The following is a 288,358-nucleotide window of genomic DNA, read 5'->3' on the forward strand; positions in this document are numbered from 1 at the left end:
GGGATTTTTGTAAATTAGTCAGTTGTATGCCATCCGACGACTCGAAACGGAATGATACTTTGCGAGCGTTGTGCCCGAGTGAAAATGACGGTTCCCGGTAGCTTAGTTGTCAACCGCTTGTGTTGTTAAAGTAATTGTGGTTAATAATCTACTGTACAGTACAGTAATTGTAAGAGCTCATTGTTAGATGAAGTGCGTTATTATTTGCGGAGGATTGCTTTTTGATATGTTGACGTTTCGAGGATGTCACAGCGTAAGTGTTGTAAGTGGCTCTTCGGTGATGGTGTGCTCCCATTGATATTTATTCGTGTCTCGAGGAAGAAATTTGCATGTGCCAATGGTGAATTTAAAGGTTAATTAAAACCCTCTGTGGCGTGTGCAGAAAAGTAGGAGAGAAACCAAGACCTACGTGTTCGTAGAAGTTCTTAACCCATATTTGGCGGGAAAGCATTTAGATTAGTTTGAGGTAAACTTATAGATGGGGATGCGGTCGTTGGCCCGCAGGGTTTTGCGGGGTTCTTCAAGTCGACAAACTTGGTGTTGATGGGCATCAAATTTCTTTTCTCAATCAGAGAATGGAAATCACCTCGGCGTTCCGCTTTAAAATTTAGGATTCTCATTCCAATATTATTCTATCAGTGACTGCCTCCATACATGTTTCTCCTTGCCTTCGACCATTTTATCATTCGTCGGTCGTAGACATGCTACTTTCGTGTGCCAAAAATGGCAGTTTTGTTTTGAATTCTGATGATTATTTCTGATCTCACGTGAAATAATAAGCAACAAGCATGGGCATTGGAGAGGTGTGATAAAAGTGTAGGGTCCAACGTCTCACTGGAGCTATTAGCTCCTCGATTATATTTTAACGGAAGGCTTAATGTAGGAGCTGTAATGCATGCATACGCTTATGGCGAAATTTTAAAAACGAAGGGCAACTGCAAATGATGCTGACGCTTGAAATGTTATGCTGACTGATAAGAAGCGCAGGAATCAGTTTGAGATTCTTTGCGTTACTTAGCCGAATAATTGAATTGTGCTTTTTGGATTATTTCTTGTTGGCGGAGGAAATTATGAATGGACTCTGTTAACGTGGCCATTAAATCAGAGGCTCTGGTTCTCATATTAATTTAGCATTTATTTTTGGAAATCACGCAATTTTCGCCTTTTTTCAATTTACAAATAGGTCTTTAAAAAATCGCAGCCGTCTTTGGGTCTTGAAAACGCGGTGAGTTGTGGGTTGCGGCGTAGTTTGTAGAATCCCCGTGGCGCGGCGGCCGATTTTTTGAAGCTACCAGGGTTCCATCTTCCCTTGATGATTTCAAGTTGTACGGTTAATAGTGGGATAGAGAATCGTCATTACGGAGTGGGTTTTCATGCCTTATTAATACATAGTTTCCAGATCGGAAAGCTGCAAGCGTTAATTCTCAATCAGTAGTAAAAGTGGTCGTCTTCACACAGTCATGCCGAGACCTGCAGAGAGGATTAGAAATAGAAGACGGAGCCGCCATGAGGCAGATAAGGGGTCGAGAACGAAAAGGTGAAACCATTTTGAACTGTTTTTCTTGATCTACGCGGCAATGTGTTCGTTATTGTTAAGAGCTAAGACGGCAACATTATGTAATAGTTATGCTCATGACAGTTTTTTTGTAGCTACTAAATGTCTAGAACGTATTGTTTTACCTTTCAGAGCGGGTACATATAGTAGCGCGTAATGAGGAGTGTTTAAGTTCACTAGTTTTTCTGCCATTTTCGTGACATCATGCCGAAATGGTAAATCGGTCTTCATGCATAGGTTGTAGCCTATTCCGGTGTATTTCTTGAAACTTCGGGTAGTTTGCGGGGATTTTTGTAAATTAGTCAGTTGTATGCCATCCGACGACTCGAAACGGAATGATACTTTGCGAGCGTTGTGCCCGAGTGAAAATGACGGTTCCCGGTAGCTTAGTTGTCAACCGCTTGTGTTGTTAAAGTAATTGTGGTTAATAATCTACTGTACAGTACAGTAATTGTAAGAGCTCATTGTTAGATGAAGTGCGTTATTATTTGCGGAGGATTGCTTTTTGATATGTTGACGTTTCGAGGATGTCACAGCGTAAGTGTTGTAAGTGGCTCTTCGGTGATGGTGTGCTCCCATTGATATTTATTCGTGTCTCGAGGAAGAAATTTGCATGTGCCAATGGTGAATTTAAAGGTTAATTAAAACCCTCTGTGGCATGTGCAGAGAAGTAGGAGAGAAACCAAGACCTACGTGTTCGTAGAAGTTCTTAACCCATATTTGGCGGGAAAACATTTAGATTAGTTTGAGGCAAACTTATAGATGGGGATGCGGTCGTTGGCCCGCAGGGTTTTGCGGGGTTCTTCAAGTCGACAAACTTGGTGTTGATGGGCATCAAATTTCTTTTCTCAATCAGAGAATGGAAATCACCTCGGCGTTCCGCTTTAAAATTTAGGATTCTCATTCCAATATTATTCTATCAGTGACTGCCTCCATACACGTTTCTCCTTGCCTTCGACCATTTTATCATTCGTCGGTCGTAGACATGCTACTTTCGTGTGCCAAAAATGGCAGTTTGGTTTTGAATTCTGATGATTATTTCTGATCTCACGTGAAATAATAAGCAACAAGCATGGGCATTGGAGAGGTGTGATAAAAGTGTAGGGTCCAACGTCTCACTGGAGCTATTAGCTCCTCGATTATATTTTAACGGAAGGCTTAATGTAGGAGCTGTAATGCATGCATACGCTTATGGCGAAATTTTAAAAACGAAGGGCAACTGCAAATGATGCTGACGCTTGAAATGTTATGCTGACTGATAAGAAGCGCAGGAATCAGTTTGAGAATCTTTGCGTTACTTAGCCGAATAATTGAATTGTGCTTTTTGGATTATTTCTTGTTGGCGGAGGAAATTATGAATGGACTCTGTTAACGTGGCCATTAAATCAGAGGCTCTGGTTCTCATATTAATTTAGCATTTATTTTTGGAAATCACGCAATTTTCGCCTTTTTTCAATTTACAAATAGGTCTTTAAAAAATCGCAGCCGTCTTTGGGTCTTGAAAACGCGGTGAGTTGTGGGTTGCGGCGTAGTTTGTAGAATCCCCGTGGCGCGGCGGCCGATTTTTTGAAGCTACCAGGGTTCCATCTTCCCTTGATGATTTCAAGTTGTACGGTTAATAGTGGGATAGAGAATCGTCATTACGGAGTGGGTTTTCATGCCTTATTAATACATAGTTTCCAGATCGGAAAGCTGCAAGCGTTAATTCTCAATCAGTAGTAAAAGTGGTCGTCTTCACACAGTCATGCCGAGACCTGCAGAGAGGATTAGAAATAGAAGACGGAGCCGCCATGAGGCAGATAAGGGGTCGAGAACGAAAAGGTGAAACCATTTTGAACTGTTTTTCTTGATCTACGCGGCAATGTGTTCGTTATTGTTAAGAGCTAAGACGGCAACATTATGTAATAGTTATGCTCATGACAGTTTTTTTGTAGCTACTAAATGTCTAGAACGTATTGTTTTACCTTTCAGAGCGGGTACATATAGTAGCGCGTAATGAGGAGTGTTTAAGTTCACTAGTTTTTCTGCCATTTTCGTGACATCATGCCGAAATGGTAAATCGGTCTTCATGCATAGGTTGTAGCCTATTCCGGTGTATTTCTTGAAACTTCGGGTAGTTTGCGGGGATTTTTGTAAATTAGTCAGTTGTATGCCATCCGACGACTCGAAACGGAATGATACTTTGCGAGCGTTGTGCCCGAGTGAAAATGACGGTTCCCGGTAGCTTAGTTGTCAACCGCTTGTGTTGTTAAAGTAATTGTGGTTAATAATCTACTGTACAGTACAGTAATTGTAAGAGCTCATTGTTAGATGAAGTGCGTTATTATTTGCGGAGGATTGCTTTTTGATATGTTGACGTTTCGAGGATGTCACAGCGTAAGTGTTGTAAGTGGCTCTTCGGTGATGGTGTGCTCCCATTGATATTTATTCGTGTCTCGAGGAAGAAATTTGCATGTGCCAATGGTGAATTTAAAGGTTAATTAAAACCCTCTGTGGCATGTGCAGAGAAGTAGGAGAGAAACCAAGACCTACGTGTTCGTAGAAGTTCTTAACCCATATTTGGCGGGAAAACATTTAGATTAGTTTGAGGCAAACTTATAGATGGGGATGCGGTCGTTGGCCCGCAGGGTTTTGCGGGGTTCTTCAAGTCGACAAACTTGGTGTTGATGGGCATCAAATTTCTTTTCTCAATCAGAGAATGGAAATCACCTCGGCGTTCCGCTTTAAAATTTAGGATTCTCATTCCAATATTATTCTATCAGTGACTGCCTCCATACACGTTTCTCCTTGCCTTCGACCATTTTATCATTCGTCGGTCGTAGACATGCTACTTTCGTGTGCCAAAAATGGCAGTTTGGTTTTGAATTCTGATGATTATTTCTGATCTCACGTGAAATAATAAGCAACAAGCATGGGCATTGGAGAGGTGTGATAAAAGTGTAGGGTCCAACGTCTCACTGGAGCTATTAGCTCCTCGATTATATTTTAACGGAAGGCTTAATGTAGGAGCTGTAATGCATGCATACGCTTATGGCGAAATTTTAAAAACGAAGGGCAACTGCAAATGATGCTGACGCTTGAAATGTTATGCTGACTGATAAGAAGCGCAGGAATCAGTTTGAGAATCTTTGCGTTACTTAGCCGAATAATTGAATTGTGCTTTTTGGATTATTTCTTGTTGGCGGAGGAAATTATGAATGGACTCTGTTAACGTGGCCATTAAATCAGAGGCTCTGGTTCTCATATTAATTTAGCATTTATTTTTGGAAATCACGCAATTTTCGCCTTTTTTCAATTTACAAATAGGTCTTTAAAAAATCGCAGCCGTCTTTGGGTCTTGAAAACGCGGTGAGTTGTGGGTTGCGGCGTAGTTTGTAGAATCCCCGTGGCGCGGCGGCCGATTTTTTGAAGCTACCAGGGTTCCATCTTCCCTTGATGATTTCAAGTTGTACGGTTAATAGTGGGATAGAGAATCGTCATTACGGAGTGGGTTTTCATGCCTTATTAATACATAGTTTCCAGATCGGAAAGCTGCAAGCGTTAATTCTCAATCAGTAGTAAAAGTGGTCGTCTTCACACAGTCATGCCGAGACCTGCAGAGAGGATTAGAAATAGAAGACGGAGCCGCCATGAGGCAGATAAGGGGTCGAGAACGAAAAGGTGAAACCATTTTGAACTGTTTTTCTTGATCTACGCGGCAATGTGTTCGTTATTGTTAAGAGCTAAGACGGCAACATTATGTAATAGTTATGCTCATGACAGTTTTTTTGTAGCTACTAAATGTCTAGAACGTATTGTTTTACCTTTCAGAGCGGGTACATATAGTAGCGCGTAATGAGGAGTGTTTAAGTTCACTAGTTTTTCTGCCATTTTCGTGACATCATGCCGAAATGGTAAATCGGTCTTCATGCATAGGTTGTAGCCTATTCCGGTGTATTTCTTGAAACTTCGGGTAGTTTGCGGGGATTTTTGTAAATTAGTCAGTTGTATGCCATCCGACGACTCGAAACGGAATGATACTTTGCGAGCGTTGTGCCCGAGTGAAAATGACGGTTCCCGGTAGCTTAGTTGTCAACCGCTTGTGTTGTTAAAGTAATTGTGGTTAATAATCTACTGTACAGTACAGTAATTGTAAGAGCTCATTGTTAGATGAAGTGCGTTATTATTTGCGGAGGATTGCTTTTTGATATGTTGACGTTTCGAGGATGTCACAGCGTAAGTGTTGTAAGTGGCTCTTCGGTGATGGTGTGCTCCCATTGATATTTATTCGTGTCTCGAGGAAGAAATTTGCATGTGCCAATGGTGAATTTAAAGGTTAATTAAAACCCTCTGTGGCGTGTGCAGAGAAGTAGGAGAGAAACCAAGACCTACGTGTTCGTAGAAGTTCTTAACCCATATTTGGCGGGAAAGCATTTAGATTAGTTTGAGGTAAACTTATAGATGGGGATGCGGTCGTTGGCCCGCAGGGTTTTGCGGGGTTCTTCAAGTCGACAAACTTGGTGTTGATGGGCATCAAATTTCTTTTCTCAATCAGAGAATGGAAATCACCTCGGCGTTCCGCTTTAAAATTTAGGATTCTCATTCCAATATTATTCTATCAGTGACTGCCTCCATACATGTTTCTCCTTGCCTTCGACCATTTTATCATTCGTCGGTCCTAGACATGCTACTTTCGTGTGCCAAAAATGGCAGTTTGGTTTTGAATTCTGATGATTATTTCTGATCTCACGTGAAATAATAAGCAACAAGCATGGGCATTGGAGAGGTGTGATAAAAGTGTAGGGTCCAACGTCTCACTGGAGCTATTAGCTCCTCGATTATATTTTAACGGAAGGCTTAATGTAGGAGCTGTAATGCATGCATACGTTTATGGCGAAATTTTAAAAACGAAGGGCAACTGCAAATGATGCTGACGCTTGAAATTTTATGCTGACTGATAAGAAGCGCAGGAATCAGTTTGAGAATCTTTGCGTTACTTAGCCGAATAATTGAATTGTGCTTTTTGGATTATTTCTTGTTGGCGGAGGAAATTATGAATGGACTCTGTTAACGTGGCCATTAAATCAGAGGCTCTGGTTCTCATATTAATTTAGCATTTATTTTTGGAAATCACGCAATTTTCGCCTTTTTTCAATTTACAAATAGGTCTTTAAAAAATCGCAACCGTCTTTGGGTCTTGAAAACGCGGTAAGTTGTGGGTTGCGGCGTAGTTTGTAGAATCCCCGTGGCGCGGCGGCCGATTTTTTGAAGCTACCAGGGTTCCATCTTCCCTTGATGATTTCAAGTTGTACGGATAATGGTGGAATAGAGAATCGTTATTACCGTGTGGGTTTTCATGCCGTATTAATATATAGTTTCCAGATCGGAAAGCTGAAACTGTTCATCCTATTAATTGGGTGATAGACTTGAACTCATTCAGAATTAATGGCAGACATGTCGGGACTTGAACAGTCGGAGGAATTAGAGAAAAACAGCGGCCATGTGGCCGATAAGGTTTCAGAAACGAAAAGGTGAAGTTTGTTTGAATTTTTTTGCTTGAAAAACGCGGCAATGTGTTTTATCGCAAAGCGCTAAGACAATAACATTACCTGATAGTTATGCTGAAGACAATTACGTTTTGTAGCATTCAAAGGCATGTGGATTTATTTTTCTTTTGCAGAGCAGGTTCAGATAGTAATGCATGTGAGGAGTGATTAAGTGTTCTGGTTATCTGTAATTTTTGTTACCAAATGCGTAGATGGTTTGGTGTATTGCATTGGTAACAAGTGTATTCCATGGTATTTACTTAAACATTAAGTAGGTTCGGTGTTGAGTGTAATTTGGTTACTTTCATGCAACCATGAAAGTCATCGTAAACGAGTGTGCAAAGAAGTTGGACGAATTGAGGCAATATAACAGAAAAGGTCTAATGTTGTAATAACTTTGTGTAGTCGGGAGTGGGTCAACAGTGATAAAAACGTTACGTAGTGACTGCTATATCTGTAATATCTGAGAGTCATTCAAAATAGATTTTAAAGTAAGTAATATTCTTTTGTTTGGATGTTGAGCGGGAGCTTTTCGACGTTTTGAACGGTGGTTATAGGGATTCTTCTAAGATTCACTACGAAATATCTTGTCGTAGGGTGAAGGACGACAGTCGTGTCTTCTTTTTGCCGGTCATTTTTCGAGCTTTGTCTTACGTTTTTATTTAACCAAAATATCCATGAGAAAGTATTTCGCTCTGATGATAAGCATTTTATTTTTATTTCAGATATAATATTAGCCAGACATATGTGGTAACATTTGCTGTTATGGCCCATATTTAGGAAATGTCAGTGCGAAAAATATATCTCAAAGGCACCATATGCGACGTACAAGTCTTCTGATACATTGGAAACTACACTATTATTATACTTAGTTATGAAAAGAGGACCTTAAAAAACTTTGAATGCAAGATTTTAATTTAATTGTCGAGCTATGTTCTGAGTTGCTGGGTAATGGAGTAATATTAGAAAATATTCGGCTCTAATGTTTTCCGTGATTTTTTTCAATTAAGAAGTGAAATCAACGAGAAATTTTAAGTGTTAATGTATATTTTGGGAACGTGTGCCCTGATGGCGAAACTTCGTAAATTGGCCGTAGTCATTATGAACAAATTTCTCATTTTGTACAAATGTTAGTAAATGCCATAAAATGCCAACAAAGGTGTGCCTCATTTGATGAAAGTATAAGGTCACTAAAATTTAATACCTTGTAAGAAACAATAATAAGTGGCACTGCTTGGAGAAGTATAGGTTATGAGCCCTGTATAACTCATTTGAATTTGTTTCATATGGACTGATATGTACTCCCTTTAGTAATGATTGTGATTATTTAATCTGAAAAAACACTCTTTAAATTGAGTATTTTCTTAAAAGAATTTGAGTAGACCATACTATTAAGCTGTGTTTTTGTGAAACCTCCAGTGCTATATGTTTTGGAGGGCTTATGGGTTTCCATTAAAAATATAAGATAATTCAGAGATGCTCCCTGATGAGTATTTTAAGATCCAGCTCTGTTGTTAGGCTACCGTTATATGAACAGCAGGCATTGTTTTGTTTGGATGTAGGATAGGGTGGGGATGTCATGATGATGACGAAATGTGATGGTTTTCTTGGTTGCCCTCTTCACAGCCTCAGATGGGTGATCTTCCATTTACAATATGGCAAGTCTCCTTTGATTAATATGGCTTGTAAGAGTCATGTAATTGAAGAGAGTTTTATCCTGTGATGTAGGAAGACGTAAGGCTGCGATTTAACAATAATTGAATGCTTACCCATTAATAGTTGTATTTGAGGCTTATAAATGCACAAAGAATACTTCACTAGGGTTGTGCAGGTGCTCAGTTTAACCAGGAGTAATAAAAATATGCATAATGGAGAAAGAAGTAGAATACATTGGATATCAATGCCATGCAGCACCTTTTTTGTTACTTGATATCAACTTAAACTGTGGTGGGGCTGGCAAAACAAATGTTGATTCGAGGATATTTTAGTGACGGCAGACTGTGAGATAATATGACAGTTGATCTTCCGTGCGTGGAATTAAAGATTCTCCATTTTCATCTTTCAAAAAGTATATTTTCACATCGAGGCCAATGAATTGAGGGGTGATGAATTGAACTTAATTAGATGAATGCAGTTCTTACGGCAGTCTTTCACATGTGTTCAAAGAAAAAAGCTGTAGAAACTTGAGTGTTCATGAAGTTTTGCGCCTCAATATAATCTCTCTGTAAAAGTGTAATGTTGTCCCACCTTTTTGGGTGAAGGTTAATAAGAGGTATTGAATCGTTTCAGTTTACCCACTGTTGACCTGACCGTTGGCGATGTGGAGGCGAGGGCCAAGGAGCTTGTTGCAAGGTGTGGCATATTTCATTTGTAGTTCTTTTGTTAAATGTGCAAGTAAAAATTCAAGTAATTACAATGGTTTGCAGCCTAGCAAAGTTGGTCCAAAACAGTAATGATGTGATAAGTTACTTAATTGGTTTTTTAAGTATATATACCAATTCTAATAGTCATTATCCCAGGTGTTTCTGTTGAACATAATTAAGGAAGTTTGTAAAATAAGTAATATTCTTTTGTTTAACTGTTAAGCGTCAATGTTGTTAATGTCGGTTGATGGAATCACTCTAAGATAGGACGCTGTAGAATATCTCTCTGTTGGGTTAAAGACTATAATCTTTTCTTCTATCCTTCATGGGGTCATTTGAAAACCAGGTAGTGCCACGCAGGGTAATCAAAATATCCATTGGGAAATATTTTTCTCTAATGCTCTGCACCTCTTTTGGTTAAAGATGTGAAGGGAACGAGAAATTTTATTAAATATTTAGGAAGTTGTATTGAATTGAATTGTATCGCACATTTTGGAGTGAAGATTTATTGCTCATATTGAATGATTTCAGTATGCCCGCCGTGGACCTGACCGTGGACGATGTGGGAGGTGATGTCAATAGCTCAGTGGAAAGGTGTGGTATTTTTCATTCCTCATTCTTTTGATATATATATATATATATATATATATATATATATATATATATATATATATATATATATATATATGCTAGTTCAAGTTCTTGTAATTACAATAATTTGCAGCTTAACCAAGTTGCTCCAGTGACAGTAATAATGTGATCAGTAATTTAATTGTTTTTATGATTATATTTTCTAATTCAGGTAGTCAGTATCCCCAGAATTTCTTTTGAACGTAAATGAGGTGTGAGTGACCTGGTAATGTTGTAGGAGGCTTATTTACTTGGGAATGTTTGTAAATAATGACATTTGCAAAGTTTCTTTAATAATAGCTGACGATCATTCAAAACAATTTCTAAAATGAGTCATATTCTTTTGTTTGGGTTTTGAGCGCCAATGTTTTTAACGGTGGTTGTAGGAATTTCCCTACGATAGAAGGACACTAGAATATTTCGTCGTTGGGTAACGTAGTAAAGGCGTGTCTTTTGGGGCTTATTTGGCAAACTAGATAGCACAATGGCGGGTATTCCAAATATCATCAATCGGGTAAGATTTCTCTCTAGAGCTCTAGATTTATTGTAATATAACTTGCGGCATAAAATTGTGGGCATCGGCTGCTATTTCTCAAACCATCTTTAAAATGCAAAAGAAAGGTATTAGAATCGTCGCCAGGAAACCTCACAATCCTCCATCAAGGCCTATTTTCCATGAATTAAATTGGCTACCACTCCCGTACATCTACGTTATGCTTTTAATTCTATGCATAAAAAATAACAATAGCAACTATTTTCTTAACGCTGCCTATCATCGTCATTACATGAGAGGGAGGAATGACATCCATATTGGGAATATAAAAACTAAAGCATTGAAATCAGGACCGAATGAAATGGGTATGAGATGTAACAAACCACCCATAAGTATCAAGGATAGAAAGGGAACTCCTGCATTCAAGCATAGTTAAAAAGATATCTACAGTGCAATATGATCTGCTCGGTTGACGAATATCTCAACAGTATTCCTGACCAGTAAGTTCATACGTATGGTTTCTAGCAATGGTCATGCTCTGATTCATGTTGGTGAGCAATGACTTTTCTGAATTTGATATTGTATGTCCGTGTTACAGCCAATGTTCATGGATTTGTGCCAAACATTTATGTAACTTAGGCATAATTTCTTTTGTGTGTCTTAATTGGGCCTGTGTCTTTGCTCCTTTTTGATATGGCTTATATCATGTACATGCACCACCCACCAGGTATTTTTTTATTGTGATCTCTGGGCAAATAAAAAGTGATAATAATAATAGCTCTGTTGTTAGGCAATCGTTATATGAATGGCAGGCATTGTTTTGTTTGGATGTAGGATAGGGTGGGGATGTCATTATGATGACAAAATGTGATGGTTTTTTTGGTTGCCCTCTTCACAGCCTCAGATGGGGGATCTTCCATTTACAATATGGCAAGTCTCCTCTGATTAATATGGCTTGTAAGAGTCATGTAATTGAAGAGAGTTTTATCCTGTGATGTAGGAAGACGTAAGGCTGCGATTTAACAATAATTGAATGCTTACTGATTAATAGTTGTATTTGAGGCTTATAAATGCACAAAGGGTACTTCACTAGGGTTGTGCAGGCGCTCAGTTTAACCAGGAGTAATAAAAATATGCATAATGGAGAAAGCAGTAGAATACATTGGATATCAATGCCATGTAGCACCTTTTTTATTACTTGATATCAACTTAAACTGTGGTGGGGCTGGCGAAACAAATTTTGATTCGAGGATATTTTAGTGACGGCAGACTGTGAGATAATATGACAGTTGATCTTCCGTGCGTGGAATTAAAGATTCTCCATTTTCATCTTTTAAAAAGTATATTTTCACATCGAGGCCAATGAATTGAGGGGTGATGAATTGAACTTAATTAGATGAATGCAGTTCTTACGGCAGTCTTTCACATGAGTTCAAAGAAAAAAGCTGTGGAAACTTGAGTGTTCATGAAGTTTTGCGCCTCAATATAATCTCTCTGTAAAAGTGTAATGTTGTCCCACCTTTTTGGGTGAAGGTTAATAAGTGGTATTGAATCGTTTCAGTTTACCCACTGTTGACCTGACCGTGGACGATGTGGAGGCGAGGGCCAAGGAGCTTGTTGCAAGGTGTGGCATATTTCATTTGTAGTTCTTTTGTTAAATGTGCAAGTAAAAATTCAAGTAATTACAATGGTTTGCAGCCTAGCAAAGTTGGTCCAAAACAGTAATGATGTGATAAGTTACTTAATTGGTTTTTTAAGTATATATACCAATTCTAATAGTCAATATCCCAGGTGTTTCTGTTGAACATAATTAAGGAAGTTTGTAAAATGAGTAATATTCTTTTGTTTAACTGTTGAGCGTCAATGTTGTTAATGTCGGTTGATGGAATCACTCTAAGATAGGACGCTGTAGAATATCTCTCTGTTGGGTTAAAGACTAAAATCTTTTCTTCTATCCTTCATGGGGTCATTTGAAAACCAGGTAGTGCCACGCAGGGTAATCAAAATATCCATTGGGAAATATTTTTCTCTAATGCTCTGCACCTCTTTTGGTTAAAGATGTGAAGGGACCGAGAAATTTTATTAAATATTTAGGAAGTTGTATTGAATTGAATTGTGTCGCACATTTTGGAGTGAAGATTTATTGCTCATATTGAATGATTTCAGTATGCCCGCCGTGGACCTGACCGTGGACGATGTGGGAGGTGATGTCAATAGCTCAGTGGAAAGGTGTGGTATTTTTCATTTCTCATTCTTTTGATATATATATATATATATATATATATATATATATATATATATATATATATATATATATATATATATATATATATATATATGCTAGTTCAAGTTCTTGTAATTACAATAATTTGCAGCTTAACCAAGTTGCTCCAGTGACAGTAATAATGTGATCAGTAATTTAATTGTTTTTATGATTATATTTTCTAATTCAGGTAGTCAGTATCCCCAGAATTTCTTTTGAACGTAATTGAGGAGGTGTGAGTGACCTGGTAATGTTGTAGGAGGCTTATTTACTTGGGAATGTTTGTAAATAATGACATTTGCAAAGTTTCTTTAATAATATCTGACGATCATTCAAAACAATTTCTAAAATGAGTCATATTCTTTTGTTTGGGTTTTGAGCGCCAATGTTTTTAACGGTGGTTGTAGGAATTTCCATACGATAGAAGGACACTGTAGAATATTTCGTCGTTGGGTAACGTAGTAATGGCGTGTCTTTTGGGGCTTATTTGGCAAACTAGATAGCACAATGGCGGGTATTCCAAATATCATCAATGGGGTAAGATTTCTCTCTAGAGCTCTAGATTTATTGTAATATAACTTGCGGCATAAAATTGTGGGCACCGGCTGCTATTTCTCAAACCATCTTCAAAATGGAAAAGAAAGGTATTTGAATCATCGCCAGGAAACCTCACAATGCTCCATCAAGGCCTATTTTCCATGAATTAAATTGGCTACCACTCCCGTACATCAACGTTATGCTTTTAATTCTACGTATAAAAAATAACAATAGCAACTATTTTCTTAACTCTGCCTATCATCATCATTACATGAGAAGGAGGAATGACATCCATATTGGGAATATAAAATTTAAAGCATTGAAATCAGGACCGAATGAAATGGGTATGAGATGTAACAAACCACCCGAAAGTATCAAGGATACAAAGGGAACTCCTGCATTCAAGCATAGTTAAAAAGATATCTACAGCGCAATATGATCTGCTCGGTTGACGAATATCTCAACAGTATTCCTGACCAGTAAGTTCATACTTATGGTTTTCCAAGATTATTCGGGTCTCCCACTGGGTCCACGTTCGTAGGTTTGGCACACCTACGAACGTGGACCCGGTGGGAGACCCAAATAATCTTGGAAAACATTATTCGCCGGGAAAGTACCAGATCATTCTTCTCATACTTATGGTTTCTAGCAATGGTAATGCCCTGATTCATGTTGGTGAGCAATGACTTTTCTGAATTTGATATTGTATGTGGATGTTACAGCCAATGTTCATGGATTTGTGCTAAACATTTATGTAACTTAGGCATAATTTCTTTTGTGTGTCTTAATTGGGCCTGTGTCTTTGCTCCTTTTTCATATGGCTTATATCATGTACATGCACCACCCACCTGGTATTTTTTATTGTGATCTCTGGGCAAATAAAAAGTAATAATAATAATAGCTCTGTTGCTAGGCAACCGTTATATGAACGGCAGGCATTGTTTTGTTTGGATGTAGGATAGGGTGGGGATGTCATTATGATGACGAAATATGATGGTTTTCTTGGTTGCCCTCTTCACAGCCTCAGATGGGGGATCTTCCATTTACAATATGGCAAGTCTCCTCTGATTAATATGGCTTGTAAGAGTCATGTAATTGAAGAGAGTTTTATCCTGTGATGTAGGAAGACGTAAGGCTGCGATTTAACAATAATTGAATGCTTACCCATTAATAGTTGTATTTGAGGCTTATAAATGCACAAAGAATACTTCACTAGGGTTGTGCAGGCGCTCAGTTTAACCAGGAGTAATAAAAATATGCATAATGGAGAAAGCAGTAGAATACATTGGATATCAATGCCATGTAGCACCTTTTTTATTACTTGATATCAACTTAAACTGTGGTGGGGCTGGCGAAACAAATTTTGATTCGAGGATATTTTAATGACGGCAGACTGTGAGATAATATGACAGTTGATCTTCCGTGCGTGCAATTAAAGATTCTCCATTTTCGTCTTTTAAAAAGTATATTTTCACATCGAGGCCAATGAATTGAGGGGTGATGAATTGAACTTAATTAGATGAATGGAGTTCTTATGGCAGTCTTTCACATGAGTTCAAAGAAAAAATCTCTGGAAACTTGGGTTTTAATGAAGTTTTGCGCCTCAATATAATCTCTCTGTAAAAGTGTAATGTTGTCCCACCTTTTTGGGTGAAGGTTAATAAGTGGTATTGAATCGTTTCAGTTTACCCACTGTTGACCTGACCGTGGGCGATGTGGAGGCGAGGGCCAAGGAGCTTGTTGCAAGGTGTGGCATATTTCATTTGTAGTTCTTTTGTTAAATGTGCAAGTAAAAATTCTAGTAATTACAATGATTTGCAGCCTAGCAAAGTTGGTCCAAAACAGTAATAATGTGATAAGTTACTTAATTGGTTTTTTAAGTATATATACCAATTCTAATAGTCATTATCCCAGGTGTTTCTTTTGAACATAATTAAGGAAGTTTGTAAAATAAGTAATATTCTTTTGTTTAACTGTTGAGCGTCAATGTTGTTAATGTCGGTTGATGGAATCACTCTAAGATAGGACGCTGTAGAATATCTCTCTGTTGGGTTAAAGACTAAAATCTTTTCTTCTATCCTTCATGGGGTCATTTGAAAACCAGGTAGTGCCACGCAGGGTAATCAAAATATCCATTGGGAAATATTTTTCTCTAATGCTCTGCACCTCTTTTGGTTAAAGATGTGAAGGGACCGAGAAATTTTATTAAATATTTAGGAAGTTGTATTGAATTGAATTGTGTCGCACATTTTGGAGTGAAGATTTATTGCTCATATTGAATGATTTCAGTATGCCCGCCGTGGACCTGACCGTGGACGATGTGGGAGGTGATGTCAATAGCTCAGTGGAAAGGTGTGGTATTTTTCATTCCTCATTCTTTTGATATATATATATATATATATATATATATATATATATATATATATATATATATATATGCTAGTTCAAGTTCTTGTAATTACAATAATTTGCAGCTTAACCAAGTTGCTCCAGTGACAGTAATAATGTGATCAATAATTTAATTGTTTTTATGATTATATTTTCTAATTCAGGTAGTCAGTATCCCCAGAATTTCTTTTGAACGTAAATGAGGTGTGAGTGACCTGGTAATGTTGTAGGAGGCTTATTTACTTGGGAATGTTTGTAAATAATGACATTTGCAAAGTTTCTTTAATAATATCTGACGATCATTCAAAACAATTTCTAAAATGAGTCATATTCTTTTGTTTGGGTTTTGAGCGCCAATGTTTTTAACGGTGGTTGTAGGAATTTCCATACGATAGAAGGACACTGTAGAATATTTCGTCGTTGGGTAACGTAGTAATGGCGTGTCTTTTGGGGCTTATTTGGCAAACTAGATAGCACAATGGCGGGTATTCCAAATATCATCAATCGGGTAAGATTTCTCTCTAGAGCTCTAGATTTATTGTAATATAACTTGCGGCATAAAATTGTGGGCACCGGCTGCTATTTCTCAAACCATCTTCAAAATGGAAAAGAAAGGTATTTGAATCATCGCCAGGAAACCTCACAATGCTCCATCAAGGCCTATTTTCCATGAATTAAATTTGATACCACTCCCGTACATCAACGTTATGCTTTTAATTCTATGTATAAAAAATAACAATAGCAACTATTTTCTTAACTCTGCCTATCATCATCATTACATGAGAGGGAGGAATGACATCCATATTGTGAATATAAAAACTAAAGCATTGAAATCAGGACCGAATGAAATGGGTATGAGATGTAACAAACCACCCAAAAGTATCAAGGATACAAAGGGAACTCCTGCATTCAAGCATAGTTAAAAAGATATCTACAGCGCAATATGATCTGCTCGGTTGACGAATATCTCAACAGTATTCCTGACCAGTAAGTTCATACTTATGGTTTTCCAAGATTATTCGGGTCTCCCACTGGGTCCACGTTCGTAGGTTTGGCACACCTACGAACGTGGACCCGGTGGGAGACCCAAATAATCTTGGAAAACATTATTCGCCGGGAAAGTACCAGATCATTCTTCTCATACTTATGGTTTCTAGCAATGGTCATGCTCTGATTCATGTTGGTGAGCAATGACTTTTCTGAATTTGATATTGTATGTCCGTGTTACAGCCAATGTTCATGGATTTGTGCCAAACATTTATGTAACTTAGGCATAATTTCTTTTGTGTGTCTTAATTGGGCCTGTGTCTTTGCTCCTTTTTCATATGGCTTATATTATGTTCATGCACCACCCACCTGGTATTTTTTATTGTGATCTCTAGGCAAATAAAAAGTAATAATAATAATAGCTCTGTTGCTAGGCAACCGTTATATGAACGGCAGGCATTGTTTTGTTTGGATGTAGGATAGGGTGGGGATGTCATTATGATGACGAAATATGATGGTTTTCTTGGTTGCCCTCTTCACAGCCTCAGATGGGGGATCTTCCATTTACAATATGGCAAGTCTCCTCTGATTAATATGGCTTGTAAGAGTCATGTAATTGAAGAGAGTTTTATCCTGTGATGTAGGAAGACGTAAGGCTGCGATTTAACAATAATTGAATACTTACCCATTAATAGTTGTATTTGAGGCTTATAAATGCACAAAGAATACTTCACTAGGGTTGTGCAGGCGCTCAGTTTAACCAGGAGTAATAAAAATATGCATAATTGAGAAAGCAGTAGAATACTTTGGATATCAATGCCATGTAGCACCTTTTTTATTACTTGATATCAACTTAAACTGTGGTGGGGCTGGCGAAACAAATGTTGATTCGAGGATATTTTAATGACGGCAGACTGTGAGATAATATGACAGTTGATCTTCCGTGCGTGGAATTAAAGATTCTCCATTTTCATCTTTTAAAAAGTATATTTTCACATCGAGGCCAATGAATTGAGGGGTGATGAATTGAACTTAATTAGATGAAGGCAGTTCTTACAGCAGTCTTTCACATGAGTTCAAAGAAAAAAGCTGTGGAAACTTGGGTGTTAATGAAGTTTTGCGCCTCAATATAATCTCTCTGTAAAAGTGTAATGTTGTCCCACCTTTTTGGGTGAAGGTTAATAAGAGGTATTGAATCGTTTCAGTTTACCCACTGTTGACCTGACCGTGGACGATGTGGAGGCGAGGGCCAAGGAGCTTGTTGCAAGGTGTGGCATATTTCATTTGTAGTTCTTTTGTTAAATGTGCAAGTAAAAAATCAAGTAATTACAATGGTTTGCAGCCTAACAAAGTTGGTCCAAAACAGTAATGATGTGATAAGTTACTTAATTGGTTTTTTAAGTATATATACCAATTCTAATAGTCAATATCCCAGGTGTTTCTGTTGAACATAATTAAGGAAGTTTGTAAAATGAGTAATATTCTTTTGTTTAACTGTTGAGCGTCAATGTTGTTAATGTCGGTTGATGGAATCACTCTAAGATAGGACGCTGTAGAATATCTCTCTGTTGGGTTAAAGACTAAAATCTTTTCTTCTATCCTTCATGGGGTCATTTGAAAACCAGGTAGTGCCACGCAGGGTAATCAAAATATCCATTAAGAAACATTTTTGTCTAATGCCCTGCAGCTCTTTTGGTTAAAGATGTGAAGGGAACGAGAAATTTTATTGAATATTTAGGAAGTTGTATTGAATTGGATTGTATCGCACATTTTGGAGTGAAGATTTATTGCTCATATTGAATGATTTCAGCGTGCCCGCCGTGGACCTGACCGTGGACGATGTGGGAGGTGATGTCAATAGCTCAGTGGAAAGGTGTGGTATTTTTCATTCCTCATTCTTTTGATATATATATATATGCTAGTTCAAGTTCTTGTAATTACAATAATTTGCAGCTTAACCAAGTTGCTCCAGTGACAGTAATAATGTGATCAGTAATTTAATTGTTTTTATGATTATATTTTCTAATTCAGGTAGTCAGTATCCCCAGAATTTCTTTTGAACGTAATTGAGGTGGTGTGAGTGACCTGGTAATGTTGTAGGAGGCCTATTTACTTGGGAGTGTTTGTAAATAATGACATTTGCAATGTTCGTTAATCACTGTAATATCTGACGATCATTCAAAACAGTTTCTGAAATGAGTAATATTCTTTTGTTTGGGTGATAGTGCCAATGTTTTCAATTTTGGTTGTAGGAATTTCTCTTAAATAGGACACTAGAATTATTGGGCGTTGGGTAACGTAGTAAAGGTACGCATTTGTTCTTTTGCAGCTCATTTTGCGAGCTAGATGGCAAGATGTCAGGTGTTCCAGATATCCATTGGTAAAGATTTTTCTCTAAAGCTCTACACCATTGATAATAATAATGTAAAATGAAGGATAAATTTTAATGTACATTTTGGAACGTGTGACACCAAAGGCTTGTGTGCTTGGCGTACTCATAATTACCAAATTTCTTTCTTTTGTGCAAATGATAGAAAATGCCAAAGAAATAAAATGTCACTAAGGTTGCCCCTTGCTAGGCACGAAAATTATTATTTCCTGGAAACTTGACTCTTTCATTAATATATAATCTGTGTTCTGAGCGCATAAGTGGTGAAATTCGACGGTTGTGTATGCGCGAAGGTGGATGTTGTCAAATGATGCAAGTTTTTAATTGATTGTGTAACTAACTAATTTTCAAAAACGTTGTGATTGCTTCATCCATGGTGATGGTAGGTAGTTCATCTATTCAGCTAATATTTTTACTTAATCCATGCGCGGGGATAATGTTTTCTTTCTTTCTTTGTTAGTGAAGGGCAAAAAATGAATCTGAGCGAGAACAATGAAAAGACAAATGGGGGACACCAGACCACTGATCAAGAAAATGTGTTAAATCCTGCCAAGGTTTCAAGCAGTGATGACGTAATACAGGAGGGAGAAAGTAGCTCCTCAGATAGTGTATCTGAGGATTCTAGTGATAGGTAGGTAATCCTTGTGTTTTATTCTATATATAGTGCTTGATTTTCAGGGTTTCAATATTTTTTTAAGGAAAACTGTGAAGTTCTTACTAAATTACTTGTCTTTTGTTTTTCTCTTAATATGATGTCTAACATTCAGAATGTTAGGGTAACCTAACTTCTCTTTCATTCAATAATGAATGCAAAGTCAATGTAGTGACTTCAAAGTTTATGTTGCTTCCATTAAACAAAAGTACTATATAATGGTATTGTAAACCTTAACTTTCAGTGACATCCAGCTTGTGGAAGTCGTCCACAGAGCATCCAATTTGTCTGAAAGGCAGCACCCAGCAAATAGTTTCCATAGTGATGATGTGTTTGGATACCTTTCTCCAATTGAAGATTTGGACATTACGGTGCCTGAGGAAGAGTGCCTGCAAATTGGGCACATCCAGAGTATTACGGGGAACATTGGTAATTGATCAATTTTACTTAGAGTATCCTTTTTTGTAATATTGTACAAGTTTTGGATAATATCGGTATTAATTTATCATTTATTCTTTACTGTGGAGAGAAGTAAAAAAAATTGAAGATTGAAATTTCATCTGGTCATACACAAGCAAGATTGAGAGCATGTACATATATCCTTTGGAGACTTCCTCTATCCTGTGGGCATGGGTTAATTTTGACTTATACCTTGAAAAGTTTACTAGTCATTATTAACATGATACAAGTGATTGATCAAGGTGGTGATCATGCCCCTTTTAATTTAAGTTCTCTCCCTGGTATATGCAAGTTGCTTGTCCCAGCTTGGAAATGTGGAGGTGTTTCCTTCTTGTCTTCCATTTATCATTTATTTATTTGCCCAGCGATTTGTCTGTACATACAAATGAAGGGCATTCCAAGAAAATAACTACTGAAACACAATCAATTATTGCCGTGTGAATTCATCCACCGAGTGGAAAATATGATTTCATCTTGTTATTTTACAATGATAAAATATAAGATATGCCTTAGAGAAACAGAAAAATGCATGCATCGTTTTTGAGAATTGGTTATAATAAAACTACGGCTTATCATACCTTGGCGAAAAATATTCATTTTGGTCATAAAAACAACTCAATTAAAAAATATTTAACCTAGATTTATGAACATCTGATGATTTAGTATCTTTTTTTGCCTGCCAGTAAATGATTATCAATTATCAAGCAAGTAGTCCGTTTTTAAAACTGCTTGATCTAAAGCCTTTGCTAGGTTTCTTAGGGCGTACAAAGCTTACTGCATATATGTTCATTCCAGCTAAAGCTTTCGTAAATTATTATACTTAAAAAGTTGGTACGGCTAACTTTCTTCAGAAGATTATCTTTGGCGTAAAGATTCATTTCAATGGTTGCTTTTTTCTTAAATTTTTTATAGTTTGCTTTTTCAAAACTTATTTTAAGCTCATTGTTTGTGAGCCAGTCTCCTAATAGTGCTGCACAATACGTAAATGGATAAATCAATAAACATTTAAAACCCAAGAGCTTGAAAAAGGATACCGCAACTATTGTTTTCTTATCAAGTAATTTTCCTTAAAAATATTATAACTCTATTTAAGGAGTCAGGGTCATTCCCTTAAATATTACTTAGATCACCCCTTTTTTAAAAGGGTCTCCTGACCTCTCGTATTTGTCACGCTGGGCCAGGATTTGGTACACTCCAGCAATGTGTCATTCTTGTAACTTGGTATTAAATTCATGTTTTCTGCATAAAGGATTATTGCATCCCTCTATACAGGATATATCTACCTGTACATAGGTTGTTAAATCATTTATATAAATTAAGAACACTACGGGACGTAGTATACGAGGGTCATCCGGAAAGTAGTACCCGTTCGTGAAATAGACACAAAAGTAAATATTAACAAACATAAAAAATTTTATTTGAAAGAGGAAAACTACTTCTCAACATAATATCCAAGCAAATTAAGGCATTTGTCATAACGTGTGACAAGTTTCTGTATTCCTGCTGCATAGTCCTTCGCCGCCAGCTCATTGAGATACGCGAGGGACCCATCTTGCACAAATTTTTGCATAATGCAGATGGTGTTTAACAATTTCATGAACAATTGTTCGAGAAACATTGGGAAAATGCTCACAGATGTCATCAATTGTGACGCGCCGATCGTTCCTCACGAATTCGTCAACTGAGCTCACCAGTTGGTCTGTAATGACAGACGGTCTCCCCGAACGCTCATCGTCGTGTGTGTTCCCCCTCCCCATGTTGAAGTTGCGACACCACCGCCGAACAGACGACTCGTCCATTACATTGTCTCCATACACCTCCTTTAATTGGCGATGAATATCACATGGGCGAACGTTTCTTGCATTGAGGAATTTAATCACTGCCCTCACTTCACAACTGGCGGCGTTCTCAATTTTTTTAAACATTGTAAACAATCACAGAAACAACACAGGCAATGCTAGCGTCACGCAACTTGGCTCAGAGAAGGCAGACAAGCCACTGAAGCTATCTGACCTCGTCCAGCGGCTACTCGCGTCGTCAGCACTTCATGCGGCACGAACGGGTACTACTTTCCGGATGACCCTCGTACATCCTTGTGGCATACTGAGTTGTGTACTGTTTGTGTAATGGATAAGTGACTGCTTCGTGTATTTTTAGAGTAGGTAGTTACAACCTCCACTTCCTGCTTTGTGTTTTTGAGGTAGGATTTAAACCATCTGTGTGCTATTCCCCTTATTCCACCATGTTCTAATTTTTCCAGCAACAAAGGGTGGCCTACACAGTCAAAGGCTCAAGAAATATCACTAAAGATTCCCAGGGTGACTTCGTTATTATCTAACCCCGTCACAATTTTATCGATGAAACAAGCTGAAGCAGATCTGGTACTTTTTCCTCTTGTAAACCATGTTGTGCTGAATTTAGAACTTTAATACTTTTCTAAAAAGACATATCTTTCTTTCATTAATTGTTCAATAATTTTTGAAAAATTATACAGGGGTGTAATTGGCCGATCATTCCTAACATGCTCCCAGGCTCCATTGTTAAACAGAGGCTTAATTCTAGATATTTTAAGCAGATCTGGGAACTTGGCATTTGTGAAAGACTCATTATATGAACAAAGGGTTTGCAAATTACACCTGTACATTTTTTAATGACCAACACTGGAGTATCGTCAATTCCAATAGATAGCTTATTTTTTAAGATTATATGCAACGTTCAGTAATTCCTTTTCTGAGACTGGGGAAATAAAAATAGAGCTGGATACATGATGTTTACATTGAAAGTCGTCAGAAATCATAAAAGGCTTGGCCTGCTTTAAGTTTTCGGGTATGTTTATGGATGTAGTGCGTATGAAGTTAGCTAAACATGCTGAAATGGACATTTGGTTGCCATTTTCATTTCTTAGCATTAAGTTTTCTGCACTTTCCACACTTTTTCTTTTGAGTTTCCCTGTTTACAGTTTCCCACATAGTACTGTTTTATTTTTGGAATTTGCAGGAAAATAATTATGCCTAGGATTGTTGGGGTTTTTTTGAAAGGTAGGATATTTTTTCTTGGCCAACTTGTCAGCCTTAAAAAATAAGAACACTTCTCAATCTCTTTATCCCACCCCACTCTTTGAGATTATTACCAGCTCCTTTAACTTCATTTGTTGTCCAAAATGTTCTATTTGTCTTTTTTGGTGCAATTAGTGTTTTGGGGAAACAGCTCTCAAGTACAAGTTTTTCTCAGTGTAAAATCTTTGGTAAACCTTAGGGGTTTCATTAGTTGGGGCAGTCCCTACCACCATTTCACCATAGATCAATGACGGAATATCAACTTTTTTAGCCAATCTCTCATGGCCCAGGGTGACAAGTATGAGGGGTCGGGAGACCCTTTTAAAAAAGGGGTGATCCAAGTAATATTTAAGGGAATGACCCTGACTCCTTAAATAGAGTTTTAACATTTTTAAGGAAACTTACTTGATAAGAAAACAATAGTTGCGGTATCCTTTTTCAGGGTCTTGGTTTTAAATGTTTATTGATTTATCTATTTAATAATAGGGTATTGAGGTTATAAACCTTCTGATAGTGGTGCAAAATGACCATGACCATCGACGCATCCCAATAAATAAAACTACTTGTGTCATGCCTGTCGTTCCCCTGAAAGATCTGACACCCGAAATATATGATGCTGCTCTGGTGAAGCTGAGGGTGCCCAGAGGCATTCCAAGGAATCCATCCTCAGCCCTTCAGTCAGTAGTCGAATTTTCGAACGACATGGCCATCATGTCCCCTGTATTCCACAAAGTAGTAGTTTTAGGGGAGGTGACCAATAGCAAACGTCATTTGCGCCATTAGGGATGGATGGGAAAGAAAGGGTGGAGAGAAACCCGGCCTTGGCATTATCCTGCTCTTGTCTAAAACCCCCAAGGGGTCCATAGTTTAACATCCCATCTGATGGATGTTGTACTCACTCAAAGTGCTCTCCACAAAGTTATTCAATATATATGTCCTGGGTTTCACCGCAGTAAGGTGCATAGGCAAAGATAAAGAAGTTGTACCATCAGGGTGATGGGAAGGAGGAGTGGGAAAAAAGCTGTTCTTGGCCCATTAGGTAAAGGATCATGAGCTGCAAATGATTGAGTGGGCACAATTGTGATGGGAGGTGGAATGATCGTTCCTTGCAACTCAGTTGGGGTATTCAGGCAGGGAGAAGAGCATGGAAGATGCTTAGTTACTGATATTGAAGAGGGAAGGAGCTTATGCCTGGCTGCACTCAGGGGTGGAAAGAGTTGGTGGTGGCGGCTAAAAAGAGAAACAAATGGCATTTGTGAGAAGAAAGTGACCTAATGCGACATTTTCATCTCAAAAAGTGACATATCTCTGATATAGATGATGGAATGCAGTATGACTGGGAGGGGCAGGTAAAATGGGATGCTAATAACACTCCAAAAATAAATGGAAATTAAATTATTAGTGTGATTAAAGGATATTGATTTTTAGTTATTTTGCAAAAGCTGGAACCTAAGGGAAACAGTGCAAGGCAAAACTAAAAAAAATTGGCCACCTAGTGAAGCCAAAAATTAGGGTGAAATAAAGGACTAATATTTTTCATTCAAATATTTACACAGAGCAGTGCTAGGATTTGGATACCGCCATAATACCCCAAATTCTCTTTCTTTCTTTTTTTTGTTCCTGTAATCCAGTATTTAATGTTAAACAATTGCTTACATTTTCAAAGAACTTATGAGGCATATAGTTAAGTGCCAACTAGCATTGAGTGCGTAGCTCAGCGTTGAAAGTTTCCCCGGAAAATTTATGCCACTAACCTGATTGCTTTCCATCACCCATGTTAACAATGTGTTGATCTTCTAATGTAAGTGTTAATTTTTATTTCAGTGGTGATCCGGGCTTGTACGCGGAGACCGGTTCTGGATAATGGCACAATTCTATTCGTCGAACATGGCCGTAGGGCAATTGGAGAAATATGTGATGTTTTCGGCCAGGTGAAGGAGCCGTATTATGCAATCAGGGTGAATTCAGAGGAGCATGCCTACCGCCTCGGCCTGAATACAGGAGTAGAGGTGCAATGTGTACCCAAAACTGAGTACACCAACTTCACCTTCGCCAATCAGTTGAGGAAGTAAGTTCCTTCTTTATCACGCACATTTATACATTATTCTTAAGAGTTTTGCTGTGATTTTATTTTAATGTCTCTTAGGAAACTTATTTCAATAGTCTAATTTCCATGTCCCCATTTTTTTATTGTAAAATGATTTAAGTGTGTTTCAGTTTCCCAAAACTCATTCCAGGGTTTACTCTCATTTTTAATTTTATTGGTTCTAATTATTAATTTTCGTGAAATCCAGATCCTTAAAAAAGAGTGTTTACAAAATAATTGTGTTTGAGAACTTAAGAAGTGAAAAAATAAATATCTCCATTAGAGCACAAAAACATTATTTGCATCTAAATGGAATATTTAGCAAAGAAGTACCATATTTTCAGGCCCATAAGACACTTTGGTGTCTTATGGGCCTAGGATACGCTGATATGTAAATGTGCAATGTGCCAAAAAATACTTGCTGCAGTGGAACCTCATAATATAAGCATAATCCACTCCGCGATATGTCTCGTAAAGCAAAACATTCCTTTGGTGAAACAAGTTAAACATTTAAATTAATGTAACAAAGGACAATGCATTCCATGCCGGAAAAAATAATTAATGTTTAAGGTATATTCAATGAAAAGTATTATTCATTGTTTTGGATAATGGATCACGTTCACCGTTTTGTCTATCGTGGAATGAAGCAATCGGGAATGTGAACTCGATTTGTAAAAATAAGCTATCTCGAGACATTTGTTTTTGCTGATTCTTCCAAATTTGGTGTAAATGTGACTCAGAACGATCTTTGAATAAATTTATGGCTTTAATCACCAATGCCATATTAGGACGATGCCTTCAAAAGTTTCCCGTGACCTCCAGATCTCATCTAGCCTGCTGTTTTAGACGCAGCACTTTTGAAGGCTAGTGGAGTTGGTTAATGGATGGTGAACAAGCAGGGGTTTGATTTTCCAATTTGCAACTTGCGCAGCATTGAAGAACTAAATGTCATTCTTTTAAAGCGAACTTTTAAAGAACTCATTGCTCATTTTGGAAAAATATTATACCTATTGCATAGAGTGCATCGTATGAAAATTTTAGTAGTGTTTCCTGGCGAAAGGAAGGGGAAAGCTTTTTGATTTTCATCATTTGAGTCTCATTATTGCTTCATTGCTGAGGGCAGTATCGGATTGATCAGACAACCAATGGCTCATTTTCAGCGCAAAGTTAACACCAAGTGTAATTATGGCTCCTAAAATTAAATAAAACAGCAATTCCTGGTGGAACCTCATACAATGAGCATAATTTGTTCAGGGATATTTTGCTTATATTGAAACACTCGTTTAGCGAAACAATTATTCAGACAATGTAAAGTAATTTAAAATATGATTATGTGTTTCATGCCAAAAAAAATAGTCTACAAAGTTTATTCAAAGAAAATTATGCGTACATTTTTAAGAATTTTGGATTATCTTCATTTTTACTTCTAGCGCGGAATGAAGCTACTAGGAATACAAATTCTATTTGTAAAAACAAAAAAGAATCAAAATAACTTGTTATTATTTATGATTTGTAGCTAATTGCTTTTTAATTGAAAGCTCTCTATGGGCACTTACTTGCCGATGCTTAAAACTTTAGTAAAATGCGATTCAACACTATCGTTAAATGCATGTCTAGTGCCGTGTTGCCTACATTGGCACAAAAATGGCAGCGTGCGACAGCCTTTGATTGGTTTTTGCACAGGCTGTGCTTTCTTCTCTGCTGTCCTCCTCCGAAGAAGATCCTCAAAATAGGCATCTATGTTGGCGATTCCACCCTTGTTCAGTGTGAACCATTTTCTGCTCAATTATTTTTTCAAGTTGCGAAATTTGTAAGAGTCAATGGGGGTCAAATAGGGTGAGTATGGTGAATCTTGTATTAATACCAATGTCAATTCCTTTATTTGGCCATTGAACCTACCCAGGTTAAATGATGACCTCAGTGCACCTGTTCATGGTCATGGAGGAAGTGAATATTTTTTCTTTTCCAAATGAGGATGTTTTTTCCTAGATAACTTTACTTAACCAGTGCATTAATGACGCATAATACTCTCCATTTATTCTTGTCTGTTTTACGGGTAATTGATGTAGATGGATCCAGGTGTATCCCGGACAGAGTGGCCATCACCTTGTCTGCTAATTTCACTTGTCTTTGCTGCTTTTACTCAGAGCCTGATTGCCTTTAGAAACCCATTGTTTCGAATGCTCCTTTGTCTCTGGAGGGTAGTGGTGCGTGAATGTTTTATCCACAGTTATTTACCATGCCAGAAACTTGTCAGGATTTTGATGGAAGAGCTTCAAGTTAGCTTCTGAAGCGGCCCTGGCCCCATGACACCCATCTGGCTGAGATTTATTTTACATCCAGTTTTTGCAATCAGCTGTTTTCCAAACTTGGCTTCATTGCTCACTGAAAACCATATCCTGGACGTTTTCAATCATTTTGAGGAAGTCATTTCTGCTGGATATACCGAATGATGTTCATCAGTTGTGGATGAATTGTTGTAACTCATTTGTAAATAGTTGTAAACCCAGGAGCAGTTGTGCCATGAACTTCATCAAACTTAGCTCTGATCACTTTTGGTCGTACATCTTTTAATTAGAAGCGTTTAATCACCACGCAGAAGTAATTTTTTTAAAGGATGAAGAAAGAATCGTAGACTTAGCTTTTCTACATGAAAGAATTTATTACCTACGACTAGTTTTGCTAAGTATAAATATATATAAATAAAGTCAAATTTGGATGGTTTAATAACACAATTTTGAGATGATTTCCTGATTTCCCTTGTTTCGTTATTTTTTTTTTAGCCTTTCATTTTCCACTAAAAGAAATTCAGTGTAAATGCTTAAAATAGAAAACAATCATGAACTTTGTTTTTGAAATCAAACTTATTGCATGCATATCATAAAGAATAAAAGTAACTTACTCTGTCGGAAGGGTACTCATCACCAGTTATGTCACCTCTGAATGATTTACGAGGGCGGTTCAATAAGTACCTGTGTTAGAAATGAAGAAACCATTTTTTTTCAAAAACTTTTATTTATATTTCTTAACATAGTCTCCTTTTAGTAAGATACACTTCTCCCAACATTCCGGCCATTTTTTTTAACCCCTCCAAAAAAATAGGATTTGTCGAACTCTCCAAAATACGCCTCTGTCTCGGCGATAACTTCCTCGTTTGAGCTAAATTTTTTTCCCGCGAGCCATTTGTTCATGTTAGGGAATAAGAAAAAGTCGCAGAGAGCCAGATTGGGTGAATATGGGGGGGTGCGGCAGCAATTCATAACGTAGTTCATGCAGTTTGGCGGCGACAACCCCGGATGAATGTGCTGGTGCGTAGGCTGGTGCAATGGCTCTTATAATCCATAGAATCCCAGTGACTTTGCGTTCATTTGTACTTGAGCTTGAGAACTTCCGTTGAAGACACAGAGCATTCAGGATGCCCTTAGACTTCAAAAAGTGATGAAAATCTGGCAAGAGTGAAGACTTTTTGGACTGGGATCGCTGATTGAGTTTGCATGGTTGCTGATGAATTAAGCATCCTTAAAAGGGATGTGCATAGAATTGTGACTAAAAACATGGAAATGAGAAAGGTGCGTGCAATGTTGGGGCCGCGAGTATCCTCGGATGAACCAAAGGAAGCTTGCTCGTGGATCGGCCGAGAGCTCCGCGGCCATGTGAGTGAGGTTCCAAATTTTTTGCACAATGTCCTACCAGGCTTCTTCCTCTTCCCCTGCTTCAAATCCATGACAAGGAAGCGTAGCAGCATTCTGTGTGCTACTTTGGCAATACTGACCTCAGTGAATGCAAATAATAAACTCGGAAGGGGGATATTAGAGCTTGCTTAAAGATTTGAAGTGTCAAAGTTTTGAAGTCAAAGAATAGGATAGAAGAAACCATAATCTCTGCTGAACATAGTTCCGGAATGGTAGAGGATGTAGAAAGAGAGGGGAAAGAAACAGCCAAGTCCGGTTGAGGAGATGCTTACGACATCATCTAAAGCATTGATAGAAGAGCAAAATTGTCTTTTTACGCTTGTGAAATTAAATCCCTTCATTGGTGTGTGACGTTAGGTATTCATTGTTCTCAGATAATGATTTTTATTTGTTAGTCATGTTCATGTATAAATTTATTGAAAATGCCCATTGGTAAATCCAGTTATTTCAATTTTGCTAAATTATTTAGCAAATGAAATTAGTGTGGTTGATCTTTTTCAGACTTCGAAAAAACCTGCTCTGAATGTAGCCTCTAGTAGTCGAGCTAACTGATGAAGATATTTCTTCCTGTATTTTTAGATTTTCATAAAGTTTAGTAATAGCTCTTAAGAAGTGATGATAGTTATGATAATTTGCGTATGTTTCAGTTTCAGGGGGAGTGACGCCTCAGTTGAAAACAACGAGGAACCAAGTCAGTCAAATATAGACTATTCGGATGACGAAGAGGAGAGAGAAGCAGCCCGTATCCGTCGAAGAGTGAGTAAACTTAACATTTAATTTCAGCCTTCCTTTATTTAGATCAGTGAATGCTGATCTCGAGCACTTCACGGGATGTTTTCCAAAGTGTCAGCAATGAAATAAAGTTATGTGATGGCAGCAGTGGCCAAATTTTGAACTGTTTCCTTTGTTGAAGTTTAAAGTATTTGAGCTATTGGTTAAATAATCAGCGAGGGCAGTTTCCATAGGACAAATTAAAATTTCAATGACAACTTCCAAAATTGGTAATTTGGCCGGAATGACTATCAACTGGGTGGGTATATATGTATACATTTAGCCATAGACCATCGGAGGAGGATGCCAGTGTGCCAAAGCAGCAACTCAAATGGCAACTCAGTGGTCAAATCATGCCGGTCGGGGAGGATTGGTAAGGGAGGAGTCCGCGTGTAAGTTTGTGCCGTGTGTGGAGAGAAGGGTAAATTGGAGCCTTGGGAGTGTGGGTGGTTTTCTATGAGAGGGCTTGTATTTTGTGGGTGTATCAAATAGTTAGTTGGCTTCTTGTTGCATCCAGTTCATTAGTTCATTGCTCGAATTGATACGTTTCACTCAAAAGTCCTCGAGGTAGCACCCTTATGCATCAACACACTGCTGCCAATGGTTTTTTTTTCACACCTTGTATGCCTTGTGGAAGGCGGTGCCTAAAATAATGCCAAGATCCCACATCACGGCCTGTTGGTAATGCTTCCACCGAGCCATGGTGACATCCTTTCAGCACAAATTTGTGTCCACATCTCATCCCCAGCTACGACAAAAATTCTTTGATTAAATCATTCACATTACTGCTCTCTTCCAGTTTATTTAGGTGCATATGTATAAAACAAAGTCGAAAAAGTTTTTCATTAAGACTGATGTACATGAGTAACTGTTTTCGAGTGTGAAATTTTTGAATCCAGTAACGTTTGGTGAAGCAAATAGCGGGAAAAGTGAAAATGATATCATGTAAAAACAGGTTACCTTGTCCTTTGGAATGATAGGAAAAAGGATAGTGGGACCTGATAAGATTGACGTAAATTGTGGGAAAACTGAACGAAGAAAACAAAACTGACACCTTTCACCGAGTTGTCTCACTTGTGCTTTCACCACACTCGGATGCAAGTTTGTGCCCATTTGTAAACCTGTTGAACTAACCAAATGTGAAGTCTTCGATCCCCATTCGTGTGGTGATTTCTGATGCTTTTTTCTTGAGATGAAGCCTGGCATATTTGAAGAACTAGTGCCCGAAAACTGCTCTTTCAGTGATGTCTAATTTTTCAAACTCTGAATTCTTAACATATTTTCTCATTTTATACAAATGCTCTGCATTGGAGGTTTCAGAGTAGAATCATGATTTTTCACTATTGAATTCCATGTAGATACTTGCAATTTTAGAGTTTTGCCTGGTCGATATGGGTTTCATCATAAAAATCAACACGTTCTAAAATTTTTATTTTGTCCTAAATTGAAAATGTTATTGTCATGCAGGATACAATTTATTTTTGTGAGTAATTGAGGAAGACTTAACTCGTGAGAGTGTTAGATGCCACGAAATCCGACTGGTGCAAACAGTTGTCCAACTTTAAAATTATTATTTGATTTAGTGTAGTTTTGATGCGTTAAAACAAGTTTCAATACTATTTATTATTGAGGAGCTTATCACTGTGATAACTGCTGTGTCGAGGCAGTGCAAATGGCCCTAGTGGACACTCGCAACTTCCTCTACTGTACGTGCTTCGTCATGTTTGGGTCAGAAGTCATTGTCATTCCTCATAATTTCCACTTATGTGCAATATAAATGTTCTCTTTTATGCGTTTTCCAAGTTTTTAATTTTGATCGCAAAATTGAAAGATGTTACCAGTATTTCATGTTTTCTTTTAAACATTTTTCACTCTACTGACTTTTTCACCATGATTTCCCTTGCATTCATGAGCCCTGAGGAATCCGTGCTATCTTAAAAGGCGAGCAAATACATAATTATAGTATGAAACAAACAAGGTATTACCAGTTGTAACAGAATGAAATGCTGATTTCAGACAACAGATGGTGCGCCAATGCAGTTTGTGTTGTAAAGGTTCGACAGTTTGTTTTTTGCCATTTTGTTGTGCCATCAACAAGTGTCAGATGCGCAAGAGTGATAAATTGAAAAAGTGCTCGCGTAGTGTTGCTGTGTTCAATATGTCATAATTTTTGCCAAACAAAGAGCATTCGCCGAAAGCATTTATTTTTCATTTGAAGAAAACTGCTGCTGAATCATACAGATAACTTCGGGAAGCTTGTGGTGAGCACACTCCATTGCGAGATGCGTATGAATGATGGTTTTGGCGGCTCAAAAGTGGTGATTGTTGCAGAGAAGGAACACGGAAGCCCAACAAAAAGGTACAAAGATGTGGAATTGCAAGCCTTGTTGGACGAAAATGATTAACAGTTATGAAAGCAACTCATCTACATCTACATAATACCCCGCAAGCCGCCGCAAGGGCGTGTGGCGGGGGGTGTTAGGTCACCAACCGTAAAAAAGAAAAATACCACATGCAAAAAAACAACACGGAAAATTACACCCACAGCAGCGCACACACTCATGCAAAAATCCCTTCATCCAATACTCATGCAAACATATATACCGCAAAACAACTAAAAAACTGCACCCCATGATGCAGCACGAAAGACATTCTACAACACGGAAGCCAGGACACAACAAGCAAGAAATTGAAACATCACTACCACATGAAAATGCACCACGAAACACTCTACCCCCAAAGAGTCTCTAATTGGCAGGGAATGCGACCCAACGTTGCAGGTAGCAGGAATTTGCAACTCGCGGAGCAATTGGGGGTTAGTGAGCAAGCTGTTTCCGATCACCAACGAGGGATTGGATAGATTGAGGAGACCGGCAGATGGGTGCCACATCAGTTGAATGACAGGCAGATGGAGAGGCACTAAAACTCGTGCAAATTTTTGCTCAAATGATACAAAAGGAAGTCGTTTTTGCAATGTGTCGTTACTAGGGATGAAAAGTGGATTTATTTTGTGAATCCCGAGTGTAAAAAAATCAGGGGTAAACCCAGGCACACCATCTACATCAACTACGAGACTGAATCCCTTTTGCTGAAAGACTATGCTTCGAATGAGTGGCACCAGAAGGGTGTGGTCTATTATGAGCTGTTAAGACCAGGTGAAACTGTATGCTGCCAAAAACAACTTTTCAATTTGAACCGTTCACTGCTTAAAAAAAGACCAGCATAGCAAAAGAGGCAACACTTGGTCATTTTTCTTCATAGCAAAGCTCTAGCACTAATGGAAAATCCAGTCTGCAACCCATTGGATGCACCAACCTGGGAAATTCTACCCCACATGGCTTACTCACCAGGCTTGGCTCCTTATGGTCACCACTTATTTGCATCTATAGGTCACAAACTTGCTGAGATACACTTTCATCTGCACGAAGATATGAAATAAATGGCTCGATGAATGGTTCGCTAAATATAATTCAGTATTCATCCTTGGCCAATAGTTTGTTTTTCTTGGCTGTGTGATTGGCTCCCTGAGAATACGTTCATCTATTCACTTGATTGTTCTTTTTATCCTTATAAAAGCATAACACCAGTATGAACAAGAATGCTTTAAAAACAGAAAAAGTATACTTTCCATTGCTAAAAGAAGTAGAATCAATCAAGAGGAATGAAAAAAAAGAGCTGATTTGTTTCCTTATGAAGTCAATAAACTACTCTCATTGGTACAAATTGGATCCATGATAATTAATAAATTTCTGAGCAGCATAGTATTGTCAGGGTGATGCTTTGCACTCAAGGTATGATGAAAGTTTCCCTTGACCTCCACATCACAGTAAGCATACTCTTTTGGTCTTGACACTTCTTGAAGGCTCGTGGTAATTCCTAATTGTGAACAAATAAGGAGATTCATTTTCAAATTGCCCCCTGCATTTTGGATCACGATTGATTTGGATGAGACTGGTCTCATCTGGAAGTGCCGGAAGAGCACCCGAGAAGATGATGCCAGACTGAACTTCCATTTGTGGCCATAACGGCGGAGGAGAATGCATTGCCCAGCCACAAGGCAATGAAAGGCTGTCTCACGCTGTTATAAAGCGCAAATGCAAGTGGCAAATTGAAAATTAAACCCATACTTTCTAAATATTCAGAAATTTCATTAACATTCAATGAAGTGTAAATTCCATTAGAGTGATTCCTAAAGGTGATGTGGCATTGTAACCATGCGTACGAGTATTGCCTTAATAAGGCAGTGGCTATGTGCACTACAAATTTATTTATTGTTAACGCTGAGTCGCATTTTCACAAAACTTTGCAGAATCTGTAAAAACAATGTCCCTGGGTAGCTTTTTGGTAAAAAGAATATCAATGGGAAATAGAATCCTACAATACATAGGAGTCTATTTCCCACAAATGGGTACGAGTCAGGAGCGTGATCATCTCCCACAGCTAGCTCTGCAACACAGCCGACTGCAGTGATGATTCTGCAAAACCTGGTGGGGATGGCATTTTGGTGCCCACAGTAGTGAGCAGAAATTTTAAAAATGGCTCTTTAGGCATGCACAGTGGTTGCATTGCTGACAGCATAACACTAAGTTCCTCTCTTTTGAAGACTTGCAAATTGGAGTTGACCTTTCTTTCTGAAATACCAGGCTCATATCATAAGGTATTTACAATATTTCACCTGTTTGTTTCACTTCCTTTAAATATCCAGGGAAGATTTCAATTTCGTCCATTACTTTTTCAAACTTAAAATGCGTCTTGATTCATTGCCACCCAAACAACTTCCTTGAATGGCGATTTTGCAAATACTGTGTCACTGGTTGAATTGCACAAAAGACCCGGGAAAAAACCTTTATATCCCTAGTGATGTATGGAATGTCCGTGTTGCGATACACAAACAGGATCAGGGAGGGAATTCACTGGCCCCATTTGGCTGAACCGCAGAAGCAGGGCCAAATTATTTTTTATTAGGTTAGCATTTTCAAGGTCTTTTGATGTGAGGTGCCAGAGCTACTATCCAAAATTGTTGGAAATTTTATGAGCTTACTTTACAAAAAGGAAAATCGCAATTTTGTTATTTCCACTTAATGTTTTGAACCTACGACCTAGGTGATACAATAAGTAAAGATGATTACCGGTATTGGAACCGGGTCATAAGATTTAAAATTTAAGTAACATGAACAGAGTTGCAATTTTACTTTCTGTAATGGGGAAGTTTCACTAAGTCAAGGCTGAAATTACTAATTTCATGGCTCTCTGTGTTAACTTTCTAATGAACTTTGTAATATTTTGGAATCAACTATTACTTGTTCTCATTATTTGATGCAGCTCAACATGTCCAAACACAGTTTCGTAGGCACAGTAATATTTAAGTGTGTGGGGCATTACTTTTCTTTGCTTCCATTATATGTTTTAGTGTCTAATACTATATATGTCGATCATCAGGATAACAATCATTTTGTAGAGTATTTTATTTGTCCTATTAATTTCAAAAAGATTTTTTCAAAGCTTGAGATGAATAAATCATGACCTATGCCTGTAACTTACAATCTACTAAAATAAAGTGCCTGAGTGGTCAAAATTACCTAAACATTATCATCATTGTATTTAATATTAAATGTGAGCATTTGGATTATTTCTCTGTTAAAATTTTCAGAATCGAAGACTCGAGGGGGCATCTTCCAATTTGACCCAAAATATTGATGATGATGAGGATATTCACGTTGTTTTCAATCGCCGAGAGGTTGAAGCTGCACGTGACGGTGCGAAGGGTCCCCATCGCAGGTGGAGAACATTCCGTGGAAAGGTACAGTTCCACCCAGATTGGCGCCGAGGGATGCACTTGTCACTTGCTGCGTCCCGGAGAATCGGTGATGGTTCTTACGGGCCAGCCACTGCCAGTGCCATGCACCCACCAGGCCATCCTCCAATAAGGAGGTCTGGGGCCGGTTATATTATGAGCCAGCGTGCTCTCAGGGCTGCTCGCTCTGTGAATGCTCACCCGAATGCTGGCCAGTCAAATGTGGTGGGAGGGCACATGCCCCCTCCTTCTAGCTCCCAGGGACTCCGAGTCCCCCTCTTACCCACTCCAGAAACCCCTCCACAGGGAAATGTTCATCCCGCTCCAGGATCAAGGGTGCAGCACCCATATGCCTTACTCCCAACTCCATCCACACGCCCCTGCCGCACCAGCACTGAAACAGGACCCTCGTTTTCATCACCGGAAAATACATCTAGGAACGGGGTGAATCCTTACCGCCTTCCAATTGTAGAGGCAAACCAGATAGTATCCTTGCCTCGTCAGGAACTGGCCGCATCGAGTCTCCGCTCGTATGGTCCACTCCACAATCACCCCAGTGAGAGGCCTGTCACCCCTTTGGTGACCACTGCCCCGTCCTTAGTGCAGGTGGCGGATCCCTTGCCTGGCAATGGCTATTTGAATGTGCCTCCAATTTGTCCCCCTACCCCGATGGCATCAGAGGGAAGAGATTTGGTCCCCCCGCTTTGCAGCCAGGATCCATTCCAGCCGGAACGTGCAAGATCTTATGTGGTGATGAATCGGCCCCCCAATGCTGAGTCACCAGGATTGGGTGGACCACCCCTGTGAAACCCCTGTGAAAAAAAGTAAAGAAAGTTCACCCTCTAGTCTTATTTTTGTTTTGAAGAAGTATTTATGAATATCTGAATCCAATAAAGATTATATTCATGGGAGTTCCTCAGTTATTGGAATATCCCTTGAGGATTGGATAAAAATTTTATAGTGGCAATGAGCCATTGCCAGTTCTTTTTATTTTTAAAAAAAGTAATTTTTTAAATAATTTGTATCGCATTTGAATAAAATTTTAAAAATTTTTCTTGACTACATGTCATTTACAAGTGTAATGCTCACAAATAATTTTTGAAAAATCTAACACCTTTTAATCATGTTTGGTGACGAATAATTATAATTATAAATCTGACTAACTAGCAATTCTTAGAAGCTGGCGGTGAAAGGGGTGTACTGCTATGGTTGATAGCTCAAACTCGACGCTGTCATGTGTCCTCTATTTTGGATACATTTGATGGACTGCCACTCGGTTGTGTCCTTGGTAGCAATCTACGGAATCCTCATGGAGGAATCTCACACTGTGACGCTTGCAATCAACTGGTGAACACCATGGTCCCTAAAATAAATAGGAAGAGTATCTTTGTTCACCAATACTTTCTTGTTAGAAGCTTATCTTAGAAAGTAGCATGGGTCTTCAAGGAGTTGTCTGAAGAAATTCTCTATTATACCCAAGTGAGCTTGTAAAAACCTATTTTTTTTTGTTTTTACTGTTTATGAGTGATTACATAGATATTGTAAACTTGTTACTTGTGAATATCTGGTTCATTAGACATCAATTGACACATGATGCCATAACATTTACATTCAATTAGAGGAATTTAATGGTCCACAGTATCAAATGAACTTGAAAGATCATTGAATAGAGTATTCCATTGAGTCCCACCATCATTCAGTCATTATCTTTTTTAGAAAACACTCAAGAGCATCATTGGTACCTTTTCCCTCTTGGAATCCAAATCGTCCCATGCTTGATATTTTAGTTTTAACAATATATTTCATAAACCTGTCTCTCATCAAGGGCTCTTAAGATTTTAGAAAAATTACTCAATGAGGACATGGGTCGGTAATTCTTAGTATCATCCTCATCCTCTTTTTTATGAATAAGTTTTATCTTTGCTATTGTTAGATAGTCTGGAAATTCACCATTTATGAAGGACTCAGCCAATGTACATCCATCAGAACAGAACGATTGGATTTCTTCACTTTTACACCAGTATTCACTTATACAGAGAATCGAAATGTCATTCACACGATACCGAAATCATTATTGGCACTTTGTTGTGGATACATAGTATTAAGACCCTTTCATGAAAATGGAATGCAGAATTATCATTAAATAATTTTAGCATGCATAGCCACTGCATATTAAAGTGGCCTCCGCATCACATTTAGCCTGCTCCTTTGGACTTGACACTTTTACTTTCCCCAACAAGCAGTTCATCTTCTGCCCTATCCTGCAAAGGTACAGCTCATGGAGTTGTCCATTTACCCCCTCTGGATGTTTCCAACCCCTTCACTGAGGGTTGCCAACCCCTTCACACCCAAATAACTTCCCAAACCTTAACCCAAATTCAGTCCCAAAGACATTTGAAAACAATGATTATGCATTCTGGCATGCAAATACATGTGTGGGTAGCATGGAAAATCCTATGAGAAAACTGAATGGGCACCATCTTGGGTGTGGATCAACCTTAACACAGATAGTTCAGTATTTGAGTAGCTCAATAACAGGTAAGAGAAAGACAATATTGACACCGACAGGTGAATGGGCCACCAGAAGAAGTGCTAGGGAGCAGGGGGACTGGTGCAGTTCTCTTACTGAAGGTAATGTTAAAGCAAGTATTCACCAACAGACATGGTGTAAATAATTGTCTTACTATAAATAGAAGAAATGAAATACAAATCTTTTTAGATTTTCTAAAATTTTAAAGGATTTTGTACTGTGCATGCGAAATTCACTGACCTACTGTGGTGTTTGATATTTTGAACAAATTTTCCCAGCACTGACCATAAATTTTTCCAACTACTGCTAGTTGGTAATTGGCCCATGAAATGAATAGTATTCCTGCCAAACTTTCACAAAAATGAATTTAAATGTCATGGTCTAGTTTTTCAGAATGTCTTTCAAGTTTTGATATGGAATATCACCCTCATCTACTCTAATTTCACAGTGATTACCATTGAGCCAGATACTTACCTTGAACACAAGCGCGCTTAAAAGCCTGCGATGTTCATCATTCATTGTTGAGCTTCTTGATGTCAACTCCCAACTTGCAAAGTCATTCTGACGGCTTGAAAATTGACTATTCAGCTAGCCATGAAGCATGTTTATAGCAAATCTCCCATGCTTGAGTGCAAATAGAGTACCCAGACTGACCTTGGTAGAATTCCCGGGATATTATTCTGACATTCTCAATATTGTCTGTCATTCATTGGAGGTCAGTGAGAACTAATTTTCTGGTATGGGCAATCTGCACATGGACCATCTCCTTTCTTTCCCAAGGTGAGAAGTTTTCTGTCCATCGATTTGAATTTAATTGTTAGCAGCAAGTTAACATCCAGAGGGGGTAAATGGACAACTCCATGAGCTGTACCTTTGCAGGATAGGGCAGAAGATGAACTGCTTGTTGGGGAAAGTAACCTTGTGGGCTCGAGGGAGGATGGCTCAACGGAGGGATGGGGCAAGTGGCATGTTGGGTGCACAGCTGGTGTTTGAGGGTCTTCCTCAGATTGATGTCCTATTCCAGTGAAGACATCCTTTCTGTCAAATTTAGAATAGGTAATCACCTATTCTAAATTTGGCAGAGAAGCCACTTTCTCTAAGGCTGCATGGTCAATAGAGATATATAATAAATTGGACACCAACAAACAATATAAGAACACACAAAAAGATCACTCTCACGTTGTTTCTTGATCATTTTGATGGATTTCAGCTCCGTCTTCATCAGAAGAAATAGAAGTAATGACTGCAGGGAGAGGTGAGGGGTGCAAGAGGAAGGGGGAAGAATGAGAGAAAGGGTTGGGGGAGAGGGGAGCGGAGATAGGGAAGGAGTGAGAGGGAGGAGGTGGAATTGACACATAATCGGAAAAGAAAACCATCTGCTCACCACACTATTGCAACATCCAAGACCCAGGTTTCAACTTACAAAGTCATAATCAAGACCCTGTGATTCGAAACAAAGGCCACGCACACCAAAACTCATGCGGAAGGACAAAGTATTCACCTCTCCGATATGAATCGCTTCCACAAAGTGACAATTCAGACCATTCTCATTAGTGAACGACATTGAGACCTAGATGCTGATGGGCCATGCAGAGCCAAAAATTTCAAGAGTTTTTAATTCTATAGGGTTATCGGATGTGGGTAGGGATGCTAGGATGGAAACATTGTAGCACTAGTTGAAGGGGGTTTTATGTTGGGAAGCATGTTTAGGGATGGGGAGACCTGTGGACGCGGAGGAGGGATTGCACGATCCTTAGGTTAAGGGGTGTGGAACATTGGCCTATGTAAAAGGCCCTGCAGAGTTTACAGGTCAGAAGATAAACAACATCTTGAATGTGAAGGAAGAGTGGGGGAAGGGCGGGAGAGAGTTAAAAGGTGGGTCGGAGTGGTGAAAATAGGACAGGTTTTACATCTTCCTCAATGACATGGAGTGGGTATGGCTCTACATCTACATACACCTGTAATACCCTGCAAGGGCGTGTGGCGGGGGGTGTTAGGTAGGCTCTGGGGGTGTGAGGGGATTTTGAGAGCGGCTTGAGCGATTTGAGGATACCTGCTAGGCTGGCCGGCCATTTGAAGGTGACAGAGGGGCATTTGGGAAGAAGGTTGGAGGAAGTTTTGTGATTTTTGAGGATGGTGAACAGGTCTTTGAGGAAGAATTTGAGGCACTGAATGCCTGGGAAGTAGGTAGTACAGAAGAGAGGGTGAGAGTCTGTGTTTGAGGCAGGCTTGGGAGTGTAGGAATGTTTGAGTATTTTTTTATGGAGGAGAGAATCTGGGTATCCTCGTTGGAGGAGGGAGTGGTGAAGGTTGTTGAAGTATTTGTTAAGGGATTCAGGATGGGTGCAAATACAGTGACCGCGGATAGGGAGGGAGCGCTTGGTATGGGAGGGGTGGCAACTGCTGTAATGAAGATATTGCTGCTTATTAGTAGGCTAAGTGTGGACCGAGGTCAGGAATTTGTTATTGCTGAGGGAAATATTGACATTGAGGAAGGTGATCTGAGAGGATGAAATGGTCGGGATGAAGGATAGAGATGAGGAATCATTGAGTTGGGAGATGAAGGAATTGAGGGAATCTATACAATGTTGTCAGAGTAGAAAGATGTCATCTATGTATCGGAACCACAGGAGAGGTTGCAGAGGATAATTGGAAAGGAAATTCTCTTCCAGGACACCGAGGTGGAGGTTTGCATATGAAGGACTGAATCTACCTCCCATGGCACAGCCCTTTATTTGGAGGTAATAGTTATTGTTGAAAGAAAAGGAATTGCGGGTGAGAATGAAATTAGAAAGATCAATGATAAATTCGGTGCTGGGGATGTGAGGGGTAGGGCGTTTGGGGAGGAAGTGGCGTAGGGAAGAAAGGCCTTCTTGATGGATGTAGGAAGTGGTTCTTTCGGGTTTTCTTCCGCGTGTATCCATTTTTCGGACGATATTTCGCCAACGTTCCAGTTGGCTTCCTCAGGTCCACTGAAGTGCCGATGCAGGTTTTGGTCCAATATATATACCCTCCGTTTGGCGCCTATTTTTAGGAGGTGTGCTCTGATTCGTTGAAATCCTTGAGGACACGTTTCCACGCGCTGGCGAGGGGGTAGCCGTCCTCGCGGTTGAAATTTCTGGGCGTTTTTGCAATTTCAATTGCCTCTCTGATGATCCTTGGGTAGTAGCGGCCTTCTTTATTCAATAAAGTGGCGTTGTCAAACTCAATATTATGTGTCGGTCCACTCCAATGATGTTCAGCCACCGCTGACTGCTGGAACTGTCTATTTTTTACGGCCCTTCTGTGTTCTTGGACTCGGCATTTCAGCGCTCTTGATGTTTGGCCGATGTAGGAGTTGCCGCAGCTGCATTTGATTTGGTAGATTCCTCCAGAGATGTCTTTTGGGAGGCGGTCTTTCGCGTTGACGAGGATATTGGCCACTTTGGTTACGCATTTGAACCTGGCTGAGACATTGTGTTTCCGGAGGGCCCATGGAAACTTCTTGATGGATGTTTGTAAGGAGGTGGCATCGATTGTAGCCATAGTAATTTGGGTGTCAGGAGGGAGGGAAGTCAAGTGGAGCAAACTGAGGAAGTGTTAGGTATCTTTTATAAAGAAGGGTAGGTAGCGAACTAAAGGTTTGGAGGTAGTAGGAGGGTCTCAATGTCGTTCACAAATGAGAATGGTCTGAATTGTCACTTTGTGGAAGCGATTCAATCGGAGTGTTGAATACTTTGTTCTTCCGCATGAGTCTTGGTGTGCGTGGCCTTTGTTTCGACTTGCAGGGTCTTTATTGCGACTTTATAAGTTGAAACCCGGGTCTTGTATGTTACAATAGTCGTGGTGAGCAGATTGTTTTCTTTTCCGAATGTGTCAATTCCACCTCCTCCCTCTCACTCCTTCCAAAGTAAAATACAATTTTAAATATATACGTATATATATACATACACATATAAATATATACATATATATATATATATATATATATATATATATATATATATATATATATATATATATATATATATATATGAGCCGCTTATTTTGTAAGTGGCCTAACTCCATTTATCTTCAAATCGAGATATTTTAAGTTTTGCGTTTCAGTGAATTTAAAAATATACGTATCGGATACTAATGAGTCCTACTGCTTAAGCATATCTAAGGATATTAAATTTAAAGTTCCTGTTAAAGTAGTGGCAATTATTAAGTAAATAACGTGCGTATTCTTATCAAGAATGGAGTTGGGCCACTTTCAAAATTAACAGCCAGATTCATTATAAAATTTGAAGGTGCCCAAGTCCATTCAACATAATTTAAGATGTTTCAAATTGAAAAAAAACAATACTGCATTTGTTTTACATATCTTGAGTACACTTCGGAAACATAATTTATGTGATTCAAAAACATTTTTTAATTACAGAACATGGAAAATTACAAATATAAATTTATTACAAACAATTTACTATTCGTCTACATTTTGTGCGTGTGAAAGGGATTTGAAGAAATCATGATGTTCTGGTGTTCAATTATGTCCTTAAATTTTGCTGTTGTAATTTTGTCTAATATTTTTATACAATGGTGTCAGTACAATATTTTCGAACTTTCTTGGTCTACCCCGACGTGGTAATGAATTCAGGACTTGAAAATTTTCATTTTCATTCATTGATGTCTTATAGAAAATTTTATATGGTTAATTTCTGACAAAACGCATCCAACATATACTTAACCAGTTTACTGATTCTCCATCAGAATTCTTTACCCTTTTAAAAATTGCGTCTTCTAATAATTTTGTTGATACAAAATCTTCCTGTCTCATTGCATTTACAATAAAATTATTACCCTTCCGACACCTTTTAATAATCTTGGGGAACGAACAGTAAATTATTTTTTAATGCCATTTCCACCACGCTAAAATCTCTATCATTTGGTAAAAACGAATGTCCTGATATTAAAAATTTATGATCTATGATTTCCACATTATTATCCAAAGTTTGGACAATTTTTAACCACATTAAAGCTACTTTAATGTTTCTATTTTACCCGGTGCACATGTCACCGTAAGCTATAATTTGTCTTTCACTTCTTAAATTTTTAATATGTTTCAAGATGCATGAAACAACTTCTTGAGCACCTCTGGATGCAAAAGTTTCATCCCAAACGTACATGTAAACATTATCGTTATGAAAATTGTGTATACCAAAATTTAGAATATATCGTACATATTGCGTTTGTAATATGCTACTGAGGTAGTCAGCTTGGGATACGGTAATGCTTTTCACAAGTCGAACGACAAAGCAAAATAATAATCCGAATTACGTGATACTTGCTCCTGAGCTTGATTTAGTGAATTTCTAGCTGATTCTGCTAGTCTTAAATGGACATCGTGTTCTTCGATGACTTTATTCTTTTCTTCATCATTATTCGATGCTTTAATTTTAATGATTAATAAGTCGCATTGTTGGCATGTATCTTTGCGCGGTTGGTGGAAATGTAAATCAAAACCTTTTTTGAATATTTCCCTCTAAGTCCACTCATTAACGGCTTTTATTCCATTTTCCTCGCAGTGAAGCTCGTATAAATTAAACATTTTCCTGATAGTTAGATGTGGATGTAGATATCTTCTATTAGGATTATGAGATCTGGTATAATGGGATTCAAAATTAGGGAAACATTTAATATGGTTTTGAACGTGCTTTTTCACTTCTTCAGATAATGGTCTTGATGATCCAACCATCCTCCCACGTATATCATTGCCCACATTTGCAGAGTTTTGTACTCGTTTTAAGCGTCCTTTGTTTAATTTAAAGGCATCCAAAAAGAATTTTTTACGGACGGGAATTTTTCCGTTTTTAGAGCGTAACAAATATCTAAAACTAAAATTTCTTGGTGAACCTTTTCCGTTTGTTGGACGTCTTCGTTCCACAATTTTGCGCTCTAGAGCTTCGTGAAGTAATACATTTTGTTTGTTGAAATCTGCCAAACCCCAAAACTTCTCAAAAATATTCTTTCTTTCTTCTTCATTGTAATTTTTTGTGCAAGCATTCCGACAACCACAATCTTTGTTTTCGAAAATATTTTCAGGAACAATATTTCCGGTTTGAGTGCAATATCTTTTTCCTGAATTCCGTTTAATCTTTCGCAATTTTTGGATGTATGATGCATCAATCTTTTCTCCACTGTTATTCGGATCCTCATCCTCTGAAGACGAATATTGTTCTATAATTCTGTTTCTTTTTCGATTTTTTTTTAATTATTAGCTACTATTTCTTCTTCACTATCTGAACTTATTAATGGTCTTGTTCTGTTTTTCCTCATGAGTGAAATAATTTCTAAAATTTAATATTAAATTTTAAGTTTTATATTAATTAATCGTACAGGTTATTCAACTAACGCAATTGTCCCAAAAATTAGGTTAACTTGTAAATACTAATTAATTGAAATTACCTTCATCACTGCTTTCCGACATTATCAATAGTAGATATCTTGATGTAAGTATAGATGGAGTTGGGCCACTTTCAAACTACACGGCTCAGTTATTTAATTAATTCTGAAAACTTATGTGTGAAAAATTTATCGTATTTTCCCTGAATATAAGCAACCTGAAATGCGTCACTGATATATAACATGAAGCTGTACATTTAACCATGGTAACCGGCAAAAAATTGAAAAACGGAGTTAGGTCACTTTCAAAATAAACGGCTATATATATATATATATATATATATATATATATATATATATATATATATATATATATATATATATATATATGTGGTCTTGCACCTCAGTTATACCATAGGCATCAAGAACTGAACTTCATCCCTGACTTCTGCCGGCAGCTTGGAGACGCTCGACTGAATTGCCGGTATCCCTTCGCCTTGCAGACAAACGGTCCTCATTGGGACAAGTTCTTTTGCCAACGTGATTCTTAGTAACTCGGTTCAGTTTCAGTATAAAGGTTTTTATTTTCTTAATACCTTATAGATGAATAAAAAGAAAAATAATTAACTTTTTAAAAGATGAAACGACAGAAAAGATTGCAAGAATAGCGATGGTTGACGTTTTGAGACACAAATGACATCTAGGCCGGAGCGGAAATGTATCGATGCGCTCTTGTGATCGAACGGTTAAAGATACGCAATTGGGATTCATTTATTATATTGCTCGCTTTAACATACTACGGAAAACGAAAAAGGATTGTATGAATAGAGATAATTGACGTTTTGAGAGACAAAAGAGCATCTAGGCCGGAGCAGAAAAATTTAAAAAAACATCGATGCGCCCTTGTGATCGATCGCTAAGGCACGCAATTGGGAATAAATGACCGAAAAATGAAAAGACTGGTAACATAAACGTCCATAAAATATTCAGAAAAAACATTAGATACACTTTTTAAGTAGGCAACGATTACACTGATCACTAGGTATATTGATTGTTCACTCGGAATACTAAGAAAAATGATGCCGCGACACTTCCGACGAAAGACAGTTATCCTCGTCGCTTCTTCGGCTGAAGTAGTGATAGATTTTCATCGGGGGCCATGCCGCAGGGAATGGGTACAGTGCAGCGAATTTCATGTCATGCTAGAGTAATCTCGGTGTAGTAGAGGTTAAAACTGTGCGCTAATGATCCTTGCTGGTTATTGTTTCTTCTCCGGTGCGGTCTTCTTCTTAGAAGGCCGCAAGTTCCACGGAGTTTTGCGTTCAATTCCTCGTTTTTGCCCGGCAGCTGACGCGTTGTTTTAATCCGCAACCAGAAAAACCTATTTAGGAGAGGTTTAGCGTTACATTTGGCGTAAATTTTCGTTCTGGGAGGGTCATACGGGGGGAGAAGGCGACGCGGAATGTTTCGTTCTATGGACGCTAGCGTATCTAATTTGCTTCGATCCAAAGCGCTGAATCTTCGGCATACTGAGCGTGGGTTACTTGCTTACCGGCATGTATATCTGTTGGCATGTCCCGAAAAACAGTGTGGTTGGGGAAAGAACGATTTCTTGGGGAATGCCTGCCAGGAGAGGCAAGGGAGAGGAGAGGTGTCCGCCTACTTTGGCTCTTGCCAACCTTCCAGTTAGAAAAGAGAAGACTAATATGAGTATTGGGGGTGTAATGTCCGGGGTGAGGGAGAGCTTTTCAATCAAACCCTCGCGGCGGACCAGGTCGAACTCCCTCTCGATGTCCAAGGACAAGGCTGCCACGTAGTGCCGGGTGTTGATGGTCTCTACTGCGGTATTGGTGAGCAGCGGAAGTGAACCAGTGGTACACCTGTGAGGACAAAATACATATTTCTATATGAGCAAGACCCCACTCTCCGAGAAAAGTTCAGTTAGTGCTCGGGTGATGGTTCTTTCGAACCATTCTCAATGACACTGGCCAGAGAGATGGGTCTGTAATTTTCTTCTATTGACCGGGCCTCTCTAGGTTTGGGAAATATATTGGTCATGAACTTTCATTGGGACGGGTAATAGCATAAGAACAGAAGAGAGTGAAAAATATTTAGTAGTGTGGGGTATGCTGCTTGTACGTTTGTTAAGAACATATCCGTGATTCCGTCCCCTCATGGAAAAGTGTTCTCTCCTCGGTCGGCAATCCACCATTTCCCCGGAAGAGATGGGTGACATGGTGTCAATTTAGGGCTAAGGGTTCCTACAGGGGATGAAGAGAGAATGGAAGTACGTTAAGGTACCTTTTACAGGCCGCAGCATGTCCCTCGTCGAACGCCGGGTCCTTCTGAGGGCCGTAGTTGTCTTCTAGCACCTGGCGAAAGACTTTCCCGTTTTTTCCCTTGAGTTGGCTGTCAGATTACCCTGCGAATCGATCAGGGAATGCTGGTAAGTTTATTGCGCTCGGAGAGGACACGAAAGTGATTCCAGAATGCCCCTTCTTTGCAGTCAAGCTCAGAGGCGGCGACCAGCCAGGATTTCTCCTTGTAAGCTACCACCCTTCTGTAGATGATAGCTTTAGAGCGGCTCTATTCGTTCTTCAGACCCATGTCCTCGGTGCGGAGCCATTGTTTGTACAGAGAATTTTGTTTTTAATTGGCCTAAAAACGTCTTGAGGGAGGGGGACGGGAGGGGCCAATCGATTCGGTGGGTATGCTAGCGGCCGCGAACTCGAACGCGGTGTTCAGCGTAGAGATAGCTTCGTCCACCTCGTCCGTGTTCCGCGGGGTTCGCAAGCCCCCCGTTGTCATGCCAATCGAGCAGCTGTAATCCTTTCAGTCGGCTGTTTTGGAATCTGCAAATGTGTGTGTCTGGCTGCGCGGGAAAAGCCTGAGAAGGAAAGGAGAAGGGAAGCTGGTCTGAGGTGATACGGTCGTCAACGGCAACGTCGCAAGATGTAGGGAGAATGCCAGCTGAAATAAGGTCAGGGTATGAAGGGCCGTGCCCAATGCAGGTAGGAGACGGAATATCCATTCGGATTAGAACGTGAGTGAGTGTGTAGTTATCTAGCAGACGGCCGATGGTGACTGAATCCCCGCAAAACCGGGACCTGGCGTTGAAGTCCCCAAGGATGACGCATGGGGTGCTTCAAGAGAGGATAGAGGCTAATAGGTCCGTTGGGGAAGACTTATTTCGGTGTGGAGCACAGACAGCAGACGTTTAGTTTTCGGCCAATGCGGCACTTTACCATTACGGCATCCGTGCTTCCCTGTAGAGCTGCGGTCGGAATAGCGATACGAGTCGCATCGATATCGCTGCGTAATAGGGTGGAGACGCCGCCTGATCTGATTCCACTCCTGGTAACTTGCGATATTGATTGACGCGAGAAAGAGGATTGAGATAAGTTGCGTCCATACCTAAGAGACAAATAGAGCGGAAAGGGTATAGCGTGTTCCAACGTCAGCGGGGGGGGGGGAGGTTCATCAGAAGCGGCTCCTCATTAAAAACTACTTACGCTTCCAATCCATTTTCCTATAAGTATTGGCGAAACTTATCTTAATCCTCTTTCTCGCGCCAAACTCTCAGATAACCAGGATTTCTCCTAAAGTCGCTGTCCGATGTCTCCTGCGTCCTGGCGTGAGCGGTTAGCAGTAACTCGGCGAACTTGGTCAACCTTGACACCAACCACTGGCAAATTTCCAAGCAAACACTAACCTAAACATGTAATTATATTATTTCTTCGTAATACACGACAATGATGATATTTTTAAAATAATTGGAACTATAGTCTCATTTATTTGCTACACACACAAACCACACACACACACGCACGCACGCACGCACGCACGTGGTGATGCCATTTATTTGTATTCTAAAAAATGAAAACCACTCTTGCATCCAGTTATTATGATCCTGCCATTTCTTGGCAAACTTGATCGCCACCATGAAAAACTCCGGGATTTTCAAACCTTAGGCTACGAATTACAATGAGATGAAGCTTAGTAACCGAGTTTCCTTGCATCAATAGTTGCACAGTGTGGACTTATTCTTTTATTTATAACAGTATTATCTATTTATTTGTTTCATTACCAAATATTAGCAAGGAAAATTGTCCGATAAATCGATTTTACTGAAAGAGAACAGGTATGCTAAAATTTAATTTCATACAACTGCCACGAGTTTATTTGCATAATTATAATTTAACAGTTGTTGACAGAGCATAACTTTGATATCATAACACTGAATAATTATTATTCAAATTGATGTGAAAATGGATCGGAAAAAGTAATTATTGGCAAATTAATGATTTTTTAACTATTCTTAAAAATATACCTGCATTGCTCTGGGCTCAATAAAGCTTAGAAGAGGTTGGTACAGTACCTTGTTTTACAAGTCCAGTAGTCACTTTGATCTTAATGATCTCGTGAGACGATATATTTCAAAGAATATGATTAATGCATAACTGACGTAAAAGAAAAGTAATGGTAAAACCACAAGTTGTAGAATCAGAAAATTTCAGAGTGACTTAGAAGGAAATAAGGAGCGATTTGAGAATAATTAAATAGGGAGAGATAAAGAATAGACTACAATACAGATTTAAAATGCCTCCTACAGTTTCCCATGGAGTTTTAGTACCAGAAAAATAACTCAGCCAAGGGTGCACAGAGAATTATGCCCGAGAATGAGACCCGTTAACAGTCCAACATTCTACCTCTGGGCTACCGCTTCCCCATAGTATTTAACATGGGATGCTAAAAATAAATGGAGGAAATAAGTCAAAATACGTACATGAGAGTATAAAGAATTTAGAATGATTTAAATTGTACAGATGGTACATTTAAATGGATTAAGATCTCTCGGATTTCCCAACGCGAAGTCTTGCAATGGCCGGCCAGGATTGATACGTTTCGATGGCTTGTCTGTCGTTACTTCGACCGTATCCTTCTGTATACGTCCTCTTGATTTCACCGAAGGCTCAAAGAGTTGCATATAATCAAGGATATATTTTCCTCCAATGGTTAATTTCATAAGATCGCGGTTGCGAATGACATTCGCACTCCGAGGGAAGTCTAGTTAATGAATTTAACCGAACTATGATTGCAAACACCGTGAAAAATATTATTTAATTTCATTGTATACTGATTCGTGTATTACTAAGTTCTGCAATCCTCGGGTCACGCAAGCCCTGACTATCTGATCGGCCACTGGCCAAGTATGCGTGTATACCATTTGCTTCGGCAGCTTTCTAAAATGGGACAAAAATATGCGTATAATTGATTTGAAGTAAACTTGTTTTTTGGCTTTTAGGTCTCCAGAGCAAATATAATTTTACATGAAGTACTGTTTTATTAGGATACAAGATTAAATAAAATCGTGCGGATAGAATTTGTTCATGTTTCTTTTTAGCAGAAGAGAAGAGTCCACACAGTTCTGAAAACCAAAATTGTATGCTACTGAAAAGAATGGAGAAGGTTAACCAAATAGATCCCTTGTGTATATCGTTAGAAAATGAAATAAAAGGACCTAATAATTGGCATGCAACAATGTAACAAGCAAGGGTGAAATTTTAAAAAAAAATTGTCGACGCATTTAGCTCTATTCAAATACCTTATGCCTGTATCCATCATCGCTACCCTTAATGATACATTCATTTATTTGTGAAATAAAGAGACTAAAATTTAATTTAATATAAATTCAAAAAAGTTTAATAACACTAAAGATAAATTTTTAGATCGATTGCAATTTTGCACCAGAATATTTTCACTAAACATAATAAAGTAGCATCATTTACTTAGGACAATACACAGCACTTTTTAAAAGACACAAGCAAAACTCACTGTGCTGGTTAAACTAATCCCCAGACAATCATTTCGGAATCGTCTTCGGTTTTATAGCCATACGAAACTGGTGGCTCTCTAGTCATGATCGAATTGCGCTTGCTTTGCCAATTTGTCTGCTGCATGACTTGAGTTTCTATTGATATCGGAAAATACTTCATCAGCACTGCTAGTCAACACGCATTCATCGTTCAACCTTTCATCACCTCGGGGGCTGTGCTTTCATGTTCTTGTAAGGCTGTAAAAATGTTAAACCTCAATGCAATTTGTAAATACTAAAGCTCCTCCTGAAAAATCTGTATTCCACCCAATTCTTAAATGAGGGAGGATAGGTTGGTGATGGGACTTAGAGGGCGCTTTGACAACCTCTCTTGGAAGTCGCTCCTGGAAATCTTCTGCTCACCAAACTGGGCTTGTGCAAATGTTCACGAATCACATCACGTGAGGAAAGGGAATGATGATGATTTATTGTTACAAAGTCATTAATACTAACATGAGAGAATGGTCAAAATCTACAGTTATCTCTGCATCAATAAAACTCCGTACTCATGAAAACTTCCACTTGAGTCAAGGAATTGGTAAATGACGTGATTGTTACTTAATGAAAATAACCAGGATGCTGGCAAAAGTGTTTCGACACTAAAAGAATATGCTTTGAAGAGTTTTTAGGTATTTTAGTAATATCGGAAATAAATCTACTATTTTTCCCCCCGAAACATTTCCCGATACTTTTTATACAAACCATGCAGTCCAGGGAAACTGTGCCATTCAAAATCGATTTGTTAAATCCGTATGATAAGATGGCGCAATTCCGGTAGGGGGAAGCTCTTTTCATCCTCGCGGGAATGTTCCCGTGTCCAGGAAATGTGTGAGTTTTAATGTGGTGATGTTTTTGCGTTATCCCTTTACGCTTAGTTATATTTTGCATCCATATTTATTTTTTCATTTATTTGTTCACTACGCGTGCTGAGAGGATTTTCCCTCATCCATTTATGTACTGAAAGGTCTTTACAAGTTTCCCCAGAAGAAGACTTAAGCCCTGAACTACCAAATACGCCAAACTAAACGTCGTGTGTTCGTGAATAACTCCTTCGATGCCTCGATCGCACAATAAACTATCGAACGATTAAGAGGCTTCCGTAGTTTTAATTCACTGAATTCTCGTAAACATTCTCTTTTTGTTATTTATCTACTTTTCCGTTGCTTTAGTGGGCATTATGGACTGTAAATAAAACAATATATAGACAGTTCATGAAGGACATGCCTAATTTAACTAACGATATAATGTAAACTTTACCACACATAAGTAGCAAATGTGGCATGAAAAAGTCTAAAGGTCGTCAGAGTAACTGTTAAATTTACACCGTGCTCGATGACTGATTCAGTGCGTTTTAATGATCGTGCGCAAATGCCGACGTAGGATATTATCATCCTTTTTTATGTTCAGCAGTTTGTATTCCTAACGAAGCTTCTTATGCTGAAACGCACCAACGGGCGACATCTTGACATTCAGCTGTAAAATGTGCGTGAAGAGTTTTCAGCATTCATTTTGAAATAAGCACGTTAAAACTACGGCATGCATGTATTAATTTTTTTCCAGAAAAATTGAAATGGCGTAGAGTGACTGAAATTGAGACAAAAACTTAAATCTCGTGTGGAATAAGTATATAATAAGTATGATATAAGTAAATGGATAATAAAAGAGGCAATTCTGGTTTTGCAATATGAGCGGAATTTCTTAACTTGGGATAAATTCCATTTTAAAAGATTTTAGCATTATTTTTGAATTCAGCACTTCTAAAAATTGCATCGCTTACGTGATCTCGAACCACACCTAAAGCCTTCTCATAAGATTCACGTCTATAATGCAAAGATATTCATATCAGAAACTAGAATACGGAATAATCGCATGAAAAAACGGTACGATACGTTTCGGCTCCAGCAAGGTACGGTAAGCTATTGTGCTACTCGTAAAAGGACGACACGGCATTACGGTAAGATATTTTTTTCGGTACCAAATACGAAAACAACATCGCATCGTACGTGGCTGTCACCTTTAGGGCGCACACAAAGTTGGCGAACCACATGGCATAGAGCCGGGCAATCGCCATCCATACCACCAATCATGGTCGATTGCACAACTCCTTTCCCCAAATACCAAAATTAGAAGATTCAAAATACTTCAAGGTTTCAGTTTATGTCCGTATATAGCGTTTTTGTCCCCATTTGTTTTGTGGTGAAATTTCGCAATTGTATAAAAAAAATTTTGTTCTCCGTTTAAGACGATATGTTTTTCACATGATCATAAATCCTGAGACATTGATAAATCTAAGACGTAGATTTCTACATCTAAATAATACCCCGCAAGCCGCCACAAGGGCGTGTGGCGGGGGGGTTAGGTCACCACCCGTAAAAGATAACAATGCCATATGCAAAAACAACAACATGGAAAACTATACCCACAGCGGCGCACACACTCATGCAAAAATCCCTTCATCCAACACTCATGCAAACACATATACCATAAACCAACATACAACCGCACCACAGGATGCAGCACGAAAGCCATCCAACAACACACAAGCCAGGACACAGCAAGCAAGAATGCGAAACTCCACCACCACATGAACATTCAACACAAAACGCTCTCAAATTTATGAGAAATGATCACGTATAAAGTATCACGAAATCCAACGAAAGCAAACATCATACAGGGTTCGTCCGGAAAATAAGTGTACTGAGCTCAGGAAAAAAAAGTATTACACTTTTACATATCTTAAGCTAATATTCCTCAAAGTAGGACCCTTGTGAGTCGATACACTTGTTCCAGCGGCGTTCCCATTCCTGGAACGCTCCCGCGAAGGCATCATCGGGAACCTCTCGAAGACTCGTCGTCGACCTCTTCTCTGCCCTCCACGAACATCTTGTGCCACCGAAAGATCATGTTTCTGGACATGGCTGACTCCCCGTAAACCTGGTTGTTCATACCGACAGTTTCGGTAGACGATTTCCCAAGCTTTACCGCAAATTTGATGGAATAACGCTGCTCCAAAAACTTCGGCATCGCGTTCCGTGACGTGGGTCGAGCGTGGAGGTTCGCGTTAACAGAGCTCCTCACTACACTACAGCTCAGAGCCGACTGCCTTTTTCAGCGTCGCTTGCCAACATACCCCCCTCCAATCGCAGCCCGTCAGAGCGGTGCTGGGCGCGCCTGGAGCGGCGCGCCCAGCCCAAGGGTCAGTACACTTATTTTCCGGACGAACCCTGTATGTATAGTATACGATCTACTCAGTTCACTCTGCCGGAGGTTGTGAGCGGCTGGGAGTGTCGACACCCGCGCCCGTGAGCCTCCCCTCCCCTGAGGGCACGCCACGCGCACGTTGGTCCCCTATCCTTTTCCGCCATCCCTGGAGCACGGTCCCGCCTCGAATTTGAAAGGCGAGGCTCGCTCGGTGGAGGGGGCCGGTGAGTCGGAATGAGCCCCCCCGGGATCATCCGTGGAAATAAAAGGCGCGCGACCAGATTTGACGAATGAGTGACGGGAGAGGAGGGGGAGCGCGTGGGGAAGCGCGCACCCACCCTCACACTAACCTCCCGGTAGACCACACACTCGCACCCACCCACCACGTCACCGCAAATCAATCCCCCCGCCCCCCCAATCGCGCCAAACCCTCGCACCTGCGCCAGTTCCACTCCGCTCTCCCCCACCCCCTCCCCCACCTACTCCGACCGACCGGAGCGTCTCCAGTTTCGTCTCGTCGCGCACGCCGCCATGTCATCTCCGTCGGCCTCTGGTGGAGCGGTCGCGTGTGGTGCGGGCGTGTTCGGTGCGGAACGGCGAGCGAGAGCGCTGGCGGCGAGGGCAGCGTTCTTGGGCGTGGGCCTCGAGGACCCCCGTCTGAAGGGAGCGCAGCGGCTGCTGGGTGATCGCCGGCAACCCTGGCTGCGGCGGCCGTGGGTGGCCCTGGCAGCGGCCCTGGCGGCGGTGGGAGCGGCATTTCTCTGGCCGGATGGCCTGCTAGGCCGTGGAGTCGGGGACGCGGTGAGCGCGGGCTCCCTCACTGGTGACCCCTGTCACCTTATGGTGCGGGCGTGCGCCAAAAGTGGTGCTGAAGGTGGTTTCCTTGTCCACGCTGTACGCGGCTCCGTAGAGTTATGACTGATGCCATTGAAATCTGGTGTTCTTATCCACGCATTTGGAGGAGAGTAACGGACAAGGCAACAGTTCATCCTAATACGATATGGTGACAATATTTAGAGCGTTTAATTTAGATCTAGTTAGGTGGACAATTGGCTGACTTGAATATAAGCGAGTAATGTCAGCACTTAAACAGGAACAAATGACTACACTCTTTAAATTCGCCATGTCAAAGTAAAAATGAACGTCGTTTTCCGTGCGTCATGTTTCCTATGACGTTCTAATAATCGCGGAGCCGTGATTGGCGTGACAGGACCCAACTGTTGATCGCCTTCCCCGAAGCCCGCCTGAAAAATATAAATTCTTTCTTCTCCGTTAAAATGATTCCATAGCAGATTCCGTAATCCCACCATCACATCGCCAAAATTTTATTTCTAAAAATAGCACTCATGTCATTCCACTTTCATGCGTTGATCAAATATAAGTAGAGATCGTATCATTAGGACCCAGGAGAACTGGTGACAGGGCTCTTTTAGGGTTACAAGGAGCATTGAAATGAGATGTTTAAACGACCTAAACATGTGAAATCACTTTCACGAAACGAAAAAAATAAAATCAAAGTTTCCAAAAATGATTTTCATTATTTAAGTTAATACTAATTCTATTCCATATGCAGCTGCTTAAGTATTGATTTCCTGGAATTCTGGTGCCACAAGGGCATGCATATAAAGATGACTAACTCTGCCAATTTATGCCAACTGGCCCCGACGTCACTCCATGCCTCATCCGCACTGAACAGTCTACGCCATTTCCATTGTTTTTCGTCGTGGTAACAAATAATTGTGATAATAGTGACGCGAGTATATTTCCGTCACTACGCTTCGTTGATTTCTGTTATTAATGTCAGGTTGGATTGAAATTACAATGGGACAGGTAAAAAAAAACGCGGAATGTGATATTGTTCTAATATTTTTTAGAGTGTTTATATTTGTGTGTGTGTGTATATATATATATATATATATATATATATATATATATATATATATATATATATATATATTCATAGGTTTACTTCACTTTACCTCATTAAAAGTAAAGACGGCCATCTTTGTCAGATGCGTTATAATAACAATTAAAGTAATATATTAAATTGTTTGGGATTATCAGTTCGGTGGCTGTAATTGATGAATCATTGCAAGATTAGCAAGCGACTTTGACCACTAACGAGCGTGACAATGGGATCAAAAAGGAAGGTTCCCCTCCAGAACACGTATCATGCTCGCCGAAAATTGCTTAAATTCACAAAGTCCCCCCCCCCCGATTTCTTTACTTTTGGCATATACTTTTCAATTCGCTGAGGACTTGGACTCACTTTAGCAATGATGTTCTACGATCAATATGTTCCAATTATTTTTTTTGAGAACTTTACCTTGAAACATGGATTCTAAGTCTACGTAAGCTATTGAGGTTAGTTTATGAATGCGAGACCAACTGAGTCCTCAAAAACAAGTACAATTTAAACGAAAACCTGTTATTATACTGCTGTTATTTTTGGAATGTGATTTAGATTCATTTTGGAATTCTGTATTATCTCAATTTAATCAAAAGTGAGCCATGTCCTCATATCCGATCATCGTTACGATATTCAAGATTCACTATGATATGAGAAGCGACCTAATGACTCCAGCTGTGATGCCACCGAATATAATGTGATACATTATATACACGGTAAAGTCTTATAATATATACTATATATATAATATGTATTATATATAATATATATTACTACACTCAAATTATAATTGTCACACTAACTTCAATGCAGGCCAATATTACATTCCTACGCTTAAGAAACATATTGCATTTTAAAAAGTTTTAATGGTTTGTTTAAAATCCATTAAATGAACTCTTTTGGCATTGACTAAAAAGGAATTTGTTCTTAAGTACATTTTTTCGAGAATTAAAAATCCTGGGTTTTTTGGAGCTGCAAACAAAACTTACAGAATGTTCGTTCGAAGGTTTCCGCGGCGATGAGTAGGTGATTTCCACATTTTTCGGGCTGCGTCCGCGTATGTCGTTTAAATGTACAACAGTACCTGATTATTATTTGGAAGAACAATTGTTGATTGGAACGCCTTACCTGCAAAAATATTCGAGCCCTTTCCTAACAGAGTGTATACTTTTAAGAATAGATGTAAGGTATATATGTAATAATTTGATTGATGTGTGGTGTATTGTATTATACGTAATAGCTTAATTTTTTTAATTTATCTTTTTTTCTCGCTAATTAATGGTTGTAAATGGGATGAGGATTCGCTTGTTTTGTTTAAGAGACTTGTGTTTTGAAGTCTGATTTTATCTATTATCTTTTGCGATTATTTGGGACTTGTGTGACACCTGACAATGTCTATCAGCACATGTGTATTTTTAATAATAATAATAATTGTTATAAAATATCATACACAATCAATTGATTAAACCTTTCTCCCTGGATAAATAAATTTTACATGTGTATATCATAACATTTAGTATGTGTTGCATATTACTCGCTCAACTTTCAAATTCATCTTACTTTAATATATTTATAATACCTTTACTTAGATGTGGGTCGCGGTAGTCCAGGGCCAGAGCGTTGGACTACTGACCGGAGAGTACGTGTTCAATTCTCGGGCAGGCCACTCTCATCTCCACCCAAGCTGGGAGATTGCATGAGTCCTCGTATTTTCCCCAGAAACCATAGCCAGCCCGGGGAAAGGATCTTGCCCCCTTACCTTAATTGTGAATTACGACATTCCATGTCGGGCTAAGTGTTGGGCGAGCTACCAAACCAACCATCGGGTTAATTTATCATTTCTCTATATTATTATGAACTACTCAGTTTTACCTTTGATTAACATTACTTCGGCAGTTAAAAATATCATTTCCTCAGTAACAAGAATTGGAATTAAATTTAAATTATGTCGGTAGGTAACCAGGCTTGGGACGAACAAATCACCCGACTCGACCTCTTTAGTTGTTTTACAAATGTCTAATTGAATGATTCCGCACCCAATTGAATCACCCTCCGCACCCACATGAACACCCCTCCTCACTCCACAGCCCAACAAAATGGGATCATCTTTTGGAACCACACTCTGATTATAGCGCCCTCCACAGCCGTTCCATCCGCATTCCAATTCTCCAGCCTCCTCGGCATCTTCCTCATCCAAACTTCAATCCTCATAAGTAAGGCGATTTTTCCTCTGCAAGCTTTCCTAGGCCGCCTAGGTTTCCTCCCTCCTCGTAATGGCCATTCCAATAGGGTTTAATACCACTTTTCTCGTCCAATAGTGAAGGTAGGTCAATTTATTTTTTTAATAAATTTTTTTGAGATTGAAATTCATTAGAAACTTAAATCCTAAATGGACCTAGCCTGGTACTTTTTGTATTTTTACCCTTTTAATGATAAAAATTAGAAGCTCCGTGCCTTCTTGGCGTGATGTATCCCCAAGGAAACAAACATTTTAATTTTCAGAGTTTCATAACTCCCAGGATATAAGACTCTTGCATACAACTAGCGTGTGCGAAAATTGTGCAGTATATTCATCTTGCTAATTTGGTATACATAAGAGGTGTTTCCGAAAACTATCCGACCTACGTTCATATCTCCGCATTGGTACTAATCTTCGTCATCCGGGCCGTGGCAGCTATCGAAGTAGTCCCCATTTGATTGAACCACACGCTCCCAGCGGTGCTTCCTCATCTTGAAGCAGTCCTGGAACGCAGATTTTGGAATGGCCTCCAGCTCGCTCATCGCATTACTCTATGTCGTCGAACCGCTTTCCTTTGAGCGCCATTTTCATCCAAAAGTCACACGGAGCTATGCCGGGACTGTACAGAGACTGGCAAAGCTGTGCGACCTTGTGTTTCGCCTAAAATTGCTACACAAGGTTCGATGAATGCGCTGGTGCGTTATCGTGGTGAAGAAGCCAGTCACCTCTTTACCAGAGATAGGGTCGTTTTCTTCTCACGGCATCATGCAATCTTTTCAGAACTTCAACGGCATTTTCTTTGTTGATCTTCTGACCTCTTGGAGAAAATTCGTCGTGCATAACACCCTCACAGTAAAAAAATAATTAAAAAACCCAGGTCGGCTACTTTTCGGACACACCTCGCAGATATAAGGAAAAAGGGGTAGGAACACATAAAGTGATAGAGCATCTGTATATGGATGTGTAGGGCAGTAAATTAGTAAATGTTTCAAAAGGAAGCAACTTTCCCCAAGCCAAGAGGACTGCCGCCTTAGCCCACCGAAACGATGTTACAAGAGTGAGCACCATTTCCCTCTTTCCATTACAGTGCGCCGTGTACATGCCGGATCAACTGGTCAAGGCTCTTCGGCCTCCAGAAGACTGTTCCATGTGCCGAGGATTGACGCAGGTGGACAAGGTCGTCAACATATCGCCCGCAGCCTTTGAGGAGAGGTACATACACATACGGTTGAGGAAGGGTGGACAGAAACTCGGCGTTGGCATTAGCCTAGTAACTAAGGCGCCAAGGGGTTCACAGTTGACGTTCTATCCGACGGACGGCGCACTCAATTGATATGCTCTCCACCAAGCAACCTAAGTAGGGTTCGTTATGGTACTGAAAAATTTGGCCGCCACCGGGATACAAAACACGGGCCCTAGGGGTGAAAAGTTAGCCACCTTAGCCACCGCACTATTCCGATTGCCGAATATTTCATTAGGAGGAGGGAATTTATGAGAGGGATTTTGGATAAGGATGTTAAGAAAAGGCACGTGAAAATGTTGATATGGAGCGCGGAAGCATGGTCGCAGAAGCAGGATGATAGACGTAGATTGGAGGCTTTTGAGAGATGTGGGCGTGGAGAAGGATGGAGAAGGTGAAGTGAAGAGAAAGGGAAACAAACAATGAGGTGCTGGGTATGGTGGGGGAGGAGAGGGGATTATTGGGAGAAATCATAAGGAGGCTGGAGAGATGGATTCAGAGCATTTTGATTGGCAAAGGGAAGTTGAAGACGTGATAGAGGGGAGAATGTTAGGCAGGCGGGGTAAGAATAGGATACGGATATTTGATGGTATGAAGGGAGGAAGGAAGTATACGGAGTGGAAGATAGGTTTATTGCGGAGTAGAATCTTGGGTTTTGTTTTTTTAGGAGAGGCAAAGGATGTATCGTGTTATGGTTGTGTGGACTGTGTTTATCGAAAATCTATCTTAACCGATAGATAGAATATTTAAATAATATATCCCGAAAATGTAACTTGTTAGTTTGTGATCATCCAAAAGCCACCTTAAACGATAGATCACCGATAATAATAATTAAGAGCGAGTATTGGTGTTGTATAAACGCATTAATATATGGTTACCAGTCTGTGATGGCAGGGCAAGGGGATAAACGTTCGCGTTGTGCGCAAGATGGCGGAGGGGCGCCCGGATATTGCCTAGTGATTACGGGAGATGGCACGACTCTCCGCTCGAGTTGATCTTCCGCTCGAATTCCTCCGCGCAGGCGTTGAGTTTTATAAAAAACGAGCCTGAAAAGGGGGGGGTTATATTAGAACGGAAAGATTTCCCCGATGCCTGGCTCCCGTCATCAAAATGGGCCATTCTCGCAGTAGCCAATTTTCTGAGGCGTTTCTTAGTATTAGTAAGGATAGCATTTGCAGCAATTTTTCGCCAGGCGTAGCTTGTCTACGGACATGCTGGAGCACTTATAATGTAAACATAGTTGTAAAAGTCAATAGCATTATAGCGGAAGCAATAGGTAGTGTTAATTTCCAAGGTTCAGCAATTATACTCTTAAAGTGATCTCACGGGTAATGTAAACCCAATTAAAGGAAATCATGACGCCACCCCGGTCGTACGCTGCAATGGCACAGCAAGACCGGGGCTTAACTCTTGTGAACTATCGGTATAGGCTTAATTGGAAGTTAAATATTAGCTTGAGGTAACGAAAAATGTGGTTGCACGTAGACAGTGATCGAGAGGTATACTTTATAAGGGCCAATCAGTGCGTACGTTGTATACCTGCAAGTAAGGAGATCGAGTACACTCGACTTCACACAGGTGCTCTTAATCTGAATGCTTTAGGGTACATATAAAGACTGTGCGTATTATCCAAAATGAAATTGAAAATATGCAGGGTGACACATCATTGAAAAGGCTAGTAATTCAAAGGAATTATTTCTTTAGAGAAAAAGTAATGAAAAAGATCAGACTAGAAATTATGATATTACGCATTTGAATAATAACCGCAAATTGATAATATATTTATAAATAAAGCTGATGACATGATGCTTGGGAGTAGAATAGATTATTTAAAACATTAAGTCAACAATTAGAGCACTAGATAATTTGATTCATCAGTACATAGCCTGCGTATAAACTGCAGGTCTTCCACTGAGCAGAGCGTGCAATAACTATATCATTATAGAGGATATGGAGCTATTGGCTGTTAAAGAAATAATCTCAAAAGAAGAAAATCCTATAGCCAATAAAAATAATTAAGAAGAACTCCAATACCGGTATTTCGGTCACCAGGTGACCATCAACGGGGAGAGCAATCAAATGGGAACTTGAACTTGGAGGAAGAATATGCACCAGGCACTGTCCAAAGTCAAGTGTCAACTATATCATTGCCAAAGAGTGCGCTCATTGGTATGTAATATCACCATGCGGAGAGATAGCGTGCGCTGCGCCATCCGCTTTGCCGTGCTGCGAGAGGTTTCACCCCCTGCCATCGTATACGAGGGAGCATGGTCTGCTTAACAGCTGAGTGGGGTCGGAAAGTGTCTGCGAGGGTTTCCCGATTTTTAGTTATTTATTGCTCTGAGAATAAACCGATATTGTTAATAATCACCATATATTTAAACTCAAAATATTGCCAGTATAGTCCCATCCAATGAAGCCCAAATTGGGAATAACATAAAATGGCCGTAAATATTTCAACTATTAAAATGTTTTTGTGGGTATTATAAAGGTACGAGTGCCATGTTTTGTTTGTGGGTGTTATAAATTCGTGGCTTTTGCCTACGGTTTTTTTCTTTCTTAATTACAGGTGGTGTCCTAACACCCCCCGCCATACGCCCTTGCGGCGGCTTGCGGGGTGTTAAGAAGATGTAGATGTATGAGGAAGTTCATGTAAGAAATGAAAATTCGAGCACACTAGTAAATACGTGGCAGTAAAATTATTAATTGAACCGGGGAAAAGATCCAAGAAAGAAACAAAGATTACAAAAAGGATCTACTTCGTAAAGATATCAGGCCGGAAATGTTAGCCATAAAAAGAAAATATGACGTAGATGAGGATATTTTAGCACCAGGCATACTCGATTACGATAAAGAAGGATGATTTATTGGAATTGGAATCAAATAACACTATGGGGATGGATAATATTCCTACAGATCTACTAAGGGGCTTAGAAAAACATTGAAGGAAGAGTTCTCATACATTAATTAGTAGAATATGTTAAGTCGAAACCTGGCTTTGGTGAAAAGATTTGGTGAGATTATTAGTATTAGTTCCCATCTCACAAAGGGGAAGGCAAGTTACGTGAGGACTACAAAACAGTAAGTTTGATTTCGCACGCAGCTAGTATTGCACTCATTGCCATCAATTAGAGGAAGAATGGGAGGGAAAACGATTGGGTAATGTTTGGGTTCAGAACGGATATAAGCAAGGGTGATGACATATCGGTAATGAGATCACTAATAGAGAGGGAAATAGAACAAAACCAGGATGTATTGTTTGTTTCACAGATTTTGAGAAAGAATTAGTTGGAGTAAATTAGTTAAGATTAATGAATGCATTGCGGGAAATGGAATTAGATGGGAAGGATAAAATGGAGACTTGTCCATAACCTGAATACACATCAAACTCATCGGGTGTGCGTGGCGGATTTGGAGACTTGGGATGGGTTCAGGAAGGAAAAGGAGTAAGACAGACATGCGTCATAAAACGTGTTTTTCAACGTACGAGGAAGGAAATGATTAAAGAGGATTGGGAATAAGTGGAGGATAGGATTAAATGCAGTGGGGAATTAATAAAATCAGTTAGTTTTGTGGATGATCAAGCTTTTAGTTGGCCGCGTAGCAAAGGGGTTACAGAATTGGAAAACTTGTGTGAAAGGTATGGGATGGCAATCAATGCAAGCAAAAAAAATTATGAATTTGTCTGAGAAAAAGGGTGACTAAGTTAAACTTTGAGAGGGGAAAGTGAAAATCGGAGCTAGCGGAACAGTTTTCCTATCCTGGGAGTGGTTCGAACTCGGTTGTTGACCATGGTGGGGAGAAATAAAAGATAAATAGGTCAGACAAATTTGCTTTCACAAGAAAGTGCGAATAAATGACTGGGATGCCGAAGAAGGATGTTAGGAAATACCTCTGAAAAATTTGGCATGGAGCGTGGTTTTGTAACACTCTGAAAGATGGTCGTTGAAGCAAGACGATAGGCGCAGATTGGAGCCATTTCTAGATTCGGGTTTGAGAGTGAATGGAAAAGGTAGTAAAGTGGAAGGGTGGGGAAACAATAGACAAAGAGTGGTGGGGGGGGAGAGGGTTGCTGGGAGAAATGCAAAGGAGATGGGAGAAAGATGGCGATGTGAAGTATTGACGGCTGTAATATAGGGAAAGGAGCAGATAGGAAAGCGAGGGAGGGGTCAAGTAAGGTAATCAGCATTTCGGATGGAATGCAGGAAGGTAGAATGCATACGGAATTGAAGAGGAAAGTATGGTTTGCGTCCTTTTTAGTGAGATTGCCTTGCAATTGTTTTCCACGTAAGTAAGCGACAATTACCTTCGATAGAGATATTCCGCGGACTAATTTGTTAGAACTTTTCTCATTTTGCGCGTACCACGGTCTTCGTTTTACGGTAATTATTTGCCCAAGTAAGACGCTACCAGGAAATAAGTGGGGCAGACAACTAATCTATTTCCTTTTCTGAAGCCAGACATCTAATTGGAGAGAAATGAAACTCAAACATTTTCCTCGATATATTTTCCCACGTCCACCTTTTCTTCAAAGATCACTTGAGTGAAATTTTATTAGGTAGTTGTATTGGTAATAGTTTAGTGGGTTGCCGGTGAGGTTTCATTGTGGACATGCAGGATTATTCGGTCTTTTGCAGGTACGCCTACACAGGACGCCCGGTTGTGGTCGGCGACGCCATGGAGAACTGGACGGCACGCCACGAATTCAGTTTCCAATTCTTCAAAGAGTTATACGAAGGCAGCTCGGAGTACTGGAGTCATCAGATAAACTGCCAGTTTTTCCCTTACGACACTGAATTCCGGGCACTCCTGGAAGTGTTTAACATGAGCGAAGATCGAGCTCGAATGAGATACGGAACAAAGCCATGGTACATTGGCTGGTGAGTAGGATACATTCCAAGTCTACAAGAAATAGTTTTATCGGGCTCATCGGATCATGCGCATCAATATCATTCCTATAGAAGACCTCTTCATACGGTTCTTTCCACCCAGTCAGAACCTCTGCGGTTACGATCTTGCATCTTTATAAGAGAAACGAATTTTCCTTCTCTAAACCTGGAATTTCCTGCACCTTCCTGTGCGGCGCGCCCATTTTTCTGTCTCTTTATTATCTCCATATTCTAGAAATAAATAGTTTACCATATTTCTTTTTCCCTATTAATTTCTTTCCATTCAATTGCTTAGCTCTTTGTACTTTCTCCTCCTTAAATTCGTGTTCACATTCTTCTAATTCTTCGCTCATCCATCTACCTAATTATATTCTCTGTAATCCATAGTTTACAAACGCTTCTTCCGATCGCCGTTTCAACCGTTTCGTTCGCCGATTTCTTTATCCCTGGTTGGAGATGTTCCCTTCTTTCTTCTGCAGTACCAATATTTTTATCCTCTGCCAGAATTTTGTCAAGTGCCTCCTAGTGAATCTATCCTTTCCACCCCTGTTCAGTGTCCTACGTCCCATTTTCTTATACGTTTTCCATCTTCTTGTAACTCCTGGTATTTTCCATGTTAACCTATGGCCATAGTGGCGTTAAAACCAGATGTTAGTCCACCTGCTAGGTCAGAGTAGTAGTAGTATTTAGGGGAGGCTGAGGTCATTTGCGCCATAGGGGATGGACAGAAAAAGATGAAGGGTGGAGAGGAACCCGGCGTCGGCATTAGCCTACTCTTTACGAAAGGCGCCAAGGGGTCCGCAGTTTAACGTCCCATCCGACGGACGTCGAACTCGCTCAAAGTGCTCTCCACAAAGCGCCTCAAGTAGGGATCGAGATACCTCTGAAAAATATTCAACGCCGCCGGGATTTGAACCCGGGTCCTCTAGGTGGGAAGCCAGTACGTTAGCCTCCGCGCCATCCCCTCCCCTGCTAGGATTTTCCGAGTTTCACACAAAATGTGAGGGTGCACCGCTGCTCATTACAACCCTCAGAGGGTTGCCCCTGAAATTCCTCCATTCACTCTCAGGCTATTCATCCACATCTCAAGATTCCACCTGATGCAGGTCCTTCACATCCGTCCCGCTGTAGTACCAGGGACAGTCTCACTCCTCTCAGCCGACCTCCTTCCAACGGAGCCACAATATTCTTCCGAAGACAGTCTTCTTAATTTTATCGCTTGTCAGAGTTTCTGAAAGAGGGGCCAAGTTGCTATCACAGGATGAAGACGACTGTGAGTCCACTCGCCCCCTCACCATATGCGCCGGTACTGGGGTTCCGAGTTCCTGCACCGTAATGTTAGAATCTTTTTTGATTACTACCATGATAGGGTTTCTTCTCCGGTGGTCTTGGTCCATAGGAGCTTCTAAATTTCACTCAAACCGTCTGATCATTGAGCAGAAGGCATTCCCCTATCCGCCACCTGGGCACGTGACGAATAGCAGTTCCACCACCGCTGTTAGTGTTTGCGTGGTAGAGTTAGTTAGTGTGCGTTAGGGTGCTGACGCGTGTGTGTATACACATCGAACAACCTAGGGAGTGTTTGTGGGAATAAGGTGATGGATAGGGGTGGAGGTCGCATGTGGGGATTGGCGTGATGGAGAGGGAATGAGGCTGGAGAGCTAAGGGGAATGGCAAGTTCATAAGGGCAGAGCAGAAAGGTTAAAGGTTGCCATTTGGCCATTAAAACGTTCTCTGGTAGAGAAGAAATACCAGCCACTCCCACGGATTCATTTCAGTCGTGTCATGTGGAAAGGAGCGGACAGGAGCTGACTCACATCTACCGAGTCTATTTCACGTCTCCCGGAATGAGTGCGTACCGGCGAATTCGGTAGTACAATTTGAATAAATTTAGTGACATTAAACTGGACAAAATATACTGTTTATTCTTCAATACCTTAACTTGGCGTCATGTTCATGTGACGAGAAAACTTTTTGGTTGATTTACATGTGCATACATAGGACAGGGAGGTAAATGGTGGCACAATGTAACTAAGGGGATACCAGTGGTGGTGGAGGTTTTTACTGCGGAAAGGGGGACTGCCGGATCGTCCCTTCGCCCTCACTCGCGGGCCCTCCGCGGGGTGCAACACGAGGCGCATTCGACCGAAGCGACCGCACTTTGGGTTTTGAATGCTCACGCTCCCGTCCTCCCCCCTCCCTCAGGAGCAACTGTGACGAGACAGCCGCCCGGGCGCTGCGCCGCCACTACACCCGCCCCTACTTCCTGCCCACCACGGCCGAGAGCAAGCGCACCGACTGGCTGTTCATGGGGAGCCCCGGCTACGGGGCGCACATGCACGTGAGTACTGAACCCCATGCGTCCCGCCCCTTAATGGCCCCCATTCTTCTCAAACCTCAACATTGAAGCGGGCTTCAATGATTCAGGCACCTTCTTCTCCCCCGAGTCCTTCGGACCGCGTGAGTTCTGATTCATAGCATTTTTTCTCAATTGTACGAGTGAGTAGGACGCCATCGAACCTCTCGAGTGGAATAATTTAGAGTGTAATTCCGGTTTCCCAAACCGGTCTCTCAGATGGGGCCAAGCCAAAAGTGCACTGGGTCTACTTATGGAGTCTTCTTGGCTCACGATGCGCAACAATCAAAGGAATCGATTCGTGGCGTGGACCCGGTGCAGAGGCATGCGAAGCCCAGTCGGAGTCGCCTTCGAGCATAATGACCCAATGATCAAGGAGCCTGCATTCTTAATATACCCTATCTAGACCCGAATCTCTAACAGGACGTGGCACATGTATGCGTTCTTAGGCTTCCAAGTTTATAAAATGCTGTCGGATATAATACAAAGCTGGTAATTTTATTTTTTTCATGCAGAGAATTCTACTGTGAGCAATTGAAGTATATTCATTTTTCATTGCAAATGCATTTGTGCAATTTCCCCTTTTTTATAGGTCTAGGTAGCGTATGCTATGTATTCAAATGTATCAAATATTTTATATTACCTTTAATAATATTGATTTGCATTCCTCCTATTCATCAAATAATGACGGGGAAATTGAACATGAACTCACTCTGACATCACGGCCATCCGGTGTATGATCTGACGGGATAATTTATCATAGGAGTAGACAGTTCAACGCGAAAAAGTTAGGGAGTGAGGTCGGGGCCAGTTGGCATAAATGCAGAGTTCCTTACAGGCGAGCACCTGTGGTAATAGAATTTCTGGAAATCGATACATCAGCAGCTGCGTACGGGATAGAATTAGTATTAACTCAATTAATCAAAAATAATTTTTTTTAAATTTGATTTTATTTCTTCCGTTTCGTGAAAGTGATTTCACATTATTAAGTCGTCCTGTTCCTTGTAATCTAATAGAGTTCTGCCTCCAGTTTATCCTGGGCCCTCATGATACGAGCTCTACTTATATTTGATCAACTTATGAAAGTGGAATGACATGGGTGCTTTTTTTAGAAATAAAATTTTGGCGATGTTATTGTGGGATTACGGAATCTGCTAAGAAGCCATTTTAACGGAGAAGAAAGAATATATTTTCCCGACAAGTATATCAGGCAGGCCTTGGAGAAGGCCTGCTTGGAGGCCAGGCCTACAGTTGGGTCATTTACGCCAATCACAGCACCGAGGTGATTAGTACGTCATAGGTTACGCATGGGTATGGACCGTTAATTTTTACTGTGGCATGGCGAATATAAAGAGGGTAGTCATTTGTTCCTATTTAAGTGCTGACATTACTCGCTTATATCCAAGTCAGTTAATTGTCCACCATCTAAATTAAACATTTTCAATATTTGTACCGTAGTACTTTAGTTAACCTTATGCATTATTAAATACCCCTCCCTATTTATTTCAAATACGTTAGGTTAGTAACGAAAGAAACGTAAACATTTTCTAAACCTTTCCTTATTGCTTATTGCCATTATCAGCAAGCCTAATCAGTTTATCCTGGCTATGTAATTTTCCGACGGTCCGTCGAAAGTTAATGTAACAAGGTAACACTGCATGCTACATTTTCAACTGACACTAATTTTAGGCATAGGTTTTGCATCATACGAGGGGGGCTCGGTGACAGCAACTGATAGACATGACTGGTAATTTGTAGGCATACAAACTAATGAATGAATAAATCAATAGCGCTGACAAAATTTCAATTGTAGTATTTAAGAAAATATGTTAAAACATGTAAGATTACGTTCAAGTTAATTTTTTTGTCGCATCAATGAATTTCTTGATCGCCGCAATATCTTAATATGAGAGAATCAAATTATTTTTAATAAATTAATATTTGTGCAGTGGCTCCAATGGAAAATAATGAGAATGAGGTTCGACAGTACCACTACCTGTAGAATTGACATGTAGAATTCAATGAGTGGGATAGCATTGGTGAGAGAGTGATGAATTCCAAATGCCGAATGATTTCCATTGAAAAGGGCTCGCATAATCGAACGCCTTTGTCACCGCATGTGCGAATGAAGCCAACCTGTGGATTCCATCCTCGCGAGCGGAATCGAATCAACAGGTTGACTCGACGGGGCATTTCGTCGTGGGAGGGTAACGGGGAGTGGGAGGGAGGCGTCCGCGGAGGATGGCTCGGGGGTGACCCGCGGACAGAATGGATTCCTCTCCGTGGGTCCCACGTGTACTATGAAGCTCGAACTCGAGTGAGAGTAGTTACCATAGTCACCAATCCAATAGTGATTGAAGGAATAGATGAAGGTATGGTAAAGAACTTAGGCCAGCAAAGATAGACAAAGAAAGAGAATATGACTTGTGTGAAGATATCTTAGTTCCAGGCTTACTCGTTGGTGAGATAGAAAGGGCATTAAGGCCGTAAGGGTAGGCAAAGTTACTGCGGCGGTAAAACGTTTACGAAAATGTGGGAGGAAGAGTCTTTGAGGACTAATTATAGCTTGTATGAGAGAGGAATTTGGCCGGAAGACTTTGTCATATCAGTATTAGTTTCTATTCCCAAAAAGGTAAAGGCTACATCATGTGAATAGTAGAGAACAATGAGTTTGATTTTTCACGCAGCTAAAGTGGCTCTAGGTTAATCAACTCAAACGAGAAATGGAGAGCAGGGCGAATGATTACTTAGGGGATGATCAGTTTTGGTTTAGGAAGGGAAGACGCTTGACGCCATTGCAGTAATGAGAACACTAACAGTGAGGAACATAGAATGCAATCAGGACATATTTGCCAGTTTGGTAGATTTTGAAAAGACGTTAGTGATGGAGTGAATTGGGAAAAATTAGGTCGCGAGTGAGTGAGCACGATTAAAAATATGTTAATTATTCCCTCGCTCACTGTTGCGATTCCACAAAATAATAGTTTTACTGATTCTGGGTCAGCTCAACGTGGCTTGGAGGGAAATTTACTTGCAAAGGTACACTTTATTTATGTAAATACACATCACCTGCATTTGAACAGTGCAAGAGATAACGGATGTGGGAGAAGATGACGCCGGAAGACACATGGCAAGAGACATATCTTCGAGAGAAGAATATTTCTGCTTCGTCTGCGATCTCCAACGTTCAGGATGCCCAAAACGCCGTAGCTTTGAAAGAAGCCTCACATGAACGTTAAATATTAGGTTCTATCAGGTGGAACCTAATATTTAACGTTTGTGGGAGGCTTCTTTCAACCCTAACACTTGGCTGTGAATGCGTCGCAGACAAAGTTTCGGATAAAAAAGAGTTTTAACCAAAATTTTAAAATAATGTCGCAAATTTATAGTATTCCCTGCTATTTCATTAAAAAATGACACAACGTCGCACTGTTACTTCATAGTGGTTATAACAATGGAAAACAAACCATGTTGCAATAATTAACCTTACATAGGTGTAAATTATTTGCTTGAGTGTCCGTAAACCACGATGCATTCAACTGAATGTACTTTCACATCTGCCTGGTTTTCTGCTCGCTATTGACCGTTAATTCTCCCTGTCCGTTATTTTCAACGGAGGCATTTGAACTTATATTTCTCTCCATTTCTCATTGCATCACTTTGGTATGGTTTAGAGTAACTCGCCTTTTCGAGGGTCTGATAATCCGTTTCATTACTCAATGGAATGCGAGTCATGTTTTGTATGAGGCGATTGGTTGTCACCCTCAGTTTCCCCTCAGTCACAGTGATTATATTTTATAAACTCTCAAAAATTTCATTTATCCTCAATTTTGATATCATTAATCTATTCTTTTCAATGCATGTGGTATAAAGATGCTAAAAATTATCAAATTTAGAGTGCATACCTCGTTCTCTGTCAAACTACTTGTGTGCGCCAAGGCATTGAAATTACTTTCAGTTTTATTATTATAATATTGGATACAATTTGAACGAAAATTATGATATCTTTTATTTTAAACCACCTACCCACGCATCAAAACCTAGCGTTGCTGTCATTATTCTGATGAATTTAGCACATTTCTGTTGAATTGTTCACTTGCTTTGTGACCCAAAAAAATGTACCCCGCTTCATGTAATGTTAGCCATCAGTTACCCAATTGCTGATAAGTGAGTAAGTACAGTTTCGTTTTTCGTCATTAACAATCACACTATTCAAATGTCCCTTTTTTTTCAATTTTTTCCTATTTTTAACGAGCATTGAATGACATCCGATAAAAGGCTTAAGGCAGGGATTCTAAGCACACGATTTTAAATGCAGGGAACACTTCCTCACAGCTTCCGACCGGAGCGGAAGAAGGTATTCTTGTTCATCCAACTCGTCTTATCAGACGCCAACGTGTGCGGTTGGAGCGGGGGTGAGTGTTTGCCGAGGAGAGGAGGGGGGAAGGCGTTATCGGCTCGCCGCACGCCCCACCGCCACTGCGGATGCGGGCGGCCGAGCGTGGAATTGGGGCCGCAGGTGACAATCGCACCCAGCCACACTCTCCGCCTCATCGATCGATCGTCTGCCGGGAGTTCCCAGCGAGAGTGCCAGCGTCCCCGGGACTCCTGGGCGCACACCCCCGCCACCTGAGGGCCGTCTTAACCCTCCAGAGCAGGCAACCGTCTGTTGGTCGCGACGATCACCCTCTGACTCCCCCGAGTCTCTGTCTCTCTCTCCATGGCGAACACACGGCGAGCGGAGCGTCGCTCCGTTTCTCCTTGTTCACAGAATATCCTCTGGGATATTGAAATTCCTACGAAAAGAGAGTGTCACGGATATGCTGGAGGAAATACATGTAGACTGGGAAGCTCTTGATTGTCGAAGAGAGCAGGCAAGACTTAGAATTGCGGAAAAGATGCCTTAGTTTCCATGCGACACCGAGGCATTTATTATAGCGGCACATTATGTTGGGGGGGATCGAGATGGTGCGGGGGCTAACGTACTGGCTTCCCACCCTGAGGGCGCGGGTTCAAATCCCGGCGGTGTTGAATATTTTTCAGAGGTATCTCGATCCCTACTTGAGGTGCTTTGTGGAGGGCACTTTGAGTGAGTACGGCGTCCGTCGGATGGGACGTTAAGCTGCGGACCCCTTGGCGCCTTTCGTAAAGAGAAGGCTAATGCCGACGTCGGGTTACTCTCCACCCTTCATCCTTTCCTGTCCATCCCCTATGGCGCAAATGACCTTAGCTGTCGGTCGCCTCCCCTAAAAACCACTACTACCACTACATTATGTCGGTAGATTCATCAACCAGGATAAAATAAGAGACGTAGACACACCCTCGGATGGATTTAAGAACTCGGTCTTCTCTTCGATTATAAGAAAAGAAGTTAAATATTCAACCAACCGTAATGTTAAGGAATTTGTATCTATATTCTAAGTTAACTGCCGAAGTTTTAATAAATAAAGTCGCTTAATATGTTAAGCGACTTTATTTATTAAAACTTCGACGAACCTTATTCAAAGCAAAGATGCGGACATAATTTCAGGAACTGAAAGCTGATTCTCACTGAGAACTGATCCACTGAAATCACATGGTGAGCTTTTTTTGTCTGCAGGAAGTTCAGGGTAAATAGAATTGAGGGTCGTGTTATTTAGGGTTTTTATTGCAGTTTGAACTGTTGCGTAAGCAGAACTAAGAACATTTCAGATTGCTCTTTGGAAAGTGCTTTGCCTTTCGACTGAATTCCTCGAGTCAAATGGATCCAAGTATGATAATTTTACAGAACACAGAAAGGTAGGTATTCAGAACTAGACAAGGAAATGAAAAGCTCTTCATTCCAAAACCACGGACGAAATTTTTTCGATTGGAAAAATATTTTGGGTGTTCGGACCACTTTTGGGAAGTCCTCGGCCTCCCATTTCCCTCCCTGTTTTCAGCAATGCAAAAACAGTAGTGTTTATTTTTGCTCGAGACGTCATCTCTATGCAATAAAGTCAGTCCACTTTCCTCCTTGTAAGGTGGCCCCTATTTTCTCGAGCTCCCCCAAAACTATGGAACCTGAGTCCCACTTACCACAAGACCAGTCCCAAAAGTAGTATGACTTATTTCTTCCCGGATAGACTGACGGACGGGGGGCGGTTTCTCTGGCTGGGTTCGAGGGAGGGGAGTCTCAGAAAAGGCTGGGGGTCCGCGGTAGTTGGCTCCCAATCTTTGGGGAGTGCGGATCGCTCGATTGCGAAACCTTTATTACATGACCTCTTTACGCTACGTCATTAACCTGTTATTGGAAAGGTGCTACGCCATCGAATTGCGCGTAAAACTGGGCAAAACCATGAAAGACTCATGAAATGCCCAGGGCAGGTTATGGCGCCATGGGTAGATCGGGTGTTTTTGATTGACAAAAGTTGTTCCGGGAGGTGTGAAAAGATATTGAAGACGCCGAACGTTCATGACTCCCTTCGACCTCACAAAGTGACGAATATCTGGCAAAAGTGAAGACTTTTTTGGATAGGGATCGTAGATTCAGTGTTTCTATGGATTGTGATGAACTTGGAATTCCCAAAAGTGATGTACATCGACTTGTGACCGAAAGCATTGGTATGAGAAAGGCGTGTGCGAAGCTAGTGCGGCGAGTGCTCTTGGACGAACAAAAGAAAACTCGCATGCGGATAGGCCAAATGCTTCTCGACTCTGCCCCAGCCAACTACAGCCCTGATATTGTCCCTCCAGACTTCTTCCTCTTCCACAGCATCAAATTCGTGATGAAAGGACGGCTCGGTGGAAGCGTTACAACTGGCCGTGACGAGTGAGCATACCAGCATTGCGGGCGACGCGTTCCAGAAGGCAAACTGGGCGTGGAAAACCCGCTGTCGCGTGGGGACGCAAAAAGGGTGCTACTCCGAAGACTTTTGAGAAAAATTTTTCGATAATTTCTGACCATAAGGTTGTGTTAATCGACTCAGTCCTACTACTTTGGGGACAGACCTTGCGCAAGAGATGTTAGCGTCGTATGAAAATATTAGCGTAATATTATGTTTAAATTGGCAAATGCGTTAATGAGTAATTTTACTTAAAGTCACCATGCTTAAAGGCATAAAACCTTCTGTCATGGTACCGAGTTAGCCTTATGTAAGGAATAAGTGGGAACACAGATTGAAACTCATCGATTTACAGTCGGAGAATCCGCTGAGAACCTCGCAAATTTATTTAACATAACAATTCTGGGGGTTGAATTTTTAGAGATTTTTCAAAATTTCAATTCGAGTTCCTTAATTTAAGTAGTGCATTTCCATTATTGGAAGAGGCATGCGTATTTTGAATGACATCCGATAAAAGGCTTAAGACAGGGATTCTAAGCACACGATTTTAAATGCAGGGAACACTTCTTCACAGCTTCCGACCGGAGCGGAAGAAGGTATTCTTGTTCATCCAACTCGTCTTATCAGACGCCAACGTGTGCGGTTGGAGCGGGGGTGAGTGTTTGCCGAGGAAAGGAGGGGGGAAGGCGTTATCGGCTCTTATTATTATTAATTTATTTATATTTACTCTAGTTAAAGACCACGTTATTAGATTCCAAGGAATCCGGCCAGAAGAGGCAAGGACAGGATGCGTTATTCCCTTTTTTGCAAATCTAAGAGATTGACACGCACAACAAAAATATTTACAAATCTGAAATAGTGGAAAAAACCGAATTTACTGAGGATTGGAGTTCATTCGTCGTAGTAGTAGTGGTATTTAGGGGAGGCGACCGACAGCTGAGGTCATTTGCGCCGTTAGAGATGGATAGGAAAAGGATGAAGCGTGGAGAGAAACCCGACGTTGGCATTAGCCTGCTCTTAACGAAAGACGCCCAGGGGTCTGCAGTTTAACGTCCCATCCGACGGACGGCGTGCTCATTCAAAGTGCTCTCCACAAGGCACCTCAAGTAGAACTGATTCGCTGCGACACTTCTAGAAGGTCGCTGAACGCCCCTCCCTCGTGTGGGAAATACGCCGCTCACAAAGGCAAACTGAAAAAAAAATACCGAGCGAGTACCGAGGAGCTTCCTCTTGCAATCAGTGAGCCCTCGTGGTAACTTGTGCAGATCTCAACGCCGCGAAACCAGCAGGTCTCAGTCATAGAAAGATGAGCAGCCTGCGCGGATCAATAAACCCAAGGAAGGTTTAGCAGCCAGCTTCAAGCCCAGCATTCGCAAGGAGGAGTTAAGCATTAGCATAGCTCTTTTGAAAATGAAATCATTATTCGAAATTTGTGTAGCTAAACTTTCAGAAAGGGTTTTAATTTGCGGTGAATCGGAACGAGAAGGTATACTCTTCAGAACAGTGGAAGTAACACGTAGGACCGCGAGATGGCATTGTGTGGAGCAATCGAATCCTAATATTATGAACGTGGTTTTATTTCATCTCCTATTTTCGATCGTATTCATGAAAATTAAGTGAATTGAGAACTCTCCTTCTTGATTGAAGAATGGTGTGAAGTGGATGAGTTGCAGTAGAGTTACGAGAAGAAACATAATTTAAATTTTAAATTCGTCCTCACTTTTTTAGGATATCAGAGTACAAAATGCATGCATTCACACGATACTTTAGATAATTGAACGCATGGATTGCATGCATTCATTAAGGTATACCTTGAGCTATACCTAAATGCATCATGGGGATCGTCAAAGTAAAGGTACATCTACATCAATACCCTGCGAGCCACCAAAAAGGTGTGTGGCAGGGGGTGCAGCACCAGGAGGAAAGGATGAGGGGAAGAGGGGGTTAGGGTTTTTCAAATGGATGGGAGGTGGGGGAACCTGCAAATATGGGCAATATAACCATGCGCAGTCCCTAACTTGTAGGTTAATACTTATTGCGTCGAACTGACTCCTGGGGGATTTCGGTTACAAGCATTCTGGACTCTTATTGTTCTTGGAAAAAATGACATTTTAAACCTATCAGTCTTTCAGTCTATCTCTCTAATTTTACATCGTGATCCCTCCGCCCCTAATAGTATGACTATTGAGGAAGTAATAAGATGAAGTTTGTGTAAATTGAAATTGGAGATTTAGTAATGATTTCGATAATTTGACTTTGAAATCTGCATGGAAACAGGCAAAACTATAGGGCCGGAAGAAATTCCCCCTATTGTCGTGAAGGAACTTGAGGAAGACATCGCGTCAGTATCAAGATATAGGAAATGTGGAGAAAGTGTGTTCATGCACGAAGATTCACGCCATCTTTTTTCAAAGTCTGTCTTCATGTTACATATGACATACATGAATGATACATGAAATGATATATCATATGATAAAAGGGAGGATTTTTTGTTGATATTATTTTTTTAGTGGAAGAGAGACAAAATAATTGGAAAATACGTAGCTTACGAGTGGCATACTTCTCTTTACATTTCAACATTTCATCATATTTTCAGGACCTCGATATATTATATCTCATATCCCTCGATGGACTACTTATACCCTATATTAGGTGAGCGGTACATTACGGCGGAGGGATTAGAACAGAAGGAACATTTACAAGTGCATAGCTTGAATATAATACGATCGATTGTGTAGAAATATACCACCTAATGAAAGACGCATTAGATGATGCTAAAGGGTACCTTCGTAACTACTGTGGAATTTAATATAACGCGCTCCTAATTATTCAACGAGAACACGAACATACGCAGAGTTAATATTGTTCAACAGTAAGGCTGAAATTTATTGAATCTGATTCGGCATTTCAATCCTGGCTATAAACATTTTGGATAACAAACAATGAGGATTCATTTGATATGGTCACGATTGTTGAGCAAATTACAGAACCAACTCGCCTCCATGTAGTTTAGGTAGCGCTGGACCTCGCCGTTTACCTCATAGTCATCCTTCCGGCCAAATATTATTTCTACATGGGAGACGAGTCCCTGGATGTCAAGTCCGGCATATAGGGTGGGTTTGTGATGATGTCACATACAAACGGTCGTCGCAGGAGAGCGATGGTTCGACGGCCAACGCGGGGTGACGAGCGTTGTCGTTGAGGAGCCTTTCTCAATATTCCTCTTCTCCGGTTCTGAATCGCCAGTATCAGTTGTTTTAAGTGTCTCGAAGTACCTGTAAGCGTTTAAAGGGCCATGGAAATGAACAACAAATACCCTGTTTCGATCCAAAACACGGTTGCTGTAATTGTGCCGGCAGACTGTCTTGTTTGAATTTTCGCTAATTATTACGCCAAGCTTAATTGCTGCTTCGTTTCAGGAACACTCAGGTTTCGTCACCCGTAACCAGCAACGAACTTTCTACTCGCAAAAAGCTATGGAGAGAGAGAATATTTATTGCGAACCCTTCAATAAAAGAATTACGTCGTAAGCCTGATGCCAAACCTTATTAGTTAGTTACAGTTTGGACTGAACATAAATCGAAAGAAAAAAACTTTTCCTCACATGAGAGGAAATACGCTTTGTTGAAAATGACACTTAATTGCGATTATGGTTCAGGGTGAATGGAGAGAAGGATTTTGTCAACGTGACATTCAGAAAAATGCAGGAAATAGCAAAGCTAATTACTACTGTAATGGAAGCAGCAATGATTAACCTATTTGATTCAAGAAGTTCTCTCGGGTTTCCCACCGGGGCAGGTTGCAGTACACCGACGTTTCGAAGGCTGACTCTGCCATCGTCTTCAGGGTGAGACTTCACCCTGTGCATATATGTTGCACACATACCTGAGGACGATGCACGAGTCGGGCATCGAAACGTCGGCCAGCATGGAACCTCTGATCCGGTGGAAGACCCGAGAAAGCTGGAGCAGCAAAAATAGTTGCCACGTATGTTGGAGGGGAAGTTTTTTAAAAATATTCTACGCATGCTATCGATATAATTGCAGCTTCTTTTACTGGCTTCCGAAGTGTGCATGTTGAGTCATAGATATCTCCATTCTTTCGAGTTTTCACCGCGTGAGTTGCCTTCAAGGAGGGATTATTCTGTTAACTCGGGCTTCGCCTGATGCTATTCTTCAAACGGTGCCCGAAAATGGCATCGGTTGTTATTCCGCAACAGCGCTCGGCATCAACATCGGCGAACCGCATCGATAACAACCGATGCCATTCCTGGCGCCTTGCGAGAAGAGTGAGGAAAATACATTATGCATGACTGTCAAGTTGTTGAAAGGTTGGCATAAAAAAACGTTTTTTCCGTTCGATGCCATTGGTTGGAATTAGTTCTAAGCAATTGAAAAACACCTGGCGCGGATTATTTGTTCCCCGAAAAACTGTAGAGAGCTCTCTCTCGAAATCCATTATTCATTTTTATAAGCTAGTATTTATTTGTTTATTAGCATTTTCATATCATGGATAGCTTGGGGTAGGTATGATGTGAAATTATGAAACAAAAATTATTCGGCTCTATTTTGTAAAGTATTATCATTTTCCGTTCATACCAATCTGCCTCACGTCTCAAAGCTTTGAAGAAATTTTACAATTACAATTTAAATAAAACTTTAAAAAGTGCGTTGTGATGAATTTTCGGTTACAGAGCAAATCCCTCCAGAAGGCCCACTGTATCGAGAACAGCGAAATGGAATGTGTAGATTCGATTAAATACCTAGGCGATACTCTCACTCACGACCTCTCCTGGGTGAAACACATACGGGGGAAATGTGGACAAGCTAACAAAAAACTAGGGTTTATTAGAAAAGTATATGTGATGAAAAGGTCTAAGAGAAATGGTATTTTTCATTGGTTAGGCCTCATGTAGAATATGCTTCTAGTACATGGGATCCTCACGAAGTTGCTGATTGCGGAATTGGATCGCGTGCAGCGTGGAGAAGCTAGATTAGTAAAACATTGTTATGATAAACTTAGAAGCGCATCCAAAATATTAGAGGAGCTAAGCTGGGAATCACTCACGGAGCGAATGTCATAATACAGGTTAAATCTCTTGCATAAATTGGAAGGATGTCTCTTTAGCACTAATGATGAAAATGTATTATTACCCCCATCGTACTACGGTAGGAGGGATCATGACAATTAAGTTAGAGAGATTAGCCGTGGAGCAGATAGATTTATGATGTCATATTTTCCACGAACGATAAAGGATCAAAATAACATAATCCGACCTAGGTAGTGTAATATTGGGGTCAGAATTAGTCTGGTGTGTATTCACCCCCTGCCACACACCCTAGAAGTGGCTTGCAGGGTACCAAAAAATCAAATATATCATATATCAATACCAGCATAATTTAGGAAGAATTGAGCACCTCTCACGCTAAATCAATATGAGAGAAATTGGCATTGCGCTTTTAGAAACACTACAGGTTGCCAAATGATGTCTTGTGCATTATAGTTATATTAAAATTACATTACAAACAATTCTAAAATACATTGTTCATCGGAAAGGAGAAGATGCTCACTTTAAACTAAAGGAGTTCAATGAAATTGAATTTACAATGCAACAAATTCAGAGTGTAAAAATCATGTAGATGAAAAAAATTTAAATGGATGATATAAATCGCCTCGATGAAACCAACCACAGCAGAGAACACATCGCTATACTGGTAACTTCTCCATTTAAGAAGGGATAGAAAAAGAGAGAACTTGCTCCCCAAACAGGATAACAACAATAGATTGTTTGCATTGTATATTAAACGTCACATCTAAAATTAGTGTCTACTCACCAAAATCCTCACATCAAAATGGCGGTAATAGGCTCCCTGATAGGATGCGTGCCTTCAACGTTATTTTTCAAAATACTAATACAGGCATCTGTATCAACTGAAGAAATTTAAATTTAATGCTATCAACTGTGAAGATAAAATTACATAGAAACATTTTTTCATGGACAGTGTATGAGGAATATAAGAAATTTCAACTACGGGTCCTTTAATCAGGCGTTTAGCAAGCAATAAGAAATGCTGATCAATAGCCAAGATATATGTTTTTTGACATTATTCAACCAAAAACCTTATACGAGTACCGAAATGCAATAATTTCTGTCTACAATCAAATATCTCCTTGCGATTATGCTACCTATTCCGCAGTGAGTAAACGATAATCTACTCTCCGATGGAGGATGTAGGCCTAAGTCCAAAGATTTAACTATGAAGAGATTACGAGACCCCGTCGATAAGATGAATGTAATACTGCCTGGGGCATAAAGTACCGAATAATAATGGATTAAAGTGCACGCACATATCTTAATGCATGTGTGATGACGGAGCAAGCTGCATCTAGATTAGATAAGGATTCTTGCAACGTTAAGTTTACCCTTACCCTTTCTCCGACGCAAAGGCATCAAGATAAGGAGATGGCGCACATAAGAGGTTAGTCTGAAAGGTTTCTGACGTAACAAATAAACAACACAATATAAAGAAACTTTTGAGTCGACACACTTTTGGTAGCGATGTTGTAATCTTTTTAACCCTTCCAAATGGTAGTTGACGCCTTTCTCCGCAAAAAAAGCGTTTACGTATGCGATTTCCGTCCTATGAAAATCTGTCCTCTAAAGGAAACTTTAAGGTTAGGGAACAAGGAAATGTCGCTGGGGAATCTGGTGAATACGGTGAAAACGTTGTCCTGATGGAAAAACACTTTCTTCTTCTTCAATTGTGGTCGTTCCTTCGCAAATTCTACCTCCAGCTTGCCAAATGATGATGAGCAATACTCTCTCGTTATTGTTTTACCTTTTTGATGAAAATAGATTAATATAATTCCGTAAATATCCCTAAAAACAGTCGCCATCACCTTCCCGGCCAATTGAACCAACCGTCTTCGCCTTTTTCGGAGTAGGTTGCAGCACACTGCTTTGACTGTTATTTCGTCTCAGGAGTGTGGTGGTGGATCCAAGTTTCATCAACAGTTATGGATCGACGCAAAAAAATCTGACCGCTCCAACAGGGCATTAGAAATGTTCATTTGAATGTGTTTTTTGTCCAAAGTGAGCAAATGCAGCACCACTACGCTGCACGAAGAATTAGGTATAGCTTATGCATACCTAATTCTTCAGTCAATATATGAAAATCGCGTTCTTTCGATATACCCATAGCCGCTGCTATCTCTCTGATCTTAATTCGACGGTCACTCACTGGCATTTGTTGAACTTTTTCGGCGGTTGTCACATTTTTTGCCCGTCCCGAACGCTCATCACCAGCCAAGCTGGTGCGGCCACATTTAAATTGAGCTCCCCAAAACGTCACGGACGTAAATGATGCTGCAGCGTCCCCGTATACCGCGTCCAACTCGACTTTGATCGATTATTGCCTTTCAAAAACAAATATTTAATTACGGCTGGATACTCATTTTTTTCCATTTTCACAAAAACTCTCACTCAAGTGAATGTCAAACAACAACCGAGTGCCCAAAATGGCTTAAATTTTGGTAAATACCTTTCAACGAATGCACGAGCATATTTCACAACATATGTTGAAGAGTGCTGTCATATTCATGTTGGGGGTGGAAACCTTTTTGACAATTCTTGAGGTAGTAGTTTAAATAGCATTGCTCTATTCTGCGACATACTACACGCCGAATAAGTTGCAGCAATTAAGTAGTTCCTACAGTTCTCTTAAATGACAAACAAACATTTTGTAATATTTCTTAATTTTTCGATTTTCTCCTAGAAAATACACCAAAATAAAATTTGACCTAGATAAGCGAGAACATATTTTGGTCATTGAAGTAAACAGAAAATTATAATATACTAATTTTTATAGCAACCTTCCCATTCAAAGTGAATATTCTCATGTAGAACAAGTTCACTGACTAAATATGGGTATCCAGGGACTGCACGAACCACTAGTGGAAGTTGTCGCAATAATTTATTATTTCTATCTTATTCATAGACAGTTTTGCCACCCCAAAGAATCCCTAGTTAGCAAATGCAATTACCAAATTGGTGTATTTTGATTCCGTGAGTATTCAAATCCATATGTATTATTAGCACATGCAGATTTACTCAAAATCTTATTGATTATGCATTTATTGGTATTCTTGATAACACATCAATTTGTAATTTGCATAACTGGGCATATCAGGGCTACTCATTGTACTATTCCTCATGTGTGTGGTGCTCGGATAAGTGCGTAAATGCCACATGTTTCCTTACAGGTGGATAATGTGGAGCACCCTTCGTGGCAGGCACAGGTGCGTGGGAGCAAGCAGTGGCAACTTCAGCCTCCCCCAGAATGCCTCTATGAGTGCCGAGCCCTCGAGGTCACCGTGCACCCCGGTGAAATCAGTGAGTGCCTTCACCACCTGCCAATGCCCTCCTGCATCACTCCACACCCTACTCTAAAGTAACTTGTGCATTCCTTCCAGTTGTGGTGGACACCAACCGCTGGTATCATTCCACGCTGATCGTCTCCACTGACATGAGCATTACCATCGGAGCCGAATATGACTGAACGGCATCGCTCTGCTTTGATGTCAAGGAACAGAAATCACCTCTATGTCAGTTATCATTTAAAATTTTGAATATAATCATTCAACACATATTGAGTTCCCATTGAAAATTCTAATGGCAATGTATTCCACAGGAGACTCCATCAGGTGCACAACTAGCATTTGAGCTCTGTGGTCTATGCTCCAAGCTGGGAAACTTCCATTTGCTATTAAATATTTATTTTATAAGTTAACTTTTTCTGGTACAGAACTCTGGGTAAAGAAGTCATTTGCACATTATGACACAAATTTCAACTCTTACAAAATCAATGTAAAAACTCATGCTAATTGCGCACCTAGTTATGTTACCGAATGTTGAACGATGTGAATATTTGTTGCTTTATAAGATGGCAAAATTTGAACTTTCACTAATAATACAATCCATTTTCTGTAACTTGTAACTGTTTTTGTTTCAATAAAGCCTTGCCAGTCACTTACCTCTGTAACTCTAATGAACATTCATTTGCCAGTTGCTGCTGTCATGAGTACTCACTACTAACTGTATAAACAGCTTTCTGGTTGAAGATTACTATTGTGAGACAACGGAATGCCTGGTTTCAATAGAATTACTGCAGAAGAACAGGCAATTTACTCAGTGAACGATGAAGAGATGAGATTGCAGTAAGCCATGTAAGCAGTCCTATATTACCACTTAAAAGTATCATGAAATATGCAACTCAGCATTAGCTCATAGGGCTCCACACCATTAATAATCTGTGGTTAATTAATTAATTGATTGGCAGGATAAATTAAGGTCGGGCATTTACTAAGGAATAAATCATGGGTCTCACCTGCGGTAATCATCATTTGAAAAGCTTCATTTGATGACTCACCTAGTCACAGGTTTTGTGTTAATTGCCAGGGTATTAAATTGGTGACTGATGTTATTTCACTTCCCAACAGCAGAGAAACCCATTATTATCTCGGAAAGAGCAAATTTTACCATCCTGATATTGAGAATCTCCTATCATCAGTTTTCATGCTACTGAACCCAGCGAAGATGACATTAACTGTCCATGTTGGGCATCACAAATACATGCACATGCCTCTTAGATCAATTTACGAGCCAAGCTCATTTCAGAGGCTACTTTTCTCAAAATATTACATGGCTGGATCCTTTCCGGACACTCCTCTTACACTGCACAAATGTCACAATTTTTCTTCAAAGTTTGTGTACTTTTCCTACACCAAAACTCCAATCATTACCGTTGTCCAATTGATGGATCCCTTTTGGTTTCCCACAAATTACTTGCTACCTGGGTTTCCAGTCTTTCATCACAGCCCCAACTAAAGATGGTAATATAAAAAATAACCATCTCTTCCTATACTTCACACATCCCTATGATTGCAAAAAATTATGTATTCCAATGTTACAGTTTGAATTTGTAGATCTCACCATCCCAAACTCCTTCTATCTCTGCCTTTACTGTCCCTTTGTGCCTATTACATTAACAGTTAACCTTTATGCCTGTTATTCCAAAAATTTAATCTAATAATACCATTATTTTTTTCAAGGATTAAAGCCTCAGTCTTACATCACAAATACTGCCCTACGCCCTATATCACCAATTTCTCCACTTAATTCTCCACCACAAACTACCAATAATATTATGCGTGAAAAGCACATTTAACATCAGCCATTCTTGCACCCCTGTTGTCAATTGAAAGCCTGTAACATGCTATCCACCACAAGGTGACCGTTTTCTGGCATTGCAGTGAATCCTGTAGGTAGGCACTAGTTTCTGGCAATGGTGGCGACACAATTGTGAATTGACATATGCTATGATCTTAAAGCCCTTGCACATCCATTAATACTGTGAATTATATTATTTTTTTCAATTCACACTATTTTAAAATAAAATGGTTAAAATCCTTTACACTCTGCTGGTTACTGCGGATATTTTTGGAATGGTTAGTAGTATAGGATATGTTTAACCTAATGAAATTGAAAAATCTCATGGGAACTGGTGGAATTGTGATTTTCATTCAATTTTGTTTGAAGAAATTTTGTGGTGGCCCCTGCATGTCTTCATCTAGGGCAAGCAAAATACAGTCAATCTCTACATGTAGCTTTATCCATTGTTTCATTTACTTTCATGAGACATTACTTCATCATTTCATAAATCTGATGCTCAAAATTAATTTCTGGGTGATATAATAAACATAAATTCTGACAGAATACGTATATGGAAATGACCATGGCTGCACCATCAAACCCTCTTTGCAAACACCATCCAGCAACAAGTACCATGTAGATAGTTAGCAACTTCATACAGAAAGAACGTATAACCTGCTGCTTATTGTATAAGTGTATTTCTTGCAGGATTTTTGCCGATATGACTCTTGCCGCAATCAAGACTGGCTGAGACCCATGAGGTAGGTATGATTAAAAAATTTATAACATCTATTTCCAATACATATGAGCAAAAGCGAGTGATTCAATGGACTTCTTGTTTCATGTAGAGAAATTCAGGGAATCATGAATAAATTTCACATTGATGAGCGCTTGACAAATAATTGGAGACAAGGGAGCTGACCATCATGATAATTTTACACGAAAGAATAAAAAGTGGCAAGAGGCTGATATGCCCTCAACAGTGTACTATACATCACTAGCACAGTAAGTGGGAATATTTATTTCAAATAATTTATATTCTTTGGTTATTTACATAAGAAGAAAATGCATTTCATTAAATCATTGACATTGCAAGTGTGAGCCCTCTTCAATCTTCCGATATGTCTACCGCAGTCTCATGCCCTCTTGTGGGCAGTGTATGGCCAAATCAGTACATCCATATGGGTCTCGCAGTAAAAAATAATCACTTATCAAGGAAAGCTGGTAGTTATTAGTTTGATATAGTAATAATTCAAGTACTTCACGTACTTGAAAACACAATTCCGATATGTACCCTTCCAAACCAGTTCATTGTAAAAAGCTCCAAAAAGGCAACTGAAGCTAGTTTTTTTTGTTAATTTATTTTAAATTTCATATTGAGATCATAAATTATAAAAAGGCAGTTAATAAAAATATGTTTTTTTAAAAATTAACACAAAATGGCTTTCATATTATGTGAACTGACCCCAAGAGTCAAGCCCCAATTCAGTCATATACAAAGTATTATTTACTGGGAATTGATTTTTCTGAATTAAAGCAAGAATTCATTGGTATCCGATCACAACGGCTTGGGATTGTGACAATTACAAGTTCCAGGAGTCAATGGATTTCCAGAGAGGTTGGCAACCATATCACACTAATTTTTCTATTTCACTGCAAGTGGGCCAGTTTTAATGCTACAAGCCAGTGATAGGGTGGTACTGGAAATGCACAATCAATCAAAATTTTATGATTGACAAATCTAGAAGTTATTGCGACGCCAGCTGAAAGACATTTAGTAAGTATAAAATATATTTACAGTTGGAAGAAATGCCATGATATATTGAGTCTCCCCAAACCAAGTCAATAAGGAATAAACCTCACAGGGTCACCTTCACTTTGAGGAAGTTTTATACATCCAAAATGAAAGAGATCATATTTTCCAAAGAATTAATGAAACAATTCTGTGAAAAGGTACATTCTCTTTCATTTGACGGATCAATAAGGAATATTTATTCGTGAGATCACTGTTTCTTTATTTCTTTACATGAATCAGTGAGATCATAATTTGTCACTGAGTTAAAACTTTTTGTATCAGAAGTTAACATGTCAATACTGCATAAAAAACATCTATAAAATTAAAATTAATATATAAATATATATTTCTTGTTGTAAAATTTAAAAATATTATTTACATTACCGCCTGGTATGTTACAACGTCTTACTATGATAAAAAATATGGATGGAATAAACACTTAGCCTAAGCTAATCTATATCTATCCCATCAAATAAAATTGCACTTCTTTTTTCCCTCAAAATAAAAATGGCATGACTTGCCAAATACTAAATAAAAATGGCATAACTGCTGCCTTTAAAATAAAAGCGGGATGACTAAGTCCCATCAAAACAGTAATGGCATGACATAATGCCACATAAATAAGTAGTCAGTCTCAACCGCACACCAACAGTTTTGCCTCAACTCTGGAAGACATCCCCGGATTACTGCATCAATATATTCTTGAGAACTGTGTCCCTGAAGTTTTGCGATATCAAATCACAGCCGGTAACATTTATCCCACGAATGGCGGGGCATCCTCCGACCAAATACCTGGAAATAAATAATTTAATAAAATTTCACTCATTTGTTTAGAAAGGTAAAATTAAATAGGCTAAAACATGGGCTAAAGGTAAGGAACCCTTCCTTATGTCACTGACACACACATAGCTGGAGGTGAGTAACCTGCATCCTCTTTCATTCACACAATGCTTAGTAAAACTCCGACATGCCAGTTAGATTTGTTGTCTAAGGCATAACTTTATGGAATTTGCATAACATATTGTAATGAAATGAAATAATTTACTTTGTAATTCCACACACTTGATTTAAAAAAACACGACCCAGGTTTTGACATTGAACGACATCATCAGGTGGTCCTCATGAAAGCAAACTTGGTATATATACCATCAGATCAAGGGAGGGGGGTTGACCAGAGGGGGAGGGTGGATGGGTAAAAAGGTTACAATGTAGCTGGGAAGAAAAGAGAATTACATCTTTCGGTGTCAATCAAGAGTGGTAGGTCTAAGAGTGGGGAGTGGGAGGGATACAAAATTTTGTTGGCAAGTTCATCTTAGCAATGGATGCATTTCAAAATTTCCAACTGCTCCAAAGCATCGAGCCTTTGACCTTTATCTTCAAAATGAATAATTTTAGTCACAAAGTCTTTTTTGCAGGCACTTTTGATGAGGTGCTTTGCAAAGAGGGATGTTATGTTCTTATTTTTTCCACGTTTGGTTTTCTTTAATTCTTTCTTTAAATATCCATCCTGTTTGCCCAATATACTTTGTGTTACATTCTGAGCACTTTCTCTCATACACTACACTCCTCTCGTTCTTGGGGAATTTGTCTTTTGTGTGAGAGATCAGATTCTTAAGGCATTAACCACTGTAAAATGCACATTTAATTTTTTTCTTCAGGAAAAATTTTAATTGCTCTTTGAGAAATAGTCCCTAGATAAGAGTATTCTTCGCCATTTGGCAGTGGGATATTTTAAATGTTCGGGACTGTGAATGTGGCCTAATGCTATTTTTGTAAGTTTATTCCGGTAAAGTTTGAAGTTTATTAACTAGATCTTCTGAACAGCCATTGTTTACTGCTAACAATTTAATTACATTACGTTCCTTATTTACTTAAATTGAATTTTGACATAGGGATAGCGGTTAAACGGTGAATCATTGCATGATATGCCAAAAGCTTTTGGGCAAAGCAATGCGCTTAGTAGGGCAGTGCTATGTAATATTAACAATAACAATTCAAATAACTGTATCTGCACACACATGCACAGGTCTGGGTGATTAAAAGGAGGGCATAGGATCCTTTACCTTAAACCTACAAGAGTTGCTATTTATATTTTCAGCCTACCAATGAAAAGACAGTAATTTTTTGTTGAAAATGGCTCTGTGTGTTTTTTGAAGTATTCTCCATGATAATCAATACACTTTTGCATGCCCTCGAACCAATTTTTGTAACACTTTCCAATCTGATTGAGGTACCTCCAAAACATGGTTTTTGAATGCATCGACGGCTTCTTCAGGTGGCCATGCAATTTCGTCTTGATAAAAAGGAATAAAAAGAGGTCATTTGGTTCTAAATCAGGGCTGTATGGAAGATGACCCATCAATTCGATGTTCTGGCCAGTCAAATTGATATTTGTTTCAGCTGATCTGTGAGAGCTTGCATTGTCATGATCAAGAATGATTCTCTGCTGCCACTTCTTTTTCCGTACTTTTCCAGGCACTTCTGGCAAAAAAAAGCTCGTGTACCATTCTGAATTCACAGTTCGATGTTGCCACATATCCAGTTATTCTGAAGAAACAGGCGATCAATTGTTTCGATGTGCTTCATGCACGAATCACTTTTGTCGGATTAGGCTCGTCTTGGATGACCCATACGGTGGATTGCTGTTTTGTTTCGGGCTCATATGCATAGATCAAAGATTCGCCACCTGTGTAGATGTTAAACATAGCTTTTGATGCAATGCGATTATATTTGTTGGCCATTTGTTTGCACCAATGGACATGAGCATCTTTTCAAGCTTTTTTCAAATTATGCGGGATCCAATGCACACAAACTTTTTTCATAGCCATATGCTCATGCAACATCTTATTGATGCTTGTCACACTAATCCCCAAGGATGCCTCAATATTACGATAAGTCGCATGACATTCTTGCACAGCATCAATGTTTTCTGGCTCAACAGCTGCTTTTGGACAACCTTCACGACTTTCGTCGCTGAGCAAACGGCGGCCAGGATGGCATTCCTTATACCAGTGTTACACAGTGACAAAGGATGAGGCTTCATCACCAAAAGTAGATATAACTTGATCGACCCACTCCTGTCTTGATTATCCATGTGGAAAGTCGTAAAAAATCATTGCACTAAAGTGTTCACGAGTTAACTCCATTTTTTGCTGAGTCCAAATTTTCGAGTCACTGTAGACAACACAAGTTACGATCAAACGAAAAAATGCTCCGAATATAGTTAGCATTAAAAGGGTTAAATATTCAGATGGAAAAATCAGATAGCGCCAAAAGCACTTGGTGTTGTCAAGGCTCTCAAATTATAAATAGTAATCCTCGTATTACTACCTACTCGTATTACTACCTATTTATGACTTCAAGATTTCCAAAAAATGTTGTAAGTCTTGAAGGTTCAACTTCTATTCCGGCAGATGTAGTATGCTTAGACTATTGTTTTCCTGAATTTGTGTGAAACTTGGTGACCTCACTGGCAATTGGATACTTGGCCTCAAATCACTTGTTTCCATTCACAGATGAGAGTTACACCAACTTCACTGCCATTTCACTCTGGTGGTCTTTCCTTTTGGATATCTTTCAGGGGATATGCTTTGTCATACATGCCATTAATATGTACAGTTGGCAGGATGAATGTGGTCTTTGGCTCTGAAAACAAAGCCATGAGGTTCTGCCACTGACAAGAATCTTATAACACACTTTATTTCAGGAGAGGGGCATGGTGGGCAGAGTGCTGGGTGGCTGACCAGAGGGTAAGGCAATTCTAAGATTTACATCAATGGTAACCAAGCAGAAATTGTCGCTTCAGAAGCAACATCCCCAGAAACCATGTCAACTTTCCTTATGCCCAAGTGTCTCTCTCTAAAATATTGCCTCCAAAATGTGATGGATATTACCTTGCCCATCCAGACATCATAAGATAATCCAAATTTTCCTACAAATTCTGTAATAGCCAAGGTTATTTAGAGGATATATATGTCTTTGGGTTATCCATTATGCTCAGTCAATTCCTCTTCATCAACCTTATTTCACTGTGCTTTCAAAGAAAGCATATAATTTGGATGTTTCCTGACTGTGCTGAAAACATGGCACAAGAAATATAGATATATGCCTTATAATGCTCAAGTTTTTTCCCTTGGTAAATCATTACATATTTAACTTGTTAACACACAAATCAAATGCATTCATACAAAAGAATTAACTTCTTCAAGATTATGTGAATGTTCTTAGCTTATACCTCTGTCACTCCAAATGCATAAAAAAACCTCAAAAATTAAACTGATATTTTCATAGAGAACTTTTCATTAATCATTAAATCACAAGTGGATTATGACTCACTCCCCTGGATTTAGGTGAAAGGAGGGATCAGGGCAAATGAGAAAATATTGGTCCCACAGAAAGAGAAACTAGAGTGCATTTTAGGAAGTCATAAATAACGCAATAGTTGGGCAATGCATGGAGTATGAAGTCGGCTTATCTTTGGAATGAATGCCCAGGAAAAGAGAGAAAGAGCTACATAAAAATAAAGAAATCTGGTAAGCTAATATTTTCAAAATAACACTAAGTGTTATGACTCTAATCAGTGTTAACAGTGCATTACTGTTGTACTTTTAACACTAATATACAAGGTGTGATCAAAAAAAGACCAGACTAATTATATTCAGTGCATACCATTCAACGGATCAAAAGGAGAGACAGTGCGCCATCTAGCAACACATCTGAAGACTAAAACGTTTTGCGTTTGTTTATGTCGAGTCTTTGCGCAGCAGCAACGGTATGTGTCTTAACTTGTTCGTCGCCGCATGCAATGGTAGCAATGACGGAGTTAGAGAAACAGCGTGTGCACGTGAAATTTTGTTTCAAACTTGGCAAAAGTGCTACGGAGATACTTGGAATGATTCATCAAGCCTTTCTTAATGAAGCTACAAGTGGAAGCCAGTGTTTTGAGTGGTACAGTCATTTTAAATCGGGCAGAACCTTGACCGATGAAGATTGGCGAACGGGGCGGCCTGCCACTTCGACAGACCCGAACCATGTCAAGTTGGTGAACGATTTGGTGCAGGCAAATTGCCGTTTAACTGTTAGGGAGATAGCCCAGAAAGTGAACATTAGTTTTGGATCCTGTTAGACAATTTTGACAGACGTTTTGGGCATGAGGTGCGTCGCATCAAAATTCGTCCCGCTGATGCGGAGTTTTTTGCCAGAACCGGAACTTCCGTGATCCCGCAGCAACCCTACTCTCCAGACATGGCTCAATAATACATTTTTTTGCTTCCAAAGTTAAAATCAACCTTGAAAGGTTGATTTCAATCGGTTCAAGGTTGAAAGGTTCATCCTTGAACCATTAGACTCCATTGCGGACATTAAAACTAATTGCACGGTGGATCTGAAGAGGATCCCTAAGGCAGGGTTTGAGAGCTGGAAGAAACAATTTTGACAGACGTTTTGGGCATGAGGTGCGTCGCATCAAAATTCGTCCCGCTGATGCGGAGTTTTTTGCCAGAACCGGAACTTCCGTGATCCCGCAGCAACCCTACTCTCCAGACATGGCTCAATAATACATTTTTTTGCTTCCAAAGTTAAAATCAACCTTGAAAGGTTGATTTCAATCGGTTCAAGGTTGAAAGGTTCATCCTTGAACCATTAGACTCCATTGCGGACATTAAAACTAATTGCACGGTGGATCTGAAGAGGATCCCTAAGGCAGGGTTTGAGAGCTGGAAGAAACGTTGGCTAAAGTGTGTTGTCAACCAAGACATTTCCCTTGAAGACAAAAAATTCGATTAAGCTGTATCCGTTAAAATAAACAAGTTTTAAAATCAGTCCTGTCATTTTTTGATCACACCTTGTACAATACTGTTGAGGTAAAAGTTTTATGTAAGATAATCATACTCAAAGAAATACATTAAATTTAAACTAATATTTTTCATAAGCATTAGCTAGCATCATCAATTAAGATCTCTGCACAATTCACATTGGTGGCCATTGGTACAACACCCATTTGGGTGGGGGCAGTGCTGGGAATGGGACATAACTGTAGTTCAGCTGCTAAACAAAGCTGCTTGTTCAGTGGATCACATTTAGGTTGAGGGCAATTTATCTCTAAACTCAAGGAAAATATTTTCAAGAATAACTCATCAGGCCCTTATTGACAATTCTCTCACTTTTAGCAATGACCACTACACTTGGATCTCCAAGTTACACTTCGGCTGTATTTCAGTGGACTTGTCTTTTTCTGGAAACAGTTTCTTATCAGAGATAAAACCATTACCTGATGGTATCCTCATCTACATGTCGATTCCACGCGATATTCATAAATATTAGGGATTTGACTTTTCCACCAATGACCTGTATGGTACGCCATGTAACCAGGGGGCAGCTTTCCAGGTTAATATCTTCCAACCTGAAATGAAATAGCAGTGAATGAGATTATTTACGTCAAATGCATACTTGTACCCTTTGTAAATGAACACCCTGGAAGGAAATGGATATGTGTGCGTGTGTGTATGCATATAACACATAACATATATAACACCATAAACACGGAAACCAACCCAAAGGTTGGTTTGGTAGTCGCACATTACAAAAATTCACGCATCACTAAGCCCTATAGAGTGCATGAAATTCACACATCAGGGTAAGAGGGCCAGTTCCTTTCCCTGTGCCTTCTAAAAGTAATGCAATTATTTTTTAAAATAATTTATTGAACAGAATTGCACAAACACTTAAAATTCTTCAAAGTACTGTCCTTGGGCCTCAACACATTTTTCCAGCGACTCTGCTCCAAGTCAGAACACACCCTGGAATGCATCTACTGGGACCTTTCGTAAGGTCTTCATCATGGCTGATTAAATCTCTTCTAGGGACAAAAAAGGGGTTCCTATCAAAGCTGCCTTAATCCGAGGGAACAAAATGACATCTACAGGGCGATGTCAGGACTATAGGGGGGTAGGGCAGCATTGGCACCTGGTGTTTGGCCAGGAACTTGTAGCGTGTTGCAGCAAACAACTAGAGTACGAGCTTGGTGCAAACTTTCCTCATCACTAAATCTTCAGTAACAATGGGAAACATAACAGTAGACGACAAGTTCAGTTCATTGGCGTCCATGATACCCAATCAAGGGTCAAGAGTCTAACAATTGTCAAACACGAGCCATATTGTTCTCAGTTTTGCTGTTTGATGGACACCCAGAGCATTGCTCGTCGTGAACCTCTTCCCGGCCCTCCTTAAAGGCCTTGAACCATCTCAAAACTTGTGAGTACGATGGACCAGAGTCTCTATAAGCCTCGTGAATCATTTTCACCTTCTCAAGAGACTTTTTCAGTTAAGCACCAAACTTAGTGATTATGTAACGTTGCTAGATCATAGATATTATTTGTGACATGGTTGATGCGCTGAGGTCTACAATAACCAACATCCTGGCGCTTCCACAGCTTGGAGAGCACTGAGACTGGTTTTGCGGCAGAGCTTAGTGTCTACCGCACCTAGTGCAAGTGGTTTTATCCCACTCTGATCAATAGGAGCGACGCAGGGAATTTAATTGCATTACTTTTGGAACAAACCCTATATGGTTCCCCAGGAAGACCTGGCACCCAAAAAATCACAAAGCTTAGTTGGATCTGCAGGTGCCCAGAAAAGCTTGCCCGGGAATCAAACCCAGGCCCTCCAGTCAGTAGTCCAATGCTCTATCCCTGACTAACGTGACCCAAAAGTATTTATACATGTACATAATATATACATAAAAAATATTTCCGGTCAAGGAAATATTTTTTACGTTCATGATTTGCCTGATTCCGCCTTCCCCATGTCACCTGTGTTCGTCCTTTACATATGCTCCTATCCATTTTCCTTATATCTATTTCCTTGTTGAATGAATATATATATTTATAAATATAACTTATGTGAAAGTGTCTGGCGGATCTGAATAATAATGATAAAGACTTAGCACTAGTGGACAAAAACACAGAAACACACAAAAAAAGAAAGGAAACTTGCCAGTTTTCGAATTTTCAGTGGTCCAAGACACCTTTCTCAAGGTAGAGACAGAAGGAAAACTCTGTCTATGTCTCTGTATATCGATATATATATATATATATATATATATATATATATATATATATATATATATATAAAACTATATATATATATTCCTATATATATATATTCCTATATATATATATATTATATATATATACATATATATAAATATATATGTATATATAACTATATATATATAGTTATATAATATCGATAACATCTAGTTAAACCTACATGCACACACACATACACAATGCTCTCGGAATAAACCTTACACATAAATAATTTCCTTGACATAGAGCATATTGTTGCATAATAAATTAATTCATACGGTGAAATTATTTCGCCTAATTAGTGGTTTGAATCAAGAGTAAGATATCAAAACAAATATGTTCCTAAAGCAAAGTTGCATTGTAATGACTGCTAAGCCATATAGATCAAAAGCATCTTTAGTACAGAAATATATGCTTCAGGACATGATAAATCAAAAATTTATTTAAAAATTGGCTATGTACGAGGGTCATCCGGAAAGTAGTACCCGTTCGTGAAATAAAGACACAAAAGTAAATATTAACAAACATAAAAAATTTTATTTGAAAGAGGATACTTTAAACTACTTCTCAACATAATCTCCAAGCAAATTAAGGCATTTGTCATAACGTGTGACAAGTTTCTGTATTCCTGCTGCATAGTCCTTCGCCGCCAGCTCATTGAGATACGCGAGGGACCAATCTTGCACAAATTTTTGCATAATGCAGATGGTGTTTAACAATTTCATGAACAATTGTTCGAGAAACATTGGGAAAATGCTCACAGATGTCATCAATTGTGACGCGCCGATCGTTCCTCACGAATTCGTCAACTGAGCTCACCAGTTGGTCTGTAATGACAGACGGTCTCCCCGAACGCTCATCGTCGTGTGTGTTCCCCCTCCCCATGTTGAAGTTGCGACACCACCGCCGAACAGACGACTCGTCCATTACATTGTCTCCATACACCTCCTTTAATTGGCGATGAATATCACATGGGCGAACGTTTCTTGCATTGAGGAATTTAATCACTGCCCTCACTTCACAACTGGCGGCGTTCTCAATTTTTTTAAACATTGTAAACAATCACAGAAACAACACAGGCAATGCTAGCGTCACGCAACTTGGCTCAGAGAAGGCAGACAAGCCACTGAAGCTATCTGACCTCGTCCAGCGGCTACTCGCGTCGTCAGCACTTCATGCGGCACGAACGGGTACTACTTTCCGGATGACCCTCGTACATTGACTTAGGCACTTTGTTGGAAAATTTTGTACTTCAACTACACAAATTCAATGAGCATAAACAAATACTTACAAGTATATCAATTAAAATTCTATTTGAATAAAAAGAAAACGTATCATATTTTTATCTCGAAATTGTTTTGAAATCATAACTGACATTTAAGAGATAAGGAAAATCACCCACTTCACATATTAGAACATTTGCATTGACTCATCATCACGCTTGGCATCAAATGGCTAAATTTATAGATTCTAGCTACTGTTTAGGTACAAAGAATGAGTCAAAATTATTAATATATATATATAATCAGTTTCAACATTAAAATTTTTCTACCATTGAATAAGGCATAAATTTTTTTGGTTTTTAACGCATTAAGCAACCAGGCATTGGTGCAAGTTTCCAGAAGTTGGCTCATTTGTCCAGTTGCAATCAACCCACCACGTCGCTTTTTTTTGCATACTAGTATGCTCCAAGGTGGTTAGCACATTTTCTTAATTGATTTGCTTTTTTCCATGCAAAGAATGTTTAAAAGCAGAAAACACTGTACAAGATTTGTTACAGCATAGCAAAGGGAATTTGATATATGTTTTAAGTTTCACTCTTACCAACGAAATATCTCAAAAAAAGGCATAAATGCCCAATCACTTGGCAGGCATTCTGAGAAATCGACCTTTTTCAATTGCTCAGGGATGAGGTTTGTGCTGAGTAAATGTATAAACCGGTTATTCACCCACTGATTCCTAGCCAGGCACAGGACTGTGATGTGCTAATAGGAAAAAATGAAGTCCAAAATTACTACATAATAGTAAATTCTACATGTTAAATGCCTTTAACCATTCTAAAAATTAAATGAGCTTCATTGTGAAAAAATTCAATGCTAAAAGCACATGTATTTATGTAAGTCACTCAATTATCCAAAACATATTCTGCCTTTAATGCTTTATGTAAATTTAAGCAGCAGGAGAACAAATAGCAGAAATAGTCCTGCCCCAGGAATTATTATAAGCTTAATTTAGATGGTGCTTGAATTCCTCATGCTATTTTAACTGGGTGGAAGTAACTTTTTACTGAGGAACATACATACTTAACTGACGAAGAATTCATTTTTTAAGTCTGATTTGAATATAACTGGAGATTTTATCTTCCAAAATGATTTCAATTTTGTACCAGCAACTTGATGGATATGCACTGCATGATACATCGAGAAGACTACAACATAATAAACTTTTAATAAAATTAACAAATATTTTCCAAGAGAATTAAATTAGCATTAATCTGCAAAACTCATAGTTTCTGCACATCAAAATCATAATCATACTGCATACTCTCTATCCACCACTTGTAACTGAGCAGCCTGAGACATGAACACGCTGCGGATAAGTTTCATATTCCTCCAATCTACTCTGATATTCTGTAACACATTCATTAATTTTATCCAATTCACTCCATCAAACGCTTTATTGAAATTGTGAAACAGACAAATGTATCCTGATTGCATTCCATATTCCTCTCTAATAGTGACCGCATTAGAGAGGAACATGGAATGTGGAACTATGGCATCATATTTGCCTATCCCCTTCCTCTACCCAAACTCATCATCCCCAAGTTAATCCTTGACCTTACCGTCAGCCCTCTCATTTTAGACAATATATTTCATGATCCTGAGATCCCCTTTGACTGCATGCAAAATTGAACTTATTGGCCTGCAGTTCTCACTCAAGTATAATCCAAACAGGCCTTTCCCTTTTTTGTAATATGAACAATAGCCCTTCCAGCAAATTTCCTTGCTCATAAATGAATACCACACCAAAAATTACTCCTCTAATGTTTTCTAAGCTCTTACAGTATTTCCATGGGAAAATCATTTGCCCCCACAGCCTTGTTTGATTACAATTCCCTTGATGCCCTTTCTTATCTGGCCATCAGGTAAGTTTGGACCCAAGCTATCCTTGTATATGTCCTCTTTCAATGTCTAAGCTTGTTTGCCTTATGTCTTTCCAATAGAGTTCCCCTATATATTCCTTCCATTTCTCTTGAATCTTCCTTGGTCCCATTAATAATTTTCCTGAACTAGGTCCGTTCATTATAACAGGTTTTCCCTTTTAATTTCCTGACAGTGCATTAATTTTAAGACGAGTAAATGGAATTTCTAAAATGGAAATTTTAAAGAGATTATCAGTTCTCCAGTAGACTTTCTAGTGCATTTACAATCCACTCAAACCACCTTCATCTGGACATTGTAATCAGGATACATGATTAGACTAGACACAATACAATATGACCAATACAATAGACCTGCAAACAGTTATCCATAAATCTAGTTTAACTTATCACTGTTGAGTTTTTAGGATACATTGTACCCATTTATATTTTTTATTAAAATTAATTTAGAGCACGAAAAGCAAATGAAATCATACCCTGAGGAATCCGATTTGCCTTACTCCACCTAACGACAAATGGGATGAATTGGTCAAGTAAATCTTCTCTATCCTCTTATTTTTTTTAAGAAGGGTAGCAACGGTCAAATCTGACAACCCCCTTACGCCTATTAAGTTGAGTCTTGTTAAGTTACGGGTTTTAGGGGCAACAATCTGAAATATTGAATAAAAGGAGTTATTTAATACTTATGCTTCAACAATTAACACAAATGTCACAAACACTGATTCTGTTGGTTAATTAATTCAGGTTTAAGGTAAATTATATAACAGTTGGTCACTTGGCAATCCTTCAGGCCTGCTTTGATCTAAATATGCAATAAGTGAATTTATAGTTAGGGACTGAAGTGTACACATTTGGCATTAACCTGTGAACCTTGAACCTGTTAAAATTTTGTCATGAAAATAAATTTTACCGTGAAAAACATGGTTAGTGTAATATTTATGATGAAATGAGTAGAAAAACAATCAAAGTAACATTAACCTCTTTCCCATTTTGACTCAATTAAAAGTTGACTTCATTGAAAATAAATTGGCTGCAAACACTTGACAAAAGTAACTTGAAAGTTCTAAGTTTAAACTAGAAATCATTATCCTCTATTGAGGAGCTAAAGTCAGTAATAAAAGGTTAACCACCCCAAATAAGTCTCAAAGTATCATCAGTAAATGCATTTATCTCTACAGAACTAGGGGCCATTATCACACAAGAAGGAAAAATAGTAGTGTAGGAGGGTGATCTGGGTGTTCTTCAGGAAATTCTGCAAAGTACTCATCAACAGCCTCAATCGCTTATTGAATTGACGAAAAACGTTGAGCAAGGACATTTTTTAGTTTTTGGAAGAGGTGAACGTCTGACAGAGCCAAATCCAGGGAATAAGTTGATTCTCCAGCACTTTATAAAGCAAATCCCTCAATTTTCCCATTGCCAAGACACTTTTTTTTTGGGCAGGTGCATCATTCTCAAGGAATATGGTTCTTTCCTCTGCAAGCTAGGCCTAACTTCACCAATTTTTAGGTCCAGTTCAGTTAGAAGGTGAGAATAGTACTCCACAGTTAATGTTATACCTTTTTCAAGATACTTGATCAACAGTATTCCGTTCAAATCCCAAAAAACTGACCCCATGACCTTTCCTGCTGATGGCATCATCTTTGCCTTCTTCAGAGCTGAAGAACCAGCCTCTATCCACAGGATGGATAGTTGTTTCGATTCCAGTGTGTGTGCTGGCAAATTCAGGTTTTATCCATTCTCACATTTTGACGCAGAAAACCCCTCCTTTTTTCTGTTAAACGTAGCAAACACTGTTTGGAAAGTGCTGTCCTAATGCATGTTTGATCCACAGTGGGTACACATGGCATCTATCTTGTGCCAAACTTTGTAATGTAAAAGATACCACATGCAACATGTAACCACCCGTTTTTTGACATCTCTACAGTATTAGTAACTTCAAGCATATCCGTACTCCAATCTTCCAAATATTGCACACATTTTTGGTGATTTCCAGGGTGATTGCACTTTTCGGATGTCTTTTCAGAGGCTTTCGAGGCAACATTTAAAATCTGCTGCTCATTTCTTTGAGTTGGAAATTGAAGGAAATGTATCCATACAGATTTACAATCCTTGAAAAAATTTTGGTCAGCATTAAACCTTCTTTACTGAAGGATTTTATCACAGCACGATATTTGATTTTTTCATTCCTAACAACACAAGCACCACAACTGCTTCAAAGGACTGCCAACAGCAAGATGCAGGATGAATGGCTTGCTGTTTCAGATGGCATCAACTCGCAGTCTTGCCAAACTGAGAGAAAAATATCATACAAGTAGTGATGCCATCTACAGATGAGACTGAGAACTTAAGAGACCACTCTTGTATGCATCTGGAGTATGCAGTACAAGTATGTATCCACACCTGTAATGCTCAAAAGAAAATTAGTTTCAGAAAATTGAGGTGATGACATTGAACTGATACAAATGAAATATATTAGTATTCTGAATAAATATAACTGCTATTTTCCACTATTTACAAGTAAAATATACTTCATACTTAAATTGCCTGCGATTTCTTTGTGAGCTTCCCACCACAATCGTTTAAGTTCCCTCCTCTTCCCTCCCTTATTTCGGGTACCGTACCCTTCCCATCCTCTCACTTCCCCTAACTCACTCTTCCCACCACAACAATGCCGTTTGATTAGCCATGCACTTTAGTTCACTTGCGATTCGATTACGATATATCTACATTGAAACCTAGGTAGTAAAACACCATAAACACAGTACTCAACCCTAAGGTCGGTTTGGTAGGTGATGGTAGAGTTCACCCAGTACTAAGCCCGACGGCGTGTGCAATTCACACATCAGGGTAGGGGGGCCAGTTCCTTTCCCTGTACCATTGCCGGTTATTGTTTCCCAGGAAGATCTGGTATCCAAGAAATCACATAGCTTAGGTGGAGCTGCAGGTGCCCCGAGTGCCTTGCCCGGGATTCAAACCCGGGACCCTCCGGTCAGCAGTCCAAAGCTCTACCCCTGGACTACCATGACCCACAACTACATAGTATTTAAGTATATTTTTAATGATAGAAATATGCAATTATATTTGTTCATATTTTTTTAGACAAATGACTCCTGGCTATTATTTATCCAGGTGGTTTATGGAAACTACAGTAAAAACTGACCATAACCCTTAAGTCCATATTTCTAAAGTCTGTACTTCTAATACCACAGCACAAGTCATCAACTATATTACTGAAATGTTACACTATTTTAATTCATAAAAGCTTACACTGTCATCTAAACCAGGAATATTAATGAATAGACACACTATCAAAAGAACACAAATTAGATAACAAGAACAATGATACTTTAGATTATGACATTGAACTTCAAGTTAATTAATTGATACATGATTCACCAATCACAAGCACAAATCACAATCTAAGAGAGCAAGATATTGATGAAGAACCTTGTTCACATGTACTAAAATATTACATTTTTTCAGAATGGCCAAAATCTGGTATTAAGAATTTATTTTTTAAGTCTGATTTGAATATAACTGGAGATTTTATCTTCCAAAATGATTTCAATTTTGTACTAGCAACTTGATGGAAGCTCATGCTGCAAAAAGTGCATAAGATTCACTTTGGTTTCAGTTAGTGCACGTCAAAATTTTGCTTAGTACTAAATTTGCCAAATAGGCTCACTCACTTTGAAATATTTATTTGGACCCTATGCAATTTTGAAAAGAAATTACTGAAATGCTCCATTACTTGTAATTACAAGAGTTAATAAAGCAAGAATTTGGTTGTGATAAGCTTGTACAAAACAAAGTGAAGTTAACTATTTTCTAACAATAGAGAAGGACATCTGAAAATGAGAAGAGAAAAATCAATTTCTATTTAAGTAAAATCAAAACTTTTTGAGACATGTTGTACCTTTAAAAATACCCACTGACAGCAGCCAATTATTATTTTGAAATTATTTAAAATATTTGTGAAACAATAGGAGGCTTCAAGCATTTGGTTTACATCAGACCAGGTCAAATGGTGAGCACAGTATTTACACAAAACCACAGATATCAACTTAAACCTTGCAGATATACACAAATTGATAATAAAATTTGATATTTAGTTGCAGATACTCTGTTGATAAGTGTCCTTAAGTCAAACATCCAAAAATAACAAAATTGTTGGCTGTGCAAATTTCCCTCTTCATACAATCTGTTCTATGTTAGCCTTTATAGAGCAGTCAAAAGCAAAATTTATCACACAAAATACATACCCCCATCTGGCTAGCTGGAACTGTATTCCAGTCAATGCCCTTCAACTGGCCTAGATACGTATCGACCATGTATCTGCACTCAGTCAGGCCTGCTCTGAGATTAAGTAGGTCACAGATGTCTAGATATGGAAAGATATAAGTGAATACAATATCTTCGACGAGCAAATCCGTTAGGCTAGGCATGGTTCCAGGGATTAACACCACCTATAATAATAATCATATTATAAACGTTTGGAGTAAATGCAGGCCAACCAGACAGAAGGTAAATTACTTTCAATTTGAGATTATTATAACCACTAATATCCTGCAAGCAATACGTATTAAGATCTGAAAGGTGTAAGACATACCTTACTTGTACAGAAAGTCTATTAACTTCTATGACAAATATTTATATAATTAATGAAATGCAGATACCACTTGTAGCTAGGATGGCCAAAGGTTATTGCCAGGGTGTTTCCTGGATTCATTTTTTTCAGGAGTAATAGGATTTCATGCTCCAGTATGGTCTTAATGGAAAAATTGCTATTCTTTTTTTATTTACTCACAAAATGTTGCATAATTTGACAGGGTGCTGTTTGACACTACTCAAACCTAATAGAGCTTTCACCCATGCAAGCATTCTGCAAGATATGCAATTTGTCTGGCAAATATTCCCTATTGCTTAAGATTTATTCTGAAATACCTATGTATTCATCGATAATTCTCCAAGTCCTTAAACATAAAATTTCCACTAGCATTGTTTTAGGAAATAAATACCCTTTGCACTGTCAGCTGTGTTGCTCTCGAGACCCCTGATCTATTTTTATGCCTTTGATATCAAAGTTAGTCCAAAGGGTGATTAGGTCCACAAGTTCAAAATATTTCACAACATGAATTCTTTTTACTGATATTTTATATCTTCATAACCTTCTTCATACCTTTGTCCACTTGTCAAAATTGACAAAACATATTCCCATTCATCAATAATATAACATGCTTTTTCATTTTGATAAATAGTGCATCCATTATAAATGCAATCAAGATAAAAAGCAAAACATATAAACTAACACAAAATAAAATCGTACATGAAATAAAAATTCCAATGAAAAATTCATCAATAATCTAAGGCGGGTTTGCAAGTGTCCATGAGTATATCCTATTCCTTTTACTCTGGATAAAATTTGCTTTCAACTGAGTCTGTAACCAGTTATACAAATGAATGTTTACATTATAAAATGAGTTGAAGTCCCAATACAATATAGAGTATGTAAGTTCACATTACCTCTAATGGCATTTTTATGGATATCAGACCTCACTGGTTAAGTTTGTAGATTAAACTAAAACAGGATATGACTCGATAGCTAATAATAAAAGACGTGCAAGGATCACCTGGAAGAATGACAGCTTTCTTAACATATTGGTGGAATAGTAGCAAGAGAACCAACTTGAGCAGTAGTAGGATTTATTTAACATCCCGGGAATGACCCTGTTACTCCACAACATAATTCATGCAATTGAAAAAAGGCATGATAAAGTGTTATACAATACTCACTTGGAATGGGAAATTTCAGCTTTCTTAACATATTAGTGGAATGTGTGGCAAGTGAACAAACCTTAGTAGTAGTAAGCTTTATTTAACATTCCGGGCATTACAAAATTACACAACATTCAAGTGACCATAAAATAAGGCACGGTGAAGTGTTAGACGATACTAACTTGAAATGAGAAATTTCAGCTTTCTTAACATATTAGTGGAATGTGTGGCAAGTGAACAAACCTTAGTAGTAGTAGGCTTTATTTAACATTCCGGGCATTACAAAATTACACAACATTCAAGTGACCATAAAATAAGGCACGGTGAAGTGTTAGACGATACTAACTTGAAATGAGAAATTTCAGCTTTCTTAACACATTAACAACATTACTCAGTTTAATATAGATCTGATGAGGCTCTCCCTGTTGAATGTTGTATCCATACAAATATTCAGTACTTCCGTAGATTTAATTAAAAACAACTGTGGGAGATGCCACAACAGTTACTTTTAACGAAGTCATCCGCTAATGCACATTAGTTATTTTTCCTCCGAGACTGACTACAATGTGCTGTTTGTTTCAGCATTTAAATGTGAATTATTAAAATCAAGTCATTACTTAGCCTGTATTTAGGTATTACTAAATACTGCCATCATATTTTCCAGATTTTTAAAGTTATGCACTTAATTAGCATTATCAGCATATAAAATAGATTTAGATTTCATATTACACGGCATATTGCTAATCATGATAAATAACAGAATAGGGCAAAGCACAGAACCCTGTGAGAAATAAATATGTCCATTGAAAAGGATGAAGCAAGACATATTCCAGCACCACATTTTATATGTCCTTCTCAGGCTTGTACAAATGCACACATTCACATTGCCAATTTGCTGCCTTTGTAACAAATGACCACTGTTGCTAGGAAAACTCAATAATTCCTTGGAAAATCCAAGAGGTTTGGAAAAAGTTTACTTTTAGTAAGCTTCATCTCTCAATAGACTGCTGCTTAAGTTTCAGCTACACCTATCACTTGGTTTCATTTGTGTAGTTGATTGAAGCAATAAGCTTTTGTTTATTTAGAGAAATGAAAAAAATATACAAAGCATTGATTAACACTACTGCTTTAAACACTACTAACAATTACTATTAAAAGACTAATATGTACGTAAAAAGATGAGCCTTCGTGACAGGGACTTATATAAATATGTAAATGAAAGATCAGTTGAAAGTTTGATTTTGAATAGGATAATGAATGATTCCAAAACTTGGTCGCGATGAAAAGAGGATAAACTTAGGCTGGGAACATTGGAAGTCCATATTTGTTACAGTTTTAGCATACCAATCCTGCATTTTATAAACAATTGACTCATATTTACAATGCTTGTGTTCATGGTATGAACATACTGAAATATTGTTTAAAACAGAAACTGGTGTCGTCACTTTTCATGTTGAAATTCCAGCAGGTGTTGTGCCAGAACATACGAGGGTCATCCGGAAAGTAGTACCCGTTCGTGCCGCATTAAGTGCTGACGACGCGAGTAGCCGCTGGACGAGGTCAGATAGCTTCAGTGGCTTGTCTGCCTTCTCTGAGCCAAGTTGCGTGACGCTAGCATTGCCTGTGTTGTTTCTGTGATTGTTTACAATGTTTAAAAAAATTGAGAACGCCGCCAGTTGTGAAGTGAGGGCAGTGATTAAATTCCTCAATGCAAGAAACGTTCGCCCATGTGATATTCATCGCCAGTTAAAGGAGGTGTATGGAGACAATGTAATGGACGAGTCGTCTGTTCGGCGGTGGTGTCGCAACTTCAACATGGGGAGGGGGAACACACACGACGATGAGCGTTCGGGGAGACCGTCTGTCATTACAGACCAACTGGTGAGCTCAGTTGACGAATTCGTGAGGAACGATCGGCGCGTCACAATTGATGACATCTGTGAGCATTTTCCCAATGTTTCTCGAACAATTGTTCATGAAATTGTTAAACACCATCTGCATTATGCAAAAATTTGTGCAAGATGGGTCCCTCGCGTATCTCAATGAGCTGGCGGCGAAGGACTATGCAGCAGGAATACAGAAACTTGTCACACGTTATGACAAATGCCTTAATTTGCTTGGAGATTATGTTGAGAAGTAGTTTAAAGTATCCTCTTTCAAATAAAATTTTTTATGTTTGTTAATATTTACTTTTGTGTCTTTATTTCACGAACGGGTACTACTTTCCGGATGACCCTCGTACAATAGAAAGAAGAGCAATAAAGTGGATCAGTCAAGAAAGGAGCAGGATTTTAAGAAAAAGTCAGCATTTGACAGTCATAACATCATTTGAAGAGCACATTAAAATGATAACTGTTTGGAAGTTAAGCATTAAGAATTGTAAAACTCTCAAGTCTAAAATGATTGAGTTTTATGAAAGGAGGAACAATGAGATAAGTGAGGAGAAACTATGAAAACAGCCATGGCAAAATGAGAAGGTAAAGATGAAAAACCACAGCATAAGGATAAGCAAATCATACGTACTGGTAAATTTATAATTTAATGGGAAATACTGCTTGAAATTTGGGAAGTAGTAATAATAATACATTTGGTCCAAGGATCAAGATTACCTAATATAGAACAAGTCCGTATGTGAGGTATTGGTTCACGCACTTCACAAGTCCCTGTCAGAAATAAATTCATCTGTAACATAATAAGTACATCAAACAAAAGGTGCTTCACTTTTTACTTCAGAAGCATAGTACTGCAAATGTCTTTCAACTCGTAAGACAATGTAAAGTCTCATTGCATGAGAGTCAAGCGATGAGGTTCTTGTACACACAATGAGAACATACAATCTATCGTGGCCTCAAGTGAAATGACAATGAGCATCATTTTTTCATTATTGATAACATTCTTATGGGTTGGTAACAAACCCTACAAAATATAACTGCAGGGAAAATGTCCCATTTAAACAAATGATATGATTAGGTGCTGGAAAATGCTCATTTGCAATCAGTGTAAGAGCCTTTGTCTGTAGTTTGAATATGGCAGATGCATGAGAGGAGGAACCCCAGAACAGAGGGCCTATGTAAGATGAGATAAAAACTCACTATGACATAGCACATGCAGAACATCCTAAGAAACAACATATCTCATTAAGAGGCATATATCACTTAGCTAGGAAGCCAAGGTACTGATGTGAATAACCAAATTTAGGGAGGCCGTTAGATACACTCCTAAGAATTTCACACTAGATGACTAAGGGATTGGCTCGTCAACCATAACATCATATTAGAACACATTTTTATTTTCATAACAGATTTAGGACTTCTCAACATTCAGGTTTAATAAATTTTTAGAATAACAGAAGCTGATGTAGGCAGACATACTGATGCATTGATTTAAAACATGTTCAAAATAGTAGGAGAGAGAATGACAAAATCATCTTATAATACTAGCTGAGCACCAAGAAAAATACCAGAGACCATTGCCTTATATAATTAATAATATGGTCACCAGAACAGAAGCTTGGGGAAGACCTTGAGACATTAGATTTGCTGAAGATGGGTAACACCCTCCATTAATCTTAATAGTAACTTCATGAACCCTGTGGTATAAATAAGACCGAATCCAGGTATTTGCATTGCCACCAATCCAAACTTTCTTCAATAGTAGCAAATGGTTCACCCAATTGAAAGCTTTCCTGGGATCAAATGACAAAGCAACTACTGCTAATTTATTACCCTAAGCATGTAAAATATGATTGAAGTTCCGACCAACCCACTTCCCGGCCTAAAGTTGTATTTGTTAGCATTCATGGAATATTATTTTTGAATAATCATTAAGAATTATATAATGGCTCAAAATAGTCACTTATATATCTTTCAAAACACATTTTCCAAAAGTATTTGAACATTATACAGATAGTCAATTTCGGGTTGAGAGTCAAATGTAATGCTAAAATGGAAACGTATTTCTTTGCTGTCTGGGTAGCTACAGTGATAGGCTGGTTATTGGGTTTTTATAGGAAAACATTTTAATCAGCAGCAGTCTGTTCATGATATATTTTCGGACCATCGAACTGCACACTTCTAAGCCCTGATTAGAAATTTAAAAAAATTATCCTTCAACCCTGTACCAGTTGTTACAATAACTCATTATTTGGCTCTGCATACATTCATCCACCTCCCTTAATTGATTTCAAAATTCTATTCCTCCTGCTATTTCACCTTCCCAACATCTTCCCTCTTATTACCATCTTCCACATCCCATTGCACCTCCTGGTATCTCTTTCCTTCTTTTGAATTTACCCAAACAGCCATCTCTCTTCCCAACAATGCCTTCATAGTTTACTTTCCTTCAATTTGATTTGCTAAATTCTTCACCACACCACCATATCAGAAATCTCCAAACCTATTCTTGCCTAAGCAACCTAGTTACCTGAAATTTAACTTAAAAGAAACAAAGATTGAAAAACAAATTTCATATAAATTTTCACTAGTCTTTTCTACAAGTTCCTACTCCTCTCCCATCTTCCTCCAAAACACTTCCTATATTAGTAAACAGCTCTAACTGCCCTTATTTATATGACCAAAGTTTAACACTTATATTAGCCTTCATATTCCTTGAAAAACCTTTGAATTCATTTCCTTGTGATTGATTCTCATCTAATGTCTATCACAATGCTTCTAACCCTTAAGCAAATGTAACTGTCTAACTTTCATCATCCACAAATTAACAGATCTGAAAAGTTCCTCGCCTACTTTCATTACTGTCTCCAGCCCTTCCCTTAACATTTTCTCCACATATATAAGTAAAAGAACAGGTGATGGTGTACATTCCTGTCTTATTCTCCTGCCTAGCATCGCCCATCGCAACTTTCCACAGGCAATTCTCACTATGCCATCTGAGACACACGGGTTCCGGAGAAGTAATTTATCCCTCCAATTTTCGGCAAAATGTTCACTATGTGGGCCCAGTTTACTCTGCCAAACTTTCAAATGCATGAAACATACAAACACATTATCTTCGTTCACGCTCGAGCCCTCGTGCCGAGAGTTCAAAATTCGAGAGAGAGAGAATTCAAAATCTAATTGATATTCTATAAATTAATCAAGTTCACTTAAATCCATTATTCTGCTGATAATAATAATTGAAAACTTTGTCACTTCTTAAACCAACAGTCCTCACATTCTGATGCTTTTCCCTTTTTCGGATGGAGATCGATTTTGTTATGACGAAATTTTCCCGCCAAATTCTTACCTCATATCAAGGCCTTAAAAACCCTTACTTTTCCCTAATGTACTACCATTTCCCATGGCCTACTTCGATTTCATTCACTTAACTGCATTTCCTATCTCACTGTCAAAGCTGCCACATGGATCTAATTTATCCTGTGTTAACTTCTATTTCATAACAATAGTATCTAAGCTCACTGCCCTCCTTTCTTCTACCATATATCTCCTCTGGAAGTTATTTCCACCTTACCAGAACCTATTTTGCTTTGATTAATCTTTTATCCGTGGTAACCTTCTACCGTGCAATCAGATTTTAAATTCCCTGAATCTAGACAGTTGTTCTTTTACAGTAACCGCATGGCCATTTGGCCCTCCTCTGCAAACCCTCCACATCTTCGCCCTGAATTTTCCATGACATTCATTTCGCCCCACTCATTTCTCACCCTAGCTATTTTTACTGTCATATAAATTTCGATCAAATGTAAGAAACTAAAGAATATTACATTTTCTTCTTTAATTATAGAATTAAATGACATGCACATCTACGATGAATTTAACCAACAGGGCAACTTCATGTTTGAAATCCCTAAGTTCCACTAATGCGAATATAATATATATATACTAGAGCAGATAGGCGTCACACTACTTCTAATACACCAAAAACCTATAGCAGTTCTCAACCAAATTTTAGTCACCGATAAATCGCAAAATATCACCTAAAATTAAGTTAACAGAGAAGTAACATGCTTGCAATAGGTAGAAGAACAATTTTAAATAATAAACAGGTGGCTGTCAACAAGTGATAAACCTTACCGGCAACTAATATCCGCAATAAAGAGATTGACAACACGTTGTGTACAACTGTACCAGAAGCCGCGAATTATAGAGTGAAGTCGTTCACTAAGAAAGAAAATATCGGTCACTACGAATGAATGAATCGGTCACTACGAAGAAATTAATCGTTCATGGAGAATGAAAGACTCGTTCATTGAGAAAAAATGAATCGTTCACAAAGGACGATTGCTGGGGCAATATGACATGAGTTGTGGCCAAAGTCGTTCATCGGTTAGTTTAAACCTAAACCACTCAAATTTAGAGAGTACGCCATCTTGAAGGATATGAAAATGTGCGAGGCGGGAAGAGGGCGTGCCACGTGGCCACCACTGAATTTAGGAAACTACTAGCAATATCATCCTAAGTTCGCCATATTGACATCCCATGATTCCAAGTGGTGGTAGCGTGCTAATCGGAGGATGAAATAGTATTGTGAGAGGGAAGTAATTCACAAAGTTGAGTTCAATTGCTTTTTTCTTTATGAGAGTGCACTAATTTGACTTACATGGTAATTAAGCATTATAGGAAATCAGTCTAAAGCGTATGCTGGGTCTGGGGAGTAAGCATTTTAGTTATGGCCAGAGTGAAATTATAACGTGCTGCCGAGCAATCGTAGGTATTTTGCCTAACCATGGCATGATCGCAAAAATCAATAGTTTTCTGTGGGACATTGAATAATAGTTGGCCAAACGTAATCGTAGAACAACTAAAATTAGTCAGTTAGTAAAGATTGCTTATGTTATCTTGAGTAATCGATTTCTATGCGTAATCATGTCCTCTTCCTTAATGGACTATTTCTGTTTTTTACCATTAATTTTACGTACGTCCGAGCACAGTACTTCGGCCTTTGCATCGGACATGTTAGCATTGATATAGCAACATGAAGAATAACAAACACCCAATCCCTTGATGGAGGCAAGCCCTCTTATGCGGGAATCGTACCTGCGACTCAGTGAGCGGGCAGGCGATGACGTTTCTCCGCCGCCGACGGCAATTTTTAGAGGTGGGAGTTCTGCTTTTTGTAGAAACAGCAGAGCCTGATTTCGATCTGAAGGTAGACTTTTCGTGTGCTCAATGACTTCTTAAGCTTTTTTCTAATAAATTTTTAGAATATATCTCTCAGTGTAGTGGGTAAATAAATATTCCATTCATATTCATTACTCTTGAGTAGAACCAATTTGGACGAAAGATAAGTTCATATTGTAAGTAACTTTATTGCAGCATCATACTAGAAGCTCAGCAACTCCCAATGACGTAAGAAGTGGGATAATTTGGTTAGCGAATACAAGGTAATAGTTTCTAATACTGCCTCTTAACTATGTTATACTTTCCCATCACATTTCAGGTATTACCGCATTGAATTTGTTAGTACTGATGTGAAAAATTACATTTAAAGAGCTAGTTATTATCATGTTACATTGGGTTACCTCTGCATTCTAGCAGAGGACATCTTATGGTTTCTGGGCCTAAAAGAAAAGGAGGACAAACATTATCATGAATTTAAGGCATTGCATTTTAGGTTCACTATTCCAATATGTATTTACCAATTTTAATTTTTGATAATTCTGAATGTCAATCAATATTGTTTTATTTACTTAAATATTTAGTACACTTTTCATGAGCGAACCCGTTGGAGTGTTGAAAAATGTATTTAGCTTTCAATCAAGTCAATTGTCGTGTTGGACTTAAACCGGTTTTCTTTGAATCTAATCTAATTGTCATCAGTTGGTGCTTATTTCAATCAGTTAGTGAAAAGATTGTGATTGAAGCAATAAATTGCCATTGTCTTATGTTATTTACTATTGCCATTTCACGAATGAAAGGAGTGTTAAGAAAATAAAAATACCCCATTGCATTAAGTTTCAAGACAATGTGCACACAGGTTTTCAGAATATGTTCCTACCATTCCAGGATGTCCCTTTTGTAATAGTTCATGTTCCTTAACCAGTTCCCACAATTAATCTAAAAATCATGTGGTCCCCTGTGAATGCATTGCATTTTTCATGCAATCTTAATGAAGACTAATTTTAGTGCTTTGAAATGTTGTGTGCTGTTTCCTTAAGAATATTCTATAATTCAGTTATTTTTATATATTTTGATGTATTATATGGCATGTTGTTTGATATATTATATTATTGATCGTTTCGTGTAGCTATACGCCAAGATTTTCGCGAAACCCTCGGTAACCCCGCTTTTTGGCCTAGAAATGTGTTCTTGGGTAATTTTGTTTGAAACCAATTATGTAACCAACACCGGAAGGATAACCTGTTATTCGAAGTTCTTGCCCATAAACATTCAGTGCATGCGCAATAAATTACTTCACTTAAAGGTTCTAGTAAACGAGTACCAACCTCTTGTGATCTTCAACGAACATTGGTTGAATGTAAGGGAACTTGACTCTCTTCATGTGCCTGGGTATGTTATCGCTAGTGCCTTTTGCGGATCAGCACACACAAATGGTGGTGTCTTGATCCTACTCTCTGCATGTTTTTCCCATATTCCCATTAGGTTTCCCATGCGAATTTCTCAATGAAGAACAATCATTTGAATCCTGTGTTGCCTCCTTCAAAATGGATACTACTGTTTTTTATGTGCGGTCTATTTATCGTTCACCTAAGAGTCACTTCTGTGTTTTCCTGAACAAACTAACGAAACTCTTGGAAATAATCCATAGATCAATCCATGGCCCTTGCGCAATAATTACAGGTGACTTCAATTGTAGTTTTATGGTCGATTCTATATAGCTAAAAAGGAATTCATGGATTTACTAACGTCATTTAACATCGATGCTACCCACTTTGAACCTACCACAGTGAGTGGTAGTTCTCAAACCGTTTTAAATAATGTATTAACTAATATCGACCTTGAACTAGTGCAAAGAAATACCATTAATGCCCACCTATCAGATCACTACCCACTTCTTTCTGCAATTGTTGTCAGCATCCAATGAAAGTAAAAAGTCTGGAGGAACACATTTCCAAATTACGTAGAAAGTTAAGTTCTCGATGCTTCCTCATAAGAAATATTAGATATTCTGTAAATTTAGAGGTCCTTCTAACCATTTACTATGGTGAATTTTATTCTTGTGTTACTTCTAGTACTCTCTTCTGGGGTTCCTCTTCCCATTTGGGCATAATCCAAGAGAGGATTATTACGTATTATGAGTAATGTTCCTTGTGATGCACCATGTAGACCCCTCTTCAAAAGAATTGGTTTATTACCAGTACCTTGCATGTATATATTCAATGTCATCTTGCATGCTAAGGGTAACATTTCTCTGTACAAGTCCGACCATGATTACCATCGTCACTATACAAGGACCTGCAAAGACCTACACCAGCCATTTGTCCGAACACACAATACTGCTTATGGGTCCAAAGCAATGGGCTTGAGGTTATTCAATAAACTTCCCCATGAAATCAAATATGAACCAAAAGTACCTATTTTTAAGAAAAAGTTGTTCAATCTTTTGAATAATAATATGTTCTATTCTGTAAATGAGCACTTAGCATTTTTGCTATGCATCAATTCTGGCTTAACCAATTAATATGTAAATATACTAGTGTATTGGTGAGTGTGTGTATATGTATATATATATATATATATATTTTTTTGTCTTTAAAATTGTGGATTTTATATCTGGCATGTCTCTTATTTGTGTAGGTATGAATATGCAACAATTCTCAAGACAAATAAATGCATTATTATTATTTTTACTGTGAGGTTACATTACCTGTCATAACTTCATCATAAGATACCTTAAAATACAATGAAAATTATGTTAAAAAAGAAAATGGCTTAAATGAAGTATAATTAAAATCACTTGAATGATTGTAAATTCATTTTAGTACATAATGTGTTTCTGGGAAAATTACAGAGCTATGAAATCTCAAGTAGTTACTGTGCTTAGCAGGGATTACCTTATTTGTTCAATTATTCATTTCTATGTTAGATTCCAAGTGATTCTCTGACAAATGTTGCATTTATGTGGACACCCTTAAATCTCAGCCACGTCAGTGTAATAGTCATAAGGTCAACCTAATGAATGATAAATCCATGAAACCGCTTATTACGTGTTTTCATGAACTGAGAAACCCCTGTACTCTGATGTACTGGGCCATATTTGATACTTCAATATCCTGCAAGCCACTGCTAGAACGTGTGGCAGGGGGTCAATACACACCAGACTAATTTTGGCCCAAATATGACCCTGGCGCTGCTTGACAATGTTCTTCTGATCCCTCTTGTTTGTGGAAAAAATGTCATCTTAAATCTATCTGTTCTACACTTAATCTCTCTAATCTAATCTTAATCTAATTTTATTGGCATGATCTCTCATACCGTAGTACGATGGGGGTTCACATTTTCAACATCACTGCTACAGAGAAATCCTTCCAATTAAGCCAGAAATTTAATCTGTAATCAAACCTTCGCTCCATGAGCGATTCCCAGTCTAACCCCTCTAATAATTTGGATGCCCAGTCCAACTTTGTAAGGACCCTATACACTAGAAGCATATTCTAAGTAAGGCCTAACAAGCAAAAGATAACATTTCTCTTTGACCTTTTCATCACATTTATCCAGTGCTCTTCTGATGAATCCTAATTTTTTGTTGGCTTTTCCGCATATTCCCTGTGTGTGTTTCACCCTGGAGAGGTTGTGAGTGACGGCTAGGTATTTAATTGAGCCTACACATTCCATTTCGATCTTCCAAATCCAGTAGGTCATGTAGGAGGTGGAGTAGGTGGAGAGACTTGCTCCTTTTCCAAAAATTCATCACTACACATTGTTAAGTTTAATCCTAATTGTCAAGCACTGCGCCAGGGTTGTATAGGATTTAGATAATCTGATAAAGCTGCTGTGTCCTCAGGATTATGGATATTAGGGTAAACCGCTGCATTGTAGGCAAATAAGCATATCTTACCAGTGACTATGGAGTCAATTTCGTTGCTGTAAAGTAGGAATAAAAGAGGTCTATAGGGGAGAGTGATACTATGGCACCTCCCAGCATTTTCAGTTCATCTGGCTCAGTGTCGTCTGGTGGAGCAGAGGTCCTCTGTTGTGACGCTCCACGAGAGGGCTCCTGTGCCTCACCCAACAAAGGGGAGAAGGGTGTCCCCTCAGTTTGCTGAGGTGGTGGGAAGGACTGTGATAGCCATCGAGGACCAGTGGCAGAGTGTATGTCTCTAGGTGTTAAATGAGTTCCTCAATAAAATTAAAAAATAATAAACATATTGTTTTATTTATTTTCCTTTCAATCTTCCCAATTGATACTCTGATGAGGTGACGCAATTAAAAGATTTCTACAGAAAACCAAAGGAACTACTTCTGCTTATTGGCAGGACACACTGAGTGGAGAAACTGTTATTACTTGTCAATTTTTCTAAGTTAAGATTTATTAGAGAGTTCCATGTGCTACTCCTGAAAATATTCTAACTTGAATACAAAAGTTTTTCCTACAATTACAAACTGTAATTTTATTCTTAAAATTTGTGCATTAATGGGGTAGTGGTTAAGTGCAGATGAAGTATTCTCAGAACAGGTGAATTTAAGCTTTTCCGTTAAAAAATGTAATGATTCCCAGTTAATTATTCCTGCATAAATGAGCACCTTACTGGAGGCTGTTGATGTGTAACGGAAATAAGCTGGAAACAGTATTATTTGCAGTTACCTTAAAAATTTTGAATGCCAATCCTCAGTTTCACTGGGCAAGGATGCATTACACTTACAGAGATGATTTCAGTGAATCAATTTTTTTTCAATATTCAGAAAAAGTCGATGCCTGTGGCAATTTACATGCAGAACTCAACCTATCGCAAATATGGTGAGAAAAGTGGGTATTTTAACTTCAAATATTACTTGCTATTTCATTTTCTATTGTCACCCCTACTCATGCAGTCTTACATTGTTATATTATACGAGGGTCATCCGGAAAGTAGTACCCGTTCGTGCCGCATGAAGTGCTGACGACGCGAGTAGCTGCTGGACGAGGTCAGATAGCTTCAGTGGCTTGTCTGCCTTCTCTGAGCCAAGTTGCGTGACGCTAGCATTGCCTGTGTTGTTTCTGTGATTGTTTACAATGTTTAAAAAAATTGAGAACGCCGCCAGTTGTGAAGTGAGGGCAGTGATTAAATTCCTCAATGCAAGAAACGTTCGCCCATGTGATATTCATCGCCAGTTAAAGGAGGTGTATGGAGACAATGTAATGGACGAGTCGTCTGTTCGGCGGTGGTGTCGCAACTTCAACATGGGGAGGGGGAACACACACGACGATGAGCGTTCGGGGAGACCGTCTGTCATTACAGACCAACTGGTGAGCTCAGTTGACGAATTCGTGAGGAACGATCGGCGCGTCACAATTGATGACATCTGTGAGCATTTTCCCAATGTTTCTCGAACAATTGTTCATGAAATTGTTAAACACCATCTGCATTATGCAAAAATTTGTGCAAGATGGGTCCCTCGCGTATCTCAATGAGCTGGCGGCGAAGGACTATGCAGCAGGAATACAGAAACTTGTCACACGTTATGACAAATGCCTTAATTTGCTTGGAGATTATGTTGAGAAGTAGTTTAAAGTATCCTCTTTCAAATAAAATTTTTTATGTTTGTTAATATTTACTTTTGTGTTTTTATTTCACGAACGGGTACTACTTTCCGGATGACCCTCGTATATAACTTTTATAACTATAAAATATATATTAATTAAGTTTGGTATATGATTAGCATTGCATTTCAAATTAGACCTTCCTCAGTATCAATGGATTGGAAGACAGAGACTTCAATAAATAATTATAATTGCACAAGTGCTGATGCGATACATTAGTGATGCCCTCATTGCTATGTTTTCTCTTAATTTGAAAAAACATGAGTTTTCAGCCACAGCAGAGACTAGCCCTTCATATCACGTACTGACCCAGGATATTGGACTTTCCTTTGGCTCACAGGTGGCCAATCATGAAGTGGGGCAATGGCATGGGTTCGTAAGGAAATCTGCAAGTGATATGGTATTTACAACATCTGTTATTATCATTTTATCTGGGCCTTACCTTATGTTCGGCCCTTGACCTTTAAAATTTGGTGGAAGATAAATAGAAAATTCATACAGCTGAAGGTGTACTAGATCATACTCTACATGCTTTTCCTGAGACTTGGACCCAAATCTTTAGGTAAGTGCTTACCTTATCTCGCCATCAATTTAATGCCAAGGAGATGGATCTCCCGAGTAAAGGTTTAAAATATGCTCCACATACTCCTGACCTAGAACATAGGCAGTTAATTGTGATTTCACCTTTGAATGAATGTATTCCCCCCCGGAAAAATTTGGTGGCCCTCAAGGGTAGTGACGTTAATCCTCTGGTGAATGGCCCTCCAAGCAGGGATATTATTACAATCCATAAGAAAATCTTTTCTACCAAGAGACATTAAATTTAAGATCATTTTTTAAAAATGCAGAAAAAGGAAAGGAACCACAGTCGTATTATGGGCCATTGTTATTTCTAATATATATCAATGCTTTTCCTAGATATATTAAGAATAACAACATAGTTATGCATTCAGATGATACCACTCAGGCAATTAGCCACAAGGACCTACACTTGTTGCAAGCGAAGCTTGATAGGTCATTATTACTCTCGGGAAAATGTTTTAACAAACTGTCTGTAAAGGTACCAAAATTAAATTATATTCAATTTAAAAAAAGAAGGGAAGTGCCTCAGTTAGACCTCTTCTTTCAAAGCCAACCCATAGAAATGGTACAGAGCACCAAGTTTTTAGTTTGTCTGTTGACAAGTACTTGAACTGGGGGATCCATACCAATGTTCCACTTCAGCATGAAGTGGATTTATTCTGCAAAATCTTACGAGCATTGTAGATTTAAGTTAATAAAAATGGTTAGCTATGTCAATTTTGTTACATATTAGCTTTGGAATTATATTCTGGGGAGCATCACTGTAGCTTTTATAATGCAAAGGATATATATTAGGTATATAGCAAAAATACCCCCATTGCAGTAGCAGTAGTTTTGAGGAGAGGCGACCGACAGCTGAGGTCATTTGCGCCATGAGGGATGGACAGGAAAGAATGAAGGGTGGAGAGAAACCCGGCGCCGGCGTTAACCTACTCCTTACGGAAGGCACTAAGGGGTCCGCAGCTCAACGTCCCATGCGATGGACGGCGTACTCACTTGAAGTGCCCTCCTCAAAGCACCTCAAGTAGGGATCGAGATACCACTGAAAAATATTCCAACACCCCCAGGATTTGAACCCCGGCCCTCTGGGTGGGAAGCCAGTATGATAGCCACCTCACCATCTCCATCCCACATTGCAAGCCTCATTATAAAGAATTGAATGTTCAAACTTTACCTTATCTGTTTGTTTATTGCTTATGCATGTATGTTAAGGATAATGTGAAACGATCCCCAATGCTCTAGTGCATGGGCATAATACTGGACTGAGTGTTGACGTACATTTGTCCTGCCACTCATCTGCTATGTATAACTGGAGTCCCTTTCAATGGCCATCAAAATTTTCAACTACCTGCCAACAGGCATAAAATCTGCTCCTCCTAGGGGAACATTTAAGAAATATCTCGAGCATTTTCTGAGAGAAAACTGCTATTATAGTGCGAAAGAGTTTAGAATCTTCGGAAGACTGAAGCAGCTGATTGTTTGTTCTCTGAATTGTCCTATATTTTACTTTGTCAAGTCCTGGGGCCAAATAATATTATTTAGCTAGACATTTTTAATTTGTTTACACGTCTGCCACCCTGCGAAGCTGATTGTAACACTGAAGACAATCTGTTGCCAAAAACATTGAAAAATTGTCAACTTTTTTCAATTGTGTTTAACAAAATTATTTAGTTTTTAACAAGACATTTGACCAACAGACCAAAGGATTACTGATTTCTCCTTTATTCACTGAAACACTTCTTTATCATTTGAAAATAAGCCTTTAAATTTGAGAAATAATTTGTTGAAATCCTGCCAAACACTTTAAACTGCAATCACACCAGTGATTACAGTTTGAACATTTCACATTTGACAAGCAGCTGATGTGATTTTTAATAATCTAGAGAAACTAGAAATTTTGAAAATAATTGGTGACCCCAAAGTGACCTTTGCCAATGAATATTTACTTCCTACCATCTTTGCAGCAGTTGCATAGTAGACCCATTCATATCTCCTTTTCCTCCTATCCTCGCTGAGTATAGAAGAGTTGCTGTTTTTTCTTCACCTGATGGTGCTAATGCTTTGAAACATAGGCTGTGTATGCATCAGGCTGACTTCTTACAGGTGTCCAAAGAGAAATGTACTGGAAACTGGAACTTATTCTATTTTAGATAAAATGATTTGGCATTTTATGGTCACTTTATGTCACAAAATGAACCTCAGTTTGTGATAAATATTCTGTAAAACACTTAACTAACATTTAAACAATTATAGGACTATTGTTCTCACGTCAGTGGATATACCCTAGCTGATATGTTACAATGAGCTTCCTAAGAATATCCCCAATCAGCTTATTCAAAACAATTTGTTATAACCACTACACCAATTGCACTGAGAGGCAAGAGAAATTGATGCATTGAAATACAATTTCATTTAGATAAACACAATAGCAGCTAAGTCCTTACAGCTGGATTACAAAGTTGGAAGTAAGTTTTACAATTTCCGGTGATTCGTCAAAATTTTTACAAAAGTGGGTTGCTCAATTATGTCTTAGAAAATTTTATGGATGTCCACATTGTATCAGAAAAGTTTTGCTTATATTATGCCTCGACTGCTGTTAAAGTTTCAGTTATATCCATTAGGTGGCTTAATTTTTATAGTCAATATTAAAGGAAAATGAAAAAAATTAATTTCATGTGATAATTAAAACTTCCTAGAAAGGCATAGCACCAACGGTTAGAAATGCGTAGTCACATGAAGTTCATGAGTTTAAACATGGATGTACATCCACAAATGATGAACGTTGTTTGGGTGACCCACGGGAAACGATTTCCTCTGACATGATTGACCATATCCACAATATGGCTTTGAGTGATTGAGGAATCAATTTTGCAAGAAAACTATGGAGTGGAAAAAATCTTGGCCTGATAACTGCCGCAATTGCTTTTAAGTAGAGAATGAACGCAATAGTGTGGTCAATTCAGAAGCTAGTTTGCCGCTTTTCCAATGCCATCCTGACTAGTTCCAGCATAAAAAGATCATGTCGAACGATGAGGTCATCACCAACACAGATGCCTATCTTGGACCTCCCAAAATTCTACCTTTTGGACAGCTTAAAAAAATTGGAGAAATGCTGGGTAAAATGGATTGAGCTGAAAGATTTTGTCAAAAAATAAAAAATCCACCCAAAATTATTTGTTTTCTATTTTTGCCGAAGGACTTCTTGAACAGCCCACATACTGATGCTGTCATACAACGTAAATTGTATAATTTCTTGTGAAGGTTTCCATGGCAAACCTTTTAGGAAGGTTGGATTTGGGAATATCACCACATTCATAATCTGGGTATGATGTAATATGAAACTACAGACAATTATGTTTATTGCAATATCAATAACATAAGCTTCACAGATATCATCTATTAATATATATTCCACGCATCAGGTGCTGCCCCAAAATATACATACTGCTTCACCAATTTCCTCCAAAAATGCATCTACTATGAATTACTGGAAATGCTCTGGCTTCATCAATTAATACTTCTCACAGATACAACAACAAAAATAATCACTTAAATATATCACTTTTGCATCGAGACATCTCTCCAATGGTCACTTTTTGCCCACTCTCAATTTAGTGGATTCTTTTCATTAAAGTAATTATATTTCCATACAATTAAACGTTAAGGAAATATTTTTTTCACCTATTACTCATTATAAAACAAATATACAATGAGAGCTTTTTGACAATAATCCTGAGAGATGTTTCCTGGGTGCGGTAACTTCTGGTTTGGTTCGTCTTAGAAGCTTCTAATGAATCATGCAATGATGTTCTCATATTCACATCAACATGTGGTTGCTGCATTGCATGTTGCTGCTGAGAGAAAAGCCATCATCTCTATTGAAATTATTCTTCTCCAGCAGAATCTCAGTGGCCTCCTTTCCCAATGGTCTCAATTGTTAACTGAATTGCAGAGTAATTTCCTTTTGTCCCACTTTATGGCCCGGTCCATATTGATGCCATGTGCTGCTATGGCAGATTTCTCTGGCTATCCCAAGTCGAGAGATATCTCTAGGGCTCCCGCCTTGTGTTGATTGATTGCTCCCAAAAATACTTTTCATATGAATGTGAAATGAAACAACCTAAGTTTGAAGGAGCACCAGAGACACCTCAGGTTCCAGAGAGCGAGAGAAATCCAAGGAAAGTTCATAGGCAATCAGGAAAGCCAAGGGCCAGGCTTGGACGATTGACCAAGCAGAAGCAACCTAAACCCCACAAAGAGTTGAACCACTGACTCGAAAGAGCGACATGACATTCAGCCCTGAAGATGATGGACAAGCAGTCCGTTGAAACACTGGCAGAAATGCAGAACTTAACCCATTAGAAAACCTGAGGAGAATTAAACATGAGCATAAAAAGCATGGAAAACATCAGATCCTCCTTTATTCGAAACGGACGTTTAGAGTGGAATCTTTATTAGATAAAGGAGGGGTGATGGGTGCATTGTAAAAAGAAGAGTGAAATGTTCTCAAAAGAGTGTACACAACTTTCCATACTGATAATAAAAAGGCAAATTGCATGGTTGTACAGCTATCAAATATTGCTACGTGGAGATCATGAAATATTTGAAAACTGCCAGGGATATGCAATCCCTGGAGAACATTTTTGAAAGAAAAACTTAAATAATGAAGCTTTTAATCTCAAAAGTTTCCTCAAGTTGGAATTACCTGAAAAAGATTTGCAAGACCGCTTAGTGTAGGCGGAAGGGTTTCCACAAGAGTTAACTGCAGCATCCACTACATGAGGGTGACAAGTTACTTGCTGTTAACTATGCCAGAAGAACTATCTTCTTCATTCTAAGTGCAGTAATAACACCCACAGAAACCATGACAGAAGGTTTCACCACAGATTTGGTCAAAAACAGATCACTTAATGCAGAGTTGAAAATTAAGAATCCTGGATCACAGGGAAATAAGAGAATGAAGATACCGTATTTTCGTATCCATTACGCGCGCGTTATCTATACCAAAATGCTCATATGATCGAAAAAAATGATGCGCGTAATGTAAGATGAAAGAAATCCATTTCTTCCACAAGTTCAATCCATTTTACACAAGCCGCTGTGACATCCTGCCAACTTTCCAGCATCCGCCGGCTTATTTCTTCGTAAGACACTCTTTTAATCCCTTCCGATTCTGGACTCTCCCACATTAAATTTTCAGGTAGCCTCGCGATGTCCTTTTTCTTTCGCGAAATTAATGAATTCTAGCTTAAACATCACTGCATACGATTTTCTCCTCATACTATTTGTCATTCATGAGTAATTTTCTTGATAAAATTATAAAAGCTTAACTCAATTCAGATTTGAAACAATCACCATGTAGGCGGCACTTTCATAGAACTTGGAGGGTGTCTAAAACAGCTGAACGCCGATTCTAACAGAGCGAAGTTTATCAAGCAAAATCCATCTCATTCATTATCTAATTATTGTATATTTGATTTGCTGTACGTTTATTCATATTGCTAATAAAAGGGCACAAAAACCTGTCTCGATTCGCCTTATGAATCATAACGAAGAATCAATGAGGCGGCATAATGTGTTGACTTGTAAACATTTTGTATATTTTTTATCCTTCAGTAGTTTGCAGTTAATTTCAATCACCTGGCTCTAATCTGCGGTATACTTACGGTAGATATAGCCACTGTTAATTATGGTTCCATGTATTCATTGGCTGTCACCATCTATTAGTGTATGGATATTGACGTATTTTTTTTACACGCAATATATTGATGCGCGAATTCCATACACGCTCAAGATAAATATGAATCTCTGAGGGCGCGGTATTTAGATAAATTCATGAAAACTTCATAAGTTCTGCATTCACGTTATCGATGGGAAAATACGGTAATTGTCTTTCTGCATCCCAGTAAGTTAAATAATGCTTTAGTCTTGGATAGGCAGAAACCATGGCAGTTGGAAAAGTGAAACATGACCAATATTCTTGAAGAAAGATGTGCCATTGGTAGGAGACAAAGGAGATGGTGGTGGATCACGACCGCAAGTTCCAGTAAAATCAGCTTCATTTTTGATGGGGTCGTAACCAAAAATGCTTTAGCTTTAGAAAGTGTCACTAATATCCTGACCCATGTTCGTATTACAGTACAAAGTAAATCTACAATGGTGAATCACCAATAGCGTCTCTCAAGAGGAAAGTTAAAGCTAAGGTAAAACGCTTTTAATGTATCTTACAGTACCCTGATTGTTCCGGGTTTAAAACCAACTACTATTAGTGATAAGAATATTAACAGTTGTAACCTCACAGTTATACTTTCCAGCAGAGCAAAGCAGTGCTAATGATTGAATTTTCATTTAATATGGAATGTAACTTTTGATGGCAATTGCTTATGGCCACATTAAAAATAATTCAACCCGAGATAAAGTGCAATGTTGCAAAAACGTCACTAATGTTTGGCACAAGTCTGGGTAGTGTTGTGCTCTGGAAAAAAATGAATTTGCCATTGGGTGAAGTTTTGTGCTATGCATGTCACGAAGGAAAAGCAAGTTTCAAGTTCTCCCCTTCAAAAATGCATCAAAAAGGTCATGCAGAGTTCGAGAATTTCTTAACGGTGATATTTGTTGACCAATCAACAAAAATGCAAAAAGTTGAGAAAAGATTTCAAGACTATTCTTGATGATTGTTTTACTTTACAGCAACCCTTTTCCTTAAGACTTTAGAGAATGAAACAAGCAAAAAGTTGATGCCAAATATTCGTCAACCTGTACAAGACAGATTTATATGAGCTCATGCCAGGAGTGATAGCAGAGGTGATAAAGCTCACATGAACTTAAAAACCCTTGCAAGCAAAATGGAATAAGTCTGCAGCCATCAATTTCTTACTCCAGCCAATACGAAAAAATTCTACTTAATATTGTTTGCAGAAATGAATTTCCCAAGATGTATGAGTGATTCAAAACCCTTGGAAAATTCAAGAGATGGAGCTCGTAGTAATGGAAAAGGTTTGTCTTTAACAAGACTCATCTCTCACTAGACTGCCATTTAAGTTTCAGCTATACCCATGTAGCAGTTTCATGCTCAGTCAATATTGAAGCAACAACCTTTATTTGAAAAAAAACAACTTTCATATGGTTACTAAACAAATTTATTTAAAAGACTTCACACCAAAAGAGATCAAAGTCAAGTTCGATGACTTTCACGGCACATATTTTCCTGTGTTTTTGACTGTTTACAAGTGGGTAATCGAGTTCAAATATGGCCATATTAATGATGAATATCATTTGGGATGTCCAGGGAAGTGACTTCCTCTGAAATGATTGACAAAATCCACTTCATGGTTTAGAATGATCCACGAATCAAAGTTTGCAAAGTAGCTGAGGCAACAGGCATATCTCAATTCCCAGCATTTTCAATTTTGCATGAAAAATGGGTAAGACAAAAATCTCGGCAAGATGGGTGTCACACTTGTTCTCCGTGGAGAATAAACCATATCATGTGGTCCATTCGGAGTCTGATTTGGTGCTTTTCCATCACAATCCTGACAATAATCGGTGCCTATACATAACTATGGACGAAACATGGATACACTACTTAACTTCAGAGACAGAAAAACAGTTGAAACAGTGGGCCTCCAAAGGTGATCTCGCTCCAATCAAAGCAAAGACAATGAAATCATCAACGCGATGACTACCGGTTTTTGGGATGAATACTAAATCATCCACATCAATTACTTGCAAAAAGGTCAAACAATTAATGAAGAGTACTACGCCTCATTACTACACCGATTAAGGGAAGATTAAAAATCCTCATTTGGCAAAGAAAAAAATTCTTTTCCATCAAGAAATTGCATGAGTACACACCTTCGCAGGTTCTATGGCACAAATTGGAATTTGAGTTTGAATTATTACACCCAATATGGCCCCCAGTGCCTTTTTATATTTTTAGGAACAGTCAAATGTAAACCAGACACCCAGTACACAACAACCAGTCCGTGTACTAACATGGACACAACCCAACAACTGCATGTGCTTGTAAGTGCAGCTCTCCTACCACAGTGATGACAGTATCGATACATAAAAAGCCAGCATCTAGCGGACTGTGTAATGGTGGGTGTCCAGCTGTCATTCGACTGTCCCTAGTATTCATCCCTAAGTTGAAAAAATGTTTCGGTGGAAAATGATTCATGCTGAGTGAGGAAGTCATCCCCAGCACAGATGGCTAATTTGAGGACCTACTTTTTGGATGGATTCAAAAAGCTGGAGAAATCTGGGTAAAGTGTAATTGTGCGAAAAGGAGATACTATTGAAAAATAAAATAAACTACTCAAAACATTTAACTTGTCCATTTTTTCCAAAGGACTTATTGAGAGGACCCATGTATTTTTCAAAAACACAGGCCAACATCCCAGCTCAATGGATAGCCAACTTAAGCCCTAGGGATTGATTTTTCAAGTAACGTACATAATGTGTTCAAACTCAAATGAGTATTTGATTGTAGAACATGAGCTCCTTAACTACCCGAATCTGGTGACAAATTTGAGCCAAAGAGTGAGAGAGGTACATATGATGGGATTCAGTAGATGTGCTGCGAGTGAGATTCAATTAAAAGACATTTTTAATAAATTACGATTTGATGAAAAAAATTTGTTTGCAAAAAATAAATGGAGGAATATCTAGGAGATATGATGAGAGTACACCTAGTAAATATTAGAATAAATAAAGACTACACAAAGTACATATGAAGATTATGAACTCTGCAATGAATTTCATCTTAGCATGGAAGATCTACAAAATTATAATGAAGCAGTTAAAATAAAAGATAGCAAGAAGTGAAATCAAAAAGAAAATTGGGCTCAGAAAAGACAAGGGACGTCGACACCAGCTTTCCTGCCAGGGAATGAAAAAGCTACCGCGTTTTCAAGACAAAACAAAATATTTTGATTAAGGCAAGACTGATGGTAAAAAGGTTACAAGGGGAAACAAAAACTTCATTCTGCAGTTGAAAGAATACCCACAATCAGAATGATGATCAATTGGAATCGTTGTATACCATGCTGTATTTGTCCGTTCTGAATTATCTGTGGAAGAAGTTAGTTTTAAAGGGGGGGATTTGAACCTGTATTTCGTATTATGCCCGACAGATGTCGCCTGGATGTGGTAACTTAAGTGTGGTCTGTACTGAGAGTCTTGTATGCAGTCATGTTCTCATTTTTGCATTGAATTTGCATAACTCCTCTTGTTTCCCCTCGTCACAAGACATTTAAGCACTGTTTGCACTGAACTGCAAACTATTTAAGACCCCCGAGTGCAAGGCAAAACTTTTAAACAAAATTACAATCCATCCAGGTTCCAATTCACCAATTTCTTACCTTCAGCCCACAAATCAAATGAACAAAATTTCTAGAAATATATGGATTGCTTAACTTCCACATCAGAAGTGTCCATTTTTAAAAGTAAGCACAAGCAACACCTTTATTTCCATGAAAGCCAAGTATGAAAAGTACAGAGGAGACACTTGTTTGGTCAGGTGCATGGAGTCCTTATGAGAAAAGTACAACTCACTTTATGCAGTAAAAATGTTTTAATAAAAAAATTGAATATATAAAAGTATAATTATTCATTTTGTGTTGTTTCTCCACTGGCAAATTCTTTGCTTTAATGGATTATTTGAAACGCTGTCTTTTGTCGATTAACTGATGAAAAGCTGTGAAGGCTATATAACGCTTAGCACTGAACACTTGGACTCTCATTTTACAAAATACACTTAAGTTTTTCCATAGATTCCAAGAATTGGACACACCAGATAGAAAGCCATGGCAATACAACACAAAACAAGAGAAAGGGCTTCCTGCGGGTATTACTTTTTTTATTCATACTAAACCCTTTAAGCACATTTAACCTTACTTCATAACATTTCATCTTAATGAAAACAGCATTTCTCTAAATTAAGTTATGTTCTGATAGTGTCCAATAAAGCCATTCCTATCTACTTCCACTCCATGAATCCCTCAACAATTTTGTGACCAGTAAATGGCAACGGCTCTCCAAATCCTGCGCCCAAAACAACACCAAAAACACACAAGCACCCATCTCATATGGAATGCGGAGACACCAGACTGCATTTACTCCCTCCCTCCTCTAACCAGCCACAATTACACTAGAGGCATGTGCAGCCCAAATGCGGCCATTGTTCATACCCACATCATGTGCAGAAGTAAGAGACCCCAACAGCAGTGATGCCCTCATCAGTCAACATAAACCATACAGAAACTCATCCAGCTCTAGGGGCCCGGGGTTTCGCCACTTGATCTCTACTCGTGTTTAGATCCTACAACAGCACTTGCAAAGTAAGTTAACTCATTCCACAACTCACTCTACCCCTGTACATATTCTCATATGTTGTGGCAGCATTGAAATATTCACTATGGGATTTTTCATAATGATTGTAAAGAGAAAAAAATATATCCATAAAATCCCTGTTGCTCTTGGACTACACATGCTTCACTGCCTGAAGCAACAATTACTATCATTATGCACATACAGTGGAATAATGACACTTTTAACAGAAGTGTTCGTGTATTTTTGGTGCATGAATTTATTATGCAATAATATTATTTTAAGCTTACAAGAAATTCTATAAATCCCGTAACATTTACCATCACAATTAATATCATAAAAGGAATTAACCTAGCTCAACAGGAATCATGGACAGACACTGTCTCTGACAGAGGAGGCTTCATTACAAACTTACATTTCAGAAGACTTATCTGAGATATTTACTAAAGAACATTTGGACACTCATTACAATGTTCACTTCAATAAAACAGACAAAACAAATTTCACATCAGCCTTATTGATACATGCCATACTCATTATAAAAGACTTTAACATTATGTATAATTTTTAAATGCATCACTTATCTGAAATGGCTATAAATCACACAACAGACATTACCAAATTTTCCCTAACTGACTTTATAAATACCTTTGTCTCACCGAAATAATCTTAGGTGCATATCGTAGTAGTCTGAGATTGCTGTACTACTTCTTACCTAAAGCGCACACCAGCCGATGGAGGTGAGCGGCGGTTAAAGAGTTCAAAGTCAGACCCACTGGGTCGATCGAAGAAAGCATCTCGTGATGCTGAGGAGTCCCGTAGGGGAGGCAGTGGGGCTGGAGGGCCCCTTAAGCTGATGGGTGGAGGAGGTGGAGGGGGGGGCAAGGCATCTCGAGGCCTTGGGGGCAGTGGGGGTGGCGGCAGGAAGTCCCGCCCTCGGAGCCCTGTGGGTCCCAGATCCCGTGGAGGAAAGTCCCTCGGTGGAGGCATCGGCAGGAATCGCCGCTCAAATATGTCCCTAGAGTCATCAAATCTCCTGTCAAAGTAACCATCAAAGTAGCTATCCTGTAAAAAAAGAGATAAAACAATATCAGAAGAAAAATTCAATTTCAATACAACAACTTTGCACAGCAGGGATAATGCTCTTTACACTTAATCACACAAGTTTGCAGATTTCCTTACCTAAAAATTAGGGCTGAAATGCAATGAGACCAATAAATGTTCAAAATAGACAGCCTTGTAATTTTAAACAAATTCTTCGCCCATGGCTGGCCAATATATATTTTATTTTTGATCAACTAATTTTTTTTAAAGCGACCGAATTCTACCACACATATATTTTTATTTTTTATCAGAATACACCGGCGGCTCATTATTTGGGTACATTAAATGCCATAGATGGAGAAATTCTTCTAACTTTCCAATTTAAAATACTGTGATAGTGATGATGTCCCTATTGACACAAAAATTACAACATTATCCCCAAGTTTATCAATAAATATTGGGTCTGCACTCTTTAAGTTATCCATGGTGCAGCTCATATTTTAAGCATCGAGGAATTCTCATTTAAATAATATTTTAAGTTTATTTGTGCGCATAACAATGAAAAGTCCTAAAGGGACCAACTGGGCAGGCAGAGCAAAATGATCAATGAGATTGGAGTCTCCCATCTCTCAAACACTAAGCCACCTGCTTGACCGTGCATGCTTTTCCACAAAGTGCTGGAGCCTTCTTAATGCTTCCATAAGAATATTGCACTTTTTGCATTTTGCACCATTCATGAGGGTGCATCTACGGATGTGGCAGTATGAAGCAACAAAAAAAAACCCTGTACTCTCATCGTAAAGCCTGCACCCAGCCTTACACCTCCTAGACTTCGATACTTCCTCAATCTCATGAGTGTTTACATCCACCACATACATATGGATCATGGATGTTAATTCACTCACTGCACACTATGAAAGAAAGATGGCAGGATGCATCTATATGCCTATTATGACCCTCTCAAGGGTGGAGATAATTGCTCTGATATTACAACATGACTCTTAAGTAAAAACTGGCAGTCTATCCATCTGAACCTCTGATGGACGCAGCAGGGGTGCAGAAAATCAAAATATTCCAAAGAGAAAGAGAAATTTTTAAGAGTGCCTCATGAGGAAAATAAAAAAAATATTTTCTGGGGTGCGAGTCTGATTTTGGCCCCCAGAGTTATCAGAAAATTGAATAACGGAGATTTAGACATCTGATTTTTTCCAAAAATCCTGACCATGAAGTAGACTATTTGAATTAAGAGGTCACAGGCTGAACATGACCCGCAACGACATACCACCTGGTTCGGCTATCTCATCGAATGTCAAATACTTTCTTTAAGAAGGCAGCCGAACTCAACCTTAAAATATTGCACAAAGTGAGACATAATTAAGTTGATTAAAAATGCTTAATTGCAATCAGAATATTTTGAGGGAAATTCTTATAGATAGATCTAAAATATAGGGCATTGTATTAAGAGCACTTTTTGAAAACCTATCACCAATATAGTCCCCCAACGTCCTCCCAAACTGACATTCCTTTCCTTCTCCAACTAACCCCTCCTTATCAGCCCCCTCCCACTTATATCACACACAATTGGAGATTATTAGACATGAAAATGACTTTCACCCAAAACATAATCAAGCGTGAACAATGCAAGAACTGGTGACTGATAACTGGGACCATTTGCACTGTCTCGATGTAGCCGATATAACAGTGATGAGCTCCTGAATGTTAGAAAAAGTGTTGAAACTTTTTATTTAAATTATATTAAAATTTATATTAACTTTTTTATTGAACCTGGGCCCTGCAGTCAGCAGTCCAATGCTCTACCCCAGGACTACTGGGACCCTATTTAGGTGAATGCATTCACCTAAATAGGGTCCCAGTAGGAATAGACTAAATAGACAGCAATCAACCCAACAGTGTGTGAAAGTCACCCGAGGGTACATTGCTGTTATAAACTGAGTAGTGTATCAAAATTATTTGAGGAGCTAGGCTGGGAATCAGTTACTGCTCAACTGTTAAATTTCAGAACAAAGCTCTTGCATAAATTGGAAGGATGCATCTTTAGTGATGATGTAAAAATTGTATTATTAGCCTCATCGTACTACGGAAGGAGATATCATGTCAGATAAATTCCAGAGATTAAGTATGGAACAAATAGGTTTAAGGAGTAATTTATCTCAAGAATGATAAGCAATCAGAATAATGTAATCCAAACTCACCAAGCCAAAAACTCATTTGCTGTCGCAAGTAGTCTGGTATGTAATCACCTCCTGACACACACCCTAGTGGTGGCTGTCAGGGTACCATGTAATGGCATGCAACAGTGCCATTGCAACACAATGTTGAGATTGTCTACATTTATAAAGCAGACATCAACATGGTATCAAATATCATCAATGTATCAAGGACGGGCACTGCACTGGTGTTGTGTCCTGATATTTTCTAAAGATGCTATTGCACAGCCCCGTAGCCATGCAATGCAAACTATGCCTAGGGTAAGCGAATGCTGCTTTACCGACCACTGTGGTCTCGACAATCACTTATAATACAAAGAGATACTGCCCGTTCTCACATGATTGGTGGCAGCTATTCAACAATTCTTCAAACCTTAATAGAATTTCTAATGCAAAAAGGAAATGAATAATAATATAAATTGAACTGAAAGTATAGGGCAATTTAGAGTGAGAGGGGATCTACACTTGGGACAATTCCTTAAACAATTTAAAACAGAATTTCAGTATTTCCCAGCTCCACAGGTGGTGAATCAGAGCCAACCTCTTAGCAATAGCAATTGCATTGAAACCACGAACACATTAAGCTCAGGATAGAAACTCAACTACAGCATTAATGAAATTGTTTAAAGTGCAGAACATTATAATTCAGAGGGAGATAAATTGCATTTAATTCTTTAGTTGTAAAATGGTCAGTAAGCCAAGACAATCACGCCAGTCAAAAACAAAGAGCATGTAAATACCAACCCCGTATCGAGCAATCATCCTCTCTCTGATGAATGGAGGTGGCGGGGGCAGGGGCGGGTAGGGTGGATCTCCTCGTCCAAACATACGGCTTGGGAATCCATTTCGGATAGGCCCAATTGGGGTAAACCTGGAAAGTAATTTTAAGAAATACTCAACAATACTTTATGTCAATGGACAGAAAAAAGTATAGCTATGAACAACACAGAAAACTAAACCTGAAACTACAACTGTGTTGACTACATGTAAGAAAAAATAAAACAAGTAACACAAAATAGGAAAAGCGAAACAATGAATATGTGATTTATAAAGTTAAGTAATTTACAACCGATGACCGAGGACCATGAATATGGTAGACAGTAAAACTCAAATCACAAATTGGCCTAACTAATCTGGTTAAATAAAAATTCCTCAAATGCATATGATAAAGGTTGCCAAAGGAATTATAGAGGCTCTTCGGAAAAAATGTGGTACAGGATTGGAAATATAATGAGCTTAACTTATTACTTTTAGGATTAAGTTAAAACCACCCTCATTACTGTTTTGTCCTAATCACCAATTGTAGAATGTATCATTAATATTACATCAAAATTTACTAGATAAATGTTTTCCTCCATTTCTACATCTACATAATATCCTGAAAGCTGCCACAAGGGCGTGTAGCAGGGGGTGTTAGGTCACCACCCTTACACAGGTTGCCGGTTAGTATTCTACGCATTCCAGCTGGACAATTGAAAAAATGATAGGCTTTATATACATTCAACTACACCCCACTCGGAACAAGAGCACATGGCGGGGGGCTTTAGGACGTCAGATTTGAATTTATAAAGGGCATTTACAGATTTAGTGTTCCGTGGGAATTTTCCTGTGAACCCCTATTTTCACCCATGTATCAGCAAGCCATAGAAACAATCATGTGTGGGGGAAAAGAGCTGATGACTATCGAGAATAAATGGAGATATATCACAAAATGGATATCGAAAGCCACAAAAGAAACTAGAAGGACTAATGATCGGAAAAGAACAAGGAAACCATGGATCACAGATGAGATGATTAGAAAGATAGATGAGAGAAGAAAATGGAAGAATGTAAACACAAGAGCTAGGCAGAAGGAAGTACAAAGAGTTAAATAATAAATTGAGACGGGCAACAAAAAAAGCAAAAGAAGCATGGTGGAAGACGCAGTGCATGGATCTGGAAAGTTTGCAGCGGAAAGGTCACTCAACAATAATCATCCACACATCCTCGCAGGATACTAAAAAAATCTAACAAAAATAAAAGAACCTCGTCGTCTTATTCATCTACATCTCGAAAATTCCCCGTAAGCTGCTGCAGGAGAGGGAGGACCCTTCTAAACAACCAATCAAGAATAGGTGGTAGCTTAGTCATACCTTAGAATCCAGGCCTGGATTCTAGGGTTTGAGTTACATGTCTCGATTCTAGGGTATGAGGATCTTCTGTTTAATGATTACCAATTTAAGGTGGTATTTTGTGGAACCAAACAAAGTTCCATCAATATAACATTTTATTTAACTGTATCTTGTTTTTGTGAAGGAAAAACGTTCAGAGACTAACAGTAACATAGCTTCAAAATAGGATACATGTAAAAAATTTGCATTAAGCAAGAAATATCAACCAACTTCATTTAAATTAATTCAACATACAATTCTGTAAATTCATGTCATAATAAAAATATCTAGGCAAAAAATCTCAAATGCAATATCTGCCAAAATACTAGCTGATGATTTTAGTCAAAATATCACTTGTTGGTATCAGCCAATTTCCATATCCTCAACAATGACCACCCATCTGCCACAGTTATAATTAAATCGAACAGTACACAACATTCATTTACAATATTTTATACATAATCTAAATAAAAATAAATCCATGAAGGCCTGAATATTCCATACATTACAGTATTGGTATTATTGTCGGTAATCTACCACTTAAGGCAGGTTTTACCTGGACAAAAACTACCTAATGGTCCAGGGAGAATTACCTTGCCTCTCCTAACAAAGCAAACTCAACAACTGACACTACAGAAAGCCCCTCTTCAATTCTGCATTCTTCCTTCCTACCTTCATTCCGCCCAACATTCTCCCCTCCACCCAAAGTCCCAAACATCACATTCCCTAGCAAAACACTCAATCTATCTTTCCTGCCTACTTCTGATTTCTCTTAACAATCACTTCTCCTTCCCCACCATACCCAGTACATCCTCATCTGTTTGTTTTTCTGCCCACTTCACCTTTTTCAACAGCCACATTCCATAAGCCTCCAATTTACGCCTATCATTCTGCTTCAATGACCCTGTTTCTAAGCCGTACATGAGTACAACTCCATAATAAGTGTTGACAAGCCTTTTATGACATCCTTACTCAAAATTCTTGGCGGGCCCTGGTGGTGGGGTTATGTCCTCGCCTGCCAACCCAGAGGTCGGGGGTTTAATTCCCACCTAGGTGGATGGTCCTCCACCTAGGGCTTGGGTGTTAGTAATAGTGCACAACATGAAATCATTGGCTGGAAGAAGGGACTGTCAAGTCTCAGCCTCCCCCAATAAAGAAGAGAAATAAATAAAAAGTTCTGGTCATCATTTCCTTCCTCCTGATGAGGGCTTCTTTGCCTAATGTAATTTTTCTTCTTACCTCCGTAATACAGGGGAACCTTGCTTAATGAACACCTTGCACAGCAAATAATTCCCATAATGAGCAAAAACATTGGTCCCGAAAGTGACTTGCTTAACAATGAACTTTTCAAACAACAAGTGACAAGGAGAGGGGAATTCCTGGATTCATTGCACACTTGCTACTGCAGTTTGTCTCTAGTGCTCATTCCGCTAGCACCTTAACGCTGCTTGTGATCACACATTTTTCCAAACTTATGTTCAAACATATTATTATTGATTTTTTGTGGAAAGTTTAATTATATTTGGTGCAGGATTTTTAGATTGACCCCAAAAAAATTCATCAGAAGAAAGCCATAATAGATTTCAAATAAAAAATAGCAGTAGAAATGAAAAGTAAAATCACTGAAAATCAGGAAATAGGTGTGAGGGTGGCTGATCTAGTATGCAAATCAACAATCGGTAAGCATCAACAACTGGTTTATTTCTTCAAGAATACGGACAGCACTAAGGAGATAAATGCTTCAAATAGAATGACGAGTATCTACGCATGGGTTACATATTCCCAATGTTCAAAGGTTGCTTCTCATGTACTTAAACGAAAAGCAACTGCAACGTGACACCATCAACGAGAATATGATTTGTGAGAAGGGGAAAGTGATATTTGCCAACCTCGATAATAAGATGACAGGATCATCAACTACAGAACAAGTATTTAAGGGCAGCCATGCCTGTTCAAGAAGTTAATGAGAAGAACAATCATCTACCGCATTGTGAGGCATGGTGAAGCAGCAAGCTCCGAGGCAAAGGCAGCATCAGTGACTTCAAAAAACCCCTCCATTCTGAGGGTTACAGGATTTTTCAATTGCGATGAGACAGCTCTCTTCAGGAAGAAGATGCCGAAGTGAACCAATATTAGAACACCTAACAGTAGAAGAGAATTCGTTGCACAACCTCAAGGCAATGGATGAAAGGATTCCCCAACCTGCTTTTTTGCACGAATGCGAGTGGTGATTTGAAAAACAAACCCCTGCTTGTTCACCATCCATAAAATCAACGAGCCTTCAAGAAGTGTTGAGTCTAAAACAGCATGACGGTGGACCGAGATGAGGAGCTCACTGAAAATTTTTGCATTAATTGTGCCATAAATTTACTCGATAATTCTGAATCAAATTTTGAAGCATTGACCAAAACAAATGTCTGTAGACAGCTTTCTAGTCAAAAGAAATGAGGTACGCATCATAAATAACAATAAATTTTGACTCAAATTGAGTTTAGATCCCGGTTGCTTCATTCCACAATTGAAGAAAAGTGAACGTGATCCACAATGCTAAACAATGTATACTTAGTTTTCTTTGAATAAACCTTTTACATAATTCATGTTTTTCAAAATTGAACATATCATCGTACTTTAATTTATTTATATGCAAAAAATTGTTTCACTAAATGAGTATTTTGCGATATGAAAAATATCAAGGAACAGATTATGCTCATATTATGAGGTTCCACTACACTTGGCCCAACTTGGTCCACATACTTCCATGATGCATTAAATGTTCCACTAGTTCCACCTTTGTTCTTCAATGGTTTCCAGCTCAACTTCATGGAAATTCATTTAATTAACCTTCGTTCTGTTAACATTTATTCTCACCCTATGCCTATTGCACTGATTTCTTAATAAGCACAGCAGACTTTGCAAACTCTTGGCTGACTGGAAAACTTAAGGTTGTTCATTCGCAAACCTAAATGATTTTATTAATTCTCTACAGACTTCAGATCCTATCTCCAGTTCTTCCCATGCCTTTTTAATCACTTCCTCTGCATGTACATAGAACGGCACAGGTGATAATGGACAACCCTCTTGTCTTATCCCACTTCCTGACACCACCCATACTGTCTCTTCATCCGCCACTCACTCCTGAGTAGTCTGAGACATCTATGGAGTCCACATAAGTTCCTACCCCTCCAATCTACTCCTATTTTTTACAATTTATTCTTTCATTTTCCCCAATCCACTCTTTCAAAACGACACCGTTTTAAGCATAGCATGTTGGAAATTCTTCATGATGAAAGAAGACACATTCCTTTTCCACATAGAATTTTTTTTTATCACAACCTTGATTTCGTAACAGCGTATCACCTTCAGGACCCAAAGATGTTATGCTGGAACAAAACCTAGGACATAATATAAAAAATTCTATGTGGAAAAGCAGTGTCTTCTCTTATCACTCTTTCAAAATCTACAAAACATCCTGATTGTTTTCTATGTTTCTCTCTATTAGTGAATTCACTTCTGCATTAGCATCATGCATGCATGTCCCCTTTCTGAACCCAAACTGATCATCCCATAAGTAATCATTTGCTCTGCTCTCCATTCTTTTGTTGATGATCCTGAAAACCACTTTAGCTGCACGGAAAATCAAACTTGTTGTTCTTTAATCCTCAAATGTATGCACCATTTAACTTATTTGTAATAGGAACTAACACATCTGACAAAGTACTCCGGCCAAATTCCTCCCTTATAAATGCTAGGAAAAAAACTTTTGTCTTTCCCGAAATCTGTAAGTAGTTCCACGGGAATGTTGTCTACACCCATTGTCTTATTTGATTTCTATTCCCTTAATGCTCTATTTCCCCGCCTGGACCTCAGCTATTCTCTTCTACGTCACATTCCCCATGTCTATCTAATAAATCCCTCGCTGGTCTAATTTCTTTACTATACAGTTCCTCTTTTCATTCCACCTCTCTTGGATCTTTTCTAGGTCAACTAATAATTTCCTTGACTTTCTTTGATTGCTGGTAAAAATTTTACTTGCTTCTTCCTGATTGGGTTTTAAACCTTCCTGTACAGAGAACCAACTCCACCCTTCCTCTGTATCGATAGATAGATAGTTTTATTCGCCATAGAACAATACATAATTGTATGGGCTTCGTCAAAAATTCAATTACATCAATTGTATACAGGTTCTTAGGAATAATAATGTACATGACATATATGAGTATTAAGGATTTAAAAAAGTTGAATTTCCTACATTGGCTCTTTCTGTGTACTCTTGGACGCTATAAAAAACATTATTTAAAAAGAAATGTTTTAACATTTTTTTGAATTTATTTTCTTGGGGGAGTATTCGTTTTAACTCTTCAGGAAGCCGATTAAACAGTAGTCTTCCTGAAACTTCTGGGTTCTGCAATGGCCATTATGAAGATTTTCCTTGCCCCTGGTGTCGTACTTGTGAACGTCCCTATTTCTGATCAGTGAAGGTGTTTTCGTGCAGGCATACAATATCACATTATACATATATATACTGGGAATGGTCATGATTTTGTGACATTTGAAATACTCCCTGCAGGATTTTCTTGCATTTAGTTTAAATATAGCCCTTAATGCACGTTTTTGAAGTGTGAGTATTCTATTGATGTTTCCATGTGCTGAACTCCCCCAGCAGACAATGCCATATCGAGCTATGGACTCAAATATACCATGATATACTGGGATTAATACTTCTGTATTACAATAGTTGGCAAGATTTTTTAAAAGGAATAGGGCTGAACATAATTTTTTACTACATTTTTCCATTTGAAACCTCCAGCTTAACTTGTTGTCTATTTCTAAACCCAATAAAGTGGTATGTTCTAACTCAGAGATCAATTGGTTTTCTATTTCTACAGAAATATTTGACTGAAGGTCTCTATTACTAAATACCAAGTAAACTGTTTTTCTTGCATTTAGTTGTAAATTATTTAAATGCAGCCATTGAGCGACTGAATTCGCCATAGCATACATGTCTTCCATATCCTCTGCCACTGCCTTTTCCAACATGATTTTTGATCAATTTGTTACCTGCTACAGCTTATTATTCAACTCTTCTTATTTAAACTTCTATCTACCTGACTCTGTGATTATTATCCTTTTTTATTTATATATTCACATTCTTCCGCCATAGCACCCAGCTACCTTTCCACACTCATAATTTTCTCCACAGCCTGCTGATACTTCTCTTTTGTCAATCCAGTGAATGCTTCTACCATCATTCCATTTCCGATATTCCATTCTGCCTTATCTTTTTGAATCGGATGTGGAACTTAATAATAACTACATTGTGATCATAGCTACAATCTGCTCCCAGGAAACTGTGGGAATTGATTACCCTGTTCCTAATTCTTAGCCAAGACATAATATAGTCCAATTGATAACTTTAAGTTGCCTGGCATTTGCCATGCATACCTACACCTTTTGTGGTGTCTCAACAAAGTGTTGGAGATGATTAAACCCTTATCTTCTGGCGAACTCTATTGCTTTCTCCCTGTGGTTATGCATTGTTCCTAAACCGTAATCCCCCACCTCACTACCATATCTTCCTTCCAATACTGCCACTTTCTAATACCCCCGTCACCATTTAAATGTTTCCCTCCAGGAACACCCACAATAGTGTCCTTTAACTGATCCTTTTGGTGGCAGGTATACATATGTTCCTGCATTTACACATGTATCCATGCAGGAACAATGACCACACTTTTCGTTCAGCTGTTACTTCTACTAATAACACTATCAACCCCTAGCCTGGCTTTTGCTTACCACGCTTGCCCTTTTTGTTTAATATTATTGAATCACCCTCTGATTTACATTACTTTTCAACTATCACTCCAGTAACCTCATCTTACTCTCTTCCCATAATTTCTTCATCTCTCACTTAATATTCTGTAATTTTCCAGCACTTAACAGTGTTCTGACATTCCAAAATCCTACTCCAAATAATTTGGCCCTTTTCTGCATCTCCTGTGCCTCTGCCGTTGGTTTTGCTTCGCAAGGAATTCATATTGTGACAGCCATGGAATCTTTTCCACCACCACTGCCGGGCACAACACATGGCCAATTGTACTGTGTCTAATAATTGCCAGGACTTCTTTCTAAATTGTCTATCGCGGCATTCCTGGGGTGAATGATTAAGGTGATTTCTCAGTACCTTCCTCAATAGTATATTTAACATGGCGCCATCATTCAATGGCCGCCCCACTGGGGTCAACGCTTTTGCAGCCACCTCACTGAGGAACAGAGGCTGCATGGACTACCTTTCATCAGGCTCTTACCCTTCGACCTATCTGGGTGACCCTACCAGGAGCAAAATACCATTGGTGCTGCCAGAACAGCTCTGGGGTCATCAGAACATATAATCCCTTCCACCACATCAGGGTTGTAATCCATGAGGGATGACCAAGCATAATAAGGAACTGATTATTATGGGCCTTTAAAATATGGGCAGTGCATTTCTTCTTCTCTTGGAGCAACACATCTCCTATTGCTAGTCCATGGGGAGGGAATTAGAGATTAAACGTCGTACAATGTAACCAAAACTGTGCTAAAAGACCTGATCCACCACAACTCAGAATCCAATGGACTCCTCTTTACCTTGAGCTGATAACATTGAGTCCAGTTGTGAAGTTCTTGATAGGCATTCTTGCCTCAGTGCTGATGCCCAATAAAGACAATCATCTTTCAAGAGAGAAATGAGCAAGAGCAGTACTTGGGGTACTATGTTACAATCCATTAATACAAGGGGTGATCAGTTTCCATATTTCCCTGAATATCCAGCTATTTTCTTCCCATGAAGATACATAGAATTAATGTTCTTTCACCTTCAGATATTGGAATTTCTACAAATAGCAAAAAAAATTCGACTACAAATTAAAATTATGGAAAATTAAAATGAAAAAATTAATGTTAATTGTAGCATGTAGAATTTCATGAAGCATAGGCACAGTATCCTCAGTTCTGTTGACTGCACTACGTGATGTGTCTGTCCCGTGTTCCCAGTCAACTTGACAGGGGCTTCAGGCCCACAGAAGCATTAGCGGACATTTTTAAAAGAAAATAAAGCCAAGAAGGTACAGACATAGATGGGCAATGAATATATTCAATGCAAGAGGAATTCGTTAGAGTTGTAGCTCCAACTTAACCACAGTAATACAAGGTAAACGTAACAGTTTTGGGTTTAACTTTGTGGCATTCCTTCATTATGAGGGTGAAAAGAAACTTAACATTTCCACCATAAAGATTTAATACTTCACGACCATGGTTTCAATGCTGCATATCATCATCATCATTGATGATGCACAGCATCGAAACCATGGTCGTGAAATAGTGCCCTCCACAAAGTGAAGTGAAAGTGCCCTCCACAAAGCACCTCAAGTAGGGATCGAGATACCTCTGAAAAATATTCAACACCGCCGGGATTTGAACCCAAGCCCTCTGGGTGGGAAGCCAGTACGATAGCCACCTCACCAATCCCTTTTTGAATTTGGACTTTTGGGATTCATGTTTAGGGAAATCAAGAACCAATTTCCTTTCATACTGAGAGAAGTAATTCTGTGTAATACAAGGGCTTGCGGTAGACGTTTTACCATTAAAGGTTAATAAAATTACCAACTGGTAAAACAAAATATGTGGAGCTACATACCCTGGTGTACGAGGGCACTCCTTTGACCAGTGACCTCCACGGCCACACCTGTAGCACTGCTCTGGGTCACCCATTCCAGGTCGATGTCTTACTTTGCTCGTTGATACCTGAACTTTGATTGGTTGTCCACCCACAATGAATCCATTTAACTCCTTTATTGCTTCATTTATGTTGTCGTTCGATAATAAATGCTAGAGTAAAAACAGTTTATAAGCATACAAATAATGCTAATGAACATACATAGATATAGGGTTGAAAACAAATAATACATACCACAAATCCATAATTTCGCACAATATCACATTCCACCACAGTTCCAAATTTTTTGAAAAGTTGACGGACCTCCTCTGCCTTTGTTTTATCTGTCAAGTTGCCCACAAATATCTTGGTGGTTGGTGTGTGTGGTCCTTTTCTGCTAGTTGCTGCTTCAACTTTCATTAGCTGGCCATTCAAAACATACCCATTCAAATTTTGTATTGCGTTGCGGCCAGCCTCTTCATTTTCCATGTGCTGAAAAATTTCACATCAACATGTTGACAGGAAAAATTGCAATGCATGTAGATGGCTGATAAACATTAACTACAGGGCAATAGTCCAATCTAGAAATAACAGATCAACTGCCATCAAAAGTCAACAGATATTACGTACTCATTGTCATTTATTAATGAAAACGAGACGGAAATGAACCATCGTAAAATTTATTTACTAATAAAGAAGAAGCAATCCCAAACAAATCTCACCACAAAGCCGAAGTTTTTCACCACGTCGCATTCCACCACTTTCCCATACTTCTCAAATAGTGGTCTCACATCCTCAATGGTAGATTTATCCGAAAGGTTCCCAACAAATATTTTAAAAGTTCCTACACTGTTGGCTCCCGGCATTTTGCACAAAAAATGCACCTGCAAATATTTCGTAAATAATTGATGCGATCATGCAAGAAAAATTTATTTTATGAAATAAAAGAAAATTTTTGACATTGTTTCCAATAGCTGAATTTCAGTCCGTGAGCATAATTCGTTATTCATGAACTGGCATCAGCTAGAATAAACCATGAGCACATGTTCAACATGAAAGAAAGCCGAAAGACTGAACCAATGCTTCCCAAAGAGTCGTCCTTCCCTCGGCTTTCCAACATCTCCCAAACGAACAATAGATGTTACATGGTGAACGGGCATTAAGTTTTTACAGTACAAGGAGTTAATACTATCATGCATGATGCTTTAAGTCGAAAAGTAGCACCAAGCCATCATTTCAATTTGTTTGACACAACTTGGAGAAGTAGCATTAAAAGCATACACAAAGACAATAAAATTTTAACAAACCTAACGAGCTGACTTCCGAAACAACTGTATCTGAAGCATTTGTGACGTTTAATGAGTTCAATAATGGTATAGAATAAACGCTCAACGTCTAATGCAAAGCCTTCCAATTTAAACTGAAAGCTATCCACAAATGAAAGATATTTGTCATTAATTCCAGTCTACCCTAGCCGCGAATTTGGGTCTCAAAATGGCGGCCGGCAATTGTTGTCGCCCTGAAGGACCAAACATCGAAAAGTAAAAATAATCTATACAACATTGGCTTGACTAAAATATATAATTTTACATTAATACATTACTCAGAATATAAAGGAACACATATTATCATGAAAGAATAAACAAGCCGGTGCGTTCACATTAGCAACGTCAAAAGAGTATGCTTTCGGAAAAACGTTTATCTCGCTCCAAGTATTTCCATTTCCACTACCTTGGGCATGCATTAAATGTCAAAATAACTGTAAATCACTTACATACACAACTAATATATTTGGTCTCGTAGATTATTAGCTTTACCGGCAATAATTTCCCGATTCCCGATCGACCGACGATGGCGTCCTCCGGTGTACGAACTTCAGTTTAGTATCAAAATTTAACACCATGGGCGCGTTTCACCAAATATTTTCAACTTTTAAATTCAGTATTACAGGTGGGACTTGCAATGCATTTAATTTAATGATTGTACTGATTCGATTGGCGTTGTTTGGTTCGTACCTCCAGCTCGGCATTTAAAGTGGCCTAAAATGAACCACGTTATCACAATGAACTAAATTCATTCAGTACTTATTTCAGTATGAACCAGTCTTGTGTATGTTAAAATTGATTTAATTGTACTTCCGTTTGTTGTAAGATTTGTTAGTTATGACCAATAAGCAACGATATTTTCGTTGCTTATTGGGATAGGACTAATATTTCCCATTGAATTTTTAGCCTTTTCCTCCTTGTAATTTCATTAATCCATGGGCCAAGTATAATGTAATTCGGTACTTGGGTTACGTACTGCGGTCGGTTAAGGAATGTACTACGCAATACTACGTAAAGCTATCTAAGCTAGAAGTTCGGAAAGCCTTTCCTCTCAAAAGATTTGCAATTCATTATTAAAAGAGCTATATTCCATCTGATATTTGAGCTGTCCTTAATTGAACTATAGTGAACTGAAAATATTCAATTGTTCCTGGCTCAACCTTGTGGAAATTCATTTTAATGAAATTAAGAATACAAAGTAACTTTCCTCTGTCCTTTATTGAATGCTGTGTTGCCTGCTTCAAAATGGATACTACTGTTTTTTATGTGCTGTCTATTTATCGTTAGCCGAAGAGTGACTTTTGCGTTTTCCTGACCAAACTGACGAAACTCTTGGAAATAATCCATAGGTCAATCCATGAGCCTTGCATAATAATTACAGGTGACTTTAATTGCAATTTTATGGCCGATTCCAAAGCTAAAAAGGAATTCATGGATTTACTGACGTCATTCAGCATCAATGCTACCAACAGTGAACCTACTAGAGTGAGTGCTTGTTCGCAAACAGTTTTAGATAATGTACTAACTAATATCGACCTTGATCTAGTACAAACAAATACCATTAATGCCCACCTATCTGATCACTACCCACTTCTTTCTACAATTGCTGTGTCTACATCCAAAGAAAGTAAAAAATACTACAAAAGGTATTTCTCTGATCAGAATATGATTGCCTTTTGTGACTTATTAAATTCCCATGACTGGTCCGATTTGTTTTCCTTGAAGTCCTTTGACCTTAGCTTTGACTATTTCTATTCCACCTTGGATTATTTGAAATCTGCTTTCCCCGTGTCCTGAAGCATACAAAAAACAAAAGCTCTTCTGTTAACTACTAAAGTCAGTGGGTCTCTAATGAAATTCGCTGGCTTTTAAAGAAAATGAAAGATGCCGCAGTGTATTACAAAAGTAAATCAAATCCAGCAGATCGCCAAGAATACTCAGTACTCAAGAAAAGTTATTGCCAAACCTTACAGCAAGCCAAAAAATCTTTCAACAACCTTAGACTTACCAATGCAGAAAATAAATCTAGAGAGATTTGGAAAATAATTAACGAATCCAAGGGTCCACATCATGTACAAGATCTTCAACTGCAGGACTCCGCTGGTAATGCTATATCAGATTACTCTAAAATGGCCTCCATCCTGAATGATTTCTATATATCCCATCAAAATCCCACAGTTTCAGTCAATTCAGCTAATTATTCTCAAATTCCTAACTCCTGCCATTCATTATATATATTCCCATGTTCAGCCATGGAACTGACCAACGTAATCAATAAATTACCTAACAAATTTAGTCCTGGATTAGATGACATCCCAGGGATAGTCATAAAAAGGTCGTTTAATGCTATTAAGGATCAGCTGCTGTTCTTAATTAATGAATCCCTAAAAACTGGAATTTTCCCGAGCCCTCTTAAATCAGCAAAAATTGTGCCAATATACAAAGGGAAAGGTTGCAAAATGGCAATGAATTCTTATAGACCAATATCCCTGTTGAACCAGCTGGGGAAAATATTTGAAATAGTTTTTTATCAACGTCTTGTATCATATCTTGAGACATATAAGCTATTATCCACATCTCAACATGGATTTAGGAAAACAAGGTCCACTACAACAGCCACATATCACATGGTGAATCAAATACTTTCAGGATTGGATAATAGAACTGAAACTTTAGGATTATTTTTCGATTTCAGTAAAGCTTTTGACTTCGTCAATCATCAGTTACTCCTATATAAACTGAAATGCTATGGTATAAGAGGCACGCCCTACAAATGGATTGAATCTTATCTAAGTGAACGACATCAGTATGTTGAGCTCTCAAGAAATGGCTCCAAATTTGTTTCCCCTGGTAGAGAAGTAACACTGGGTGTTCCCCAGGGTTCTGTACTTGGTCCTATTTTATTTTTAATCTATATCAATGATCTCCCAGACAATCTTAAGTTCATTAAGGGGATAGACCCAATACTGTATGCTGATGATACAAATATCATTGTATCAGCCTCCTCAGTAGGCAGCTTGACAGAAAGAGCAGCCGAAGTAGCTCAGATTTTCAGTGAATGGTGTCTTCATAACTTTCTAAAACCCAATATAAATAAGTCCAGCCTGATTTATTTTACTAATAAAAAGAAAGTTTCATCTGCAATCTCAGTAGATGTAGAAGGTGTGAGCATTCCCCAAAATTCCAGTACCCAATTCCTGGGAGTAATCCTGCAGAAAAACATGTCTTGGGAGGAACATATTTTCAAATTACGCAGCAAGTTAAGCTCCCTATGCTTCCTTATTAGAAATATTAGGTATTCTGTAAATTTAGAGGTCCTTCTATCCATTTACTATGGTGAATTTTATTCTCGTGTTACTTTCAGTATCCTCTTCTGGGGTTCCTCTCCCCATGTGGGCATAATCTTCAAAATCCAAAAGAGGATTATACGTATTATGAGCAATGCTCCTTGCGATGCACCATGTAAACCTCTCTTCAAAAGACTTGGTTTATTACCAGTACCTTGCATATATATATTTAATGTCATCTTACATGCAAAGGGTAATATTTCCCATTACAAGTCCAACCACAATTACCATAGTCACTACACAAGGACCTGCAATGACCTGCACCAACCATTTGTCAGGACACACAATACTGCCCATGGGCCCAAAGCAATGGGCTTAAAGTTATTCAATAAACTTCCCCATGAAATCAAATATGAAACAAAAGTACCTGTTTTCAAGAAAAAGCTGTTTAACCTTTTAAAAAATAATATGTTCTATTCTGTAAATGAATACCTTGAATTGTCGCAATGCGTCAATTCCGGCTTAAACAATTGATATGTAATTATACTAGTGTATTGGTATGTTTATATATATATATATAGTATCTCTTCTATTGTGAAATTGTGAAAATTATATTTGACGTGTCCTATATTTGTGTATGTATGAATATGCAACAAATCTCCTGACAAATAAATGTATTATTATTATTATTATTATTTATTAGCGTACAACCGGTTTCAACGCTCAAGCGTCATCATCATCAGGTATGTCACCTGATGATGACGCTTGAGCGTTGAAACCGGTTGTACGCTAATAAAGGACAGAGGAAAGTTACTTTGTATTCTTAATTTCATTATAGTGAACTGATCCTGATCAAGTTTATCTAGCAAACTTGATCGTCCAGTAATACAAGTGCGTAAACTTAATTGATTTTTTCAAAAAACGTTCGCAACATACTCATAGAAATATATTTAATTAAGCAAGTAAATCGCCAACATTCATCATTAAACAACCAACCGATAATGTTTGAGTTCACTGCATTTCATATTGCTATCGATGCTTGAGTAGAGGGAAGATAGGAAAACTGGCACATCATCACCCCAAAATCACTCCCCTTCTCATTCCCCAAACCAGCACACGCATTGCATTCCCACCCAACTCATCCTTTATACAATAATAATAGGTGGAAGTGGCTTCCGTGTCCACTCGTCTCCCCATTCCAAGTTAAAGCGTGCATATGAATAAAATTCCAACGAAAACCGCTGTCTCTATGCATTTCTGGAAACACGCCATCTTAATTTCCGAAACATTACCTTCACCAACAGATTTTCTGCCTAGCCTAACCCGATTGCAAATGTTCTCACGTACTTAATACACTCCTCCTGTTCTTGCCAAGACAAATACCCAAGGTTATATGTTGAATTTAGATGGCAGCAACCATTAATTACTGGACAACTATGCTGTGAAGACATTAAAAATGGCACTTAATGCTAATAATTCATTTCGGGGTAAAAAAATACCCTGCCAATTGAAAGTAAACTTGACTAGCGCGTTCAAGGTGCTTCTTCCCGAACAACGGCATAAGGGTTAGGGAAGCCATCTCGACTTAGAGTTTAGTTATAACATATACAATAACAAACACAGTTCGGTCGAGTTGAATAAGCATGGAACGAGCTTTGTAATTTTGGAATGACTTTAAACTAGTTGCGTCGGTTTGGGACACATTGGTACACTTTGGGCTGGGTTAGATCATGTTACGTTGGGTTGGCATTAGGCTGAGTCGGATTTAATCGGTTCCAGTCGATTTGGTTCAGGTCGGGCCAGTCTCAGTAAAGATGGTCACTTTCTGTCGGGTTGGGCCCATATATAAAAGTTTTGGTCATCGGATTGATTCGGGATAAATTGAGTAGGGTAGGTATGGTTAGTACAGCTACATCGTCTTAGGTTAGGGAGGGTTTTCAGGTTTCTGTCGATTTTTGTAGGATACTTTCGACTTTCAGATCAAAGTTAACCAGTTTTAGTTGGTCGGTTTATTTCGGGTGGATTGGATTTGATTCGATTGGGGTGCGCTTGAGTTGTGTGAGGTTAGTTGAGATAAAAAAAATATGTTGAGTCCTGTCAAGAAGGATATGAAGAAGGCCTGGTTTGCTCAGGATGGATCGAGTTAGGTAGGGTAGGACGGGGGTGAGTTGATTTAATTCCATCACGATAGTGTATGATATTTTGGTTTGGTATAAGTTGACATAATTGACTTGAATCTGGTTGGGTCAGTATTAGTTGGTTGCAGGTGAGTGCAAGATGGGTTGGAATTGTTGGAGTAGATTATAGTTCAGGCAGGTTTGTTCGATTAATCTACAGTTGAGATGGAATTCATCTGGCTGGATTGGATTGGGTCTTGGCTTTGTTCGTGTTGCTAGAGTTAGCTACAGAGGGTGTGATTTGTGGGCTCTTATTCAGGTTGTTGTATCAAGAATTAGTTTTATTCTAGATTTGTCGCTTTCATTAACAATGTGTCACATTTGAATCGGTTGGGTTGGATTTGGCCTAATTGTTTCAGGTTTTGTCAGGTGGACCAGTTGTGTGTGGGCTAATCGGGTTTAACCTAGTTGGACTATATTCAGTGGGTGTCGGTTTTGGAGATTTATTGGATTGGGATAAAAGAATTCGGATATTTGGTTCGAGATGGCAAGGGTATGGTCAAGTTGGATGCTTTTGGTTCTAGATTTTGTTTTATGGGTTAAATTGCATCATTTAAGGTTCAAAATGATAGATTTTGATTATGTTGAGTCAGACTAGGTTTAATCATGTAGAGATGGGTGAGCTTTGGTCAGGTGGATCAGCTTGAGTCTCAGTTGGTCAGGTTGGTTTGGGTAAAACTGTGTCAGTTCGATTCTTGTGGGTTGGGTAATCCCAGCAATCAATGTTCAAGGCAAGTGTTGTAATACGAGGGTCATCCGGAAAGTAGTACCCGTTCGTGAAATAAAAACACAAAAGTAAATATTAACAAACATAAAAAATTTTATTTGAAAGAGGATACTTTAAACTACTTCTCAACATAATCTCCAAGCAAATTAAGGCATTTGTCATAACGTGTGACAAGTTTCTGTATTCCTGCTGCATAGTCCTTCGCCGCCAGCTCATTGAGATACGCGAGGGACCCATCTTGCACAAATTTTTGCATAATGCAGATGGTGTTTAACAATTTCATGAACAATTGTTCGAGAAACATTGGGAAAATGCTCACAGATGTCATCAATTGTGACGCGCCGATCGTTCCTCACGAATTCGTCAACTGAGCTCACCAGTTGGTCTGTAATGACAGACGGTCTCTCCGAACGCTCATCGTCGTGTGTGTTCCCCCTCCCCATGTTGAAGTTGCGACACCACCGCCGAACAGACGACTCGTCCATTACATTGTCTCCATACATCTCCTTTAATTGGCGATGAATATCACATGGGCGAACGTTTCTTGCATTGAGGAATTTAATCACTGCCCTCACTTCACAACTGGCGGCGTTCTCAATTTTTTTAAACATTGTAAACAATCACAGAAACAACACAGGCAATGCTAGCGTCACGCAACTTGGCTCAGAGAAGGCAGACAAGCCACTGAAGCTATCTGACCTCGTCCAGCGGCTACTCGCGTCGTCAGCACTTCATGCGGCACGAACGGGTACTACTTTCCGGATGACCCTCGTACATGGCTTCCAAAATCACCAATACAATCAATTAACTAGACAGATTATTTCTGGTTAAATGTCAATAATCAAGGCCAAAGTGCATTTTTTGGGAAAGTGGAGTAATCACAGTTGGAAGGTATTCTGAGGCAATATACAAATCACTTAACCTTCTGTTTACCAAGGTAGCGGAAAAAGTCATGTCTCTCAATGGATTCTTACCTATGCAAATTTGTATACTGGAAATGGTAATTTATGGCTGTCTGTCACTTGAGAAATTTGTAATAATGAACTGCAATTGAAGAAAAATGTTCCAGTTACATAATATACTATTAAATGAATGCATTAAACTCTTAAAGCTGTCATAAGATAGGACGGACTGAAGAAAAGTACATCAAATACAAGGTCTGTTCAGAAGGTAACCAGCCATGCGATATTTTGAGAAAAATAGCCTATCTAGGACAATAAGGCCTTATTCCCCTTAGAAGTACTCCCCCTGGGACCTCATACATTTATGACGGTATCTATTCCACTTTTCAAAACAATAAGCAAAATACTTTTCCAGAATGGTCGTCAGCCATCAAATTCTTCTTTATCTCGTCAACCTACTGTTTAGAAGACTGAGTTTTTGTTTCAGGGTCAAAAGCTCATGACTCATCTCCAGTTATGACCTTTTTTAGAAAACCTGGGTCATCGTTTCTGGCTTGGAGAGAGTCCTCTGAACTGCAGCATAAAACTCTTGACATTGACAAGATAAAAGAGGAAGTGATTAGGCAGCTGATAACTATTCTGAAAAAGGAATTTGCTGATTGTTTTGAAAAGTGAAAGAGATGCTGGGATTAGTATATGAAGTCCCAAGGGGAGTACTTTGAAGGGGACTAAGGCCTGATTGTTCATGTATATACATTGTATCTCTCCTGTAAAACTGAGTCCACAGGCATGCAACCTTAAGTGGCATGAGAGTGTCATAAAGGCACAGAAAATTGTTGCTTCTAATACAAATTTTGATAATATCAAAATAATAACAAAAACTAAGCATTGCAAAAAAGTTAAATTAATAATAACCTCAAGTGATCCTAAGAGAGATGATTGTCACAAATGATTGTATTTACAGTTGAAATCATGAATTATGCTTTAGAACATGAAAACAAGGGGGCTGAAAGGAGTTTTGGCCTACTTCCAACTGAGAAGATGATACAAGAGTACAGGGAGCAGAAGGTGAATTGAGTAAATGCAAATATGAGAAAAAATACAGATTGTTTGAATTAACCTGAAGTTAATTTAATAACACCTAGAAAAAAGGAAGGCTGTACTGCAGGATACCAGCTTATCACTCCTATGGAAAACTTGGGAAAATAACACTCTGGGAATTGAGGAAATTTTGGGTGAATTTCAACTTTCACTTTCTGTGTCCATCATGAAGGAGGAATTTAATTGGTTCATATTCATGAGAAACCCAGTTTGATATATAAATATAATATATAATTAATTCAATATATAAAATAATATATATAAGCCCAGTATTCGATACCCCTGACTTCTGACTAGTACCGTTAAGAGTGCCCCTTATGGGCAACTCCTCACCTCAGATTCCAGCAAACCACCCATGGGCATGGACATTGAGTAGTAGCTTTCTCTAAGGGGAGTGGTAGTTCAACCTACCCTCCCTCCTCTTCACCACTACCCTCTGGCCCTCTGCCATTTCTACGATTTTGGGGGTTTCATTTCAACATACCTCAACCAACATTTCTCATTGCATTAACATTCATAAATGCCACATGAAAAAAATTGTCAAAAGCCAAAAGTTATGCTAAAAAGGCAATTTACCCTGCAACGACTTGTTTCTGTTTGAGATATCCTGACAAATACAAATGTAGTGACTCACAAGGCACAGTGTGGATTGCTTTGACTACCTTTTGTGATCCACAATAGACACATTGCAAGTATCCTTTATACCAATGCCCTCATTTCCTGAAGGAAGCTCTTTCATGTCTCAAAATTATTTTCAAGGATAGAAAATTAATATTGGTTAATGTTGCCACTTTTACAGATCCATTCTTAACTTAAGGCAATATACAGAGTGACTTTATCCAGACAAATGGTAACAAAAATGAATACGAATATATTGACACTTCAAATATATCTAATATCATTTTCCTTCCTCGTAGGTTCACCTGAAAATAACATTAGCTGGAAGCCTAAAAGCTGGTCAATAGTAAAAAAGGTTTGATGTCAGGAATAAGGTCAGACAACTGCCAGTATAATGAATTCAACATTTTGATTTTAAATATCAGTACTTTAATAATGACTCACAATGATATCTTTACAAATTCATTTTTCACATATAATATTGTAATTAATTGTTTTAACAAAGTACTAAAAATTATATCATAACAACATGGTAAATCAATTGCACGATTTAACAAAAAACAGCAGTTAGTTGGGTACCTTCAGCCTCACGTTTCATGAGTTGGAATCAAGTGTCCGAGTATGGCCACAAAAGTACAACAAAGAGGTAAAACCATATTTCATAACATCAAGAAAAATAATACCATTTCTTCCTCTAAACATTACATTAGAAGAATATTTACGCATAACCCGAGAGATAAATAGGTGTTCCACTACAAAACAAAATTACATTTGAATTCATAAAAAACACTTGAATTTCGAACTGAGACTTGACTTCATGTCTTAGTTTGAATTTAATGAGCAATAAAATGTATGATTAAAATAAAAAAAACAGAAAACATTACTGGAATGTGACTTGTTTTTGATGAATTACTGCACCAGCTCTCCATAAATATACTTAGCATACTATTATATATGTCTACAGCTTGTTGGCCACAGTGAATCATTTGGCCTGGCCTAAGCAAACAGGAGTGCTGCCACTTAAGTTCCCTGTAATTATAAATAATGAATCAATGGCAGTAACCTTGGCAAATAGTGATAGTAATACCTGAGAGCAACAAGTAACAGTTAAAATTACTTCCCAAGGTAAATTTCTTAACCCAATCAGTGTGATAATTTGTTATAAATTAATTCCTTTTTTTAACACAACCATGTAGACAATTTTGTCCAATTGAAGGTCTGTGTTTACTATTGTATGGGTAAAGCTATAATTTCATTGCAAATGAACTTATACAATATCTAGCCCTAAGTTGTACCTTGTTTCTGTGCACCTAGCTTCATAAAAATGATATGATTTCACTACATGGAAATTGTAAAGCCTAAATGCTGTTAAATGCTATTTTTTCTCTCTAAAAATATAATAATATATAATATACCAACTTAAAAATACTTACGAACAAATGCTTTGATCAGTCTCCAGACGTAATATCTTTTGCCATATGTTTTGAGTCAGCTGTCGAGATGAGCAAGTTGATGAATTCATGCGAATGTTTTCAATGCATTTCAAGGACTGCAATAAAACTGTTATGCATATTTTAGAATTTACATCAATGAAACTTATGCATACAAACTTTTACTGTGAAGTTAACTCGCGCACTGGCTTCAGGATCACAGCATAAAGGATTTTTCATTTGACACATTAGATTTTGCATTGTTTGAATCATAATTTAATGCTGTTATTTTCAGCCTCACTTAAGGATGAAAATAATATGATGTCCATTATAGTTTTCATATATTTTATGATGCAATGACCGTGTGGATACAAAATTTTCATCATATGTAAAGGCATTTTGAGTTCAACAGATCATTTCTTTTATACATCTATACTTTAAACAAGTGTTCACCATATTTACAATTAGTGTGGTTTCCAGTCGTCAATATGAATTAGTAATTGTTTAATAGTATTTAAAAGAAATATTTTACATGAAGAGCATACATGGTATAATTATCAATATTAATAAAAATAATGTGGTGTTAAACAATGGTGTAAGACTCGATACATACATGATCTTGTGCTATATATGGTAACGTCACATTCTGAATGGATGTCCAAATAACATCAGTGATATTGACAGAAATTCACCCTTTGCCAGAAGAAACTATTTAACAGTTGAAAAGTATCTGGAAGTATCATGTGGGGATTAAAGGGAATCCGCATGAAAATGCATTATTGGAAGTCAATTCCAGTCATTTAGGAATTGTAAAATTGAAATATATTGCATGTGGCTACATTTGATGCCCAGGAATAGACATTATTTGGATATTACTTCACATTGTAGTTTCTCTTTTGAAAATGCTGAAAATATGAAATGGGACGACATACTCTTTACAAAGATCTACTTATTATGTAAAACCATTCAAGAATAATTTCATTTAACAAATTAATGACTCCATATTACTCCACTTAAACATTGGCATGAAACAAACATCTCAATAATTTCCTAAATTACTCTTTTTTGCCTTTCAATGGATTAGATTTCAGTGATGTTGCAAAGGTAAAATCATAAAATTTACCTACTAAGTATTATTTGGGACTGCCATATTTTTTCCAGCTTTGTGAAATTTCAAGTCTTTTCTGTTGTCATTTCAAGCATGCTTGAAATAATTACTCCCTTAATTACAATGCCTTCATTGCAATTGCAAAACCATATCACATAATTAGGAAACTTCCTTGGGAATTATTTCATCTCAATAGTGAGTGGAATGATGTAAGTTTTCACTAATTTAACTGTGGCCTCGAAAGTGATGTATTCCATTATAGTTTTTGAATATTTTTATCATATGTTTCATGCATGCAATACTTTTTTCTAGGAAGTATGGCCAAACTCTTAAACTGTAGCAACTGAGATGTTCAAATTCCCATTTAAATTTTGATTTTTTAAATCCAAATTAGTGTTCAATTAACAATTCAAGTAAATGCGGGAGATTCCAGGGCTAAAGTAACGGAGTATTACTAATTACTAATGGCTAATTATGTGTGCATGGAAATGCAGAAATTTTGCAGTCTATACGTCATTCGCAATGACCGGGAATCAGACTCGGATCCGTCGATTTCCATGTTCTCCCGATTTCCTCGGGTTCGAGACCTGGTCAAGGCGAATTATTTGTACGGAATCATATGGAATATTTTGAAGCACGTAAGCGGATGTCTCCATTAATTTAAATTTCGCGGCCGCTCCCGCAGTTCTTAGAATTCATCATCGAAAAACAATTGTTTTCAATGTTGGCCGACGATACCATGACCTTTCTTGGCGATGCTTTCGCCAGACAAGGTCATGACTACGTCTTCTTCGAATCTGAAGAACCGGATTCTGTCTACTGCTGTATTTTTGTTTCGATTCGATGTGTAATGGCGAATCCACGTATCATCCATTGCCACATCAACGCAGAAAATCACTCTTATTTTTCGTTAAGTTTGAATTGAAGAATTGAATTCGCACGACTGAAAACACCCGTGGCATAGTACGTACGGTATTTCATCATAACATCTTATTTCTTTAAAGCTCCTGTAGCTACACTGGATAAAGCACTTGACACCAAGGAATCCGCGTTCGAAACCCGGTCAGTGCGAATGATTTCACTTCAATTGGAAATTTTTGCATTGTAATATGTAATAGTGGATGACTCCGTTGAAAGTACATGTTTTGGATTCACCCTCTAATTCTTTGGAATTCCTATGATAGAATGAATGGAAATAGAAAATTTGCTAGCGGCGCTAGTGATATTATTATGTGTCTGCTCGGCATGCTCAATTTATGTTTATCTCTTGGCTAGTAAATTCCACCTTGTCCTTCATATTGTGTTTTCTCTCTTGTTGTACAGAATGACTTGTTCTATGTCTGTTGTAATAAATTATTATTAGTTACATACTGGCAGAGTATAACATTTTTGGCAAACAAACCAGTTGGCGGAGAATAGGCTTCTCTCTTTTTTAATCCAAACCGAAGTAATAACTTTGATTTTGAATGAATATAATTATTGGAAATAAAAAAAGACTTACCCAAGAATCTTTCACGCACGTACTTCTCCTCGCAAAGCCATGCATGAGTTTTAGAGAGGCCATCTAACAGCTGTTGATATTCCAGGAAATGGTGGATACTGTAGCAGTCCTTCAGGTTTTCTTTGAAGCAGTTTAAAGCCTCGCCTAGTGATCTGAAACATTTTAAAATCACATTGAATAAAAATAATTCATCGCATTCCTACTCATGAATTATTAGTATAACCAATTTACCCATACCCAATTTAGAATTTATTTAACGCCCAATAAAATTACAAGGGAGCATTGTAGATATCTTCACAATCTTCAAAAACTACATATGTATGTATGAATATACGTATATATTATATGTATATATGTGTATATATATATATATATATATATATATATATATATATATATATATGTATATATATATATATATATATATATATATATATATATATATATATATATATATATATATATATATATGTGTATATATATATATATAATATATATATTATATATATAATATATATATATATATATATATATATATATATATATATATATATATATATATATATATATATATATATATATATATACATACATACATACGAGTATATATACATATACATATACACGAGGGCGGTCTGAAAAGTTTCCGACATAACAAAGTTACAAGACATTTTTCTGAAATTTTCTTTGGTCGGAAACTTTTCAGACCACCAGATTACATATACTATATGTACATACATAATTAAGTGGGTCGCGGTAGTCCAGTGGGTAGAGCGTTGGACGACTGACCGGAAGGTCCCTGGTTCGATTCCCGGGCAAGGCACTCTGGGCACCTACAGCTCCACCCAAGCTATATGAATTTTCGGGTACCAGATCTTCCTGGGAAACCATAACCGGCACAGGGAAAGGTACCGGCCCCGTTACCCTGATGTGTGAATATTCACCCGCCGTACAGGGCTTAATACTGGTTGAACTCTACCATCACCTACCAAACCGATCTTCGGGTTGATTACTGTGTTTATGGTTTATATAACCATACCATAAACACGGTAATTGGGGATCGAGATGGTGCGGGGGCTAACGTACTGGATTCCCACCCTCAGGGCGCGGGTTCAAATCCCGCCGGTGTTGAATATTTTTCAGAGGTATCTCGATCGCTACTTGAGGTGGTTTGTGGAGGGCACTTTGAGTGAGTACGCCGTCCGTCGGATGGGACGTTAAACTGCGGACCCCTTGGCGCCTTTCGTAAAGAGTAGGCTAATGTCGACGGCGGCCCGGGTTTCTCTCCACCCTTCATACTTTCCTGTCCATCCCCTATGGCGCAAATGACCTTAGCTGTCGGTCGCCTCCCCTAAAAACTACTACTACTACTACACAGTAATTAACCCGAAAGGTCGGTTTGATAGGTGATGGTAGAGCTCACCCAATGCTAAAAAAGAAGACTTAGATGTAGATTACATTGCACTAACCATTTTCCAACCGTAGGCTATCCAGACATAAGTTATTTTTCAGTATTCAATTGTTTCTGGCTCAAATTTGTGGAAGTTTACGTTCATGGAATGAAGAACACAATGAATTTTCCACTGTTCTTTATTTAGGTACGATTAGTTTCAATGCTTAGGCGTCATCATCTATTTCACATGAATAGAATACATAGGCGCCATCATCATCGAACAATTTCACACGTGAGAGAGACAATAGTGGGAAACTCAATTTTCTAGAAATAACTGAGTCAAAAGTGGGACGGCGTTTTGATATTCGTAATTTTTCGGAAAAGTACCTTCACAGACCACATCATCCCCTTCAACCCCCGCCATCACATATCTCAAAAGTTATCCACTTTCCATTTCCTGCTAGATAGACTACTAATCACACCTCTCTCTAAAAAATAATTTCGATCGAGGATTGAAGCCGATCAAATATGAAAACCATAAACACAGTACTCAACCCTAAGGTCGGTTTGGTAGGTGATGATAGAGTTCACCCAGTACTAAGCCCGACGGCGTGTGAAATTCACACATCAGGGTAAGGAGGCCAGTGCCGCGGTAGTCCAGGGGTAGAGCGTTGCACTACAGGCCGGAGGGCACGGGTTCGATTCCCGGGCTCTCTGTACGCCCTAAGCTCCACCCAAGCTGTTTGATTTTTTGGGTACCAGATCTTCCTGGGAAACCATAACCGGCACAGGGTAAGAAACTGCCCCCCCTGGCCTGATGTATGAATTTCACACGATGTCGGGCTTGGTACTGGGTGATGTCTATCATCACCTGCCAAACCAACCTTCGGGTTGTTCATGGATAAAAGATACTGCAGTGGAAAATGGGTACAAAGAACATTTTATGGAAAAAATATTACACAGAAAACGTTCCCTTAGAACACTCAATCTTTCGTTCAAATCAGTTAATATGGATGTGAAAGATTACAAATGGTGTCCACTCCCTTATTATGGATTGATTTCACAAAAGATAGCCAACCTCTTCCCTGGGGAACGATTTCGGATAGCATTCCATAATGGGAACAACCTAAAATCATTCATGAACACTGCAAAAGACAAAGCGGAGAAATACAGTGTAAGAGGCGGTATAAGTTAACATGTAAGGACTGCAGTGCTATCTACATAGGCCAAATGGGGAGATAATCAATATGGGGAAGATCATTAATATAATTAATGGCGAGATCACACAAGCAGAGGAGCATAAACGCTGTAATAGGAAATGTGACCTAGCGCAATTTCAATTCGCCAAGCATCTGTAGGACGAAAATCATGGGAGCGATTATAACCCTGAACAGATTCGCCAAATGGACTAAAGGAAGGAGGATGGACAAGTGGGAAGAGCAGGAAATCTTAAGGAATTCGAATAATGGTCATTTGGGTTCGTTTGAACACCTCTCACCCAATCCTGGAAGCATCCCTTTCCTTCAGGGAAATACCTAACCGCCCCTTTTCCGCCCCCAGTCTGAACCCCACTCATCACCTTTCAAGACGCCAAACGCCCCTCTCTTCCTTCCCATCAACGCCGAACACGACTCCTCCTCCTCTCCCCCCCTTTGGGGGGAGGGGTGGGTGGGAAACCCACCCCTTCCCCCCAACAATGGTTTATAAATGCACTGCAGCTCATGAGTGAATGTGTACCTGATGATCAGTGGAAAAATACATTGTGATCTTCATTCCATACTTTCCAGTCATTTAAAAGGGACTTCATACGTACTCATGATACGGCGCTGTGTCCGACGACATATTTTTTTTAAATATGCCAGCAAATATTTGATCAGATCCGAAGGTTTTACTTGGGTTATTGCTTTACGGCAAACGTTTCATTCTGCTTCGTGAAATTTTAATTTTGAGCATCGATGTAGGAACTATTTCTGAAAGCTATCGGAGATATTTGGCCATAGCCCGGTGAAAATTCTTTAATAGAAAAAATATGATAAATTGATTTTTTCTGAGCTGCTGCTTACTCTTCCGCCTCTATCTATTTTGAGTGAGTAAACTGATGACTTACCCTGGTCCCCGTTTGACACAGAACGTACGTATATGCTTTTGAATTATCCTTTCAAGTTTCAGCTAATTCCTAATTTCTTTCTTTCGAAATGCTCTCCTGGCATCATCCGGCCAAGCATTCTCATAATCGTGAATCATCCTTTCTCTTCCTCCGCCACTCAAGATATCATTCCGCGTATTATTCATCTTAGCGTGACATAGCCTTTGATGACTTAACGACTTCCGCGCTGTAACTTCGAAGTCCAATCTCATAAATATGGAACGAGCTTGGTGGCTGCTAAGCGCGATTGAAGCTAGAAAGTGATTGCACGTATTCTCTTATTAACATTAAAATGTTATAAATATTTTGATTTTATTCACCATACCCTTCTTAGGACAAATAGTAAAATCGCCGACACGAGGTAAAATATCCATGAAATATTTGCGACTAATATCCCAGAAATCATATGAAACGTAGACATCCATGTCTGAGGGTGTAAGCGATCGTAAAGCTATAAGTGGAAATGAAAAATCGGTTCTTGAAAGTAACTGAGATATAGAGTAATATTTAATTAAGTATGTAGCCATTATTTCATTCAACCTCAGTTTATCATTTGGACGGCAAAATAGAACATACAAAATAAAATAGACAATGCGTAAAAGGGCACTCACAATTCAGAAAGTTAAAATTTCTGAAATGTGAGTGTCCTTTCACACGTTATCTATATTATTTGTGTGTTCATTTGTACCGTCCAAATGTTTTATATATATATATATATATATATATATATATATATATATATATATATATATACATATATATATATATATATATATATATATATATATATATATATATATATGATTTATATGTTAATACACACTAACACCCATACTCGTAACTATGTGGGTCACGGTAGCCCAGGGGTAGAGCGTTGCCCGGACTACTGCCCTAGGGCCCGGGTTCGATGCTAGGACAAGCCTCTCTGGGTACCTGCACCTCCGCCCAAGCTATGTGATTTTTCAAGTATCAGATTTACCTGGGAAACCATAACCAGCCCCCCCTACAATGGCTCCCCCCTACCATGATGTGTGAATGTCACCCGCCGTCAGGTTTAGTATTGGGTGTACTCTATCTTCACCTATTATATGGTTGATTACTGTGGTCATGGTATACGCGTATGAAATACTAATTGAATATAATTTCAGGATATGGCGCTGTTTCCGATGATAGTCCTTAAATAATTTTAGCTGGCATTTGATCGATCCCGGAATAAATTATTAGGTTTATAATTTTTCAGCAAAAATTTTATAATTCTAAGTGATATTTAAATTTCGGCCAACTGATGGAAAAAATCCTTAGGTAAACTTTCGGAAACATTTGGTTATTGGAATTACAAGTTCACAATCACTTGAAATTGAATGTATCCCCTTTCAAGAACTTCAAACAATCTCCTGGATGTGATAAAGCATGTTCAGAATAAACAAAATGTTTGAACTAATAATCCGTTACGTTTCTAACTAATTCATTGCGCCTCAAGGCGTGTCCAATCCAACAATTACTTCTTACCCGTGGATTTATTTAAAATGCCTTCCCCCTTATTCTGCTCCTCACTGTACTTCCTCGTTCCTCCCGTGGTCCTTTTAATCTTCCGCACCATGTCTCTCATTGCTTCTCCTATTCTTCTTTTAGTCCAGTTTTCCAATGGCCCTTATCTCTGATTCGTAGAGACTCCATATGAATATTTTGAGGAGCCACTTTCTTGTTTGCACCCTCAAGCTCTTTGAGCATAGTAGTTGCCTCCACTTCATGAACACCTTAGTCTGAGCTTTTCTTCGCCTTACTGTCAGTCGAATTTCTTACATCCCGAATCTCACCTCGCTATTCTGCCATCACGTCACGTTCTATTTGTATCTCGTACGATGTGGGATTTTGTTTTTCGTTCTCCTAATCGCCCCTTCACTAGTTTATCAGCCGTTTTGCTGTTCCCTTCTTTATATTGTCGATGATTCCTTAACAGAAGGCTTCCATACACTCTTCCTTAGTCTTCAAGTACTCTCGTTAAACGTGGTTTCACCTCTCTCTTTTTCCTCACTTGTTTCTTCGCCTCTCTTTATCCTGTTTTTCCTATACTATATAGTCTCGTTAACAGGCCAATATTCAACTTTATGTACTATCATTCAACAAAAGGGAGACAAATATATTACAAAATATAATCATTGCTAAAATGATGCTTAAAAAAAGTATTCCACTATTAATAAAACCCAAAGCTTCATTGGATTCAGACCAAGCCTACTTAATTCGAACATTTAATATGCATGTTTAATACAAGTTCTTAGATTTAAATATAAAATTGAGGTACTTACTCACAATGAGACACAAGCTGAGGTCCATTTTCATGTCTTTCGTGAGCAAATTGCCTCCTGTAATAATAGAAAATGACCGCAATTAGTATCTTTATAAAGAGAATTCATGTGGATAACTTACAGCACTGGTAAAATGAAGTAATTTGAAACTATGCTGATATTTTCAAAAAATTGCTCAAATGGAGTTGCCGAACGATTACTTGATCAAATCCAGCATAAATTTAACTTTCCATAAATAAACTTTTCATTGTCCTCCTAAGGTGAAGTATTTAATTAATACAATTAATAATTTCAGTCATTTGCAAAAAACTAATAAAAAGAAAATCTTATGGCACTCTTAAGCGAAAACATCCGAATCAAAGCAGTGAATTAGAAGCGCAAATGCTTCACGATCTTCCTCAAAGCAAGCAATATCCTGCCTTTCACCCCTAGCCTCTAATTGCAGTGGCGTGCATGACCTTAAATGCACGTACTCCGGGATATAGCAATAATATGAGTATTAGTTTCAACTACCGAGATTCAAAAATTGAAGTCGTTTCATATCATCAATTTATCCAAAGCACATGTACTTCACACAAAGCACAGTACGATGGAACTGAAAGCTGATAATTCACTTGAATCGTTGAGAGTAAAATCATCCCAAAATCTTGTCTCGTTTACCGAAATAAATAGAGTAAATAGAATCGGGGGTGGTGCTTTTATAGCCACACAGAACTCTTGCGTCAGCAGTTTGAGATAATTCCAGATACCTTTGCGAAGTGCTCGGTGTTCTGTAACAAGACGTAATTTCCAAAGATTCTATGCATGCATTAGAGGTCACTCGACGATGGGATTCATTCTATAATGGAACTAGACACGCAAATCAAAAGCTTAACATTAAAATACAACAATCAAGTCATGATATTTATCGGAGATTTCAAGGCCCTATTTAATTATTGAAGGGCATATAGTTATAAATCAAGGGGTAAAGACATATATACCTACGGGTAACCGTTACATTCTTTTGCGTATTAGGGGATCGGGACAGTGCGGTGGCTAACGCACTGACTTCCCACCGGGAGGAAAATATCTGCCGTCTCCAGGACCGATTCCTAGAGACAGCAGATATTTTTCAGTGGTATCCCGATCCCTAATTGAGGTGCTTTGTGGAAGGCATTTTGAGTGAGTACGCCGTCCGTCGGGTGGGACGGTGAACTGCGGACCCCTTGGCGCCTTTCGCAAAGAGTAGGCTAATGCCGACGCCGGGTTTCTCTCCTTCCTTCCTCCTTTCCCATCCATCTCTAATGGTGCAAATGACAGCTGTCGGTCGCCTCCCTACATTTGCGTAGAACACGTAGCATCACCTCACCGACTAGGAGCAGTAATTTTTTGGAAGCATAATCTACGAAGGTAACCGAAAAGGTCGTTTACAATGGACTTGAAAGGAATTGGCGGCCACAGAGTAGTAAGTGTTATATTCTCCCCAACTGAGGTCAAAGATAAGAAGCTAAAAAGAAAGGATGAAAAGATTCGCCTTGACCGAATGATTTTGACACTCTGATATTGTTGCATACATTTAGCGGATGACTCCGTTTGTAGTCATATGCTGTTTAGCAGTAGTATTATGGCTTAAAATCCTTATTACAGGGTTCATTTGTTAATTTTTTAAATGATTTCAAGCACAGTCCTGCTAGGTGCCTGGTAGAAGTTAGGAAATCGTCAACACGTAAAGGCCATTACTCTAAGATTAAAATGACAGGAAATGATATCTATAGTGACGAACGGTCATTTACGGTAAGAAAATATCTAGAGCGAATACCAAGGAGGGATTTCAGAAGGCGATAAGCGAATTCAAAAGGAAAAGATAATCTAAAATTTCAAATGGGAATCCAAAATCATTTTAGTCGTTCTTTGGTCACAAAATACGAGATACGCAATTTATTATTTTGTATAAATTAAGTATATATCAGATACTTACTTATTTCATTTTAATTTTAGAGGTACATAATTATTATTACGAGATGCCTCGTGATTTTCGAAAAAAAATCGTTAAAGGCGAAAGAACTTTTAGAAAATGCCAATTGATTAAATTCCTTCTTTTAAAGTGGTCTCACAAAATTCACACCGAATGCCTACGAATCATTCCGCCAACCAAAGTTCGAAATAAAAACTTCACACAGTTGAGCAGTATGCTGAGCTAATAAATTATCAAGGTCTTATCAAATACTAGCCCGCCTATTTTAAGAGCGAGAAATTGCGCCATATCTAGAAATCATATTTAATGAGTCTGCATTAGGATAGCAATTATTATTATTAAAACGTTTCCGGTAACTGGAAAACGGCTAATGTAACACCTATGCCTAAAAGTGGAGACAGGGAAGTACCGAGTAATTATAGACCCATTTCCCTCAGATATATTTCATGAAAGGTCATGGAATGTGCAATTTTTAGTTCGACAATGAGAAATGTCGATAGTCCAGTGAAATACAACTTACCCTTTTAGTTCTTGATAACGTGTCCACTTCCATCCCGTCCAGTGTTAAGCTAAGCCTTTGTCTTTCAAGAAAATCGCATAACCTTTGTTTTATTTATATTGATTCTCATCCCATGTCTATCGCACTGAATTTCTCATTCACTCAGGAATGCTTGCAACCCCTTAGCTGACTGAAAAAGTAGAAACAATGGTCTCTGAAGCAGGATGATAGACGCAGATTAGAGGCTTTCATTTTTCATATGTGTGGAGAAGGACGGAGAAGGTGAAATGGACCGAAAGGAAAACAAATGAGGCGGAGTGGTGAGGTTGGAGATGGGATTGTTGGGAGAAATCTTAAGGAGGCAGGAAAAATGAATGAGAAGCATATTGATCGGAAATGAGATGTTGAAGACTGTAATAGAGGGGAGAATGTTAGGCAAACGAGGAAATCGCAGGAAAAGGATAGGGATGTTGGGGGGGGGGATGAAGGGAGGAAGGAAGTACGCAGAGATGACGAGAGATTGTTGTAGATTAGGGTGTTGAGTGTTTTGTTAGGAGAAATAAAATATTCATTTGGTAGTTGTGCCCATCCAAAAACCTACCCTAGCCGGTAGATCACCTAAATATATATGCGAAAATGTAAATATAAAACTTGGGCAGCAACAAAACATATAAGAACACAAAAAGAGGACACTAACACATTGTTATTTCTTAAGAATTTCGACGGAATTAACCTCTGTCTTCCTCAGAAGAAACAGTAGTACTGGTGTTTCTTCTGAGGAAGACGGAGATAAATTCCGTCGAAATCATTCAGATTCAGGGGTGTGGAAACTCTGCCTGGCCTTTTACATAGGCCAATGTTCCACACACCCCCATATATATATATATATATATATATATATATATATATATATATATATATATATATATATATATATATATATATACATATATATATATATATATATATATACATATATATATACATATATATATAAATATATAAAAAACACAGATGTAGATTTTTAGAATATAGAGACACAAAGAAAGGACACTCACAATTTGTTATTTACGTTTCGACAGCACGGCTGTCGTCTTCAGAAACTTTGATTCTGAAGACGACAGCCGTGCTGTCGAAACGTAAATAACAAATTGTGAGTGTCCTTTCTTTGTGTCTCTATATTCTAAAAATCTACATCTGTGTTTTTTATATATTTGTGTGTCGCCGAAGAGCGTTCCATTTCGAAGATATTTTATATATATATATATATATATATATATATATATATATATATATATATATATATATATACACACACATATTCCACACACCTGAACTTAAGGATTAGCAACCACCGCGCCTCGTGTAATCCCTCCTCCCCGTCCGCGGGTCTCCCCATCCCTAAACATGCTTCCCATCATAACACCCCCTTCAACCAGTGCTACAATGTTTCCGTTCTAGCGTCCCTTCCCCCTTCCGATAACCCTATAGAATTAAAAACTCTTGAAATGGCATTCATTTGGCTTGGTATGGGCTATCAGCATCCGGGTCTCAATGCCGTTCGCTAGCGGGAATGGTCAGAATTGTCACTTTGTGGAAGCGATTCATATCGGAATGGAGAATACTTCGTTCTTCCGGATGAGTTTTGGTGGGCGTGGCCTTTGTTTCGACTTGCATTTGGTAGAAAACCCGCACCACTGGAACGGAAGGGATTCGCCCGAATGCAACAAGCGGGCAGGGTGATCGATAAGTTGCCCGGGATCCGGTCTCTCGATATCTCGGAAGTGGCAGTCTGTATCCAGGAAGATTGGAGGGTGGTTTTCTCGCATAGTAGCGGTGGGAAGTTAACCCTGGTACGTGGGATGAGAGATACGAAGGCAAACTTCACCCAACAGATACCAGGCACTACCAGAATATAGATAGTCCTGTGGTGCATATTTACTCTCCTGCATGAGCACTATGGAGAAGGAACCATCAGAGTGTGACGGGGATGGGTTCACGTAATAGACAGCAGCAACGTCAGGTGCGTGATGGCCCCGTTACGGGAAAGGGCAATCCATAAGAGTGTGATCGAGCGCCTTGAAGACCTGGTGGAGATTCTGCATTCTTTCGGGGAGTTCAACTCCGAATTGAGCCGGGGGAGCGTAGTCGATGGGGTTAAAATGACGATCGCGATTCATAGCTTTGTCCTGAGGATTCATCTACATGCACGCGATATCAAGCAAATGCGAGGGTATACGGAGGAGCTGGGTTTTAGGGAACCAGTCTATCAAAAATATTAGTCAATGCATTAATTACAATTATTGTTAGACCATGAACAAATATACTAGTGCACATACAAACAGACATGCAATAATTGCTGTTTGAATACTTCATCGTAGTGTTTAAGTTTATATCATTTTTTTGGGCGATGGGGTTGTATTTAGTTATCACCGCGTGTCGTGTGAGGAAAGGACCAGTTCTTGAATCTGTCTATGAACATTACTACTTCTCTTATTTTATCATGTGGGCAGAATCCACCATTTAGTCCAGTAACAATTTCTTCTGTGTTCTAAGAAAACTTAGGTGTCCTGTACACTTCATAAAAGTCCAATGCTTGCCTTCTTTCTTCGAGAATCCAGAGGCTCCCAACGTAATTCCTACAATACATCAATCACACTTACTTCTCCTCTTAGCAATTTTTAACATAGCAGATTTTCTTTTATCTCATACTTTAATTGACGCTTCCTCCCATAGATACCAAATATATTCCGCGTATTCCCAATGTGGACCAAGAAAAACGAGTTAACATTACAGGTTCATTACATTTTCCACAACACTGCCAATTAAACCTAGCTTCTTTAAGGCTGGCCCGAGTACTTCTGGGCCTTCCCATGTATTCACCCCCTGCCACACACCCTAGCGGTCGCTTGCAGGGTACTGAGATCACTGAAATAAAATCTAAAAACCATGTCTTTTATTTGGAAACTTCAATGCTTAAATTGTCTGATAAATTTAGCCTCAATTATTTACACCATTCCGTCTGATTCCGCCTGGTCTTAATTGTTAGAGAGTATCGCTATCAGCTGGTGTCTGTATTTTTCTCTAAAAAAACACTGGTCGTCTGTAAGTAATCGAATAATGCTGGCAACATGGGAATATGGGTCGTCAAGGTATATCAAGAATAGTACGAGGGGCCATGTGACACTTCCCTGAGGCATTACTCAAGTTTCATCCGCCTATCATGAACTCAACCTCTCGACAACGTCATTTTGTTTACGGCGGACATCCGTAATCCATCGGATCGCATTCTCGATAACAAAATATATATATTGATTAATTTTTCCTCTATTTCTGGTGATCGACCTTGTCGAAAACTGTCTTGAAATCTAGAAACAGACATCCACTTTTGTATTCACTAACCCAGATTTCCAAATAAACTGTCTCATTTTGTTTCTCATGAACAACTTTTGTTAAACCTACGGTGATAGCGGCAGAGCATGTTCCTCCTCTCGAGAAAGGCCATCCATTTAGCCAATAATGATATCCTCAGATTTTGCAAAACCACTGAATTTAAATAAATAGCTCTGTAATTAATGGGGCCCTTACTATCGCCGCTTTGGTGGAGGAGGATTAAGTGAATTAGCTCCATACTCGTAACACGAGCTAATGAATCTACCTCTATCGACTTCTAAAATATTGCTCTTAAATACGCAAGATGGGATGTCCTCCGCTAGCATCTTCGGTAATCTAGCGGGGATCTCTTCCAAACCAGGTGTTTTGGTTGGTTTTATATTTTGGAGTGTGCTAATGAGTGTTTAAGTGTACCTCAATATACCCTTGAAAATACTGCTCCATTGGAATATCTTGCAAATTTCTCTTCTAAGCTGGTAGACATTCTGGTTACATCTTACCCTGCCAATGTTGTACATTATATTTTTATAATTTTCTTCGTTGGAACAATCAGTTTCTTTGTGTATTACCCTTAAACCAAATACCCCTTATATACACAACACACGTAATGGGAATGCTCGCTCTATGCAATCAGCGCTCACGAAGCATCCATTTCGACTCATGATTATCCTATTTGGGACCGCAGAGGACGATTTATCCGCGTCCGTGGAGCGTCCGCTTGTATGACGGACGGTCCGGAGGCGCGTCTCCAGCGGACGTCCGCCTCCGGAGAAATGAGGACGATTTCAGGATGTCCGCTGATGCGTATAGCCACTGATCCCTCGGCAGACATCCGCATATGCTCTATGTGTGCCCAGAGACGAATACCACACGTTTCGGTCAACATTTTAAAATAACATTGTGTTCATTTGCAGGAGCAGTTTATGCTATCGCGCGAAGTCCATAGAACAGCGGACGATAAAATGCTTCGCCATCAACCTTGACATTAGTTGTGAGGATGAATGATCGCAATAAGCCTACTAACGGAGAAACCCAGGCTCTCTAATCACGATTCACGTATTTCACTGTAGAACAGGCTTAACCGGTAAGCAGATTGATCTTGTGCCTGTTTTACCACTCTTACTAATATTTTATTAATGCAATTCTAAAGGAAATACATAAAAACGCCAAAATTTTGGGTCGCTGTAGTCTTTCTACAGAAACGATACCTATTTATGGTTTTATAGTCAACTCGCCATTAACCTCCGCACTGAGATAATTTCTTGGATTGATATGATAAGACTCTCGAGTCTTGTTGGAAATAAATATTTAAAAAGGAAGTTTAATAATTAGTTTCCAATTTTTAATATAAATAGGAGGAATTGGTCACGGATAAATATACTGATTATTGACGGACGTATTTTATTGGCCAAGAAAGCATGTGGATTTCCGTTTCCAGATACGCGAGTCAACGATTCAAATACAAATAAACCAACGCTGGATGCTCATGGGTTTTTAGGGCAAATGTTGCATAGAGCACAAACTCGAAGGGAAAGCATGAATATCATCACTACCCCAATATAATGGGACAAATTAATTCCTAAAATTAATTTGAGCTAAAATGAAGCGCAGGAAACTCAAGGTGTCCGGCAAGTGTGCGTTGGGATCATAGTCATATCTACACGGGAATTATTATTTCGTCAGCGTCGGGTGACCACGAACAAAAGCGGAGCTTTGGCCTTGCTCTTTGCAACTAGATGCGTTTCTCGAACATTTTCCTTCGTTCTGCACAGCCATAAATACGATTGGCTCCTTTCATAACTGTCATTACATACTTATTAACAGTTCCGAGGAGAAATTTCAAGTGATGATCAATTAATACTGATATTATACTGGTTATTACTGAGTATCAATGGTCCGAGATTTTTTGCTACTAATGGATTCGGTATTGGTGCTTTTGCAAACGTTATATTAATATTCAGGCATTTCACATTCAAAGAGCTGCGGCAGATTCCGCGGCGGCCACTTAGACGGAGTCATTCAATAGTGTGCAATGCAACAATTTCAAAGAGTAAAAATCATTCGCCTGGACCGGAATTCGAACTGGATCCCTCGATGTCAGGCAAAGTGCTCTAGTCGATTAGTGGACCTGCAACGTCCCAGGCATTCGTATTCGTAGCGCCGGAGTCCACGAGGTTAAAGCCAACAATTAACCCTAGAACGGCAACGTGGGTTGAAAAAACAAATCGCTGCGTGTGTACTTTTCGCAATGGTGATACATGTATTATTTGATACAGTGATGGTATATGTGCCCTTTGCTTTCTAATAAAGCCGGTTTTTTTCAATTTGAGTCAAATTCTTACTAATTATACCCATTGCCGCGACAGAAATCGAGTTTCCGATTACTTGCAATTTGCGCACATTGATTTCTAAAAATAGATACCTTTTTTCTGAATTGGAAAAAAACAACTGATATTGCCTTAAAGCGTAGTATCTCCCCTTTGTAATCCCGTTAGATTTAATCAATTCGGTTGAAACTTGATTAAGATATCGTAAATTTACGAAAAAAAGTAATTTAACTGATTTTTCACGTTTCTCGCCCTTCTTACTCATTTTTCTCTCATCCGATTAATTTTGAAAAAAAATCTTTGCGTCACGTAATTTTACATTAAAAAAAATAAAATAATGAGACCCCAAAGGACTCTTATAGTCATAATGGACATGAGATAAGAATTTTTGAAAATTGTTGAATGGGCGTTATTTCATCCCACGTTACCAGAATAGGGCGAAAAAATAGCGTTACCGGTCTAGGTTCTAACCAATAAAACAAAATCACCGTGTGAGAGGACGCCTCGGTATCTTAAATTGATAAAGCACTCAGTCGGATACCGTGGGTTCAACTCCCGGTTAGTCAAAAGATTTTTATGCCTTGAAATTGTTGCATTTAAACGCACTCGACCGTACTCGGCTCGTTCATAAGGATTATTTATTCATTTAGTACTAATCCGAACACAGCACTAATGGCATTCACATCAAACGTATTACCAAAGGTAGGAATGGTTAAAGACGATTACAAACATGCAATTCCCGACCTAGGCGGGAATCGAACTCGCGGTCTCTTGAGTCGGCAGGCGCGGAGGTCACCCCGCCGACACCGAGGCTGGTCAAGGGACCAACGAGTCGACGTATCAGCTTCGCCCTTCGATACGATCCAAATACGAACCAGACGCTAAATTGACTCTTGTGCTCTCCGGGTAAGTATATGTGCCTGGGAAGTCGCATTCATCGAGTGTGACTTTACCGTTCTCCTCTCGAAAAAGTTTGCTTAGATATTGCTGTAGGCACTGGTTAAGTCCGCTGAATTTACAGAAGTGAAAAAAGAGTGTTTTCTTTCGTGCCTCTTTCTTTTAAAATATCCAGTCCAGTTTTCGTCACATTTGCGATACAAATTAATGCTTTTCTAGACACTTATTGTTCAGTTATTTCCCGCTCCTTAGATAATGCTCCGCGGTTAAATGTGAGCAAACTACTACACATACGATCACGACATAAATCCCTCAACAATATTCTTGTGCTCAGATAAACATTCCTCGTGTCCAGAAAAATTTTAATTGTAATTTAAAAATAACAATACATTATAAGGGAAACGGCTCTAATGTGATAACTTTCCAGGGATTCCTAACTGTATTACATACTAGCATAGTTAACTATTCTCGTACTCGAATCTTTCGACAGAAAGGGAACATTCCGCGAGGCAAGAGATTACTGTAACACCCTCCTGTAACTTGGTAATTCATATTTCCGTCACCTAGCCTGCATAACACATTTGTTTTATTAATAACGATCTAAAGATGTTTTCGATCTTTTCCGGCGAAGAGGAACCTTTTAAGATTAACTTTAGGCCAAATTAATGTAAATTTAAAGAAGTCCCATAAAAAAGAATGAACTTTTGGATTGTCTGAACGGTCCTAAGAATTTCCAAAACTTCAATATACACTTATACCGTTGGGGTAAAACGCTTCTCGGATGAAATTTTTTTCCATTTTTGATTTTGAAGACTATTGATGATTCTGTCATAATATTCGAGTTTGTTTTCAATTTATAATATTTTATTCACATTATTAATTCATTCATTTCAAAATTTTCATGTAGATTGCTATGTTTCCATGTTCTGGAGAGAAAATTGCTGGATAACATTTTGTGCTGTTAAGATTGATGTGTAAAATTACTTTCGAAATAATTTCTCAATTACGAGAAGCAGAAGTCCCGTGAATGTAGGTATGTACCTCTCGAGGTACTGATTGGAGGGTCTGGGTTCAGTTTCGGGATAGCCGCTGGAATTTTATTCAGGGGATTGTTTGCGCGTTATGGTATTCGTAGAAATCTTTCTAGAGGGTCACTGCCCGCAACCGCAATTGCGCGGCCGGGGTGATTAACCAACAAGCACACGTCGCCAAAAAATAGGTCTTCATTAATTTTTAGCTACAATATATTTCTATAAAATTTCTGGTTTTGTATTGTACGGCGCGAAAACATAGTAATTGACGAGAGATGATAGGCGAGGATTTATATATACACCGAAGGACGGGGAAGGAAAAAAAATGGACACGAAGGAAAAAAAAAATGAAGAAAAGCTAGGAATGGCGGGGGAGGGGATGAGATCGTGGAGAGATATCAAAAGGAAGCAGGAAAGTTAGATTCAGTGCTCTCCGCAAACAAATCGCAATTGCCCAAAGAATCTGCAAAATCACTTGGTCACAAACGACACCGTGGCCAAGAAACTTGCCAAGTACATAAAGAAGCCGATAATACGAATTACTTACAGTAACAGCCATCCGGATAAAATGGTCTGGTGACGCCGCGAATCGTCACTTGAGTGTGTGGGTGCGTTTATGTACATGCATATTCACTAGAGGCTATGCCAGGTTTCGTTGGCCAATTTATCTGCACAGCTTTAGCTGGTTTCAAATAACATATTTGGGCACTTTCTTCGTTGCGTCTGTGGGGATGAATTTTGCAGGATTTGGACAAATGCGAATTCCTTTTTCGGAAGAGAGTGAACACTGAATTCGGGAAAAACGAACAGATGCACTTTAAAAGGTAACTCTTATGGAAATATTTCGAGGCAATCGAATTCTGACACAGCAGCTGCTTACAACATTGTTGTAAACATTGTAAATTGTACAACAGCTAGATAAAAGTTGCCACAGTTTAATTGCCGCACCTGCACTTCGATCTCACTGAAGTGTATTCATTTAATTCTCACTTCTGATTGAAACGTGGGCTGCTATCTCTGTGCGGGAAACATTTTTTCAATCTAAAAATTTACAAGAAAAATAAATCCAAATTGGGCCTAGTCCATTTTACTCTGTGCACTTTTACCCTCTTTATGGCAAAAATTAGAAGCCTTTACTTTGTAGCGTCTTGGCGTGATATCGCCAAACAATTTTTTTTCGGAATATATATTATTATGCTCATTCATGTATATTATATATATATATATATATATATATATATATATATAATATATATATATAATATATATATAATATATATATATAATATATATATATATATATAATATATATATATAAAATAACATATATACATGTGTAAGAAATGTATACATATAGTATATGTACACACAAACGTATAAATATACATGTACACACACCAAAAAGCTATGATATAGCATCTGGGAATCAGCCAGAGAAGCTAGCCCTGCTCAATTCAAGGTTGCCTTAGGAAAACAGAACAATATCTTGTTTCTCAATTCAGTTAAAACGAATACCTCTCATAAGGAGAGCTTGGAGTTTTCATTATTAAACCAAAAGTGATTGTTTATTCACGGAGCGAGAGGAGAAATGTGGGGGTGGAGGGGAGATGGGTCAGGGGTGGTATAGGGATTGGCAGATGCGGATTGAGCGGGAGATGGAGGAGAGAGTTGAGTGGGGAGGGAGTGAAGAGGGGCTTAGGGAGCGAGTGTTATTGTTTCAAAGTATTCATTTAAACAAATGTATAATTTTCATTTGAAAGGCTGTTATTGTAAGTTAGTGTAGCATAATTTACAAGGCTTATGGCAATAAAATAAGAATTGGACCTTATCAATGTTGTATAATTACTATTTTAGATTTAAAAGCAATGACTTTGGAGTACTTTAGTGCATTAAGTATTTTGGAGTATTTGTCGTGTTAGTCTCACCCATTTCCTTGATCGACTTCAATCGCTGCGTAGTCCCTCTCTAAATAGATATGAAGGCAGACACCGACAGATTTGGTGTCTTTCGTGCACGAGTCCACTTCCCACCAAAGAGAAACTAAAAAAACAGACCGAAAAAAAATTTAGCTATCAATTCTGCCGTGGCATTTCTATCTTTGAAATATTACCATCACAGAAAAATAACATACTTGTATATTTCTTTCACGACATGCTAATTATTTGTGCGTACACAAAAAAAAAGTTACCTACTCTCTTTCGAGTGTCCTAAGCTACGGGATAACAACGCGGAACAAGTGCCTCCTACACTCAAGCCGAAACTTAGTTGCTCGCTCCGCACTTGAGAAGTGAGCGACCCACACAGCGGACATTCCGAGTGACCAGCCGGGCCACTCTCCGCGCCAAAAACCTTTCCCTCGGTGCAGGGAGGGGGGAAGGGTCAGAGGGAAGCGAATCCTGCCCACATGGGTGATCTCCTCCCACGACCAGACCGACACCCCCGAGGAAGTGTCGGTCGCCGCAGGGGGGGAGAGGCGCACCACCCACGTACTCTCAGAGGGGGAGCGCTCATTACCACCCGGCCGGCGGAGAGCGCTTTTCCTGAGCGTTCACGCATTTAACACTCTCTTCGTCCGACAATTCCTATTTTCCCATCGTCAGCGTACATCATTCCTTTTCTCTAATGTATCAACGTTTACCGATTCACGTGGCACCAAGCGTTCACTTTTGTTTTGCACAGCGAAGGCCATGTCTTGAGGACCATTGAGATGGTAATGGAAAATAAAACCGAATATGCAAACGCAAAACGCTTTAAGAAAAAAAAGAAAGTTTTGTCGTCGCACACTGGCGATGGGTACTGGTGATAAATTACCTAACACGTGCATTCTCATGCTAAACACTCTCGACTACATGGCGCTGTCTCAGTGCCACTCACGTAGATACTACACGTGGAAAATGCGAGAAGTTACTCGAATGAGCCGAATTGATTATCTATATACCCTTGTGGGTCAGATTTTGGGATCGTGTTTCTTCCTCCCTAACACTGTGTTTACATTTTTCCATTCACTTCTCTCGTCTTAAAAATATACATGCATATATATGAGAAGGAAATGGAAGAATGTAAACACGGAGTTAAGGAGAAGGAAGTATAAAGATATCAACGAGAAACTCAGGTGGGAAACAAACCGAACGAAAGAAGCGTGGTGGCAGACGCAGTGGGAGGGCATGGAATGTTTACGAAGAAAGGTTGAAATTGGTAAACTGCAAAGGAAGGTGTGGTACACGGTCGTGAGGAAAATCCGTATTCCTCGAAAAAGAAATGGACATCAGAATATTGTGAGACAAGTATTCTGTCGACGATAATGAGCAAGGAGACCACACTCTCAGTGATGAATTTACACTGAAACGAAGGATATAGATGATGTAATACATCGAAACCCGGTCGTACTATTAAACTTACATATGTGATGGAAAATTGTTATTATATTTTCTTTTTTAATAGTGCCGATGAACTTTGAGCAAAATGTGACCGTTCTCTCACCAAAAAAAGACAACGGAAAACACAAGTGTGTAAAGTTACAAAATCTCAGTGTGACGACCACGGCATTGAATTTTATGATGACAATAACCCATTGAAGAATTAAGACGAAGAGCGTTTGGGCAAAGGCAGCTCTGGATTTAGAAGGAGAAGGGAACAAGTGTAAACTACTCCAGCTCTAACACTAATCGTACAGTGGAGGACACGGAGTGACCAATTGATTTTCATTGAATTATTTGGGGAACTGGGGAAAGATTTTGGCAGCAAAACAACCATTTGAGCAGAATACTGTTCCCCCTTAAAACGTAAAACGAGAAAAGATTGACACAAGCTCGCTGCATAAAGAATATGCGGCAACGATCGGACGTGCTGGAAAACGAAAGGAGTTAAAATAAATGTATGTCTCATCGCTCAATTGCTCATTACCACCTTTGCTACTGAATGTGTAGACTGAAAGAGCAATTAAAGAGATGGAGGGAGAGACGAACGGCGGTGCACGGATTCAAGGGAACGGGGAAAACACCTGTTAAAAGTAATTTGATGCATGGAGAATCGGAACGAAACGTGTATTCTCACGATTAAAAAATACTTAAACGGAATTACTGGTCTGCAGTGAAATTATTGAAAACATTATTCAAACGCGAAACAAGGCAAAGAATCACTTGACCAAGTGGAAGAGTTGAGGTATTTGGGTGGGAAAATGACCAGTCATGGAAAAAACAGAGATGGCATTAGACACGCTGATCAAGTTTTTCTACCTAAAGATTCACCTGCTGAGAACGTGGAGTTGAGATTAATAAGAATTTTTACGCGGCACACTTTTCCACGGCTGTGAGAACATGGATGACGAGAATAAATGAAAACAAAAAATTGGAGGCAATGGAGATATCCCAGAACGACGATGGAAATGAAGTGGTTAGAATAATGATTGAGGACGAAATTCTAAGATTAGATGAAGGCTACCGAGGGCACTCAGAGGATGGAACAACGGAGAATAACAATGGGGGTATCATGAACTGAAGCGAGATGATCAACAGAGGGCCAATGGAGGAGGGAGCAATGGATGATTGACGAGATGCAGAAGATGGCGACGTCGGCGCGGGGAAACATAAAGCAGATGGCAGGGGAGTTCACTGTGGAGGCAGATTGGAACGTCATTACTCGAAGAGGGATTTGAGTGCACACCGATCCTCGGGAAAGGGGTAACATACCCGCGATTTTCATTTTTACTTCTCGTTTACCACCCGCCGCGTGGCAAACAGTAACGCACTGTTACCACCATTCCCTCCGGATTAACGTTGCACTGAGTCCTCATATTCTTGCGGCTCTGCGTGGCCAGAAGATGATTCGACAAACAGGTCTGCATGGTCACCGGAAGGCCGCTCGGATCTGCCGCAATGGCACTATAGGCAATGAGTTCCGGATTTGGATTAACGGAATATTGAAACCGACACATAAAAGCGCACTTCTTCCTATTGGACCCTTCTCTTTGTGAAAAATGTAATACTTTATACAACCTCTACTTTCCTCTAAAAGCGCAATTGGAACGAGTGGAAAAGTTTTCACAAATGGAAAGTATTTTTAGGTGAGGAAGCAAACAGTAAAAATGATATTAGTTACTATCTGAGTTGAAAACTCCGAAATGGAATGATGACGGGTGATAGGTGCTTATCAATAGTATTTAAATGGAAAATATGGATTAGATGGTCGATGGGACGGGGCGGGAGAGGAAGCAAGGGGAAGTGGAGGTGGTGGTTGAGAGGGCGCAGGCAGGCAAAGGCGGGACCGAAAGGGACGGAGAAGACACCAAGCACCCGGCCGATGACGCTAACACACTGGAGACCACTCCCCCTGCGTGCACCTCACCCAGTTAAGCAAACAAATGCGGTAGGTGAACACATTCTGTATAAATGTTCATCCATGAACCGTTGAAATTCCCTAGCTTTAGAAACACGCCACGGTTTTAGTTTTTCTGCGTCTCCTAAGGATAAGTTGTCGAAATTGTGTGGTTTTTGTGCACATTACTAACATTCTCCGATTTTATTTCACAATTCAGAATATTTAAAAAAATATTGGCTTTAGATTTATACTAGCCATTAAATAAATTGATGAATGGATATGCTTCAACTCTTAATGGTGATATAGAGCTCAAAAGAAATTAATAAATTGGAACAAATTAGTGAGCTGTAGTTCTTTTTTGACTGAACGAAACCCGAAGTCGTCCTTCCGGGCAGACCCGGAAGGACGACTTGGCGTTAACCAGCGATAAGGAATGAGCGTAGAGCGAGCGAGAGCATTGGGACGGGGAGGTGAGCGAGGGAAGGTGGGCGTTTTCGATTTTAGGCACACGGCCGAGGGTCAGCCATGAAAGGGGAGTGAAGGGAGAAAACAACGAATCTGATTGGTATTTGAAATTAATAATGTGTCCAGAAATCTCGGTGTGTCAAAGGCCTCCCGGGAATGACTGAACATGAAATCAATGGGTATCGAAAACAATGAAAAAATGCTGCAGCTTTATGTATTTTGTTTCGTGAAGGCTGTATGTTAGTACACAGAAATAAGAGGCATTAACATTAGAGGTACGCAAATTGAGTACATTTGAGAAAGTTGACTAGATCAACACGTGATGACGGATAGCACAAAACCTGAACTGAAAGCGGACTTAAATTAAGCAGATAACTTTGATTTCGAAGACGCACTCCATTAAAATAATAATGGTAATAATTAGGATTTGAATCGTGAATTTAATTGAAGAAAAACCACAAAAAAAACGGTTCGAAATCTTAAACATAGGAATGAAAAAATCATTGATTGTATAGAATCTATCGCTGTAGACCTGAGGGAGATTCCAGAGGAGGGGGGAAAGTAGGGCAAGGCATATTTTTGGGTCGAAAATGGGCTCAGCGGGCCTATATTCCAATCGGTGGGTCCTTGTGCTGACCTGCCGGGTATTCCCATGTTTAAAAAATGGTACTTCGCTTAAGCAATGAATTACAATTCTATTGACACTGATAAGCGGTCGATAGTGAAATATTCGCCAAATCGTTCGGACAGTGAGCCTTCATCAACACTCCTTTGGGAAATGCTCGAGGTTTCTCTGCCCGAAAACAGGTTCATTGCTCGGGAAAATTGGATTTAGAAAAATCAATCTACATGCCTCTCAAAATGTTATTTGCATTTGGAGAATGAGATGCAAGTTCGAAGAAAGATTCATAGTCTTAGGAAGGAGTTGGGTTTCGTCAAGCGGTCGCGGCGAAAGAGGGAGGGAGCGCTCGCGAAATGACAGCGTGCACTTCAATGAATGGTTGGCGATCACGGTGAAATTGGCGCGGTTAGCAAGCAACACACGTTCCACGCCTCGGGAACTGTGGACCGAATCGAAGGAAATGCAAGCGACGCGGACAGGATATAATAATAATATTAACTGAAAGGTAAAACAACAGTGCAAAGAAAAGTGAGGATTGTGCAACAATAAGCGTTTGTAATTAGTTACGGGATACGTGGAATTTCAGAAGTTCATCCGACATCATAAGTGAGACAGCATACACTACCAAAATATTTAAGATGACATCTCAATAGGAATAAAAGTGTAAAATGAAACCATAAGTCTATCATTCTGCTGAGATTAAGGAAAAATATTCATCTATTTTTTAAAACTCATACGCTATCTGATAGCAAATGTTTTTACGCATGCGAAACATAAGAATTTAATCCATTACTTGTGTCTGCGAAATATCAAATCACACTCGGAATATAAATTGCATGCAATCACTTAAGGTTCACAGGTTGGGCGCTGTGAACTGTAAACAGTTCACAGTTCAACTGCTTACAGTTCACGGCGCCCTGAACTGAATCGATGGATTCTTCGCCGAGTTTTTTCACTCATGTGCAAATCAGTAGGATTGCTCACTTTTCTGCGAAATCCACGAGAATTTTTTTTACCTCACTTATATCGACGACGCATTCCGCCTTGAACTCCGTTTCGATTCTCACTCCCGCCAACAGGAAAACATCCCGAGTTGAAGACGGCAAATCGGCTAACGTGATATCACCCTTGCAGGAAGTCAGTTTTTGCATGCCACACACGCCGGAGTATTTCAGCCGCGAGGAGAGAGTGGGCATCGCTTTGACTGGAGAATGACGGGCAGAGGGGGGGAAATGAACATAAATGTTCTATCAACCTAATTTGGCACACGCAGTTTATACGTCATTGGCATCGGCATTTTTTATAATATTAAAATATTTATGTGCATCTCCACAGAGAAAATGAGGTCCGAGACAAGCGGTGTGTGCCCGTGGACAGAGACATTTGAGTTTCGTCCGAGTCGCGAGGCTGAGTACCGAGGTAGAGCAATGCATGCAGCGCGATCTATGTCACAGATTCAAATGACCAGTCGTTCAGGAGACTGACGCGAGCGATAACTGCCAACCGGCCAGGGTTTACAACTACAGTTCGGCGTTTTCTTGAAAACATACGTATACTAGCGGCAAGAATTTCTTGCGTTATCGTGAAAGTCAACATAATAAAAGATCATCATGAAAAACCAAAGTACAAACCTGCAATGACGATCCAAAAAGTGCTCCTCGGGTATCGCATTGCTGCGTGAGTGTTTATCAGCGCAGGCTTACACTTCCAGCTCGCTGGGTCGTCTTGAAGTGAGTGGTCTTCCGAAAAAAGATCCCCGCTAGCGGCAGAGCGTCAGAAAAAATGCGTACCACTTGGCTTCCTTCCCGGCGGCGGGGACGCGGTCGCACTTCCCCGCGCTGCCGAATCCTTCGCGGATGAAAACATTCGGCCCTGCTTCCCGCCACCACCTACCTCTTCCTTCCCGTGAGAGGAGGAGAGTTTACCAGGACCACGAATGCTCGAACGGCTCGCTTGAATTGATGGAATGCGTCGGAGGCACATTGAGCGCATTCCTTCGCTCCACGTGGTTCTTTCTCCTCGCGGCCCAAGACGAGGACGACGGCACTGAATCATTGACGGTCACGCCATGCATTGCCCAATGCAAACAACGATGGGATGGTTACCACATTCATGCGGCCCGAAAAAAAATGAGCACTTGAATTACATTTCATATATATTTCGTGATCAGTGGTGGAAAGGAGAATAAAATACGTTTGTAAAACTTTTTCGGTATAATGATTCGAAAGCCAAGTTGATGGATTAAATATTGTTACATTTTAACGAGAGCATTGACAAGGTTGTTTCACGAAAATTTATCAGTCTTATAAACCTTGAGTCAGCTAGACTGCAGGAAAGTTTAAAACTCCTATACGTAATGCTAGGTTAGGGTAAGACGTTCGAGGAATCCGTGTTCACTGGTAACACCAAGGAGGGAATTATCAGGACGTTTGTTCCGTTGATGTTTGTTACAGTAGTAGTTTTGAGGGGAGGCGACCGAACCTTAACATTTCACAGACTGCTCAGATGCGAATGGCGTAGAGTGGGTTCTGCTTTGCACTGGGATGTTGAAGACTACGATAGAGAAGAGAACATTATCCAAGTGAGGAAGTGGTAGGATTACGATAGGAATGTTTGACGGAATGAAGGGAGGAAGGCAATAGTAGGAATTGAAACAGGGCTTATTGTAATGTAGAGTGCTAGGCTGTTTGTTAGGAGGAGGAAATAGATATACCATTGTATAGTCTGCGTCCATCAATAACCTACCTTAAACAGCTGGATACGAAAAGTATTAATAAAAATAATTATGTATATTTTGGGGCCGAGGTAGATCAGGGCTAGCGAGTCCAACGAAGCTTAAGGTCGCGGGTTTCGTCCACAGCTATACAGAATCTGCAGCGTTGGAAAATTGTATTTCTGTTTTCCAGAACGAGGAATTAAGGAAGGTGGATCCTAAATCAAACTCTTCCGTGCATGGTGAAAGCCAGCAGCTTTACCAAAAGGCATCGATGGCACAGATCTAAATGATCGGTCAGGTATCCACTGCCACAGCTGGGGACGATAGTTAAAGTCGCGGAATCGACCACAGTACTACAATGTGGAAAGTAACAGAAAGCACAACATTCAACATGAGTCTTCCCATAGCTTGCTGCCTTGCATTCAAATTTGACATGATGGCATTCCTACCGGCCTATGATTCTGGAGGTAAAAAAGGTCCCCCAATCGGATAGCTGGTCGGTCACTGCTGGGAGGGGACCATCAGTCAAAGCAGACAAATGCTGAATAGGGATATGAAACGTCGGATTACTGTGGTCGCTCGGAAAGTTGGAAAATTCTTAGTTGGAGATGGACAGACTAAAGGTAGACATCAAGAATGTCCAACACGCCCATCCTATTCCTAGCACTTCCTCGGTTGCTTAACGTTCTCCCCTCTATCACAGTCTTCAAACATGCCAGTGTCAATCATAACGCTTTGTATCCATCTTTTGTGCCTCATTTGAATTTCTCCCGACAGTCAGCTCTCCTCCCCACCTTGCCAATATAGTATATGCATTTCACCTTGCACATCCTTCTCTACACTTCAAAAACCTTCAACCTCAATCAGTCTTGCTTTAATGGCCATGTTTCCACGCTGCAATAAATCACTCTATGCATCAAAATGTTCACGAGTCTTATACGAGGGCATGCTCGTGAAATGCCACTATTCCTCCTTGTAAAATCTTCTTTCATAAAGCAATTCTTCATAAGTGCCTACTACTTTGATCATTTTTGTCCAAAATATTTCCGAGATACGTAAACTGGTCCACATTCTCTATTTCATGAACCTCTTCTTTTAATATTTAACTAAGCCTTTCAATTTCTCGGAAGCCGCATAAACTTTGTTTGATAACTTTTACTCTTATCATCTACCTATCGCATTTACTTCCAAATGCGCTCAGTAATGCTTGCAACCCCTTGCCTGACTGACAAACCAAAAGTTGACGATCCGCAAACCCAATGAATTCCCCGCCGACTCTTATCCCTATCTCTGGTTCTTCTCATGCCTCATTAACCTCCACCTAGACGTACGCGTTGAAAGATCTGGTAATAAAAGACAACCCTGCCTTACCCTCCCTAACACTGCCCATCCCGACTCGCCATCCGCTAATGGAAGGATACTAACAAAAGATGAAGGAATAGGGAAGATGTCGGAAGAAATATGGGTAGATTGAAGTACAATATCGAGGGCCTCGACCACGGAGAGGTGACTTCATTAAAGAAGAAATCGGAAAGGAAGAAGACAAACGAGACCTAGAGATATTGTGAAGAGAATTCGACAGATAGGGCCGTGAGAGACGTGAAGGCACTGGGAACATAGTAAAAGGCACCAGGAGTTGCAAAAGTAAACGGGAAAATAATCAAGGCACTCAGAGTCAAAGTAAAGGAAAAATACTCTGGAACAATGAAAGATAGATACAACAGTAGACAATGCAAACGCTACCAGAGGACTTCAAGAAGACTGTGATGATAGCAGGACCGCACAAACGAAGAATACATGAATGCGAATAGTACAAAACATTCATTCTGTTGCCTCAAGCTCCAAAATATTACATAGATAATTTATTCGACGAATAGAAGAAAAGTTGCAATAATGTATCGATAGAAAATAATTCGGATCAGTAAAAAATATGGAGCAAGAGAGGCGACACAAAGATCGAGATCAGTGGTCGAAAAACTGATGCGTGTACAGAAACAAGCCATCGTTTTTTGGCATTCTACATCTACTTAATACCCCGCAAGCCGAAGCAAGGGCGTGTGGCGGGGGGTGTTAGGACACCACCCGTAATTAAGAAAGAAAAAAAACCGCATTCGTGGACTTGGAGAAGTTGTTCGACAAATTCGAAAGAAACAAAATGTTGAAGATACTAGAAGACCTTGGAATGGGCTATAATGACAGAATAATAATCATCGCCTCTCCAAGAATCAGGAGCCACATATAAAAAAATGAACAACGGATGGAAAATTGAAGCCAGAATAATTAAAGGAGTTAGACAAGGATGCAATCTATCTCCAGCACTATTCAATGCATACGACACTATCTTCGATGAAATATGACACTCCATATCCATCTGCACAACTTACTTCCCTGCTGTGCAGTCCCTTAAAATGAATCTTTTCCCCATCCTCTCGGACAGGAAAACCACAGCCAAACTATTCTCCAAGTGCCCCACTGTAACAATTAAACGTCCGGAATATCTTTCTAATATTCTGAAATCTACCATACATCTTCCTATATCCACTCAAACTCCTAAAACCCCTAAGACTCCATGCTTCCGTGCTAGATGCAAGACTTTCTCCATGCTTGTAACAAATTCCCTTCCGCAGGAATACCTGCTCAAATACCTCGCGTCCCCCCGACGTTTTCCTGCAAATATCATATGCCCCCCTACCCAGGTTTTTATATTGCAAATGCACCACGCCCCTCAATATTAAAATCAACCACCACAGAGCATCCTGTAACCAATCCTCCCCATCCGCCTCCCTCCCAGTTCCCAGAAACGCAGTTACCCACGACGAGAATTTCGATAATTGTCACAAAGTATCCATTATTTCCTCCCTCCCACCAACAGCCACACCAATGTACGACGTCAGTTCAAAAAGTATCGCGGCTTTTGTGTTTTTTCAAAAAATTAATTATTCATTCATGACTATTTACTTGGTTCCCTTCAACGTAATCCTCATTAGATGTTATACACTTGTGCCAACGTTTTTTCCAATCCTCGAAGCACTTCAAAAAATCATTTTTTTGCGATCTTGTTCAGCTCCTCCTTCGATGCAGTCTTGATCTCGTCAATGCGTCGCCCTTTCATGGGCCTCTTCAGTTTCGGAAGCAATAAAAAGTCACTGGGGGGCAGATCTGGGGTATACGGTGGCTGCGGCATCATTAGTGTGTTGATTTGGCCAAAAATTTGCGCACAGGTAACGATGTGTGAGCAAGGGCGTTGTCATGGTGCAAAAGCCAATTTTTGTTCTTCCACAAATCCGGGCGTTTGTGGCGGATTGTTTCGCGCAAATTGCGAATAACATGTAGGTAATATTCCTTATTTACCCATCTACCCTGTGGTAAGAACTCATGATGCACCACGCCCCTGTATTGAAGAATACTATTAGCAAAACTTTCACATTCGACCGAACTTTGCGCGCTTTTTTCGGTCTTGGCTCGTGTTGCAGCTTCCATTTGGATGATTGAGCTTTAGTTTCCACGTTATAACAATAAAACTAGGATTTTTTTACCAGTTATGACTGCCTGGAGCGAATTTGGGTCGTCGCGGACAGAGTCCAACGCCTCATTAGCAATGTTAATGCGTTGCTGTTTTTGGTCGAAAATGAGCAAATTTGGTACGAATCTAGCGGCAACCCGTGTCATGCCCAAATCATTGGTAAAAATCGGATGGCACGAGTCAATCAATATGTTTAGTTCGTCAGCAACTTCTCTTGTGGTAATTCGACGATTGGAAAACACTATTTTCTTCACTTCATCAATGTTTTCGTCTGTTGTTGACGTGCTCGGGCGTCCGGCACGCTCTTCAAGGTTCACATCTTCTCGGCCCTCTGAGAACATTTTGTACCACCGATAAACGCTGCTTCGGTCCAGGGTAGCTTCTCCATTTGCCACAGTTAACATTCGGAATGCGTCCGCGCACTTAATTTCGTTTGTCACACAAAATTTGATACAGTATCTTTGATCCATTTTTTGGAACAGGCAAAAATCGAAGACAAGCCAAAACACGTCTAAGAAAAACAGCTGTCAACAATTGACTGAAATTTTCGGTATCAGTGAGAGACATAAGTACCAACATAATGCCACAAAAAAATCGAAAATCAAATATACGTAACCCGCGAAAATTCAATATTCGCGATACTTTTTGAACATACCTCGTATAGTATATACAGGTATACTCTTTTAATTACTTATATAAGATGAGGTGGACTTTGAGTAAAAATTGACCACATTTTTTATTCGCAAAAATTAGTGTACCAAGGTTGCATTTTAGGCAATTTATTAGATTGAATTATTATTTATACGTATAAGCGCCAAAGTTTTATTAATTTGAGTTCATTATTGCGTCGGCCTCCACCGTTGCAATGTCAAACGTGTTGAGTGGGCATATGTAACGATGGAGGTAACATGCGACGAGCAAAATGCTACATTAGAATTTTTCTTTCCATTGAACACACTGTCAGACGAAAGCAATGCAAAGATAATTACGACTTAAGAGTCTCTTGAAACTCTTAATTCTAAATATATAGGGGATTTTCTCCATCCGATGGTCCACATTGAAATTCCATTGAGCGTAAGAGAATTTTTGCTGAAAAACTTTAACCCAAATAAATCCTCCGGGTTCGATCAAACACCACCAAACATTTTTTTAGAGACTAGCATCATTAATGGCGCCATATCTTGAGATCATAAATTAATAAGTGCATCAAAGGTCACAAGGTTCCGAAATACTGGGAAATAGCTTGGGTCAGTAATAATCATCGAACTCCTTCTATTCCTTCATTGGGTCATCGGCATTAACTCTATGGTTAAAAGTACAATACGCTTATTTGTCCACTACGCAATGAATTAGAGAGATATCCGTAGCCCTGGAGATAAAGCAGCATTAGCCAACGACCATAATTCAATAAAACGCTGCGATACAAGGCAATTAGGCTTAAAATGAAAAGAGTGAGCAGTGATGAACTTTTTATATAGGAGTAGTTCCCTCCCTAAGCCTACTGCAAGAAATATACCCAAATTGAAAAATTATACTCGATTGTATATTTACGCATACACTATAACTTCACTATCCTGTCACCTATAACATTAAAAAAAAATCCGAGTGCGTACAGTATCAGCGCAATGAATATCCAACCGGAATGTCTGCATTTCCAGTTTTAACTTCGCCCGCAGCTCCGAATTCGGCTTCGCCCGAGTAGATGTGTGCCTTACTACATCTAGATACGAGGGTGGTCCCAGGAGTACCCAACCCAACAAAGAAAACACAAATATTTTGGAAAAAAATGTATTTATTTTTCAACATAATCACCTTTCAGCTATATACACTTTTCCCAGCGATGTCCGATAAGTTCGATACCCTTTGAATAATAAGTTCCGTCTTGCTCCTCAAAATAGCCATTGACTGCCGACATCACTTATTCCCGGTTGGAAACTCTTCGACCGCCGAGCCATTTTTTCAAGTTTGCGAACAGAAAATAATTCGAAGGGGCTAAATATGGCGAGTGGGGTGAGGCATGAGGTGGCAATTCAAACTTTAATCCATGAATTTAGGCCATTGCAATAACGGATTTCCGACTCAATTTCATTCATTGCCTTGATGAAACAACACTCACCTTCATCTTAGCCAAATGCAGCCACTTTTGCTTGATTTATTCGCTCAAACGTTGCAATAAATTTGCATAATTTTTCAAGGAAGTCAATGAAAATTATCCCACGCGAATCCCAAGAAAACGACGCCATGACCTTGCCTGCAGATGATAAACACTCAATTGAAACATCTTCACGACCCTGGTTTTGCTCGAGTGTGAGCAAACGCGGCACCCATCTTGGACACGTCCAAATTTTCATTAAATATGCGACGTACCGCACTTTTTGAAATGTCTACTACGTCTGCTAGCTCGCGCACTTTCAGTCGACGATCGTCCGGTATCACTTCGTGGATTTTATTCACCGTTTCTGGAGTCGTCACCTCATTTGGCCGACCAAAGTGATGCTCGTCTTGACAGCTCGTACGGCCTCGTAGAAACTCTACTACCCAATATTTTACTGATGTATACGAAGGAACAGACTCACCCAGTGTATAATCCAGATCAGCTTCTATATTGGATGGGCTGAGGTCTCTCAAATAAGAGAATTGTGACACAAAACGATGACCAATTTTCTCTATTTTCACAAATTCAATGAAACCGTTTACCATTGATGGCTGCCAAACAAATACTAAACAACGTGGCGCCTTCAAGCATATGCTTTATAGATTGCGTACTTTCTAATACAGTGATATGTTTTAAACAACTACCGTGCCATGTTTAGGTCAGGGCGGGCACTTCTGGGACCACCCTCGTAGTATCCTGCAAGCCACCACCAGGATTTTTGTGCAGGGGGGGGGGGGTGCAACACCAGGCGTGCAACAGAAATGCTTCGGGTTGTACATCGTACAATCCAGAGAAAAAAGAAAATAAAAAAGGAATAACGAAACTGAAAACAAGTGACTCCTGTCTGCCCCATCCTCTTGACAAAGGAAGGCGGCTTGGACCACCGAAAAATTGAAGTTAATAACTTTCATTTTAGTCAATCTTTTGAAAAAACCATGCTTATTTTAAACTAGTGTGTGCGTGCGTGTGTGTGTATATATATATATATGTGTATATATATGTATATATATATATATATATATATATATATATATATATATATATATATATATATATATATATATATATATATATATATATATTAGTGTCGACGCCGAAGAGCGTTCTGTTTTTAATATGGGAATCGATTCCTTTCCCTGTGCCGGTTATGGTTTCCCAGGACGATCTCGTATCCGAAAAATCACATAGCTTGGGTGGAGTTGCAGGTACCCAGAGACTTTCCCGTATATATTTGTATATATATATATATATATATCTATATATATATATATATCTTCGAAGCAGAATGCTCTTCGGTGACGACACAAATATTAATTAAATTAGTAAAACACAAGGAAGGGACACTCATATATGTAGTTATGACGCTTCGACGGCACAGCCGTTATCATTAGAATAAATATTATATATATATACATGTATGTATATATATATGTATATATATGAATAATATAAAGATACGTGCACGGATCATATGATTCACTCCACGTCAAGACATCATTTCCCACAAAAATTGGCGGCGTTCAACTCCATGGTCCACCGTTTGACTAGCATTCCATTATATCCACACAATATCCTAAAGGAGCTTAAAATAATAACAATGATAGCTGAAAATAACGGTTTCCGCTCCCAACTAGTCGAAAAATCGTATCGGAAAAAATTATACAAAATAGCAAGCAAAATCAATCCCAAAGAAAGACGTTTCGAAATGGAAAATAATTCTCTTTCTAGGGGATTTATTCCGTAAAGTGACCAGAACCTTTGCAGAAAACAAAATAAAACCAGCCTTCTATAATAAAGGCAACTTAGGGAATATTTGAACTAATTGCAAAGGCCCAATTACCATCATGGGAAAGAGTGGAGTTAATAAATTGTGTTGTGAGTGCTCTGCTATTTACATAGGACAAACCAGGAGGAAATTCAGTGAACGTGTGAAGGAACACAACGCCTGTTTTTAAAACGGAAATCCTTCTTCCCAGTTTGCCTAGCACCTTATAAGCAATAACCACTCCAGTGACTTTGTCCCTACAATTCTACATTTCGAGAAAAAAGGCTTAAGATTAGATGCCTTTGAACGGTTGGAAATCTCCAAGAACCATGACGCCATGCCCAACCGCCTTCTCCCCCTCCCCCATACACACCAGTTTCCCTTCTCTTTCCCCCACTCCCACTTCACAAACACCGCCACCTCCTCTTCTCTCTCTACTATATAAAGCTGTGTGTCCCCTGTACTTTACCTGATGATGACTTTGTTAGTTTAAACCTATGTCGTGTATAATAAAATATATGTGGAAGAACTAAGCATTTTCTTTTCCGATATGGATGGCTTCCCCTAAGTGACGCCTCAAACCATTCTATTTAGCAATGGAATATTATGCATTGCAAAAAAATTATCGATGGTAGGGTTGAAATTATTGATGATAGCACAGTCATTCAGCAAAAAAACTAACGACGGACGAAGTGTATTCGGCTCTGGGTGGGCACCGGAATCACTGACCAGGGTTCTGGTCGTGGCTAACGTCGCTCCGGTCGCGACTCGACCCTGAGTGACGAGTGCTTGGCCGCTTCGCGAGACGCCTTGTCCGACGGGTCGACGAGCGAGGGCGCGACATTTCGCCGCATCCCTCCCCCCGACCTCAACCGAAGAGCCAGCAGTGATCTCCACGAAGAGCGGGTAATTTGGCAGCGTTCCATGGGGGGCCTTCTTCGAGAGAGCACTGATGGGGCCCGCCAGGGAGCAGGCAGTAGCCTCAGGGAGGGTCACGTGCCGAAGGGGTGTGGTCGGGAATATCAGGGGAGATAGTTCGATGTGGTCCACCTATAGAGGAGAGCTGGGAAGATCGTCGACACCTTGGCTGTCCTCAATTGATAAGGACAATGGGGTATCTGGGATTTTGACGTCGGAAAACTCGTATGTGTGTCAACTTCCGGGGTCGGTTACTCTTCCTTATTGTCATTGACAAAGGGGTCGAGCTGTTGGGGACGGGAAATAATCGAAAACAGATGAATCCTCCTCACCTGCTACCAGAGGTTCTCGGGTTGTTGGAAGCCCGTGATGCAAGGATTGCGAGGCAAGGGTGTCGATGCTGTAAGCGGGGGAAGTGGGGTCGAAAGATCATTTCTCCTCATTTGCCGGGGTCACGGAGACGGGAGCCGGAGGTCGCGCGAGACTAGGCGAGGTGGTAGGTACGTGAGCTACTCGTATTCGAGACCAGGAGCTTGGGGTCGTCTTTCCTCTTCTTTTTCAGATCCCTTTCATTCGTTGACGATTTTCGCTCCCGCTATCATTTCCCTCCAAGTGGAGGGGGATGCGGTGGACCGACGGGGGCTGCCGGGGCCGCACCCTCGATGAATAGCAGCGACCGCGCCCTCTCCTCCACAGCCACCCCGGGCTCGCAAGAATTGATTGCTGGCTGATAGTCAACGAAGGATGTTCCGCCAACCTGGCAGAAGTGACGCGACCTTAATTATTTAGGGATATCATCTAGATATTCGTAAGAATTTTGCTTTTGAAGGTAAGTTAGTAAGCTTCACGCACATTTATTTGTGCCCTTGCTCAATATTCTCTAAGTTTCTCGCACGAGGCCTTCATCAGATTTTCAGCATTACTTCTAGTACCTTTTAGACACTTTTTAAAAAATAGAGTGCATTTAAAAAGCGAATATTGACTTTCTGCAGCAAGACCTTGGTCCCTTATTATCGCGTTTGAGTTTGAATAGAACAATCTTCTCTACTCCGTACTTAATTAATATTTAAAAACATTTTCCGAGTGTGATGTATCAGCGTTGTGAGTTTCCAATGCTAATGCTAACAGTTTGTGTTTTAATTTCTCCTATAGCCCACTAAAGTTCCCTCTAGGGATCCTAGTATCATTTCAAAGATTATGGCTTTGTGGTGAATAGCAACCGTAGGTTATGTATGCCTCCGTTTGCAGTCTCTGGAGTATTGGACGAAAGGATGACGACTTTGCTGGTGCCTCGTGCCCGTGATTTAACTATTTGTTCTCAGGAGCATTGGCCCAGCATGTTCAGAAGATTGTGAATCGAACCGTGATATTCGTCGGTTTTTCTACGAAATTGGAGTCCCAATTAATTGAAGGTAGATTAATTGCGAATATAAATATACTGATTGGTGATATTTAGGCATCGAGCTTAGCGAAAACATCAATGTTGGAGTCCGGAGGCCTACAAAATGAATAAATAAATAAGCGACTGGGGCTATGATCCTTTAAGTTAAACAGAACGCTTTCTTTATCGTCGTATTCCTCGCGATAGCTACTGAATTATGTGTTAACTGCAATGAGTACTTGTCCACCAAGTAATGTATATTACACCTGTATTTTCTCTAAACCATGGAATATTTCGGAAAACCTCTTTTTTTCGCTCCGCCTCCTGCTATCCAGCTCTCACATCCCGTGATGATGTTATTATTGTACTTTAAAAGATGTGTTACATATCCAATTTTTATTTTTCATGTGTCGGCAATTTAATGTGATTATGCTTTCTACTATTTCTTACCTTAGGTTAGGTGAACGGAATTTTGCTTAGTGTGGCTGACGTTATCAACTATGCATACGAGAGCTGCGTGTCCCTAATCTGATTGCTCTTTAGAAATTATTTCAAACGAAGGAATAAACGGTGATGTGAATAAAAAATCCGACCATATCCTTTTTTTCCATTTTCCTGTACCCTTCCTGACATTTAAGTGGCTCCTTTTTCCTCAAGTCAATAAACTGGTTCGCTTGTCACGGGACTCGGGCTTTTTCTTTCACCCCCGCCCATTTTTTACTCACACCGCCCGTCTCTTGGTCCACCTCCTCGGCCTGCCAGCGGTGCGGTGAGCCCCCGGTGCCCTCTCCCCCCCCGGACACCTCCTTCCCCCCGCCTTCGGCCCCCGGCATCCTTGCCACATGTCCGGCCCGTGCTATCTCAGTCGCCCTATATTATTTCCGCTTCTATATCTGGGTCTTTGAGTATGGGCGAAGCAACTTCGTTTCCCTCCATAGAAGGGAAATCTTCTGTTTCATCCGATGACGGTGTTTCTTCATCATCTCGCCTCCTTCTCTCTGCCTTCCTCTAATTATCCGCCCTCTCATTTGCACCTACTGTGTTTGTGAACAGTTTTGCGAATTTGCGTACACGTGGGTGTGTATACACTCAGGCACCACGCACACGCAATAGGAGCGCCTAATATTGCCGCCATAACTTGCGGCTTAAAGAGGAGGAATAAACCGTGCTAGGAGATTGTATTTTGGTTGGCAAAACTTCAATTTCATCATACCAGACTTCGCAAGCTGCAAATACAACTGAATGTACACGAGTAAGTGCTCTGCATTTGCTTCTCCACATGTTAAATATCGACAAATCGAATAATGGACACACTAATCAGTAGTATAGCCAATGGAACAATAAAAAACATACTGAAGAAGCTAGATAAGCAAGTTTTTTTTAAAGGAACAATTGAAGTACCCTTTTTGAATATTTTCATTGGTAGTTTGGGAAAAGGGATTTAAAAGTCTCATGAAGAAAATGAAAAGCTCGTCAATTTGCACGAACTCCGTCAAATGGCCTCAAGAACAGAGTAAGTTCTCCCTCATGCCCTCTTTCTGCAGCAATCCGATGAGGCATACCATAGCGAAAACAGCCGGCTTAACTCAAAACCTATCTAGGGTTCCCGCTTGAAATCCTCTGAGAAATTCGTTTCGTGGGTGCACACGGTATATTATCTCCGTTACTGCCATTCTACGCCAATGCTTGATACTGATAGATAAATTCCAGGCCAAACAATTAACAACACGAAAAAGGTTTTCAAATCCAAATGCGTTAAAACCAAAACGGGAGGCACCGCTCTTCACTCTTCCCATTGACAGTTTTGATTTAAGAAATGGATATTTAGATAGTCGTCTTATTAACTCTTTTCGCATACGAGTACCCTCCACTGTGTCCGCGGAAAACAGTGTCGAACACAGTTGCTAAGTGGCCTTCAACAGTTGTTCTCCAAAAGATGCTCCGGGGTCTTGCCGACCCCGGCGGGGTAACGTCCTCGTCTGCCATTCCAAGGGTCGCGGGTTCGATTCCCGCCTGAGTGAATTTCCCTCCATCTAGGGCTTGGGTGTTTGTGTATGTGACCATTGTTATCGTTGTTAATTGTTCGATGTAAAGGGCAAAATGTGCTGTTTTCGGACTAATACTGAATAAACAAATAAAATAAGATCCGGAAATAGAAATGATCTCGATCCCGATGACGCCAAATTCGATAGGTTTAATTATTTCCATTTACTTTTCCCATACACAATTTATATATAATTAACTATTTAACATTGCAACACTCCTATATATCTGTACGTACTCCCGCTACTTGCCCATCAACACTTTCAAGGTCCTCGAAATACGAATCTGATTCTGACTCCGAAGAGAATTCACCCCTTAGGTTGAGGAGATTCATTCGGGATGCGGGGGAGACAAACTCTATGAGACGGTCTTCTGCTACGGTCCACTTCGCGGAAGAACTCATCCACTACCACCTTTGCGCCACTGATGGACCAACGCTATTTTTTTCGAAAGATTCCTGATGTGCAGACGAACGATAGCTTGAAAGTTGAATTTGAAAAAAATGGTGAATACCTCGACCGTCAATGACATAAATTCCAGCGCAGAATCAATGCTAATACGTAGCCATATTTCATGTATTAATTACCAGTGGTGAAAAACACTGTAACATCCATTCATGCGTACTTCGTAAACTACTCTAAGGCGAATATAGAGTTACTGAAGTACAATGAGGGTTTTATCAATTTTGGACACGTTCTCTAAGGCTTATTTCGTACTAGTCTTAAGGCGTCAATTTTTAAAATAATTTAAGCTGTTTTTCCCCCGCAGATTAATTGCCATCAATAAAGAAGGCGGGCAAGAGCTGTTAGGTTAACACTATTATAATTCTTCTACATCGGTCAACATTATACCAGTTTTTTGTGAGGATGATACGTATCACAGAACCATTAATCAACAATTCTTCTGATGATAGTCCCCCGCTGCCTTAGTCCGTGCATTAATTCTTGGATTTTCATATAAATTTCTGTCAAAACCGAAGTCATTTTTTCATCAATTTATTGAGTGCATCTATAATTACAAATAGAGAAACTGTTATGAAAATGACATGCACTTGACATCTAGATGCAACCTCCATAAAACTGACTATGGCTTAGGAAGTGACTCCAGACGAAATGAAATACCCAGGGGCCAATAAAACGTGTGCATGAAGAACCAGGGGACGGAGAACAGTGCTGATCATCAAGAGATAGAAGATAACATGTATTCCTCAGTAAGGGACAACAACGCCGTAAGTGACAAGGGGTAGTTTACTTTCAGATGCAGTAATTTAGTGCATATGCCTCTGCGAAGAATGCATGTAGATTGGCAAGGATATTTTCACCTGTTTAAGGATTGATTTTAAAAACGTAAAAGAAAGCCGTTTAAAGCACCATTCACTTTTGTGACCATGATGGCTTTTCTTAGCGACTTAGTAATTTAATTCGTAGCTGATTAATCTTTTCAAACATTTAACATCGTATTTGCCGCTATCGAATTCTCTTTGCTAGAAAAAGACCCACTCCAAATTTTAAAAAACCCACAAAATGAACAAAACACTCTCCGACGGAAGGCTTGATAATTCATCTCCGGAAAAATAATTACTCATTCATTTAACAGAAACTTTTCGACTTCCACTATCGCTAAGTGCCACTTTATGATAGTTTTACCTTTATTTCAACAGAAATACTTATCATAACGAACAGATAATAAATTGTCTGGACATGCTAAAAACAAAGTAAATATGCTTATTTTGCTCTCAGCATATTTAACCATTAATTACTAGCAACAAGTGTTCCTAACAATTCCTAGACTATGATTTATAACGTGTCTAAATTACTATCTCCATGCCATAGAAGAATTACAGATATTAAAGGTATATTCAATCATTACTAAAATCCTTCGATTCTTGCGGCAACGAAATACACGCCGTAGACCTTAGCTGAATACATCAGTCTAGGAAGCGAATTTTGCACTGATATATGTCATTTCCTACTTCGAACTAGAACCATTTGGCTCGAATTTGGCATTCAAATTGTAAATGGGAATTTAAAATTAAGAGTCAGTCTTCTTACATATTGTTTGAAATCAAACACGTGACACCAAGGTGGGGTGAAAACGCTATTGAAAATATAATATCGATGAAAACCATTTCAAATATACATAATAGAAGCTAGGCTTAAGTGCGCGCTTGAAAAGCGTCGTCTGGCTCGCCATTGCACGGGGGCACGCTACTTCTTCGGCAGGGGCGGGTGACGTTCAACTGTGAGGAAGGGTGGCCCTCGACCCTGTCCGTTATCCTCCAGACGCTGGCGGAGGAGAGGGTCAGGGGTGAAGAGGGACGGAACCCACGCATAACTGGTAGAAGAAAGCCACGTGTGAAGCCACGGTGGCAGCCCACCTGTCTGAGGGAGGTGTTGGGCCGTCTTTTACAGTCTACATATCGTCCATCCATAACAACGAAAGAGGCAATCGACCGTAGTGACCGTTCTCCCAGTTCCAACACACAGTGGGAAATATCAGCGTCCATCCTCGTTTGGACCAAATCTTCCTACCATGACAGAAGACGACGACTCCGAACCAGGAACACGTCATTCACGGAACTGTGGCCCAGGGCATCAGGGTGATTATTTATTAAATTTTAGTGATTCTATACGTGTGACCATCAGTGTGGGTCTAATAAACGAGAGTACATCCATGTATAACCATTTTCATAGTTTTTTGTCACGCTCCAATAGCCCATTTATCGAACAGAAAAACCTACGTTGGATCATCTAGGGAAAGAGAAATACAAGCTTGGCAAGTTCGAAACACCAATTATAAAACAAGTCAAACAAACGCATATCATACATTCCCTTCCTGGATTGGAGGCATAGAAAATACTGCAAGGCTAGTCACCTTAAGGTTGATAAACAAACTTCAATTAGTCTAAGATGAACAATGCAATCGTTTCCGAAGTGTAGTACAATTTCCATGCATTCAACAATGGTATACCCGACATCTCCTCGGAATTTAACGGTCGCAGAGTGTTATCATAGTAGGTAGTATCGTATTTCAGATAAAAGCGTGGGAGAAATAAGCGCTCAATTTAAGTGAATACTCATTTCTCCAGCAGTTGTATCTGATATACGACAGTGCCAACAATGATTACACTCTGTGGCCATTAAATTTCGAGGTGCCGGGAACACCAAGGTGAAATGGACGGAAAGGAAAAAAAATGAGGAAGAGTTAAGCGAGGCGGGGGAGGAGAGAAATCCAAAGGAGGCAGGAAAGATGGATTTCGATCGCTTTGATTGGGAATGTGATGTTAAAGACATAGATGGAGGGGAGAAATTGGGCAAACGAAGAAGAGGAAGGAAAAGGATTGGCATATTGGATTGAACAAAGGGAGGGAAGAAATATGCAGGATTGATAAATGGACTGACCGAAGTCTCCGATGTCCGGCTGTGCTTTTTGTTACAGGAGGCAGGTAAATATATTATTATACAACACTGTGTGAGGAATGAAGAGGAGACATTGCTGTAAACCATAAGAAACAGGGAAACAAACTGGCTTGGGCACGGGCTAAGAAGTGACTGCCTCTTGAAGGCCCAATGGAAGGAACAGGCAGGAGAGGTCAAAGTGAAGGACAATGTGAAAGAGGGTGATGGATATGAGGAAATGAAGAGGAGGACACAAGAAATCAACACTTAGTGGTGAAGAGGCTTCCACAGGCCTAACAACCACGGCAGATGACCTACGATGATGCGAAGACTACAGAATAAAAAAATTGATTTCACACACAGCTAGTGTGGCTCCCAGGATTATCAATAAGAGGATGGAGAGCAGGTCAAATGATTACTCAGCGAATAATCAGTTTGGATTCAGAAAAGAGGGAGGCACTTGATACCATAGCAGAAATGAGGTCACGAATACAGAAGAATTTGGAATACAATCAGGATGTGTCTATTTCATACATTTGGAGGAAACATTTGATGGAGAGAATCGTGCAGAATTAATAAAAATGTTGCGGAAATTATGAGTAGATTGGAGGGATAGGATTAGGTAATCACAAACTGCATGTATCTCAGACTGGAAAAAATTAAAATCAAGTATAGAATGTGCCACTGTGGAAAGGTTTTGCTGTACTTTGAATACAAAAGATAAATAAAAGGGTAATTTAATAAAGTATGACCATAAGTTTTCACTTGCAGAATATATTATGCAAACATTTACTTTATATTACATGACTTGCTTTATGCGTTATGTATATACAGTAAAATTTGAGATATGACTCTTGTAAGGATCAGCAGCAGCGGTTGCAAGTTAAAAACCTTCTCGGTTCGTCTATTGAGAAAACACGCAATAAACAAAACAAACTTCATAAAAATTTTACTTTTGCCTGAACAAACTGTTAGCTATTGGAGAGTGACTCAAACCATCATAAAATGTAATTTATAAATTGACTGCCGAGTTCATTACCCATAAGTGCAACACATGCTAATTACTTTGGTCATAGACACTTATTAGCCAAACACAATCAAGGCACATCATTTAACTTGAAAACAAACAAGTGGACTGGTCTCATTAGGCTTCCCAAATAGATAAATATGCCTTCGGGAAACTAGGAAACAAATGTGCAAGGCAAAGGAATGTCTTGCTTCTTTAAGCCAGGTTGGGTAAAGCTCCCAGACCATGCAATGGCCATTTGGATTGTCATAGAAAGATTAAGAAATGTTGAACAAGGGGAAGGTCATCCAGACTCTGGGATGGAAATAAAATTATCATACGTTGGTGCTCATTTGATGACATGGGACTGGCATTAGGTGTAAGAATCTTGCATTTTTGGGGTAGCTCATCACAATTATTGTGATTATAAAATTTCAAGACTTCACAAAAGTTGGGTTGGGTATATGTTGCCAACGCTTTGGCAATAATCTACATTCAAAATATTGCACTATGTGACTGTTGAAATTGTAGTCATGACTCATGTGTGTAGAGATGCTTTATCATTAAATAACAACAATCATGACCAATGGAGATGCCAAGTACTCACAAATTGGAGAGCATTACTTGTACGAGACAATACTGCCCACAAGTATTATATCTTCACGAAGGGGGCAGAGAGTGCAGCTTTCTGCACAACTCTTGCCTGGAGGAATATGCACAGTGAACTTGGAAATGTAGGGCTGTCATCACTGAAGGAAAAAGTAACAAAATAAGGCTATTTGATGGATCATCCGAAAAGCAGCTTTCGTGGCACAAAGAAAAACTTTCATTAACTGGTGGACCGATGCAAAAAATGAAATATGCCATTAAATGTAGGTATTATTGAGACTATAAATTTGCAAAACCAACTCTAATATGCATGTGTTCATTTCACCATGAAATCTTCCGTCTTCTCCAGGATAGGGTAAATAAATGAGAGCAGTATTTTTTCTTTTTAAAAATGATTTTATTGAAAACATATAAATATCACTCCACATTTCTTGATTTCAGCCCATGAGGCAAAATGATCACATTAAACCCTCAATTTCAGCTGGCTCATACTGAACCTTTCAATCAATGTTTTCCTTATTCTTCAAGCAGAAAAAGGTAAGAGTAAGATCCATGAGGAAGATGTTTTCATCCATGTTCCTCATATCCACATTGCTTGCCCATCATAATCTTAATCTAGGCAGGGACCACTTATCTCGCTCTCCCCCATTTGGTGAAAATGCAGGAGCACTTTGAAAACATTACTCACCTTCTCGTTCACTTTGAGGATGACATCATTGTTAACCACCAAGCTAAGACGTAGGTTAAAGTAGAAGTGCCATTCAGCTTCACGTAACGAATGAAAAATGATTTTCTTAGCCCAATTCAAAGGTTACTATATCTTTGTCTTGGTAACGAGTGAAGGATGCCAAGTAACAGGGGGTAATATGCCCCACATTTCATTTAATTAATGTCAAATAAAACAATATTGCTGATATATTTTGAAAATTCTAGGAGGTATATTTAAGAAATGGCAATTTCTTCAGTCAATCGCACTTAGCTTTCCCGTTAAGAAAACCCAGGTACAGTAATCCACAATTTTTAAGTCATGTCGCACACACTGTTTAATTTGGCAAAATGATGTGCTCTAAACAATAGCTCAATCCTTTATCCTGGATATCTTGGCTGCAGGAGGTTGGAATGTGCAATGAAACATGGCTTCTCAGCCAGCAGAAACTGTCTTTGGTGACATTCCACCATGGCATTTGCTCAAATGGTGTTAGGTCGGTTGGAATGCAGTGGAAGGGGGGATACGATCAAGTATCACTTCCGGGCTACTCTCGTCGTTTGATTTGAGAGAGATTTTAGCACACCAACTTTTGTCTCCTTTGCTGCGCTTGAAATAATTTTAAATAAAAAAAAATTATTTTGTTCAAAAACTTAAAATGATTAAAGATAATATTCCTTTAAAGCAAACAATCTTTTGTTTTACCCACTTAATGTGGGGGGAAAAGGTTACAAATGGTGTACACTTCCTTATTATGCATTGATTTCACAAAAGATAGCCAACCTCTTTCATTGGGAAAAATTTTGCATAGCTTTTTACGATACGAATAACTTAAAATCATTCTTGAATACTACGAAAGACAAAGTAGCAAAACAAAATACAAGTGGCATTTATAAGTTAACTTGTAAGGACTGTTGTGCAAGACACAAAGGCCAAATGGGGAGATCATTAAAAACATTGGTGGAGGAACATAAATGCCATTTTAGAAATTGTGACCTCAAGCAATCTCACTTCGCCAAGCATCTACGGGAAGAAAATCATGGGAGTGATTTCAACCAGGAACTCGTACACCAGATGGACAAAGGAACGAGGATGGACAAGTGGGAAGAGCTGGAAATCAGAAAGAATTTAAAACCAGGTCATTTGGTCAATGATGCTACCTCTCCCCAATCCTGGAAGTATTCCTTTCCTTCACAGAAAGACCCAAAAACCCCCCCTCCCTCCCCACTGTGAACCCACCAGTCACCTTCCCTGACGCTTAACACCCCTCTTCCCCCCAAACATCTACGCCGATAACAACCCCACTTTTTTCCCCTCCTTCCCCCCCTCTCCCTCATGAATGGTATGTAAATGGACTGCGACTTGATTAATTTGTACCTGATGATGACGCCTAAGCGTTGAAACTAGTTGTACGTAAATAAAGAACAGTGGAAATATATATTGTGTTCTTCATTTAATGAACATGAACTTCCACAAAGTTGAGCCTGGAACAATTGAATACATATTAGGATTTCATTATACGGTTAATTTAATTTGGTTACCTGAAAAGTCAAGCAGGCAATTTTTGATAGCATTAGTCAAATTTAAAATATTCAGAGGGCTAGTGGATCCTTTTCAGTTAACAAATTATACGAGTCCAAGGAAATCAGCATCATAAAAATGTCCAATTCCTTCCCCAAAAAAGGCAGGATTATGTATTTTTACAGCTTCTATGGACAATACAATAGTTTCTCCACATATTTTTCCAGTGATATATGCAAGGTAGCTCTAGATTTTCATCCACTGACTTGGATAACTTTGTGAAATGTTATTTGAATTATGCCTTGAATTCTGCAAGTGGCTTATCTATCATTTGAAAGCATTAAAACATTTTTAGACTAAACAGTTTAGTGGTTTAAGTACCTGCTTCCTGTCTCGGAAATTGTAATTTCCATTATTTTCATTTAGTTCCACCGAGTCATTCCATGATTCCATTGGGTCAAATTTTAATTCAAGGTAATAATCTCCGTCAACACACACTTTCAATGTCCTCCTCATTTCAAGTTTATTATTTTCAAATCAGGGCACTATGAACTGGGGACTGTTGGAGTAGTGCTTTTGGAAAAGAAATGTTTAGAGGGGGGGCTTCTTCATGGTAGATGACCTATCATCTCTCGAAAATTTCCTTTCCATTTGTCCCACTCCACAAGTCCCTAGCACAAATTTCCATCTACAACTTTACAAAATACACTCTCACACTTATTCTTTCACATTCAACAATAGCCACTACATTCAGAGCCCTTGGTATGCCAATTCCAAAATTCTCTCTCCAACCATATCCTGTAACCCTTACTTTGGCTAAGATTTATAGATGATATTTTTCTCGTTTGGCAACATGGCATGGACTCCCTTAAATTTTTATCTCTTCCCTCAACACAAATTCCTCTGATATAGTTGACCTTTGAGCACAATAACACTGGAAAATATCAAGCCCATGCTACTTGCAATTGAAGATCATCGATTGATTTCCCGCCAACTAAAAAGTGCTCTTGGAATCCCCAACACTTGTGCTTCGAAGATTCTAACTGAGAAATTGGGAATGACTTGCTGTTGAGTAGCGACTGGCTTCTTTACCAGTGCATTCATCGATCCTTGTGCAACAGTTTCGGTGGTTTCAGTTTTTCAGTGGTATCCCAATCCCTACTTGAGGTGCTTTGTGGAGAGCACTTTGAGTGAGTACGACGTCCGCCGGATGGAACGTTAAAACTGCAGACCCCTTAGCACCTTTTGACAAGAGTAGGCTGATGCGGACGCCGGGTTACTCTCCACCCTTCCTTTTCCATCCATCCCTTCAGCGTAAATGACCTTAGCAGTCGGTCGCCTCCCACAAAACTACTACTACTCAGTTTCAGCAAAACACTAGATAACCTAACTTTTAGATATTTGATGATTATGGGAATTTGTGATAGAAAAATGATGGTAACATTGCACAACAGTAAAAAAGAATAGTAATTATAAAACAAAATGATACTTTGGGCACTAAACAATGCGAAGCTTCTTTGTAAATTTTGCGTGAATGTTTCTTTAGGGAGTTCACTTGTATGAGGGGGTACCCAAAAGTAACCGAAATAGTGCTGCGGTTGGCAGAGCTTAGATAGTATGCATTTCTTCCGCTAGTTGAGCATAGTGCAACTCATTACAAGTTATAGGAAGGCATTGTTGTCAACTAGGAAGGTTAAGTTCAGTCATAACAATTTCTTCCGTATAAGCAGTTTTTCTTGATCCTTATTTTTTTGTCATGGTGGATTTAAGTGAACAATGCACCGCTGTGAAATTTTGCTCCTTGTAAGGGAAAAATGCTGCAGAAACTGTTGTGATGTCAAAAGCAGCTTACAATGATTGTGCAATGGGAAAAACTCAAGTGTATCAATAGTCTTCTCATTTCAAAGAAGGTGAAATGCTAATTGGTGACAAACCTTGTTCAGGATGCTTGCCAACATCTAATTTTAAGGAAAATGTTGAAAAAGTTCATGCAATCGTGCTTGAAGATCAATGATGGACAATTGAATACATTGGTAAGTTATCTGGAATAATATAGAGCTTGGGTAAGCAAATTTTGCTGGTAGATTTGAAGATGAGAAGGGTCACTGTGAAATTCAAGCCTTGGGTCCTGACGGAACAGCAAAAAGTGAATCGAATTGAAACTTGCCGTGCATTGAAAGACAATCTCCGAACCGACCCAAATTTTCTTAAATGGTTTTTTCTCACTCCATGCGATTTCTTCTTGTTTCCGCAAATGAAAAGGACATAGAAGGGCAATATTTTGATGAAGTGGAAACGTTAAAGAAAAAACGAGGCGGGAGCTGTCCGGTATCACAAATGAGTTTGAAAAATGTTTATTAGGAATGGAATCGGAGATTGGACAAATGTATTAAGTGCAATGGAGAGTCGTTCGAAAGTGATAGGGGGATGCTTGTTAAGAAAATTAAATACATAGCTTTAACAAAAGTAATTCTGGTTATTTTTGGGTACCCCCTCGTATACACCAATGTTTTGGAATTCAATAAAATATAAACAAGACAAATCTTATGAAACAGAAGGTATTGAAATCAACACTTCAGAACAGGTCAAATGTTGACGCATTACACTGACATTATACCTCTTTCATGGAGTACACACATTCAAGGAACACGCGGGCCAGGCTAAAAGACTCTTGGTTTCGTTATACAAATTGTAGAAATATCAAATAAGAAGTAAGATATTTACTACGCTTTAGTTAGGCCAATTTTGGAAATTGGGCAAGATTCTGAGATCCATGGGAGAAAATGTTAATTTAGGAATTGGAAAGGTTCAGAGAAAATATGCTTAATTTGTTATAAGTTGCCACAAGAAGAGAATATGCATGACTATTATCTTGGAGGAATTGGGTCTCAAGCCTTGCTGATTTTAAGTTTCCTTGTGATACAGGGGGAACTTTTATGCCACCAAATTATATTGGTAGATTTGAGGACTGGGATAAAATTATGGAGATTAGATATCATTGCATTCAGAGATTCAAGTACTTGTTCTCCCCTCTCACAATACATTGTCACAACAAAATCAAACCCAGATGCTTGTAAAACTTGAATCAATATAATTTTGATGACATGCTCATTACATGATTTGAGAGGACTATAGGAACTATCTCTAATTTCATGAGAAATTAATTTTTCTTCTGATTAATAAATCGTTTAATAGAAACAAGAAAGCTGTTTGCATACACTTTCTTGTTCCTGCATGGTACTTCCTTACCTGTGGAAAATAGTTTTTATTAAAGGAATAGTGACATTTCCAAAAATTTGATTGCAAATAATTCTTAAGCGGTAGAATTAAAAATATTTTTCTAGGATTATTTCAAATGCTGAGAAATGGTTCAACAAAATTTGAAGACTCCCAAAAATGATGCTCAATACATAGAATAAATAAATTTGATTTTCTACATCATCAAAATATGGCAAAACCATATATATTGTCATTTTATTATAAAGGTTTACATCAATGTGTTTCATATTTGTCCTAATTCAACGATTTCAATCAAATGCAATTATTTATAATTAGAAAGATGAAGGGATATAGAGACAACAGTTTTAAGATGAAAATGCTTACACAACTCTATGTCACAGAAGAAAAAACTGCTAAAACATTTCATTGCCCAGAATTGCATTTTCACCTCACAGCTTTACTTTCTCTCTTGTCTACAAAATGTACACATTTAAATTAAATTACTTCACTAATCATGTATCCTTGAATCATCCACAATTAAAAAAACGTTTAAAGATTATCTTTGGTAAAACAAAGCACTAATTATTGTCCCCTTTTCTTTCCAATTTTATACAAAAATAACATAAAGGGTCAGAAGTGTGGCAATGGACCAGGGCAAAATAAGGAGGATTTGATAATTCACAGTCAGTTTAACATTTTAGAATGATACAATAAAATTATTAAGATCCATACAAACATTTTACTTATCACAAACTCAATTCTTAATCCTGCGGCTAAAATTTAACGGCAAGAAAAATATTTTGTGAGAAGAGGTGGAGATACAATTCAACTATTCCCACCATTCTCCCCCTCTCTCTAGATGCAGAATAGACCCATTCTCAACCCCCTCCCTCCTCCCCCATAGCTCTTCCTTGACTGAGCAGCTGCTAATATTTGATTGCTGAAGAGTTTACACGTTTACATAAAAAAAACAAACAACAGCAAACTATTTCTTTTTGGAATCACCCACTCAATTTGATGTGTAAAAAATTTTTAAGAGTCCAGTATGTCTGCCTCTCTAGGAGAAAAAGCAAAATACTGATTACATGTTTCCCATTTAAGTTGATTTTCAAGCCATTAAAATAAATATCTAGTTAAGGGTGAGTACAGTTGGCAAATTCAAATGTCGAAACAAATTCAATGCACCCACCATCTGGCCTATGATCACATACACACATACATACATACACACACACACACACCCACACACACACTATTTCAGTCACAATTTACAGCAACATGTTTGCATTTGGTATCTAACATATATTTACTAGTTACAATTTTCTTTTCTTTAATCTCTATTACGTGAAATAAGTATTTTTTTTTTAACAGTAGTTGAAATTCTAAACAATTCACTTGTGATGCACCCTAAAACAGGCAACAGTTCAAGTCACAGTTTCTCCGGTAGTATTTCAAACCATATGCATAGTTCTTTAAACCATTACTCTAGGGAACTGGAAGTAGGTAACATAAGGACCTAAAAATTAAATTTTACTTCTGCAATGGCACAAAATTAACAAATGTAAATAACAGATATAAAAATGATAATAATATTTTAAACACTCACTAATCAGATGCCTTAGTTGAAACAGCGTCTTGTTGAAGTTGTGGCCCCAAAGCCACAAAATTATTATCTTTAAAGTTCCCATTAAAAGTTGCAGGCACACAATGAGGAGGGGTGGATTCTACAGAATTGGAAGCTTGAGCATTGGTGGTTGCACTAGAAGCTATGTCAGGACCTGTCATACAAGAGAGAAATACATTCAAATAGCATACCCATGAGACAATAAAAAAAGTTTTAAGTATTAGTTCACATGAGGGCTGATATTTAACATTATACTTCATCTATAGAATTCCCACTCTGTTAGTGATCCAAATATTAAATTTACATTATTATGAATTCCAGAACATCTTAGAGTGAAAGTATTGCATTGAGGTAATCTATATAGGTTTAAGCTTTCTAATTGAAAGAAAAACCAATGAGAACTACTAATACCTTAATTTTGACAAGATTAAACAAAATAAAAAACAGGTAAACATTGAAAAAATACAAATAACATCTACTGCTCAATACTTCTGAATAACCTTAAAAATTGATCATGATATTGGAAATGTTAATTCTGCTAATCATTATTTACAAAATGCCCTCCAAATCAAATCACTATAGAGAAGATGTGAGCCAAAGGTTAAAAAAATTGTACTACACAATTCACTTGATAGTTACCATAAATCCTATTGCAAACTGATATTTTTAGGGAATAATTTTAAGAGGAGGAAAACATTTACTTAGAAAGATGGTACTCTTATACTTGCACATTTTGAAGTGCATACCTTTATAAATGTATCTCTGACAATTATATAAACTACAAAACCTGGCATACAAGAGTATTATGGGTAGATATTAATATTTATACAGTTTTTAAATCATTAAAATAAATAAATCTTAAAATGGTATTAGGTCAATCCATATCAAAACATTTAAAATAACATTGTCCTTGGCCTCAATGATTTCAAAGAGCATTTCAGCAGTTGGTTCAGGGCCATCAAAATGTCTATGATACTCAATGTTTCTATAATTATCATACCTATTGTCAGTAACAAAGTCACTCTGTTAAGCCATCAATGTAGTCGTGAATTGGCACCCATTATTGGCTACAAATCCTCAACTGCCCATTTTAAAGGAAATTCGTTTTCAAAACATTTCGATACTTTTTGGTTGAGGAGCCAACCAATCACATTTAATAGAAAAAACTCCCATCTACGAAGCAAAGCCAAAATCTAATGACAATAATTTGGTCAGGGTGACACTAGGCATTTAAAATTTTCCTGATCATTGAGGTGAAATAGAAATCCACTGACACATTGGATGAAATGGCTAAGATACAACCCTTCTAACAGTTTGTGTTTGACTGAATATCATGGACAATGCTTTACAAGTTTCCGAGGATAGGGAACTAGATTGAAATAATGTTTCTGGTTTACACAATTTCAGTATAACATGTATTATTTTTCTTCAAAGTCAGGAATGGCACATGAAATGAATTCTTGAATGATCAATTTCTATAAACATTGCCAAGATAATATTTAAGTAAATTTGCAGCAAACTTTTAGGGAAGCTAGTTCCCAATTAAGAGGCAAGCATACTGAATTCAAGGCTAAACATAGCATTCAAGGCTGCATGAGTTTAGAGAATGGCCAAGCATGAACAGTTGAGCTCGAGTCTATCGCCCCATTACTTAATCACTTTACTTTCTCCATCCATCTATGTATGCTCCTCAAAAAATAGTTGCCAAGAGGCATAATCTTATTTTTCTCATCCCAGGGCAAAGTGCATACGGCCGGGTGCAATTGCCCTTATGAATGCAGTCACCAAGGAATCGCTATAATTGGTCCCAGTTCCTTATTCTCACCATGGCAACTATCAAATCCATGCCACCCCAGAAGAGGAGTGATTTATACTAAATGAAATTATTGCAAACTCCAGAAGGGGATAAATTCTGAACTATTCCTTCATTTGGCCCGGCAGAGGCACAAAGGCAAAATCGAAAGAAAGGCCACTGCATGGAAAAAGTAATAATGTTTTGACCACATCCAATTTTTTCTCATACCAACAGGCAATTTATTTAAAATGATTAATTGTGAGTCTGAATTGGCACGACGGTAAAAATGAAGGAAATACATAATTATCTTGCAACATAAGTGTACAGACAAATCCATGTTCAACTGGATCAGTTATGTATCCCACGTTCAGGTCTGAAGAAAAATTCCTTCACCTGCACAAACGCAAATCATATGAAATACAGGCTATAGGTATTACAATATTTTTTTCAATTCCTAATTCTCTCATTGGGACAATTATATTTCCTTATTATCATAAAATAAGAATTTCTCAAATCACATCTATGGTTTTAGATAGCATAAATCCTTCGCAGATGCTCTATTCTCCTTCATTAACAGTGTATTTCAGACTAAAGATGGAAAAGAATGTATTTGTCATCTTTATAGACCTAAACAAATAATACGATATGGTTAGTTATTGTTTACTCCTCAGTAAGCTAGAGAGGTCAGGTAAAGTAGTGGTTTCCTTCATACCTAAACGATAGGAAATAGATGATGTCATTGGGGTTCTTTCAGACCTCTTCCAATAACATGTGGTGGACCTCCAAGCATCAATCCTGGTAACACTTCTCTTTCTAGTATTTATAAATCATTTATCTTTAAAATCTTCCTTTAGCTAGAAATTATACACCAAAATTATTAATTTTTGTGGTAAAAATCTTACATAACAGTGTTAATTATTTTGTTCTACGAATGTATACCTCATCTGGACAATGCAGTGAATGAAATAACCAATGGGATAAATAAAAATTTGATTTCTGTTCAATTCCATATCTCTGAGGTTTTGCAAATCTTAAGCATTAATCATCACAAGTTAAACCCTTGAAGATTCTTTCTAACATGGTTCACAACCAGCCTCACCTATTCCAAATGAAACAGCTACTGCCATTTTCAGATGGCTGTGACTGCTCTCTCCAAGACTGCTCGTGGAACCCCTCAATGCCCTCATGACCCATCTGCCCTCCTCTACCCACACTACTTCCTCCTCTCCCCTCTGACCTCTCTCTATCCTTCCCTTCCTCTGCACACTGCTTTTGAATCACTTCCCCGACTATCCCGAGAAACTTCGGAAAGAGCAAAAGAGTCACGAGCAGCCTCTATGGAAACATTCCTTAATTAGTGAGGTGCCTCAAAAACAGAATGCTCACTCAATTAATCCATCACTAGCCAAAACCAATAACTGTTTTTTATGAGCCAGGAGTAACGATAACAGCAATTTTGAGTAAGTAGCTCTGGGAAGCTAGTGATATCATTGACCAGTCTTTGAGGAATGGAGGTTGTTAGCCAAGGAATGCTACCAAAAGGAGGTTGGCACAGAGAATTACAGAAAGGGCAAGAAAAAAATATTGCCATTCACCTTTCTACACTAAAAGAGGATTACAGTAAGACTATATTTCAGCATTGCACCTGCAATGCTTGGTTATCACCAAAGACTTTTGAACATCACGATTATAAGAAACTAGGTTTGAGACAGATTGATGAAACTTTTGAGCAACAGTTGGGATTGGAGTGATTGAAACATTACAAGCTTCTGTTTATGGGGAGGTGTGTAAATTCTATGTTTTGATTGCTTACTAATAAAAGTTTTTGATAACTGTTTTCATTATCCTCATATCAGCAAATGAAGATGGCAGGTAATTTAATGAGAAAGTCATATTTAAATGTACATTTGTTAAATTAAAAAAGAAGTTATACATTTCAATATCTGCACAAAGAGATTAAACCCGCAATGTATTATGGGTGTGATATATAATCTCAAGCCAATCACCTGCCATGTTCTTGTTATAATAATAATGCAATCACTGACGCGCGCCACAAAATATTGTAATATGCCTAACAGAATATGAAATTTATTTTGTGAATCGGTTGAATTATTCAATTTGGAGCTCAAAAATGTGATTTATTGAATTCAAATATCACACTTGTCCCATAACATATGGGATGATTCAAAATCACCCCATATTTACCCAAAATATTTAAGTATTACATTCATGCATATTTATGAATTAATGCATAGTTTGCATATTTTAGCACAAATCAAAGTATATTTTATCATCACCTATGAAAAGATCATTTCCTCTCTTTTCTTTTCGAGCATATTTTTCACAACATGAGAACTAAGTTGCAAAACCAATAGCAACTGAAAAGAAATTACAAAGTTTCACGCCCTCCTCTAATATTTAAAAGGGCCAAAAGGGCATCATCTCATTGATTTGTTGGTCATTAGAGAAGAGACATAAGTTGCCATTTTGCTTTTCTTTGGAATAGAACCTTAAGAATAAATTCTAAGCATATTGGCAAGTTGACACGCTAAATCTGATTAAAATATATTTATCAAAGTTATATTCAGAAAAAAATTTCACCAACTTCACTGTTTTCATTTTTTGGCAAACAAGTTTTGACAAAAAAGTTCCAGGACTGATGATTTATACAATAATTAAAAACATGACAACTCAGACAATATTAACCCCTTCAAAGTACTGCATCTGGCTAGCCACATACTTCTCCCAATTGCCCTTTCCACCACTTGACGCATGTGGCAAATAAGTTCCTGGAATCTTGTTTAGTTCCTCCAGTGATTTATTCTATAGCCCCTAGATTGAGTAAACACTTGTCCACCAAGGGGGACAACAAGACTGGAAAATATAAAAAAATCAATAGCGGCCAAATCAGGTGAGTATTACGGCCGAAAAGGACTTTGATTCCATTTTTGGTGCCAAACTCACGAACAACAAGGGCTGCATTGGGAATGCAAGGAATGCATTGGGAGTATCGTCGGGGGGCTTTATCCCAAATTATCTTCAATATTCGTTGTTGACAGTTGCTCAGAATGAGGGTCATCTGTGATTGACTCCCAGCCACCCTTGAACCTTTTCCCACACCTCACAGCACCTTGAACAACTTAAAACTTCCTGCCCACAAGCAATCTGCTCTTCATTCAAACTTGTTCCAAATTTGCTTACGGCAAAACAATTAGCTCCAAAACAAGTTGACAACAATCCAAAACAAGGAATCAATTGCAGAGTTTCTCTTCTGAACAACGTCGCCAACCACAATATAACACAATGACTAATTGATATGTGATTTTATTAATTCTACATGCTGCTGGTCAGCACTACTAAGAGAATTTAAAAGAAACCAACTCCAATTGGTACATAAGCAGCCTAAACTACATGGCAGGAACTGTATTACGGGGAAAATAATGCTGATGATAGAGCTGACTTCACACTACGAAGGAGGGAAAGGTGCGACGAGCTAGTCAAGGCCACCCAAGAGCATCTACAATTATTTTTTTAGCACAGTTTGTGCCGGCTCGTGCTTTATTTAAAGTGAGCATGATAAACCCATGAACTCTAAACTAGCCGACTCCTTCAATTACAAGTAATCAAATTAGGGAGGAAAAATTACAAGAAATTGTTTGAGGAAGGCAAACACTATATTCCACTTTAGAGGAAATTTTCCAAAATATATTGTTAATACAGTAGCAGTTACATTAAATACTACACACAATATGTATGGGCTAATTCACACAAGCACTAACATCAATACTCACTGATCTAAAATTGCTCCTCTACACACCATAACACAAAATTACTTACTTGGCAAGCATCTGCACATTGCTGTCTATTCCTCCTGGTCCTTAACAAGACTGGATGAACAAACAAGACTAGAATTTACACATACAAATGGACATGTAATGTGAACAAAAAATATTCTTCACCATATTCATTGCCATCGGCTGGTATGCATTTGGTTCACAATTTGGTTATTAATGTATAAGTATGCAGTGCTAGAGCATAGACTTAGATTATCACTGAATTATTTTTTATTCCATGCACAAAATGATGTGAGCATTGCTCCATGAGCAGTGAGGCCAACCTGAAAGGACAATATTTCCAAAGGAATCCCCACACTTTGCATGCTTCTCCCGCCCAATAGTTTAAATTACAGCAGAAAGCCCACTTTTCTCCCTCGGTTGACACCATGCAAGCAGGTACGCAGTGCAAACATATCATCCATCAGCCTGCAAAATTACATCTACAATCTCAATTTATCAATAGTTCCAAGTAGAGGAAACATATCTAAAAATTGTAACACTATGATAACAAATTATGAAGCAAATGACATTTATGCATATTATTTTTCTACTGTGCATATTAATTCAGGCGCTTAAGCAGTGAAAGCATTCTTTCCATCACGGCTGAAGTTCATGCAATCTCTACTCATGTGATCTTTTTAATTACCATGCGAACCACCTTGGAATATTTCACACACACACACACACACACACGTGTCACACCACTCCTCATTTGATCTTTCATGCAAAGGCATTCCAGTTTCCTCAAGCTTGAATTTCACATGCAAGACCTTATTCATCCATGCAACCCTAATTTCGGTTGCAATATCTATTGCAATGACATTTGATTCACTATAATGTAGACAGATTTGCTTTGGAATCAAACATATTAATGTGTTGAACCCCCTACTGATTGCACTTGGAAGCATTTGGGAAATTGCCCCCAAATGGCTTCATGAGGTAATCCTGGGAACATGACAATATGAACAGATTTCACTGTTTATTCATAATCTCTTTTTGATGCCCAATCCGGCATCTTCTGCATATTCTCGGGAAATTACCAATTCTGCTGCCACCAAAGACCAACATCGCCCATTAAAGAGACCAGGTTCAAAAGCATAGTCCATTTCACATATGAATTCAAGAGAAATGGTGTCTCAAGGGCAAAATTTTTTTCGCCCACCAGACACCAATTATTTCTTAAGAGAGACAGCTGCTGGTTTTACAAATATGTTACTTTTTGCCCTTTCAACTGCAGCAACATTTTTAAAACTAACTTTCCAGAATCATGGGTAGAGGCTACTCCACTAGCCTCAGCCAACATCATTTATCTTCCATGTCGAAGAATCTATCTATTTCGCTTCCTGGTGAAAATTTTTGCTTCTCCTGCTCCTCTTGTCCTTTAAACTCACAGATTTGTAACTATTTGTCGAGCCTTTGGCTAAATGGTTTCAGTTTTGATGCTGGCACTTGTTCATCGGAACTTACTTTGGGTGCTGTTTCATAGAAACGTAGTCAAATGTGACACAGCTTTTCCATTACGATAAAATCTTTAATGTTTGCGTCTAAGAGTGCAAGAGCTGTTCTTTGTTTTTAATGAGAACACTGGAACAAAATATATATATTCAGAATTCCATTCATTTGGTACAAACTGTCTCAGTTTTAGGCGATTCTTTTTGGATAGTAAAGATTATCACTTCGCATTGGCGGATGAACTTCTTTTAAATATTGAGGAAAAGCTCAAATTATGACAACATCTACCATAAGCGCCAGATTTGGCCCCCAATGACTTTTCTCTATTTCCAAACTTGAAAGAAAAGCACTTTTTGAATGGCTTAAAAAAAGTTGGATAAATGCCAGAAAAAGTGTATTCAGCTAAAAGGAGAATATGTCGAAAAAAAGAAAAGAAAAAATCCACACAAGAGAGTGTTTTTCTTTTTTTATCCACAGGCTTATTGAGTGACTGATGTAATTTTATGGCAGAAGCATTTAGTTAAATAAAGCTTTGCAAATTCAACCAGGTAGGACTTCTAAAGGAAGATGTGAAGACCCTGACATATTGTGACTATGATTTTACGATGAAAAGATGAAGCGTAAGCTTTCCCATCAATTGGGAAATATAATAATGAAAGCTTTGGGAGTGTCAAGCAATTTAAAGATTCCACCCTTCCCTAGCCTGCCGAATTTGGAAGATGACAAGCTTTTCATTATATTCTCTGATACATTATAAAGATTGTGGCAAAAATTTAATAATTAAATGCCCAATGAATGCCATCCCTTAACTCCGTTACCACTCAAGCTTGTCATGGAAATGGGTTTCGGGTAGAATTTATAAACTTGCATAATAAATACTAAAATCAATAATTATTTATGTGCAGCAAATTATTCAATTATCAATTCATCCCAACAGTGCCCCTCATCATAGAATATTAGTTTTACTGTTGCTATGCTTTCAAGGAATCAAGATCGATAGAAAAATAGGAAATCCTTATGAGTAATGGATGAAATGTAGAGAATATGAAAGCAACTGCATCATTGCGACACATTAATAATGACTGATTTTCACTTATGAAGCAAATTAAGTTAAAAAATTCAATAAATATGCTGCCTGAAAGATACCATAACATAATAAATACTCTTTTTCATTGAAGAAATTTTCAAACATAAGGAACATGAAACACTTTTGAATTAGTTACCTTACGCTAACATAATGAAAGCTTTTAGCAGACGTAATGCTCATTTAACAGATCCGAAAACTGCTCACACAACTAATCATCCGAAATACTGTTGTTCCAGGGCAATGTTTACTTTAATAAGATTATGGAAAACAAAGAATTCTGTTCATTTAGCATACCAAAGAAATCAAGGACCATTATTCCATTAGACATGAAAAAATTTAGCGGGGCTCATCTCATGTCCTTCAAACATCCTGGCACTGATCAACACTCCTCAATGCAGATTTTCATAAATATGTATTGTGCCATTAGGAAGACAATATTGATGAAAAAATAAACAGGAGCCATATTTGAAAATTATGGGATAAGAGAAGCCGGCGTGCTTCATTTACAGAGTTAGTTTATTTTAGGCATTCAAAACAGAAACTACCAACTATTTTGCATTTGAGGAACCAAGGATAGGAAATCATTTTTTAGGCAAATACTCGTAATTGCCACACACAGTAAAAGCATTGTAGCTTACGCTGAGATAAAGCTGTTGTGAATGCAGCAGGAAGCATGGAAACTTGAAAAGAATATGAAGAATAGAAAGAGCATTTTGCAGGGGCTTTCCTCCCAGGGATATGACACCATTAAAACCTTCAGAGTTTTTAAAAGAATGTTAAAATCTCGTTATAATTCAGTCAAGACAATGAAGTAGATATATTATAAAGTAATAACAACCAAAGTAGAATTTCATCGACATAAATACACGGCCTTTTCCATGAAATATTAAGTTAATCAAAACCTTCAAAGAATCAAGCCTGACTATTAATGTATATTTTTAATATCACAATGTTGAACTATATATACCTTTAAAAATGAATAAAATTATTTACAGTAGAGAATAATTTATTTGAAACTCTTACACCCTCAGAAAAATGAGGTATATTCCTGCATGTTTCGAAGGAATGAACTGATTCAAGTGCATAATATTCTCTAATGCATTATATTCTAGTACTTCTAACTACAGCGATACCTCTCCTCTTTAACACTTTTGAGGGAGATGAAGGAAAAAATGCGTAAATGTGCTGGCAATGGAAGCAAAATCATAACCAGCTGTTCTATAAGATCATTTTATTTATCTTAGAAGAGATGGATCACTAAAACTGTGACAGAAATCAATGAACAAACAAAAGTCAACATATTAAATAGTTAACACTGCTACTGCTGATAGGAATATATATTACTTCCTTGAACAAATACACTTTGCATACACTCGTATTCCGTCCTTATCATACATAAAGCATTTGAAATTGTTGAAAAGAAAAATAGATATGACTAAGGTGGGCATATACCTGACATAATAACAAAATTCATACGCAATATATTACAGAATGAAAAAGAACACCACTTGGGAGAAGCAATCAATTCTTCGGCTGAACTCAATGGTTGGTAAAATTTTGACAAAAGACGAAAAATTTATGTATTCATCATAATCTGATTAGGAAGCATATTTGAAGAGTAAGGAACATATGGCCATTAAAAATATATTCATCAACAAAAGTTTTTCTTCATGGCTTTAGTTTCCTTCAAACCTACTTCAATTTTCTATGAAATCGCCGTTCTCTTCGAAGCAATTTTCAAGATGCTGCTCCAAATTCTTTAATCCCTCAGCATTGGAGCTTGCTTCTTGAGAATTGAACCAGTTTACAATGGGGGTCTCGAGTCCCTCGTCGTCTTCAAACTATTGCTCACCAAACCACTGTTTCAAGTGCAAGAAGAGGAAATAGTCGCTAGTTGCTAAGTCCATCTCGCCAATGGCAGTCGGAAAATGCTTGTCCACTCAGCTTTCTTTGCCCTTTGTGTTGGTTGTTAGGCATTTTCGGTATCCACCTAGCCCACACTCTGTGATATCCGAGCTTTTTCGTTGCAATTGCGTAAATAGTGGTGCATTCTATAGGAGGAAATTTATCAGTCAGAGCACAAGTCTTAAATCGTCAATCAGCTCACAGTTCTTGATCCACTCGTTAAACGATTTCATTGGTTTGGATCCTGAGCCTGCCAGTCTCCCCTGTGTCATGCACATTTGTGTGGCCATTTTGAAAGTCTCCACGCCACAGTCTTAACTTTTCCTTCACTCATTACAGCAGGTGCTTCGAACTACAGTCAGCTTCCGATGAATTTGGGTGGCTCATGGTCCTTTTGGCACACACAAATGGCATCACAGCACACACTTGGCAAATGGCAGGAGTAATGATTTTTGTAGATATTGCTAACTATATTCACCAACAGGAAAAGGACTACTGAATCAAAAAAATAACTCCAGTGGCTTTGAGTTAAGTTTGGAAAATTGGGTTCAGAGACCATGATCATGGTTAAGGATGATTGAAGAGATGAAGTAATGTCCCTAGGGATGTTTACCCACTGGCACGAGAAGTTCCAGGGAGGTGGAGAGGAGGTTGACCCCTAGGAATGCCCTTTGTTTGAATTCTATTCCTTGATTACCTTGATAAAGGCAGTAAAATTATGAGCGAATATTACTCCAACATTCTTGACCTGCTGGATGCCAAAATTTGCGAGAAGAGACTTGAAGAAGAAAAAAAAATCATCTTTTGCAAGGACAACCTCCTGTCACCTGCTCACAAAGGTACGTTGGCGAGGGGAAAACTATGGGATCTGGAGTGCCATTTGTATGGCCATCACCCCCATTCTCCTGATTTAGCCCCCCCAGACTTCCATCTTTTCCCAAACTTGAAGAAATTTGTTTCTGGGAAGCACTTTGGACCCAATTAAGAAGTTGAGAGGACTGTGGATGGATATTTTCACAGCATTCCAGACTATCACTTCCGGGAAGGAATACTGATGTTGGAGAAACACTCGACCAAGTGCATTGAATGGTCATTATGTAGAAAAATAACATCATTTTTCAACTGAAAATCGCAGTCTTTCATTGTCAAGCCGAGAACTTTCCACCTTACCCTCGTACAATTAACAAAGAGCACTACTGAAACTATGGATGAAAATCAATACGGCCTTGTACTTGAACCTTAAGCAAATAAATTGCCTTGGCATATATTCTCAATTCTCATAGAATGCTCACACTTTCAAATATTAACAAGTAAATACAACTTAAATTTGCATAGCATTCTTGTACACAGAACTGGGCTTTTGGTGATACGGCATGAGAGGCATGCTTCACAAAGAAAGCCATGGGATGTTCCCAGACATGTCAAAACTGTCACCCAAAGGACCAGGAAGAGAGGGCTCTGATGGAAGAGTGAGAAAGATATGCACACATACTTTGCCTCCAAGAAGAGGCAGAGAAACTGCTGAATACAAAAATAACTAATGTTGCAGTCAGAGGACGGGAATACTTCAAAGTAGCAGAGTTGAGTTGATGTAAGGGAAGGGGTGAAGAGAGGTGGTCAGTAAGCAGTGGCCTTCAAAGTTTTGGTTCTCAATTTTTGAGGAAGTCATGAGTGAGGACAGAGAGATGGGTGCAGTAGAAGAAAAATGGGAACATATCAGAACAGGGATATCGAAGGCAACTAATGAAACTAGAGGAAAAGTAAATATAAAAAAGAAAAGACAACCATTGAATATGTACAAGTAGTAGTAGTTTTGAGGGGAGGCGACCGACAGCTGAGGTCATTTGCGCCATAGGGGATGGACAGGAAAGGATGAAGGGTGGAGAGAAACCCGGCGTCGGCATTAGCCTACTCTTTACGACAGGCGCCAAGGGGTCCGCAGCTTAACATCCCATCTGACGGACAGCGTACTCACTCTAAGTGCCCTCCATGAAGCACCTCAAGTAGGGATTGAGATACCTCTGAAAAATATTCAACACCGCCGGGATTTGAACCCGGGCCCTCTGAGTGGGTTGAATATGAACAATTTGATTATAAAGATAGCTGAGAGAAGGAAATGGAAGAATGTAAACACAGTGTTAAATAGCAAGAAGTATAGAGTAAAAGGATCTACTGAGGCAGGAAACTAATACAGTGAAAAAAGTGTGCTGAAAAACTGTGCGTGAGGATATGGAAAGCTCACAAAGAAAGAATGAAAGTGATGTGCTGTACAGGAAGGTGAAAGAACTGTCCAAAAGTACAAAGGGAAAATCAGCAAAAATAATCAAAGATAACTCAAGAAAATTATTCCACGAAAGATTCAAGACAGACAGAAAAAATACATAGAGGAAGTGCATTGTTAAGACATTAGGCCAGTAAGTTTAGACATAGAAAGAGAATACAATGTGTAGATGAAGACTGCTTAGGTCCAGGCTTACTTGATGGCGAGAGGGAAAGGGCATTAAAAGAATTGAAATCAAATACGGCTGGGGGATAGACAACATTCCCAAAGAACTACTTCCAAGGTTTAGGAAAATGTGGGAGGAACAGTATTTATGAACTTCTTCGTAGTTTTTGTGAAGGAAGAATTAGGCCAGGAGATTTTCTCTGATGGGTGTTGGCTCCTTTTCCAAAAAAGGGAAAAGCTGTGAGAAATAGGGAGCTCACCTATAACCCCAAACCAGTACTAAACACAAAGGCAAGTGAAATCTACACATCAGGGTATGGGGGCCGGTTCATTTCCCTGCGCCGCCTATGGTTTCCCAGGAAGATCTGGTACCCAAAATACATCAAACAGCATGGGTGGAGCTGAGGGTGCCCAGGAAATGAAACCAGCCCTCCAGTCTGGGCTACCACATCCCCATTCAAATGAGATTCCTACCAATTACGCAGCCTTCTACAGTATGCTGTCTCAATCCCTGATAATACAAACTTATGCCACCATGCATGCCACTTTTCTCTATATCTCCGTCTCCCACACAGAATACCAAAAATCTCTCCCCAAATCCCTCCCTCTACTGACCTTCTCATCGACTTGGCAGAATTAGTATTGCAAAAACACCTTTTAACTTCAACGATAAAATTTCCCTCAAGATAAAAGACACCACCATGACCCCCTTTACTGTGCCAATCTTTTCTTGGGCTACCTTGAAAATTCTTTCCTTCAAAACCAAAAGATCAAACCACTCTTCTGGGCTTGTTACCCAGGCAATATCTTCCTTCTTTGGCCCCACCGACATGAAAATCTGTCCTCAATCATAATTCTTCTTCCTCCATATATTTTACAACTTCCATTTCAGACTTCCACGTAAAATATTTAGACATAGACAACCACTTCTCGAAGCACACATTTACTACTTCCATCCAAATAAATCAACAACCACCAACACTGTGTCAAATTCCTTAAGAATACGGCTGATTTTATGAGTGCCAGCCGAGTCGGTGGCGATATGGCAGAGAATATCAGGGCACTGTGTTTTGGTCCCAGGAATGTGATTGTCAGTGGGGGTAAGAATTGGCCATTGAGTAATTGCCCAGAGTAACACTCTTTAGGAGCCGTGGATGTCACCTGACAATTACTCAATGGTGGGGACATTATTAAGGATGCCAGGAGCAGGAAGGGAGGGGGAAAATGATATTCTAGTGCTTAGTGTTCGATGATGAACTCTGTGGAAATGGAGGCATTATTTGAAGTGCGTTGGTTTTCAGCGGACATCCAAGTTCAAACATCTAACTTGACGTTTATTCAAATGCGATATTTTTTGGTTTTTAAGACAAATTATTTCGAATAACTTTTTCATTGCCATAACTAACACTCTGTACCTAAATTGTTTCAAAAATATTACCAAGACCGAAAAATTAATATAAAAATTGCTAGCTGTCTTCAAACGTATTTACCATGACTCTTCTGTTACCCTACATATCCATAAACATGCACATACATATAGATACACACTAACAAATACTCATACCTACATACACAATATGCACTATGCACAAATAAATATACATAATATAGAAAAGAAGGTAATGAATATATAAACAACATTGCATGACAATGATAATAGTGAGATTCTATAACGAGATTTCACGCCAATGAAGCTTTTCCAAATTATCTTTGAAATAAAAAAAACTCAATGGTACATATCTAAACACATTGCAAAAATAGCATTAAATGTGAAATGAATAAGGCAATTTTACCTGACACCATACTAGAGAGTAAATCTTGGAAATCTGCCAGCTCCTGGCCAAGCATGTCTAGGTCGGGTGTCTCATGCAAGGCGGGGGGGCGTGCAACCTCACAGTGTGCCAACACACCGCCATTCCTAGCAGCGGCAACCTCGGCAGAGTGACTACGGCTAGCAGGCACCACCTCCTCCTCCTCCGCCTTCTCCTCGCCTCCGCCCCCACCCACCTGTGGCTGCTCCCGCCTGCCCGCCCGCCCGCCCGACTCGGCCACCGCTCCCGTCGCTGCTGCCGCTCCCATTGCTGCCGCCGCTCCTGCCACCGCACCAGGCCGTGGCATGTGATGTGTGCTGCCGCCCACCGCGTCCCCACTCCCGGCCTCTCCCGAGAGTCGAATCTTCTCCTTGACTGTGCCAAACTTGAGACCCTGCATGGCCTTCTTCACCTCCACCATGGATGTGTCCGGTAGCACAGGGGGGGTCCCAGGGGGAGCCACGGCCCTCGGCACTGCCTCTTTCTTGGGGGGGACGATGGGCTTGTTGGGGGGCACGGGGGGAGGAGCACCTCGTCCCAGCGGAGCCACTTTTTTGGGCGGCACAGGAGCCATGCCCGGCACGGGTGGCTGCGCCGCCTGGGGAGTGGGCTGAGTGAGGGGGGTGGGGGATGCAGTGGCCACCACAGGTGGGGCCGTGGCTGGGGTCGCTGAGGCCACCTGAGTCACCTGTGTGGGGGCAATGGGGCTGCCACCACATGAATTAGTGGTCACATGGAACGTCACCTTCCCGCCTTGCGTTGTTGTGAAAACTTTCGTCCCAGGAGAGGCAGACAAGCTGACACGAGGTGTCACTTGCACCACCTGCGGTTGACTCCTGTCAATATTTGGTACTATCCTAGTCGTCACTGGTTTTTCTGGTGGCACCTGGTGGTCAAATTTCATTTAAAGATTTAGCTAACACCTTATTAATCAATTGCATTACTTCTTTTGGGGGTTTTATTTGCCTACTTCGACAAGAGCGTTTTTTGCAACATTTAACAACTATTAATTTACTATAGGCTACTAAAATTTCAGGTTACAGTTGAGATATTCCCTTTTTAGTTTTCTAGATGGTGTCATCTATTGCTACAGCTAGCACATGTAAACAAATATTTTCTACCGCCTTTTTTATTCCGATGAGAAGCAAATCTTTTTTATAAGATGGATATACAACTATATGCAGCTTTCTAAATAGCCATTGCACCAGCATAGAAAACAATAATGGTCCCTCCACGACATTAGTTCATCTGCACTCAACTCATTACACAGCTGAAGCCCACATTTCCAAACAAAACTTATCTGATAAATAAATATTGAGAAAAAATATAAAATAAATCTCTCAGGGCCAGAATAATTAATTTGTAACATCAAATAAATATGACCCATGATGCAGGGGTGCACACTCCTCCAACCAATCCACCTCTTCTTTCCACAATACCTGCACTTGTCCATGGGTCATATTAATAAAATAGAACCCATTAATTGGATTAAAATTTGTTTCATTACCTCCATGATGGATAAAAAAAAGCCCGATGTCATTTCCTTCATCATAATATTGAGAATAATAACAAATTTTTAACTGTCTTCTTCACTTAAGCCATTAAATTGAAATTTTACATTATCTCAAAAAGTCAACTGGAAATATGGATTTCACATTCATCAGTTACATATGTGAAGTGCATCTTTGAGAGTATCACCTTCATCCTCCTGGCTACCCCCCTCGTTGCATTATAGAGAGAGAGAGAGAGCCTTCCACAAATAAAGTGCGAGGAAATTATGACATGCTTACTTTGAGAGGCCCGGAAAGTAAGGAGTGGCGGAAGGTTCTTCCACTAACCTTGAGTACTAATGCAGCATCAAGAAAGTGGACGACGTAAGGAAGAACTAGAAGAAAGACCATTGATGCAGAAAATATTCTTTTTGGACTCAAGACTGTAACATGTAAATTTTTTCAACTCTGCAAATTAGGCATTTGTTTCTTCAGCTGTGTCCTCCTGTGAATTGAGCAAGTCTAGTGTTTTCCAAAAGAAACTGGATGGATGGAAATGTCTTGTGTTGATCACACATTATTTTATGAAAGTCAAATCACGTCAGTATACTACAGAGACAATTGAGAAATATTATGGTGAATCTGCACCTTCGGGTAGAATATTCTGTAATATGTTTCAAAATTTTCTGAGCGGTCACATGAGCCCAAGTGTTGCTGAACGTTTGTGATGCCCCCCCCATTGAGGCCACTACACCAGAAGGCATTGATTAAACCCATGGAATGGCGATCAAAAATGCATCCGGACAAAGACTTCCGAACAGCGCTTGGTGTGCTTTACGAAAAACAAGAGTGATTTTCAGCACCGAAATGTGACAATGGATGAAACATGGATTTGCCATTACCAACTAGAATTGAAACAACAATCCATGCAGAGGATAGAAGCCGGTTCTTCAGCTCCGTAGAAGGCAAAGATGGTGCCATCAGTGAAAAATGTCATGGCATCTACTTTTTTGGGATGCAAAAGGAATTCTATTGATTGAATATCTGAAAATAGTAAAACAATAACCTGGGAGTACTATTCTAACTTCTAATGAAACTGGACACAAAAATTCATGAGAGCAGACCCGGCTTGCAGAGGAAAAGAAACAAAGTTTTCCCACAGGATAATGCATCAGCCCATAAAAAGTGTCATGGCAATGGGAAAATAGAGAGATTTGCACTATGAAGTACTGGAACATCCACCCTATTCCCTGGATTTGGTTCTCTCGGACTTCCACCTCTTCCGAAAACTCAAAAGTTAACTCACTCGTCAACATTTTACGTCCAATCAAGAGGTTGTAGACCAGTACTCGGTAGCACTTCCAGAATAACACTACAGAGATGGAATAATGGCATTGGAACATTGCTGAATGAAATGTATTAATTTTAAAGGCCATTATGTTGACAAATATAACTTTCTTTGAAAACATAAATAGTCATTTTCATCATCAGGCAGAGAACTTTTCAGATCACCCCCGTACATGCCCTTGATCTTTAAGTATGAACACAACTTTAAGCTGCCCATATTGCAACACACGTTCAATCCCTTGTAGTAGCCAGCACCAACTCGGATGATTTGGAGAAAACTTGGAAACTTTCACAATATTTTCCCACTAATCATCATGAGGTTTCTCAAAGTGAAGCCTGAAACAAATTACTGCTATTGCAATCCATGGGCCTCACTGTACACTGATATACTTTTTATCAGATTCATGGGGCATTATACTGATCTTTGGCCATTACTAATTACACCAGGATTCCTTTCTTGTTGCACTTTTAGTTGCTTTGTTTTTACCATGCATATGCAAACAATTAAGTATGCTCCACTTAAGCATTCATCATATTCATCGGAAAACATACCATCACAAACTTATACTTAGATTTACTTGACAAGTTTTACATGAAATAAGCATAGGGCATACATTTCTGTTCAGTAAATTTATATATTCCACAATTGAATTTACTTGAGGAATATTTTTGAAATTAGCTCACGAGTGTAATTAAGTACTCACAGGAACTGAGGGTTGATCCACAGGGGTTTGCTGCACTGGCCAGCTGCTCACATCTCGACCACCAACAACATTACGAGAATCAGTGGAATTTGTTGTCGAGTATGCTACATTCCTAATTCCTTGCCCAGGGGAGACTGAACGAGCAATACCTGTGGCTGAAAGACACACACATTTACATTAATACATATCAAATGCAGTAATTCAAACACAATACATTTACAATTTTAGATAAGTTGCATATTCTATTTTTAAAATTTGAAACCTCAAAATTATTGCTCCAAAACTTCCTAACAAATCAACAACCAAGGGGTGAACAGTCAATGCTGAGCGCATTAGAAATCTAGTGTGATAGACATAGAACGAGAATCAGTGTAGGCAAAACAAATGCTATGATGCTTCTGTGCTTATCGATGGAACGTTGAAGACTTTGGTATGGGGGAGGTTGGGGTAGAGCCGTTGGAAGAAATGAAGGGAGACAGATGAATGCAGAATTTATGAGGTTTGTTATAGCGTGTGGTGTCAGGCTGTGTCTAGTTAGATGAGGCTAAGAAATGTACGCAACTACAGTCCACGTCAATCCAAAACCTACCTTAAACAGTAATTTACCAAATAATGATGTAGTAATGGATGACATCTGAGCGACTACAACGTTAAGAGCTTGTATTTCTAATCTGTAAACTAAGGTTCATCAGTTCTACACCTTGCCTGCTAATTAACAAATTCAGTGGTTTCACACTGAACTTGTACTCTGTAGTCACCAGTAGGTAATATTGCTTTGGTTATGTGATTCTGAATGTGACACAATAGCTTTCACTTTGCAGTAAGCCATTTTTTCAAAATTGTATACACAATTTTTGAAATTAAAGCTGAACAAGAAAAGACCATGGATGTCAAAGATTTTGCATCAATTTATTACATTTTCAACTCACTACAAGACAATGTATAACCTCTAGCCAAATACATGCTATTTTATGGCATTTAACTAGTAGTTTCCAAGATCAGCTATTGAAATTTTTAATACATATTACGGCAACATACTATATGGCAATACATATTACGACATTGATGCAAAGTCATAAAAACATAAGGTAAGTCACTGATAGCTTGCCAGTTGAGTTTCTTATACCTATGACATAAACTACCCACATTATGTCCTTGTTACCCCAAAAGACACATAATTAGTTAATAAAGGATTATAAAATCATCATTGGTTAGAAAAGTAACTTACTATACAGAAAGAGATTTTTAGGGAATGTAAGCTCTCATGATATCAACATTCTGCTGCATTTGAGAAATCGATGGTCAAGTTTTATGATCCATGTTTCCAGGGAATATGCTTAACTTTAATTTCTAATGAGTATCCTACATCCAAATGAAGGCTGAAATATTTTCTCATCGTTTCAGTGGTGATCTTGCATTTGAGGGCAGAAGCAAAGTCGAAAAAGAGGAAGGATTACCACCGTCAACACCAAATTTTTGGTTATCAAGGCACTCACTTGGTCATTACTATGATTGTATAAATGGCTGAAGATTACAGGTACTACCAAGCATAGGTATATTTGACATTGCATTTGTTGCAGACGTATTTAAAGCCTGATTATTTATTTTAAAAAAGAATAAAATTTTTTCGTTGCAGTTCGTAGGGACTTTTCCTTGGCTTCTCAGGTTTGGAAGAGTCTGCAATGGTCCTAATGCAAGTCCTATTTCATCGTGGCCCTTAGACTTCTCCCTGAGGCAACTCTTCTTTACAATTAATTTCATAAAATTGTCACTGAAAAACCAATTGAAATGACATGTTCCACCTAAGTAACTTCACCAGAAATCTTTAAAATTATAAATGGTTTTTCTGAAGCTTCTCCGACTCGGTGGCCGAGAATTCCCCCTAGATTGATAAAGTGCTCACCTGATGAATCAAAATGCTTGTGCAATCACATGACTTTGTTTTTTCCAACCAGAGCACTTAACAAGAGTTAAATTTATGTTTGAAATATTCAATGATTTACAGTAAACTCTCAATTATACATGCACAGATTATCTCTCTTGCATATTATCCATGCTATTCTCTCCTCCCAGCACATCGAACTTTTAATAAAATTACAATCATAAAGATGATTGAATGCTGAGAAATTTTGTTATACTTAAAGAAAAATGAAAGTCTGGAAAAAGCCACGAGGCTTAAGGACAAGCACAGGTGCCATCTCTTAACTCACTGCTTCATCCCTTTAAAGACCCGGAAAGGCAAGAGGCTCTTTGACAAGATTTACTCGCACAAAAAATTACTTAGCTGCTCTGGGAACAAATTAAAATGCCAACATTCTATTTACTGATTGGAAGTTGATGCCAAAACACTTACGACATTGTCACCTCATGCTATACATTTTAAAGGGTGATTTCAATTTTAAAATCTTGCATAGAAATCTTTGGTTTTTTATCTGAGTCAGAGCCTGCACATCGGCATTATGCCGAAGTCTTTTGATGCTTTTAATGCCATGAGCTACCTAGTATTCCAATTTTCCCACACTGAAGTTGTCAGTTTTCAGTTATAATGGGAAAAAAAAATATATTTTTCATCTTTCAGCTGAATTTCACCATATTCATCATCAAGGAGTTATACTCATTCCACCGAGACAACATGTTTTCATTCAATTAACTTTGTTGCAACCAGTTATAATTTTATATTGAATGAGCTGTGACACCAAAATATATATTTATTATGAATTATAATCAACTGTTATGAAAATTGAATGCATATCACATAAGGTAAATGCGTTTTGGACTTCCACTTTGGCAAAGTAAAATAATTCCTTCATCTTTATAAACATAAAAATTTAACAAAAGTAGTACATTAAAAATAATCTTTAAATTTTAACCCTCATATGTTCAATTTCAAATTAAATGGTTAATGTGACAACTTAAGATTCATCATCAATCATAGACGACCAATATGCATTGCACCTCTGAATTCCAATGAATCGAGACTTACTTGGACCACAAACAGGAACACTGGAAACCGTTGCTGTCGGCTGCACCACTTTGGCTACGCTGCTCATCATGGGTGTTCCAGCAGGAGGGGGGGGAGGCACCGTGTCGTCAGGGTGGGCAATCCCGGGCTGGGCCCACGCTGAACCTTTAGCAGGTACTATAGAGTTTGCCATCATTTTAGGGATCATCATATTTAAAGCTATACGTGCATGGGAATCTATCACTCTATGAAAACTATCTTTCTATCTTTCACTCCATGAAAATATTGAAGTAGAAAAATTAGACACATTGGGAAACAAGTTCTTGCAGCATCCTTGCCACATTTTTGTGTACTCATCACTTTTAAGCATTTGCTGCTCATTTTTAAAAACTGTCTCTAAAAATGTATTTGAAGGAAATATTAAGGATCAAAACTTTCTAAATAAATCACATTTGTGAGTTACACAGAAAAAGCTGATGAATAAGTATCACTGCTTGCTCATAATCCACCAGTGATTCTTTTAGAACGTATCATAACAACCACGAAAAATCTACTATATTCTACTACAGCTATCTGCTTCGGCAGCCAGTGTCCTGTCTGGTAACGGCCAATACATTAAGACATACTCATCAGCATTGAATATGTTTTCAGGTGGGTAACTTTCAATCATCTCCCTTAATTTTTCACTCTGACACAGCAATGGTAACTGCTGGGGTGGATCACTCTTCTCCCAAAATATCCCTTTAAGAGTGATAACAAGGTGTGGGAGGGTCTTGAAACTTTTCTGGACAAACTTGCAATGCAAAGAAACCTATAATCACAAAAAAATTACGGGAAACAGCCTAGCTTTCTGGCAGTGGGCGGTGCCAGTAAACTGGAGCTTTTTTGGCTTCATATCCGTGAGGATCATTTAAATGTGGACTCAACAAACTTCTCGCTGCCAGTCACAGTTTGTAATCACTTTCTTGCTGGATTCATAGGGTTGTACATCATGCTCTGGTCAATTTCCATTTGTCAATATTGTTCTAAGTGTTGACGCCATGTTTTACACAATTACATGAATTTTGCACTTCCAGCACCAACATTTTATGATAAATGTTCATTCAAATTCTCAACATACTCAAAAAGAACACCAGAGCTTAAATCATTTTTTACATTTCCTCAACCTAGTGTATAAATAGATTTATGGAACATTCCTACAGACAGATTTTTCTTTTTGCAGCAACAGAGATTCTACTGAACTGTGAAATCTTATTTCCTCTCACGAGGAGAACATTAAGGTTCCAATTTTTTTTGGAAAGTATGATGATGATTCATTGCCTTTCTGCTATTGCTTGTTTCTCTATAATGTTGCAAATATTTTTGCTGTGCCTTGAACATTCATAATATTATGATCAATTTAAGAAATGAAATGCAAAACAGATGATAAATGATAAACTTTTTGGAGAAAAAGCTATGGATCATTGGAAATATATAGAAAGAAGGAAAATGATCACATCTAAGAGTGAATTTGACCACTATTCTGAACTATTTTGAACATCTAAATAAACATTACGAAGCAGAAAAATCACAGTCAAAGTATACAATGATTCTTTCTTGAGATAGCCTATCGAATGGAAAGGCCTAAAAATCTTCAAGTGAAAAACTTCAAATGAAATTCAAATATGGAAAAAATTTATGACGACCTCTGCATTTCAAGGGATATGTGTGATATCCTATCTGAGAATGACAAAGTGCCTCCATATTTGCTCCAACAACTTTTACAAAAAATTTGAAAGAATTCAGACACCAAAAATTTGAAACTCCGTAAGTTCCAGTTTCCAATTTATCAAGTGTAAAATCATTTAGCGCAGTAACTCATATTTTGACTAAGAAAGAAATAAATTAAGGAACCAGTGAATTAAGGTTGAACTGCAGGCTAATCAGAACAATAGCATAGAATGTAAAGAATTTTATGAGTTTCTAAAATTCAACCTATGAAACAATTGTCCAAAAATATTTTTTGTTCATTTGTTAATTGCTTCTAGCACATACAACAATCAGCAGCTCCTTAGAAAATCCAAGAGATTGTGCTCATAGTATCGGAAAAGGTTTGCTTTCAGTAAGGCTCATCTCTGACTAGACTACTGTTTAAGGTTCAGCTATACATTTTACATGTAAGGAATATACATATAATGATAACAGTTCTAGCTATAACGTGTTTTCATATTCTTAGTTCATTGGAGCAACAAACTTTTACCAGGCAAATGGGATAAATGAGTTATTTGCGGTGATTAAACACTTCTATTTTAAGGCTTTACACTGAAAGGCATCACAGCCAAGTCGGATGAATTTCATGACAAATCTACTCCTGAGTTTGCAACTGTTCATCATTGGGTAAATGAGTTTACTCAACATCCACAAATGATAAACACTAGACAGGACCAGGATGTCCAGCCGTAGTGACTTCCTTTGAAAGGATCAACAGAATCCAAGACATGGCTTTGAGTGATAGGCAAATCATATTTGTTAAATTAGTTGAGCACACAGGCATATCAAAAGATAGGATTTTTTCAGCTTTGCATGAAAAATTAGGTGTGAAAAAAATATTGACAGAATAAAGCACCATCTTTGGCATCTTCAGAGCCAGACTGCCTTTGGAAACGCAGTTTCGAGTGTTCCTTTGTCTCTGGAGTGAAGTAGTTATCCATGTTTCACCCATAGTTAGGTATGAATGCAGAAACTCGTGAGGATTGCATTGGTAAAGTGCCAAATTAGCCACCATACAATAGTGTTTATTCTCGACTGAGAGCAAACGTTAAATTACCTACTACACTCCAGAGACAAAGGAACAGTTTAAACCGTGGGTTTCTACTGGCCATTCGGCAAAAAGGCAAAGATGGTGAAATAATTGGCCAACTAAGTGATGGCCATGGTTTTTTGGGATGAATGTGGAATCATCAGCATCAATTACTTGCAAAAAAGAACAAACTATAAATGGAGAGAATTATGCATCATTATTGCACTGGTTGAACCAAGAAATGAAGAAAAAACGTCCTCAATAGGCAAAGAAAATAATTGTCTTCCACCAAGACAATGTAAGGGTGCACACCTGCGCAGTGCTTATGGGGCAAATTATGGAATTAAAGTTTGACTTAATACAACATCTATCATATTCGCAGGTTTGGTCCCCAGTGACTTTCTTTTACTTCCACACTTGAAAAAATTGCTAGGCAGACTACGATTCACATCAAACCGTAAGGTAATCACCAACACAGATGCCTCTTTTGAGGACCTTCCGACTGGGGCATCAACAGCTACTTGAAAATGTCACGTTCCTGAATATCCAAGATTCACTTGAATTAGCTAAAAATAATATTTGAGAAAAAAATACAATGTATACAACGTGCCTGTGCTGCTCTGTGGCAAAAACCAGGAAAAATTGTTTGAGAGGAAACAATAGTCTGCAGAAATGTGCATCAACTACGAATTTCTCTGAATGGCAAGGGTATTTTATGCCGACTCAATAGCTGGTAAACATGACCATGCCCCTGTCAATGTCCTCTGCGTACCCTTGCTCAACAACATTCTCATGACATTTTGTAGCAACCCCTGCAAATGTCAACCAGCAGGTTCAAATTGCAACAAGCAAAAAGAGCTGAAGCAGTCAGTCAAGTACTGGAAGTACTCGAATAGAGATTGGAAGGATCCTAGTTTCAAGCTCTGGTGATATGAATTATTTTTCAGTGAAAATATCACAAGGAAAAAAGATGCTAAGGGCAAATACAACAGGGCAAGAATCAATTACTCGTTGGTTGTGATGGTCTGGGAGATGGATGTGAAGACAGGAGGTTGGGCTTGGCTGGTGGGGGAGGAGGGGTGGCAGAGCCAGGTCCCCCTGGCCGTGCCACCCTGGGGGGGCCTGCTTCAAACATGGCCACCTGGTGCGCTTCGGCCAGCTGCTTCTTCAAAGACTCTACTTCCTGCTTTGCCCTCTCTAACTCCACCTCCAAGTCTCTCACTCTGAAATGCAAAAGAAGCCAAGCTTTAAATGAGAGATTCCAGACCTTGCTACAGCAAGAGGAGCATCATAACAAACAATAAAGCCAAATTAAAGAGGAACGTAAATTCTTTCACATTGACCGAAGTCTTATGGAAAATGAACTGGGAACCTTTTTCCAGCATTAGTACTTAAATTACACACAGCACTACTTCAAATTTCATAATGCTGTGATTATCAGATGATTATTAACACACCAAAGGGTTTCATTGGACTCTTAAAGAGTAAAATTTAAAAATTTTTCATCAAGTCCTCTCTGCTTTCTGGCCAGTCCCTGTCCTCCTCCTTAGCCTATTATCTAATGCCTCAAAACTTCTACACCCCTCTCATCATTCATACAGCTTGTCTATACTGTGGATGAATTCATGTCTCTCTCTGGTGATTAATAATTTTATTCTTATGTATGCTGTTACGACTACTTTTTACCGCTTAGTTTTTTATTTGCGACTATCATTTGTATTCAAACTCCAATTGTATTTGTGTCTGTCAGGAATATTTGCAAGCAATGTGACATGTTCCACGCATGTCTCAAACAAGTCTTTTTGAAATCAATAAACATCAACCGATCAATGGCCTCTTGGCCATTCAAATATTAGAGAATAAGTTTTTTTGTGGAATAACTTATACACATAATTTAAATTTTACGTTCTTTATGATATACCATACATGTTCCTGCTTCCATATGCCACCATTTACTGAAATTGTTGATGCTTTGTCATATATGACCACAGTGATTTTTATTTTGAACATTATGCAAAACAGTTTCATGCTATCAAGTTAAACCCTGGATTACAACAAATTTCAACTAAGAAGAACATGCTTATGCAAGTTTTCATTTCAAGAACCTGAGTTTAATTTCTATTTCCCACATCTTTCCTTAGAATGACACTCCTAAACTTTTAAAAGGAACTGCAAATTACCGGCATCAAGAAATAACGAAAATTATAATGAAACTATTTCAAACGTCACTTACTTTTTAACTTTGAAAAAATAATATTTGCAGATTAATAGTTAAAAATAAAATAAATTTTGCCTAGACTAACAATCACTTGTTAAAACCTTGTTGGTTAATAAACCTTTTTGGAAATTACTATTTAGTATTGTCAAAGAAGAAATATGTTATGCCAGGGTGGCATAACTAAAGGGTGGCCAACAACTTAAATTTTCAAATGATTACACTCATGAATGATACATTAAATTGTGGCCCAGTTAAGACTGCTCACTAAATGGGCAGCAAATTCAAACACTGATACAAAACACAGATCTTCAGAGGTAAAACTTATCATGTCACATTCCCGTTTCAGTTAGAGTAGAAACACTCTCTCATGTCTATGGAATGAGCGAGAATTAAAGCTAGATAGAAAATAATCTTGGAATACAATTGCAAGAACCTTACCCTTCCCTTGCGAGCGTTCATCAACACAGACTATGTCAGCGATGCATTAAATGGGAGTTTGAGCTCAGCTATTTTATTTTTGATGCACTGGATATTAATGCACAACACTACAAGAAAAGACCTATCTAGACCCTCTCCATCTCGAGACACCAGGCGGTATGAAAGCCAAATATTATCTTACTAATTCCCTCCACAAAAGTAAAATTTTGTGGCACAGGAGTGATGATGAATTGATAGGTCAGGGGACACTATGTAAAAAATATTTACCTCATACAATAGCAATTAATTCAAATCACAAATAGGGGGTCTATTAAAAAAAATAACTGACCTTGAATTTTCCTGCGTGCAATAGTGATGCTAGAAAAGAAGGGAGACAAGAGGTGACATTATGATTGCAGACTATCCTGCCCCAGGACCTCTTGTTTTGCTTCACAAAGCCAACAACATCACAGCCAGCCGGTGAGTGTTTACACAGAAAATATACATGGGGCTTATGGGCCGGGAAACACATTATACGTATTCAGCAAAGAAAATTTTTTGAGCGGTTACAGAAACTGAAGTTATACTACAAAAAATATAGAAACGTCGCCCAAACACACAAATAAGAATTAAAAAAGTTAGATTATTATCGATAACTATATTGGTATCCAGCATAACTTTCAGCATGTTTCACATTCGGATACTTCATGGCCAACTCAAATAATTGTGGAAGAATTGTGAATGTGTTTATCAACACCTACAGAACAACAAAACTGCTGACCTGATTTTCATAGAAGAAACATATTTACCTCTTTTCTTCTTTGGAGACTGCTGCCTTAAGCTGCTGTCGCTCTGTGTCAAATTGAGCAAGGTGCTTCTCCAGCTCAGCTTCCATCTGCAGGGACTTTTTGCTCTCCTCCTCCAAACCCTCCGCCATCGTGTCCACACGGCCTTTTTCTTCTGTTAAGATCTGAAAAGACCATTTCATTAATATCAATAATAATTTTTGCAAAGGGCATGAAGAGAGAAACAATTTTTTCTAACTCTTACTTGTGCCAGATCTTCTGATCGCTTACTTTCTTCTATGTACTTAGTGATGATTTTTTTTCTTTCTGCGAGAAGCAGTAATACTATATGTTTCATTCTCACCCTTTCTTCTTCCATTAAGTCTAATACCTTCTTATAATCCTTTTCTATTTTTTTCTTAGCTTGCCTTTCAGCCTCCAGCTCCTGTAACAACAGATTATAGACAATTAGCGCATATTGCAGCTTTCAGAGAGGACATAATGACAACTTGAGTCAAATTTCTTTTTAGGCATTATTTCCTCAAGCTATAATATCCTAAAATTAAAGACAACAAACAAACACCAATTAAAAGATATAACAATAAATAGAACTCCATATTGGAGGACAATTAATACAAAAGGAAAAGGCATTGGGTCAACAAAAAGCCAATTGCAGATTACCAAAATTGTATGATTGCACCAACGTACTTGGAATTGCCATTATTTTTCAACCCCTATTGATGCTTGACTCTTTTATGCCAATGAAACCCTCTACTTTCACTTGCAGACTCAAAAAGAAAAATCAGGAGAGAGTTCATATTATGTTGTGGCATTCAAATGTCAGATCAACTATTTATTTAGGAGTGTATAAAAGCTCCTGACATAGTTGAAAATCTGAAGTGGACACCTCCAATCTATGCCTATTGTCCTGTTTCAATTACCATACTTCAATGCCATGTCTTCTTTTGTCCCTAAAACTTTGACAATCTTGGTCCAGAACACTGCCAAGATAGGTAAACTGTTCTACCTCCTCTCCATTCTGCCCTCCTATTTTAACATGACATTCCTCATTTTTTGAAAACCTCATAACCATTGTTTTGCTAACCATGAATCTCATCCCACACCTAACACTGATTTTCTAATTCTGTCAGCATTGATTGCATTCCCTTGGCTAACTGACAAACCAAAGATTGATCATCAGCAAACCTAACAGGTTTTATGAATTCCCCACAGACTTTCATTCCTATCTTGAGTTCCTCCCACAACACTTTTACCAGCTCCTCCCCAATGTAAGTTGAAACACGCAGGTAATAATGGGCAGCCCAGGCTTACTGCTCTTCCTAGCACTGCCCATCCAGACTCTCCACTTGCACCTGAACAGTCTGAGACATGTACAGGATGCGGATTAGCCCAATAGAGATCTCCACAATCTATTTCTATTTTTTGCAAGACATTCCTTGAATCTACCCTATTGATTCTATCGAATGCTTTCTCAAATCCTAAAATATACACAAATATCCTGATTGTAACATATGCTCCACTAAATTAATAACCTCATTACTGCTATGGTATCATGTGTGTATCACCCCTATTTGAGCCTAAACTTAATTAATAGGTTAGGTAATAGTGCAGTCAAAATTAGCTAGCACACTCTGGTTATCAATAAAAACAGTTACATTGGCATGATCTGGTATTAAATCAAGGAATAAAATTAGTGCAATAGACATAATAGATAGGACATAGACAACTGCAATAACATGTGTGAATTTCATTAATGTAATTAGATAACTTTAATGAGGTACTTCACATCAACATTTCCCAGAACAATGGCCACAATCCCCTAATAGTGGATAAAATCCTAAAGAAAAAATTTTATTACCTGATGATGAAAGAGATTGTTTCCTACCCGCCCAGAAAAATTTCTACTAGTCGATGACACTTACTTCCTCTCATAGGTAACCTTTGCTAAAAACTTGCAAAACTCCTCCCCAAGCCCATTTGAGCCTTTCACCCCCTCATTATTCTTGAACATTTCTTGCGCGACAGGAAAGATTAAGCGTCCTTTCAGATGAAATCTGGTGTGTGCTAACTAATGTGTGGGTATCCTCCTGAATGTTACACAGGCCAAAGTGGCATCGTGCCCTGATTCACTCCACCGAACATGTGAGGTGCTTTAAAATGAAAATCCCATGTCCCTGTCCACCAAATATTGATTGGACTATGCTCACAGCAGCAAATCCCAACTTATGAGCTCTACAATCCTCACCAAAAAGTTCAAAAATGGATGCTTTTAAGCAGACTGATTGAAATTTTCAACATACCCACATACCAAAATGCCAAATATAGCTCTTCGTAATGAACATCTGTTCTAAACTTCCTCGGCTTTGCTTTCCACCAATTACTTTTCCAAGAGGTTATAAGCCAATAATGGAAGGACATTTCTAGAACAAATAGTTGAGGCCACACAAATATCACAAGGCACACCAAGTACACATTTTCAATTTTGTATGAAAATTTGGAAGAGACGCTATCTCTGCAAGGTGCGTCTGCTCTAGGTGGAGACTAAACAAGCCTGCGGTCAATTTGGAGGCTGGTTTGGTTCTTTTCCATCACAATCCTTATGGGTTCCTGCATCAATACATGACCGTGGACAAAACATGGATACACTTCTATGACCCAGAGACAAAGGATCACTGGAAACAATGGGTTTCTAAAGGTGATCCAGCTCTGAAGCGGGCGAAGATGTTGAAATAAGCTAACAAGTGATGGCCACAGTTTTTGGGATGCATATGGAATCATTTACCCTGATTTCTTGTGAAAAGGACAAACAACAAATGGAGAGTATTATAAAGTCCCACTACATTGTTTGACCGAAGAAATCAAGAAAAAAGTCCTCATTTGGCAATGAAAAAACTCTTTTCCATCAAGACAATGCACAGGTACACACCCACGTAGCTTCGAAGGTGAAAATCATGGAGTTAAAGTTTGAATTAATACAACATCTACCACATTAATCAGATTTGGCCTTCGGGGACATTTTTCATTCCAAACTTGGCTCGGCGGAAATCAATTTACGTCGAATGAGGAGCTCATCACCAACACAGACATCTACTTTGAGGACCTTCCAAAATCCTTATTTATGGATTGCATTAAAAAGTTGGAGAAACGGTGGGAAAAGCACACCGAGCTAAACGGAGAATGTTGAAAAATAAAAACAAAACAACCCAAAATCATTTCTTTTCCTACTTTTTCCAAAAAGGACTTATTGAACAACCGACCTATCTCACAAACTTACCTATTATTCACTTCTCATTTAATTATTAAATAATCAGTATCTTCTGAGATTCCTTATTTCTGACTCCACTTGACCTGAGGTCTGGATCATAACCTCTCCGGTGTCAGGGTCTTTGAGTGAAGCTCTCATTCCCATTTTGGTGAGGCACACGGAGAAGTTTAGTGTCCACAGTACACAATTCAAACAGGGAACTAACCGTATGGCATTGCGCATCTTTGGTTCCAATTTCAACCACAAGAGTGAAGTCTTCCAGGAAATCAGTGGTAAGTCATGTCACATTACCAGTGCTATACCATGTACAAAAAACTTGCTCTGACTTAAACAGGAAATTCATTTGCTTCAATGCATATTCTCCACTACGTTAAGTCCTTGGTGTCAACTTTACCTTCACTCGACTTCGATCTCGCCTTTTTCCACCCATCCCAATAAAATCTCCTTTACCAATTACATTAATTATAAAATACTGACCACAACTTACAACTCCAAAGAGAGCCACAGTAATGATAAATCTTGTAGTTTGGTGAAGATTAAAATGGTTCAGACATTTAGAGCAATCTGGCAAGACAAACGATCAAAATAAAATTCCCTGGAATACATGGACAAATTATACACACAGAACTTGAATGACATGGAAACTAGGCAAAGCCAAAATGCCAAACCAATCAAAATATTTCCTAGTTATTTTAGAGCTGCACATTGGAAGAAAATGCTCCATTAAAGGAAGAAAAATAGGAAGTAATTTTGAATACCTACAGGAAGCAACAATTGTGCTAAACCTGCATGCATCATGTGAAATTATAATACATGCATATTTCTTCATCACAGTCATAAATGCATGTATTTATAATGAATGTGCTTAAATGCCTTTACTTTTGAAAACATCTATAGTGCCAAGTGCTGCTCTTTGATGAATTCACATTATTATTATTATTATTGTTACAGGTGCTGCCTCTGGTGAGTCATGCCTTGCACCGGGTAGATTTTGTCAACATACTACCATACCTCGGCAATCATACTCACATGGGACACATGGGACCAATGAAATTTCCAGAGGAAGAAATAGAATATTGGTTTTTTGGTTTTTCATGGGCATATAGCCAGAGAAGAGGACTTTGAAACTGTATTCGAATTTGCTTATCAAAACAGTCAGTTTCCTAATTTTAAAAAGTAAATACTTAGCAATACCAATGCTATTAATGGGTGTATGTTATACTCAAAGTAAATGGGATTTTGTCAATCAGCATGTAACCTAGAATGGCTAACATAAGCTAAGAATTACATAGATATTGCTCTACTAAATTGAAGAAGAAGTGATCTTCAAGTGATTGTAGGAATAATGTCATTGGTTTTCCCCAAGCACTCCATGGTTTAAATGGGCAACACACTGGTAGTTTGAAGGTCTTATAGACTACTTATTATGCCATCGTTGATTTAAAGTGACTTTGGTAAAAAACTGAATGAATACAAAGCAGAAATTTTGTGCTTTCAATTCAATTCTGCTCACTTTGATTATCCAATAACGATAAATAAATGGGCAAGTTATTCCAAAGGAGTGTAATTGAGTAATTAGAATATCACTTTATTATGCAAGTTATCTTAATTTGTGAATGCACGACCAAAATTTTATTTTAATTTCTGATTGTTCCTTCCCGAGAATAATTGATAAACAAGTGCTATGATTTCATAAACAGTGAAAAAATTGTGAAACTCACCAATGACCCCGCCACAAAATTCCAAAAAATACTTATAAAGTGTTTAAAAATCACCCTAATATCCTATCCTATCACCCTAATACCCAAAGTGAAACATACAAAGCAACAGTGATTAACCCTAGGAAAACTAGGAACCCTCCTAGGAAAACATTAGTAGGCAGAAAAGTACAAATATTCCCCACTTTGAGCCATGCGCGGTCATTTACTAGAAATCTAGGCAAAGAGGTCATCAACAAAGTATTACAGTTATTAATAATAATTCTTTCTCCCAAAGAAAAATATGCATGTGCCATGAACATAATAACATAGCTATGAATTACTAAGCTACTACTGATTCCATAATTTTATATATATATATATATATATATATATATATATATATATATATATATATATATATATATATATATATATATATATATATATATATATATATATATATATATATATATATATATATATATATAGTTTTTGAAGAGTATGCAGAAGCTAAATCTCTAATATGGTTTGTGCAGAATTGAAATATATGGTAACCATTTTTTTTCAATTTATGTGCAGTGCATCAAATGCCATGTTTTGCAACAATTTTGGTAATCCCATTTGCATTAATTGCCCAAATTTTGACTCTACAGTGTCTAGGAGCATGGCATTCATTTAAAAATACAAGTTTCTGAACCATGCAATTTTTCATCAGTCTTCATCCTTTCCAATTCTTTTAATTTTGAAATTGAGAAGTGTTCACACAATTTAATCACAAAATGGAAGTCGTGATACATGCATTGCCCTTGTATTGAAGAGTAATTATGGTTTTATCTATATTGAGGATTTTAATCAAACATATATACTTAAAGTGTCAGTTTTTCCATCGGGTGAGGCTGCTTAAAAAAAAATGTTCAAGAACAAAAAAGGGGCCATACCAAGAAACTTGTCTTCAAGATAACTCTTAGTATTATTAACGGCTTTCCATTCATTTAGGCGGCTATATATTTGTTGCCTTAGTTTGGAATTGCACAGTATACAGCAACCTGTACACAAGAGGCATTTATTAGGAATGTTTCCTTCTCTTGCATACCATGGGTCGCACGTGCAATTTTTCCGTTACCAATGTGTGAAATGTTTTGTGCAGTTTGGGCACTACTGGTTCTGAGACTGCTCATACCCAAGCCAACAGGATTATTTGTACGCACACTTGTTCATACGGTTATTTAAGGTTACAGGACAATTAGGAGTTTCTTTTGAGATTTATCACTGCAGATGAAACTTGGTTACATTACTTTGATTTTGATGGCATGCAGCAATACATTGTGTGGAAATCTCTAGGGTCACCTAAACCAAAAGAGCCTGAATGGTGAATGAATGTGCCTGCTCAAGGCTGCTAAGCTCCAAAACACAATGGCGGCAGGCCTGACTGGGCAGGGTACTGACCAAAATTCCCAGAGCATTAGGGCCAACACTTAGGATATTTACTGGGAGAGAAGGGAAAAGAGAATGACCGAAAAGTCAGGAACCCCTCGCCACATCCACATAAGGCATTTAAATAATTTCGAGGGTAACTTTCTCCAGTGAAGGCAAGCACAGAAGTGCCCACTCGCATTGAACGGCACCTACACAACCCTCATTAAAGAAAACAACACCCAGATAAATGGTACCTGCGATGTCAACAGGAGCTTGAAAGAAAAAAGTATCTCAAGTTGGCCTGCGTGCAGACCCAAGCAGTACTTCTGCTAGGAAAGTTGTGGTCATATCATTTCTCATTATTCAGCATTTTCCAATATTCAGCGAATGGTTTATCAGCATGTCATACTCGCAGACAAAACTGTAAATGGAGCATACTGCATATAGATATGCACTAAAAAATTCTCCAAGGTCATATCAATCTCAAATGCCACATTTCCAAGCAACAGGCTGGGTGCTGGTCCACAAAAATGCACAGCTGTACGTGGCAAATCCTGTTGTCAAATATCTCATGAAACTCAAATGTGAGGAATACTCCTTATCCTCCCTAAGTGCGGGCCAGACTTAGCCTCTCGCACCATTTTCCTGTTCCCCACGTGAAGAAACACCTTTACGGAAAGACTTTTTCATAATTAGAAGCATGGGAGAGGCTGCCAAGTCAAATTTTAAGGACTTATAAAAATAACACCTTCAGCATGTCTTTAAAGACTAGAAAAAAAAGTAGTAGGACGCAGTAAGTAATTGCTTTGCATCCATATTTTTGCGGACCATCATTTATTTTGACGGCAACCAAAATTTGGAAGGCAAGTAAAAGTAAGATGATAAAAATAGCCATGCCTTCTTCACTGAATAGCCCTCATAGAATGTATTCAACTAATAAATCACTTGAATAGCTGGATCACTGCAAGACAAGAAATAGGTTTGATATGCTGAAACGCGCACAGTTAACTCTCGATTGTCCATCTTGTGGGTCATCTACGCTAATCCCTTCCTGGCAACTCAATACTTTAATAACAATACAATTGTAAAGATAATTACTTGGTTTGAAATTTTGATAAAATTAAAAAAAAAATTAAAGTTTGAAATACCTAGGCCTTCTTAAAAGTTTTTAATTTCACAGAATCAAAAGTTGTCAATAGTATTTTATGTTTTAATTTAAATAATTTTGTATTATTCATACTTTCCCATTATCATTACCCCCACATTCATTAGTCCTCAGAATTCCATATTCTCCTTTCTGCTGAGCAAATAAATTGTTTTACTATGCACCAAATAAGTCAATAACTACACACATGGCATTATTTAAATCGGTATTATATGATGAATATAAATCCACATCGGTAATCCTTGGTTTAAATGTCTTTTGCCAGTTATTTTTTTCCTGGCTATGTGAATGGTTTAGTCTCCTGAGGAAAATACATCCTGCTTTCCCCTCCATAGTTTTGTGATCTTGAAAATCCACAATTCTACCCTTGGCTGAAATCTAAAATAGCTGAATATTGCAAAAAAATGTTATTTCCTTAGCCTAAAAACTCAAATTAATCACCCGGAATGAAAAAGAAATAATTATCTGTTTATACCATGACATTTATCACATGTTTTGGTTATCTGTGCTTTTTGAATATCTATGCTTCATAGTGGTAGGGGAGTGATTACTAGGGGAGGTAACCAACAGATGAGGTCATTTGCGCCATTACAGGTGGGTGGGAGAGGAGGAAGGGTGGTAAGAAACCTGGTGTCGGCATTAGCCTACTCTCAATGAAAGACGCCAAGGGGTCTGCAGTTTAACATCCCATCTGACGGACGGCGTACTCCCTCGAAGTGCTCTCCACAAAGCACCTTGAGTATGGATTGGGATATCACTGAAAAATATCTTCCGCCCCCAGGATTAAAATCCAGGCCCTCTAGGTGGGATGCCTTCTGTGCTTCATCGTGCATCAATTAACATCGATAATTGAGAGTTTACTGTCTTGTGATATACGGCTCATGCCACTGATCAGACCCATGCATGGTAGCAGGACCACCAAAGATAGCAAACAGACTGACATCCTAGACTGCATATATTATGATGAATGCTTCACAGACAAATATGACTAATATCAAACTCAAATCACCATGCTCATTTGGATCTAAAAACTTATGGAATAAAGGCTTAATTTTCTACTTGTAAAAACCTCATCACTGCAAAACAAAGCAATTTTTTAAAACTGCTTTCCAAGAAATTTAGAAAATGCCTGTCACCCAACAAATAGTGTATATTTTAGGAGCATTGCTCTCGTTATTAATTATCCAGCCCACAAGGGATTCCCAATGATTGACAGGGGAATTTTCGCTACATTCAAGAGATGTTTGAGATTTCACTGACATAATCTACATGAAGAAGGACAAAAGTGGCGACAGAATTACCAGAGAAGACAAATGAAATGACAGAATGCCTGAACATCACTCAAAATGACTAGGAAATCAATTCTAGGCAATTTATGGGGAAAATAACACATGTACTAACCTAAAATAAAAATATTAATGAATCAGTAGGCGTTCTTAGGTTAAATAAGCAGAAAACCAAACAAGACTGAAGTACTTTAAGGTAAATGCAATAATAAACTGTGTCAATGCAAATGCTCTCTAACATCTACATTAGTCACTCATGTAAAAACCATACAAGAATATTTAACAACAAGACTTCCAAGAGGGATAGGTTCTCTCATTAACAATTGGCTTAGGGAACTTATAATTATTATAATTCCATATTTGCTGGTAAGAGCCAAGATTTGGGATGAGAATATCATATAAATTATAATGACAAGAGAGGGAACAATTAAACTAAAGGAATGTCGAAAACCAATTTATTCAGAACACCCTATGACTCAATTAAATTCTTCAGCTTTCCTTGTTACCCAAGTTAACAAGCACCCCTGATAATTTTATAGATTACTAACACGTGAAATTAATTGTCAGTTCACCTTTATTTCACTCAATTCTGAAGTTGGGCTATCCACAAGATAAATACTGCAACATAAAAGCATAACTCCTATGAAAGAAAAATTTAAACAATTAGAGATGGAAAAAAATAGATCCCAATATCTTGTGAACATGAAAAGAGGGTGAATTACGTCATCCATAGGAACTTTCCACAAAAATGATAGGTCATCTACCAAAGAGTAAACTAATTCATACAGGAAACTACAGCCAACACTCATGAGAAGTGAATACCTATAAGGAGGGTTGAGAGTGAGAGAGGGAGGAGGGAAGCTGGCAGGAGGTGGGGGGGGAATTGGAGGGGGGTCATTTGGGATGGGGGGGGGAGACATTGAATGAGAAGTGGGAGAGGGAGGAGGAAGAAGGTATGGAGGGAAGGAGGCAGGAATGAAGAGGAATTGGGGGCAGGAATGGGCAGAATGGAAGGGGAAAAGAGCAGGGAGGACAGACGAGATGCAGCAGAAAAGAGGAGGAAGAGAGGATTGAAGGAAGAGTGGGAAAGAGGAAAGGGAGGAGGTGGAAGAGGGAGGGTGGATGGGGAGACAAGAGGAACTGAACAAAGGCACAGAGAGAGAGATAGGAGAGAGAGAGAGATAGGAGAGAGAGAGAGATAGGGAGAGAGAGAGAGATAGGGAGAGAGAGAGAGATAGGGAGAGAGAGAGAGATAGGGAGAGAGAGAGAGATAGGGAGAGAGAGAGAGATAGGGAGAGAGAGAGAGATAGGGAGAGAGAGAGAGATAGGGAGAGAGAGAGAGATAGGGAGAGAGAGAGAGATAGGGAGAGAGAGAGAGATAGGGAGAGAGAGAGATAGGGAGAGAGAGAGAGATAGGGGGAGAGAGAGAGATAGGGAGAGAGAGAGAGATAGGGAGAGAGAGAGAGATAGGGAGAGAGAGAGAGATAGGGAGAGAGAGAGAGATAGGGAGAGAGAGAGATAGGGAGAGAGAGAGAGATAGGGGGAGAGAGAGAGATAGGGAGAGAGAGAGAAGTAGGGAGAGAGAGAGAGATAGGGAGACAGGGAGAGAGGGGGAGACAGGGAGAGAGAGGGAGACAGGGAGAGGGAGGGAGACAGGGAGAGAGAGGGAGACAGGGAGAGAGAGGGAGACAGGGAGAGAGAGGGAGACAGGGAGAGAGAGGGAGACAGGGAGAGAGAGGGAGAGAGAGGGAGACAGGGAGAGAGAGGGAGACAGGGAGAGAGATGGAGAGAGAGAGAGAGACAGGGAGAGAGAGAGAGGCAGGGAGAGAGAGAGAGGCAGGGAGAGAGAGAGAGGCAGGGAGAGAGAGATAGGTGGAGAGAGAGATAGGTGGAGAGAGAGATAGGTGGAGAGAGAGATAGGTGGAGAGAGAGATAGGTGGAGAGAGAGATAGGTGGAGAGAGAGATAGGTAGAGAGAGAGATAGGTAGAGAGAGAGATAGGTGGAGAGAGATAGGTGGAGAGAGAGATAGGTGGAGAGAGAGATAGGTAGAGAGAGAGATAGGTGGAGAGAGAGATAGGTGGAGAGAGAGATAGGTGGAGAGAGAGATAGGTGGAGAGAGAGATAGGCGGAGAGAGAGATAGGTAGAGAGAGAGATAGGTAGAGAGAGAGATAGGTAGAGAGAGAGATAGGTAGAGAGAGACAGGTAGAGAGAGATAGGTAGAGACAGAGAGAGATAGGTAGGGAGAGAGAGATAGGTAGAGACAGAGAGAGATAGGTAGGGAGAGAGAGATAGGTAGGGAGAGAGAGATAGGTAGGGAGAGAGAGATAGGTAGGGAGAGAGAGATAGGTAGGGAGAGAGTGATAGGTAGAGAGAGAGATAGGTAGAGAGAGAGATAGGTAGAGACAGAGAAAGAGATAGGTAGAGAGAGATAGGTAGAGACAGAGAGAGAGATAGGTAGGGAGAGAGAGATAGGTAGAGACAGAGAGAGAGATAGGTAGAGACAGAGAGAGAGATAGGTAGGGAGAGAGAGATAGGTAGGGAGAGAGAGATAGGTAGGGAGAGAGAGATAGGTAGGGAGAGAGAGATAGGTAGGGAGAGAGAGATAGGTAGGGAGAGAGAGATAGGTAGGGAGAGAGAGATAGGTAGGGAGAGAGAGATAGGTAGGGAGAGAGAGATAGGTAGGGAGAGAGAGATAGGTAGGGAGAGAGAGATAGGTAGGGAGAGAGAGATAGGTAGGGAGAGAGAGATAGGTAAAGAGAGAGAGATTTGACAGGGAGAGGGAGGGATTGCTGAAGAGCGAGCAGGAGCTGGCAGGAGACAAGTTTCCTAGGATCTGTCCAAATGAAGTTGATGCATCAAAGTATGAACTTTACCCATCTGAGGCAGAGGAATTGCCACTACTATATATATATAGTTCACATGATAGATCACCAGTGTATATTAATGCTTGCCAATTCTACCATACTAATTAACAACCAGCAGCATTATATTTACAGGTATCCTTCCAATCCATATGAAATATTTCCTATCATCAAGAAGGGTACAACAATAAGTCTGCATCTACAGACACCACAAATGCTCCATTTTGCAAATAAATTAATAAAAAAACTGAGTAATTTGTACACAGCATTAATATACCCACTTGTTTCAACCGCGTCCGTTCTTTTTCTAACCCATAAGTGATATCATCTCCCTGAGCAGTATCATGTTCATGTTTTCTTTTTTCTTCATCTAATTCTTGCACAACCTGTAGGGAGCAGACATTTGAGATTTCATGAATTAACTTTAATTAGCAGCGATGCAAACAGTTTTGATTCAATTGACAGAATACATAAATCTTTAATGTTAAAGGTGATACTATTTCAAACTTAGAGTTTAAAAGCCAATTAATATGGAGATTTTATTTGTTTCAGATGACGTGGCAATGATGTGTACTCATGTGTTTCATTTTTTGATGCTATAGCATTAAGTTTAAAGCATAGTTTAATCATTTTATCAATTCCAACAAAAATGAAATCTTTTGCAAATTCTGAATAATAAAAAAATTCATTTGCAAGATTTCATATTTTTGAAGATTTTTAACGATTCTTTCATGCTCCGTAAGCTATCAATGGTGGGAAGACAAAGGAGAGAACATTGGCAGATCTCAAAGATATACGTGGACGTGGATTGGCATTAGCATTTAACTGATGACTTTCATTTAATTTAAAATCTGCTCTCTTATCTAGCATTTAATTAGAAAAGCTTCCCATGTTCTCTGGATATAAAACAAGATGCAATTACTAAATATAAATGGAATAATACTATGAAGAAAATACGGTCTTTCTGATATACTAGTCCAGCCACATTCAATGTTAAACAGTTTTCACCACAGGGAGCTGTATCACAGGGTCCATATTTCTTCATTTGACAAAACAAAAAGGCCTCAAGTTACAGCATGGACATTCTTATAGTGGTAAAGAATTGGATAAAAATATTTTGCCTTGCATGTCAGAAAGACAACACCAGCCCTGTTAGCAGCTACTTGAGAGAAAATGGATTGAGCCAACAGTCTTTGTGGGAAAATAATTTTTAGCATTACAGATATGTATCATTTGTAAAATTAAATTACGATGAAGTATTTTCGGTGGTCTCATTATGGTGCTTAATGAATTAGTTCGTAAGGTCAGAAGGAAAAAAACTCTGGGTTCTCTTCCTTCCCAACCCAGGGAATTGCGACTATAACGATGACAGCAGTCTCACGCCAGGCATGTCCACATTGTCACTGATTCACCTAAGCATGCTTGGCATACATGGGTCACGTACAGATTAGCATGCTTTCAACCTCCCCTTGTTACGTGCTTTTGCCTCAGGCTGCGTGCTTAGGCTGAAGACTTTCATGTACATACAGGTTTTGGGGATTTTGGTAAGAATCAATTTTCATGCAGGCTGCTACAGCATGGCAGCTCCTGCCAACATTCATTTAGGATACACCCAGAATACTTCTTTGGATCAACTCTAACCTACACTCAGGTACTATCAAACTGTTTCTTTAATTTTTTCCAACAATCTCTTTAACTCAAGTTATAGATTCTATCAACTCAAGAATAGATTTTATAGCAGCCAACTACATGTATAACATGAAATCTCGGAAACCTTTTACTTTTTTCGGGGGTCATTTTCCATCAGCATGTCTAAACAGTCAATTTGTAACTCTAATTTCTTTAAATTTTAGTCATCTTTTTTTCCCCAGTAACATTCTGAGTCTTCTGAACATTTTTATTCATGCTATGTATGTATTTAACCAAATTTAAATCTTACTGAAGCCATCTGGGTCAATGAAACTGGTTATAGACTCAAATGGTGCAGGCTCAAATCAACTCTTTTCTCTGGCATGAAATAAAATAAGGGATGATTGACATGCAAAGTGTTCTAAACACCCTCAGCAGCCTGAACACCTAAAAACAAAAACTACACTTATTACTGTCAAAATCAAGAACTCTCCTACTAAAATTACATTTAAACCAACAACTGCACATGGGTTCAATGGACCAATGCAGTTTTCATTTTTTTGGGGGCTATCTATTGCATAATTTGAAACCAAGACCCTGACTCCTGCCTCTGTTGTGGTCAGTTGGCCATGCATAGTGGCACAGTTATCCAATCACATATTAGACTAAAGCTTATAATTCTGGTATTTAATCACATGATAAGCAAAATTACATGTCACCCTTTTTCATAACATAGAAATCTATAGCAGCAAATATCAACGTCAAACAATTAACATTACAACTTCCAAGCTACCATTTATAATCATTCATGTTTTATGGACTAATAATTTTCCATATGTTTCTTTTTTCGTTAATTTTGACATCAATTTTAAATGCATTTCATCCATAGGACATTGCAGCTGACTTATTTGATTCTCTAATGACAGCGGTCATGAATATTAGAGAAAGTTCACAAAAAAAGTAAGGACAATTTTGAAATCCAATTAAATTCATGTAATACACAGCATGATGACTCTTCAAATCAAAACCCCTGGGTGAAAATAAAATCAAGGGTATTCACTGCTATGAATGGCAATGATGTGCCTTTCCACCAAATGGGGGGGGGGTTACAGTGACTAAGAATGTACATTTTCCGTGCAATGAAGTTATATGCGATAATCCGTGGAAACCACTTGAAAGCTCACCCTCAGGAATGGTGGATGAGAATAACACTCACCTAATTTTAAGCCCTACATGCCACGGGAAAGGCACACATTAGCAGAGCAATAGGGAGGCCAGTTCCTGTGCTGCCTGCGGCATCCCAGGAAGAACTGGTGCCCAAAAGTAATCATTCGGCTTGGGTGGAACAGAGTGCCCAAGGGCATCACCCACAGTTAAATCTAGGCATTGTGGTCAGTAGCCAAGTGCTCTGCCCACTGAACTACCATTCCCCTCAATGCGATGGACATAGATGTTAGGGCATGTTTCAAATTGGGCATCGAGTACTTCATAAGGCATAATGACAGATTTAAAGCAGTCTCAGAGCAAGCATAGAGATTTACCCAAATTGCACATCAAATCAAACAAGGACTCTTTCAACAATTCCTACGTCATTTGGGGAGGGCATTGCTTTTGAAAGTATTTCTCAAAATGGCGCATTATTACGTTATATGCACAATGAGTTCGGAGAATACTACACAAAATCAAGTTTCTATTTTAATTGATTTGGGTTGAGGATGTATTTCATAATACAGGGTGCCGCAACATAACCTCCTTATTTAAAATACCTGCCAATCAGGCTGTAGAGGTTGTCGCTAGGTAAGAGTGCTCTCATTTGACCGCTGGAGTTCTTAGTTTTTCCTTCACCATGGTCAGTCGCCTTCATACATTGGAACAGTAAGGAGTGTGCGTTTGCCATCGAGGCCTACCTTTCAAACGGATATTGTGTTTGCAACCCAGTGGGCCTTCCAAAATTGCTTCAATGTAGCCCTGTCCCGGACCGGAAATTAATTGTTGCAAGGGCCACCAAGCTCAGAAAAACCACAAGTGCGACAAGACGAAGAACAGGAGTCCCTCGGGCCCATTTGATCACCTAAGAACATCGAGAGCCGCCATCTTGTAATCCCCACCGCATTCTGCATGCAAACATGCATCAGCCCTCGGACTTTCTCATCATTCAGTGTGGCAAATTCTTCACAATGACCTTCATTGCCATCATTACAAGTTGGCGATTGAGCAGGAATCCTACGAATGTGACTTCAATTCTCAGAGGAACGCATGTGAAGCTCTTCTTGAAAATGTTCCTGAGGCTGCAATTGTGTTTTTCAGTGATCAAGCCCATTTTCATGTAAGTGTATAGGTCAACAAACAAGACATGTGCTAGTGGCCTGACACCAATCCCAGAGAATTGTATCAAATGCCTTTGATTTCACTTAAAGTCACAGTGTGGTGTTCACTTTCCTCAGTTGGTATTGTTGGTCTCTGGTTTTTTTTAATTAAATGAGGTCACAGTGACAGTGAATTCAGACCGGTATGTAATCGTGTTGGAGGAATTTTTTTTCCCATGACTTGATGAACTGGACTTAGGCAACATTTGCTTCCAACAGGACAGAGCAACGGCTCACACTTCATGGACATCGATGGCTATATTGAGGGAACACTTCCTGGAGCACCTCATCTCAATAAGTGGCGATTAGGAGTATTCAGCCCGCTTCCCCGATTTGGCCCCTTGCAAATTTTTTATTGGGGTTTTGTGAGATCCCGCATTTATGCGGACCGTAAGAGGACCCTACAAGACTTGAGGGACAACATCCGGTCCGAAATTGCCGACATACCTGCTGCTATGCTGGTTAGGGTAATGACAAATGCCAGAAATCGGCTTATACAGTGTAAGGACAATGGGGGGAGTCACCTACCTGATTTGGTTTACAAAACTGTGCACAATAAAACTTTAAATGTGTACCTACATAAAAAATTTTTTAAAAGATTCTGTTTCTTAAAATAGATTTCATTGCATTTTGAAAAAAGGACGTTATGTTGCCACACCCTGTGCTTGCAAGGGATTATCAAAACCGGTAAAAAACACAGTAAATTCTAACGCAAACCTACACTTTTAACGCAAATATAGAGCAAACACGCCATCCCAGCTAATCAAAACATTTGAAAAAGGACACAAAACAAGCCTAAATTGTGTCAATGAACTGCAGTTCAAGTTATCTAACAGTATGGCAATGCAAAGGCTCAGAACTCAATAGGTCAGGCCTTCATATTAAAGCACAGAGAGGTAAATACAACAAGTAACTCTGTGTGCATACGAAATTACCAACATGTGGATAGACCAACAAAAATACCAAACTAAGACTGTGACAAAAAATTAGGAAACAAAATTTAAGGCATATGAATGGAAGATGATCCAGGTAAATTGTTAAATTGCCCAAAACCAGCCAGAAAGCTTGGCCTGGATCCACCAGACAGGTTTATTTTCAAAAAGGTGTAATTTACGGGCAACGTTGAGTTTATTCATGCATTGAAAATGAAGACTTGGGCAGAAGTCTACACAGCCAACTCTTCAGAATTTACCTTCAATTATTTTTACTTGAAATTCTGTTATTTATTTGAGTGCGCTATTCCAAATATCAGACTTAAAAAAAATTATTTCAAGTATAAGAAAAAGTCTTAGCTGTCTGATGACATCATTGCACTCTCAAGAATAATCAAAGGGAAAGCTAGATTAGGTAAATTATCAAATACTCCTGATGTATGGTTGGACTATCTCAAAATGGAGAGAGTATGGTCTCCTAATCAGCCAAAAAGAGATCGTAAAATGATCATAAGCTGCTCATATCCAATAATAGAACTATAGAAGCATGTAATATTATGAACAAGGCGACCGGTAAAAGGGTAGATACAAAAATCCAGGGAAATATTTCTAGGCAGACACAGTCAACTGTTCATTACATTAGAATCCCGGAAATATTGAATCTATATCCCTTTGATCACAAAAGGGTGAGAGGTTGCCTTCATAAGGATTCTAAAACACCTCCAAGAACGAATGGAAAACCTGGACAATTGTTGTTGGAATGCAAGGACTATATAATTGAACCCCTAATTATTTTAATAAATGAATCTTTGATTAGTAGAATTTTTACTGAGCAAATGAAAATTAGTAAGAAAATACCAATTTCAAAAAGCATAGGTGTTAAAACATTTAAAAAACACCTCTTTTACATCACTTCGCAAAATAGACTATCCCCTCCTTTTGAGTAAAGCCAATAGAGTGTCAGAGGCATAGATAGCATCGCAATGCCCAAGATCTTCCTCACTCGGAAGATAGTGTGACAGTGAAACTAACATTGAAATCTGAAATATACACAGTAGACAAGGTTTTTGGGATGCACACAGAACCATTTACATCAATTACTTGCCAAAAGGTGAAACAAATAATGGAGAGTATTATGCATCGTTATGGCACCAGTTGAGCGAAAAAAAAACAAGAAAACACATCCTGATTTGGCAAAGAAAAACATCTCTTCGATCAAGACAATGCACAGGTCCACCACAGTTTTGATGGCAAAAATTATGACATTTTTAAGTTTGAATAATTAAAACATCCACTGTTATCACCCAATTAGGCCCCAAGTGACCTACCCATTTCTAGTCTTGAAAAAGTTGCGCGGCAGAAAAAGATTCAAATTGCAGGAGGTCATCATTCACACAACGCCTATTTTATGGGCCTTCTGAAATCCTACTTTTTGGATGGCTTTCAAAAGTTGGAGAACCGCTAGGAAGAGTATGCATGGTAGAAAGAAGATTATTTTGAAAAATAAAAATCTGCTCAAAATTATGGTTTTTAAAATTTTTTCCTAGGGATTTATTTTAACTACCCATGTATTTATCTTTTGCCTTAGATAGAATACCATCTTTCCCGGCACATAAGAGACACTGTGACTTTTTGGTAGGAACAAATGAAAAATATTTGAATCAGAAAGAAAGGTATCAAAGTATTTTGATGCTAACACTTCATGTGAAGAAAATCTGAACTACTATCTTTAACAATTAGCAGCTGCAGGTATATGAATTTTTATTCACCATAGAATCCCAGGAATTGGTCATCACTGCAGCTAATTCGTTACCAAAGGTATTTTCAATAAGTTTGTCACTTTCCTCTTACACAATGACGTCTTCACTTCCACGTAGCTCTTTCCCAATTTAACATTATTAGAAAGACAAGTTTTAACTTTCTGCCAGGACATCATCAAACACATCTACTAGGAATTGATGGCCGTTTCATTCTTCCCATCGGCGTGATATCATGAGTTGGCGCCTTATAATCTTTCTTCCCTATTCAAATGGCAATGTTTGTGCTATTGTACAGTATATCTGATATACATCCATTGACCATTTCTCTTCATGAATCTCTCGCACCATGACCTCCCGGAAAAATCCGCAATTGATGGAACTATCGCATATTTTCTTGCTTCATTTGAAATCAGTTTTGTTCAAATATAAATCCCATTCTTCCTGTGATTTACGATCCAGTTGTTTCTTATCTTATCAGAACTTATTTCTCAGGATTTGGCCAGTTAGAAGGACATGAATGTTAAGTTTTTTACTCATATCTGCATTCACTATATCCACCTCTGCTACCTCTATCCTCATATCCTTTTCTCAGTCGGAGGAGGGCCAAAACACCTTTCAGCTACCTTGTTTCCATGTTCTTAGGTGCAATTCATGACTTTAAATGCAATATTGTACGACAATCTTCTCTCTTAACATACCATGAGGTTAAAAGCATTATTATTTTAACTACCGCATTTTCCCATTGATAACACTCGCCCAGAACTTTGTAATATCATGAATTTGTACAGATATCGTGTGCCCAGGGCTTCATAGACATCTTGAACGTGTATAGATACCATGCATCTGTATTTAAAACCATAAACACAGTAATCAACCCGAAGGTCGGTTTAGTAGGTGATGGTCGAGATCACCCAGTACTAAGCCCTATATGGCGTGTGAAAATTTACACATCAGGGTAGGGGGGACAGTTCCGTTCCCTGTGCCGGTTATGGTTCCCCGGGAAGACCTGGTACCCGAAAAATCACTTTAGCTTGGGTGGAGCTGCAGGTGCCCAGAGTGCTTTGCCCGGGAATCGAACCTGGGACCCTCAGTTCAGCAGTCCAACGCTCTACCCACTGGACTACCGCGACCCTAATATATATACACACACATATATATGTATATATATGTATATATATGTGTATATATATATATATATGTATATATATATATATATGTATATACATATATATATATATAAATATGTATATATATAACTGTATAAGTAGCAGATCTGTATAAAATAGAATGCAATTTGAAAGGCGAACCGCCAGACTAATTTATTTTTGCGAGACTATTCTTTAAATTATTGTGTATAAATGTATGTAAATGTTTGGATTTTTTCAATTTTCATTACACAACGTGCATGGTCATTTTTTCCATCATCTGAACATTTTTGTATAGATTACATGTGCGTTGTCGATGGGAAAATACAGTATTTCTGCAAAAGTTAATTACTGATATTATTTTGATATTATCGAAATTTGCACGTAAATCAACCATTTTCTCTGGCTTTACCACACTCCCACACTAGTTAAGGTGGTAAGCCCGTAGACTATGAATTTATTGGGAGAGATACAATGGCGACATCTACCTTAGCCCAATACATGCTTAGTGTCACATCAGCAGCACATGTGAGATGGGACTAAATGCAATATATGCTACAAATTTATGATTTATTTAGGAAGTACTTTCAATGATAAATTGAAACTGTTGCTAGCTATTGATTCATAACAGAGATATTTTTGAAATTTGTAATGAAGGCAACCATTTTTTATGCCTGATCTGGAAAATAATATGTAATAGTAAGCATTATTTTGGTGAATCGGTTTGCACTTCTCGATCAAAGCTATTACTGTACACCTGGCCCATAGGACACAGACTGGTGTTAGAGCTCATTTTGGAGGGAGAGTATGTCTTGTGGGCCGGGAAATACTGTACACATATGTCTCCATCTTTTTCTCCACCAGGAGGCATAGGCAGACTGAAGCAACCCTCTGAGAAAAGATGAATTAGCATCTTGTAGCATAAGCACACCAAGGGGCCTCTTGTAATTTTATCACATTTTTTAACAGGAATTTATGTGACATAAGTATTCATGCTGTTTTTGTCAGGTTCAGGTGTTTTTGTCCTGACCAAGTATGAGATTCATTTAGTGTTAGCATGTACACTAGGAGGTAAATATCATTTTAAATCATAATTTCTTTTTTAATGTAAATGGATTTTTTTAAATTTTATCATTTGTTTCCATCAGTAGGTTTGTGTCCTCCCCATTCAAAGTCAGGGTCAAGTCAGTCAGCACGCAAGGTAGGAGGTAACTACATACATATACTTACATGCATACATAGATAGATACACACACACACATTCAAACATGAAAATCCACTAAACTGCAAATCAAATGGATATAAGTATCTGGAGTAATCAACCCAAAGGTCGGTTTGGTGAGTGACTGTGGAGTTCACCCAGCACAAACCAGGGTAGGGGGGCCAGTTCCTTTCCCTGTGCCGATTATGGTTTCCCAGGAAAATCTGGTATCCGAAAAATCACATAGCTTGGATTAGGTTGAGGGTGCCCAGAGAGGCTTGCCCAGGAATCGAACCCGGGCCCTCCGCTCAGTAGTCAAATGACTACTACGACCAACATATATGTGTATATACAATAATCACCAAAAGAGAGAAGCAGTTGTTTACATACATATATATATGTAAAAAATGGCCCCCATACCCTGATGTGTGAATTTCACACGCCGTCGGGCTTAGTACTGGGTAAACTCTACCATCACCTACCAAACCGACCTTCGGGTTGATTACTGTGTTTATGGTTTATATATATATACTACCTTGATCAAAAAGTTCCCGGAATAACCACCGTGTGGCGCTCCCATCGTTCCGATTTGAGTTCTGTTTTTTTTGTTAAATTGGTACATCTGTTGTTGATATTCCCTTTAAATCTTAGTGTCATAACTTGACATTTGCAAAAGTTACGGTCGGTTTTCGGTATGTCCATCAGTGCTTCCTGCGATTTTTCCATTACTTCCTCTCGGCTGCTAAAACGCGTTCCCCGTAATGGTTTTTTAACTCGATTGAACAGAAAGAAGTCACAGGGAGCCAAATCAGGTGAATTCGGTGGCTGTTGGATGGTATTTGTTGCATTTTTCGTCAAAAAATTACGAATAATGATAGCACTGTGCGACGGTGCGGTATCATGGTGCAAAATCCACGAGTTTTCTGCCCACATTTCTGGTCTCTTTCGGCGAATTGCTTCACGCAAACGTCTCATAACGCCCAAATAATACTCTTTGTTTACTGTCTGGCCTTCTGGCAAAAATTCATGATGCACTACACCGTTGTAATCCATGAAAACCGTCAGCATTGCCTTCTTTTTTGACTGAAAACGACGTGGTTTTTTTGGTCTCGGCTCATTTGGTGAACGCCATTCACTTGCCTGATGTCTGGATTGCGTGTCGTACTCATAAACCCACGTCTCGTCTCCAGTAATGATCCTTTTGATGAATGTGGGATCGGATTCAGCCTCGCAAATCATGTCTTTTGCGACGTCAACACGGTCTCTTTTTTGCATGAAATTGAGGTCTTTTGGCACCAACTTTGCTGCTACACGACGGAAACCCAAATCATTAACCACAATGTCTTGGGCGGATCCATAGGCAATGTTCAAGTCCTCCGCTATTTCTCTGATGGTTAATTTGCGGTTATTGACCAACATTTCTTTTACTTTATCAATTTTTTCACCGACTTTCGATGTCGATGGTCTGCCACTGCGTTCATCATCTTCGATTGACTCACGACCACTTCTGAACCGCTCGTGCCACTGGTAAACGACCGTTTTTTTTTAGAGAATCGTTGCCGAAACACTTTTCCAACATTTCCAACGTCCGTGCGCCACTAAATCCGTTTTTTACGCAAAATTTAATACAAGTTCGTTGTTGCAAATTTAAATCCATTTCTGCAATTGTAAAAAATCGCCAACACACACAGAGATAGATGTACTCTTGGCTACGTAACTTTTGCAAATGTCAAGTTATGACACTAAGATTTAAAGGGAATATCAACAACAGATGTACCAATTTAACAAAAAAACAGAACTCAAATCGGAACGATGGGAGCGCCACACGGTGGTTATTCCGGGAACGTTTTGATCAAGGTAGTATATATATATATATATATATATATATATATATATATATATATATATATATATATATATATATATATATATATATATATATATATATATATATAAAGGAGAGTGTTTGTTTGTATGTATGTAATTTGTTTACTTTTTTGCTGTCATAGAAACAGCATTTTTCCAACTATGCCAGCAGGATACTTTTGCAAGAGCACTATTGTATTCAGAATTGCCGAGATATTATACGTGGAATACATTTTACGTGTACGAATACGTGGAAAGTCTTTTGTAGAAGAAAAATGGGCAACTTTGATCCTGAGAATAATATTTATTCATGTGACGCATTGGGCCGAGTCTACACAGTCCATCCTAACAACGCCGAATGTTATTTTTTAAGAATGCTTCTACATACCATTAGAGGACCTCGCTCATTTGCAGAATTAAGAACGGTAAACGGAGAAATATGTGACATTCAGAGAAGCTTGCCAGAATTTAGGGTTGCTAGAAGGAGATCAACACTGGGATGACTCATTGCGAGAGGCCAGTTTGATTTCTCTTCCAGGACTAATCCGAATTTTGTTTGCCATCATAATAACCTCCTGTAATCCATCTAACCCAAAAACATTATGGGAAAAATATAAAGAATCAATGAGTGAGGATATACTGGCTAAAGTTCGAAGTGAAAATCCTACATTGGATATTACGTTTAACTCCGACATTTTTAATAAAACTTTGATTATTTTGGAGGAAAAGTGTATCACCATGGTTAACAAGACTTTAGTGGAACTCGGTCTTTCTGCACCTGTACAAGATCAACAGGGTGTATTTTATCCAGATTATATACGTGAAACTAGCTACAATGTCTTAGACTTAGAAGCATGCATCGCGGATAAAAAGCCACTTCTTAATGAAGATCAGAATTTCGCGTACGAAACAATAATGGATCAAGTAGATAAACAAGAAGGAGGTTTCATTTTTCTTGATGCTGCTGGTGGCACGGGAAAAACATTTTTAATTAATTTAGTTCTCGCTGAAATCAGGGTTCATGGAGAAATTGGTCTAGCCGTTGCATCTTCAGGTATTGCAGCGACATTAATGGAAGGAGGAAGAACAGCCCACTCTGGTCTTAAGTTCCACTTAATATTTCCCGACAAGAAAATCCCACATGTCATATAAATAAAAAAGCGGCCAGGCACAAGTTCTTATAGAATGTAAATTGATAGTATGGGATGAGTATACGATGGCTCATAAAAAATCTCTTGAGGCCCTCAAAGCAACACTTCAAGATCTTAGAGGAAACTGCAGTTTAATGGGAGGAGCTCTGGTACTCCTGTGTGGAGACTTCCGTCAAACTCTGCCTGTCATTCCAAAATCGACTCCAGCTGATGAAATTTATGCCTGTTTAAAACAATCTGTTCTATGGAATCATGTCCAAGAAATTAGCCTTAAACAAAACATGCGAATCCACTTAAGAGATGGGAATGCTCAAAATTTTGCAAATAAACTTTTGGAGATTGGAGAAGATAGATTAGTTATTGAAGCATCTGGTATGATAAAATTGTCATCAGATTTATGTGTATCGGTGAAAACTGTCCGCGATATGATACAAGCAGTCTATCCTAATGTTAATCAAAATTATAAAAATTTAGAATGGTTCCGAGAAAGAGTCATTCTTGCTCCTAAGAACGATGATGTTAATGAAATTGACAAGGAGATACTAGCCATGCTGCCAGGAGACGTGATTGAATATAAATCGGTTGATACCGTAGTGGATGCTGACGAAGCCGTCAATTATCCAACGGAATTCCTAAATTCACTTGATCCAGCTGGATTGCCACAACATCGCCTTATACTTAAAGTAGGATCTCCAATCATTTTATTGCGAAATTTAGATCCACCAAAACTCTGCAATGGGACACGATTCTGTGTGACAAAATTAATGAAAAATATAATTCAGGTGAAATAATTTTTATTCCACGGATACCTCTAATCCCAACTGATCTTCCCTTCAACTTTAAAAGATTACAGTTTCCAGTCCGGCTAGCTTTTTCAATTACCATTAATAAATCACAGGGACAGTCTTTAAAGTTTTGTGGTGTTGATCTAAGATCGCCATGTTTTAGCCATGGGCAACTTTATGTTGCTTGCTCCAGAGTAGGTTCGCCTAAAAATTTATATATTCTTTCTCCTGGATATGAAACAAAAATGTAGTTTATAAACAGGTGTTAAATAAAAAAGATTCTTAAATTTGTATGAAGTAGTGTATTATTGTACTTTATAATTTGTTGTTTTTATTTATGTAGTATATTTATATTATTGTTTCTCCCTAACCCGTGCAAAGCCGGGTATTCAGCTAGTATATATATATATATATATATATATATATATATATATATATATATATATATATATATATATATATATATATATATATATATATATATATATATATATATATATATATATACACACACACACACACACACGAGGGTCATCCGGAAAGTAGTACCCGTTCGTGCCGCATGAAGTGCTGCCGACGCGAGTAGCCGCTGGACGAGGTCAGATAGCTTCAGTGGCTTGTCTGCCTTCTCTGAGCCAAGTTGCGTGACGCTAGCATTGCCTGTGTTGTTTCTGTGATTGTTTACAATGTTTAAAAAAATTGAGAACGCCGCCAGTTGTGAAGTGAGGGCAGTGATTAAATTCCTCAATGCAAGAAACGTTCGCCCATGTGATATTCATCGCCAATTAAAGGAGGTGTATGGAGACAATGTAATGGACGAGTCGTCTGTTCGGCGGTGGTGTCGCAACTTCAACATGGGGAGGGGGAACACACACGACGATGAGCGTTCGGAGAGACCGTCTGTCATTACAGACCAACTGGTGAGCTCAGTTGACGAATTCGTGAGGAACGATCGGCGCGTCACAATTGATGACATCTGTGAGCATTTTCCCAATGTTTCTCGAACAATTGTTCATGAAATTGTTAAAAACCATCTGCATTATGCAAAAATTTGTGCAAGATGGGTCCCTCGCGTATCTCAATGAGCTGGCGGCGAAGGACTATGCAGCAGGAATACAGAAACTTGTCACACGTTATGACAAATGCCTTAATTTGCTTGGAGATTATGTTGAGAAGTAGTTTAAAGTATCCTCTTTCAAATAAAATTTTTTATGTTTGTTAATATTTACTTTTGTGTCTTTATTTCACGAACGGGTACTACTTTCCGGATGACCCTCGTATATATATATAAAATATATATATATAATTATTATTTATATATATTGCGTAAGAATTTTATCCCAGAGAGCAAGTGGTAATAGATATAATTTTAGTTGTTGGCAATGTGAAGAATCACAATATATTTTTTTTCAAAAAAGTTTTCACCAGTCATTCTCTTCTTTGCAAAGTAAGGGAGCTTGGATTTTTTGTCACTAGCACTGTACAACACGAGAAGCGAATAATAATAACTTTGTAAGTTCCACTGATTTTATTTTAAAAACGAATGGCTTCGTCGGATATTCGACATCATTCACCTGATGATGTTAACTATTCAACGAAACCAGTCGTTTTCGAAATACAAATCAGTGGAACTTACTAAGTTATCATCATTCACTTCTCATCATGAAGTTCTAAGATGAGCCGGAAACCATAGATTTACTCTACAACACAATTGAATTTTGGAATTTTGTCCACAACAATCACCCAAGGAGAAATTATGCGAGAGAGAAAAAGGAATATTAAAATATGCTTTTTATGAAAATAACAAAATTATTGTTTTATGCTGGTACTAAAATTCCCAGGTAACCATTGCAACAAATGTGCACTGGCTCTGCTATGGCAAGGAGCAAAAATATACAGCAGCAACACCAAAAAGATTGAATTCACCTCAGCCAAACCTCACATCCGATTATGACAAAGGAATGGGAGGGGTAGATATATGCACATGATAATGGGAGAGCAAATTATCAAATAAAGGTCAAAGGGGAAACAAGGTGTTGGCCACTGTGACATGAGCACTAAGCAGCTTCATAGTGAATCCCTATAAACTGTACAGGCCTGCAACTCGTGAGGACATTGCGCAAACTGACTTTTGCTTAAATCTGGTGTTAGGACTAATAAGAGGGGAAAAAAGTACACACACATAATGCAATAGCACAGAAGCAAGAGTTTTGCATTTGGAGTGTCCATTAAAGGGAGTCTACTAATTTTACTGCATTAGGTATTGAGCATCACATTGCAGCAACAAGGGGAGGGAAAATTATATTAGAAAATGCGGTTCACCAACTTGCATTTAGTTGTGAAAAGAGAGAGAAATGCCCCATTAGATACTCACTTACTTGATGAATTTATTTTCTTACTATGCATTTCACACTGATTTAACTCAGTGGATATAGTATAATTGATAATTTATCTATAAAATGCATAAGACATTTAGCAGTGTTGAATACATTTTTATTTTACAAATAAATGGTCAGTGCATAAACATAATGCAAAAAAATATTTGCTCGATATTATGCAGGTGCTTGCACTCAATACTACATAAATGCATTTCTTCCCTCCTGTGGACAAGGCTGAAAATCTGAAATGCATAGTATATAATTATAGTTTGCATCGAAGAAGCACCACCAATAAAAAATTGAACTTATATTGAATTGAATTTATATTGGTTTCACTGGAAATGGGTTAGAGAAATACTGACATAACATCTTCACAAAGGATATGTGCCTAATATTTTCATCCCTTATCATTCTTTAGAAAAATGACATCTTAAACCTGTTTGTTCTACACTAAATCTCTCTAATTTTATTGACATGATCTTTCCTACCGTAGTACGATAGGGAATTTTCAACATCATCAGTAAAGACATCCTTCCCATTTATGCAAGAGATTTGATGAGTAATTTAACCTTCACTCCGTGGAGTGAGTCCCAACCTAGTTCCTCTAATAAATATGATACTGCACTCAGTTTCTCATAACAATGTTTAACAAATCCAGCTCCTCTACACTGGATGCAATCCAATTATGCAATCAATCCAACTTCATGAGGATCCCACATTCTAGCAGTTTATTCCAAATGAGCAAAAGATAAACATTTCTCTACAACCTTTTCATCACATTTCCACAACACTCTTCTAATAAATCCTAATTTTTTGTTAGATTGTACACATATTCCCCATAAGAAATGGTGCAAATTCTGATTAATGCCTTGGCTCCAAACCAGAGGCCTCAATCCTCGGGACAAGGTTGCAGATTGCGAGCGTTACATCAACCCACTCAATGCCACCCACCCGCTTCACTTCAGAGCTCAAATGCAGAATCCCTTCAGCTCTGTGGTCCACGCTAATTGATGCTAATATGAGGCACGACCTGAAGCAAGGAGCACACTGTTCCCGCATCCACCGTTCTTCTGCCTTTGTCACTTGGGAAATGCCGCCACTTGGCTGTGAGGTGCTGGCTCACACCCTCACGGTCTGCTTTTTCCCACAATGGCGCCATCACACACCTCACATTACCACTACCTATCACCAGAAACGCCCCTTCCCAATCTCCCGGTTCCTTCTGGGCGGTGCCCTCACAGGGGCTGAGGTAGCGGCTTCACATACCACAGGCTAATCTATCCCATGCTAGCACTTGATATCTGTTGGGGACAAAGGTGAAGTTTGCCTTTACATCTCTCACCCCTCGCCAGGGCATTAACTTCCCACCACTACTGTGCAAGGCAATCTTCCTGTTTACTAAACGGCACCTTTCCTTCATCAAAGGTGTGACCCAGGGCAGTTTTTCAATCACTCTACCGCTTGACGCATTTGGGCGAACCCCTGCAGTCTCACTGGTGTGGCAAATTTTTGCAACTGCACCCGGAAACTGTCATTCCACAAAGAGGCATGCCATTTTCATTATTATGACATATGAGTGGCCTGTACCCTTTTCACTTCTGTAACACTGGATGCATAATGACCCACCAAGTGGTCAATGCAGAGGATTATTTCAGTGCTGAGGAAAATATACATATCACTTGCCTCTTAGGCTTTGATTTACATTTTGAGGATTGCAACAAGGTGAGCTTATTTAAATTTTTAAAGCGTCTGTAATCTTTGGTCAACTTGGTCGGTTCATGGTAACATTAAAAATATAGAGGTATCTAGGTTTGCCACCGAGTGGCACTACAGTGAAAATATCAAGCAAGATGGAATTAGAGCAAGAAAATCACAGGCCTGTTTTCACATGCTCACATCAATTTTTTTGTTCAACGGTTAGTTAAATATAGTGATAGAAGTTTTGTCTTTATTTCTGACATAGTTGCATTATCCAAAATAGCTAGTAAGTAATTTTTCAGCAAAAAAATAATTAAGCATGATAGGGCAAAATCCAGCATCTCATAAAATTTTTTTAAGAGCTTAAAAGTTAAAAAGAATATTTTTAAGATTGAATTCATTGCATTATATTCTCAAACCATTCTGATGCATAACCAATGACAAATTATATGCCATTTTTGTGGATCATAGTAATGCATTCAGTTAGATTAACCACCATACATTTTCATATTATTATACGTAATCTACTTTTTAAGGTAGGTTTTGGATGGACACCACAACCAAATAATTCTCGTGTCTCCAACCAAAAGACAACCCAACATCCTACTCTACAACAAGCCCCTCTTCACCTCCATATTCTTCCTTCCTCCCCTCATTCTGTCCAACAACCCTATCCTATTCCTGTCCCTTCCTCCTTTTCCCTCCATCACAATCTCCAACATCCCATTCCTAATCTGAACGCTCAATCAACCTTTCCTACCTACATTCCATTTCTCCCAACAATGCCCTCTCTCCCTTTACCATTCTCAGCACTTCCTCATTTCTGTTCACTTTACCTTTTCTATCCTTCTCCACACCCACATTTCAAAATACTCCTATCTACTCCGATAATCCTGCGACAGTGGCCAGGTTTCTGTGCTGTACATAAGTACACTCCATATAAGAGCTTTGACTAGCCTTTTCTTAACATCATAACTCAACCTTTCTGCCATCAATATCGTCCCCACTCCTTATGAAAGCTTCTTTGCCTAAAGAAATACTTCTCTTTACATCCCCACTAATTTGACCATTTTGATCCAAAACAACTCCAAGGTACGTTAACTCTTCCATCTGCTCTAGTTTTTGCCCTCCTATTTAAACGTTTAACTTAAGCCTCTACCTTTTTGGAAAACGACATAACCTTTGCTTTATTTATAGTTATTCTCATACCATATCTATCGTACTGCATACCCAATACACTCAGCAATGCGTGCAACCCCTTGGCTCACTGACAAACTAGAGTTTGTTCATCAGCAAACCTAACTAATTTTATGAATTCCCCGCTGACTTTAAATCCTATCTTACATTTTTATATTATTTAAATATAGCCATTCATGTAATGATAGGTAGTAATTTATTAATTACGGAATCCTGGTAGATACACTTAGTTTTGCACCAAAATGGACAAATTAGTAGGCATACAAAAAAAAGATTCCAATTTGGCAAAAAAGCTTTTACGAATTGGCCGGTGATAAGAGGGACATTGGATGCCAAGAAGTGGACCATGAAAACTTTGACAAGTAGCTTGGATCGGTGAGGTCTTGGTCATTGAAGCCAGATGGCCATAAGATGGTGGATTTTAAGGTGTGGGTGTGGAGGTTGACGAAAAAAGAGAAATGGAGGCCACGTGGGAGAGGAGCAGGGGCCCTTTGGAGAAATTCAATGGAGTCAGGAAAACTGAATCTCGGGGCGATGGAGAAGGAGTGGACTTTCGAAGATGAAGATACAGAGGGGAGAATGTTATGCAGGCGAGTTAGGGGGAGGAAACGAAAGGCATGTTGGGTGGAATGAAGGGAAGCAGAATGCATGCATGGTTGAGGAAAGATTTATTGAAGTGCAGGGTCACGGGTTGTGACTTAATAGGCAACGTTTGGTAAGCAGTATCTAGTTGTACTTAGTATTAGCAATGTAGTAAAAAAATGAACACTCAGTAAAATTCCACACAGAATTTTAAATGTGCACTTTTTTACCACATTGTTAATGCCCGAGAAGTTAATTTTCTTTGGGAGTCAATCATTTTGCCCACAAACTATGTCGAATGGTCGACTGCCATGTAATACTAATTTAAGGAACTAGGAATATTTCTTGAATTTGCCATATAGCTACTGGCAAGACATTGAAATCTAACACTTTGGATTGCTCAAATTACTGGAGAAAAATGAAAAATATTATCTTTTGAAAGATATTGGGTTGAGAATATAAGCAAACAAAGCATTCTTACAAGAAAGCGTACTTAACGAACATAATACTTGATGACAATGGAGCTCGAATGCCCGTACCCCTTGACCACACAATGCTGTCATGTCTTGCCAGAGGTGATCTGAAGAATGACTCACCTTCCTGGGTGTCTTCTAGTGAGGGTTGAGATAACTGAAGAACCTGGATTCAGGTAAGAAATTTTCCCTCTTTTTCTTTTGTAATCATAGAGTAAAACTACAAAGTACACGGACTTTCATAACTTTTTCCCAGCTCTACATGAAATTAATCCTCAATTCTATTATAACTATGTCTACTAGCGAGGAATATTCTGCTATAATCAACTCCAATTAAAGTATCTTTTAAGGTCTTAATTTCAAAAATTCCCTTCGCCTACTGTCCAAAGGACTGCCATTATTGACCCAACAATCACGCTACCAACTTTGAGATAGCCACAATAGTTGCTGCAGCTGGTTATATACAAGCATGTACACAAATTCTGAGTATATACACAAATTTAAGGCTTCTACAGTCAACTTAAATGTACACCACCTTTTGGGACACCGCTGCAAATGAAAACTAAAATCCTCTGTGGACAAGGTCACAATCATCAAGGTCAAACTAGCACCATGCATTGAAATTATAATTTCAGGCAACATCATGCATCATAATATTATCACTAGAAAAGAAGGTATCATTCTGGAAAGGATTTTCCTAGCAATTTCTGAGACAATTCAAGGCATATCAAGTACTTAATACTCATCTATACTTAATAAAGTATTTTTTTGCAATTGCCGACAGAAAGCATTTATTTCATAATGACATTATTCCCAATGTTATGACAAATTTACAAGTAAAAAAACAGGCATTATCTTAATATAGGTTATAAAAATGCCTTCATGTGAACTAGCAAATCTGCATTTCAATTGTCCTCTCTGTTGTTCCAAGTGGTTGAATCAATGAAGGTAAAAAAACCCACCGCTTTCATAACTTCATTCTTAGAACAGATATGAAAGGATTAAAAAGTTATGTTTACCTTTTTATGTCTTTCTTCAGCATCTTTGAGTACTCTGGTAATCCTAATTTGTGTCTTTCTCTGCTGCAAAATGAGGTTGTCCAAAGAAGACATTTGATGATCTGCTAGCGCACGGATTTGTAATTCGTCCACTCTTGGCTCAGTTGCAGCAAAGCTATCCCTTTGAAGAGCTGCCATCGGGTCATTTATTGATGCAGGCCGATAACCACCAAGATTAAGAAGTTGCTTCACTTTTTCAGACTGAAAGAAAAACAAAAGAAAGGTGATTAAACAAATACTACAGGTAGCAAGCAGCATAACAGGCTGATTTGAAGGAGTTGAATTCAAATCAGCAAATCATTTGGCCACACCCTATACAAAATATGCTAAAACTGAGGATGCTTCCTATATTTAACCTTTCCATTTAATTTGGTGACAAATAATAGAAGTTGCCTACTCAGAAATTTCCTGTAGGGGTCATAGCATACTTTATTTGAGAGATGGTTGAGGCCGATACTTTGTCGAAATCCATTTATAATGCACCAAGAAAGAATCGAAGACTAAGCGTTTCCACAGGAAAGAATTTATTGCATTGGCTTGTTTTCCTACACTATAACATCATCTGGACTGGTTGCAAAAAGCAAGCACTCGTATACATATCGTCAATGTGTGGGCACAGTCGGGGAATGGCGGGGAGGGTAAGGGAGGAGGAAACCGGGACGGGGGTGATGTGAGCAGAGAGAGGGTGGGTGACCGGGATGGGGAATGGGTTGGTGTATGGGTAGTAATTGTGGAATGCCCAAAAGGGGGGAATGGAAAGGAAAAAGATAGTCATTGGCGATGCTTCCTTTTCTTTGGCTCAAGTCCGCATGATGACCCTTGCTGAGGAGATGGGCTGAAAATTGTGACACTCACTTTCCTTAGTTGAAATCCCAATATGTTCCTCTGCTCGTACCAATAGACCTATTCCCATCTGTCCAAGAAATGATGCCTCCTAACTCTTAAAAAAAACTCTTCAGAGACCTTAATATAAAAACAGCCTTTTAAAACAAAAAAAATCTTTAAAGTCAACTACCAACAGTCAAAGATCCCGCGGAGACATTTCAACGGAGTGGAGTTTACCGTGCACAATGTGGGGATCGCGAGGCATCATTTATTGGACAGATGTGAACAAGTCTTCGGGTATGAGCGGAGGAACATCTCTGGGATTTCAACAAAGGAACGGGGGTGTCACATTTAGAAGCCCATCTCCTCAGTGAGGGTAATCATGCAGACTTCATGCTGCAAATGATGTGCGAGGAGAGGAAGGGGACACAGATGGACATCCAAGAGCAATTAGCTATTCTGGCCAGTGTACGAAGAATAGAAAACATCACCACAGACTTTTCCCTTTCCATTCCTCCCTCCTGGATATTCCACAATTACTACCTAAGAACCACTGAAGGACCTACTGAAGGACCTACTAAGGACCTATACCCCCTTCCCTGAATTCAGTGACTAACGACCACACACCAACCCTTTCCCCGCCCCCATCCCGGTCACCCTCTCTCCGCTCACATCACACCCATTCCGGTTTCTGCCTCTCTTCCCATCCCCACCATCCCCTGACCGACCCCACCCATTAAACAATATATATACGAGTGTACACTTTATGTACCCGGTCCAGATGATGCTCAAGTGTAGTGAAACTAGTTGACACAATAAATTCTTTCCAATGGAAACGCTAAGTCTTTGATTCTTTATTCGTGTGTTGTCATGGCATACCATTGGCATTAAAATTGTGGGCCACAGTAATCTTGACAAATAATACATGGTACAGTGTGCATGTTTAAATAATGTAATATAGGTACTCTAATGGAATTTTCATTGCGATTGTAGCCATATTTTTTCATCTCAAAACTAATTATAGTTTAATTCCACTTTGTTTCAGTGCTGGTGTCAGTTTAGTTTCCAATTTAGTTCTGCTAGCTGCAGTGATTGGATAGGTATTGACCTATTGACAGTTTCAACAGCAAACAAAAGAGTTCAACAATCTTCAAAGAAATTATCAACTTATCAGAAGATGTTTATTAAGAAGCAAATTGTGCTGACAATAGAACAAGAGAATTCTGATGATAAAGTCACAGTAATTGCTTATGGACACAGTGATATTGCAGGTACATATGCCTACATCTAGCCATTCAAAAGAGGAAATAGAAAATTATAGGAACACCTGGAAGAGGCTGAAGGAGTAGTAAAAGGGAAGGGGAGCCTAATAGTGGCGAGAGACCGGAACGCTGTCATCTGAGAGGTGCAAGAAGGAAGCAAGCCGCAGGGGATGGCTCAAATTGGGAAAATGAAATGCCACCGGAGAAAGACTGATTCAATTCTGTAACAAGAGAAACATATAAGAGGCAAACACCCTCTTAGAGCAACATTGTAGAAGAAGATACACAAGAAAGATTCCACAGGACAGCACAAGATTCCAAATTCGATATCATGCATAATAACCCAGCACAATTATAAAGAGACACCACAACCTGGTGTTCATGGACAGCTGGCTACAATATAAGATGACAATGTAAGTGACTGAAATACTAAGATAGGGCACAAAGATTTTGGAGAAAAAGCCAAGCTAGTTTAATGTTCACTGCAAGATTCGACAAAAAAATAACCGAAATAAATGAGACTTGCATGAAAGGAAGATGGCCAGAAATACAGAATATCATAACCACAGCGGCAGATGAAAAACTCACGAGTAAGGTCACAAAATCTAAGCGATATGGATATCAGCTCAAATAAAAGACCTCATGGAGGCAACAACAAAATACAAGAATCGAAGAAATGTAACAGAGGAAACCTTTCGTAAAAATCTGCAGTACCCACACATAAAAGTGTGCAAGAAGGCCAAGAAGAAGTGAATAGCAACCTGATGCAAGGAAATTAATGACAACAGAAAGAAGGGTAACAGCAAAACTGCTTACATGACGTTGAAGAGACAATTTGGAGAAAGAAAAACAAAATTCGCTTTCTGTCTATTCTGTTCTGTTCTATTTGCTTTCTGTAAGACTTCACTTCGGTCAGTCAAAGGCACCATTTTTGTTCATAAACAGATTCGGATAAAGATTCTGGACTCCATAGAATCAGCCCAGTTTCAATTGATTTTGTTATCAGAGACAGGCGGTAAGAAAGGCAATTGATCCAAAGAGGATTTCTAAATAAATACAACCAATGTGGTTTACATAGTACCGAACAAACAACTGATCCTCAACCTATTTGCAGACAAAACTCTCGCAGGGCAATGCACCACCAGGTGGTGAATGCAGAGGATTATCATGACATTCAAGGTAAAATATTTCTGTCATCAACCCTTGGGATTTATCTTCCCACAGAAGAGAAACATGCACCAAGATTGTCTTCAGAATTTATTCCAATGAGGAGGGAATTGTTGGATGAACATTGACCAGGTTGATAAAGGATTTAAAGAAAACGCTTGTTGAAACTTTGGTATTGAGCATGGAAAGATTGTTGTTGAAGCAGGAGGATAGACGTAGAATGGAGGCTTTTGAAACATGGGGATGGAGAAGGTAAAATTGATGGATACGAAAACGAACGAGGAAGTGCTATGTATGGTGGGAGAGGAAAGTGGGAAAGTTCTAATAATTCTAATAATTAATATTTCTTTTTCCTCCACACTCTACGACTAAAAAATCCTCCATATTATGGCCATATTGCTTCAATGACTATAACCTTACAAAATCATGCTCCACATTAAAGTTTTCATGAGCTCTTCCTTAGCATCCCTACTGAATGCCCATTTCATTAATGCCTACCTTGTGAAAGTTTCTTTGACTTCATGTGAATTTTCTTTTTATATGCCTACTACTTTGGCCATTTTGGTGTAAAACTAAGGATATATACCTGGATGCTATAACTAACAATTTATTGCACATTTTTAGGACTGCCGGACTTCCATACAACACAGGGCTTGATTTTAATAATATGTACAAAAATTTGTTGTGGTTAATCTAATTGAACGAACAACGATGTAGGTCATTCCACAATTCCTTAGAAAATTGAAAGACAGTTCATGCAATATCAGATAAGGTTTTCTTTTAGTATGCCTCATCTCTGTAGCCATGTCTATCACGTGATTTCATTTTCATGAGCAACTGAAGTAAAAACTTTTGTTTACTTATAAAAATGAAAAAAAAATGTTTCCTGAAGTGATTAAACACTTCCATTTAAAAGAATCGACACCAAAATTAGTGGCTGGTAAACATTAGAGTCCAATGAAGAGTTTATGGCAGCTATATTATACAAGGATCAAGCAGACCTTCCAGAAATACGCACTTCCGTGATGGTTTCTACTCACTGCATAAACAATAGCAAACTCTAACAACATAAAAGGGGACTGTATCAAAAAATAGTGCATTTGAGACCCAAAAATAATTAAGTCTTTCACTGCCCGGCCTAGAACATTTCACCTAACCCTTGGACACACTTTCCTTTACTCTCCTTAATACTCACACCACTTACTCCTAAAACTCTTCCTAAATCAGAGAATGGTTCTACTACGAGGGTCATCCGGAAAGTAGTACCCGTTCGTGAAATAAAGACACAAAAGTAAATATTAACAAACATAAAAAATTTTATTTGAAAGAGGATACTTTAAACTACTTCTCAACATAATCTCCAAGCAAATTAAGGCATTTGTCATAACGTGTGACAAGTTTCTGTATTCCTGCTGCATAGTCCTTCGCCGCCAGCTCATTGAGATACGCGAGGGACCCATCTTGCACAAATTTTTGCATAATGCAGATGGTGTTTAACAATTTCATGAACAATTGTTCGAGAAACATTGGGAAAATGCTCACAGATGTCATCAATTGTGACGCGCCGATCGTTCCTCACGAATTCGTCAACTGAGCTCACCAGTTGGTCTGTAATGACAGACGGTCTCCCCGAACGCTCATCGTCGTGTGTGTTCCCCCTCCCCATGTTGAAGTTGCGACACCACCGCCGAACAGACGACTCGTCCATTACATTGTCTCCATACACCTCCTTTAATTGGCGATGAATATCACATGGGCGAACGTTTCTTGCATTGAGGAATTTAATCACTGCCCTCACTTCACAACTGGCGGCGTTCTCAATTTTTTTAAACATTGTAAACAATCACAGAAACAACACAGGCAATGCTAGCGTCACGCAACTTGGCTCAGAGAAGGCAGACAAGCCACTGAAGCTATCTGACCTCGTCCAGCGGCTACTCGCGTCGTCAGCACTTCATGCGGCACGAACGGGTACTACTTTCCGGATGACCCTCGTAGATTTAATGCTACTATGACAACTAGTCACCAACCTATGGTGCTTGCTCATCTTACAACTCCTATTTCTAAAGAACTGCACAACCATTTTTAACTATATGATTCTTATCCCAAACCTAATGCTGTTTCTGTAATCCACTCTAAATGAATGCAACCCTTCCGGAAAATGAGAGGGATTTCATTCCAACTCTGAAGGCTTTGGGCCAGTGTCTTCGGTGCTTGGATGAAATTACAATGATTTCACCCTTTAAGCCCAGCCCAAGCATATCTCCTCATCCATGCCTGCTTTTTTCATGGCCCTCATAGAGAAAAACTTCATTTTGGCCTAAGAGGATGATCATGGATGGATTAAAAGCATGGATGAAATGTGAGACTTGCATAACCTTCTGTTTAACTTAGCACATTATTTATGTTGCCTGGCACTCTTTTCCACGGCCCATTGTTGACGGCAGGGCCGGGAGACCATTAAGGGAGCTCTTTTGAACATCAGCACTGAGCACCAATGAATATGGTCTTAATAAGCTTACCTGGACAGAAATCATGCATTCTTCCAAGGTGCCCAGTCAAGCATGTCTTCCACACTCATAATCAGAAGGAAGTCAGTCACACCTCAGAAAGTAATTTCTTAAGATTTTTTGGATGAAATGTTTCCGTTGCCAGTTATTTTTATGAGCTCAGCACTCTCACTAGGCATTTGATATCCATCCATTAGACTTGTGAGTTTTGCAATTTTAGATGACAAATGCAGTTAAGTAGCAGTAAAGAAGTAAACAATTTTTACTGAAGCTTTTAAAAACTAACGAGTATACAGATTGTGCAGGTGTTCTTTGTCCCTGAGCGAGTAAAGGAAAAGAAATGGATGAAAGAAGGAGTGAGAGTGATTACCTACAGCCCTGTAAAAGCTATCAACGGACATTAAGTGACTAAGTTACCAAGATATCCAGATCCTATGATTCCCAAATTGTAACATTCAATAAAAGGGGAGAGAAAATACAGTAATCTCATGGCATGGTTGACTACAATAGGTATACATGGGAGTTAAGGGAGAATTTCAGCTTTCGCAAAAATATGTAACAGAATAATAACACGGCAAACTCTCCATTATCAGTGTGTGGATAATCTGCACTACTCTCTTTCGATATGACATTCATAAACAGAATTAAATGCTTTGAAACTTCCATATACTTTTAAGAAGATACAACCTTGAAATATCTTGGCTATCTTCAAAATTTTTTATTTCGCAAAATCAAAGTTTGTTAATATAAATATAATGCTATAATTTAAATATAAACGTACTATCCATACTTTCCCATTGTCGTATCCTTTCCCTCACATTCATTAGCTCTGAGAATTTCATGTTTCCTTTTGCGGTGAGCAAATACATGTAGCTTTATATATTATACAACAAAGCATCTACAACTATCTCCACTGCATTATTTTAATTGGTATTACATGAAGAATATGGACCTTTTTGAGGAAAATATGTTTTGTTTTTTACTTAATTATAGTTCTTGTAAATCTATAGTTCCACCCTTATAAAACAGCTGAAAAATGGTAAAAATATACTATCCATATTTAAATAAACTTGAATTAATTATGCAATATGAAAAATGGAAGTTTTTATATAAATCCCTTCATATCATCATCATATTTTCCACATATTTCGGTTATCCATGTTCTTCGATTATTTATGCTTCATTGTGCAACCATTAGCATGGCTATGCGAGAGTTTACAGATAAAATGAAACAGCTTTATTGAAATTAGATACTCCCTTCTTACCTCTAACCCCTGAACAGAAAGAAAGCATTGAAAAGCATTTTCCATGAAAATTTTACTCTTGACTACTGAATATTATGACGCTACGCGGGTCATTCAATAACTCATTAGAACTTTCAAGGCACTCATAGCATTAGGAAAAATATACTTTCAGTAAGCCTCATCTCTCATCAGACTGCTCTGTTGAAGTTTCAGCTATATCCATCAACTGGTTTCATTTTCATAGTCCATTGAAGCGACAAACTTTTGTTTATTTAGAATAACAGAAATAATATGTACTTCTATTTTATAGGCTTAAACAGGGATTATGCACTTCTATTGTATAGGCTTAAAACGAAAGAAGATCAAAGCAGACATTGTACTAATAATACTAGTTGCAACCGTACGTAAGGCATGCAAGTCATTTTGAACTAGTTTACATGTGAACTATAAGTGCTTTGGTAAAAGCAGGGAAATTTGAAAAAATAATGACAACTATGCTCTTGCACTTAAAATAGTGTGACATTGAATGTGTTTTTAAATAAATTATGTTATTTGTATTTTCAAAAAGGTACCCCAGAATCAAAAGAGACACCTATCGTGAAGTAGCCAAGATTAAATTAATAAAAGAAAAAAGATTAGGCATAACAATTTAGGGAAGAGAGGTACAAATTCTCTATTAAAACCCAAAAGAATGTCACTGCAGAAATATGTGCTTCTCAAATAGCCATTTAATTACTTAACACATCGTGATTAACTCTATCATGGAAGATGTTTAACCTCATTTCAGGTACTAAAAAATCATTATAGTTAAGCCTTGGGTCTACCTACCTTCAAAGTAGCAATAACGATCTCTCTGGCTTGAAGCTCACCCTCCAAGTAGCTCATCAGCTTCAAAAGATCAGCTTTATTCAACTCCATTTTAGGATTCCTCTGGAAAAAATAACATTTGAAGGTTAACTCAGATAAAACTACCAAAATCAATTGATTTTTAGCAATGAGGGACATTTCCCTCCCACTGGAACCCTCACAATATAGTTAGTTTTGATGTAAAATGAATTAGTACAGAGGTTGGGATGGAAGTATATGACTGGTATAGGCTCTCCCATTTGTGGGGAAAACCCAAGGATGAACAGAGCATTGCAATCAAATTGATTTCATTTTTAAACATTCACCCAGTGCACATATGAGGATTCTCTGTCCAAAAATGGAAGTTATGCACAAGACAACATTCAAACCGCTGTAACAGTGTACCAATTCTTTGGCAGGCACGCTTTAGCCTAAATGACTCCACTTAACTCACTCATTTTATTAGGCAGGCTTGGCACAAAAATTATTAAAATTCCTTTAACGTTAGCGACATATTAATAAATTCATTACAATGTCTATCAAAACAACTGTCACAATTTTTAGAACCATATATTAAATATAATAACCTAAACAGGCTCTACTCAATAAATTATAAAAGATCATGTTAGCGTGGTGGAAAAATTTAATATATCTTAACTCGCACGTCATATTAAAGTTCATCACCATATTATACAATACAAACGTTATTTCATTACACTGATTCATTCAAAATCATCAAAAATCACCAGATTAACAATTCATTGTACAGTTTATTGCAAACCAATGCTCGAGTTGTGTTTATGTTACTGGGATTCTGTGAAACCTTTCTTTTAACATGAGACATATTTATAATTGACCTATTATGTCATTAACAGACACATATAACTGTAGAAAAACCCAAGTCACAAGAAATATATGCAAAGATTAGGTTTCCATAATTTATGAAATTTTTTTAACTTCACCCTCAAGTAACTAGTAGAAAAATTAATTCATGCAAATAATTAAGAAGACTATTTTGAGGGAAAATGTTAGAGAAGTTAGTTAAAATTTTATTACATATAAAGTAAAGTACACGGATGTTACCCGTTTAATTTTTGCAACACTTTTCCATAGCAAACTCGCAGTTCCTACAATCAGAATATTAAAACAGCAATGGTTTTACAGAGGTCAGTTTATCAACTGTACTCTGACAGTCTACATATGTCATGCATGAAATACTAAAAATTCATGATGTGAAGGCATTTTTATATATTTTATGGTTCTGTGCAAATGTAATTGTTACATAGATTACACAAAAATGATTAACAGCGATGGCTTCTAGGATAACCATCAACCACAAGAGGAAATACAAGTGGAAGGAAGTACAAATTGTCTCTCATGCTCTTGAGTAAAACTATTAATAGTAACCAAGGTAATAACCAATATAATTTAACAAACTGAAGCAGTTCAACTACAAACTTTCCAATTAAACTAACAGTTTTTTTAGTTTTGCAGCCATTTTCTGTGCATTTTGTCATATAAGCATTCTATCCAACTTCCCTTATTAACAACCATTTGCTATTTTTTTCTAGATCACTGTCTATGATTTATTTTTTAGTGCCATAATTGCACAGATAATAAAATAATGTGCAATGAGGAAATAGGCGAAGCCTCTAGAGTGATAACTAATATAAACAGCAATGGCACTCTCACTCCAGGGAATGATCCAATGTAAAGCTTCAATATTTGAGGATTAATCAAACAAAAGCCTTAAAACATAAAATGAAAATATTTCAGTGCTTAAAAAGTTCATGGATATCTTTTGAAATACTATGGCTTTAGCTCCTAGTAAGGTGATAGGCATTACTTCTCAGTGTGCCTGACCTGGTCGAGGGGAATGCTATGGAATTAATGCTGTTGTTTAGGAACTTCCTGGTCTACAAAAAATGGCTGGAGTGTCACAAGTAGCTCACAATATTGAGCTTTATTCCAAAGAATAATTGAAAGTTAACATTTTCATGTACATCAATAATAATCCTCAGTATGACTATGAATGAAATTGTCAATACAAAATATATTTCCGACACTGAATTACTTTCAAATGACTACACACAGTTGTTCCACTGATATTGTTTTTAATGATTGATGCACTGCAACTCATTTTCTGACGGTTTGTGTTGTAAAAGTGAAACAATTCTTGCATAAGTAATCAATGCAGAAGTTCTTTATGCTGCATGCCACACTTAATCAGAACTGGGAATTCCCAATATCCATCAGAAAACTTAAAAACTCAAGAATTAAAAAAAAAATTTAAAATGAACAGCACATAGTAAGCGGCAGACTGAACATTAAAGAGGGTTTGAAAATGAGATAAATGCTCCATCATCCATGACTTTCCAAGAATTAAATTGTATGTCACTATGTAATGATGACTTAATCATTCCTAATTTTCACTAGGGTTTTATTTTGCTAGAATAATAATTATTATGCTTATGGTTTTATTTTATAACAGTCATAAAACATATTTCCTTTTAAATTTGAGGGCTACATGGTTCAACAAAAAATTTAAATAATGGATTTTTGGAAGGTAATACACAGTTTCAGGCAAAAATATTATTCTGGTATCACCAGGCTCTTGGGTACTCTGAGGAGATTATTTTGCCAAATTTTCATGATTAAAATATGTGTTCTGAGGAATTTCTCTTTAAAAACATTGCTTCTTTTTATCTCACAGACTGCTGATGGCTAATTTCCAGGGCTGCATTCATTAAAGGATGGAGATGAAATCATTGAGCAGAATTTACCAAATGGGTTCAGAATAGAAAAGTTGCTGCACTGATTCAACCTCTCTTAAAATATTTCAAAAAATTCAACCTTGAAAAGAAATTGTATTTTAACAGTTTTAAGACAAATAATTTAAGTCTCTTCACCTAATTATTTCTAATAAATAAAAATTTCTAATTTTGCTTTTCACGAAATTTTATAAATGGTAATGTGTTAGTATTTTTTAAATACTGTAAATTGGCCTAAAATAGACTTTCCTCCAAAATTCTTTTGACATAAATATATTGTCACCTCAAGTTAACGGCAAAATTTTTCCCAAAACTGTTGACAGTGGTCACCTGACATATATTGACGGTAGCTGCTTGATTTGAGATTATGTATGGTCAATAGTAATCACAAAATTTGCACCTTCAACCTCTGAAGACCTTCACAGCAACTGGTGGCCCTGGCTCTAAACACTCTTCGAGCCCTACATTTACTGCTGTGGGGCCAAAGAGCCTTTTTGTCTGGATGAAAAAACACCTTTGTACTAAAGTTGGTTCATAATTTCTTGGAGTACTTCCATTTAAGACTTTAACATAAAAATGGGCAGATTAAGAACAAATATATCTCACTTTAACATTTCTCAATTCCTCACAGGGCGAATGGTATGACTGAATGAATTTTTAAACAATTGAATCAAAGTCTAAAATCCAAACAAGCAGGGTGAGAAAAAATGTTATTTTTGACCTCACCCCAATATGATAATTTCTGGATATTGAAATAAGATTTGTTTATAACCTTTCAAGACATGAATTGAGTGCACTTGTCAATGAATGTGAAAGGATGTTTTCGGAGAGATCATATATTTATTCGTTCACATTCGTAGCGAGTGACTTTGGCTAACTTCTGCCAAATGTAGCCATGATTTTCATACAGTCAATAAAAATTAAATACTTGCATTGAAACGAGCCAAAATATATCGGTATAGCAGATAAGTTGATGTACACGAACAGCAGGGATAATTGGCAGCAGTAAATGAAATGTCGTTAGTGATACAACTACATTGCAACAAATTTGGCAAGAAGGTCAAGTATGAAGACTGCAACCAATTTGTACACAATTCATTCATCGAGGGATGCTACTTACTAGCTCTTATAAATGCAAAAATTAAGGACCAAATATTAAATTTTTTATGTAAGCTTTAGGCTACAATGCAGAATTCATAATACTTAAGGGTTTTAATGTGGTGACTGTTAGTCGCTGGACGTGCATGCAAGGTTTAAGGCATTTCAAATACTGATTCACAAAATAATTCCAATATTATGCTACTGAAGCATTCCATAAGCATATAAAATTTTCCTAGTACATTCACTATTAGACTGCAGAAGCGTTGAACTCATATTTAAACAAGTCTTTCAAACAGCTAAATCTACTGAATGAAAACCATAAATAACATTTTTTTAATGATTTTATCAAATATACCCTAATAAACTATAGTTGATTAACTATTATTTTTTTCTGTTACAATTTCCATATTGTCCACCATGGTTCATAATTTATTTATTTATTTATTATGTCTTAGCAAGGTCATATTCATAAATTTAGAGACGAATCGCACGCCTGTAAAAATGTTAATAATTTAATTTGCACCCATCAAATGATAAAACGAATCGTCTAAGTAATGGAATTGAAGCTACATACGCACAGATAGTTCAATGATCATACATTTTGCTGTATCCTTCGTTAACTATAAGAAGGCGGCAAACGCCTATTCAAACACTGATCATTCCCCCAAAGGACAACAGTGCCACTCCGATGCCAGAAAAATCAAAATAATTTGTACCATTTGAATTGGATACGCCCATTCAGCCTAGTCGGATGTGGACATATCAAGTTATAAAACCCAAATTTTAGGAAAAATTCATGAGGAGAACTGATAGCACAGCTGTAAATACTGTACGTGTACTAAACTAAACCGTGCTCAAAAACTGAAGAAAACGATAAATGTAGCATTCAGTAAAAAAATACAAACGTAAACAATGAGCTGCAAAACATCAATCAGCCAGCGCAGACGAAATTATCGATTTTCTAGAGCATTAATCACATTTCACCGTAAACAAATTAAAAAAAATACCCTTCCTTATATTACTGTTCATTCAATCAAACACTAGAGCTTCTGCTAATAGAACTATGACACAGACATTGTTTACTCCACAGCGATGCCAAAAAACTTGCTAATTCAATAACAGAATGTCAAAAATAACTAGCGCATCCTAAAAGTAACATTGAAGGTAACACAAGGGCATAAAATGTCTATAATGCAAGAATAACACCTCTATTCTGGTTATTCAACAAAGGGGTAATGTATCGACGACTTGATATATTTGAAAGATAAAGACAGTTGTAATGACGCTTTAATCAAATAGAAATTAACTGCACATTTTAAAAAACTCAAATAGCCAGAAATAACTCTAAAATTTCATTTTGTTCGTTCAAATGAAGTATCATCAATGAACTCCTAATCTAGTTATGACTTGAATGTATTTCAAGAGAGAATTTACCTTCAAAGTATTACTAGAAGATTTATCCAATTGTTCAAACCCGGAGCTCTGTTGCTGCTGCATATGCTGAGGAGATTTCGTAGGAGTCCCTTGACTTTGTATTCTGTTTGGATTCACATTAGAAGCCATCTTGTGGTGTTGAATTGTTATTTTGATTTTAAATCACACAAAAGAGCTACCAAAGTGTGATGAAAAATTATTAAACATAAATAAAACATACTAAAAAGAGTCAGGGGAAGACATGGTTACGACTAATTTAGCGTTTTACAATGGCCCTAACGCCGAGAGACACCTCACTTTGACGTACCCTCATTCCGGGTAAACGTCTACTTTGTGTCTGAATCCCAATTGGTGGAACTGGTCCATATGATCAGAGTGACGTATTCCGTAATTCGGTTATACTATGGTTTTTCAAAGTTGGGAGTGACGTTACACCGGATTTTCTCGCTGAGTTGCCAGCTTTTTAGGAGCTCTCTCTCTCTCGTTTTCTCTCACCTCCCTGCATGAAATGACAAACAGGTGACTGTAGATTTGCGAAGCAGTACTAACTTACCCACGCTCTCGTTCAAAAAGCTTGTAATCCAATATTCTCAACAAATGTTTTAAAACAGGACGTTAATTTGTGGATATAAGCTTTTGTTTAACTGTAGAGGCCGCTTCACACATTCGTTAAAAGCGGTGCTCATCCTTGTGTCTTACTGGTGACTTAGATTAAAAGTACAATTATGAAATCAATTACCGGTCGTAGATTTACAAGGTGTTAAACATGATATTAGCTTCGATAGTAGTGATTTTGGGGTTGAAACTCAGTGTCAGGGACTACTCATGAGAAAATATTTTCTCTTATGCGTCAATCTCGGACCAAAGCCTTGGAATTACTGTGTTGACCCCAGTGTACGTGGTTAATTTAAATTTGTTATGTGAGTTGGGTTGTGATTTCATACCATTCCAGAATTAAATCTTCTGTGGAAAACTTTTGTGAAATAATTCCATTGGACCCATGCTATCTTGGCAACAATTTTATAAAGTGTCTGTTCACATTTCTGATGCTTGTTTATGGCCATGAAATTCATATAACAGTCTCATGAAGTTTGGACAGCATGTGTAACTTCCCTTTGGGCTGTATTATATTAAATATATACATATTTGATATTAACCTGCGATGTATACTTAAGTGGAATTAAAACAGGCTCACATTTAGAACCTTCTTTTTAAAGAATTAAATTGGAATCTATTCGAGCATCCAGAAAACGTAGAAACGATACATATGCTACTTATAATTGATGAGATGGGAGTAACGCAGATTTCAGCTGTACTCTCATACAGGGCTATATTGATGAAATTTTTTTTAATTGGTCAGAGCAGCTACCATGATTTACAAATTTCGTTCAAAATTCCAGAATCTTTTTCTTTTTGTGAAACACAAGGTATGACCCCAAAACTTTAAATAGAATAAATAGGCCCATAAAATACTGCTATTTAAGCTATTCACCGGTCATTCTATATGCCCATTAACATACTAAAGAATATTTCATAAAATGTAGATGTAACTCGGATTTGTTCGTATGCAAATTGAAACACCCACTGTCCATCATAAACTGAAAGTTTTTTACAAGACAAATATGTGGATTTAGGAAAGATTGTGTCAGATGGGTTCCGTTTTCGCTCCCTTTCCATCACTATCCACATATTACATATTTATATAAACATTTCATACAATCGGTTTACCGGTAATGATAAATAATGGTACTCCTAGTCACATTCGTAAACATAAATTTGGTTAGCCAGGCACGGGCATTGTAGAAAACGTGCGGAACATAACAGTAATAATTTAATGAACGTAGGTATAGCTTGGTTGAAAACTTGTGACCCATACGTAGAAACGAGTATTGGGCGTGGATCCTACCCCTTTCAAGATGTGTATAAAAGTTTCAAAGTACAAAGTTTCATTCTCTCTCGAAACCTCACTGTGACCACGTGCGCTCGCTGCCAAACTCGATGTTTTTTCAACCTTCGTCTTTAGTTTTTACGCTTTAGTTGGCTAGTTTTTTAGATTTAACTACTTACGGTCTGCTTAAGTTTTTAGATAGTTTCTCTTAATGTATTCTTAGCATGATATTAGTTTTAATCATGTTTATTTTATAAGGTTAGTTCAATTTCCAAATTGGGTATATTTGTAAGTTAGGCATAAATATCATATAGATTCATTTATTTAAGATATAAGTATCAGCTTAAGATTATGTAATTATTCTTTAATAGCAGATTTAATACACTCATACATTTTATTGGTAGTTTACGAAAAGTGGAAGAATGGAGAAACATGGAAGTGAAAGATGTGGAATTAGGATCTCTACTGGGTGAAACACATGCGGGGAATATGCGGACAAGCTAACAAAAAATTAAGATTTATTAGGAGAATTCTTGGTAAATGTGAAGAGAAGGTCAAAGAGAAATGTTATCTATCGTTGGTTAGGCCTTATTTAGAAAATGCTGCAAGTATATGGGATCCTCACGAAGTTGGATTAATTTCTGAATCGGATCGCGTGCAGCGTAGAGGAGCTAAATTTGCAAAATGTTACTATGATAAACTTAGTACCGTATCCAAAATATTAGAGCAGTAAGGTTGGGAATCACAGAGCGAAGGTTAAATTACATATTAAATCCATTGAATGAATTGGAAAGACGTGTCTTTGGCGATGATTGGGAAAATGTATTTTTACCCCCATCGTACCACGGTAGGAGAGATGATTTCAACAAAAATTAGGCAGATCAAGTGAGAATAGTTAGATTTAAGATGTCATTTTTTCTAAAAATGATAAAAGATCAGAATCACATTTTCCCGCTACGGTAGCGTCATATTCGGGTAAACATTATTCTGGTGTGTATTCACCCCCTGCCACACACCCTCGCGGTGGCTTGCAGGGTATTTATAATTAAACTAAAAAATCTGATAGCTAAGAGCAATACTCAATTGTGCTCTTGGCGATGTCTTCACAGCTGTTCACAAATCCGCTGCCATTGGCTGCACTGTTAAGCGGCTGGCTGCCCGAGCGGCCTTGCTGCTACCCCTCCTCTATCCCTGTCTGGCCAAATTTCCCCCATCCATGTCTCCAACTGCGCGGGTCGGGGCCAACAGCTTTCAACTGGATAATACGATCATTATATTATTTTAATGGCCGAAGGGTTGTTTAGGATAGAATTACAATTACCTTCTTTCTCCCAGGAAAAGTGTTCTATAATGCTCAGATAATTCCTAAACAAAAGAATTAAACAAAATCACATGAAGTATATCTATAAGTGCCAATATGCCAAGATTTATCTAAAAGTAAATATATTTAAATACATTTAATATATTACGTGATAGGGGCGGCCTGCGGCAGACATTTCAAGTAAGAATATTACAGTTGACTGACGGTAAACATAAAATGTCAGCAAGATAAATAATCAGCACAGACTGTGAGTAATTAGGTGCTTACATTTCGCCGTGCCGATTACCATGGTCAGTATCGGACAGTTTTCATGATAAAATGAAAGAGGAAAGGGGGAATCCAACATCATATTAGAACTTAACGCACGATTCCTCCATTCATGACGAAAAAATCATGTTACCAATAAACTGCTGGCTTATTTCTGCCTGCTGTTAAATAAAACCTTAGTATATATTATAATGCTTTTTATGTTTAAATAAATTCTTTACTCAAATAACTTGCCTATTATACATTTTCACGGTATTGCCACTCAGTTATTTGAACGACATTGGAATAAATATGTTATCAGAATTTAGCATTTTAAGGGGTTCAAATGTTAGCAACTTTTTTATTTTCTATAGAAAACATTTTGTTGGCATATACACTTCCTAATTCAGCTAGGATGAACATGTACTTGCTCAAGAATTATTTGAAGACGATCATACTTAAATCGTTTTGTAGACAATCGTATGATAGGTTTGGCAAGGAGGCATGATTTTCTACTCTGCCATTGGAGGAGAGCGAACAAGTTAGGTTGAGTGGTGATGACGTAACTATCAAATCGAAAAGTCGTCGTGTGTATCATGGTTAAGTATCACTGTTATGAACTTGGTATTTGGTTAAATGTTATCGAGGTGTACAATTCAAAAATAATTATTTCCTACTCAGATCTAAAGACGAAATCCTATGTTAAAACCATTACTTGGAAACCTTTTACAAAAGAGCACTCATTTCAATTCAAAATATAATTTTGCTCAAATGAACACAACATGAATTTTTCATAGGGTTCACTTTAAATGAATTCTCTCACTGTCAAGATGTGATTTACGAACCACGATAGCCAGTTTAATACATGGAATGCTAGTCAAAAAGTTTAATGTGAAAGTTATAATGGGCTAAATTAATCCTTGAAATGTTAAGATGAAATTGCTGTTATCGAAGAAGTGACGATTGCAGAGGGCTTACCATTTTCACCTTAAAGACGTGAGGAACCAAGAAAACCCTAATATTCGTATACCCCTGGCATCCGAGATACCCTCACCATTTGATACCATATTTAATCTAATATTGATTAATAATTCAGTTTCACATGAATAACCAAATGATACTTTTCAAATATTATCTTGATAATTGGATTTTTCAGAGTAACTACGTTCTAGTGCAATAAACGTATTGTTGTTTCATTTGTTTAACATTGTAATATCTAGGTACTCTGAAATACCTAAAAGTCCGTTTTCAGACATTTACCGGGCACGCCATCAGTATTAAACTCTGAAGTGTAAATGAAAAATAGTCCACATAGTATTAAAGCGAAATAATAAGCTGACTTTTTCGCTGTTAATATAGGATCCCGGGATACCGATTATGAGAACGACACTTGACTGAATTTAGCATACGACAGCACTCGTATTTTTTAACGGATTCTCCATGTATTAGACATATCTCAACTAGAAAATATTTTCCTTGAAATTGCACAAGTACCCAATGCAGCACTCCCACTATTTGCAAGTGAACGGCAACCCTAAGGTCATGGACGAAAATGAGCATAGGGCTTGCGTACATGGGCAAATCGTTGGAGTACTGTTTTACTTTCTGGGGAAAAGATGTTCCAGCTTAGGAGATATTGCCCAGTACAATGTTAATTCTGACTGAAATGACGACAGTCGTCCAGTCCTTGATCCTATGTTAGGGCATGAGCAGAGAATTTCCGTTCTCATGCAAAAGAGGGGGTGCTGTACAGTGAATTGATTCAATTGCAAAGAAAAAATGCTCTAGTTTATGAGATATTGTGAGCACTTAGTGAATTATGATTGATATACGATCCTCGTCACGAACAGTGAACCCGTAATTTCCCCCGATTAGGGAAGCGCTTTTCTCGCCACAAAACAAGTTACAGACTTGGGTCCCCGGGCCCACCCACTAACCCTGAACTCGTTGGCATTGCTTTTAACCGATCAAGTGATTGCCACGATGGGTATGAATCGCATTTCGTATTTCTCTTTTTCAGAGTACAAAATAAAAAGTGAAGAATGAAATTGAGGTTTGAACAACAATTCGGGTAGACACTATTTGAGTATTCGTGCTTCATACGCAATGTGGCATGCGGTTGTAATTTCAAAATGCTAATCGATTAATGGCAAGTGTTGCAGCTGAACTGTTCGGTGTATTTACATCTTAAAGTACTCCTTAAGACCCTTTAAAAATGAGAGCGACGGCCCTGGATCGTGCCTTTCTAGGATTTTTGGATTGTAGGATTTAATTCTGTGAAAGGATTGACACAATCGGGATATTCATGTGATTTCTAATGATGTACCATCCGTCTCTGTCAGCATTAAGAGAGATATTGAGGATGACAAGGAGCTGCCTGGAAAAAATTAAAAACAATTGGCAATGGACGATATAATGTGAGTTTTTAATAATTATTCGCTAATTTGTTTAATTAGGGTGTTATTGAATGTTAGCTCATCAAATGAAATATACTCTCTTCAATCGACATAAATAGTTCCTTTTCGTGGAGCAAAAAATTGGTTGAAGGTCTACTGGTACATGTAGCGCTGTGATTACTGGATTCATAATCTAGGCTTTGAGATAAGAAGTTGAGCTTAGATTGGAAGCTTCTGAAATATGGGCTTGGGAATGGAGTAAATGTATTAGAGAAGCAGAGAGGGAAACAGACTATTAAGTTTTAAATTTGGTAGAAAAAGAGAGGAAGTTGCAGTTATGGAAATCCGGAGGAGACCGAAGAAGTCGGTGGGGCTGCTTTCTTTTGGCGTGTTTCCTTACTTCGTTAGACCTATACGATTTACTCTGAAAGATTTATTCAGAAAGGAGATAAATGTCCCCTTGATCCTTCAAAAAATTTAGTGTGGCTAGTGTAATATTTCTTTAATCAATGGGAATTAAATTTTAGAAAAGAAAATCAGAACCGCATTTAGTTTATATTTAACCTTTGGCCCTAAGAATCTTTCATTAATAGGGCATTTGTATGGTCTAATTATTTCATATGTATATGTATTTTGAGAGCAATTGGTTGGGTAAATGAAAATATACTACAAGCATGACTAAATATTTCATTAGCATCAGTTAATGTTACACATCTTGCTAATTAACACCAGTACATAATGTAATTGAAGAAAAAGAAAGTTGTCTAGGTATTCTTGCATGAACATTGTTGTATTAACCATGGAAAATATGCTTTATTACTAAAATTAAGAGGAGAACCTTTATCCTCTCTTTAACTTTGTCATTTGCCTCTCTCACAGGAGACCGCCTACTGGACAAATATGATGGTGCCACCGAAGTAAAAGTGAACCGTAGGAGTCACTTGAAAATTCATGATGTGAGCTTCTCCCTGCCAACACCATCTTAACTTAACTTGTGAACATGGAAGAATCACCCATTTATTGCACGAGGAATATCAGTGTGGGATCCCTTGGTAAGCCTTCAATACTTTGTTCCCGTTCTGTTGAAGGAAGAGGGAATTTGGACTCCAAGGATATTCAATCACCCTCTCAGTCTTGTTAATGGAATTCACACGTGAACTCCCTCAAATAACTCATTTTCTATCAGTGCTCTTTTTAATGTAAAAACTGACAAATCATCAATAGTGGGTGAAATTAGAATTTTATTTAATAATAATTAGGTGATAATTTAAGAGTAATGCATGAAATTTGTTTTTTCACATAAATAAAATTATTTGATAGTTGATTTTATCTTGGTGAAGAGGAAACATTCCCAGCTAAGCTCATTATTTTGTTCAGCTAATATTTTTTACTATTTTGGGAAATTTATCAGTACCTAATTAGCATCTGTGTCCATTCTCTTTTATTACTTGCTATCCTCTTCTATAATTTTACTCTCCTGTGTCATATCTTCCATTATGTCATCAATCCATCTCTTCTTACATCTTTCCTTCCGTCTCTTAGCATACAGTAGTTACCTTATTGATTTTTTTGATCTTCATTCCTCCCCCATTCTTTTAAAATAGTCCATCACCAGTTTGACTCATTTGATACACTTATCTATATTTACGTTAGTTGTTTATTTTAGTTCCCAGTTATAATGTGAGCATTATTCATTCAGTGCAGCCTCTAATTGCCTATATATTTACTTGAAGCTTTTTTTTCTGTCTTTTGCTAATTTCCATCCAAAAATCTTGTCTGATTTGCAGGTGACCTTGGTTTGCAAAAATATTTTAATTTACTATCCTCTTGTTAAGCGTTTGTGCTCAAGTTTGTTGGTCTCGGTGTGTTATTTAGCTGGGGAGCCCACTTTTCATACATAAAGTCACCACTGCTTAAACGAATTGTAAATGGTATTCTGTGCATTTTCGCTTCCACCTCCAGATAGGATAAATTCCTAAGCTCGATTTTGGAATTTGGCTGATCTTAGCTACTCATTAAAAGCTTAAGTGAGATGCTATCTGCTGTTACAACAGTGGTTTTCAAATGATCATCAAAGGCAACTATTTAAGCAGAAATTAGATAGCAATGAATGGTGTTGATTACTTCAGACTATACTGAATGCTAAAATGTGCTTCTCAAGCCACCCCATGTTTTGATCAATATCTCTCTGAAACAATTAATGAGCAATGTTCATATTTCTTGGTTACTTAACCTGAGATTAATCACTTCTAATAAGCTGAATTTAAATATTATCTGCTTTCTTTAAATAATTGCTTGTCACCACATATCACTGTTGATGCTTAATGTTATACCGGAACCAATCTATTTTAACTTTTTTTTACGCTCAATGTACGTAGTTCAAATATATACATTCTTGAAGGAAAGTGCAGAGTACAAAACTTGAAATAGAGAATTTGAGAGAAAATTACCGGGAATAATAAACGCTTTGGTCGGAGTAAATTTTGAGGTAGTCATTTTAATCAAATTTGACGTCTGTTGTGCTAACATTCAGATGTACTCCTTAATTTTCTAAATCTTTTTTATTGATGGGGCTTTGATACTCTTATGAATCCTTTTTATTCGATGCCGTTGCCTCTTGTGTCGCTTCTGTCTCTTCTCCAGCCTAGAGAATGTCAGCCATTGTTTTTAAACTGATTTCTTGCAGTTTAAGCAATAAAAGTTTTCCAGGAACTATTTAAACAATTGCTGTGCTTCTGAGGTAATCACATCTAATATGGGCATATTTCAGAGTGCGCTCCATCAAAAAAGAATCTAGAAAGAAATGTGGTAAATTTGTTTGAAGTGTTTATTTTAAGTTTTGGACTTTTTCTCAGATGAAACTTTGAGAAAAAATTACTCCGGGTCCTATATTCATGGGAAATCCTACGTCTGAAACTCAACCTCTCACCTGTCCTAGTAGTAATATTATTAGACTAGATTCCCCATTTAGTACAGTGCATTCAATGCATATCTTAAACATAACATTATTATAAAAATTAAGACTCATTTCATTGTACGCAATGACTGTACATGCACGTATATTCGATAATTAGAAACACGTTGAATGGCTGACAATTAATCAAGTTATTTATTTAATGTTAAGAAAAGCACAGGTCTTTGTAGTAGTGCACAGTTGTGAATGGAATGACGTAATGTAAATTATTTGATTTAAATGGCAGATTTTTAGGCGCCACTAGTGAAATCTGTTTCTCAATTGAAATTGAATACATATTTAAAAAGGTTTCCCAAAATTATTACAAGATAAACATGTATCCTCAAAGAATCAAAAACCTGATCTTTTTTTTCTATTGGGGTCGTCTTATCTTTAGCTGATTGTGCTAGGGTCACAATATCATTTGTAAACCAAATGTAGTGTATTTTTCTTCCATTTCCCTTCATACCATTTTTTTCCACTTTCTCTATTGCCTCCTCAATATACAATTTAAATAGAGTTTTCTGCTTTGGCCTTCCTCTTATCATCTACGTACTAACGAATTCCACCACAGCATTAAAGTGTCCCATTTAAATTACATATTCTTTGTCTCTTTTCATCCCGATCAACTCATCAATTTTCTTCGTATATTCTTACAATCTTCATCATCTTCTGAACTTGATGTTGGGAAGTCATCATAACGTCAGTAGGTATGCTTTTAATTTTAATCATCTATCATTTACCATACATGAGCCGGATGTTTGTTTTGCCCACTTGGAATTTAGAATTAGTGCTATCCCATTCTTTCCCCTCTTCTCATCTCTGCTATATATTACTTTGAAAGCATCTCCACTGAATTCTCCATTTCTGGTTTCTCCACCTGGTTTCACATATCCCCACCATATCTATAGCATTGACATGCATTACTCTATTTATTTCTTTTAATTTACCTGCCTTCAGTAATGTTTTCACAGTCCAGGATCATGTTGCCATACTTTCCTTACTCTTTTATTTATGGTGATGTTATCTAAAAAATCTGTGCAATTTCTTAAAGATCCTGTTGCTACCGTATCTGTTTTTCTCCATATTTGTTTATTTAGTTCTTAAATTATTAACCTTTTACCTAATTAGTTAACTCATTTTGATATGTCATAATGCTCAGAAGGTAATATTTTAGCCAATGATGTTATTCCAACTCTGGAAGGAAATATTTTGTTTTCTCTAAATCCTTTTGGGCTTGGTGCCTTTTAATTTCATATTTTTACATCCATAATTTTACCTTTTACTAAATCTTGAATGATTGTTAGTAAGTCTATTCATTTTACGTATGTTTAACTTTCAAATGCTCATGAAGTTTTTTTTGACATGGCTCTAAATAGTTAATTGGAAAGTACCTCATGAATATCATTAAGGAGAGCATTTAAGGTACATTGATTTACTTTCGTTAGATTTGGATAAAATATTAACAGTTCAGCTCTTAGCAATCTACTGTTCCTCCTGTTTGAAATACCTTTGGTCATCTTTTACTCCAAAGGATACCTTTGCCTTAAAACATTAAATCGTTACTCTCAGAAGCTCATGCAGGATTAAATCATTCAAAGGAATGAAATTGAGGTTAAAAGATGGGATTTGGATTCACCTCACCTGGATACCAACTAATTCAATTGTTTTGTTTAGTACTTGGTTTTGGCATAAGATTGTATTATGTATGCTTAGTCAGACTATGCAAAAGGAAGTGCAGGTAGGCCTCATTTTTATAATCATTAATAAGAAGTGTGAATATACTGAAGTGCTTTGATTGACTATGTAATTATTCTTGTTATATTGTGAAACTAGAGCATCGTCCATTGCTATGTAAATATCAAATTAATAGCATTTAAACTTTAAGATGTAATGCAGTTTAACATCACTCTTCAGAAGTTCAGCTGAGATAACTTAACGTTGACTGGGATTGGCACTAAATGAGTGGGGTTCTTATCCTTTGCTATTGTTTGCTAGTTCATTTCAGCATTCAATTATATTAGCTGCAGAATGCTGAGTCTTTATGCCGAGGAAACATAGGTGTCCTTTGAATAATATCATGGTCTGCTCAAGTGCTTAGAATAAAACTTTAAAATTAGTCGCATTATGTTTCATTTCCTAAATGCCTTATTATAAATAAAAAATTCGTATCTTCATTTGTTGGCTTTAGAGGGTTGCATTTAGAATAGTTGCGACTGCATTAGTAATGAAGAAATATTCTTTCGGAATTTACCTTTTTAGTAAATATTTTTAACTTTAAATATTCATAGAAATGAAATGTTGCAGGCTTCTTTCAGATAACGTTTCAAAAACCTTAATTCGGACGTGGACTAGCCCAATATTTCAGTCTCATTCAAAACCCAGCTAAAAATATTAATGCTATGGGAATTTGACAATGTAAAAGTAAAAATAGCAAATGCCAGAGAATATTTCCACAAATTACATTGAATATTTTTGAAATTTGATTTATTACTATCTAAAATGATTCATTAGAACCCAAGGCATGCCTTTAACTGGTTTTTCTTTCATTTAACAGGACTGCTGCCTTCCTGACACGTGATCTTCCTGATTCTCCCACATGAAGCTGGCTCCACTCGACTGAATCCTCACCGAATTTAATTATAGGAATGCCTTGTGCATTCACCTCAACTGTCTCATGTACTGAACTTCTTCCCGCCATGCCAATAAAGTGCCTTTGCGAGCTGCCATTCATTTCACACAGCACTTGTCTCTTTCTGTGAAATCTTGTACAAATATTCTGCAAATAAATTGTCTTGCCTTTCCAACTTATATTTCTGTTCTACCCTGGCCATGAAATTTTTTGCTCTGGACTAAGAATAATTTTTTAATGCTCATTTTCTCCTTGCGGCATCAAAAATAATTTCTTTACGAAGGGTGGCAAGATCCGGTTTTGAAAGAAAGAGGGGTGGAGGTTCGGGTGGGGATGGGGGGGTTGTTTTAGAGGCAAAGAGATTCCCACAAGGATAAAGAGTTGAGAGTCTTTTAAGGATGCCCTCACATATCCGAGTGAGATTTCAAAGTACCGGGGAAAGTATTTGGTTAAGTGACAGAATTAAGTGAGGGGCTGAAATGGATATGATTTTGGCTAGGGACAGGGGATTGGTACGATGCTCAGTAAAATGAGAGAGGTGGTGGGATAGAACATCACACGTGAATTCTCGTAATTGTTGGAATGTGAAGGTGTGTAAATGTGGGTGAAGGCTAGGAAGTATACCAAATGGGGGAATTTCGATTACAAGACCATTGGGAATGATACCTAGGGTATGAAGTAGTGAGAATCTCAGAATGGCTGGCAAATTGGACTACTTTATGTGACTGTATGGGGAATTGACACGGCCTATATCGGAAATGGTTAGATAATTCATTGAAAAAGCTGGGAATGTGTATTAATGGTAAGCATTGTTCTATGATTGGTTGAGGATTTTTTAGAACATCCTTTAAAGCCATTACTAAGCAGGATGGGCAGGAGGAATTCATGAGAAAGTTGCCCTTGTAAAATGATGCATTTTGAATTAATCCTCTGGGATGGCATGTGTGACAACTTAGGGAAATGACTTCTATGGTTGGAAGAGCATGGAAAAGTTGGCGAGCAAGAAAAACGGAAATTATTAAGAGATATAATTTACAATGAAGGAGTATGCAAATATGGTGCTAACTATAACCTAATATATGAAAGTAGATAATGGAAATAGCATGTTTTCCTCAAGTTGTACTCATAGGTGTGGGATGTTATGAGGAAACTCTTTCCTATAGTAACTATATTGAAGGATATTAAATTAATAATGTCAGTGTATGATGAAATAGATATATCCATGAAAATGCAATGTATGACATATGAATGAGCACTTTGGAAAGTGGTAATATCATACACTCGTACATCAAATGGGCAAAAGAATGAAGAGGATCAGCCTCCCAAGGTGAATACATTACATGTGACAACCTTAGAAATTAATTAAAGGAAAAATTTAGATGTGCTCAAATGCGATCCTTCATGAACTCTAAAGTGTATCCTATATCAGATGCAGTAGGGATGCCAGTCATATAATCTTTCAAAAGTTGGAGATTAATTTGATCGAATATTTGAAGATAATTCTTCTGAAGCAGAATAAATTTTTTCCTAGAGGTATATAAACTGTCAAAACGTGGCTATATCATTCAAATTCCACACTGGTACCCATGATCAATGACTCCCAGGTTTAGAACCACTTTGCAAAAAAAATTGTGCACTGGCCTAAAAATATCTTCCCAGCAAATAGAAACGGCGTGAACATTCCTTGAAACATACACGTGGTGTAAAAAACAAGAAATTCAACTCTAAATATTACATTAGGATATATCATTTTTATATTTGTCTTATTCAAAATGAAATAAATAGCCTAACCTTCTATTCATTAAATGTAATTTCACTAATTCCGACTCAAAGCAATTCTTTTTTTTAAATTTTGACTGCCCAAAGCTTTCTAAATTCATCTTTAGTCTGTGAAATCGTCCTCCCATGATAATGGGCACTAATTGAAATCAGAGGTTTCTGTGAAATTGGAATAGTAATTGCATTTGGAACTTCAGGCCCCATGCATCACAGAAAATAACAAGAAAGTTTGATGAATTTCACAGTTCAATTTTCTAAGAAGTCTTCAAACTATCTAAATGTCTAATGATGTCTTGAAGTTACATTCCTGAAAAATTAACAGAGGGTAAAACCAAATGAATTCTAATATTTAAAGCTGTTCCAAATGAACAGCTCGGGCAATTTCTGCTCTTGATATTAGAAAAAATATATTAAAAAACAACATTTCACTATTTCAAAAGATATTGGAAAACATGAAAATATTATCCACAAAACTTATTTTACTCAAAAAATACCACAGGAGGTTGATTAATGTTTGTACAGAAGTTAAAGCAAAGTATGAGTTCAAACATATCCCTATATAACCGGTAGACACTGTCCTCTCAAAATGTTTAGTTATCTGCAGTATTCATTGATTGAATATGACTATTAACAATTATACAAAGTCTAAAGACACTGTGTTCTACCTTATCAAACAATATTTCTTTATTTAATTAAATAGCATAACTCAGTGCTAGGAAATGATGAGCAGGGAGTTATTTTTAATTCATGCCTCTTTATTGGTCAGTTATCTTACGAAAGGAAATTTCAAATCAATGACATCCCATTATTCATATATTTATATTTTTCTCCCTTTTTATTTTGATTTAAAATTTTAGTTAGTCCATGATTTATTTATTCTATCAATTTGAAGGATAAAAATAATAGATTATTGTTCATGGATTATTCTTAGTGATAAATTGGGGCACTGGCCATTTCTTATTTTCAAAGATAAATTAATGATTATCAGTGTAAAATTGAAAAACTTTTGTTGAAGTCCTACATCAAGTATTTCATTTGCATTGCGTGGGTTAAAATAACACTTGAAAATTCCCATTCAGTTCAAACTACCCTCCAAATATTTGTATAGTTAGCGCAGTGGCATAATTCTAAGACATTCTTTCTAG

At 38.4% G+C, this 288,358-nt stretch overlaps 6 protein-coding genes and 1 long non-coding RNA gene across 16 annotated transcripts; 3 read left to right on the forward strand and 4 right to left on the reverse strand.

The window, feature by feature from the left end:
* The first annotated feature begins 5,031 nt into the window (after window positions 1–5,031).
* On the forward strand, window positions 5,032–36,670 carry LOC139687027 (H/ACA ribonucleoprotein complex non-core subunit NAF1). 4 transcript variants are annotated; one of them, XM_071584128.1, is made up of 14 exons: window positions 5,032–5,215; window positions 9,370–9,432; window positions 9,975–10,037; window positions 12,128–12,190; window positions 12,733–12,795; window positions 15,051–15,113; window positions 15,656–15,718; window positions 17,947–18,009; window positions 18,552–18,614; window positions 19,591–19,761; window positions 20,027–20,211; window positions 25,122–25,365; window positions 29,723–29,831; window positions 35,497–36,670. In XM_071584128.1, the coding sequence occupies exons 1-14, from the start codon at window positions 5,139–5,141 to the stop codon at window positions 36,445–36,447; spliced, it is 2,241 nt and encodes a 746-aa protein (XP_071440229.1). In that variant the 5' UTR covers window positions 5,032–5,138; the 3' UTR covers window positions 36,448–36,670. The 4 variants fall into 4 exon arrangements, with proteins under 4 accessions (XP_071440229.1, XP_071440231.1, XP_071440228.1 ...); XM_071584127.1 differs by lacking the exon at window positions 5,032–5,215 and adding an exon at window positions 6,816–7,065; XM_071584129.1 differs by lacking the exons at window positions 5,032–5,215; window positions 9,370–9,432; window positions 9,975–10,037 and adding an exon at window positions 6,816–7,065.
* Window positions 36,671–54,140: 17,470 nt separating this feature from the next.
* On the forward strand, window positions 54,141–81,864 carry LOC139687049 (bifunctional arginine demethylase and lysyl-hydroxylase JMJD6-like). Its single transcript, XM_071584153.1, has 6 exons — window positions 54,141–54,503; window positions 58,845–58,969; window positions 63,635–63,877; window positions 66,092–66,227; window positions 81,308–81,437; window positions 81,518–81,864. The coding sequence occupies exons 1-6, from the start codon at window positions 54,141–54,143 to the stop codon at window positions 81,601–81,603; spliced, it is 1,083 nt and encodes a 360-aa protein (XP_071440254.1). The 3' UTR covers window positions 81,604–81,864.
* A 3,579-nt stretch (window positions 81,865–85,443) lies between these two features.
* On the reverse strand, window positions 85,444–106,379 carry LOC139687050 (uncharacterized). The gene is made up of 6 exons (XM_071584154.1): window positions 106,313–106,379; window positions 97,910–98,037; window positions 96,774–96,947; window positions 94,962–95,122; window positions 91,319–91,450; window positions 85,444–85,842 (listed from the first exon to the last, which is right to left on the reverse strand). Exons 1-6 carry the CDS (start codon window positions 106,377–106,379, stop codon window positions 85,734–85,736), a joined length of 771 nt encoding a protein of 256 aa, XP_071440255.1. The 3' UTR covers window positions 85,444–85,733.
* A 19,508-nt stretch (window positions 106,380–125,887) lies between these two features.
* Window positions 125,888–140,632, reverse strand: LOC139686977 (RNA-binding protein lark-like). 4 transcript variants are annotated; one of them, XM_071584020.1, is made up of 6 exons: window positions 140,533–140,632; window positions 139,481–139,642; window positions 139,014–139,250; window positions 138,741–138,931; window positions 129,663–129,789; window positions 125,888–126,711 (listed from the first exon to the last, which is right to left on the reverse strand). In XM_071584020.1, the coding sequence occupies exons 2-6, from the start codon at window positions 139,622–139,624 to the stop codon at window positions 126,358–126,360; spliced, it is 1,053 nt and encodes a 350-aa protein (XP_071440121.1). In that variant the 5' UTR covers window positions 139,625–139,642; window positions 140,533–140,632; the 3' UTR covers window positions 125,888–126,357. The 4 variants fall into 4 exon arrangements, with proteins under 4 accessions (XP_071440121.1, XP_071440123.1, XP_071440122.1 ...); XM_071584022.1 differs by having other exon boundaries at window positions 140,576–140,619; XM_071584021.1 differs by having other exon boundaries at window positions 140,537–140,619.
* Window positions 140,633–149,353: 8,721 nt separating this feature from the next.
* On the reverse strand, window positions 149,354–177,145 carry LOC139687028 (uncharacterized). Of its 2 annotated transcripts, none has more exons than XR_011700592.1 (6): window positions 176,915–177,145; window positions 170,806–170,920; window positions 158,780–158,836; window positions 152,935–153,086; window positions 150,329–150,444; window positions 149,354–149,924 (listed from the first exon to the last, which is right to left on the reverse strand). XR_011700592.1 is itself a non-coding variant. In XM_071584131.1 (6 exons), exons 1-6 carry the CDS (start codon window positions 176,952–176,954, stop codon window positions 149,729–149,731), a joined length of 687 nt encoding a protein of 228 aa, XP_071440232.1. In that variant the 5' UTR covers window positions 176,955–177,145; the 3' UTR covers window positions 149,354–149,728. The 2 variants fall into 2 exon arrangements, 1 of the variants encoding a protein (XP_071440232.1); XM_071584131.1 differs by having other exon boundaries at window positions 150,329–150,455.
* A 23,303-nt stretch (window positions 177,146–200,448) lies between these two features.
* Window positions 200,449–274,309, reverse strand: LOC139686978 (CTTNBP2 N-terminal-like protein). Of its 3 annotated transcripts, XR_011700580.1 has the most exons (12): window positions 273,999–274,309; window positions 268,675–268,776; window positions 260,800–261,039; window positions 240,899–241,003; window positions 229,167–229,346; window positions 228,926–229,086; window positions 226,490–226,704; window positions 222,724–222,879; window positions 219,741–219,895; window positions 216,396–217,085; window positions 201,850–202,021; window positions 200,450–201,759 (listed from the first exon to the last, which is right to left on the reverse strand). XR_011700580.1 is itself a non-coding variant. In XM_071584024.1 (11 exons), exons 1-11 carry the CDS (start codon window positions 274,125–274,127, stop codon window positions 202,010–202,012), a joined length of 2,145 nt encoding a protein of 714 aa, XP_071440125.1. In that variant the 5' UTR covers window positions 274,128–274,309; the 3' UTR covers window positions 200,450–202,009. The 3 variants fall into 3 exon arrangements, 2 of the variants coding, with proteins under 2 accessions (XP_071440126.1, XP_071440125.1); XM_071584024.1 differs by having other exon boundaries at window positions 200,450–202,021; XM_071584025.1 differs by lacking the exon at window positions 240,899–241,003 and having other exon boundaries at window positions 200,449–202,021.
* Window positions 274,310–279,306: 4,997 nt separating this feature from the next.
* Window positions 279,307–285,546, forward strand: LOC139687029 (uncharacterized). The gene is made up of 3 exons (XR_011700593.1): window positions 279,307–279,870; window positions 280,729–280,901; window positions 285,360–285,546. It is a non-coding gene; the product is annotated as an uncharacterized lncRNA (long non-coding RNA).
* Window positions 285,547–288,358: the final 2,812 nt, after the last annotated feature.

This window comes from Hetaerina americana, unplaced genomic scaffold (assembly GCF_022747635.1).
Source record: "Hetaerina americana unplaced genomic scaffold, ioHetAmer1.1.p SCAF_16, whole genome shotgun sequence".
In the NCBI taxonomy this organism is placed as follows: domain Eukaryota; kingdom Metazoa; phylum Arthropoda; class Insecta; order Odonata; family Calopterygidae; genus Hetaerina; species Hetaerina americana.

Excerpts from the sequence above, each read along its gene's own strand:
- LOC139687027 (XM_071584127.1), top strand. The coding sequence starts at position 6,980 with ATGGCAGACATGTCGGGACTTGAACAGTCGGAGGAATTAGAGAAAAAC. Across the intron at positions 7,066-9,369 it reads AAGGTTTCAGAAACGAAAAG|TTTACCCACTGTTGACCTGA; the intron begins GTGAAGTTTGTT and ends GAATCGTTTCAG. Across the intron at positions 20,212-25,121 it reads GAGTATTACGGGGAACATTG|TGGTGATCCGGGCTTGTACG; the intron begins GTAATTGATCAA and ends TTTTTATTTCAG.
- LOC139687049 (XM_071584153.1), top strand. The coding sequence starts at position 54,141 with ATGTCATCTCCGTCGGCCTCTGGTGGAGCGGTCGCGTGTGGTGCGGGC. Across the intron at positions 63,878-66,091 it reads AAGCCATGGTACATTGGCTG|GAGCAACTGTGACGAGACAG; the intron begins GTGAGTAGGATA and ends CCCCTCCCTCAG. Across the intron at positions 66,228-81,307 it reads GCTACGGGGCGCACATGCAC|GTGGATAATGTGGAGCACCC; the intron begins GTGAGTACTGAA and ends GTTTCCTTACAG.
- LOC139687050 (XM_071584154.1), bottom strand. The coding sequence starts at position 106,379 with ATGGCTGTTTGGGTAAATTCAAAAGAAGGAAAGAGATACCAGGAGGTG. Across the intron at positions 96,948-97,909 it reads TCAGCAGGAAAGGTCATGGG|ATTGTTGCCCCTAAAACCCG; the intron begins GTCAGTTTTTTG and ends TCAATATTTCAG. Across the intron at positions 91,451-94,961 it reads TTTTTTGAGATATTTCGTTG|GTTGGAAGATATTAACCTGG; the intron begins GTAAGAGTGAAA and ends ATTTCATTTCAG.
- LOC139686977 (XM_071584020.1), bottom strand. The coding sequence starts at position 139,624 with ATGCCGGGAGCCAACAGTGTAGGAACTTTTAAAATATTTGTTGGGAAC. Across the intron at positions 139,251-139,480 it reads TGAAAAACTTCGGCTTTGTG|CACATGGAAAATGAAGAGGC; the intron begins GTGAGATTTGTT and ends GAAATTTTTCAG. Across the intron at positions 126,712-129,662 it reads GGATGATTGCTCGATACGGG|GATAGCTACTTTGATGGTTA; the intron begins GTTGGTATTTAC and ends CTTTTTTTACAG.
- LOC139687028 (XM_071584131.1), bottom strand. The coding sequence starts at position 176,954 with ATGCGATACCCGAGGAGCACTTTTTGGATCGTCATTGCAG. Across the intron at positions 170,921-176,914 it reads TTTTTGGATCGTCATTGCAG|TTTCTCTTTGGTGGGAAGTG; the intron begins GTTTGTACTTTG and ends CTGTTTTTTTAG. Across the intron at positions 158,837-170,805 it reads GAAGTCGATCAAGGAAATGG|GAGGCAATTTGCTCACGAAA; the intron begins GTGAGACTAACA and ends CTATTATTACAG.
- LOC139686978 (XM_071584024.1), bottom strand. The coding sequence starts at position 274,127 with ATGGCTTCTAATGTGAATCCAAACAGAATACAAAGTCAAGGGACTCCT. Across the intron at positions 268,777-273,998 it reads CTTCTAGTAATACTTTGAAG|AGGAATCCTAAAATGGAGTT; the intron begins GTAAATTCTCTC and ends TATTTTTTCCAG. Across the intron at positions 229,347-240,898 it reads AACGGACGCGGTTGAAACAA|GAGCTGGAGGCTGAAAGGCA; the intron begins GTGGGTATATTA and ends CTGTTGTTACAG.